General features: G+C 44.4%; 1 protein-coding gene and 1 pseudogene across 3 annotated transcripts; both read left to right on the top strand.

Moving 5' to 3' along the window:
- The first annotated feature begins 58,827 nt into the window (after nt 1–58,827).
- PCYT1B (phosphate cytidylyltransferase 1B, choline) lies at nt 58,828–233,002 on the top strand. 3 transcript variants are annotated; one of them, XM_073616435.1, is made up of 8 exons: nt 58,828–59,195; nt 128,784–128,883; nt 165,257–165,373; nt 166,107–166,258; nt 184,061–184,139; nt 186,579–186,721; nt 208,552–208,740; nt 230,331–233,002. In XM_073616435.1, the coding sequence occupies exons 1-8, from the start codon at nt 59,079–59,081 to the stop codon at nt 230,544–230,546; spliced, it is 1,113 nt and encodes a 370-aa protein (XP_073472536.1). In that variant the 5' UTR covers nt 58,828–59,078; the 3' UTR covers nt 230,547–233,002. The 3 variants fall into 3 exon arrangements, with proteins under 3 accessions (XP_073472536.1, XP_073472535.1, XP_073472533.1); XM_073616434.1 differs by having other exon boundaries at nt 230,328–233,001; XM_073616432.1 differs by having other exon boundaries at nt 58,829–59,195; nt 230,325–233,000.
- Nucleotides 233,003–248,845: 15,843 nt separating this feature from the next.
- Nucleotides 248,846–248,910, top strand: LOC141130204 (U4 spliceosomal RNA; annotated as a pseudogene).
- Nucleotides 248,911–264,608: the final 15,698 nt, after the last annotated feature.

The following is a 264,608-nucleotide window of genomic DNA, read 5'->3' on the forward strand; positions in this document are numbered from 1 at the left end:
AACTTTGAATGTTTAAAAAAAATTTGACGAATCCTGTCAGAATTTCAATTGGGCAATCGTATGCCCGATGAGGTGGTAAAGTGTCACCCTTCTTCTTGTCAAACACATTCAAGAAGCAGATCAGTTTCAGGCCCAGTCTTAAAGTGGTAGTAAAGTTACTTTTTTTTAAATTTTTGACAGGTAGGTTATTTATGACAGAAAATATCCTATCAGTCTCTTCTGTCATAAAAGCTTCCTCCTACCTATCAGCCATAATGTACACTGAGCCACACATGTGCAGCTCAGTGTACATTTATGACCCCAGTTCTATGCCGCAGCAATGTGACTCCTGTGCACATGCATGATGTCATTGCAGCCCTGCCATTCATGCGGCTGAACACACAAAACCTGGAAGGAGGCCTGGGCAAAGACGGAAACTGTTTGGCAGGTAAGTCTCCAATAACATGCTAATATGCTGTGCATAATAGCACATGATGGCATAACCCAGCAGGGAGCGCCTAAAAAAAAAAATAGCGACTTTTACTGCCACTTTAAGTCCAGTTCCATCAGCTAAATGTAATGTTACTCTTTGTCTCTTTGTTTTCAGAGGATTGTTGTGCATTCTAGCAAAATTAATGTTCATAAAATTGCTACAGGCCCCAGAATCAATGATGACTTGGACCTGGGATAGTCTATTTGTATATCTGTAGGGAGACAGGTAAAGTTACATGAGCAGGACTGTTCATGGAAGTACACCGAACCACCGGAGAAGAAGAGTAAGATTTATTTGACCTCATGGGATAAGTTCATATGTAGTGACCTGTACCTCCACAGTAGAAGCATAGGTGTGACTCAGAACAGTAAAATTTCTCCTCAGTGGGCAATGAATAGCGAAGACACCCAATCTGCATGGGAGCAACTTCAGATGTGGCAGGTGAAGGGTTAGGTGGGAGAGATCTTGTGGGCAACATGGCCATGGAGTCAAAGAATGTGGTCAGAGTGTTCAAACCTGGACTATGTTGTTCCAGTAACTGGTGAGCCCAGGACTGTGGTTCCCCAAGTAACAGAGAGATCACAAACCACACTTTTGTTGATTCAAGCGAAAATGCTCTTGGTTGTAATGCAAAATACAGGCTGCAGGCATTAGGAACAAGTAGGAATTAGGATGGACATACCAGCAGACAAGATAACTCCTTTGAAAGGACTTCTGTCACACTGGCTAAAACACATTCCCTTTCATGCTTGCAAGAATTGGGTGTTGGCTAATAAATATGCATGAACTCGTGCCTGCACATAAGCCGTTGCGCATTCTCACAGGTGCGCTTGCGTGCACCTATGACAGATGCTGGCGCCAGACAGGCTAGTTAAACTCAGCCAGTGCTCAGGATCAGTGCTGCTTTGCCTTTAGCCTCTTGTGTACCTGTGATCCTGTGAATCTGTATTCTGATTCCAGTTGCTGACCCGGCTTGTCTTGACCATTCTCTGAACTCCACCTGCATTGACCTAGGCTTGTCTCCTGACCTCTGCTTCTGTCTGCTCCCCTGGCTCCTGTTTCACTGATCAGCTCCAGACCCGGCTAGTTCCTGACCACACTCCTGTCTGTGCCCTGTTCCATCTGTGTATGACCTGGCCTGCCTGACATTGCTACTCTGCCTGCTGTTGCCAGTACAGCTGCCTGCCTGCTTGCCTACTTGCTGAATCCATCTGATGACTTCTCCTGCCCAGAAGGGACACCGACACTGCTGCTAGCAAGACTTACAGGCACTTGTGGCACTCTTTACTCCTGCGCCTACTCTCTACACTATCAGGGGCCCCGAGTCAGAGGTGTAAGAGAGGCCTTCCTTATCATATCAGGCTCTGCTACCAGGTAGGGCTCAACAAGCCAGTCTGGATACAGATGTGGACAGGATCAGGTCACAAGCAGAAGGAACTGACAACCACTCAGCAATGATCCTGAGTACTGTATGGCTTTAAATAGGCCACTGGGTGCAAAATTAGAGACAGCAGTCACAAATATTATATACTTATTGAAGAGTACGTAAGCAGCTTGATTAGGCTGCAATTAAGAGGAACACGGGGGAGTATTTTATTAAATAAAAAATATTTTTTTTTTATAAAATAAACAATTGGAGTGTATTATTTTAATGACAATAGCCAGAAATATTGTACAGTTGCTGCATGCTATGTTAGCAACTTGATTTGGCTGCAACGTAAGCAGAAAAGGCAAGGCAGTTTTTTTTTTTAATCATGAAACAAAATGAAAGTGTATTATTTAAGAGATAATTGACACAAACGTACAGTTGATGGAGATTATGTAAGCAGTTTGATTTGGCCACAATGTAAGAGGGAGAGATGAGGCACTTTTTATTAGATGAAATTTAGAGTTTTATCATGAAATAAAATTAGAGTGTATTATTTTACAGATGATAGCCAGAAATATTGTACAGTAGGTACACAGTATGTAACCAGCTTGATTAGGCCGCAATGTAAGCTTGAAAGGAGAGACAGTTTTATTTACCATGAAATAAAAATTACTTATAAGTGTATTTATTCAGAGACAATAGACATAATTGTAGTACATTCACTGGAGAGTTAAGCCTGGTTAAGTCGCAATGTAAGAGAAAAGGACAAGGTAGTTTTTTATCATGTGTGAGGCAGGATTTGGAAGAGTGTGGATGTGTCACCTAGGTTTCTCACCTACACATGCTCCAGGGTTGATGACTGATATAGAGGAAACAATCTTGTTGTTTTTTTCTTATTAAGTTCTGTTCTGTCTCTTAGAGCCCATGTTGTAAAACTGAGGTTTAGTGCTTCTCTCTTTCAAGGGGCAGTCATGCAGCAAGGGGGCAACAAGTGTGTAATGACACAAGAAGAGTATCTTTTCTGGCCTGCACTGACCAGGCCATCGCCAGTGAGAAAGTTTGGGTCTGTGTGTAGACAGACTAGATTGGAACAGACCAAAAAGCCAGGAGGCTGAAAGAATTTATTTTGTTCTTTGTGATGGCGAGAACCCTTGCGAAAGGCAGCCTTTTTGTAAAAGAACTTTTTGTTAAATAGAAATGGGTGGAAAGCCCTTAAATGCAAGTAAGCAAGTGGAATAACTCCTTGAAGCTCTACATTTGAGTCTAAAATCCCACACATGAAATAAAATTATGCTGCAGCAGTGTAATATGCTACAAGCTAGGCGACATGAAAAATGATTTACCCTGCAGCAAACATTAGAATATTTTTAGCTGAGGTCTAGCTTAAAGCATATGTTACCCCCCCCCCAAAAAAAATGATCCCGTTCCTTTAAAGCATGTTATATAGCACAGTGCTTGTGCTGTGTCATTTGACCCCCTGTATCACCTGTAATAAATGTTTGATCCTGCCTGGTTCTGCCCTTTCCCCTGTAAACTGACCACGGTTTATCATGGCTGCTGAGCCCTGACACCATGGTCAGTTTATGTGCCTCCGTTATCCGCAGTTCTCCTATCCTCCTCTCCCCCCTCCCTCCCTGCCTGTCAGCTAGTGACTGTGCCAGCCGCTTCCCTCCTGCTGCTGAAATTACAATTACATTTTCATACAATTCTCTATGTTTAATAATGTTAGTTGCCCCAGTGTGTGTGCTTTATAAAAAAATGCTGTTCTATACCTTATTTCAGAGCGCCACTCATGTGACCGGTCGCCTCTCCCTCCCCCTCTCCTTCTGACTGACATCAGCGGGGGATTCTTGGCCCCTCTCACTGTAGCTGTCAGATTTAGAAAGGGGAGAGGTGACCAGTCACGTGAGCGCCGAGGGGTGCTCTAAAATAAGGTATAGAGCAGCATTTTTTGTATGAAACACAGACACTGTGGCACCTAACATTATAAAATGCAGAGAATGGAAGGAGGCAACTAAGTGACTTAACAACCAGTTTAAGAAGCATTATAGATTGTACTTTTCCTGTGTCATGGCACCAGAATAGAATAATAGGGGCTGCATGAGCTGGTATTGATAGCAAGCCAACAGAGGTTGCAGGAGTGGTTAATAGTGGCAGGCCAGCAGAGGTGCAATGGGCTGGTAATGGTAGCAGTCCAAGAGGGGTGGAAGGAGCTGGTAATGTAGCAGCAGCAGGCCAGGAGAGGTGGCAGGAACTGGTAATGATTGTAGGCCAGGAAAGGTGGCATTATTTATTTAAAAATTTTAAAAAAGTGTAAATCCACTGTCAATCACATCGCCCGACGGACCCGAAAAATAGGAAAAATGGAAAACGCTCCGCCTCCTTAGGAGGCTACCCACCATATGCACACTCATCGCTTTGACAGCTCTTATATATGCAAGGGCAGGGCCACCCATTGATGTAACCAGTTGACCCCGCCCCCTTCTGACATCATGTGACGTCACTGTGTTATATACACTACACTGACTGTACTATATACTCTGGACTGTGTTATATACACTACACTGACTGCACTATATACTCTGCATTGGGTTATATACACTACACTGACTGGACTATATACTCTGCACTGAGTTATATACACTACACTGGCTGCACGCTCAATTCACAAACTACCCTGCCTAATCTCTCTCCATTAATACACAACACTATACAGGGCCGCCGTGTAAGCAGCCTTATATGGTGTGGGGCGTGGCCTTTAGCCAATCATGGCTCTCACTGTACACTGCGCTGTGATTGGCCAAAGCATCTCGCAGTGCATTATGGGACGCTCCCCGGTGGGGGAACGTCCTGCAGTGCCTCATATGTTCGTTTGTTCTACGAACATACAAACGAACAAACACCTGATGATTGAGTTGAACTTGAGTTCGACTCAAACATCGGGGCCATCACTAGTGGCAATCCAGCAGATGTTTCAGAAGCTGGTAATGGTGACAGGTAAGCGAGGTGGCAGGAGCTGCTAATGATGGCAGCCCAGAAGCTGTAGCAGGAAATGATAATATTGGCAGGCCAGCAGAGGTGCAAGGGGCTGGTAATTGTGGAAGTCCAGGAGAGGTGGTGAGAGGTGGTAGGAGCTGGTAGTGGTAGCAGCAGCAGGCCAGGGGAACTGGCAGGAGCTGGTATTGGTTGCAGTCCAGGAAAGGTGGCATTAGGTAGTAGGGGTGACAGCAGAGAGTCAAAAGTGATGGCAGGAGCTGGTAAAGATGACAGTGTCAGGCCAGAAGAGAAGGCAGGAGCTGGTTATGGTGACAGGCCATTAGAGGAGGCGGGGGCTGGTAAAAGCGGCAGTGTCAGGCCAAGAGGTGACAGGAGCTGGTAATGGTGGCAGGCCAGGGAAGGTGGCAGAAGCTTGTAATGGTAGCAGTGGCAGGCTAGAGATAGTCCAGCTTAGAAACCACTATTGGTGGCACCTTTCCTGCATCAGGGCACAGAATAGGGCAGGAGCTGGTATTTGTGGCAAGCCAGCAGAGGTTGCAAGAGCTGGAAACAGTGGCAAGCCAGCAGGGGTGGTAGGAGCTGCTAATGATGGCAGTTCAGAAAATGTGACAGGAGCTGGTAATGGTGGCAGGCCAGCAGAGGTGCAATGGACTGGTAACGGTTACAGTCCAAGAGAGTTGGTAGGGGCTGGTAATGGTGACAGTGGCAGAAAAGGTGGCATTAGCTGGCAAGGGTGGCAGCAGCGAGACAAAGGAGATGGCATGAGCTGGTAGCAGTTGGAGTCCAGGAGAGGTGGTATGAGCTGGTAAAGTAGCAGGCCAGAAGAGGTGGCAGGAGTTTGTATGGGAATGTTGGGAATGGTGGCAGGCCAGCAGAGTTTCAGGAGCTGGTAATGGTGGCGGGCCAGCAGAGGGGGCAGGAGCTGGCAGTGGTGGCAGCAGCAGGGGGAGGTGACAGGCACAGGTAATAGTGGCAGAACAAGAGGAGGTTACAGGAGCTGGTAATTGAAGCAAGACTGAAGAGTTTGCAGGAGTTGATAATAGTGGCAGGCCAGCATTTAGTGGCAGCAGCTGGTAATGATGGCAGTCCAGCAGAGCTGGCGGGAGCAGGCATTGGTAACAAGAACTGGTAATGGTAGCTGTCTAGCAGAGGTGGCAGGGGCTGGTAATGGTGATAGACCAGAAGAGCTTGCAGGAGTTTTCATTAAACTACTTGCTGCACTTAAAGCCCTATGAGACAGCACACTGGCCACAGGGCAAGCCAGAAACTCCAACAGATGGCACCGATGCTCCACAAGGACAAGCTCGGCTCTACAACAGCAGCACAAGATGTTCCTTGGCTGGGTGAGTCACTCTCTCAAGCTGCATATGATTTACCAGTGTCCCCGATTTATCACAGTTCTCCAACAGAGAATTGAGCCATGAAGTACTTATTTCTCCTGATAACAGTACTGAGCCTACATTATCCCAAATTATGGAGGCTATTCAGCATTGTCAGGCCTCCTTAATCATTCATATTGAATCAGTCAGAATGGATCTCTCTATTTCTAAAGAAGATGTACATTTAATATAAAAAGATAAAAAAAAAAGATGTACATAACATTTGCTACCATGTCAGTTATTCTGAGTAGCATATAGGAGAGATTTAGGATACAGTACAACCTCTAGGGAACACTATGAAAGATCTACAGAAACAACGCATGTTGCTAATTTGGATAAGCTAAATGACCTAGAGCAGTGGTTCTCAACCCTGTCCTCAAGATAAAATAGCTGGCCAAAATACCAAGCCATTGACTCTGATTTAAAGCACCTGTGCAAGATAAAGGAAAACCTGCAAACATGGCCTGTTGGGGGTACTTGAGGACAGGGTTAAGAACCACTGACCTAGAGGATCATCTTTGCTGTAATAATGTATGACTTTTGGGATTTCCTATGGGATCAAAAGTCAGGAATGCTGAATTCTTTATGGAACAATGGCTTATTACAACTTTTGGCACTCAAACCTTTTCCCCATTATTTGCTATTCAAAGGGCTTATAGAATGCCGTACGCCCGTTGTCACCTCCTCCTAGGCCTATCCTGATTAGAGTACTGCACTTTCGTGATAAAGAAGTTATATTTAAAGATGATAAAGATTAATGTGTTTTAGAGTATAACAGTAATTCTGTTACCATATTTTTTCAGATTTCTCTACAGCCACTCAAAAGCAATGTGCAACCTTCCTGTCTATTAAGAGGCAGCTCAGGGACCAGCAGATTTCATATAGTATGATCTACCCTGCTAAAAAATCGGCCATCTATTAAGGGAAAACTCAACCCAAAGAGGCGGTATACTAGGTGGATACCTTTGGCTTTGCCATAAACCATCAGCCCTTGGGGCATAAATCTTCCCAAACCTACCATATTTCAGCACTATCTTCACCTGTACTTTGAATTTGTTTGGCCTTGTTCACTATTTTGGTTCCTCAGGGTCTGCAGTGAGATCAAGTGACAAGTCTTCTTTTATACCAAGGAACAAAAATGTAGCCAGTTGTAATATGTACATACAGTTTACTGTTTCATGTTTATTTTCTTTCTGAGGAGGTCTGGATGGACACTCCAAATAACCTTACTATGCAACCTTTAAGATACCATTTAGAGGTACTGATGTCCTGCAAGGTGCATCGATAATTCCTCTAGAAATGTAACTCTGTTATTTGACTCTGTTAGATTTTGAGATTGACTCTGATTTAGGTCTAGACAATAGTTTTACATGACAAAGGGCATACTCATTAGGCATGTTACTCTTTATTTCTACCTCTTTTGCGGTGGTTCACGTCCACCCAGCAAAATGCTATTGTTATTGAGATAAAGCTCTCAAAGGTTGGGGCTTGGATTTTGGGTGGGTAAGGTTGGGGTTTTCTTTGGTATATGTTCATCATAGGTTCCTTTTCTGTCCACCTAAATTTTGTTCTAATTTCTTTCTGTATCCACCAGCTGATGTGCACGTTGATGACATATAGGATTAGCTGGTGCTTTGATGTATGGAACTACTTTGCTGAGCGGATATGTGTTGTTTGTTGTATTTTCTTTGTTTGTACAAGTTGTACAACCTTTTTGCTCATGTGAAATCAATAAAAAAATCCTTTACAGTAAAAGTGTTTGTAAACCCTTATATATACCCAGTGAAATAACTCCTACATAAGATGCACCTGTTTATCTGCAGCACTCTCTCCTCTACAGTCTTCCAAAACATATATTTTACACAACATCTGTCAGGACCCAAACCTGAACCTGCAACCTCTGCTGTGTCTGTCAGTATCTTTTCTTAATGAGCTACCTGAGTTGCTGGGCAGCTTTCTGCCTGATTCGATAGACAACCTTCCCTTGTGTCTTGTTTCTTGAACCCTTTGCTTCTCCCATGAACTTCCTATTTAAGCCATGCCTTTGCACTTCCTGTTTGCCAGGTTATTGTGCTCTTGCTTTTGTCACTCCTGCTGCCATCCATATCTTTTCTACTGCTAGTTACCGACCTTTGGCTTGTTCCTCAACTACACTTCTGCTTGATCCCAACCTGCATCCACTTGTTATCAACCTTCGGCTTGTTTAATGACTATGCTTCTGCTTGTTCCCTACCTGCTACATCTGCTACTGGACTTCAAGGTTTAAGCACTATTTATCCACCAGGCTGACCTGCTTGTAAACCTATCCTACTGGTCTCTAAGCCTGACCCCTGACTGTGACAGAATAATTTGGCCCAAACATGGAGGTCACTATAACAAATGCTGTGGCTCTTTTCAGGCAGCAAAGTGTAGAGCCTCAAGAAAAAAAATGTAACTAGAAATTGAGGTAAAGGGGAATGTGAGGAAATCCATGCTCTGCAGAGACAATTGCTGGACTTACTTCCCGATGATGCTTATGCACGTATACCCCCACCACTCAAATTTAATGGAGACCACCACCATTAACTTAACCAATGTTGCATATATTTTCAAATGCAACCTGCTGCATTTACTTTGGAGAAAAGAAGGTATTGTTTGTTATCAAACCTCCTGACTGAGGATACCCTAGCTTGGGCCTCTTGACCCTGAATAATTTTGAGACTTTGGTGATCGCGATGAATCAAATTTTTGACGATCCCAACTGCTGCGCTGCTGCCAAAGCAAAGTTGCCTAGTTTGCGGCAGGAAAGACATTCCATCACAGTAAACAGTACACAGTTTCATTGACACTGGATTGTAGATACCACTTGGAACCCAGCAGCGCAAAAAAGTCAGTTCCACCAAGGGCTCTCTGAACAGGTAAAAGATGAGCTTCCCAGAGTAGAGACTCCTAATTTATTATTTTATTTATTTTATTTTAGGTACTTATATAGCGCTGTCAATTTTACGCAGCGCTTTACATATACATTGTACATTCACATCAGTCCCTACCCTCAAGGAGCTTACAATCTAAGGTCCCTAACTCACATTCATACATACTAAGGACAATTTTAGACAGGATCCAATTAACCTACCGGCATGTCTTTGGAGTGTGGGAGGAAACCGGAGTACCGGAGGAAACCCACGCAGGCACAGGGAGAACATGCAAACTCCAGGCAGGTAGTGTCGTGGTTGGGATTCGAACCAATGACCCTTCTTATTGCTAGGCGAAAGTGCTGTCCACTACACCACTGTGCCGCCCATGATGATCCTAATGATCTTGAGATCTTAATCAGAGATGTACAGAAGAAGGAGAAAGGAAAGACTGGGAATGTTTGGAAGTAATGGTGGCATGTGTTTCCCTGTTAGTCAGTTCATTCAGAAGAGTCCAAAGGTTTCTCCAGATTCTAACACTTTTGCACCCATGCAGGTTGATGCTTTTAAGAGATCCATCTCTACTCAGGAGAAAGAGAGAAGATGGTTGGAGAACCCATGTTTATATATCCAGGGACTCTAGGCATTATGCAGTTAATTTTACCAACAAAGATAACAGACAAGTGTTATCGTGCCTAAACAAATAAACTCCATTGCCCAGTCTATCGCCCCATTGATTCATGAAGAAAAAAAGGTAATTCACTACTGTCTCATTTTGTCATTCCTATTAAACTTATTACCGAGAGTTGTGAAATCCCTTGCTCTGTTATGATGCACTCTGGGGCTGGGGGAAGCTTTATGGACACAGCAATAAATTTCAAACAAGAAATAAATCTGCCCCTATTGATATGGACATGGTTGATGGTTAACTTTTATGGTCAGAACTTATTACCCATGAAATTGTTCCTCTGATACTCCATTTTGAGGCTGACCATCTTGAGACAATGATCTTTCAGCTGATTACATCACCCAAATTTCCTGTCATCCTGGGCATGCCTTTATTTTCTACCCATAATCCCTTATGACAGTGCAAAAATCTGTTATGGTGTATGCTGCCCAAGATTCTCAACTAGGCAGGTTGAGGGGCTCCAGGGTGCTTGTCTAATCTGGAAGAAACTGTTTCCACTGTGCTTGGTAAAACTCTGTTTGGAATCTGGAGCCCGGAAATTTCGTAGTGATCTGGGTGGGAGGAAATCTCCAATCCTGAGACCAGATTTTAGGAATTGCCAGGACACTGGTGGTTCTGAGCTTTTTCAGGACCAGGGTTCTGGGCTTTACCCTTCCACGGAGTCCATGTAGGTGCAATGGAGTAGCCACAAGTGTACATGTCTGCATGGTGCAGTCTGACAGAGCAGACAGAGGGTCCAAGCCTGAGGGCCAGAACAGAAGGAACGAGTACCAGCAGAGGTACAGAGCATGTACAGAAGTACAGGGACACTGTTACATGGTCAAGAGGACTGAGGCCCCAAGACTGAGCAAGGGTGCTGACCGGAGAGCCAGGTGGCTTGGTATGTTTTTGTTAACATTGTTGCTGTGTAAAGTCGAAACCTCTTCATGGGAATCCTAGATGGACTGTTTATTTTTTGCCTAATAAAAGTGGGCCAACAAGCCTTTAAATGGCAGAACTGGCGTGGACTCTACTCACTGGTGAGCTCTACACTTAAGCTAAATGACCCCCAAACAATACACTCTAACTGGCAAGCACTGAATATAAATTTTACATCCCCCCATTGCGAGGAACATTGTAAAGAACTTTGTAAAACAAGTTCTCCACCAATCAAGGAATCACAAGTTGATGTGGTAGCTACCCAGTCATAGGACAACCTGCCTCCTCGATACCATGATGTTCCAGGATGTTTGTGATACAATGGGCATAGAAAATAATCACCCTCCTTTAAAATAGTCACATTTTGTTGCTTTGTAGTCTGAAATGAAGACAGACACAGTTTGTGTTTTATCCAGCTGTATTTACTAGTGCAACTTAGAACATCCAAGTGAAAGATATAACACCAACATGTCAGAAAAAAACATCAAAAAACAGAATCACTAAGTTGGAAAAAGGATCACCACCTTCTGTCAGTATTTTGTTGAACCACCTTTTGCTTTAATTGCATATGTCTCTACTAACTTTGCACATCTAGACTTTGCAATGTTTGCCCACTTTTCTGTGCAAAACTGCTCAAATTCAGTTAAATTTAATGGTGACCGTTTGTGGACTGCAGTCTTCAAGTCATTCCATTTCCAATTTCAATGTGGTTTAAGTCTGGGCTCTGACTAGGCCATGCAAGGACATTCACACTTTTCTCCTACAACCACTGTGTGGCCATTTTTGCTGAGTGCTTTGGAAGGTAAACTTTCTTCCAATTGACAACTTTTGTTTTTTGAAAATTCTCTTTATTCAAAAGTTTTGCTGTAGAGGTATAAAACAGAGCCATTGGAGCATACCCCAGCCAACTTGCACATAACCATGTGCATAACAAAGTACAACTCGCAGTTTATCTTAAAACTACACATACCTAGCTAAACACAACACAACACAACCATCGCTCAGGTTACTCATGGTAGGATTATGGTGGGACATAACGTTTCTTGCAGGACCTAATCTCACTCTTAGCTGTCAGTATTGGACACTATAAGAATATTTAAGATTGGGTGTGGTTATTTTAACCTCTGGGCTTACACCCCCTGTCACCAATCTGGGACATGGACCTCATCTCTTAACAGAGCCAGGTAAATATAGAGGAAATCTATCCGTGTTAATCCCCTGAGGGCTGATCATCTGTTGTGGACTCAGTCTGAGTCTGTCCACAGGTGCCAAACTTTTTCATATTTCTTTGGGCATCCTTGAGGCAGATACGTTGCTTTATAGAGGGGTATCATTGTGTTAATGGATTGCTTCCATGATGACAGGGTAGGGGATTGGCTGACTTCCACTTTTAGTACTATGGCTTTTCTTGCATAATAAAGAAGGATATTTATTAGGGTGCGTGTTGCTTTAGCAAATGCCAGTTGTTTCTCTAGGCCAAGGAGAAAGGCACTAATTGTCAGAGGAATAGGAATGGTAGTTAACCCATGAATAAATTGAGTTACCTCCCGCCAATAGTCCTGAATCTGTGGGAAGTCCCAGAATATATGTGCGAAGACTGCAGGAGTACCAGAGCATCTCCAGCAGTTAGCTGATGAGGCTGGGTATATGCGGTGGAGGCACTGGGGCATATAGTAGATCCTGTGTAGGATTTTGAATTTGATCAGTTTGTCCCTAGTTGCAAGCAATGGCTGAAATGGGTATTCCCACATATCTTCCCAGTCTTCGCTGTCCAGTTCATGCACCTCCGTTTGCCACAAACCACACAAACCATCCAATCCAACCTTGAATGGATGGTAGTAGTGCTCGGTAAATTTGGGATAATGGTTTTGAAAGATCAGCATCATCTAGCAGAGTCTCAAGGTCATCATGTTCCAGCCGAAGTTGGACTGATTTAAATTGTGAATCAAAGGCGTGGCGGAGCTCCAGGAACCTGAAAAATAAAGATTTGGTAGTTGGAATTTATTTTTCAGCCTATCAAATGTAAATATTCCAGAATCATCACAAATATCCCTCAAATATTTAATGCCCTTACTGGCCCACAGTCCTGGGTCTTGCAGGGAGTGGAATTCCCGTAACCTTGGATTGCACCAGAGCAGTGTATTAGAAGTCCATCTGACTTTTACTAAATTAGGTTTGATCACTACCGTGTTCCATGCCTTAATAACTGCTTTCATATTCAGTGTTTAAAGTACCGGAGAACCCCCCAACTCCCTATAAAGGGCGTTATGAAGGGCCTCAAAGAATCCCAGATGAGCTGCCTCCAGTATGACTGACGCATTTGTTTTATCTGAGACCAGCCAATTATGTGCATGAGTGAGCGTTGCCGCTAAATAGTATGCGTGGAAGTCTGGGCAAGCAAGTCCCCCCTGTGTCCAGGGCCTACGTAAGATTTTCCTACTGAATCTAGCCAGATGTGATTGCCACAAGAAGGAGGCCATTATGAGAGATAATGGGAGGTTTCACCAGGCTTTCAACTTCAGTGTACACATTGCAGCACTGGGGTTAGATTAAGTTTGCTAAAGTCCTGGGTATTGGGAAAAATATTGATCCCCAAGTATCTAATGGCACTTGCTCATTGTAAAGGTGAAGCGGGGTCACTCAGCCTCTTTGTCCCTGGATCTATGGGTATTTGTGATAGTGATTTGCTCCAGTTGGTTTGGAGGCCAGAGAGAGTCGCAAAGCGGCCCAGAAGCCGGAGCGCTGCAGAGAGTGAGGCACCAGGGTCCCGCAAGAAGAGGATCAGGTCATCAGCATACAATGCTAGTTTCTCGACTACTGAGCCGACACCTCACTTGATTTCCACAAGGCCTCAGCCAAAGACTCCATCACCAAGGCAAACAGTGCAGGGGAAAGAGGGCACTCCTGCCTTGTCCCCCTCCTAATTGGGAAGGAGGGCGAGAGCTTGCTGTTAAGTTTAATATGGGCCATGGAGTCTTGTAGAGTAGATCGATCCATTTCCGTAAAAAAGGTTCCAGCACCTGCCTCATATAGGACCATCTAACTGTATCGAAAGCCTTCTCGATGTCGAGGGCTACCAAGACTCGAGAGGCATTCTCCTCAGGTGGGAGCTGGAGATGGGTAAAAACTCGTCTAAGGTTAATATCTGTAGACTTGCCGGATATGATGCCGGTCTCATCTATATTGACAAGGGATAGTAGAATAATTCTATTGGCTTGCACTTTGGTAAGTATCTTAAGGTCATAGTTCAGCAATGAAATGGGCCTGTAGGATGAGCAGCAAGTGAGGATTTCCCTGGTTTGGACAGCAGTACTATGTGTGCCTGATACATACTGTCTGGCAACCTCTCGGATTCCAATCCGAGGCTATCTGCAAATACAGTAACTGAGTTAGTTTGGGGACCAGTAAAGCAGCGTGGGTTTTATACCATTCTCCAGGCAAACCATCGGGGCCCAGGGATTTGTTGTTAGGTAAGGAATAGATTGCACCTTCTATCTCTTGGCATGTTAAGGTCTTATCTAGTGCATCCTTGTCCTCCTCAGAAAGAAGAGGCAAGATTATTCCCCCTAATTCCTCTAGCATGGCTTCAACTGGGTTAGAGAACGGATCATCATACAATTTGCTATAAAAGAGATAAAATTCCTTTAATATACCCTCGGGGGCTGTAACCTGACCACCCATGGAAGTCTGAATTCTGGGAATTACTGTTTGGAGCGTGGGTTCTGCCACCAGGCTGGCTAGTATTCTGCCATTCTTGTCCTCTGATTCAAAAAGCTTGGCAAAAAACTTATGATCATCAGATTGCACCAACGAGGTGTAGTAGAACTTCAGATCTCTTCTCGCTTGGGCTAGAGTAGAATAATTTTTTGGGTGTTGGATGCACTGTGAAAAGTTCCAATGCTGTCCTTTTACCCTGTTCCAATTGAGTGGTCTGTGACGCAAAGCCGGATCTCACTGCCTTGATAAAGGAGACATATTTCCCTCAGGCATGAGCCTTGCCTGCCTCCCAAACCCCATCAAGGGAAGCTGACCCCTCATTAAGCGTCCAGTATTCTGAGAGTTTGGGTCCCACTAACTCCTGGATTGAGTATTGTCTATCCAATGTGACGCCAGCCTCCAGGATCCCGACTCACGGGAGGTACCAAGAGTCAAGCCCATCTCCAGCGGTGAATGGTCTGAGAGACCTGCTGGGATGTAGGAGACCACCCCAACATGGGACAGAGCAGAGGCAGACCCAAAAATCAAGTCTATGCGGGACACTGATCTATGAAATATGCGAGTAAGCCCTATCCTCTGGATGCTTCCACCTCCAAATCTCTTGGAGACCAAGAGTGTCTACCCATAGGGCTATATCAGGAAGTGCAGATCTAAGGGGGTTAGAAGTGTCCTTTGTATGATCTAGGATGGCGTTAAAATCCCCTCCAACTATAATTTTGTGAACTTGGAGGGGGGCTAGTTTTGTAAGGATGGTATGAAGGATGGAGTCAAACGGAGGAGGGATATACACATTGACTATTGCCCAGCGTTAGGCATACATTTCAAGAATTAAAATGAGGTATCTTCCCCCAGGGCCAATGAATACCTGTTCTACCGAGCATAGAAGTGACTTGTTTAGCAGAACAGTCATGCCTCTCGCATAGGAGGAGTATGTGGCATGAAAACCCTGCTTAACACATGCCCATTTGAGCGCTAGAACTTTGCTGCCTATTAGGTGAGTTTCTTGCAGAAACAAAATGTGAGGTTTATGAGACTGCAGAAACTTAAACAACAAAGATCTTTTCACCCTGTCATTTAATCCTCTAATATTCCAAGATATCAACTTCAAATTTACACCCATTTAGAATAGAGAACCTTAATGACAGTAGGAACATAGTAGGCCCATACCCAGTAATGTCCTGCCCAAAGGCCAGTTGTAGAGGTAGCCCAGATGATGTAGCCGTCCGAGTATTCTGGGGAGGAGAGAGATGAAAAAAACAAAAACATAGTAGTCCAGCAAGAGAAACGGTGTAGAACCTGAGCAAGAATGATAACGAAATGAAAGTATATGTAACTCCCTACTGCCTGGTGTAACCCCAACTGTCGCCAAGGCAGTTTTAATCCCTAAACTTGGTAGTAGAGGTTGCCTACGTGAGGCTCAAAGTTCCTGGGAGAACCCCAGATCGTGTACCACCTATAACAGTAGGCGAGAGTGAGGGGACATGTATCCCATCACGTTGAGGGGCCTGCCCGGTACGGTGTTAGTTCGTAGAGATGTGGTGTTTCGCCCAACCATAGTTCTAGCTAGCTCTAGTTGTAGAGATCACCTACCAGTGCAGAGGACCTCCCAGAAATAAGGAAGAATGCGCCGGAGCAGGATGGATAACCTCGCCTAAATCCAGCAAATGGAAGGCCAACCTACGTGTCTCAGGGGGCATGTATAGAGGACGTCCGAGCAGTCCTGCCAGGTGGTTACAAGGATGAAGAAGGATGTCAGACATCTGTTAGAAGGAGCCCCTCTGCATGCCACCATTACAGGGGAACAATACTACTCCACACTTTGTAACAGACTGAATTGTTCAAGCAGCCTTAAAACATGAAACAAAAGAACCTTGGAACAAGAACAACAGCCAGGAGCGCTAACTGAAAATTAGGCACAAGGATTACCACAGAGTTAGTAGCCAGGCCGCCTCATCAGGGGATTCGAAAAACTTCACCAAACCGTTTGTTGATCTGCGGAGAAGTCAGGATAAAGATGCACCGTTGTATGCTTAAAGGAAACGGTGGGGTGATTGCGGGCCTCACTGAGGATGTGATTTTGATCTCTGTAATTGAGAAACCTCACCAGGAAGGACTTCGGTGGAGCCCCAGGGGTGCCCCGACCAGTTGTAACTCTATGGGGACTTTCAACCATGTATGTAGGGGGGACCTCAGTCAGGTTAAGAAGGGTCTTAAAGAAGGTCTTTGCAAACTCAGATGGACAGCCACCCTCCGCCCCCTCAGCAAGGCCTAGGACTCTGATATTGTTCCTCTGAAGGTGGTTTTCCGCATCATCAGATTTAGCCACCAGGCTCTGGATGGTGCGCTGCAATGTGTGAAGGGCATTATCATGTTGGGCAGTGAGCACCTCTGTGGTGGAGATCCATGACTCAGAGAGTCTGCCTGTAATTTTATCCAAATCTGCCCTGATGAGATAACACTCCTCAGCCAGGTGATCGATGCGGACCAGTAAGGAACGTCTACTCTGTTTGAGAATGTTTAGGTGTTTTTAAACTAGCCTTGCTGGAGGTGAATGTTTTTTTGCATGTGTGCGCTGTAATATTTTTCTTCTATTGTATGGTCTTATGGCTGCACCAGCTTTAATGTGAAGGTGTGCCCCCCAAATATCTTGTTTGTGTATTGTATGGATTCTGACCAAATCCTTTTGGGATAGGAGCACCCTATTCCCTCATTAAGTACCTCTCATTAGTGTCCACTTGTGTCATAGGTGGAGACCTTAAAATTCTCCCCTTTAGAAGAGTGTAGCTCTCATGGTTCAGAGAAGCAGGATCTCACAAATCTATAGATAGTGTAGGACCCACTAATCATGGGGTACTTTGTCGCAGTAAGTGGGCTTAGCACCATATAGCAATATGGTGTGACCAAATCCCCATATTTTTGAAAATGTCTTTTTGAGAATGTTTAGGTGTTTTTAAACTAGCCTTGCTGGAGGTGAATGTTTTTTTGCATGTGTGCGCTGTAATATTTTTCTTCTATTGTATGGTCTTATGGCTGCACCAGCTTTAATGTGAAGGGGTGCCCCCCAAATATCTTGTTTGTGTATTGTATGGATTCTGACCAAATCCTTTTGGGATAGGAGCATCCTATTCCCTCATTAAGTACCACTCAATAGTGTCCACTTGTGTCATAGGTGGAGACCTTAAAATTCACCCATTTAGAAGAGTGTAGCTCTCATGGTTCAGAGAAGCAGGATCTCACAAATCTATGGATAGTGTAGGACCCACTAATCATGGGGTACTTTGTGGCAGTAAGTGGGCTTAGCACCATATAGCAATATGGTGTGACCAAATCCCCATATTTTTGAAAATGTCTTTTTGAGAATGTTTAGGTGTTTTTAAACTAGCCTTGCTGGAGGTGAATGTTTTTTTGCATGTTTGCGCTGTAATATTTTTATTCTATTGTATGGTCTTATGGCTGCACCAGCTTTAATGTGAAGGTGTGCCCCCCAAATATCTTGTTTGTGTATTGTATGGATTCTTTTTTTTTTTTGTCACTTCAGTCGACCATTTTGAGAGGCTTAAATCAACTTTGCAGTTCATTTATCTTCTATCTCCTCTCCTTTGTCTCATCATTGTGACACTTTGTCATATCAAAAATGATTAAAACCGGGTATTAACAAATCTGACAGCATGACTTATCCCCGCCAGGGGTCTAACGTGGCCAATTAACAATATTACGTTCTTCTCTGTATACCCCAAACCGCCCCCCTCTCCCCTCCCATCCCACCATCCCTCCCTATTCCTATCTCTCCAAGGTCTAATTCTCCCGACTCTCCTTCTCTAATCTAGGCTTTCAGTTCTTTATTGTAGCACCACATTTTTTAAAATTTTATCCAGCGTTCCCACTCCGCTGAGCTCACGGTTCCTGTTTCCTCTACTGAGTTTGCCCTGATCTCCATATTATATGTTTCCTCTACTGCATCTATCCATTCTCATATCTTAGGGCTCTCCTTCCTCTGCCAATTCTTTGGGATTATTCGCTTCGCGGCATTCAGGAGGTGGGGTACCAATGATTTTGTTTCATGATCTCCCCCATGAAACAAAACCTCCCAAGGATCTCCTGACACTTCTTTTCCCATTATTTTCTTAACTAGGACAAGTATCTTCCTCCAGAAATTTTTTTATTTAGGGCATGTCCACCATAGGTGCGCCATTGTTCCTATCTCTTTGCAACCTCGCCAGCAGTATGCCGACCCCTTTTGATATTTGCTTGTTATCTCTGGGGTAAGGTAGCTTCCACTTATACTTTTATAGTTCATTTCTGCCATCCGTACGTCTAGAGCTGAATTGCAAATCATTTTCAAAATTTTCCTAATTGTGTTTTCATCTTTTTTTGTGCCTAGTTCCCTCTCCCATTTACTTATAAATGGGGGTATCTCCAGCTGATCCATCTTCATCAGGACTTTGTAGATTTTTGAGACTGTATTTCTCGGATCTTCTGTATCACATAGCCTCTCAAAGTCCGTCAGTTTATCCCCTGCCCTAATCGGATTTGGTAGTTTACTCACAAAGTGACACAGCTGAAGGTACCGCCACTCATCTAGCCCTCGTGTCTCCTTCCCAAATCTAATTTCCTGCAGTGTCATAATTTTGCCCTCCCTAATAATATGTCTTAATTGTGTCTTTCCCCATAGTGCATCCTTTCCTCCTATAGATTCTAATCCTGGTAAAAAAAAATTATTGTCCGTTAGTGCCATTAAAGGTGAGTTGTAGTTTCCATTTACTTTCTTGTATACCCCATCCCAAATTTTGAGTACATTACGTGTTATTACATGTGTATTTTTATCTAAAATTCTAGCGTGTGGAGGGTTCCAAATCAAACTTCCCAGTGGTGCTTTGCTTAAGTATTCCTCTATTCTTACCCAACGTTTTTCATTTCCTCGCTTTGCCCATTCAACCATTCTAGACAGTACTACGGCCTTATAATAATTCTGGATATCTGGCACTGCTAGACCGCCGTGTATTTTCTTTTGTTTTAAGATCCTGAAGGAAACTCTCGGTTTTTTGTTTTTCCATATGAAACTCATTATAATTTTTTTTAACTTTCTCAAATAGTATAGGGGAAGTGGAAGCGGTATCATCTGGAACAAATATGTGATCTTGGGGAGTAGGAACATCTTAATGACATTAATACGGCCTATCCATGAAAGGGCTTTACGGGCATAATTTTTACAGTCAGCTCTGACTGTATCTAGCAGGGGTATGTAATTTATTGTAAATATTTTCTTGGTTGAGTTAGCCAGCTTTATTCCTAGATACTTTAGTTCTTTAGTCCATCTGAAACTATATTCTTTTTTCAGTGTGTCTATTTCTATTTTATTTAAATTTATATTTAATATTTCTGATTTTACCAAATTTGTTTGAAAGTTAGACACCTCCCTGTATTCCCTTAAGGCCTTAACTAGCTTGGGCATAGTGGTCTCAGGGTCCAAAATATAAAATAACACGTCGTCGGCGTAAGCTGCGACTTTATGTTCGTCTTCACCGATCTTAATACCTCTCATTTCTGGGTCTGCACGTATTGTTGCCAAGAGAGGTTCCATAGTGAGAACAAAGAGCAGCGGGGACAGAGGACACCCCTGTCTTGTTCCATTTTCCATCTCAAATGGACATTACTCCGTTCACTCCCACCATTGCCGTAGGGTGTTGGTACAGGGTTTTGATCCACTGGATCATTTTGGGTCCAAGCCCCATGGTCTCCAAGGTCTGGAACATGAACCCCCAGTCTACTCTGTCGAAAGCCTTTTCGGCGTCAATCGACAGTAGTAGCCCTGGGGGTCCGCTCTCACTCGTTTTTTGCACCAAGAGTAGTGTCCTGACCCCATTATCCTTCCCCTCTGTTTTAGGAACAAAACCCACCTGGTCTGGGCTAACCAGAACATTCATTGAACCCTTTAACCTCTCAGCAAGTATCTTTGCATAGAGTTTTGTGTCAGTATTAAGGAGGGAGATGGGACGGTAACTTTAACATAACATTTTTTCTTTTCCATCTTTGAGTATAACTGTAATGGAAGCCTTTAAGGCCTCCTTACTCATCTCGTATCCTTCTCCCAACCCATTGAAATACTGACACAACCTAGGAATCAATACTTCTTTAAATATTCTATAGTAAGTTAGTGTAATGTATGGGCCTGGACTTTTCCCAAGAGCCATTCCTGCTATTGCTTTTCTAACTTCTTCTTCAGAAATTGGTGTTTCCATACATTCTCTTTCCACTTCTGTAATCTTAGGCAGCATTGCCTTCTTTAAATACTTATTGTTTCTCTCTCTTTTATTATTAAGCTGAGTACCCTGTTTAGAGATTGAATATAACTCCTGGTAATAGTTTTTGAAGACCTCCGGTACTTTTCTAGAGGAGTACTCTATATGGCCCTCTTTGGTCTTGATTTTTTCTATAAAGTTTCTAGCTTTCCGTTTTTGCACTATTTTCGCTAGGTGTTTACTTGGTTTATTAGCCCAATGATACCTATCCCCTGTAATCTTCCTATGTGTCGCTCTAACTTCTTGTTCCATTCAATTTTTCAGCTCTGCCCTTTTGATTACTATGTGTTTATATGTCACTTGAAACAGTTGACCTAATTGTATCTTGTGTTTCTGTTCTAAACTGGCTAGCTCCTCTGTTAATTTTTGGATTTTCTCACATCTCTCTTTTTTCTTCCTTGACCCTAACTCAATAAGTACTCCTCTTATGTAAGCTTTATGGGCCTGCCATAAGGTGGACCCAGATACTTCTTCCGTGTCATTTACCGCAAAATAATCCTTCAGTTCCTTATTAATTCTATTGAACCCTTCCTCCCCCCTTATCAGTTCTTCGTTTAGGCGCCATTGCCCTGAATGTCTAATCTCTTCACCTATTTTTATTTCCATGGTCATTGGTGCATGGTCTGAGTAAGTTATATTTCCTATCCAGGAATCTACCACCTTCTCAATTTCCCTATGGTCGATCAGCCCATAATCAATCCGAGAGTATGACTCGTGCACAGGAGAATAAAACGTGTAGTCCCTTTTTCGTGGATGTTGCACCCTCCATATATCCACCAGCTGAAGGCTGGCGAGCTTTTGCCTGATCTTTCTTAATTGTACACTATTCTTCCCCTGTGCTCGGGCCGTACTGTCTAAGCCCGGGTCCATACAAAAATTAAGGTTCCCCATTAATATCAAATGCCCTTTCCTAAACTTTGTTAATTTCTCCAAAGTTTTTGCCACATCGGGTTTTTATTTGGTGCGTAGATATTAGCTAGTGTATAATCTCTTTCATTTAATCTACCTCTTAGGAATAAGTATCTACCTTCTGTATCTACTAATCTCTCTTCCAGCACGAACCTAGTTCTTTTTGCGAATCCAATGGCGACCCCCTGTGTTTTATTTGAAATAGTGTCTCCTTGGTACCAGGTCGGGTATTCCCCTGAAAATAGTCTTAATCTTGATTGATGTGATATATGTGTTTCTTGAAGGAATACCACCTCTGGTCCAAGCAGTCTAAGCTCATTAAAGATACTTTGTCTTTTGTTGGCCATATTTAGGCCTTTGACGTTGTATGTTATGCATTTTATTGTGGTTAGTGTCATTTTTCTACCTCCCCGCCATCACACTCTGTCTTAGACCTTGGAGAGATATCCCATATTCTGATTATTAAAGTTAAAGTGTAACCCCTTCCCTTATTCCCCTCCCCTTCCCCTCCTTCCCTCCCCTTCACCCAACCCCTACCTATCCCCCCTTTGGTCTTCACTAGACCCTTAGGCCAATGTGGATCACATAAATCGTAACCTTCCATTGGTCTCCACCTCTAAAGGTGGGGCTGTCGGTGTGTCAGGTCACCGGTCGTCACTGTCCCGGCGACCAAGTATACTAATCAATTCCTTGCGGCTCTCAGACGTCTTTACAAATTTTTCACGTCCCCCCCCGACCCCCCCTCCATCCCCTTTTCTTTTTACACCGATCCTATTCCCAGTTCCATCCATCTTTCGTTGGACCAGTCCATTGTCGTGGGCACCTGTAGGCCCAGTTTCCTGCAGAATTCCTCTAGCTCTTCCGGGAATCTTAGCCTGGCAGTTCTGCCATCTTTGCTGCCCAGTAGGCAGGCGGGAAATCCCCATGTATATTTTATATTTTGGTTTGTCATTTAGTCCAGAAGGGGCTTCAAAAGACGTCTTCTTGATAATGTGTCTTTGGATAAATCTGCGAATACTTGTATCTTTGCCTCCTCATATTGGAGTGGAGTTTGCCCTCTCAATTTTATCCATATTTTTTCTTTATCTGTGTAAAATCTAAACCTCACAATTATATCACGGCTTCTTTCTGTACGGCCAGTATCTAGCTTTTCTATCTGATGTACCTGCTCGATTTTTGGAAACTCTTCTCCTCCCAACTCCAAAAGGGGGGAGAAGAGGCCGCTACTGTCTTCCTTAGGTCCTCACCTCTCTTTTCCGGGACACCTCGGATTCTCAAATTCTGTCTGCGACTTCTGTTCTCCTGGTCCTCTAACCTATAACATATTTTTATCTGGTTTTGTTGCATTATTTTAATTTGTTCTTTTAAGTCAGAGATTTCTCGTTCCTGTTGATCCATTATGTCTTCTGCTCTCTCGACTCTAGCCAGAAGGTTACCTAGTTCTGACCTCAACATATTTATTTCTGATTTAATTGAGGTTTCAAGTGCTTTAAACATCTCCGTAATTTCGTTTTTTGAGGGGAGTTCTAGGTCTTGTCTGTGTTCCATCATTCTGGGTGGTTCATGTACACTTTCAATTAATGAAGACTCTCTTGATTGATTGATCTCCCTTCTCGTTTTGGCCCTTTTTCCTCTTGTCCACCATAATTGATGTTTGGGCTTCTTGGTGGGCACTCCCCGGGCTCCCCCCCTTTGCTAAGTATTGCTTAATTGAGCTCCCTGTAGTACTTCCAGAGAGATTGTCCTTTGGTGTCTTCGGTGGACCCCCTTTCCCTGCTTTAGTTGTATTTCTGCTCATTATTTATCCCAATGAGCTCTATGGATAGAGTTTTGATTGCTTTACTTTTATAAAGCAGATGAGTCTTCGTTGTTCTAGCACTAAGGCAGTTTTATATACTTGCGATTGTCTTCTCTGTGCGTTTTATCTCCTGCTGCCTCCTATGTCCTTTTATATCCACTCTGCGATTATGTTTCTGGGTTCTTGTTCTCTCTGTTAGGGTTCATATTTTCCCCTCCAAACACCCGGCCAACTAACCCTCCGGATTCTATTTAATTAGGAACAAGGTAGGTAATCTATCAAAAATGCTATAGGGGGATTGGTGATTATCGCTTCCGTCTTCGTCCCCTTTTCAGTGTATATTAATGAGGTATGCTTACAGTAGCAGTATCAATATTTCTAGTGTCCAATGTATAGTTGCAGAGATGTAGTGCTTAATATGCTGTTTAGGGATAAAAAAGCTGAGTACCTTAGTGTCTAATGTAGCATGTGCGGCTTTTCCTGTAGTAGATATAGTGGTATTGCTCGGGTTGTTAGTAGTTTACCTTAGAAAGTTTAGCCATGTGCTCCTATGCTTGTATCTCCTGGTCCATCTATCGCCGATAGGACTGTAGAATACTGATGTGAATATTAATGGTCTTTAGCAGGAGTTTCAGATATCAGGATACTACGATACTATCAATATTTGCTATAGTATCTTTTGATATATTTAAATCTAGTATTTCAAAAACAAGTGTCCCCTTTCTTAGTTATTAGTTACTATGTCCTTAGGGTGGGAATTAGGTGTCCCAAGCTATGGCAGTAGTACTGCGACAGTACTGAGCAGTCCTCTACAATGGTGTATCTGGTCACGTTTTGGGCCCTCCTATTTTGTACCACAATAACGCCAATGTAGTAGAATCCCCGCTAGCAAACCTGCTATTCCTGGGGCGTATTTATCCTTATGCCTTACTACCTCCTTAGTACCACGTATATCCCACCACAAAAGTATTGAGTATACCTGGAGACTGGCTGTGCAATTAAGAGTACTTTGCTATGATATGTCCAATCCCCTCTATATAGCCCAGCGTCCCCACTTCCGTATTTTATCGATTTATTAGAGTGTGGTGACACAGGTCAGATATAGCGAAGGTGTGCTATAATATGTTAGCCAAAGTAGTAGTCCATTACTCATCTCCCTTATATGTACCCTGTGTGCGGTACCAACGGGTACTGAAAGAAACTTTGATTGCGCTGGGGTGTAACTCCAAAGATGTTCACGGTATTTATAGTGTTTTATATAGAGTCATATTATTTCATTTCCCACAGTTCGTATCAGCCGTGCTTTAGATAACAGTAATAAGCCAAGGGCAGTATTCATACACTATTCAAAGTAACCTTATGCATCTGTATCTGGCTATATGCAGTCTCTCCAACTATCACATTCAACAGCTGCCGTACCTTGATGTTTCACTCCACTGGTATTCCTTCCTTTCGGAGACCGGTTTCTAATACACTCTTACCTTTGGAGCTTGAGGATGAGAGTGCATCTCTTACCATCCCACATCCATCTGGGCTTCTATGCCTTGGAGATGGCGATCTGATGCCGGCTGCATGTGTTCTCCATTGTGGGGTCCGCCTGTGGAGCGCTGCAGGTTAAGAGGGTACCGGTCTGAGAGTCGTTCTCTGTCGGGTCTTCTCCTTCCCGCTGCCGTCCTACTGCCAGGTTTAGAAAGGGGAGGGGGGAGAGAGGAGTGCGGAGGGGACCCACGTGGAAAGCGCGGCCGTCACTTCGTCTTTTGGGACCGTGTCACTGCAGCCCGGCTCATGCCGGGATCTGAATTCCAAGTGCTTGGTTGCGATGTTTGGGCACCGCGCTCTGTTTCCTCGCCTCTCCTCGTGTTCTGCCTCTTCCACTTGTCTTACTGTCGGAGCGAGGCGGCTCACTGACACACAGCCAGCTCCTCCCTTCCTCTCTGACGTCTCACGTCATCCCTGGAACCGCCTCTATTGTATGGATTCTGACCAAATCCTTTTGGGATAGGAGCACCCTATTCCCTCATTAAGTACCTCTCATTAGTGTCCACTTGTGTCATAGGTGGAGACCTTAAAATTCTCCCATTTAGAAGAGTGTAGCTCTCATGGTTCAGAGAAGCAGGATCTCACAAATCTATGGATAGTGTAGGACCCACTAATCATGGGGTACTTTGTCGCAGTAAGTGGGCTTAGCACCATATAGCAATATGGTGTGACCAAATCCCCATATTTTTGAAAATGTCTTTTTGAGAATGTTTAGGTGTTTTTAAACTAGCCTTGCTGGAGGTGAATGTTTTTTTGCATGTGTGCGCTGTAATATTTTTCTTCTATTGTATGGTCTTATGGCTGCACCAGCTTTAATGTGAAGGTGTGCCCCCCAAATATCTTGTTTGTACTCTGTTATATAACAGTAGTATCACTTGCCTGTGGGGTCGCCTGCGGAAATGGAGAGGTTGGCAGATTCACTGGCAGTTCCATGTCTGCTAACAGTGCTCTAAGCTGATTTAAAATGGTGCTGGGACACTGGGCAGGCTGAGCGGGCGTCTTTTTGGGTGCTGATTTTTTTTTGGAGGGCATGAGCAGGTGTTTTGGGGAGTTTCAGGCTGAGCTGAAGTATATTGGAGCTGTCCCTTTAAGAGCTTCTGGTGTGCAGTGAGGAAGAGAGAGGCTTACATGCAGGGACAGCATTGGCACTGAGATGGATGCCTTGCCAAGCTCTCCCAGTGAGACCTAAATGGCGACGGCCATGTGGGTCCAGCCTACAGCCCCCAGGTGCAGCACTCTCGCCCAGTCCCTCCCAGGGATGATGCAGCAGGGATGGAGGTGTGGAGAGACTGCTCTCCTAGCGGATCGTGGCTCCAGAGCGGGTAGAATGCTAGTAACTCTGTAGGCCTCAAGCTGGCGGCAGGCCACGGATGTGTGGACCTGGCCGCTGCCTGATTTTTGACACAGGCGACTGGCCAGGCACAAAAATGGAGGCAGGGGCTGAGGCAGGGGATGTCTGGGAACAAGCAGGGCAGCTAGTTAGGCTCAGCAGGGTGTGCAGAAGGAAGGATGGCGAAGGATTGCCTCAGGATGAACGGAGCTCCTCGCTAGCATGTCCACCTCAGCTCACATCCAGACACGCCCCCCCCAATTGACAACTTCATGGCAGAGGGCAGGAGATTTTCCTCTAGAACCTGATGGAATTTTTCCACATCCATTTTTCTTCTGTCCTATCAAGTGCTCCAGTCCCTGCTACAGAGAAAAACACCTATAACAGGATATTACCACCTCCATGCTTTACTGTAGGAATGGTGTTATTTGGATGGATTTCCGCCAGACATATAGTTTGGTGTTGAGGCCAAATAATAAAATTTTAGTCTCATCTGACCACCTTATAAACAGAATAGAGGCTCCCATCATCTCATATAGAGCATGGTGGTCCCATCCCTTTTAATAGTAATAGAAATAGTTGCCCCCTAATTGGGACTTTACATGGACCACCAACTCAAAAATTGTGTAAAAATATTCTTTAATATAATAGATTAAAATACAAAAGACAACATATATAATATGATAAGGATGCACAACATGTGCTACATGAGACAAATCAACCTTAATATATGAAATAGCATATAAAGTGAATGCCCAAATGCCCGACACGTTTCCGGTATAAGGTGTTCCAATACCTTCCTCAGGGGCCAAGGGTTCAGAAAGTTTAACATTCAAAATAAATTCCAGTATGGTGATTCAATATCAGAAATGAACATTGGGGACCAGTGAGTCCATATTGGCACTGCACGCCTTGCCACTAGTCGGTGTTATAAATATTGAGTGCGTTCTCTGAGTGCATAGCACTTGTACAGTCTATCGGGACGTGCTCTTATTATTAGCTTCCATTGGGTGGAACAACACAGCTAGTAGAGAACATTGCTGTTGGGCTAAGTGGCCCAGGGAACAGTGTCCCAGCGTTTCACCTCTGGTGAGACCAGTATGTCTGTCCGGCGTGCTGTGTCAAGTCCCTGGATGAATGCCTAAGGCATTTTAATCTATTATATTAAAAAATATTTTTACACAACTTATTGAGTTGGTGGTCCATATAAAGTCCCAATTAGGGGGCAACTATTTCTATTTCCATCTGACCACCTTAAACGCATTTCCCAACTTCTACAGAAAAGTCATAATAATCTTCTCCAAGACGGTAACCAGTTACGCAATTGACAAAGAAAATGATGTGTGGTTAACTTAGGCACAGACTGCCTTTAGTAAGCTAAAGATTCCTTTCACTTCTGCACCAATATTGGTATATCCCAATCTTGGAGTTCCTTTTATTGTGGAAGTGGATATTTCAGACTCTGCCATGAGAGCCCATGAGAGCTATTCTTTCTCAGTGAAAAAGGAGAAAAGATGCAGCTTCATCCTTGTGCTTATTTCTCTCATTTAAAGTGAGTGTAAAGTCATGTTTTTTTTCTCTAAAAATAACAAACATGGTATACTTACCTGCTCTATGCAGTTGGTTTTGCACAAAGCAGCCTGGGGAAATTCTCCTTTACACTTTCTGGAGTCCTGCCTAGCATACTTACCAACTGTCACGAATTTCCCCGGGACATTCCCGGGATTTAGACCCTTTTTCCGGATTTAGCCATTCCCGGGAAATGTCCCGGGAAATTCTTATTTTACAGTATTTTTTTTTTTCGCCGCCACCGCCGCTAGCGGTCTGTGGACGACGGAGACTATGTCTCCACCGGCCGCCATTTTCCCGAAGACCAAAATAAACAATTACTGTTTAGCAATGGCCGGGTGGCTGCCAATAGAATTTGAGCTGTGGCACCGCCCACCTCCCGCCCTGCTGCCGTCTGTCTGTGACCTGATGTGGGAAGGGGCAGGGGTGGCGGGGGGGCCGCAGCTCAAATGCTATTGGCAGCCACCTGGCTATTTTGTCCCATTCTATTTAGTAATGGCGGCAGAGAGAGTCTCCACTGCTGGGAATGCCTGATGTAAGGAAAGGGGGGGCTCCATTGGGGGATGCCTGGTGTAAAAACAGGACTCTGCTGGCAATGCCTGATGTAAGGGGGGACTCCGCTGCAATGCCTGATGTAAGGGGGGACTCCGCTGGCAATGTCTGATGTAAGGGGGACTCCGCTGGCAATGTCTGATGTAAGGGGGGCTCTGCTGGCAATGTCTGATGTAAGGGGGGCTCTGCTGGCAATGTCTGATGTAAGGGGGGACTCTGCTGGCAATGTCTGATGTAAGGGGGGACTCTGCTGGCAATGTCTGATGTAAGGGGGGGACTCTGCTGGCAATGCCTGATGTAAGGGGGGGACTCTGCTGGCAATGCCTGATGTAAGGGGGGGACTCTGCTGGCAATGTCTGATGTAAGGGGGGACTCTGCTGGCAATGCCTGATGTAAGGGGGGGACTCTGCTGGCAATGCCTGATGTAAGGGGGGACTCTGCTGGCAATGCCTGATGTAAGGGAGGACTCTGCTGGCAATGCCTGATGTAAGGGAGGACTCTGCTGGCAATGCCTGATGTAAGGGAGGACTCTGCTGGCAATGCATGATGTAAGGGGGGACTCCGCTGGCAATGCCTGATGTAAGGGAGGAGTCAGCTGGAAATGCCTGATGTAAGGGGGGACTCCGCTGGGGACACCTGATGGCATCTGGTGGCAGGTGACACGCTCAGGGATTCCACTGATTCTGCATTATGGTGAGTTAAATAATTTCATTCTATATTACAATGTAATAATAGAAATAATGCACTTCAATCATCCTGACACCATAACAACCATGGTGCCGGGATGATTGAAGCGCCAATACCAGGTGTTTGGAGTATCTTTATCTGCTGATTTGTTAAACTTTTTGGAATACACATATTTCTACTGTTGTGTAGGATCTGGGCTTGCTGTCACTCCATCCCTCTTTCTTTCTCTCATTCTTTTTCTTTCTCTCCCTCTTTCTTTCTTTCTCCCTCCATCCCTCATTCATCTCATACCACACCCCTTCCCAGCTACGCCCATTTAAGACATGCCCACTATTCCACTAAAACCACGCCCATTTTCCGCTGCGGCGTGCTACGTGCACAGCATTTTTCTGTTACAGTATGCCCCGCCTACAAAAGAATGTCACGCATGCAAAAAAGTGTCCCGAATTTTTTTTTTGTAATGTTGGCAACTATGGCCTAGGCAAGAGTGACATTTCTCTTGCACACAGCCCCCTGTACTTTAGCTGCAACTGCTGATGATGTGCCATGGTGCATGCATGTGTCCAAAAGAGGCTGGCTGCTGCAGAAGGAGATTGTGGCAAGGGAAAGGGGTCAAAAAGCTGAAGTCACATTTAGCAGAGCTCAGCGAAGAGAGCTTTGATTGCTGAATGGAGGGAAGGGACACACTCCCTTCAGACAGCACACAGGAACAGAGCTGAGGCTGTCAATCAGCTTGATCTCCCTCCCCTCTCACTTTTTTTCAGGAAAACTTGTCAGAAGTGATGTCTGCTGATAGCAGAGGAACAGAGCAGACATAAATGACAGTTAATGCTCTTAACTGAGACAAGTGCACGCTATACAGAAATATGTTTTGTTCATATTTCATGTCTGAGGTTTACAACCACTTTATATTTGCACAGAAACACAACATAATTTTCAAAATTTCTCTTAAATATAAAAGTTTCTCTTAAACATATTTAAAAAATGTCAAACCTCAATATTGCATGGGGCTGAAAAAAAAAAAAAAAGAAACTAAGGGCCAAAATACACTTTTGTGCTCTGTTGCAGTAATAGACATATAACCACAACAGACATTAACTTATGTTACTTGCTTTAGCACATTGCAGTGACTAAGCAACACAGCTGTGACATGTGTTGCAGAACACCATAATACCCCCATTCATTGTGGTGCTTTGTGTTAGAAAAATTGTGTGCTTTTTTTTTACGTTCAAACTGAACAGTCGGCCCCTAACACCATGCTTGTTAACATGTTAAAGTAAAACTAAAGTTCCCCTGGGATTTACTGGGAGAAGGCAGGTTTTTTTTTTTATTGCAGAAGAGAAATGCAATGTGTTTTTTGCAATAAAATTCACCTACCTGCCTGTAGGCAGGTGCAGTCTACTTTCTCTTCTGCAGTGGCATTGCAGTTGGAGAGGAAGTCACAAAAACATGGTTCCGCTATGTTTCCTGGGTCACTGGGTGAGCTATCCAATCGGATGCTGCCACCCCATGTGAATCTAGCAGCCTTCTTGGCTTAGGCAGAGCCTATTTAAGGCCCTGGCTCCCAGGCTTGACATGCATTTTGTGAGTGGGTAGAGTAAGGACAGGTACACCGCCTGGTAGGGACAGAAATACCAACAGGGAAAAGTTCCTGACGAGAAGGTAAAGCTTAGGGTTTGCACCTTCCCTGGACACCCTCTTGCTTGGGCACGAAATGGCCAGGCCGCATTCAGCCCTTCTTAACAGGTGCTGTCAGTTCACTGTTGGACTTGTGAGTGTTCCTGGTTGAGCTTTCTTCCCACTGGGTTTATTGTGAACTGTCTTTGTATTATTTCAATACAAGTCCTTCAATCACATTTGAATTGTGTGTGATTTTGCCATCGCACCATGCTGCACCCCACTTGTAGACTTGGCAGCAAACGGCAGGATATGTCCTTTGCAGCGAGTGCAGAGGGAGGATTGGGTTCCAACTTGGCTCCTCTAGAATCGGCCCTAGCCCTTATACCGAAGTTCAGTGGCTTCAACATCCCCTTGGCAGAGTGAGAGGAGAAACTGGAGAGTGCTGCACACCTGTACCAGGTCCCGTCCTGGCTGGTGGTGGATCTGGCTTTTAACACCCTAGAGGATGACACCCGCCACACAATGATGGCACTGTCAGAGGATGAACGAGCTACCCTAGTACAGATTGTGTCACACTTGTAGGGCTTGTTTGGGAAGAAGATACCGCTTCTGGAGCTGTGACGAAGGTTCCTCTTAAGGAAACAGCAGGAGGATGAGAACTTCACCCATTATGTGGTAGCCATGTAGGACCTTTGGAGGCTCCTGGAAAAGAGGGATGTGTGCGGCTGCGCTGAAACTACTGACTCAGATCATGTACTAAGGGGCCAGTTCATAGCTGACCTGAAGGCTGGCCCAGTCTGGAGAGTCTTGCAAGAGAAAGTTAATGTGCAACCCGCCACCTCCTTCCATAATGTGGATGCCGTTGCTGGGAACAGGAAAAGACGGATGCAATGGTGGCAGTGACCAACAAATTTGAACCTCCATACTTCAAAAGAGGAAGCCCTAGCACCTTCACCCCTGTCAGTCATGCAAACTGCACTGACAAAGCTGGTTCAGGATGCGGCTCCCTTGAAACAGGAGGTAGCTTCCTTTAAGAAGGACTCTCCTCAACCCCATAGGGGTGAGAACGCACTGCACCGGGACCCCAAAGAGGACCAAAAGTGCTGGTGGTGCGACCGCTATGGACATATATCCAAGAACTGAGGGCAGTCTGGATTCAGAAACCCCTGTCCTGATTCCCAGTGGAGTACCCAGGGGAGTGTGGACTCTAATCAGGAGGATATAGAAAGTCGCTCCTGTGCTGCCCATGCCAGCCGCCTTCTGCACCATCGAGGAACAAGACAGACTTACAGACCAAGGTTGTCAAACTTTATAGTCGAGAGGAGTGGGTGCTGATCCAGCAGAAAGACCCAGACCTAATACAGGTACAGCCCTACCTCTCTCGGAAATACAAGCCCACTTCCCGAGAGTGCCAGAAGCTGTCCCCTGTTGTTCAGACTGTCCTGGGACATTGGGATCAGCTAGCATCGCAGAACAAGCTGCTCTAACATCAGGCATGTATCCCCTCTGAGCAGCAGGATATTTTGCAAGTCGTGGTCCCCTGATTGCATATCCTACAGATCTGCTAAGTAGTCCACGGAACAGCCATTTTGGGGAGGATCAGACTGAAATCGCTGGTTCAGAGGTAATTCTTATTTGTCTCTATTTGTCAGACAGGTTGCACAAGGCTTGTCAGGAGTGCAAAAGTTGTGCTATACACAAGGGTCCCTCTGAAAAGACCCATAACAATTACCACCTCCGAGTGTTTTTGAATAGGTGACCAATGCTATGAACTTCCTGACGATCTTCGTCTGGCTATCAATATGCGCTGGTCTTCCTCGACCACTTTATCGAATTTGCAGGGGTTGTCTCTACCAATGACCAGACAGCTGTCACAATTGCCAAATCTTTCTGGGAGCCCATTGTCCAACCATATACATTTTAAGTAAGGTAGTTGCGTGCTACTATACTAAAAAGACTAACATAGGGTTGCTGCTGCTGTCACCTCTGTGCTCCCACAAAAAACAACATATAAAGTATATAAATGAGACAGCACTGCATAAATAATAAAACAGAATAATATAAAATTAAAATCAGAAAATTGTTTACAATGAAGTGCTCTAAAAAAAGTCCAATAATAATTATTTATAAGTGATATTTCTTCCACTGGCATGCAGGAAGATGTGACATTTTTTTCTTGCTTCAAACAACCTCCATATCCATAGGGCTCCCGCCACCACATGCAATGCTCGCTCACCTCCTAGAAAGACCCTGCAAGGGGTCAAATCATGCCTTGCACACAGTGCATCACTACCTTCAGGAATAATCCTCACTGGTCCTTAGCAATCTCTGTTGGACTCTCAAAGAATAGGTAGTAATCTATATCAGATGTAGATTCCTTCCACTATACTGCTTCAAACTTGAATCCACATTGGCTGATGCTCTTTGACCACCTAGCTGAGGCACGGGTACCGCTTGGAGATCCAGCGATAGAACTTGTGGGCGGAGTATAGGTGGGTGCTGTCTACTTTCTCTACCTCAGCACCACTGGACTTGGGGAGGAAGTCAAGGGGAACATGGTTCCTCTATGGTTTCCGGGGGAAGCTATCCAATAGGATGTTTCCAAACCATGTGAATCTAGCAGCCATCTTGGGTCCGGTAGAGCCTATTTAAGGTCCCGGCTTCTAGGCTTGGCACGCATTTTGAGAGTGGGTGGAGTAGGGACAGGTACCTCGCATGGTAGGGACAGAACTAGTGCCAGGAAATGGTTGCTGAGGAGGAGGGAAAGTGTAGAGCTTGCCACTTACCTGGACGTCTTCCTGCTTGGGCGTTATCAAGAGCTGTCAGTTCAACTCGAACATCAGGTGTTTGTTTGTTCTAAAACGAACCGAACATATGGGGCGTTCGCGAGAAATTCGAGCATCGCGAAATGCCCCATAATGCACTGCAAGATCGCATTGCTGTATGATGATTGGCCAAAGCATGCACCTAATCTACATGCTTTGGCCAATCACAGCGCGCTCTGCTGAGAGCTATAATTGGCCAAAGGTAGGGTGCCTTTGGCCAATCATTGCTCAGGGGGACTAAGTCCATGCCCCACACTATATAAGGCTGCTTGCATAGAGGCCGTGTATAGTGTGTGGACGGAGATTCATTGAGCTAGATTAGGCAGGCAGGTTAGTTAGTGGCAGTGTATTTGATATATATATATATATATATATGTATATATATACATACATGCATACATACACAGTCTGGTATATACAGTGGGCACAGAAAGCATTCAGACCCCCTTACATTTTTCACTCTTTGTTATATTGCAGCCATTTGCTAATATCAAAGTTCATTTTTTTTCCTCATTAATGTACACACAGCACCCCATATTGACAGAAACACAGAATTGTTGACATTTTTGCAGATTTATTAAAAAAGAAAAACTGAAATATCACATTGTCCTAAGTATTCTGACTCTTTGCTGTGACACTCATATGTTTAACTCAGGAGCTGTCCATTTCTTCTGATCATCCTTGAGATGGTTCTACACCTTTATTTGAGTCCAGCTGTGTTTGATTATACTGATTGGACTTGATTAGGAAAGCCATACACCTGTCTATAGAAGATATTACAGCTCACAGCGCATGTCAGAGCAAATGAGAATCATGAGGTCAAAGGAACTGCCTGAAGAGCTCAGAGACAGAATTGTGGCAAGGCACAAAGTTACAAAAACATTTCTGCTGCACTTAAGGTTCCTAAGAGCACAGTGGCCTCCATAATCCTTAAATGGAAGACGTTTGGGACGACCAGAACCCTTCCTAGAGCTGGGTGTCTGGCCAAACTGAGCTATCGGGGAAGAAGAGCCTTGGTGATAGAGGTAAAGAAGAACCCACAGATCAGTGTGGCTGAGCTCCAGAGATGCAGTCTGGAGATGGGAGAAAGTTGTAGAAAGCCAACCATCACTGCAGCCCTCCACCAGTCGAGGCTTTATGGCAGAGTGGCCCGACGGAAGCCTCTCCTCAGTGCAAGACACATGAAAGCCCGCATGGAGTTTGCTAAAAAAAAACCTGAAGGACTCCAAGATGGTGAGAAATAAGATTCTTTGGTCTGATGAGACCAAGATAGAACTTTTTGGCCTTAATTCTAAGCGGTATGTGTGGAGAAAACCAGGCACTGCTCATCACCTGTCCAATACAGTCCAACAGTGAAGCATGGTGGTGGCAGCATCATGCTGTGGGGATGTTTTTGAGCTGCAGGGACAGGACGACTGGTTGCAATCGAGGGAAAGATGAATGCGGCCAAGTACAGGGATATCCTGGGCAAAAACCTTCTCTCCAAAGTGCTCAAGACCTCAGACTGGGCCGAAGGTTTACCTTCCAACAAGACAATGACCCTAAGCACACAGCTAAAATAAGGAAGGAGTGGCTTCACAACAACTCCGTGACTGTTCTTGAATGGCCCAGCCAGAGCCCTGATTGAAACCCAATTGAGCATCTCTGAAGAGACCTAAAAATGGCTGTCCACCAACATTTACCATCCAACCTGACAGAACTGGAAAGAATCTGCAAGGAGGAATGGCAGAGGATCCCCAAATCCAGGTGTGAAAAACTTGTTGCATCTTTCCCAAAAAGACTCATGGCTGTATAAGATAAAAAGGGTGCTTCTACTAAATACTGAGCAAAGGGTCTGAATACTTAGGACCATGTGATATTTCAGTTTTTCTTTTTTAATAAATCTACAAAAATGTCAACAATTCTGTGTTTTTCTGTCAATATGGGGTGCTGTGTGTACATTAATGAGGAAAAAAAAATGATATAGAGATATATATATATATATATATATACACTCTGAATTTAGCGTAGCCTATATATTCAGTGTATACTCTATATTCAGTAAATGCAGGCAGTTTAGTTTATATAACACAGTGTATTGAAGTGGTTAAGGGGAACCCTGCGCCAAAATTTTTTTTAAAATGGCGTGGGGGTCCCCTCCAAAATCCATACCAGGCCCTTTAGGACTGATATGGATTTTAAGGGGAACCCCGTGCCAAAATAAATAACAAAATGGCGTGGGGGTCCCCCGAAAATCCATACCAGACCCTTATCTGAGCATGCAACCTGGCAGGCCGCAGGAAAAGGGGGGGGGGACAAGAGAGTGCCCCTCCTCCTGAACTGTACCAGGCCACATGCCCTCAACATGGGGAGGGTGCTATGGGATCCCCCCCAAAGCACCATGTCCCCATGTTGATGGTGGTCGTGGGGGGTCTATGGGCAGGGGGCTTATCAGAATCTGGAAGCCCCCTTGAATAAGGAGGCCCTCAGATCCCGGCCCCCCTAAGACCCTTGTCCTCATCAACATGGGGACAAGCACCCTCCCCATGTTGAGGGCATGTGGCCTGGTACGGTTCAGGTGGGGAGGGGCCGCTCTCTTGCCCCCCGTTTTCCTGCGGCCTGCCAGGTTGCATGCTCAGACAGGGGTCTGGTATGGATTTTGGGGGGGGACCCCACGCAATTTTTTTTAAAAAATTTGGCACGGGGTTCCCCTTAAAATACATACTAGACCTGAAGGGCCTGGTATGAATTTTGGGGGGACCCCCCACGCCATTTTTAAAAAAAAAAATGTTGGTGTGGAGTTCCCCTTAATATCCATACCAAACACAAAGGGCCTGGTAATGGACTGGGGGGGGACCCAGGCCATTTTTTTCAATGATTTTTATGTATATTGCCGGGATCCGGTAATACATTACAGCCACATGCAATTTTAAATGAAATTTTTTCCTTTAGAAATGTCATTTTGCTGCGGTACTGTTATAAACATGGGAAAGATGGGCTACTTTACAGGCATAAAAATAGCAAAATGCTGCGCTAAACCCAAAAATATAAAACACCAGAAGCAGCTGACACACAGACAAACCAAGTCCACTGGAAATTTAAATATATAAAGTGCAGCGCTAGAAGCATCCAACATGTATTAAATATACATGTGGGAAATGTGTAATATAATAAATATATAAATGGTGTGCTAAAAAGAGCACATAAAAAATATAAATAAACATCATACAAATGTGAAAAAACAGCAATGAAAACCAACAATAAAAATCAAAGTGTCAATAGTGAAATATGGAACAGCAAAAAGTGGAAGTCCATATATTGTAAGGTGAAAGGGTATCTATTCCAACAGGGGAGCACTGGTAGGCACTGGAAGGTGTATGGATACTCGAATGGAGAGGAGACAGCAGATGTCAAGGCAAACAAATGTTGAATAGAAGTAAGTGGATACTCTTACCAGATGCGTAGGACGCAAATACCGTATAGCAATGCGTCAAATAGGCATAGGGATACACTCCCGTGATGACAAACCGGACGGGGTCCTGTGGGCCACGAACACCGATGGAAGGCGGTGGTTGCAGATTGAAGTTGGACAACTAGCGCACACGTCCTCCATTGTAGAGCGGGGTGATCCAGAGGGGCGATTCAATATGGAACTCTCCTCCATGTGTTCACCTTTAGAAAGGTGAACACATGGAGGAGAGTTCCATATTGAATCGCCCCTCACGGGAGTGTATCCCTATGCCTATTTGACGCATTGCTATATGGTATTTGCGTCCTACACATCTGGTAAGAGTATCCACTTACCTCTATTAAACATTTGTTTGCCTTGACATCTGCTGTCTCCTCTCCATTCGAGTATCCATACACCTTCCAGTGCCTACCGGTGCTCCGCTGTTGGAGAAAATACCCTTTAACCTTACAATATATGGACTTCCACTTTTTGCTGTTCCATATTTCACTATTGACACTTTGATTTTTATTGCTGGTTTTCATTGCTGTTTTTCACATTTGTATGTTGTTTGTTTATATTTTTTATGTGTTCTTTTTAGCACACCATTAATATATTTATTATATTACACATTTCCCACATGTATATTTAATACATGTTGGATGCTTCTAGCGCTGCACTTTATATATTTAAATTTACTTTACAGGCAGACTAAGGGGACCCCCAGGCACGATATATAAAGCAGTATTTCATTTTTATTGTTTCACTTTAAGCATTATTAAAATCACTGCTCCTGAAAAAACTACCGTTTAAAAACCTTTTTTTGCATTGATACATGGGGCAGTACTCGGATCCCCATACACTTTTTATGTCAATAACTTGCATATAAGCCTTTAAAATGAACACTTTTGATTTTTAACGTTCGTGTCCCATAGACTTTAATGGTGTTTGCATGTTTGCACAAATTTTTTGTCTGTTCGCATGTTCTGGTGCGAACCAAACCGGGGAGTGTTCGGCTCTTCCCTACTCTCTACACGCTGTTGGACCTGTGAGTGTTCCTAGTTGGGCTGTCTTCCCACTGGGTTTATTGTGAACTGTCTTTGCATTATTTCAATACAAGTTTTTCCATTGCACTTGTATTGTGTGTGTTATTGCAGCCGTACCGTGCTGCATCTCATCTACATGTTTGCTGTCAGCGATTTCCTGCATGTAAACTAAGCTGTGTAAGCGCAACTCAGCCTATAGTGCTTTGCCCGATCCCTGGGTGCTGGAATGAAGGCCTCCTGCGCATGCGCAGAAGTGATGTTATTCTGCGCCAGTCAGTGAAGATACTTGAAAACTGGAACACAGAAGAAGATGCTGACACCGGTGAGGCATGGGACCGTTGGAGGAAGGTGAGTTTTTGCTGCCTTCAGTTCCACTTTAAATACTTGTCTACCGTTCATAATCCTTTTACTGTGGGTGATTGCCACAGTCAGGCAGGACAATGTAATGATATGTCCCCGCCTTTTTCCGGGTTTGTGGGCGCTCATGCTTATGTGCTTGCTGTCTAAAGCTGTCATTGGCTACAGTACAAAGCTTTTCAGCAGGTCCTGGCCAAAGATTTATGGCTGGGACCTGCTGATCGGCTGTAGCCAATCACAGAACAATCCTGTATCTTGTTTGTAAACATAGACACAGGATGTTCTGGTTCTTGTCTTCCTAAACGCTGAAAGATCAAATGGCATCAGTGTTTACCAGCTCATGCTTGTACAGCACATTTTACCAAACATTCCGGTATTGTTTAGTAAAATGGGCCATAAAATTAAAATATTACTAAATGCAAAACTTTATTTTAGTTTTGAATAGAGTGGAGACAGATTCAAACAGAGATTCACCCTCTCTACTTGTGCTGTTTACTGTTATCATGAAAAGTAAAAGAAAATCTCAAATTTAGGGGGATTTTCTTGGAACAGTATTAATGGGGAAATCTTCCAATGTGGACTCCAGTTCTGGGGAACCCCAAGGGATTCCCTTAGGTTCCAGGGATTTCCTCTTACTACCTGTTTTGACCATGCAATAGGAAGTGAAGGTAAATCTCCCCAATGGGACACAACTGGCAAAAAAAAACAAACTGACAGGGGTTATAAGTAAGCATGATCTCTGCAGCCGCACATCAGGAAAATGTCTCACTGCCTGTGATTAGTGCAGCGCCGTGCCGACTTCCTGGTGGGCTCTGCACGTGGAGTGTGCGAACATGCCAGAGCTCATCCTTAGTTATAAGCCCCCCTTACTCTATCCAAAATGGCATTTTGCTTTTAGTTACACTTTAACCCTTACAAAAGTACAAGAAGCCATTCACTTATACTGCCAGCTATACACCCCCCTGCAGCTCCTGAGGGACAGCGTATTTTGTACACCGAGCATATTTCTAGTCTCTGCTGAGTACACCCTTGACAGAGTCATTTGGGTAGAACATGTTGGAGCGGAGGATAGTAACAAGCACAGGAGTCGGCTACAATGGTTAATGCAGGAAAGGGAGTTCAGCAGGGAGTGGATCTGATAAGCTCCAATGTGCTTGTTATTATGGTGCTATTGTGCACTAAAAGAATGTATGATTTTTTTTTTTAATATTAAAGTCTGCCAAAGCATTATTACAATATCTGCAATTCCTCTTTATGTGAACTGGAAGATTATGTATAAAGGTCTGTTAATGAATGCTGAGGATTATTCAATCAAGTTAGCAGCCTCCTAGATTGGAGAAAGCATGTTTGCGTATTTTGAAAAAGAGAGGCAAAGGAAAGGGTGAGTGTGGTTTCAATTTTAGGTGGAGGTGCACTGGTGTGTAGGTGGGTGTAAATCTTTTACATCTGGAGAAGTCTTAAGTCTCGTACTCACGGTATGATTGTTGGACAACCGAGCGTCTGATTTTTGTCAAAAGGGCGTGTGCCAGGAACTTGTCTTGCATACTAATGGTACACAATTGTCGTGCCACAAACACGAACGTAGTGACGTATTACGAGGAATTTCAGCTCTTGAGCGCCACCCTTTGGGCCCCCTCTGCTAATTTCGTGTTTGGTGAGCATTAATTCTGAGCATGCGTGTTTGTACTTTCGACTTTTGTGTTACGGATTTGTGTACTGACCATACGAAAATCTGACGTCAAACCGCTGTCCGTCGAAAATTTACTAGCTTGTCATCCAACATTTGTTGGCCGAAAGTTGGACAACAATTGTCAAAAGGAGCGTACTAACGGTAAGATTTTAGGACAACAGTCTGTCAACAGACAATCCCCTGCCAACAATTGTACCGTGTACGAGGCTTAAGGATTTTATGCACACACATCAATGGATACAATTTGTCACTTGTTTAGTAACATGCTGTTACTCCACCTCTTTATAAGTTGGAGGATCCCATATTGACACAGCGGTGGATATAGTTTTTTTTTTTTTGCATGCACAATGTAATGGAAATTGTTTAATGCACAGTACTATATACCTAAGTGGTGTGATTTTTTTTTTTTTATAAGGTGAACTCACATTAGTACCGATCCCGGGTTCAGTTTGTATGTGTAGTGTTCGTGCTTTGAGCCACGCCCTGGATCGGTTAAGCGTACTGTGACCGAGACCACTTGGAAAAGGTGGTCATGACGCGGTTCCAGTACTGTTTGTGCGCCAGACTGCAAACCTAGCTGGAGCACAGTTCCCTCCATAGAGGACTGTGTACTGAACAGGGATCACTGGTCTGGTTAGCGGCGGACTGTGTCCGGGAACACTACCATTAAGGCCCGTACACACGATACGAAAATCGGAAGTAAAATTTCGTCTGACGATTTTCGGATCATTCGTATGGTGCTTTCGACAGCCGATTCTGTTTATTTCGTCAGACAAAAGCTGGATGTGCAGACTATAAAATTTTTGTCATATATGAACTCAACGTCTGATTTTCGTTTAATTAGTACAGTTTTTGTATGAAAAAAATAAGCGGAAGACTACGCATGCTCAGAAACGAAAGAACACATACAAAATTAGTCAACACATTACGTCATTTCTGAAATTGTATTTTGTCGTACGAGAATTTTTGCATGGTGAGTAAGGATGAGCTCAGGTGTGTTCGCAACCCGCACGTGCAGAGCCTGCCAGGAAGTCGGCACTGCACAGCGTTAATCGCAGGCAGTGAGACATTTTCCAGATCCGTGTCTGCAGAGATCGAGAAATGTCTCAATGCCTGCGATCAGTGCTGTGCAGTGCCGACTTCCCAGCGGGCTCTGCACGTGCGGGTTGCGAACACGCCTGAGCTTATAATTAATGGTGAGTAACCTCTTCACAGGTCCTGTTCATATCAGTGCAGTGGAGTTTTTCTGCGTCACATTTTTATGTGTGTTTTAGGAGCACTGCCTTTAAACTGTCTTAGAAGGCACATTTTCATAAATGTCCTGCATGCTGTATCTTTAATGTGCTTTCATGAAATGTGTGTTCTAATAGAGTTTAATAGCAGTGCACCTAAAAACGTGTGTAAAACATGCATAAGGACGTGTTGCATAGTAGTTCATGACCAGTGTAAAAAGGATGCACATCTTTCCTTTTAATGACTGCCGCCATTTATTATGCTCCAACCTTAACTCCCATTTAACCTTACCTATAATGACGAAACCATACTTTGTTGGAGTAAAACTGGCCATAGCAGCCTTTCTTATTAACAAATATAAAATATGTATTAAAAAAAAAAAAAATATATATATATATATATATATATATATATATATATATATATATATATATATATATATATAAAAAATAAAAACATCTTAACCGTTACAAAACTCAAATGTCAGTTTCTCCCCCCGGTGGTCTTTGACGGCACTTGGCACCAACCCAAAGACAACTCGTTACCCGCAGTGTCACCATTACCATCTTCAGGTAATCCGTGTTAACTGTACACACCAAGAGGGGCCCATAACCACTGAGTCCCCCCACACTTCCATCTCATGGGTTAGTTACCACCATCAAAGACCACCACCGCCACAGCTAACAAGGGTGACCCCCTTACCCTTGGGAGCCCCTCCACACTCTCAGTGCCCTCTGAATCCCCTCCTCCAACACCAGGGACCAGAGATCAATTCCTACCTCGGACAGGTGAACCCCGTCCCCTCGCAGGTAAAGCCCAACATCCCTCTCCAAATATCGGACCAAATGATCAACATCTCAGGGAAGGAAGTTCTCAAGCGTAAGAAATCAATCTTAACATCCTTGATGAGCTCCCCCAAGGTCGTTACCGCCAACGTGAAGCACCAACACATCAGGCAGTCTGTCAAGGCGCGCAAAATGCTGCACCTCAGGCAATACCCTAGCCCACTGCATTCCTGGCCTACCTATCTAACGTATACATGCCTCATCCCTGGAAATCCCCAATTGCCTCCCATTAGGTCTCATGTCTGCCCGCCTCACCCCCCAAAACACATAAGAGTGGCCCAATATCCAGACGAGCCCCCTCTGGATTCCATCTGAAAGAGAGGAAGAAAAAAAACACAGATAACCAATGTAACATAACAACTAACCACCAAACCCATAAACTTTGAGCAATCCCCTTAAGCACCCACCCTCCTCTTCAAGTTCAATCAGTGGGCCGCTCTCTACTCGACCACCAAGTGCAGCCGAACGTAGGTACGAAATCTCCATGACTCCCAACGTCCAATCCGCTTAACAGCATCTTCATCCAACCCACATCGAGCAGCCTCTGTGGCCGCTCCAATGCGGAAGGAGTGCGAAGCATACTGTGTGCAATCTAGACCCGCAGCTTTCAAGCATTTTCTGAAAACTGCCACGAACTGAAATTTCGACAAAGGTGACCCATCATTGTGGATCAACAACACCCCATCCCCCACCGGGCGAATTCTCAGGAAGTCCCTTACCGCGCTCACAGGGCACACTGGAGTGTCTGATATAGCCGCACCTTTACCCCTTTTCCACCCTGGTCTGTCTTGGACCGTCTCAGCAATACCTCAATGCTAACCCCCGTAAACGCAACCGCGTCCTGTGCTCCCAAACCCCCTCCTAGAAGGGCTAACCAGTTCGCTTATCCGGAAAGCACCAAAAAAGGCCAGCGAAAACGCTGCCCGAAATAAGGACACCTCGTATGCCGACGTGCATACCGCTAACTGATCGGATAACACTCGCAGGTTGCCAAAAGTCACTGGCCTCCTAATATCCCTACCTTTCCGTGACAGACGATAGCCTTTCATTGCTTGTCGCACACAGAAATTCTTTGTATAATCCGCCCCACCCTGTAACTTGAACAAAAATGATAGACCTGCGAGCTTGCGTTCCATCGCTGAAACCGACCCCCCTTGCTCCAGATTCCTGGAAACAAAATAGATGACTAGCAACCTTACCTCCGCAGCTCCTGGGTCCACTCCGACCTGCCTGACCAGCGCCCACCACTCGTTCCAGACTTTTTCGTAAGCCCCCCCACGTGGACACACTCACCGATCCCCTTATCCATCTTGCGAGGGCTCCAAAACGATCGACCACAGCCATCGAGGACACCGAACCCCCTGTCGTTCCGCTGCCGGAGCCACATTCCGAAATTTGTCCCACTGGAAACGAGACAAGGCGTCAGCCAACGTGTTATACACCCCCCGGAGATGCACCGCATACAAAAGGATAAAAAAAACACTAAAACAAATAAACTGGCGCTCAGAGGCTATAAGGCAAATGACTATAAAAGTTAATGAAATTATAAAGTCTAAAAGCTGGATCAATCACGGTGTAATCAGGACGGTGTTGGAAGTCTTGGACAGGAGCCAGGAAACAGTCTATAAAGCAGGAGAGGATCCCTGGAGGATAAGTCATAGGTAAAACAAAACACCGGAATAAAACTTTTCTTTTCTTGTAGGAATTTGTGTGGCCAGATTCATCCAGGTAAAAAAGAGAGAGAGGAGCGCCACTAAGTAAAATCATTTATTCACCAATATAAAAACAAAGTATCAACTTACATTTAGGAGCGGTATATAGAACAGACAGATGTGATTCCTGATAGAAGAGGGGGAAGGGAACAGTCAGTGATTCCCCGGGGATGCCTCCAACCACAACGCAATCTGGCGGGGAGGCCAGGACGGTACACAGCCTGTCCCTGCAGGAGGACGGAGCGGCAGCCCAGGAAGCCGCTGGCAATGTTGTCAAAGAGGAAAAAAAACACAACGCGTTTCTGAGCATGCGCAGGGTCTGTACTGCACATGCGCACTCCTTTATCAAGTGATAACACTTGATAAAGGAGCGCGCATGTGCCGTACAGACCCTGCGCATGCTCAGAAACGCATTGTGTTTTTTCTCCTCATTGACAACATTGTCAGCGGCTTCCTGGGCTGCCGCAGAGACAGGCTGTGTACCGTCCTGGCCTCCCCGCCAGACTGCGTTGTGTTTGGAGGCATCCCCGGGGAATCACTGACTGTTCCCTTCCCCCTCTTCTATCAGGAATCACATCTGTCCTATATACCGCTCCTAAATGTAAGTTGATACTTTGTTTTTATATTGGTGAATAAATGATTTTACTTAGTGGCTCTCCTCTCTCTCTTTTTTGCATACAAAAGGATATTCAGCTGTAGGCAACGCAGCACCAAGTGCCGCAGCAGCCGAACGACAGGTTGTGACGATGCTGAGATGCGGTTAATGACTTGCACCACTCCCAGATTGTCACAATTCAATCTGACCTTCGAATTCCTGAACGACTCACCCCATACCTCAGCTGCCAGCACCACTAGAAACAGCTCCAGCAGCACTAGGTTTTTACAGAAGCCAGCCTCCTGCCACTCCCTGGGCCAAGGCTCCACGCTTCATTGCCCTTGATAGAACATCCCGTACCCTGAAGACCCGGCTGCATCCGTGAACAGCTCCAAATCGTAGTTGCTCACTGGGCCAGCCATCCACAATGATTTACCATTGTAATTAGACAAAAAGGTATCCCACACCTTCAAGTCCGCCCGATGTTCTCGCGTAATCCGAATGAAATGAATAAGAGACCTGACCCCCGCTGTGGCTGCCGACAGCCGTCAGCAGAACACCTTGCCCATGGGAATGATGCGACATGCAAAATTCAGCTTTCCCAATAATGACTGCAGCTTCCTAAGCTAAATCTTGCGCAACTCCAAGATCACCCGAATCTCCCCCTTAAGAGACACCAACTTATCCTCCGGCAATCGACATTCCATAGCTTCTGAATCGATGACTATACCCAAGAAGCTAAGAGCGGTAGTCGTGCCCTCCATCTTATTACCAGCTAACGGGATAGCAAACGTACCCGCCATATGCTGCAAGGTGGACAACAGTATCGAACACGCCTTCGACGATGGGGGTCCTATGCATAGGAAGTCGTCCAGGTAATGAATTACAGAATTCAATCCCGAAACATCCCGGACCACCCACTCCACAAAGGAGCTGAAAGTTTCAAACAATGCGCATGAGATTGAGCAGCCCATAGGCAGGCAACGATCGATGTAAAACCTACCCTGCCAGCAACACCCCAACAACCAAAAACTGTCAGGATGGACAGGGAGCAGGCGGAAAGCCCATTCGATGTCCGCTTTCGCCATCAGTGCGCCCTTCCCACAGCGGCATCAAATGACATGTACGACACTGTGCAAGCATCTGGACCGATCCCCCTTTGGGAATGATAAATGGTGTATCAGCTGAAACTTATTCAGGTCCTTTTTGGGAACCACTCCCAAAGGGGAAACCACCAAATTCGGCATAGGCCGCTCCTGAAACGGTCCGGCCATGTGACCCAACGCCACTTCCTCCCCCAATTTCTCCCCAATTGCTCGCGCCAAGGTCCCGCCCACTGAGCTCTGACAATGACGACAAGGATTCCGTCCAGGTCCCACTGCGGCGGAAACTGGGTGCCGTTTCGCCGGTGGGCCTGACGGGTCCCGCTCGGAAGGGCTCCTGACGTGGCGTGATGCTCTGGGGGAGGCTCCCGGTGAAAAACGCTCCGGAGGCCGCGACCTCCGGGTGCGTGGGAGGTCCTGTCCCCTTACCTCCGCTCCCGCCTGGTCTCCGAGGAGCACAGCCACCTGGCTGTGAAGTAGGGTTGCCACCTCATCCCTTTAAACCCGAACACATATAAATTACCCAGGTTCTGAGGCTAATTTAATGCAGATAAGGCACCAAATGAGTTTAATTACCACCTTAATCAGCCACAGAACCTGTGCAATCAATATGTGTTTGGGTTTAAAGGGATGAGGTGGCAACTCTACTGTGAAGCCATTGAAGGCCGTGGGTAGTAGCAGCCGCCCGTAGCTGGGCTAACAGTTGCTCGACGTCGGCCATTACACGCTGCTCTGGAGGCTGTAAACTTCTCTTCCTAACAACTCTCCCTGCAATGTTGCCCGGGACACCCCTCCTGCCCCCTAAATAAACTAAACCACTCCCTTCTCTACACTTTCCATCCAATCCCAGCTCACCATCTTTTCTAACAACTTCCACTTTTAACCCTTGCTGTACCCTTATCACCACTGTCATGCAGGCCCTCTGCTAGCTCCATTTCACTCCTCTCGCTCCAGGCCTCTCTGTGTGAGTGTAGACCAGCCAGATGGGGAATCAAATTCAGGCACCGTTCAGTTTAACCCTTTCACCATCAGAGCCCTTTTTTAGTTTTTGCAGACACGTTTAAAAAATCTTTTTAGGCCTGAAAATTGAAAAAAAAACAAAAACTTACCTTTCTGAAAGCTGACACCCTAGACCTAGAGAATGAAATATTGGTAGTTGTATTTTTTTTATTTTACACAATATTACCGCAAAGGTCTTGGGAACCCAAAATGTCAGTAAAAAAATACACTAAAGATAATTTTAGGGCACACAACAATAGGTTACTCAATTTTTTGGTAAAATATAAAAGATGAGGTTACACCATGTAGATAGAGGCCCAACATGTCAAACCTTAAATTTGCATACGCCTGTGAAACGGTGACAAGCTTCAGTACCCTATATTTTCCATAGGGGTTACTTCAAAAGCCCCTACAGGTACAGGTGTTATGAAGGAGATCTGGTGCTAGAATTACTGCTCAGCAATATGTAATGTGTATCTCACAATCAACAATTTTTTTTTTGAGTAGGCACCCCCGATGTGTGCATTTACATTTGTACGTAAGCGTATGGGGGGGGGGCAAGGGGCATCAATAATTTTGATGAGTGATTTTATGTGCTTCCGTGTAAATTTTTTTTCATTTTTTTTTATTTATTTATTTTTTAATCAGGTCATTTTTATTAACCATTTTTTGTGCTTACAAAAAACACATAAGTATCAGCAAAAGAGTATCAAAAGGAAGAACATTTGATACGAAACAAAACAAAGAAAATAATAAACAAATAGCACAAAGCATTTCACAGACTCTATACATTTTTTGTTAATATCACGTACAAATTAGTGTGTATACCGCGGACACATAGTGGTTAATTCAAGTGTGATACAATACCCTTGAACGACCCGGTATGGTATACTTTTCTCTTTTTGTTAGATGACGCCACCTCAGCGACCACATTCCTCCACCTACATTATTTGTCTCCCCTCTATCACCACCTAAAGGCACGTACACATGCTTTGATTTTTGGACGTCAACTGTGTTACGACGACCGATCGTCTGCAAATCTTACCGTTAGTATGGTGCTTTCAGCAGACAAAAGCTGGATGTGCTGAATTTTGTCAGATGTGAACTCAACGTCTGATTTTTCGTTTCATCAGTATGGTTATCTCCAAGTTATGTCAACGCATGGTCACGCCAAAAAGTTATATAAGAACTGTCAGACACCAGAGCTGACAGAATGGCGGGAGCCAGCGTCGGAGGAGCGTTTTGTTTTTTTTTTCTGCGGGGTGGCAGCGGCGAGTAAGACATTGTGATTGACGTTGGAGCTACCACAGGGTATATAACTATCAGATATGGGAGTTACCAAAACGGCCATAGCAATAGTTGGGGGAGGACCGTTTTTTCGTTATTGACTGTACTGCCTCATGTTTTTGTTACACTAAACTGTTTTTTTTTTCTTTTTTGGGTGAATGGGTAGGGGTTCACATGAGGGGGCTGGGATCTGGGGGCCCTCTCTATTAAAGTGGGCTTTCAGATTCCGATAAGCCCCCTGCCCGCAGATCCTAACAACCACAGGGGAAGAGACCCCTCTCCCCATCAACATGGGGATAAGGTGTTTTTGGGTGGGGGGACAGAGCCCCCCCCGCCCCAAAGCACCCCCCATGTTGAGAGCATGAGGCATGTGGCCTGATATGGTTAAGGAGGGGGTAGCGCTCGCTTGTCCCCCCCCCCTCCCTTTCCTGACCTGCTGGACTGCATGCTCGGATCAAGGTCTGGTATGGATTTTGGAGGGACCCCAAGCCCTTTTTAAAAAAATATTTGGCGTGGGGTTCCTCTTAAACTCTATACCAAACTCAAAGGGCCTGGTATGGATTGGAGGAGGCCCATGCCGTTCTTTTTCTCAATACACTTTGCATTGATAACATGCATGTCACAAGTCAGATCAGTTAAGATGCTGATCAAACTTGGAAGCGACTTCCATTCAATTCTATAGGTTGAAATTGGACAGAAGTCTGACCAAAGTAGTACAGGAACCTTTTCCAAAGTCAGACCGACACAAGTTGGACCAGTTAAGACAGCTCACATAGGGAAACAATGATTTTTACATGCCATGTGATCTCAAAGTCAGAGCGATTGACGCACCAGTGTGAACCGGGCCTTTAAGGAAAGTTTGGGGTTCTGAAAAAAAATCTAACTTTCATACTTGCCTCGATGTTGTAGCTGTCCCCTGCTGGCTCTAAGCCCAACAACTGAGTGATCACATGCCTGCTGATTGCTCAGTTCTCAGTCTGCTCTGAGCAGAGAGCAGTGACCGTTAGTCACAGCTCTCTGGTCTGCCCCTCCAGCACTCAATGGAGTGCCAGGCTGGTGAGGGGGTGGATGCAGCTGGCTGAAAGCTGTAAGCAGCTGTCAATCATGCACCTGGGAGGGTCCTGACAATATGGTCGGGATCCTTCCAGAGCCTGCAGTGGCTTTGTGATGTCAGCCAACGGCATGCTTTAGCTTTGGCCATACATTTTTGTTAATGCTTATACATGTCCGTTTGCATGAGGCCTATATGAATTAAAAAAAAAAAAGAAAGTAACCTTCCTACTTCTAGTGAATACAATCACAGTTAAATGTATGCAGTGTTTCTACAAAATGTCATAGCAGTGTTTACTACATACAATGCAATGTAAATATGCATGCACACTAGCGTTTTTTTAAGATCCTAGAATAGGGTTGCCACCTGTCCGGGATTCACCCGGACAGTACGGGTTTTGAAACATGTGTCCGGGTCTCTGGCCGACTGGGACCCAGGCACATTATTCAGACCCGTCTGTGGCTCCCTGTGCGGCGCGCCTTGCCTACATAGGTGGCCCTCTAATTAACTTCCCCGGCGAATCATAGTAATGGAATTCCCGCAGCTTGTGCGGGGTATCTTTGTTCCAGCACGGCACACCGCCCGTGAGCTCCACTTTTTATGACAGCGCAGACCCGACATCTCTCCCCGCTGTCCCCAGCTGCAGGACACATACACAGTGCAGAGAGAGTGCTGTGGAGTGAACCCGCCCCTCCTCCTCCTGCTGTGTTGTTTTCCTGTGTACACAGAGGAGGAGGAGGGGAGGGGAAAGCTCTCCATGCTGCCGACAACGCTGCTGGACAGAGATCATCTATCAACTAATCCACAGTGAGTCTTCCAGAGGATGGGGGGCATGAACAAGAGGGTGAGGGGGGAACTAGCCTACAGTTCACTATGAGTAATTTGGGGGGGGGGGGGATATCTTCTAGGGGGCACTTTAGTACCTGTGCTACAAGGGGGCTTGAATATGAAATCCAGGCCCCTTAGCACATATCCTCTCCCCCAATATTAAAGAGATGATGTCTGCCACAGAGGTGGTGGCCCTTGGCACCCCACAAGAGATGTGGAAAATTGCTCCAGGTGCCCATACTAGAGCCCCCCACCCAAGCAAGTTAGTGGAGCAAAATGTGGGTTCCAGGTCACAGGGCAGGTTCACACTATGAAAACACAGGAACGCGCTGTGCATTCTGTGCGATTCATATGTGACCTGGGTGCAATTTCAGCCCAATTATGTCTGCATTCTCTGACCATCTCCTGTACTATGTCTGCAGTCTCTGACCATCTCCTGTATCATGTCTGCAGTCTCTGACCATCTCCTGTACTATATCTGCAGTCTCTGACCATCTCCTGTACTATGTCTGCAGTCTCTGACCATCTCCTGTACTATGTCTGCAGTCTCTGACCATCTCCTGTACTATGTCTGCAGTCTCTGACCATCTCCTGTACTATGTCCGCACACTCTATGACCATCTCATGTATCATGTCTTCAGTCTCTGACCATCTCCTGTACTATGTCTGCCATCTCTGACCATCTCCTGTACTATGTCTGCCATCTCTGACCATCTCCTGTACTATGTCTGCAGTCTCTGACCATCTCCTGTACTATGTCTGCAGTCTCTGACCATCTCCTGTACTATGTCTGCAGTCTCTGACCATCTCCTGTACCATGTCTGCAGTCTCTGACCATCTCCTGTACTATGTCTGCAGTCTCTGACCATCTCCTGTACTATGTCTGCAGTCTCTGACCATCTCCTGTACCATGTCTGCAGTCTCTGACCATCTCCTGTACTATGTCTGCAGTCTCTGACCATCTCCTGTACTATGTCTGCAGTCTCTGATCATCTCCTGTACTATGTCTGCAGTCTCTGATCGTCTCCTGTATTATGTCTGCAGTCTCTGATCATCTCCTGTACTATGTCCGCACACTCTATGACCATCTCATGTATCATGTCTTCAGTCTCTGACCATCTCCTGTACTTTGCCAACTCTGACCATCTCCTGTACCATGTCTGCAGTCTCTGACCATCTCCTGTACTATGTCTGCAGTCTCTGACCATCTCCTGTACTATGTCCGCACACTCTATGACCATCTCATGTATCATGTCTTCAGTCTCTGACCATCTCCTGTACTTTGTCTGCCATCTCTGACCATCTCCTGTACTATGTCTGCAGTCTCTGACCATCTCCTGTACTTTGTCTGCCATCTCTGACCATCTCCTGTACTATGTCTGCAGTCTCTGACCATCTCCTGTACTATGTCTGCAGTCTCTGACCGTCTCCTGTACTATGTGTGCAGTCTCTGACCATCTCCTGTACTATGTGTGCAGTCTCTGACCATCTCCTGTACCATGTGTGCAGTCTCTGACCGTCTCCTGTACTATGTGTGCAGTCTCTGACCATCTCCTGTACTATGTGTGCAGTCTCTGACCGTCTCCTGTACTATGTGTGCAGTCTCTGACCGTCTCCTGTACTATGTCTGCAGTCTCTGACCATCTCCTGTATCATGTCTGCAGTCTCTGACCATCTCCTGTACTATGTCCGCACACTCTATGACCATCTCATGTATCATGTCTTCAGTCTCTGACCATCTCCTGTACTTTGTCTGCCATCTCTGACCATCTCCTGTACCATGTCTGCAGTCTCTGACCATCTCCTGTACTATGTCTGCAGTCTCTGACCATCTCCTGTACCATGTCTGCAGTCTCTGACCGTCTCCTGTACTATGTCTGCAGTCTCTGATCGTCTCCTGTACTATGTCTGCAGTCTCTGACCATCTCCTGTACTATGTGTGCAGTCTCTGACCGTCTCCTGTACTATGTCTGCAGTCTCTGACCATCTCCTGTACTATGTGTGCAGTCTCTGACCATCTCCTGTACTATGTCTGCAGTCTCTGACCATCTCATGTATCATGTCTTCAGTCTCTGACCATCTCCTGTACTTTGTCTGCCATCTCTGACCATCTCCTGTATCATGTCCACACACTCTCTGACCATCTCCTGTACTATGTCTGCAGTCTCTGACCATCTCCTGTACTATGTCTGCAGTCTCTGACCATCTCCTGTACTATGTCTGCAGTCTCTGACCATCTCCTGTACTATGTCTGCAGTCTCTGACCATCTCCTGTACTATGTCTGCAGTCTCTGACCATCTCCTGTACTATGTCTGCAGTCTCTGACCATCTCCTGTACTATGTCTGCAGTCTCTGACCATCTCCTGTACTATGTCTGCAGTCTCTGACCATCTCCTGTACTATGTCTGCAGTCTCTGACCATCTCCTGTACTATGTCTGCAGTCTCCGACCATCTCCTGTACTATGTCTGCAGTGCAGTCTTTGACCATCTCCTGTACTATGTCTGCAGTCTCTGACCATCTCCTGTACTATGTCTGCAGTCTCCGACCATCTCCTGTACTATGTCTGCAGTCTCCGACCATCTCCTGTACTATGTCTGCAGTCTCTGACCATCTCCTGTACTATGTCTGCAGTCTCTGACCATCTCCTGTACTATGTCTGCAGTCTCTGACCATCTCCTGTACTATGTCTGCAGTCTCTGACCATCTCCTGTATCACGTACGCAGTTTCTGACCATCTCCTGTACCATGTCTGCAGTCTCTGACCATCTCCTGTACTATGTCTGCAGTCTCTGATCATCTCCTGTATCATGTACGCAGTTTCTGACCATCTCCTGTATCATGTCTGCAGTCTCTGACTATCTACTGTACCATGTCCACACACTCTCTGATTATCTCCTGTACTATGTCTGCAGTCTCTGATTATCTCCTGTACTATGTCTGCAGTCTTTGACCATCTCCTGTACTATGTCTGCAGTCTCTGGCCATCTTTTGTACGATGTCCGCACACTCTCTGACCATCTCCTGTATCATGTATGCAGTTTCTTAACATCTCCTTTTGTCTGCAGTCTCTGACCATCTCCTGTAGTATGTTTGCAGTCTCTGACCATCCTTTGTATCATGTCTGTAGCCTCTAATCATCTCTTGTATTATGGCCGCACAGTCTCGTAGTGTAATATAGGCTGAAACGAGAGCCACCAAGCTGGAGCCCAGAGAGGACCATCTGACTGAGCCCTGCACAGTGCACCTGAGTGGTGGTCAGTGACAGCGTAGCAAGGCCAGTCTGAGGGGGGATCACTAATGTAGGGGGCAGTGAATGCAGTAAGGTAAAGGGGCACTGATATAAAGGTTACCCCTTATATCAGTAACCCCCCCACCTTACCTTAGTGCATTCACTCTGTGGAAGGTGCTCTATGGTGACCAGAGTCCCCCCCCCCCCCCCCCACATTAGAGTTTCATTTTAAATGCAAGTTGGAACTCTGTGGACAATTACATAAACGGGAACTCTGATATAAGGTGATCTCGTCACCAGAGCCCCCCCTTACATCAAAGTTCCCCCATACATACAGTCCTTACCACTCCCCCTCCCCACCATATCTATCTATCTATCTATCTATCTATCTATCTATCTATCTATCTATCTATCTATCTATCTATCTATCTATCTATCTATCTAACACACACACACACCAGGAGACCACCCCCCCAATATTACACTGGGAGGCTTCCCACCAAACATTACACACTACATATACATTATATTGTACATTACGCACGCCTGCACTATATGCAATTGTCTACACCCACTGTTCACTGCTGTGCGTGCCGCATTACTACCCCCCTAGGCCACACAGAGGTGTCCTGGGTATTTTACAAACTCATAATGTATGCTACAAAAAAATGCCAAGCCCTGCTGAAGTGTTCGGGTGTGGCTCGAAGAAAAGGTGGCAACCCTATCCTAGAAGCTGTTATTAGCATTTTTTCTACTCCTAGAAGCTAAATAGTGTTACCGTACCCTATGTGTCCATGCTCACTACTTTAGGCTATTAACATTTGTTGAGTTTCAGTGTCTAGGAACAGAAAACAAAAAAGGTTTTTGTAGAGTTTCTTAGAGTGTTTTTCCCAGCAGAAATGCTCCTAAACGCTGCTAATAGAGTTTTTAGAGCTTTTTTTTCCTTTTAGGCTCCATGCACACTAGCATTTTTAAATATAATAAAAATTATTTATCTGCGCTAAGTGATTGTTTAATTCATCTATGTGAAAAGTGTGTCAATTAATGACCTGCAGCTAAGCACTATAACCCTGATATAGGGCACAAAATAAAAATGCAAAAGATAAAGTGCAGCGCTAGGTTTAAGCACAAGATGACCCTGTGGATGAAAACTTGGGGTGCACCGAATGGGTTTTTTGGTGCCGAAACTGATACCAAAAATGAAAAATACACTGGGCCGAAAACCGATACCGAAAATGACCTATACCGAAAATGACTGTATACATTTTTATAGAACACATTGCTAATAGTATAAGCAAGATTTCCATGCGGTGCACCTCTAGCAGATATGATGCAGGAGATGGTTAGAGACTGCAGACATGGTACAGGAGACGGTCAGAGACTGCAGACATGGTACAGGAGACGGTCAGAGACTGCAGACATGGTACAGGAGATGGTCAGAGACTGCAGACATGGTACAGGAGATGGTCAGAGACTGCAGACATAATACAGGAGATGATCAGAGACTGCAGACATAGTACAGGAGATGGTCAGAGACTGCAGACATGGTACAGGAGATGGTCAGAGACTGCAGACATGGTACAGGAGATGGTCAGAGACTGCAGACATGGTACAGGAGATGGTCAGAGACTGCAGACATAGTACAGGAGATGGTCAGAGACTGCAGACATAATACAGGAGATGATCAGAGACTGCAGACATAGTACAGGAGATGGTCAGAGACTGCAGACATGGTACAGGACATGATCAGAGACTGCAGACATAGTACAGGAGATGGTCAGAGACTGCAGACATGGTACATGAGACGGTCAGAGACTGCAGACATGGTACAGGAGATGGTCAGAGACTGCAGACATGGTACAGGAGATGGTCAGAGACTGCAAACATGGTACAGGAGACGGTCAGAGACTGCAGACATGGTACAGGAGACGGTCAGAGACTGCAGACATGGTACAGGAGACGGTCAGAGACTGCAGACATGGTACAGGAGACGGTCAGAGACTGCAAACATGGTACAGGAGACGGTCAGAGACTGCAGACATGTACGGGAGACTGTCAGAGACTGCAGACATGGTACAGGAGATGGTCAGAGACTGGGGAGATGGCCAGAGACTGGGGACATGGTACAGGAGATGGTCAGAGTCAGAAGGATCCCAATCAGCTTTGATTATACCACTGCAGCGATTTCATGTGCGTTTAAAAAAAATGCAGAGTGCTGCATTTTTATGTGCTGCAAATGCACATGAAAATGCACAAACATGACTTTGGCCGGAACCACATGAGTGTGGTGCGTTCTTTTCCCTGTCACATTTTCTATGCACGTTTTTAGACGTGCTACCATTAGATCAGTATGCATGTTTTATGAAGGCGCATCAAAGAGGTGGTATGCAGGAGTTTGATGCACTTTCATGAAAACATTTACTTTTACTCTGCCACGGCATGCTGGGAGTTGTAGTGCTACCTTAAACTTGTTGCTCCTCTTCCAGTCAGAGCATGCTGAGACCTGTAGCCCCCTCCACCATCACCTCTCCAGGCAGCCCTCGAGTGACCAGATCTGGAGTTTGTAGAACTCCTTGTTCTCCTCGGTGACGGGCTCCCCTCTGGTCCTCTCCTCTGCCGCCTTCTCCTTCTTCTCGCCCACACTCTTTTTTCCCTCCTCCTTGGACGCTGTCATGCCATAGTACCTTCACCGTCTACAGCGTCCCGCTGCTAGGCAACCACGGGGGAGGAGCTGCAGCCGAACACAGACGCTGGGATGGTAGATTGGGCGTGCTGAGGATAGGGTTTTTCTGAGCAGGGATGGAAGCAGGTGACAGTCAGCCCGCCCCTGGGTGGGTGTGCCCACACTAGTGCCCCTGCTAACACAAGGAGAACAGGAGGGAGGGACACTCCCGCAATGGGTGGCACCCGGGGCAGACCACGTCCCCTTTTCGGTATCGGCTGTTTTTGTCATTCGGCCAAATGCAGAATGAAAACAAAGTCACATAAAAACGCACAAAAGTGCAAACAATATACAAATAGTAAAGTGCAACACTAAGTTTGAGCACAAAATGACTCTGTGCATGAGAACATATGAAGTAGATATAACACAGTATTAAATGTGCAATGTGACCATAACTATAAGTAGCATAAATTCAAATAAAGTGCAACTATACAGTGTAAATGTGATGGATTGTGTTATATGCAACAAAAATATTTGTTTTTAGTGCAGTTCTATGCGACAGTGCAGAATGCAACCAAAGTCGCATAAAAAACGCACAAAAGTGCAAAGCGAGAATTGTTTATATATTGCTTGAATCCAATATGTGACCTAACAGTGCAGCATATAATGTAGATTGAGTGCTCATCGCCATGTTTTCCGTCACCTCATTAAGATAAAAGGCTTACTAGAGCCTGCGACCTCCCTTATTCAGGGGGGTCAAACAGCGCTTTTAGTGAAATCAAAGATTCACAGATGGAAGACTTTGGCGTTCCTCTCCAGAAGGATCCATAGACATCCAATCGAATCCCAATTATGTGAACAGCAGGATAATATATATATATATATATATATATATATATATATATATATATATATATATATATATATATATATATATATATATATATATATATATACATATACATATATATATATATATACATATATATATATATATATATATATATATATATATATATATATATATATATATATATATATATATATATATATATATATATAAAAAAAAAGAAAGAAAAAAAGGCTCAAATAGTGCCTTTGGAGTTTTTTGGAGTGTTTTTCCAGCAGAAATAAAAAAAGCTAAATGCTCCTAACTGCTTCTAAATGCTTCTAATTTTTTTGAGCTTTTTTTTTCTTCGGGCAAATGCACACAGGACGTTTTTACAGCTGCTGTTAGGGGCGTTTGCCGTTTTTTTAACTGCCTCTAAAAGCCCCTCAATGTTAGCCTATGTGTCCATGCACACATAAACTGTCAGAGGCGTTTGGAGTCATAAGCATTTAGGGGCAGTAGAAAAAATGACAGCCTGTGCTTCCAGGAGCAGTAAAAACGAGCTGTAAAAACGCGACTAAACACGGCTAAGTGCGCCAAGCTGCGTTTGACATTTGTAGGCGTTTTTACATTATAGGGAGTGTTTTTAATGAAAATTTGCCAGAAAGCGCTGATGCCAAAAAACGTGCAAAACGTGCAATAACGCTAATGTAAAAACGCAGATACATGCAAAAAAAAATTGCGTTTTTAGCGCTGCTGTAGCGCTGGTGTTTTAAAAAAGTGCTGTGTGCATGAGCCCTTCATGTACTGCAAAAACGCTAATAAAATGCTAATGCTCCTAAGAGCTTCTAAAAGCTACTAAAATGCTACTATGAGCTTGCACAAAAATGCTATTATCAGCATTTTTCATCCAGCTACTGCTAGTGTGCATGGAGCCTTACTGTAAAAACGCTAATAAAACGCTATTACTGTACCAGCATTTTTTATCCAGCATTTTTTTAGCTTAAAAAAACGCTAGTGTGCATGGAGCCATAAAATCTATGTTTTTTTTTTTTCTCTTAACCACTTATGGACCGCCCGCCATTGTTATACATCAGCTGTTTAAAGAGGGATATCGTTGTTAGGGCAGCAGGTAGCTGCCATAACCCCAGTATCCTCTTCTTCACCGGGCAGTCCGCTTTCAGATAAAGGTGGTCTCTGCGCCGGATTCGCTGCAAGATCACTTTTATCAGCCGCGGTAGAGGGCTCCCGCCGCACTCCGGTGCCCTCCGCCGCTTACCGAAGCTGCCAGCAGCAGCGGGGGCGATCGCGTCTGTTTCCGTCTGTGGTATGGAGCTGAGTGAGGGGAAGATGGCTTCCACACGTCTCCATACCATTGCAGGGCAGAAGCGCCGTCAAAAAAGGTCTTAAAGACATTTTTTTTTTTTTCAAAGAACATTTTTTTTTTTTATTGCATTTTAGTGTAAATATGAGATCTGAGGTCTTTTTGACCCCAGATCTCATATTTAAGAGGTCCTGTCATGCTTTTTTTCTATTACAAGGGATGTTTACATGTTTACTTTGTAATAGGAATAAAAGTGACACTTTTAAAAAAAAAAAAAAAAGAACAGTGTAAAAATAAAAAATAAAAGGTAAAATAAATAAGAAAAATTTTTTTTTTTTTAACGCGCCCTGTCCCGCCGAGCTCATGTGCAGAAGCGAACGCACACGTGAGCAATGGCCGCATATGAAAACGGTGTTCAAACCACATGTGTGGTATCGTCGTGATCGGTAGAGCGAGAGCAATAATTCTAGCCCTAGACCTCCTCTGTAACTCAAAACAGGCAACCTGTAGAATTTTTTTAAACGTCGCCTATAGAGATTTTTAAGGGTAAAAGTTTGTTGCCATTCCACGAGCGGGCGCAACTTTGAAGTGTGACATGTTGGGTATCGGTTTACTCGGCGTAACATCATTTTTCGCAATATTAAAAAAAAAAAAAAAATTGGGCTAACTTTACTGCTGTCTTATTTTTTAATTAAAAAAAAAGTGTAATTTTTCCTAAAAAAAAAAAAAAGTGAGCTTTTGCAAATACGGTGTGACAAAAAGTATTGCAACGACCGCCATTTTATTCTCTAGGGGGTTCAAAAAATATATATAATGTTTGGGGGGTTCTAAGTAATTTTCTAGCAAAAAAAAAAAAAAAATGATTTTAACTTGTAAACAACAAGTCTGAAAAATAGGCCCGGTCTTAAAGTGGTTAATTGTCACTTTAATAATAAATGATAAACAAAGCATGTCTGCATTCCCGGAATAAAAGCTCAAGGCCAGCAAACTGGCAGGATTTGTGCTATTGGCAGGATGCATCATCATTCACTTTAAAGCTGGACTAGGATGACACGATCCAACCACAAGGCACCATGCAAATGAGGCCAGTGCATTCTGTGCCGTGTGCTTTACTGCTGCCTGGTTGTTATAGTGATAAACCGAGGCCTTGTGCATCACGGCTTCTACTTATAAGATTTAAACAAGCACCTTCTGTCTCTTAGGAGAAAGGGCCATGAAGCTGGGAAAAATCTCCACTGCCTAGAATCCCCAAGAGGAGTTCTCCATCGCTCCGAGAGCTACGGCGAGCCTCATCTGGCCATGCCAGTTCTCAGCCTTGATGCTGAGTCAGAAACAGGTATCCCATATTCCCATTGTGGTGATCTGCCCTTAGAAAGCATGGAAGAACTGGAGCACACTTGTCCTCAGCCTCGCCTGGTAAGTACACCCGTATGTTCCATGTGGCTCGGGAGTGAAGGGTAGGGATTTCAGGAGCTATGGCTTGGTGTAAACAACTTGGCTGCAGACTAATCCATCTGGGCTGGGTGTCTGCTACAGGATCTGCAGTGAGGAAAGTTGCATTACAAAGCACTATGTCTGTGTGCGGTGCTGAGACAGGATTCCTGAGATTGCTTCTCATCCATCCTCTTAGACACACTGGCTGCTGTTCGTCAGAGGACCAGCAAACTAGTTCTTGATGAGACGCTGCGCCGTCCAAATTCATCGATCAAAGGTCATAGCAAAGGGAGTCTATTAATGTAACCTGTGACGCTTGTTCTTGTTTACGCCAGGGGTCATCCTACACAATACAATCTCTGTACAATCAAGGGCCTACCTAATCTATCCAATCATTCTGCAGCCAATCAGGCAGGCTCTTGCGTTACATAGTTGTTGGTAGGAGATCGTATAATCAAATTGTAACGTGTGTGGTGAGCTTAAGGCCTTTTTCACTTGGGGCGGAATTTATCCAAGTGGATCCGCCTGCTCAGTGAGGGATCTCTCTGCTGATCCCCCCCTCTAAGCAGGTGGATGACGGGTCAGTTTATGCAGAGCGGACACAGACACAGACAGAGCGCGCTGTTTTCTATGGGGTGATTTGACGGAAGCAGACCGCCTGTCCGTTTCCATCTGATTGTCATTCGATGGCAAACGTATCCCCATCCGTCTGGTTTTAGCGGATTGGATGCCGGCAGGTTACATATAAATATTCATAGTTACATAGTTAGTAAGGTTGAATAAAGACACCGGTCCATCCTGAGTGAGTGTGGGTGAGTGTCTACAATTGTCCCTATCCCTGTTCATTGTGTCTCATTAAGATGCTCATCTATTACATTATTATTTATTTCAGGTACCCATATGACGCCGTCAATTTACGCAGCGCTCCACACATACATCGCACACTCACATCGGTACCTACCTTCAAGTAGCCCACAATCCAAAGTCCCCAACTCACATTCATATATTAGGGCCAATTTTGGACAGAAGCCAAATAACCTACCAGCATGTCTTTGGAGTATGGGAGGAAACCGGGGTACCCGGAGGAAACCCACGCAGGCACAGGGAGAACATGCAAACTGCAGGCAGGTAGTGTCATGGTTGGGATGGTGACAGAGGGCACATAGAGAACAATAGGTGGACCCAATCGGTCTGTTGGTGTGAAAGGGCCCTAAAGGGTTAGTTCACCTTTTACCAAAAACTGCCTATGCAGAAAAGGGGGTCTGTAGCCAAAAACAAACTGTACAGCTTTGTTCAAAGTTGAATTGCTGTGTAAACTCTTAGGACGTTGCTAAGGACGTTGCTAAGGGACTCCAGTTGTTACTGTTCCCCTTTATCACGGGAGTGAGCTCTGAAACACTTAGCTCTGAGCTACTGCATCAGGGGAGAGAAAGCACATGAGGAGGTATGAATCAGGCTCGCTTCTGTAATGGTGGAGGAGAACAGTAAAGCCGGCCATAGATGGTTAGAATCTCGGGTGGTTCGTCAGGAACTGGCCAAGATTCCAACCATGTATGGGCAGGCTGAATGTACCCAGGTTGATCGATTGATCAACTTTGATACAACCAGCCTGTCAGATGTTACATGCGATTATTGCTAGCGATAATCACTGGGTTCACCCGGCAGGGAGCCTTTCCCCCGTCTCCTCTCACTGGGAGAACACAATGGATCTACAGGAGGGATTCCCCCATCAACAATGACTGTGTTGATGGGGGAATCAAGCAGCTTTGTTTCCTGCAACACATTGTTGCAGTATAGAAAATCGCTCCGTCTATGGCTGGCTTAACAGCTAGGTGTCTCTTAGCAACGTCCTGGAAGTTTTCCGGTCAGGCTTCATGGGGTAGCCAGAGCATTATTCAAGTTTGGTCAAAGCTGCAGTTTGTTTTTATCTACAGACGTCTCTTAGGCCGGCCATGGGTGGAGCAAAATTAGGCTGATTCAGCAGGAACCGGATGAATTTTGATCCGTCTATGAGCAGGTTGGTTGTACTGATGTCGTTCCATCGACTTCAGTACAACCAGCCTGTCAGGTTCTTTTCCTGCGATCACTGCTGGCGGCTATAGCGGCCAACAGTGATCATTGTATTGTGATGGCTGGGACAACTCCTGCTGCATTACTGTATTCTGACTGTGTTTATGATGAATGTCAGATCAAGCTATTTTTCTTCCTTTCTTTTTCCTTCAACCCCAAATTGTATAATTTGTGGCTTGCTTTACCTATATAGGCATTTTTTTTTAGTAAAGGTGAACTATGTGAATACCAGGTAGGACAGATTAACATATTTGGGCCAAGTACAGTACATATGTGCCATACCTGTGGGATCCCCATGAAAGCTGGAAATCATTGTAGTAGGCACCTCTACTACAGTGATCTCCACTAGTTTATGGGTCACATGATAAGCAGCTGCCCTGCTGCATTGTGAACACAGGAGGTCGTTCACTCAGCACAGTCGCCATTCAGGGAACACTTTTCTATTTTCTCAATGAATGCAAATCATTCTCTGATTGGACAAGGTTGGGAGGTGAGGCAATGATGTCACAATCTCCACCTTGTGCATTTATTGAGAAAATAGAAGGTGTTCCCTGAATGGTGCCCGTACCAAGCGTGCGACCTCCTGTGTTCACACTGCAGCAGGGCAGAGGCTTGGCATAGGACCCAAAAGCTAGTGGAGATCACTGTTGCCTATCTTCCATGGGAATCCCACAGGTATGGCACATACAGTCTTACATTGGTCCAATGTAACTACAGTGGAACCTTGGTAAACAAGCGTTTTAAAATACAAGCAACTTTTTAAAAAAAATCCTGACGTGGTTTGCGAGTGTTGTCCCGCAAAACAAGCAGAATTCAAGCTAATGTGGTGTGCAGTACCGCATTTGGCTAGAGGTGCGGGGGCGCCGGTGACACTCGGAAGGGTACGGAGCCGTTCGTAAATAAATACTCGGAATCACTCGGAAATACTCAGAAATACTCCGTTCCCAAGTGTTTCCAAGCCTTTCCGAGGGTTTCTGAGTTCAGCCGAACTGTCCCCGAGTATTTCCGAGGCTCTCCAACGCCCCCCCCCCACCTCTGGCCACATGCGGTATTGAATGCAATAGAAGTCAATGCGGAACAAATTATCTTTGTTTCCATTGACTTCTATGGGGAAACTCGCTTTGATATGCGAGTGCTTTGGATTACAAGCATTCTCCTGGAACGGATTATGCTCGTAATCCAAGGTTCCACTGTATGTAAAAGTTGCTATACCAGGAATTCAGATTCTTAGTAATAGTAAAATAGTGGTAGACAACTCTGGAGTGGTGGAGATCTTCCTGAACAACATGGAGGAGTCAAAGATCAACAGGGTTTAGCGTGCTTCTTTTTTCAGGCCTAACTCAAACTCATTTTGTAGATTTGCACAGTAAAATAAAAGCACACTAATTAAGTGTGCCCCATGTCTGGCTGCTGGAGCCTTTGGTACATCTACTTTTATTCAGCCCCGTGCTCTCTTGCCAGAGCTGAATGTCTGGTGCTGAGATTTCTAGATCCAGCTGTAGCACACTGATCACAGTTGGTCGCTTACTATACCCCATCCTCCGCCCCAGAAAAAAACCCTTGCATTCTTTTCACAGAATGCAAGACATTGTGTGATTTGAGGTGGGGAGATAGTGATGGCCATCTGCACCTCCTCCAATCACACAATGTCTTGCATTCTTTTTACAGAATGCAAGACATTGTGTGATTGGAGCTTTAATGAACACTGCAGCAGCCAGACAGAGATGGGGCGCACTTCATTAGTTGTAATTTATTTTTAATGTGCAATATACAAAACGAGTTTTTGGCCAGAGTTGTGCTTTAACCACTTCAGCCCCGGAAGACTTGGCTGCTCAATGACCAGGCCATTTTTTGTGATTCGGCATTGCGTCGCTTTAACTGACAATTGCGGTTTTGTGCGACGCTGGACCCAAACAAAATTAACGTCCTTTTTTTTCCACAAATAGAGCTTTCTTTTGATGGTATTTGACCGCCTCTGCGGTTTTTATTTTTTTGCGCTATAAACAAAAAAAGAGCAACAATTTTGAAAAAAACACAATATTTTGTACTTTTTGCTATAATAAATATCCCATTTATTAAAAAAAAAAGCGAATTTTTCCTCAGTTTAGGCCGATATGTATTCTTCTACATATTTTTAGTAAAAAAATCGCAAAGAACATATATTGATTGGTTTGAACAAAAGTTATAGCGTCTACAAAATAGGGGATAGATTTATAGCATTTTTATTATTATTTTTTTTTACTAGTAATGGCGGCGATCTGTGATTTTTATCGGGACTGCGACGTTATGGCGGACACATCGGACACTTTTTACACTATTTTGGGACCATTGGCATTTATACAGCGATCAGTGCTATACAAATGCACTGATCACTGTAAAAATGTCACTGGCAGGGAAGGAGTTAACACTAGGGGGCGATCAAGGGGTTAACCGTGTTCCCTGCTGCGTGTTTCTAACTGAAGGGGGAGGGTACTGACTAGAGGAAGTGACGGATCATAGCGATTAGGAACTCACGATCTGTCATTCCTCACAGAACAGAACAGGGATTTGTGTGTTTACACACACACTTCCGTGTTCTGCCTCTCATGCCCACAATCGCTCGTGGCCGGTGGTCATCCTGACCGGCGGCCATGAGCATCGGCACCCCCGCGGTGCAGCGGGCGCTCGCCTGCTATCCCGTTCCCACGAGCCGACGTATAGCTACGACGGCTCGCGGGATCGCGTTGACCTGCTGCAGTTAAATGATGACGGCTGGTCGGCAAGCGGTAAAGTAGTTGTAAACCCTTACATATACCCAGTGAAGTGAAGCAGCAGACAAAAATGACACTTAGCTCTGGATTGAAACAAGTATACACTAGAGATATGCTTTGCTCATAGTTCATGTCTGGGGTTTAACCACTTCAATGACCAGGCCATTTTTTTCAAAATTGAACTAGTCGCTTTAACTGACAATTGCGCGGTCGTGCGACACTGTACCCAAACAAGATTGATGTCATTTTTTTCCCACAAATAAAGCTTTATTTTGGTGGTATTTGATCACCTCTGCGGTTTTTATTTTTTGCGCTATAAACCAAAGAAAAGCGACAATTTTGAAAAAAAAACCACTATCTTTTACTTTTTGCTATAATAAATATCCCAAATTAAAAAAAAAAAAAATAAACATTTTTCCTTAGTTTAGGCTAATATATATATATTCTTCTACATATTTTTGGTAAAAAATTTGCAATAAGCGTATATTGATTGGTTTGCGCAAAAGTTATAGCGTCTAAAAAATAGGGGATAGATATATGGCATTTTTATTTATTTATTTTTTTACTAGTAATGGCGGTGATCTGTGATTTTTATTGGGACTGCGATATTGCGGCAGACAAATTGGACACTTTTGACACATTTTTGGGACCAGTGACATTTATACGGCAATCAGTGCTATAAAAATGCACTGATTACTCTATAAATGACACTGGCAGGGAAGGCGATCAAGGGGTTAACTGTGTTCCCTATATGTGTTATAACTGTAGGGGGGAATGGGACTGACTAGGGGAGGAGAGAGATCGGTGTTCATACTTATGCTGGCCATACACTATACGAAAGATCGTAAATCGATAAATAGACAGTTTGTTCGTTTTTCGGACAGTTAATGGACTGACCGCTTTATCGGTCATTACATGATGACACTATCGTTTGCGCTCACGGCCGAATGTTCGTTAATCGAAAATGGGTTTGGCTGATTTCTCGTATAGTGTATGGCCAGCATTAGTATGAACATACAATCTGTCTCTTTTCCCCTGAAAGAACCGGGATTTGTGTGTTTACACACACACATCCCCATTCTCGTTCTTTTACCATCTGTGTCCCATTGCGAACATTTCCCTTCACTTCCTGTCCCATAGCCAAACAGGAAGTGAGAGGAAATCCCTGAAAATGAAGGGAATTCCTTGGGGACCCCCAAGTCACCAGAACTAGTGTCCCCATTGGAAGATTTCCCTTTTATTATTTTTCTGGGACAACCCAAAATTTGAGATTTTCTTTTACTTTCACTTTTAATGATAATGGTAAACAGGACAAATAGAGAGGATGAATCTCCCTAACAGGGACACAGACAGCAATAAAAACTTACAGGAGTTCTAATTCTGCTCTACTCTATCCAAAACTAAAAAAAAAATGTTGCTATTAGTTATACTTTAAAGTGTTTGTAAATCTCAGACATGAAATATGAACAAAGCATGTCCCTCTATTGTGTGTACAGGGGGTCCCCTAGTTACAAACATCCGACTTACAAACAACTCCTACTTACAAACGGAGGGAGACAACAGGAAGTGAGAGGAAATCTACCCCTAGGAAGGGAAATTTACTCCTGTAAGAGTTAATATGGGGAAAAGGTACCTCCAGTGATGCTTTATCACCAAGGCTTGTTTCCACAACAACCCAAAATTTTCAAAATCCAATTGTCATTGGGACAGAAAGTGAGGTGAAATCATCTGAACAGGGGCACAGACAGCTAGATTAAGGCTTACCTGTAGGTCCAAGAAATATCTCCTAAACCTACACGGTTTAGGAGATATTTGCAAAAAGACAGGCCCTGCTGTCTACGGCGCATGCGTCGTAGACAGCGGTGCGTAGGCGCACTGATCATGCCGCTGCAAACGGCGATATGCCATTAGTGGTGGCTCCCGTGCGCATGCATGGGAGTGACGTCATCGCGACTCCGGCCAATCACAGCCGGAGCCATGATACCTGGAAAGAAGATGGATGCTCCGTAGAGGGGACAGCAGTGACATCGCAGGCTCCTGTGTCAGGTAAGTGACACATAATGGGCTACTATGCGATGCATAGTAGCCCATTATGCTTTACCTTTGCAGGAAAACAAAGAGGAAGTAAACCCATCAGGGTTTACTTCCTCTTTAAGAGCAGTAAGAGTCATTCCAGTCTGCTGCTTCATTCCTCTATCTGCATAAATCACTTCTGACAGTTTTTTCTGACACCAAGAGTTAAAAAGATGACAAGCTGGGAGCTCCAGCTGATTAGCAGCCTCAGCTCTGTTCCTGTAAGGTGTGTGTGTGTGTGTGTGTGTGTGTGGTCTCTTTTCTCCAATCAGCTCTCAGAGCTCTCCTCACTGAGCTCTGCAGAGTCTAACTTCACCTCTCCACCCCTTTTTTCTAAACTCTCAGTCAAGCTTTATAAATTCAGCCAACTGAACGGATGTAGAGAAAAGAAGACTGCAGATAAACAGGTACAACTTATGAAGGAGGATTTCTTTCATCCCTGTGTATCACCTGAGGCCAGTCATTTCACTGGGTATATGTAAGGATTTACAGTCACTTTAATAGAAGCTGCACAAACCACAGACTACAAATTGGCATTGGCTGACTACAGCCATGCAGAACTAAATTTCTAGAAACTCCTTCTTAGACCCCTTTCCCACTGAGGCACTTTTACTGGCGTTTTAGCACTAAAATAGCGCCTGAAAAGCGATCTCATGCCTCCCCAGTGTGAAAGCCGAGTGCTTTCACAGTGGGGGGCGTTCAGGACGGGAAAAAAAGTCCCACAAGCAGCATCTTTGGGGCTGTGTGGGAATGGTGTATACAGCGCTCCCACACCACCCCAGCCCATTGGAATGAATGGGCAGTGCTGCCGAAGCGCCTGCAAAGCAATTCAGCAGCACCGCAACACGGGCGCTTTTAACCCTTTCTTCGGCCGCTAGTGGGGTGCTTTTAACCCCCACAGCTAAAACGACAGTAAAGTGCCGCTAAAACTAGCGCCGATTTACCGCTAACACTGGGTGCTTTCAGTGTGAAAGTAACCTTAAGGGACACTACTTAAAGTATGTACAATAGGTACATGTCCTACTTTGGTGTTGTTGCAGCGTGATTTTGGCCCCATAGACTTCAATAGAAAAACACCAAAAATACATGTAAAATGCACATATATGCGTTTTTGGCAGAGTTTTGTGTATAAAAATCCAGTCTCCAAAAAAAATGCATGAAGCATGAAAAACGCATCAAAATTGCACTACAAAATTGCACTGAGAATCAGATAAAGTCCCATCTGCACTTCAACTCCTACAACTGCAGCATATAGATGTTGGGCTGCTTGCACAAAGATGTGTTTTTGTGGCAATTTTACTGTGCTAAGAACGCAACAAAAACACAATCCCTTCAAATCCTATGGGACTCTTCACACCACTGCACTGTGGGTGTGGTGCCTTTTTAAAAGTCCTGCATGCTGCATCTTTGGTGCAGTTTTCAAAAATATAGGTCTACATCGAAAGGAATAGAAACACGTCAAAAACATGCATATAGAAACACTTCAAAAACGTGCAAAAACTCACTTGTGTTGCGTTTTTTGGTGCGCTTTTGAGTCACATGTCCATGTTTTACAAGTGCATACTGGGAGTCAGGCTCCCAGAAAACGCACTGGAAACGCATACAAAAATGCAGTTTGATGCATTTTTTTTCAACAGAGCAATGTGATATTCAGCTTACCAGTCATTCGATGTGATGGCTGTATGCATTTTTTTTGTTTGTTTTTCCCATCTGTTTTCACCAGGTGATCTGGCCAGTAACACATCTGAAATAGCGAGATGCAACTCTGGAGGAATGAGCATAGAAGGTACAACAGACAGCAGTATTATCAGTCAGGAGACAAGGCGGGGGGCTGTCTTAGTGCATAATGTATGAGCAGATTTAGATATACTAACAAATTAAAGGCACATTCCAGCTCACATTTTATAATCCGTTAAAACTGTTTTTTTTTTCTTTTTGGGATTAATGAATAAATAAAAGCTGATCATTTTAATCACCCCTGCCAGTGTTGAGTGGCTTATCTCATCCATGTAAACTGATTAGCATTCTGCTGGAGAGCATGTGCTTTTGAAAAACAACAGACTTGCTGGCTGGATCACCAGATGTAAATAAAACAAAGCCTAAAAAAGGAAACTAATACAGCCATCACATCTAAGAATTTGGTAAGCTGCATAAGATTAAATGTTTACTTTTGAGTTTTATACTGCTTTAACCACTTTCCTCCAGCACTAAAGACTAAAGTGTCCAATCAGAGCTAAAACAGTATTTGTCAGTATCTGTCGGCTGACAGCATGTGAGGAGAGCCGATAACTGGCAAATCCACACAGGGAACATCTATACTGATAATCAGGGCACTGATCATCAGTGTCCTGATGATCAGTGCAGTCTCAACAGTGTCCATCAGTACAGCCTGTCAGTGGCCACCAGTGATGCCCATCAGTACCACTTATCGGTGCCCATCAGTGCCGTCTTATCAGCACACACCAGTGAAGAAGAAAAATTACTTATTTAGAAAAATTTACAACAGAAACTAAGAAAAATGCTTCCGTCTTTTTTCATTTGTTTAGCAAAAAAAAAATATATATATCTTTTTTTTATTATTTAATACCACCAAAGGAAAGCTCTGTCTCCAAAAAATGATAAAAAATGTAATTTGGGTACAGTGTTGCATGGGTGCGCAATTGAAATTCAAAATGTGAGAGCGCTGAAATCTGAAAATTGGCCTGGGCAGGAAGGGGGTGAAAGTGCCCAGTAGGCAAGTGGTTAAAGTGATATTATAGTTTTCAGTATTTTTTGTCTTTTTAAATAAAAATAATAAACATGTCATATTTACCTGCTCGGTGTAATGGATTTGCAAAGAGTGACCCTGATCCTCCTCTCCTCAAGTTCCCCACCGGCGCTCCTGGCTCCTCCCCCTTGACCAGTGCCCCCCAATAGCAAGCTGCTTTCTATGGGGGCATTGGTGCATGCTCCCGAGCCCCACTTTATGCGCCCGTAAAACACCTGGAGAGCTGACTCAGCCCTGCCCCTTGCTCTCTCACTGGCTGCGATTCTCAGCCAATAAGGAGAGAGAGACCCAGGACGCTTGCGTGCTAATCGCTGGATCAAGAGGGGGCTCAGGTGAGTATTAGGGGGCTGTGGAGGGAGAAACACTCAAAAAGTTTTTTACCTTCATGCATAGAAAACCTTCAAACTTTTACAACCAATTTAAGGATTGTGTTGCATTATAGTTTTGTTTTTGGGTTTAAAACTGCTTTTATGGCAGAATACAAAACTGACATATTTTTGTGGCTTACCGGGGCCCAGTTCCACAGCACACCCAGATATTCCATTGATTGTTAATGGCAACATAATAAAGTACAAAAAGCAAGTTATTTTAGTTGTGGATGCGCAATACTTGCAAACCAGTCTTGTCCATTTCTAAATTTTCAAGATTCAAACTTTCACCGGAGATGTATACGTTTCTTTATTTGAATCCAGTTAGAAAAATGTGTGAAATAAATAGACCCCTAGTGTAGCTTATACCATCTACAAAGCAGCGGTAGATGTAACTGTTAATGTTGGACTTGGCAGACATGAGGACACTTGGCGCAGGTGGTAAGCTGATAAAAAATAATAATTCCTCACATTTTTATGTATTTTGCTTTTTTGGCTGGCGGATCATTTTTAAAAAAAAATTCCACACACCCAAACATGCTACAATTCAGATTTTTGGCTTAAAGAACATTTAAAGCCCCCCTTTCCCAATTTTTTTGAGAGCAGAAAACCTGCAGAATAAAAAGATGGTAGTTGCAATTTTTTTTATGTTACGTGATATTTGTGCAACTCTTTATCAAACCCATATTTTCAGGAAAAAAATGCCTTCAAATGAATTTTAGTGCACACAAATGCAATATGTTCTCCAAATATTTTGTATAATATAAAGGATAGGCCCGTGTGTCCATGTCTTGGTGGCTTGACTTCCATTTTAAAGTGGTTGTAAAGGCTCAAGGTTTCTATTCTATGCAGGAAGGTAAAAAAAACCTTCTTTGTGCAGCAGCGCCCCAGCCCCCCGAAACTTACCTGATCACCATCTCAATCCAGCGAGGTGCCTTGGTTATCCCAGGTCTCCTACTCCTCATTGGCTGAGGCACCAGCGGTAGCCATTAGCTTCCGTTACTGTCAATCACAGCCGTTGAGCCAATGAGGAGAGAGCGGGGGGTGGGGCCGAGCCATGCTTAGTGTGTGAATGGACACATAGCGCAGTGGCTCAGGAGCAAGTCTGCTTGGGTGCCCCCATAGGAAGCTGCTTGCTATGGGGGCACTTATCAGGGGGGAGGGGCTGCTCTGTGCAAAACCATTGAACAGATCAGGTAAGTATGACATGTTTGTTATTAAAAAAAAATAACCTTTAATATCACTGTAAGACTTAGGTTCCATTCAAATAGCATTTATTTGTCAGCTGTGACAGAATCCAGCATATTCTTGTAGCTGGATTCACAGGTAGATGCAGGTAGCCACTTATCCTATACAAAGCAATGGCAGGCTGATAGTGGCCACAGCTCTCTGTAGGTGTTTGGATCACGTCTACCACCACTGACCACTAGTAGATGCTGCTGCTGTATTCACTGCTTAGACTGCATAACTCCCAATTGTCCCTGATTTGGAGGGACTGTCCCTGATTTGGAGCAATGTCCCTCATTCCTCCTCATTTGTCCCTCATTTTGGTCTGATCTATATAGTTGTATATAAAATGCACTTTTTATCTTTCAAAAAGTGTTTCCCAGTGCTAAACCTTTCCTCCAAATTCTAAATGGCTGCATTTGTAAATTTTAAAAGCCAATATAAAGGAATAATAGTGGTAAAAAAAGCCCTTGTGGATTTAATTAACCTTTTCTTTTGGTTAATTCTCCTTTAAGGGGGTGTAGCGGGGGCATGTCCTATGCCTACATACGTTTGCTAGTAGGTGTCCCTCATTCCCATCTCAAAATGTTGGGAAGTATGAGACTGTGCTCCCTGGCCCATCTTGGCCATCCATAGCACTAATCACTGCTTAGAGGAGGAATTGGTGCGGGCCTGAGGAGGTGAGCAGGAGGCCTCCTGAACCAGTCTGACTTTGATTTCAGCCCCCTGCCTATGTGGACACAAAAGGCATTAGCACTGTCTATACACCCCGCCAGCACACAGAGTGACAGGGCCGCTGTTAGAAATCATGGGCCCCATACAGTTTACCTGACAAAGCCCCCTCCGCCTGACAGAGCCAGGGCCTAAGCCAGACAGGGGTACAGTGTTCTATGAGGTAGGGGCAGGGTATATAGTGAGGGGTATAGTGTTCTATGAGGTGTGCCCGCTGCTCCATGTCAATCATGAGAGCCGGGCACAGCACCAAGATCCAGCTTCCCTGACCCACACTGAACTGAGCAGGGCAACGGAGTCTGGGGCCAAAAGGGACTATTTATACATGTTAGGGAGCAGGTGGAGTAATCCGCTACAGCCTTTTCTTGCAATTAGATTAAAGCCCTGGTAGATTGTTATAGAAGAAGCCGGGACTTTAATTTAATTGTCGGGAACCGCAGTGCTGTAGATCACTCCACCTGCACCCAAAAGTGGTTAAATAGTCCCCTTTCGGCCCCGACAGGCAGATAAACAATGTAATCTGGCAATGTTCTTTCTTTTTAAATAGCTGCAGAGCAGAGGTGCACAGGGTGTGTGAGTTGGGCTCCTCTCTGTGCTGCCGGGAACCCATACGGAACTGCCAGGGCCAGGCAGAGCGATGCACATGGGGGTGATTAGGGTGTGCCCAGGCATACCCGGGACACCGCGTGCGCTAGCCTGTAGGTGGGGCAGTCCAACCTTGTTGAGGGCACAGACAGCAATGACAATCTGACAGATGGTTTGACCCTTACCCAATACACAACACCTAGAAATGTTATTTGAACCTAAGCGGTTCCATGAAAAATGAACCTTTTGACCTGGTATATGAGTATGTCTAGGCACTCCTGTGACTACATCATCATAGTTAGGAATCTGCAGTGTGAGATATCAGGTGGTGCTGCCTCTGCCCTCTAGTTTTCAGAGATTTGGGGTAAGATTTTGTGATGCCACTGCTGTGCTGCTCATTGTTTTCTTCCAAAATGGCTCTTTATAGAGATACAATATCTTGTTCTGCACTGTGTAAGTCAGTGATGGGGAAAAGATCAGCTGCAGGGTGACCTCGGGTAACGCTGGTGTCTAGTTCTTTACCCTCTTCCTACCTTTTTTTGGGCAGAGCTTCCACAGTTTCTGTGCTCTTTAACTGGTTCCCGACCGGCTCACGCAGATATACTGCGGCAGAATGCCTCTCCTAGGCGAAATTCCGTGTATATATACGGCTTTGCCCAGGAGAGCCACCAGAAGGCACGCAAGCGCCACCAGAGGCACGCTCGCCCGCACGCTCGCCCACTACAAAGCGGGGGACCTGATGCACGTGGCCAGCTGGGTGTGATCACCGCCGGCCACGGGCGATCGCATGCACGAGAGCCAGCATGGGGATTTGTGTGTGTACACACACAAATCCCTGTGCTGTCAGAGGATAGGAGACAGATCGAGAGTTCCTACGGAGTAGGAACAACGATCTGTCATCTCTCCTAGTTAGTCCCATCCCCACACAGTGAGGGAACAAACAGTTAACCCCTTAATCGCCCCCTAGTGGTAACCCCTTAACACCTGTTAGCACCAAACAGCCCGACCGGGAACAGTCACAAATTCCAACAGCATGTAGAGAAGCAGGTCTCAGCTGAACTGACAGCACCTGTTAGGAGGGACAGAACGTGGCCTGGCCATCTTGTACCCAAGTGGGAAGAAGTCCAGAGAGGTTGCGAACCCTACACTTTCCCTTCTTATCTGGAACCTTTCCCTGTCACTAGTATTGTCCCTGACAGACAGGGTACCTGTCCCTACACTACCCAAATGCAATTGCGCACGAAAACCTAGGGTGCAAGGACTTGACCCAAGATTGCCGCCAAGGGTCACCTGTGTCCAGTGCAGCAAACCGGAATGCTGTCTCCCAGAACCAGGAAAACCACAGAGAAACCAAGTTTCCCCTGGCTTCCTCTCCAGGCTGTGATGCTGCTTTGGTCAAGTACCACCTACAGTGGAGGAAGCAGACTGCACCTGCCTACATGTTGTGATTTTTTTTTTTTTTTTTTGATTATTGTTTTAATTGCATGTGACTGTATATTCTTTACAAAGTGAAAACTTACCACATTCACTAGGCTCTGGGACAAGTTCCCAAGTAAACAGCTTATTTGCTTTTAGTAATTCAACCCCATCATGTTTTGTATAAATTTCCTTTATTTTTTTCCTTAAATTTAGGAAATTTATGAAAAATATTTTGTATTTAGACTGGTAAATTTGAAAAATTGCCTATGCATGGTATTTATTTACTTGTTGCATCCAGCAGAAGGTGCAGTTCAGGTAGAATATAGTTTTGTATCTCCTGCTGTTCAGCTCTATTCACCGCACACAGCTGAATGAATCAGTGGAGGGACAATCCCCTTACTTGTCTTTAGCTCTTGGCCTTGGTTCACACCAGTGCGACTTGTAATGAGGATTGACAGTTCAAAGTCACATGGCAAGACGCAATGCATTCGTGGCAATGGAATCGTTCACATCGCCACGACTCATGTTACAGCAACTTTGAGAAAGGTTCCTACACTATTTCTGTGCGATTTCATGTGCGACTTGCATTGACATCTGTGTAAATGAAGTTGCGCAGATGTCAGCAAGCTGCACATGAAATCACACTGATCAGCAGCTTTGAAATCGCACTGAAATAGTGCAATTTCAAAGTCGCTGCTTCTGAGCACCACAAACCAAAAATTCTATTTATAAAAGAATTATGGGGTTTGGGGTTTTTGCATATTTATACTTACCTAGGTGGATGTAGCATCGGTCCCCCACTAGCTCTAACATGGAGAACTGGGCGATCTAACACCGCAGATTGATTGGTTCTTACAGCTCCCTGAGCAGAGAGCTGGTGACTGTCAGGCATGTGGGCAGATCTCTCGCTGAGAGGCTGAGCTGGGTGCCAGTCCAGGCATGTGGGCAGATCCCGACTCCAGTGTCGTAATCTTGCTCAAGGACTGGCTCTGTGATATCAGCAGACAGTGGACTTCAGCCCTCTGTCTGCTGAAAACAAGTCGCAGGAGTGCAGAACGAACTGTACTCCTGTGATTCACAGGAAAAGTACAGCCAAATGAGCTTTAGCTATACTTCTCCTTTCATAAATGTTTAATATTCAAAGCAAACTCATCTGTTCATCCATCCATGTATCCATGCTTTATTTGCTAAGAAATAACTTTGAAAAACACCCCCCTCTAGCATTTGTGGCCGTGGCCATATTGTTTAAGGGCAGATGATTTATGTGGCATTTAGTGCTCGGATTGCTCTTCAGAGAGCATTTGACAGGCGGTGAGGAGGCGTTGTATTGTCTCCTGAATGCCGGCTTTAACTCATTGATTGCTTGACTAGCACGCCACAGTCACTTGAACGGGTCACACTCACCTGGCACTACACCCAGTGACAGCGACAGAGGGTATAATTCTTGCTATGAATCAAAGCATCATGGTTGCAGCATATGTATAACCTCGGCCACTGCCTCTGCAGCTAAAGGGGGTAATGGTTAAGGGGTAGTAAAAGAGCGGTTTAACCAACTGCTCCCCAACCGCTAGTGTGAACGGGCTCTTTCATTAACCGGTTCCGACTGGCGCACGCAGATATACTGTGGCAGGATGGCTCTCCTAGGTGAAATCCTGTATGGGCACATCCTTCCCCTTTTTGGCCACCAGAGGGCACGTGCATGCCTGCTGCACGGCGGGGGACCCGATACGCATGGCCAGTGGTCGCAATCACCATCGGCCACATGCAATCGCATGCACGAGAGCCAACACAGGGATTTGATTTGTGTGTGTAAACACACAACTCCCTGTGCTGTCAGAGGAGAGGAGACAGATCGTGAGCTCCTACAAAGTAGGAACAACGATCTGTCATCTCTTAGTCCAATCCCCACACAGTTAGTGAGGGAACACACAGTTAACCCCTTGATCGCCCCCTAGTGTTAACCCCTTACCTGCCAATGACATTTATACAGTAATCAGTGCATATTTATAGCACTGATCGCTCTATAAATGTCAGTGGTCCCAAAAATGTGTCAAAAGTGTCTGATCTGTCTGCCGCAATACCGCTAAAATGGCAGATCACCGCCATCACTAGTAAAAAAAAAAAAATTATGAAAACGCCATAAACATGCCATAAATCTTTCTCATAGTTTGTTGATGCTATAACTTTTGCGCAAACCAATCAATATACACTTATATACATATCAGCCTAAACTGATGAAGAAATTAGTTTTTTGAAAAAAAAATTTTGGGATACTTATTATAGCAAAAAGTAAAAAATATTGTTTTTTTTTTCAAAATTGTCGCTCTTTTTTTGTTTATAACGCAAAAAATAAAAACCACAGAGGTGATCGAATACCACCAAAAGAAAGCTCTATTTGTTGGAAAAAAAGGACGCAGATTTTGTTTGGGTACAGCATTGCATGACTGTCAGTTAAAGCGATGCAGTGCCCAATTGTAAAAAGTGCTCTGGTCAGGAAGGGGGTAAAATCTTCCGGGGCTGAAGTGGTTAAAGTTCTCAAATCTAATTTTCTTTACAATACATTGTGGTCCGCTGTTAAAGCTGTAGTAAACTGCAGTTGGTGAAAAAAAAAAACAATTGCGCATTACATACTAGCATGAAAATCTTGCCTTAAAACAAAGCCCTCCAGTGCTGCGCTGTCTCCCCTGACAGGGCTTCCATCTATACCCGGTCAATCTTCTGGGTTCGCAGCCTCCGGCTGCATGAGTGGCCTGGGGTGCGATGATGTCACTCTCACGCATGCGGGCAGGAGCGCAGTTTATGGCACGGGCTCTAAGGGTCAGGCACTGTATGCTGGACCTTCAGAGCGCATTGCACTGTTGATGTCACCGGTGGCATGCACTCTGAATATCTCCTAAACTGTACAAGTTTAGGAGATATTCACAGCACCTACAGATAAGCCTTATTATAGGCTTACCTGTAGGTATAAGTGGTGTAACAATTTACTACCACTTAAAAAAAACAAAACCCTTCATTAATTTTAACCTCTCTCAGTTTTTATTATGAAAGAATGGATTGAATTTATAATTTGAGATTTATTATTTCTGAACAGACTGTCAATGAGTGAGTGCTATTTTCTTCACCAGTGTATAAAGATATTTCTGCCAAGTTTAAACCTCATTTTAGATTCCATTCCAACAATCTGTGCTAAATATTGGAGACTGTTGATTGTAAAGCAAGTATAAAAAGGAAAAAAAAATGTTTATTGAGAGGTACTAGAATAAGTCTTGCAAGATTAGATTAGAAAAGCTGGTCTATCTATCCAGAGAATGTAACTCAAAGGTATATATAGGTGTTGATTTACTAAAGGCAAGTAGATTGTTAACTTTGCAAAGGATGTTGCACTTTTCAAGGGAATTTGCCCCAGAGCTTAGTGAATGAGGTGAAATTTTACTGACTTCCATCATCCAATCATGTGCAAACAAAACTGCCTGTAGGTGGGTGCAGCATGCACAGTTCAGGTGCAATTTAACCTCCTAGCACTGGAGCCTCCCAGCCCTTTAAGAGGTTTATGACACCAGGAGGCGGTCACGTGGTCTGAAAGCTTTCGGTTAGGCGATGGTAACTGTGCCAGGAGCTCACAGCGCACGCGTTCTCGGCACAGGTGTGTTGGCAGCAATTCACGCAAATATGCGGCCCCGCTAAGGACAAGGCGCCAAGAGGCCGCATATTTGCGTATGGCAGGCACCAAGGGATTAAAAAAACTTGCATTGAAGTAAAGCAAAGACAGTTCACATTAAACCTAGTGGGAAAACAGCGCGACCGGGACAGTCACAAATTCCAACAGCATGTAGAGAAACAGGTCTCAGCTGAACTGACAGCACCTGTTAAGAGGGACAGAATGTGGCCTGGCCATCTTGTGCCCAAGTGGGAAGAAGTCCAGAGAAGTTGCGAACCCCACACTTTCCCTTCTTATCTGGAACCTTTCCCTGTCACTAGTATTGTCCCTGACTACCCAATCGCAATTGTGCATGAAAACCTGGGGAGCAAGGACTTAAAAAGACCCTGCTGACCCAAGATGGCCACCAAGGGTCACCTGGATCCAGTGCAGTCAACCGGAACGCTGTCTCACAGAACCAGGAAAACCACAGAGAAACCAAGTTTCCCCTGGCTTCCTCTCCAGGCTGTGATGCCGCTCTGGTCAGGTGCCATCTACAGTGGAGGAAGCAGACTGCACCTGCCTACATGTTGTGATTTTTTTTTTTTTTTTTTATTGTTTTTATTGCATGTGACTGTATATTCTTTACAAAGTGAAAACTTACCACATTCACTAGGCTCTGGGACAAGTTCCCTTGCAAAGTGAACAGCTTATTTGCTTTTAGTAATTCAACCCCATCATGTTTTGTATAAATTTCCTTTACCGTATTTTTTTCCTTAGACTGGTAAATTTGAAAAATTGCCTATGCATGCTTTTTATTTACTTTTTACATCCAGCAGAAGGTGCAGTTCAGGTAGAATATAGTTTTGTATCTCCTGCTGTTCAACTCTATTCACTGCACACAGCTGAATGAATCAGTGGAGGGACAATCCCCTTACTTGTCTTTAGCTCTTGGCCTTGGTTCACACCAGTGCGACTTGTCATGCGGCTTGACAGTTCAAAGTCACATGACAAGACGCAATGCATTTGTGGCAATGGAACCGTTCAAATCGGCACGACTCAAGTTACAGCAACTTTGAAAAAGGTTCCTACACTATTTCTGTGCGATTTCATGTGCGACTTGCATTGACATCTGTGTAAATGAAGTTGCGCAGATGTCAGAAAGCTGCACATGAAATCACACTGATCGGCAGCTTTGAAATCGGAAGTAGTGCAATTTCAAAGTCGCACTGGTGTGAACCAGGGCTTAAAGTGGAACTATACTGCTTCTGAGCACCACAAACCAAAAATATAATTTATAAAAGAATTATGGGGTTTGGGTTTTTTGCATATTCTAGGTGGATGTAGCATCGGTTCCCCCGCTGGCTCCAACATGGAGAACTGGGCAATCTAACACCGCAGATCGATTGGTTCTCGCAGCTCCCCAGGAAGAGAGCTGGTGACTGTCAGTCATCGCTCTCTGCTCTGCCCCCTCCTCTCGCTGAGAGGCTGAGCTGGGTGCCGGTCCAGGAATGTGGGCAGATCCCGACTCCAGTGTCGTAATCTTGCCCAAGGACTGGCTCTGTGATATCAGCAGACAGTGGACTTCAGCCCACTTTCTGCTGAAAACAAGTCGCAGGAGTGCAGAACAAACTGTACTCCTGTGATCCACAGTTGAAGTACAGCCAAATGAGCTTTAGCTATACTTCTCCTTTAATTATTTTTTAATATTCAAAGAAAACTCATCTGTTTATCCATCCATGTATCCATGCTTTATTTTGCTAAGAAATAGCTTTGACAAACACCCCCCTCTAGCATTTGTGGCCGTGGCCATCTTGATTAAGGGCAGGTGATTTATGTGGCATTTAGTGCTCGGATTGCTCTTCAGAGAGCATTTGACAGGTGATGAGGAGGCGTTGTATTGTCTCCTGAATGCCGGCTTTAACTCATTAATCGCTGGACTAGCACGCCACAGTGACTTGAATGGGTCACACTCGCCTGGCACTACACCCAGTGACAGCGACAGAGGGTATAATTCCTGCTATGAAGCAAAGCATCATGGTTGCAGCATATGTATAACCTCGGCCACTGCCTCTGCAGCTAAAGGGAGTAGTGGTTAAGGGGTAGTAAAAGAGCGGTTTAACCTACTGCTCCCCAACCACTAGTGTGAACGAGCTCTTTCATTAACCAGTTCGCAACCGGCTCACGCAGATATACTGCGGCAGAATGGCTCTCCTAGGCGAAATCCTGTATGGGTACGCCCTTCCCCTTTTCAGCCACCAGAGGGCACCCGCGCGCTGCACAGCGGGGGATGATTGCATGCATGAGCGCTAGCATGGGGATTTGTGTGTGCAAACACACAAATACCTGTGTTGTCAGGTGAGAGGAGAGAAGACATGTCATTTGTTCCTAGTAAGTAGGAACAGCGATATGTTTCCTCTCCTACTCAGTCCTATCCCCATAAAGTTGGAACACACTGAGGGAACACAAATTTAATCCCTTGATCGGCCCCTAGTGTTAACCCCTTCCCTATCAGTGACATTTGCACAGTAATCAGTGCATTTTTATAGCACTTATCTCTTTATAATCCCATAGTTTGTAGAGGCTATAACTTTTGCTCAAACCAGTCAATATACGCTTATTGTGAATTTTGTTTTTTTTTTTGTTTTTTTACCAAAGTTATGTAGAAGAATATATATCTGCCTAAACTGATGTTTTTTTTTTATTAAAAAATTGGGGATATTTATTATAGCAAAAAAGTAAAAAATATTGTTTTTTTTCAAAACTGTCGTGATTTTTTTGTTTATAGCGCAAGAAATAAAAAGTGCAGAGGTGATAAAATACCACCAAAAGAAATCTCTATTTGTGGGAAAAAAAGGATGCAAATTTTGTTTGGGTACAGCATTGCATGACCGCGCAATTATCAGTTAAAGCAATGCAGTGCTAAATTGTAAAAAGTGCTCTGGTCAGGAAGGGGGGTAAAATCTTCCGGGGCTGACTGGTTAAGAATAGATTACAGGGCCATTAAGTAGTGGATATGTGTGGATTATTTTTGGAGAATAACTAAATTGTTTAATGTCACTTTAATTACCGTAGGTATATTTTTACATATTTACTGTGTAATTCATGTTTTTTTAGGTCACGAGAAACATTTTAAAGAGTAACTCCACTTTTGTTGAGAAAAAACATTCCACTCTGGGTGATCTATATAAGTTGAAGGAATTTTAACAAACTTTGTTACAGATACCCACCTTTTGCTATTCTGAAGAAATAGCTGTTTGTTTCTATGTGTCCATGTGGTGATTTGAATCTGTATGGGTGTGGTTTTATAATTATCAATCAGCTGCTGCACCTGCAGGGCTCTAATGAGGGATGTGGCAGGGCCTGCATCCCTTTTGGATGTGATTTCCCTTTGGGAGTATCTCACCAAAAATTACATTTTTGTTGCAGGGGATGCTCAAAATCTGATTTGGTATCTTAGTGCAGATGTCTAGGAAACTCAGTGAGCCAATCACACAAGCAGGAAATTTAATTTTCAGGGGGAGTTCTGTACACCATCTGTGTACAGAAAACCTCCAGGTAGCCATATTGCATTGCATTTTTTCAGAAAATTACAGCGATTCAGATTGAAAAGGAAAGATCATTTATAATAACATTAAATTACAATATGACTTGAGTTGCAATTGTATACACTATATTATTTATTTTTTGGCTAATATTTTTCCCACGAAAGTGGATTTACTTTAAGTTTGAATAGCTTTTATCTATTTTTTTCTGTCTACTTAGACAATAGTTTGCTAGCTTTTATGAAAAGCAAGACGGTGTTTTGTGTTTACGTGCTTCCCCTTGAATTGCTTCAGTGCTATATAAATGGTTCATGTCCTCCGGCACAAATGGCAGCTGATAAAATCCCAGTTCCTATAAATGGATCAGCAGTTAGTCCAATATATACTAGGGAAGTCTCCTCGAGGTAAATGTTCAGTCCCACCTAGCAAATGATACTGGGATGTCTGGCTTCCTGAATTATTTCTACTTAGCCCTACAGATAAATCTTTTTTAGAATAGAAAAATAGCCCCAAATAATGCCGTGGTGATTTGCTCGGTTTGAAAACAAAGGTTAGATCCAAGGCCTATTTTCTTTCAATAATCCCCCAGGGTGCATCCTCTGCCTGGCTACAAACTGATTACTAGCTGCAGACCCCAAAACTATACTTATTATTAGTTTAAGTTTCCAGCCTTCCCCTTTATCCCAGCATGTACAGGTCTACCAGATATCTCATACAACCTGACCTTGCTTGGAGATAAAGACACGCTTTGAGGACTATTCATAAAGAGAGCGAAGAAAAATATAGTCATTATGTAATAAAACAATTGTAACTGCAAACTCCGGGTTCAGGTAAGAAGTATAGATATTAGACCACTGGCAGTGTGTATTTCAAATCACGAATTCATTGTGGTGCATAAATATGAAAAAAAATTTTATGTGCTTTTTACGTATCTAAAAAAAAAAAAAACACGATTAGCCTTCTTTTTTAATAGGAACTTTACATTTTTAGCAAACCGATATTCTATAGAAATGCCCAGCTGTGCCTGCCTGTATAATTCAGCAGTTACTGACTCTGCTTAATCTAAAACAATAGGGGTTCTGTGTTACTAAAATGATTGTCAACACTCCATATAATAAAGGCTTGAGATTACAAATTCACAGTATTTTACAAACTATGAGATGTGTCACTCATATTTTTAGATTTAAACAATTCAAAGGCATATGTTTATTGGTGTGCACAGTATATTATCGAAATATAGAATTTGATTTGAAATAGTAATTTTTCTACTTGCCTGTTGTTTTCGAAATAGCAATTTTGCTATTTAACTCTTGCTTCCAAAACAGCCCAGTTTTGAGGGGACAAAATGTGCTTTCAATTTTGTCAGCCTAATAAAGAGAGCTAAACTCTATAACCGAAAAGTTAGATGCAATGATACAACATTATAGTGATTTCATGAAATGTAATAGACACCTTAATTTAATTATAATTTTAGGTATGGATATTTTTTACATAGTTACATTGGGCCAGCTTGGACCAATGTAACTACACATGTAGGCAGGTTGTATTGTGCTTGCCTTAGTGTGCTTGGCCCAGGTTGAGGGAAAGGGTTAAAGTGGTCTGGTCTCCAGTGGCAAAAGCTCTGAAGAGGATACAGCCGACAATGGCTATGAAATGAATGGGAAGTAATGTCACCCATAGACTTACTATGGGGCTTCCGTTGTCTGCACCCGCCTCCACAGAGAAGCCACCGCTGACAGATAAGTGTGGGACCGGAGCGGCTTCAGAAAAGGTATATATACTGATTTCTTCTTTGCAGGGCTAGATAGGTTAGTTTTAGATCGTGGATGTCTATAGACGTAGCAATTTTAGTGTTAGGTTGGACTTCTACTTTAAGTTGTTCCAGCCAGCCCACCTGTTGTATAGAAAGCAGGAAGGCTGAGGTCCAGGGATTTTGGCTCGGCTCCCGTTCTTGGCCCGTTTTGTGAAAAGGTACTACTATGCCTTGTAGTCCATTGGAGGCACTGGGGTTCAGCCCCATCATATGTGCCACAAACAATGCCAATCAGTGACCCATCAGAAATGCCTGTCAGTGCCCATCAAAGTGCCAATCAGTGCCCAAAACAGTGCCAATCAGTGCCTATCACAGTGCCAATCATTGTCCATCAAAACCTGTCAGTACCTCATCATCAGTGCTGCCCATCAGTGCCACCTATTAGTGTCCAGCAGTACCACCTGTCAGTGCCCATCAGTGCTGCCTGTTAGTGTCCATCAGTGCTGCCTATCGGTGCCACCTATCAGTGCCCATCAGTTCTGCATATCAGTACCGTCTATCAGTGCCCATCAGTGCTGTATATCAGTGCCCATCAATTCTACACATCAGTGCCGCCTCATCAGTGCCCATCAGTGCCACCTCATCAGTGCCCGTCAGTGAAAGAGAAAACAAAACTTTTTTTTCCTCTCAAAAATTCTGTCTTTTTTAGTTTGTTTAGCAAAAAATAAAAACCCCAGTGGTGATCAAATACCACCAAAAGAAAGCTCTATTTGTGGGAAGAAAATCATAAAAATTTAGTTTGGGTACAGTGTTACATGACTGCGCAATTGTCATTCAAAATGCGACAACGCTGAAAGCTTAAAATTGTCCTGGGCAGGAAGGGGGGAAAGTGCCCGGTATTGAATTGGTTAATCACTACTGGGTTTATTTTTTGCTAAATAAACAAAAAAAGATTAATACATGTTAAACAACAAGTGTGTTTTTGTTTCCATATTATTTGGATGCCAATCATTGTAAATTGATCACACTTGATGTACTGATGGCCTATCTAATTTCTTAAGGCCCTAAATGCCAGGACAGTACAAATACCCCTCAAATTACCCCTTTTTGGAAACTAGACAGTTCAAGTTATTTAGTAAGAGGCATGGTGAGTTTTTTTAAGTTGTATTTTTTCCCACAATTCTTTGGAAAATAAGGAAATTTAAATAAAATTATTTTTCTTTTTCACAAAAATGTGATATTAATCCTATTTCTCACACACAGCATAGGCATACTTGTAACTACACCCCAAAACACATTCTGCTGCTACTCCTGAGTATGGCGATACAACATGTGGGAGACTTTTTCACAGCCTAGCCACATATAAAATATATAAAAAAGGTGATGCACTGAGTAAATAGATACCAAACTTTGTACACTTGTAAAATGGCGCCAAACTTCAGTATTTAAAAATCTCCATAGGCAATGCTTTATAAGCCTTTACAGGTTATCATTTGTGGTGCTAGAATTATTGCTCTCATTCTGCCGTTCGCAGTAATACCTCACATGTGTGGTGCAATTGCCTTCTAAGTGTGCATATGGGAACAAGGTGTGCATTCGCCTTTGCGCGGGGGGAGGGGGGGGGGGCAGTTTAAATTTTTTTATTTTTTACTGGTGATGGATGTTTTTGTGGACTTGTACCATGTGACAGATGTTGACCGTCTATGGTGACAGATGTTGACATCTAGGTTAATGTTTTGTGCACTGTTTTGTGCACTGTGTACAGATGTTGATGGGACACTTGGAAAGGGACACATGACTAAAGGATTCGTCAACCTTGGTCCTTACCATTAAATTAAAGACACAGACCACGTGACATGGGTTTTATATGGCCACAGCAGCCCAATTTATTAACCAAATAATCAAATAACATGACGTAAAAAACATGTAACATATACCCGTAAGTGCCAATTTCTACAAAATAATGTCCAACAGCAAGAGGTCTTTGGGTGTCTTAAAAAAGGCACAATTTATTACTGTAATGGTCTATGTCCTCAGCTGTGCCCCAACTGGCTCGAGGACGCTCTGACATTACACATACTTCCATATTCCCCTCCCCCAGGACACCTATCTCCTGGGAGAACCACCGCTAACCAAATGTAAGCGCCATACCTTAGATGGGCCCCACTAATCCTGTAACCATGTAATTCCTCACTGACCCCCCAAAGACCCCTTTGAACCGCCACATGAGCTTGATTGAAAACCTCATTCAAGCGAATCCCTCCACAACTGCAAAAGCCCTCACCACCCCCTCCTGAAGGCCCAGAGACCAGATGTCTATGCCCACAGCATTCAGGTAAACACCATCGTCTCGCCAATAGCAACAGACTGATCTTCCAGCTCCCAGTGCCGAACCACTATGCCCCCGAGCCGAGCCACAAACCTCCCTGTTCAACTTAATCCTTGCTTTGTTCAAGCGGCCCACGGAGCAAGCAAAACGCCACACCGTTCTAGCCACAATATCCGACCACACAATGATGCAACCAGGAAAATCACGCAGTAAGCGCAAAATGTCAAACTTGACATCCCTCACCAGATCCCTGGCAGCCCGGACCCCCTAATCATTGCCCCCTGCCTGCAGCACTAGAACGTCTGGGGGCCTGTCAACTCTCGAGTAATAATGAAATTCAGGGAGAACCTGGCCCCACATCATTCCTCAGATCCCCAACCATTTCAGGAGAGCTTCACTCCGTGAAATGCCCAGTTGCCTCCCTTCGGGACGGACGTCAGCCCTGACAGCCCCCCAGAAAACGTATGAATCCCCCAAGACTCAGACCAGACCAGGAGGAAGATCTGAAAGAAAACAAAAAGGAACATGGAACCACACAAAACACTCAATGCGACTTCAAAGCAGATGAGGGCGAACATAAATCTTGAAACGATCTGACTCCCATCTCCCTATACATATCACTACCTGGGAACCCAAACCCCACCTGGCCGCCTCCGTAGTCGCCCCCACACGAAAGGAATGAGTATTGAACTGGTAAACCTCCCTGCCCGCCCTGGCCAAACAACGGCGAAAAACGGACAAAAACTGAAAACGCGACAAGGACGAGCCATCCTCGTGCAACAAAAAGGAACCCGACCCCAACCCTCTCACCTTGAGATATCGTTGCACAGAAGAAACCAGACAAATCGATTCCGGCAGCACCCGAAACAACGACACAGAAACCCCTTTTCCCAACTGATCAGTTTTTGACTTACCAATATGAATCTGAACACAATCCCCTGACACTGTCAAGTCTGTTAGTTTTAGCCCCCCCACTCCACACCTGTTCCTGCTTACCACCTCCCCAATGCGTAACACCCCAAAAAATGCCAACGCAAAAGCCATGGTGAACAGCCGCACCTCATAATCAGAGGTGCAAACCCCGGGCAACAGCTCCACCAGATCCCGAAGCAACTCAAACGAGACCGGGTGCCTAGTATCTGGCTGTACTCGCCCTCGCCGGAACCCCTTCATCGCCTGGCGCACCCTAAAGTCCTTTGTCACATCATTGAAGCCTTGCATCTGAAAGAGAAAATCTAGAGCAGCTAAACTCTTGTTCATTTTTGCTACCGACGTGCCCCGCGTAAATTCTGTCCCAATGAAATACAGCAGCAAGGCCAAACGATCCTGTGGTGAAACACATCCCCCGACCAAACTTACCAGTGCAGACCACTCACCCCACACCGACTAGTATGCCGCCCATGTACCCCCAGTCACTGATCAATGTAACAGCTCCTCTGCTACACCAATGCCATTCTCCACAGCCGTTCGGGACAAGGAACCCCCAGTTGCTCCAACTCCGGTGCCAACCTCTGGAACCTCTCCCACTGGAAACGAGACAAAGAATCGGCAATGGAATTCAGAACTCCCGAGGCATGAACAGCTTGTACAATACAATTCAAACTTAAACACCGTAAGACCAAATGATGCAGTAAGCGCACCACCGGCGGCGAAGAAGCGGACAAGCTGGATATTACCTCCACCATATTACCTCCACCACCCCCAAATTGTCGCAATGAAAACATACACGACGATCCCGAAATTTGAATTTCGACGGCCACGACCCCGCCGCACGCCATTCTTCGGGCCACACCGTAGCACACCAGGCCCCTTGGCAAAAAGCCCCAAAACCAGAACTGCCCGCAGCATCAGTGAAAAGGTCAATGTCGGAAGCTGCCACGACTGGAGCCATCCATAAGGACCTGCCATTATAGGTGGCCAAAAACTCACCCCAAACCCTCAGGTCGGCCTTCAGCTCACGCGAAAGCCTGATGAAGAGATGCGGCATTAGTACCCCTGAAGTGGCGGCGCAAAGACGAGGACTAAAGATGCGTCCCATAGGCATGATGCGGCAGGCGAAATTAAGCTTACCCAACAACGACTGCAATTGCCTAAGCCTAACCTTCGCCGACTCAGCCTCAGCCACCGCCTGACGCAAGTCTTCCAGTTTATCGCTCGGCAGGCGACATTACATTAGACGCATGTCAATAACAATACCCAAAAAGATCGTGGCAGGACCTTCCGTTTTTTCCTGGCGCCAAGGGAATCCTGAAACGGGTCGCAATAGATTCCAAAGTGTGCAACAGCACGGAACAGACTGAGGAATCAGGGGGGCCAATGCAAAGAAGATCGTGCAGCACAGACCTCAACTGGGTCTCCTCCCGTACCACCCATTCCACGAAGGTGCTAAAGACCTCAAAATATGCGCAGGAAATGGAACAGCCCATCGGGAGACAACGGTCAAGAAAAAACGGCCCATCCCAACAACAGCCCAGCAAATGTTGACTGTCCGGGTGTACCGGCAGCAGGCGAAAAGCGGATTCAATATCCGTCTTTGCCATCAACGAACTCTGGCCATACCGTTGAACCCAACCGACTGCGGCATCAAAGGAGGTATAAGACACCAAAGCCAGATCAGGAAGAAATGGCATCATTCACCGAAGTCCCTTTCGGATACGATAAATGATGGATTAACCAGAATTTGGTTCCTTTTTGGGGACAACCCCAAGGGGGGACACGTGTAAAGACAAAACGGGAGGGTGATCGATTGGTCCGGCCATTCTCCCGAGTTCCACCTCTTTCGCCAACTTGTCAGAAACAACCTGGGGAAATTGTCGTGTTGATTTCAAGTTTCGGGGCCGTGGGGACGGGGCCATTGGCCCCAAACACGGGATACGAAGACCATGTGCAAAACCATGGGCTAAAAAACTCGCCGCCTCCCTCCGTGGATATCTATCTAGATACGGTACCATCGCGGGAAGGCTTACCGGCGTCCTCCCTTTTTGAAGCTGACTCAACGGGTTGGGACTTTCCTTTCTTAAAACATTTAGCGTAACTGTGGGAGCCCCTGCAACCAGAGCACTCGTGATGGAAACGACAGGTCATGCCAAAACGGCATGACCCCTCGTTAAACTGCCAACAAATTCCTTTCTGTTGGGTGGCCGACTGTCCGGCGGCACCTGAACCGCCGCTCCCCCCCCCGAGAAAGGGCTGTCCAGGAGCCCTCGGTTGGGACATGAGCTTCATCCAAAGCCCAATGTCCTTATGATCCCAGTGCAAGCCCAGACGCAAGGCCTTGCGCTGGCGGAACTGCTTGTCATAGCACAGCCAAGCAATACCCCCATAAACTCTATATGCCTCCCCAATGGCATCCAGATAACAAAAAAGCGGAGAACAACTCTCCGGTGCTTTTTCGCCAATTACGCTGGCCAAGATGGCAAACGCCTGAAGCCAGTTCGCAAAAGTGCGGGGAATAAGCCTCCAGCGGCGCTTCTCCTCCTTCTCCTTCTTGCTTTCATCCGCCTTGCCCTTTTCGATATTAAACTTTTCTAAAGGCAAAAGAGAGAATATTTCAACATATTCCCCTTTAAAAATGTTTTCCCATACGTCCTGCTATAGATGGACCCCCAGCTGGCCCTCAAAGCACACATAAATCTCGCACTTCGCCGCATTCGCCAACCGCACCTTATCCTCAGAGGACTCCTTCGCTTTATTTAATTTCCACCCCCCAGTCACCTCCGTCTGCGACGCGGACGTCACGCTGTCACCGGAGGACCCACCTGAACCCGACCCAGGGACTGCCACTGCAAGTGGCCCTGCTGAGGGAGGAATAGTAGGAACCACAGAGCCCATGCTAGAGGCAGCAGGAGCCCATGCCCAAACGGGCCCCTGAGATGGGGAAGAAGACCCCGCCGGGTCAAAACGGGCCAATAACTCCCGGAAACATGCAAAAAATGCGGACAAAACCGGCTCGGCAACCGCGTCCCCAACCGTAGCTCCTGACCCCTCTGAACTAACCCCCGAAGAAAACCCCCAAACTAACCTCCCCCACCTGACTATTAGGCATAGGTAAAATTGGCGACTTACCAGGCTGCAGCCGCACCGCCACACGACTAGCTGTTCGTCCGGATCCCAGCTGGCTCCGCAAAGCAGGACACCTCCCGACAGACCGATCGTCTTCATCTGCGCTGGTGACTTCACCGGACTCGGCCGAAGATTCTTGCTGCGTCGTTGTCCACTGCTTCCTGTGTTCTGGCGACTCCTCCTCGGGGCTCCTGGAAGCTTCCTCTTCTGCCTCAGGCCACGGTTCTCCCAGCTGATGAGCTGCTGGGCACAGTAGTACCCCCAGCTGCAGCAGGGACGTGCTGTCTCTTTAAGGGGGCGTGTCCCCCAGCCTGAGTCACTGAACGGCTTCTAGTGTGAGGGACAGACTGCGATGGCGCTGAAGAACCAGCAGAGGGCACCCTAACCCCTCCGCTGCTCATGGCTTGTACTTTCTCCTGCCAAGCTCCTCTCTGTGAGACATCTGCAGAGAGAGCTGAACGCTCCGGATCCCTGCGGCGGTGACTGGCGGGGGATGATTGCGGCACCCCCCCAGTGTGTTCCCTCACATTCCAGGCATCCACTCCGCTCGAGACAGCTGAGGGGCCCTGACGCCCCCCCACTGCGCATCCCGCCGCGTCTCCCGTGCTGAGCCGCCCTCCCGATCGGCACATCCACGAGGGGGGGAGGGCTACCGCACGCTCTGGACTGTGCTGAGAGGAGAAGGAGGACGCCGGGGGGGAGGATTCCTTCCAGGGCCCCCCCCCCCCCCGGGACTGATAGCAGGCAGCTTAGTAGCAAGCCCTGGAGGGTCCCTGCGACAGGGGCTCCTTCTTGGACGCTGAGCCCGAGGGACAGGGGATGGACTCCAGCGATCCAGAGGGCGCACCTTCCTGGCCCGTTTTTGCCCTGGGGAAGAAGGGGCAGTTGAGGGGGAAGCTCCCGACCCCCCCCAAGCACATCAGACAGCTGCTACTGCAGCCACTGAGGGCCCCGTTCGACCGCTGCGGCCCTGACCTGTGCCATCAAGGCCTCCAAGTCACTCATCTCCCTATTCTATCTACCTGCAGGTGGTGAGCAAGGATGTCTCAAGATGTCTCTTCTCCTAACTTTTTGGAATGATGAATACCCCCTACACAGGACCCTCACCTCTGGACCCTGCCCCTTCTGCCTTCTACCTCCAATCAGGTAAGAACTACACCCATGCCCCCACCACTGACCTGACTGACCGTTCCCTGACCCCTGTTCCTCCCCTAGTCATGCAGCCCCTCCGTCCATTTTCTCCTACGGGCCTCACTGGATTGCACCGCTGCGCATGCCTATGTTCTGATGGGACATAAGGGTACGTCCAGTCAGAACGGCAAAGCTCCCACCCGGCCCTTTATGTGCAGTGGCCGGGTGGAAAGCGGTTAAAGGGTTGCATGTTGGTTCTGGTGTATCTAAAGAACCAGGGTATGTAACTCACAAAGGGATATCAAGTACCAACACTACAAAGGGTTAACTTTGTAGTTAACCCTTTGTAGTTAATTTACGAAAGGCAAATCCACTTTGCACTTCAAGGGCAAACTACAAGGGCAAAGTGCACTCGCTGTAGATCCGAGGGGGACATGCAAGGAAAATAAAATAAAATTACGATGATGTTGCGCTACTTATACAATTGAAAGTGACATCTAAAGCAGCCAGCATCCACAATGTAGTAACAAAGCAAAAAATGAATGAGTAATAAAAATGCAGCGCTCAATGTAAATAAACAGTGCACATATATGTGACTACCAAACAAACATAAAGTGGTGAAAATTATTATATAAAACAACTGATTAGTCCATAATCATGTGAGTGCCCAACTCAGTGGGTATCATATAAGAATCCAACACCGTGGGATGGTGGATGTATGGGTGGGCGAGAGGTTAATGTGATGTAAACCACAGGGATGGTGTCTTAGACTCCATAGGTGCCATGTGAATCCCAGGGATGGTGTTCCGATAATCAATATCCACAGGAGCGTACAGAAGAAATGAATACTCTTACCGGAATAGATGGACACGTTTGCCGTACGGCTAGGTGTCATACAGGCTTATGGATCAGCGATCCCAATGGCGGCTTGATATATATGGCAGGTTCTTCTGGTTCCTCTGTGGCAATCAGAAGGGAGATGAATGGTCCGGGACTCAATGTGGGGATCTCACCCGCAGCGATAAGGAGGAAAAAAGCAGCTTTCAGTCAGCCAGCAGGGGACATGTAAGAGGGAGTAAAAGAACCCACATGGTGCTTGAATCCATATAAATAGGTTTATTCCAAACCAAACATAAATGACAATCCGGATAAAAAGTGATCACATATGAAGAATGTACAAAATGGAGAATAAAAAATAGCGTGGTACCAGAAAAAATAGCTAGTAACAACCCGACATGTTTCGGACGGAGAGTCCTTCTACTGGGGCCATGTGAATTTTCCTCCTTATCGCTGCGGGTGAGATCCCCATATTGAGTTCCGGAGCTTCTGGAAGAATGGTCAAACATTCCCATAGACACACTCCTAAACCTCGTGGACAGCTTTCCCAGAAGAGTTGGAGCTGTTATAGCTGCAAAGGGTGGGCCAACTCAATAACCCTACGGACTAAGACTGGGATGCCATTAAAGTTCATGTGCGTGTAAAGGCAAGCGACCCAATACTTTTGATAATATGGTATCTCTGTGTATATACAGTGCCTTGAAAAAGTATTCATACCCCCTTGAAATTTTCCACATTTTTTCATGTTACAATCAAAAAAAAAAATGTATTTTATTGGGATTTTATGTGATAGACCAACACAAAGTGGCACATAATTATGAAGTGGAAGGACAATGATAAATGGTTTCCAAATTTTTTACAAATAAATATCTGAAAAGTGTGGCGTGCATTTGTATTTAGCCCCCTTTACTCCTATACCCCTAACTAAAATCCAGTGGAACCAATTGCCTTCAGAAGTCACCTGATTAGTAAATAGAGTCCACCTGTGTGTAATTTAATCTTAGTATAAATACAGCTGTTCTGTGAAGCCATCAGGAAGGCCAAGAAACACACCAGACAGGTCAGGAATAAAGTTGTGGAGAAGTTTAAAGTAGGGTTGGGTTAAAAAAAATTCCCAAGCTTTTAACATCTCACGGAACACTGTTCAATCCATCATCCAAAAAAGGAGAGTATGACATAAATGCAAACCTACCAAGACATGGCCATCCACCTAAATTGACAGGCCGGACAAGAAGAGCATTAATCAGAGAAGTAGCCAAGAGGCCTATTGTAACTCTGGAGGAGCTGCAGAGATCCACAGCTCAGGTGGGAGAATCTGTTCGCAGGACAACTATTAGTCCTGTATTCCACAAATCTGGCCTTTATGGAAGAGTGGCAAGAAGAAAGCCAATTTCGAAAGAAAACCATAAGAAGTCCCGTTTTCAGTTTGCGAGAAGCCATGTGGGGGACTCAGCAAACATGTGGAAGAAGGTGCTCTGGTCAGATGAGACCAAAATTGAACTTTTTGGCCTAAAAGCAAAACGCTATATGTGGTGGAAAACTAACACTGCACATCACCCTGAACACATCATCCCCACCGTGAAACATGGTGGTGGCAGCATCATGTCGTTGGGATGCTTTTCTTCAGCAGGGACAGGGAAGCTGGTTAGAGTTGATGGAAAGATGGATGGAGCCAAATACAGGGCAATCTTAGAAGAAAACTTGTTAGAGTCTGCAAAAAACTTGAGACTGGGGAGGTTCACCTCCAGCAGGACAACGACCCTAAACATACAGCCACAGCTACAATGGAATCATTTAGATTAAAGCATACTCATGTGTTAGAATGGCCCAGTCAAAGTCCAGACCTAAATCCAATTGAGAATCTATGGCAAGACTTGAAAATTGCTGTTCACAGATGCTCTTCATCCAATCTGACAGAGCTTGAGCTATTTTGCAAAGAAGAATGGGCACAAATGTCACTCTTTAGATGTGGAAAGCTGGTAGAAACTGAAGAATATTATTAATATCTAATATTCTTGTATCTCAGAGGCGCTTCCGGATGAATAGCATTGATAGCCAAACTGACTTAAAACAAAGTGTGAGTTTATTGTCACACAATTGGCATCATAAATACAATGTAAAAAATATAATAGTTCAGTTCAGTGTGGGTAAAAATATATGAAATAGAATAAAAAGTTATAAAGCTGTAATAAGCTTATGAAAGCATGTGTGCTTCATGGCTGCTGTCTGTCTCCATGCTGTCTTGTGTGTCGACCAAAAAGAAGCAGGAAATGACGTTCTTAGTCTTCTGGCAGCATTCAGCTGTGCCAACTTGTCAAAGTGTCTTGTGATCATGTCAGTGTCATCTATCCTAGTGTCTGTGTGTGTGTCTGTCTGTGTGTCTGTGTGACCTTCAATATGGAAGCATTGGCTTTATATGTTACATGTGAACGTGTGAATGTCATAACTATACACCAACTTAGAACCTTGTATGGCACATATTCATATCTGCTAACTTCAGCAATATGCCATACAAGAGAAGATTCTAACTCAGAGTCATATATGGCATACGATTGACAAGCCCACATGTAACACTCCATACTTGAAGTGATATGCTGATCATGTAATGTCATATAACCAAACATCAATATAATATGAACACATTTTACCAACTTTACATTAAGTAACTATATACTAGTACTTATTAATATGACTGGAACTACAAACTAACTTAACTTAACAGGATATAATCCACAATGTATTTTCCTTTAGCTACGTGGACATGTGTCTATTTTTGTCTTCTCATGACATTCTACACCAAGATACCTTATATGTCATACTCAAATTGGCTACACCAGAAAAATCCAGCAATGCTCAGCTTTAGATGAAGAATCATGTCAAATCTATTGATCAAGGTCATTCACACATACTCTATTTATTATGATTAATCATAAAACCAAATATGTTTTGCAAGCTTGCCATGAATATAATATAACACCTATAAGTGCCGAATTATGAATTTGGAATAATATTCTAACAGAAACATACCCAAAAAGACTTGCAGCTGTAATTGTGGTTCTACAAAACATTAACTCGGGGGCTGAACACAAATTCACGCCACACTTTTCACATATTTATTTGTAGAGAATTTGGAAATCCATTTATCATTTTCCTTCCACTTCACAATTATGTGCCACTTTGTGTTGGTCTATAACATAAAAAATCCCAATAAAATACATTTATGTTTTTCGTTGTAAAATGACAAAATGTGGAAAATTTCAAGGGGTATGAATACGTTTTCAAGGTACTGTGTATATGTACAGTTGTGCTCATAAATTTACATACCCTGGCAGAATTTATGATTTCTTGGCCATTTTTCAGAGAATATGAATGATAACACCAAAAACATTTCTTTCACTCATTGTTAGTGTTTGGCTGAAGCCATTTATTATCAATAAACTGTGTTTACTCTTTTTAAATCATAATGGCAACAGAAACTACCCAAATGACCCTGAACAAAAGTTTACATACCCTGGTGATTTTGGCCTGATAACATGCACACAAGTTGACACAGAGGGGTTTGAATGGCTATTAAAGATGGGCTGCATGGTCAAGTCGCCAGAAGAAAGCTATTACTACGCAAATGCCACAAAGCATCCCGCTTACAATACGCCAAACAGCACAAAGACAAGCCTCAAACCTTCTGGCACAAAGTCATTTGGAGTGATGAGACCAAATTGAGCTCTTTGGCCACAACCATAAACACTACATTTGGAGAGGAGTCAACAAGGCATATAATGAAAGGTACACCATTCCTACTGTGAAACACGGAGGTGGATCACTGATGTTTTGGGGATGTGTGATCTACAAAGGCACAGGAAATTTGGTCAAAACTGATGGCAAGATGAATGCAGTATATTATCAAAAAATACTGCAGGAACATTTGCATTCATCAGCCAGGAAGCTGCGCATGGGACGTACTTGGACATTCCAACATGACAATGATCCAAAACACAAGGCCAAGTTGACCTGTCATTGGCTACAGCAGAATAAAGTGAAGGTTCTGGAGTGGCCATCTCAGTCTCCTGACCTTAATGTCATTGAGCCACTCTGGGGAGATCTCAAACATGCAGTTGATGCAAGACAGCCCAAGAATTTACAGGAACTGGAGGCTTTTTGCCAAAAGGAAAGGGCAGCTTTACCATCTGAGAAGATAAAGAGCCTCATCCACAAATGCCACAAAAGACTTCAAGCTGTCATTGATGTTAAAGGGGGCAATACACGGTATTAGAAACTGGGGTATGTAAACTTTTGTTCAGGGTCATTTGGGTAGTTTCTGTTGCCATTATTATTTAAAAAGAGTAAACACAGTTGATTGATAGTAAAGCCAAACACTAACCATGAGTGAAAGAAAAGTTTTTCTCATTGTTTTTTATCAACTAAAAAATAGTTTGAAGCCACATGCGTCCCACGATGCGGGTTGCTGCAAAAGCAGCACGTTTTATCGCGCAACAATCGCGGCAGACCCACACTGCGATTCAAGGTGTCATTCAAATGAATGGCATCTCAAATGCTAGTTCTGCATTTTGTCATTCACACATCAGCGCTGTCAAATCACGGGCAGATCCGTGGCAGATCTGCCCACAATTCAAAACGCTGTAGTGTGAATACAGCCTTAGGGAGACAAGAAAATGCTGTGCTAATATATCTATAAATATGATATCATGGGAAGAAAACAGATTATTCTAGTGAGTCTTCCCTAATTTAGAATGGATAAAAGCAAACAGTCAAGGGATGTACTCAGCAAATAGCTAATGTAGGTTGTTCTGTAAGGGAATGAACACAAAAGATTGTGAACAATATTAGCATTTCTGTTATAGAAGATAACTTGAATGTGTATCAGGCTATTATTGACACTTTATAATTTATTCACAATATTTTGTTCCACCATTTCAAATTTCAGCTTACATACAGTGGATATAAAAAGTCGACACACCCCTGTTAAAATGTCAGCTTTCTGTGATGTAAAAAAAAATGAGACAAAGGTAAATAATTTCAGAACTTTTTCCACCTTTTAATGTGACCTATAAACTGTACAACTCAGTTAAACAACAAACTGAAATCTTTTAGGTAGAGGGAAGTAAAAATAAAAAATAAAAATAATATGATTGCATAAGTGTGCACACCCTTAACCACTTGCCTACCAGGCACTTACACCCCCTTCCTGCCCAGGCCATTTTTCAGCTTTCAGCGCTGTCGCACTTTGAATGACAATTGCGTGGTCGTGCTACACTGTACCCAAACAAATTTTTTATCATTTTATTCCCACAAATAGAGCTTTCTTTTGGTGGTATTTAATCACTGCTGGTTTTTTATTTTTTACAAAAAAAAAGACCAAAAATCTTGAAAAAAAATGTTTTTTACTTTTTTCTGTCAGTAAATTTTGTAACTAAATAATTTTTCGCCTTCACTGATGTGCGCTGATGAGGTGGCACTGATAGGCTGAACTGGTGGGCATTGATGAGGCGGCACTTATGGGCAGTGATTAGGTGGCACTGATGAGGAGACACTAATATGCCACACTGATAGGTGGCACTGATATGTGGCACTAATGAGCACTGATAGGTGGCACTGATGGGCACTGTTAGGTGGCACTGATGGGCACTAATAGGCGGCACAGGTGGGCAATGATAGGCGGCACTGGTGGGCACTGATAGGTGGTACGGATAGCCGGTACTGATGGGCATTGATGGGTCGCACTGATGGGCAACACTGATGGGCATTGATTAACAGCAGTGATGGGCAGCACTAATAAGCAGCACTGATTGCCAGCATTGACTGGCATCGCTAATGGGCACTGATTGGTGGCACTTGTGGGCAGTGGTAGGCACTGATTGCTGCCACTGGTGGGCACTGATAGCTGGCATTGGTGGGCAATGGTGGGCACTGATTTGTGACACTATATTGCAATATTATAATCAGGGCACTGATGATCAGTGCCCTGATTACATTCCTAGATGTCCACCTGCATGGAGATGCCGCTGATCGGCTCTCCTCGCCACACACTCTATCAGTGTGAGACGTGGAGAGACGATTACTGGCACTTCCTTGTTTACATGTGACTGGCTGTGATTGGACCCAGCCAATCACATGGTTAAAGAGCCGTGGACATGGCTCTTTACAGAGATCGGGGTCCCCCACGGGCGCGCGAAAGGGGGGCCATTCTGGGACGGCGTCATATGACGTGATCCCAGAACGAGAGCCGCACTGCCCTGCCGTCATTTGATGGTGGACAGGCGGCAAGCAGTTAAATGAATACTTTGTTGAAGCATCTTTTGATTTTGTTACAATACTCAATCTTTTTGGGAATGAGTCTATTAGCATGGTACATCTTGACTTGGCAATATTTGCCCACTCTTCTTTGCATAAAACACTCCAAATCTGTCAGATAGTGAGGGCATCTCCTGTGCACAGCCCTCTTCAGATCACCCCACAGATTTTCAATCAGATTTAGGTCTGGGCTCTGGCTGGGCCATTCCAAAACTTTAATATTCTTCTAGTGAAGCCATTCCTTTGTTGATTTGGTTGTATGCTTTGGGTCATTGTCATGCTGAAAGATGAAGTTCCTCTTCATGTTCAGCTTTCTAGCAAAAGCCGGAAGGTTTTGTGCCAATATTGACTAGTATTTGGAACTGTTCATAATTCCCTCTACCTTGACTAAGACCCCTGTTCCAGCTGAAAAAAAACAGCCCCAAAGCATTATGCTTCACGGTGGGTATGGTGTTCTTTTAGTGATATATACCTCCATATACCTTTAAACTGAACATTGACTGACTGCTCAAATGCATATTTGGTAAACCTGCGTTTATACCTCCATATAACTTTAAACTGAACATTGACTGACTGCTCAAATGCATATTTGGTAAACCTGCATTTATACCTCCATATACCTTTAAACTGAACATTGACTCACTGCTCAAATGCATAGTTGGTAAATCTGTTTGTCATCACTGTTTCAACTCCATCTGTAGCCATGCTCACATTATTTCAATGTTTATTTAGCCATTAAGTCTTACCTAAATTATGGGTTCCCTTATCTTTACAATTTTGGCCTTTTAGTCCCCTTGCAGTTTGATTGTGGTGTGAAAGTTATGCTCTGCTAGCGGTGTTCCTAATATCCCCTTTTAATTGATTAATTGCCAGATTCTATCCACACCCAACACACGGTATAAAAACAAGGCCTTCTTTAAGGGGGAACACATACAGGGGGCTGCACATACAGTGGGTTCTTCCAAAGAAGTGGGGTTCTTTAAATAAGTGGCACTTCTGCTCTTGCACTTCAGCGATTTGCACAAAGCAAACCACAACAGACTGCAGATGACCTCAATTATCTCACCTTCCTCTCCAGAAACATGCTCTCTTTACCTCTCCTCCTTTTCACAATTGCTGCCTCTCTCCTCAAACTCTCTTTTCTTCACCCCTCTGCTCCACCCCACAATCTGTACATATCACCCTCACTTCTCCCCTCCCCCTATTACTGCACTCATCACCTCTTTCTAACTCTAAGCCCACTTGCTAACAACCCCCCCCCAGGATACTGAAGCCCCTCATACAAATCATATTCTCATATTACCTCCCTTACTCATCTGCTTCTCCTAAACACTGGAGATATTTCCCCAAACCCTGGGCCTCCCTTATTTAACTGTGCCCAACACACCAATCACCATCACCCTACACCCTCTGGCAGTAGTCGCAATCTACGCAATTTAGTCTCCATTCCTCTTCTTCCCAACGCCAGCCTCCCTCTCTCCTGCGCCCTCTGGAACGCCCGCTCTGTCTACAACAAACTCACTGCTGTTCATGACCTCTTTGTCACTAACTCCTTCAATCCACTTGCTCTCACCGAAACCTGGCTCCACGAATATGACACCCCTTCTCCTGCTTCCCTATCCCAGGGTGGCCTTCACTGGACTCACTCCCCTAGGCCTAATGGACGCAAGGGAGGTGGAGTGGGATTCCTCCTATCCCCCCCAATGCACCTTCCAGGTTATTCACTCTCCTCCTTCTTTTTCATTCTCATCATTTGAAGCCCACTGTATACGTCTATTCTCTCCTACTTCCCTAAGAATTGCTGTGATCTACTGGCCCCCTGGACCATTATTGACTTTCCTTGATGAGTTTTCTGCCTGGCTACCCTACTTTCTCTCTTCAGAAATTCCCACAATCCTTCTTGGTGATTTCAACATCCCTGCTAATACAAACACTCCTGCTACTTCCAAACTTCTTAGTCTAACCTCTTCATTTGACCTAAAACAATGGGTACAGCCTTCTACTCTGTCATGAAAGACGTTCTGCTAGTTCAGCCATCGGCGGAAGATCGGTTAACAGAGCTACTGTCAGTAGAGCAAGAGGACGCGTTTGGAGGCGCGTTGACGCGAACGGACGCATGCGGGTGCGCGCTAATACGAGCGGGTGTACGCGGGTACACGATGAGACGAACGGGCACGTACGATTGATACTCGGGCGTGCACGCGGCGGCGAGCAGACGTGCAGTGTGACAGCCTTTGGCGCCATTAGGCCTATTTAAGGGTACCTGTCCAGTATACCTGTTTACCTGATTCCTGTTACCTGGCTTGTTCCTGACTTCTCCTGTTTGCTGCCTGTCTCCGACCTCGGCTTGTCTGACGATTCTCCTGCCTCATCCTTCAGTTATTACCTGCCTGTCCGTTGCCGACCCGGTCCGTGTCCTGACTACTCACCTGATTCCGTTTGGTACCTGCTCTGCTTGCCTGTGTTTGACCCGGCCTGTCTGACTTTGCTAGTGCTTCAGTTGTACTACAGAACACCTCCCTGCTGCCTGCTTGTTCGTGGGTTCCTGCTAGCTACAGTGCTTCTCTATCCAGTCAACAGTTCGAGTGTTCTTGCCAAGAGTTCCGGTTCTTCTACCAGTTGTTCCAGTGCTTCAGTTGTACTACAGAACACCTCCCTGTTGCCTGTTGTTCCTGAGTTCCTGCCAGTGGATCCAGTGTTCCTGTCAGTCCTCCTGCTGCTTCACCAGAGGTCCGGATCAACTCTACACCTGCCACTTACCAAGCACTTGTGGCCCCCTGCGCTCCTGAGTCCCTGTCTTCTCTATCAGGGGCTCTCGAACCAGAGGCACACGAGAGGCTACTCCTTGCATTCTGGGCTCCACCACCAGGTACGTGACAGTACCGGACAGCCATGTCTGAGCCCACGCAGGGAGCCTCTCCCATGGATGAACTCTGCCGCCATCTTGCTGGACTTACCCAGGCAGTAAAAAGCCTACAAGAAGGCTACACCCAGCTGGAAGGCCGAGTCCAGGCCCTAGCAGCTTCTACACCTCCAGTATCCAGGACTTCTGCTTCACCATCAGTGGTCATGTTGCCGCCTGAACCCAGGGTCCCCACGCCTGAAAGATTTTCGGGTAACCGGAGCAAATTCAGGCCTTTCCGCAACTCGTGTGAGCTCTTTTTTGCCCTTCAACCAAGGACTTTCTCCCTGGAAGCCACCAAGGTGGGGTTCGTGATCTCGCTGCTGACCGGCGAGCCCCAGTCCTGGGCCCATCGCTTATTAGAAAAGAAAGATACCTCACTTGATACCCTGGATACCTTCTTTCGGGCTATGTCAGCACTATATGAAGACCCACAGCTGACCGCCACGGCAGAGACAGCCTTGCACTCCCTACAGCAAGGCCGCAGACCTGTTGAAGACTATGTGTCAGAATTCAGACGCTGGAGTTCCAACACAAACTGGAACAATGCCGCCCTACGGTATCAGTTCCGTATGGGCCTTTCAGAATCCCTGAAGGATGAACTAGCCCGAGTGGGCATTCCTGAGACTTTAGAGGACCTTATAGACCTTTCCATCCAAATAGACAGACGCTTGAGAGAACGACGTACGGAGCGATCTTCTGGTTCTGCTCGCCCTGTCTGGATGCTGCCCCGGGTGCCTAGTTCTCCCCACTCCGCTCCTCCAGCTTCTACTACCATGACCTCAGATACACCGGAACCAATGCAGCTGGGACTCTTACGCCCATCCCTCACTCCTGAAGAGCGTCAACGCCGTCGGGCTGGTAACCTGTGCCTATATTGTGGGGAACCCGGACACTTTGTACGAACATGCCCGGCCAAGCTTCGTAAGTGCCTCTCTGTCTCTCCTGCTCTTACCCCAGCTGCACTGAATAATATGTCTCACCTGGCTGTTCCGCTTCTTTTACAGCTCCCAGGAGGGAATATACCAACCAGCGCTATCATTGATTCCGGGGCCTGCAGTGGCTTTATAGACTTGTCCTTCGCTTCCAGACATCACATTCCCATCCGGCCCAGGGCGAAAGGACTTTCCGTATATCTGGCCGATGGTTCTACCCTCAGATCAGGACCAGTAACCCAGGAAACAGTACCTATGCTCACTACCATTGCTGGCACTCATCAAGAGCTACTTTGCCTGGATGTCATTGAATCTCCTCTATTCCCCATCATATTGGGCATGCCATGGCTCAAGGCCCATAACCCACAAGTTGACTGGGCCTCAGGGAAAATTGAGTTTCCCTCCTCTTATTGCCATCAACACTGTCTACCAGAAGTTACTCAAGCTCCCTCTTCCCTGTTGTGCCTGGAGACTGATGCCGAGACCCGTCAAGTTGCACCCGAAGTCTACCATAGCTTTCTGGACGTTTTCAGTCAAAAAGGGGCCGAGACCCTTCCTCCTCACCGGCCATATGACTGTCCGATTGAGCTTCTCCCAGGGGTAGAGATTCCTTTTGGGAGAATATTTCCTTTGTCAGAGTTGGAACTAGGAGTATTAAAGACTTACATTGACGACAATCTAAAGAAAGGCTTCATCCAACCTTCCACGTCCCCGGCAGGAGCAGGAATCTTTTTTGTGGAAAAGAAAGACCATTCATTGCGCCCTTGTGTGGATTATCGGGCACTCAATAAAATCACGATCAAGAACCGTTACTCCTTACCATTAGTGCCAGAACTTTTTCAGAGGCTGGGGTCTGCAGTAGTGTTTTCTAAGTTAGATCTTCGTGGTGCCTACAATCTTGTCCGCATTCGCAAGGGAGACGAATGGAAGACTGCTTTCCGTACCCGGTTTGGGCACTTCGAATATTTAGTCATGCCTTTCGGACTTTGTAATGCTCCTGCTACATTTCAGCATTTCGTAAATGACATTTTTAGAGACTACCTTGACCTGTTTGTTGTTATTTATCTAGATGACATTTTAATCTTCTCTTCCTCCCTAGTTGAACACCGTGAACATGTCAGAAACGTTTTGACCCGACTTCGCCTGCACGGCCTTTACGCCAAGCCTGAGAAATGTGTCTTCGAGCAGGAGAGTATTCAGTTCCTTGGTCTTATTATCTCAGTGGAAGGCATCAAAATGGACCCTCAGAAGGTCTCCGCCATTTTGGACTGGCCCGCTCCTACTGACAAAAGAGGGATTCAACGTTTCGTGGGATTTGCAAATTTTTATAGAAAATTCATCAAGGGATTCTCCACCATTTCTCCCATTACAAGATTAACCCAACAGGGCCTCAAGTTCCACTGGTCTACGAAAGCTCAGATGGCCTTTACTACACTGAAGGATCTGTTTGTCTCGGCCTCAGTTTTAAAACATCCTGATTCCACGTTGCCCTACATCCTGGACGTGGACGCCTCGGAGATAGCGGTCGACGCAGTACTCTCCCAAAGACAGGGGCCTAGGGCTCTTCTGCACCCAGTCGCTTTTTTTTCCCGTAAACTATCGGAAGCAGAAAGGAACTATGACGTGGGTGATCGAGAATTGTTAGCGATCAAAGCTGCGCTGGAGGAATGGCGATACCTGTTAGAGGGAGCAGCCCACCCGATTCTTGTTTATACAGATCACAAGAATCTAGAATATTTAAAGACTGCCAAGAGGTTGAAACCACGACAGGCCAGATGGGCACTGTTCTTTACTAGATTTTCTTTCCATATTACCTACCGTCCCGGGTCAAAGAATATCAAGCCTGACGCTCTGTCACGGATGTACAGTGATTCAGAAGCACCTTCTCCGCCAGATACCATCTTGTCCTCAGGGAACTTTCTGTTACTCCAAGGGGATCTACTGTCACAGATCAAGCAAGCCTCCAGGAACGTTTCCACTCCACCTGATACAACCCTACAGGCCAGAGATGATCTTCTGTGGTTTAAGGATAGGATCTTCGTACCTCAGGAGGCGCGAACGGCAGCTCTTAGTTCTTGCCATGACCATATGTTAGCCGGCCATTTCGGAGTACATAAAACATCTGAACTTCTTCAGCGCACGTTCTGGTGGCCATCATTAAGAAAGGACTGCAAGGACTACGTGGAAGCATGTGTCACCTGTATCCAAAATAAAGGCAGCAAATCTAAAGCCTGGGGCCTGTTAAAACCACTATCTGTCCCGGAGAAGCCATGGAGGATGATCTCCATGGATTTTATTGTCGAGTTGCCACCTTCTGAAAGCTACACTACGATCTTCGTAATAGTGGATAGACTATCCAAGATGGCACATTTCCTACCAATGAAAGGTACCCCTACTGCTGCTGAAACTGCCAGGACATTCATTAAGGAGGTGGTGAGGCTTCATGGCATCCCTGCCAATATTACTTCTGATCGGGGGGTACAATTCACCTCTAGGTTCTGGAGAGCTCTTTGTGAATCCCTGAAAATTGATCTTGCCTTCTCTTCTGCCTATCACCCCCAAACAAATGGCCAGACAGAGAGAACGAATCAGACGCTGGAGCAGTATCTGCGCTGTTTTTCCTCGTTTTCTCAGGATGATTGGGCTCCGCTTCTTCCCCTTGCCGAATTTGCATACAACAACTCTGTTCATTCCGCTACAAAACAAACACCATTTTTTGCAAATTATGGGTTCCATCCTCTGTTCTTGTCCACTAACATTCCGGAGTGTCCAGTACCAGCTGTGCAAGAAAACCTAAACTTCTTTGAATCAAATAATAAACTTCTGCAAGAGACTATGGCAAGGACCCAGGACTATAACAAAGAGGTGTTTGACAAGAAGAGAAGGGGGGAGCTTGATCTTAAACCTGGAGATTTGGTTTGGTTATCCACTTTGAATTTAAGATTGGCTTGTCCTTCCAAAAAATTGGGTCCCAAGTTCGTGGGTCCTTTTCCAGTGACAAGAAAAATTTATAATGTGGCCTACGAACTAAAGCTACCAGAATCATTCCAGATTCATCCGGTGTTTCATGTTGCCCTACTCAAACCTGCAGTTCCTGATCCTTTTGTCAACCGGATGGTCAATCCCCCTGAGCCCGTGATCATTGACGGAGAAACCGAATATGAGGTTGAGTCCATTCTGGATTGTAGGAAGAGACATAATCAAGTCCAGTTCTTGGTAAAATGGAAGGGGTATGGGCCTGAGGAAAACTCCTGGGAGCCAGAGTCCAACATCCATGCTAGGAGGTTGATTCTTGCCTTTAAAAGATCTCATCCAAGTAAGATGGCACAGTTGGGCATCCGGAGGCTGCCCCTTGGGGGGGGGCAATGTCATGAAAGACGTTCTGCTAGTTCAGCCGTCGGCGGAAGATCGGTTAACAGAGCTACTGTCAGTAGAGCAAGAGGACGCGTTCGGAGGCGCGTTGACGCGAACGGACGCATGCGGGTGCGCGCTAATACGAGCGGGTGTACGCGGGTACACGATGAGACGAACGGGCACGTACGATCGGTACTCGGGCGTGCACGTGTGCACGCGGCGGCGAGCAGACGTGCAGTGTGACAGCCTTTGGCGCCATTAGGCCTATTTAAGGGTACCTGTCAGCATGCTTCCTTGCTGTCCGGTCTACAGCGTTGCCTGTGACCCTAAGCTTCCAGTATACCCGTTTACCTGATTCCTGTTACCCGGCTTGTTCCTGACTTCTCCTGTTTGCTGCCTGTCTCCGACCTCGGCTTGTCTGACGATTCTCCTGCCTCATCCTTCAGTTATTACCTGCCTGTCCGTTGCCGACCCGGTCCGTGTCCTGACTACTCTCCTGATTCCGTTTGGTACCTGCTCTGCTTGCCTGTGTTTGACCCGGCCTGTCTGACTTTGCTAGTGCTTCAGTTGTACTACAGAACACCTCCCTGCTGCCTGCTTGTTCGTGGGTTCCTGCTAGCTACAGTGCTTCTCTATCCAGTCAACAGTTCCAGTGTTCTTGCCAAGAGTTCCGGTTCTTCTACCAGTTGTTCCAGTGCTTCAGTTGTACTACAGAACACCTCCCTGTTGCCTGTTGTTCCTGAGTTCCTGCCAGTGGATCCAGTGTTCCTGTCAGTCCTCCTGCTGCTTCACCAGAGGTCCGGATCAACTCTACACCTGCCACTTACCAAGCACTTGTGGCCCCCTGCGCTCCTGAGTCCCTGTCTTCTCTATCAGGGGCTCTCGAACCAGAGGCACACGAGAGGCTACTCCTTGCATTCTGGGCTCCACCACCAGGTACGTGACATACTCACTCTGATGGCAACACCCTTGACCTTGTAATCTCCTACCTATGCACTCCATGCAACTTCTCAAACAAACTTTTTCCTCTCTCCAACCATCACCTTATTAGTTTCTCCCTCCCCCTGTCTTCCACCACCTTTCCCTCCAATCGCCTAACCATCACCCGTAGAAATTTTCGCAACTTCAACTCCTCTCTCCTCTATTCTGCTACTGACCACCTATATGACAAAATCTCTCCCCTGTCCTGCCCCAACCACGTCCATCTACAATAAATCCCTGTCCTCCACCCTGGACAAGCTCGCTCCCCTCACTACACGCAGAATCAGGCCTCGACCCCTACAACCCTGGCAAACAGATGACACTAAAATTCTCAAAAAAACATAGTTGTGCTCTTGAGCGTCTGTGGCACAAGACTAAGTCTCTCAAAGACTTCAACCAATACAAATCTGCCCTCCAGAAATACTATTCTTTCCTCCACACTGCCAAGCAAACTCTTCTCTACCTTCAACTCTCTACTTTGTCCTCCACTGCCTCTACCCACTGACTCACTCACTGCCCAGGAGATCACTAATCACTTCAAAAACAAGATTGATACAATCCGCAATGAAATCTCCACTCTACAGGTATCTCTCCCAGCTAAGACCCCATGTCAACAGGTACAACTGACACTCCCCCTATTCAAATATGCTACTACAGACGAAGTTGCTAAACTCCTTTCTATCGCCCACCTAACCACCTGTCCTCTGGACCCTATACCCTCTCATATGCTACGGTCGCCCTCTGACTCCATCCTACATTCTCTAACCCACATCTTCAATCTCTCCTTTACCTCTGGCATCTTCCCCAATGCTCTAAAACATGCACTGGTCACCCCCATACTTAAAAAGCCGTTCTTGGACCCTACCAATCTTAACAACCTACGCCTTATCTCCTTGCTCCCCTTTTCCTCTAAACTCCTTGAACGCCTGGTTTACAACCAACTGAGTGACCACCTCATTAAAAACAACCTTCTTGATCCCCTTCAATCTGGATTTCGCCCTCAACACTCCACAGAAACTGCTCTTTTAAAACTCACAAATGACCTACTAATTGCAAAAACCAACGGACACTATTCTGTACTCCTACTTCTGGACCTTTCAGCTGCCTTTCACACGTTTGACCACCCCCTCCTCAAAAAAAAACTTTACTCCCTCGGTCTCCGTGACTGTGCTCTTCAGTGGCTCTCATCCTACCTATCCCAACGCACCTTCAGTGTCACTTACAATTCTACTTCCTCCACTCCTCTTCCCTTCTCTGTCGGGGTCCCCCAAGCTTCTGTTCTTGGACCTCTTTTATTTTCAATCTACACTTCTTCCCTGGGTCAGCTGATTTTTCAATATCATTTCTACGCTAACGACACACAAATCTATCTCTCCACCCCTCAACTCACTCCATCAGTCTCCTCGCGCATCACTAACTTACTAACCGACATATCTGTATGGATGTCACACCACTTCCTCAAACTCAACTTGTCCAAAACCGAGCTTATAATATTTCCTCCCCCACGTGCCTCTTCCCCTGATTTGTCTGTCAAGAGCAATGGCACAACCATCCACCCGTCCCCACATGTCAGGGTACTAGGTGTTATCCTGGATTCTGAACTCTCCTTTCGGCCCCACATCCAATCACTTTCCAAAGCTTGCCGCCTCAACCTCTGCAACATCTCTAAACTACGTCCCTTTCCAACCAATGAAACCACAAAGCTCTTGATTCACTCCCTGGTTATCTCTCGCCTCGACTACTGCAACTCCCTCCTCATTGGCTTACCTTTAAATAGACTATCCCCCCTTCAGTCCATCATGAATGCTGCTGCCAGACTCATCCACCTTACAAACCGCTCAGTGTCTGCTACCCCTCTCTGCCAATCCCTCCATTGGCTGCCACTTGATCAACAAATTAGATTCAAAATACTAACAATAAGTTACAAAGCCATCCACAACTCTGCCCCCAGCTACATTACTAGCCTAGTCTCAAAATACCCACCTAATCGCCCTCTCCGTTCCTCCCAGGACCTCCTGCTCTCTAGCTCCCTCATCACCTCCTCCCATATCCGCCTCCAGGACTTCTCCGGAGCCTCACCCATCCTCTGGAATTCCCTACCCCAATCTGACAGACTGTCTCCAAATGTATCCACTTTTAGGCGATCCCTGAAAACTTTCCTCTTCAGAGAAGCCTATGCTGCCTCCATTTAACAACTGCACTATTTTCTCCATTAGCTCATCCCCCACAGCTATTACCCTTTTGTATAACTTGACCCTCCCTCCTAGATTGTAAGCTCTAACGAGCAGGACCCTCTGATTCCTCCTGTATTGAATTGTATTGTACTTGTACTGTCCTCCCCAATGTTGTAAAGCGCTGCGTAAACTGTTGGCGTTAAATAAATCCTGTATAATAATAATAATAATAGTGATGTGCAATGTTGTTTTTGCACCAAACATATTTTGGAATTATGGCCAAAAAGTTCAACCTTGATTTCATCGGACCATAACATATTTTCCTACATGCTTTTGGGAAACTTGTGTTTTTGCAAAATTTAGCCGGGCTTGGATGTTTTTCTTCGTAAGAAAATGTTTCCGTCTTGCCACTCTACTCCATAGCCCAGACATATGGAGAATATGGGAGATTGTTGTCACATGTACCACACAGCCAGTACTTGCTAAATATTCCTGCAGCTCCTTTAATGTTGCTGTAGGCCTCTTGGCAGCCTCCCTGACCATTTTTCTTTTAATCTTTTCCAATAATTTTGGAGGAACGTCCAGTTCTTGGTAATGTCACTGTTATTTTCTCCACTTGATGATGACTGTCTTCCCTCGTGTTCCATGGTATATCTAATGCCTTGGAAATTATTATGTACCCTTCTCCTGACTGATACCTTTTAACAATGAGATCCCTCTGATGCTTTTGGAAGCTCTCTGCAGACCATGGTTTTTGCTGTAGGATGCGACTAACAAAAGGTCAGGAAAGACCTGCTAGAACAGCTGAACTTTATTTGGGGTTAATCAGAGGCGCTTTAAATGATGGCAGGTGTGTACTGACTTCTATTTACTATGAGTTTGCATGGATTGCTTAATTCTGAACACAACTACATCCCCAGTTATAACAGGGTGTTCACACTTATGCAACCATATTATTTTATTTTTTTATTTTTACTCCCCCCCCCTAAAATATTTTAGTTTGTTTTTTCAACTGAGTTGTACAGTTTATAGGTCACATTTGAGGTGGAAAAAGTTCTGCAATGATTTATCTTTGTCTCATTTTTTTACATCACAGAAACCTGACATTTTAACAGGGGTGTGTAGACTTTTTATATCCACTTTAAATTGATTATATAAAGCAGTATTTATTTTATATTGGTTCTTTAAATAATGGAATAAAGTCCATTATTGCATTTATTAAATGTATACTTTTTTATGTATTAAGTACATTGTATTATGCTTTTTAGTAACTACATTGAGTCAATAAATGTTTGATCTCAGGTTCATTTGAGGTACAGTTTCCACAGTGTGGATCCTTTGACGCTGCATGTTATATATGATCCCAATAAACTGTAGTGGAGGTCCATAGACTGAAAAGAGACAATATGCCGATGCTGTTCCACATTCCAGTCACAGACAGGGTTAGTTCTAGACACACCTGTATTTCTTAAACATAGTACACACGGGCCGAATGTCCAACAGAAACCGACATTGGCTGGTCTAAGAGAAACCTCCCGACATTTGGCCCATGTGTACTGCAGCCAGTCCGACAGAAGCCAGCCATTTGGTCGGCTTATGTCAAAGGGGCATGTCCAAAAAAGGTCTGCCGATCAGCTGACCGGAATGTTCTGACGTGCACCCCCCTGTCAGAACACAATAAAAAAGCAGGGGAGATCGTTGTCAGGTTTTTTTCATTCAGCCTGCTGGGTTGAAAAAAATAAAAACTAGTAGTGTGTACGAGGCTTTCGTTGCAGTATATTCTGACAGTAAGTCCAGGGGACCTGGCTGTATGATTTGTTTTTAGATCATGAGACTGGCTGAACAGGATTTTAAGAGTGTAAAAAAAACATCCATCTCCACCATAAAGTCCAGCTTTAAATTAGTACTGCAAGTGCAAATAAGAAGTAAATGTACATTAAAGATGCCATCCATACCCATTTACCATTCTTGTTTCAGAAGATCTGTCCCCCTAACATCTCCCTGACCCATTATCATAGTCCCAGTTCTAATTTGCTTCTGGTAGCCGCATTTATCTCCTTGCTCTCTGTTTCCAAAAAATCGATGTCTTCTGGGAGGCTGAAAAAATATAGAGCTTTCTCCAGGACTTTATGCTGCAAATTAGATATTTGTGGTCAGGTCATGCTAGTAAGAGTACTGTACACTCTGGACACACCTCTCTCTTTGATCCACCACTCCCTTTTGGAGTTCTTTCAATCAACACTTTTTGCAATGAAGCCGACTGAGTTTGAGGACTATGTCCTGTTTTTGTACTTAATATGTCCAGTTCCTCAGTGATCTTTTTGAAGTGGTTGGTGAGGCACACTATTTCCCTGTTTCCCAATTGTGCTTCTGTGTTGTCACCCTGTTGTATTGACTTCTGATGTTGACTATGAGTGACCAATTAAACCCATGTTATGCAGGCATGGTCCTCTGCTGTCACCATTAGGAAATTGCTCTAAAAAAATTGCTTGCATTCATTCATTGCTGGAGTACATGCAAGTACACTGGAAGTGGCGACAAAGAGTCTGCAGTAGGAAAAATGGCAATTTTGATCTAGGGCTTTACTAAATGTCATTCAGTTAGGATTTACAAAAGAGAAACCCTGACTCTTAAAAAACATGAACAGACTGGATATCTTCTTTGTCAAACAGATAATACAGGGTATGATCTGAAGGAGCTGTTCCTCATTTGTATTTATTTGTATATTTGCATGTATTTATTTGTATATACAGTATACTATATACAGTATTGTATATACGTGAGTGTGTTTGATGTACAGTAGGAGCACATGATCAGTTAAACTGCTTAAAGCGGGGTTCCACTCAAATTTTTAACTTAATCTTACCCCCTTCAGTTAATTGCATAGATGTTCAAATGCCGCACGAAATTTTTTTTTATCGCTGTAATTGTACTTTATTGTGGCACTTCCTGTCTCTCCTCCCATTGGAGTAGGCATGTTTATTGCCTTTCCTCGGCGCCGCACTGTCTCCTGGGAGCTTAGTGTCAGGCTTCCCAAGATTCAGTGCTGAAACAATGATCATGCGTGTGAACAAGCTGTAAATGAACAGCATTCACTGCATCCAGGAAATCAATGCTTGTGGGCTTCACATACCCACAAGCAAGATGGAAACAGCCAGCATCACTTTTTTTAAGTTATTCTTCAGTATGAAAACAGACAGAGGCGGAAATATTACACCTAAACTGTGAGTATTATTTTGGGGTTAGCAAAGTGTCTCAATGACCTAAAAAAAAAAAAAAAAAAAGATTGGTCGCCGGACTCCCGCTTTAATAACAGCTATACCTGCATTTACACATTAAAAAGAAAATCCTCAAGATTGATAGAATAGAATTGGCAGACTCCTCCCATGTTAATTTTATTCAAAAGGCAAAAGCAGACTGTAGCGCTAAAACATTCTAGTCTTATGCTACTTGGGTAAATGGGCAAATACTTACTTTCCTAGGAAACAAAGGTTGTAAACACTACAGTTGGCCTTAAGGGTGCATTCACACTTGCAAATGCACAATGCCTGCAATTATATATGAGAACACCAGAAGGGGTTCCCGCAATTAGCTGTGAGAGGCAGCCCTATTGAAAGCAGAGGAAAGCTGCCACAGCTTATCGTGTCCACTTGCATGTAATCGCTCATACAGTGTTCATATGTGAGTAATTGGCCCTGAATGCAGACTGCCTGCCTCTATCTATCTATCTATCTATCTATCTATCTATCTATCTATCTATCTATCTATCTATCTATCTTTCTATCCTTTAGTGAACGGAATATGCATACTTTTCTAAGCCAATCTGTAGGCGTTGCTGGGAGAGTGTACATATTTGGAGGAAGTTAGGTGATCTGGGTCCTCCCACCCAGACCGCAGTCTGGTGTGGATGTGTGAGAAACGGCTGTGTTGGGTAGGCCTGAAGCCTAAGGCCTAGCCTTGTGCTCGTGGCTCTACGAGCCTGCTCACTACCTTGAGGCATGAAGGAAAGGATGGAGACCTGAGATGTACCAGAAGTTACTCTGCCATGGACTGGGGAACCGTGGAGAGCCTGGTTATACCTCCTGCACTAAGCCTGTGCTGTCTGTATCCACATCTCCTGTTCCATGTCCTGTAAAATCTCTTGAAGAGGAGCTTAGGAGAAGGTGTAGTAGGTTAAAAGGAGTGCAAAATCAAAAGTCCAAAGTCTTAATTGTCCAGCTGGTTACAGCAAGCTGGGCAAAGGAAAACCAATGAATTAAGGGGGGGGCACACCATCCTCCAACAGGACTTGGTGAAATGGCAGAATGGAAGGGGGAGGGGGGGTTGGGGTTCCCTTGCTACTTCTACTGTGAACATGAGCACTGACTGTTTTCTATAACATCCCCTGCCTGCAGATTCGTATTCTTAGGAGTACATTTAAGTCCATTTAACATTCTGCTATTTCTCTTGGATTTTTCAACCCAAGCGAAAGCCCTCTCTTGGGGGATCATATCAGTGAGCTGCTGAATACTAACTGGGCTCAAGTAATGGCTTTGTCCACATTTTGATAACTTGTGAAAATCCATGACCAGCGCCCCTCTACCACTACCACTATCATTTGGTCTTAGTAGAATGCGTCATGGCTGACTGCAAGTACTTCTCAACAAGTTTAGAGTAATCTGTCCCAACAGAACGCTGTAGGTCAAGATGCGCTCCCTCTCATTAACATACAATAGAAGCTCAGCTTCGAAATATTTAACCCTATGTTAAGTCAGTGTTCAAATCTAGTTGATAATGAGGTCTGCCAGCACAGTACAGACAGGGTTAATTATGGCAAACACAATTCCTTGTCCCTTCATAAACAAAGAGAACTAAGTAGGATTTTTTCCTTGCTGGAGTTTCCAGACAAGAGCATCTAAAAAAGGTATGCTGCAATTTTTAAATCTATTTTTAAATTATGCTATGGTAACGGGGATATTTAACAAATATAAAGTAGTCATCCCAATTTGGCTGCAAAAGTGGAATTACACTTTAGGCCAGCTCATACACTTGCAAAAAAATCAGTAGTTCTCTCCTAAAATGAAAATTTATGATTAGAACTGTGTTTTTTGATACTAAGGAATTCAGTTTTCTGTCTGCAGACACTAGTTGTAGAGGAAAAGAAAAACTTCTTTGGTTATATTTGTAGTAAGTCATTTTTCTCCTTTCTCTTCCTGATTACGTGGACAATACTTCAGGAGACAATAATTCCCTGCTGCGATCTTCTTCCAGGAACTCCAGTTACTCAAGTTTTTTTTTAGAGTTCTGTTTTCAAGTGATTGATTTTTCCATGCCCTGTGATTGAGCTGTAGTAAGCTTGATTCTAAGTTAAATGCCCTGAGAAAAAAACATACAGGAACAGTTCCTTAGGTCATCACAAGGAATATAACAAAACTATATATCAGTAGAACAGTAGTAAAAATGTCCAAATAGAAATTCAGCTGATGGAAGCGCGTTCATCCATAGTTGTTTTAGCAGTTTTTTTTCTTGTAGACTTGTGATCTTTGAGTGCTTTTATATAAAAAAATAAAAATAAAACCATACAGAAATGCTTATACACAATAGTATTAAAATCAAACAGTCAGATCACTGGATCATTAAAATACTAAAAACAGCGCTAAAATTGAAAATGATAGAAAATATCAAAACTTGTGGCCAAAATCACAGTTGAAAGTCTCTATGTAGTAGGTGATAGTGAGGACAGCGCATGCTCTGAAACGCGTTTCTTAACGGCAGTACAGCCTATACCATTGACTCTGCGTTCCAGCCCTCCACTCGACTGCCTGGCTGAGGTGCAAGCCTCGTTTTGGATCACGATCGCATCCCGGAAGTCTGCGCCGAACACACAAGCCGAAAGCGCAGAGGAACAAAGCTCTCTTCAACCGGAAAAGTGCAGAGATCACATATGGCTTCTACTGTAATTCCCCGAGCCGGACTAACAAGTCGTTACATGTGAGTGCTTTTAATGGAATTTTGTCATTATATAATACAATCTTACTAAGAGGCGCCTTTGCTTTTTTTCTTTTTCTTTTAAATATTGGCGTGGCTTCACCTCCCCTCATAAGGCTGTCCTGCTAACATACTGTATATCTCTCACAAAGAGCTATAAATTGCTCAGAGGACTATTTTTATAATGTGCATTGTGGTCTATTATTTACATTGAAACCTGCGCTGCTATCTGTTGTTGTATCTGTTACCATATACACCTATAGCCTAGTCACTTAACAATGTATTTTGTCATCTCTGTTGTAGTGCTTTACCCTAAACACTCCCTTAAATGTGTGCAAATATTATTTCTGTCCCAAAATTCAGGCAGAGTGCCATAGGCTTTTTTTGGAGGTCCCAAAATCATTTGGAACCCTCCCCCCCAACCGCTAAATCAACCATACCAATCCTCTATCTGCTGACTTTGCCAAACCCATACACACTATACCTACCTCTTTTGGGTCATGTTTATGGATGAATTCCCCAAAGCATGTAGTGAAAGGGCCTGCCTGAATACTTTCAAATGGTACTGTTTAAAGTTTTGTTCTCCTATTATTATCTTGATAGGTAATTGCAGAATGTAAAAAAGTGCTTCCATTTGTACAGTGTGTATTTATATTTTTGTATTATGACACTTCTTACCTGTCCAGTGGGCTGCCAATAGTGTAAGTAATGAGGGGCTGGCCAAAGTAACACACATTATTTATGCATTCAGCTCTCAATGAAGTGGAGAGGGTTACCTGTCCAAAACACCCACCCCCCCCCCTAAAATTTTTACAATGGGCCAACCTAGGGGTGGAGGAATCTGATAAGTGCGCCTTAGATTGTTGCCTTTAAATACTCCATAAAATAAATGTTATAGTGATGTTGGCCAAGAATGTTTGTGTCTAATCTGCTTGCAATGTTTATGTGCAAAATGACAATTTTTTTTCTTGTTTCACTCCACAGTTTCCTTCAACGCCACAGGAATGGCAGACTGTGGCCTCCCACTTTGCCACCCATTGGGACCTTCCCAACTGTGGAGGGGCAATCGATGGGAAGCATGTCCACATCGTCCCACCACCCCATTCGGGGTCATACTATTATAATTACAAGGGGCTCAATAGTATTGTGTTGATGGCGGTGGTGTCAGCGACATATGATTTCCTGTATGTGAACGTGGGGAGGAATGGTCGGATGGTGGAGTATTTGCCCGAACCGAGTCCTACCAGCGTCTCGAGAGTGGTGGCTTGGGATTGCCACCTCCGGAGGAGAAAGTGGAAGGACTCCCATTTGTGTTCGTCGCAGATAAGGCATTTGGTCTGGGTGATGAGGCCATTCCCCCAAAGGACACTCACCCCGGAGAAGAGGGTTTTTAATTACCGGCTGGCCAGAGCTAGAAGAGTCATGGAGAATGCCTTTGGGATCCTGGCCAGCAGGTTCCAACTATTTTAAACAGCGATAAATATGGCAGGATACAAACTGAACCATATAATTTTGAGTTGCTGCATCCTGCACAATTTTCTAAAAAAACATAATCCTAGTTATGTTGCCTCTGTTGGGCCTGAGGCCGGACTTTCAGTTCCAATGATGGCCCTGGAAGCGGGCTGTAGTGGCTTGCCCCCCCAAAGTGCCCGTGAATTGAGAGAAAATTATGTCTAATATTTTACGTGTAGGTGGGCCATTGCTTTGCCACCAAATTTTCAATACATTTTCTTTTTTCTCAGATAAAATCTTGATTTTCATTTACTGCTTGGGTTTATTTTTGATGTCTCCTAGGTTCTTCTAGTGCACTTGTAGTGCCTAGTGGTTTTTCCATTATTAAATAACACCCATTGTCACTGTATAAACACCAACTTTACACAAAAACTGGTATTGATCATTAAAAGAAGAAGCCACACATTGTTGAGTATAAAATCATTTATTCTGTGCACATTCACATGTACGTTGTAAAACATATTTTTCGTAAAAACACCAATTATTGGTTTATTTATTTATTTTAATTTTTTAGGGTACGTAAACAGGCATATTTCAAAACATAACATACACAACTCAGGAATTTACAAAGTTCAACATTGAAACACTGAAGGCAATATCAGACATTATAGTGTCCAAAATGTCTTCATATTGCCTTTATCAGATGGGGTGATGTCACCCCTGTAAAAGCCAAATTTTGAAGATGCACACAAATTGGGAGTCCAAATGGGTAATGTCAACATGTGCATTCTCTCATCATGGGGGATCAATGGATGTGTTTTGGGGGTGCAACCCCTTCCTCTCACCTACTAGAGTCATGAGGAAGGGGCTGCACCCACAAAACACGTACATTGAGATCCCCTCATGGCAGATAGCACATGTTGACACACCGTGTGCATCTTTAAAATTTGACTTTTAAAATGTACAAATACAAAAACTTTTTGGGGTAATCTAAAAAGGAAAAGAAAACATGATCGGATTTGAGGGAAAAAGGGATTATATTCTCCCCAAAACATCAATCATGTTCTTCATTTCCTGCTGCATAATGTCAAGGCAATTTCGCATCGCGTCTATCTCCCCATTCCACGCCATAATTTGTTGAATGAGGGTTTGGGCGCTGGCCATACTGAAACGTTCTGCCGCTTCCTCTTCCACAACCAGGACATTACTGACTCAGCAGTCAGAGGATAGAGTCTTTTCCCCCCTATGAGAATGAAACAAAAGGTATACTTAGCACACAGATATTTGAGTCCAGAAATAGGAATATGAAACATTGCTTTGAAGTGGTGTACAATTGTCTGTTTGGGAAGAGATCCAAGTTGAAGACATGATTAAAATTCCCTTTTAACCAAGCTGGAATACTTACCTTTTTTGGCCAAGTTTCACAGATGGAGACACCCCAAGTATCCCACTGGAGCACCTGTGTGGGTTACCCTAAAAAATGTGCTCTGGTGTCCCACACTAGTGCTCCTGAGTCCAGATGTGTAAACAGCTGCTGAGTGTCCTCTCCTTACATTCCACTGAATCAAGTTTGTAATTCATTCAAATTTCAAAGACATCTAGACAACAATGTCCGAAACTTCTTTTAATAAGACAAATTAGCATGACCAAAATGTAGTTATAACCCGGTATCAGCTAAATACATCGTATTTATTGGCAAATGATTGATGTTTCCTACAAACGATGTTTCCTACAAACGATGTTTCCTACAAACGATGACTGTGCCCACGAACATGAACGTAGCCATTTAAAACTGCACAACAGTAAAGAATAGCACATGGAGCAGCAAGTTAATAATCATAATAGGAACACACGACAAGTACTTACTTTTTTGGAGCACCTTCTTTATTTTGCTATACTGATCTGGCTCCGTCAGTTTTATGTCGGACCAGCGCTTCCTTAATTGTTCTTTGGACCGTCGTACCCCAAACTTGTGCTCCAGAGTGTTCACAACTGTAGTCGTTATTTGGTCCTTTCGCAAATTGGGATGGGTGTACGGACCATGTTTCCCATCATAATCCTCCCTGCGCAAGATCTCCACCATTTCATCAAAGGCCATGTTGGTGGCCTTAAATCTCCTCCTCCTGGATCCTGATGTTTGGGGCTCCGGGCTTTCCTCCTCACTAGATGACAAATTGCCAACCACCTGTGTCTCCGCCATGTTGCTCCTACTGCGCACCGAAGAGAGAAGGGGCAGGGAATATTCTTGAAAAAAGAACGTCAGGGGTGGGCGACGCAGGCGGAGTTTCACGCATGCGCAGTGTATATAAAGCTAACATGCGTGTGTCGTAACTACGTTCTGTGTGCGGAAGAAGGAACGGAAGTAACGAACGTAATAACGAAGGTAACATTTTATTATTATTCACGATTTATATAGCGCCAACAGTTTACGCAGCGCTTTACAATGTATAGGGGGACAACATTACAGTACAGTTCAATACAAAAGGTACAGGAGGGCCCTGCTCGTAGAGCTTACATTCTAAAGGGAGGGGGTGGTGGTACAAAAGTTAATAGCTGCAGAGAATGATTTGATGGGGGTGGCTTGGGGACAGTTCTTAGGTGGATGTGGAATAGGCTTCCCTGAATAAATGAGTTTTCAGGGATCTCCTAAAAGTGGACAGGGTAGGGGCTGATCGGACATACTGGGGCAGGGAGTTTCAGAGGATGGGAGAGGCTCTGAAGAAGTCCTGAAGGCGAGCATGGGAGGAGGTAACAAGGGAGCTAGAGAGCAGGAGGTCCTGGGAAGAGCAGAGGGGACGATTTGGGCGATATCTTCAGATGAGGTTGGCGATGTAGATGGGGGCGATGTTGTGAATGGCCTTGTATGTTATGGTTAGCATTTTGAATTTTACACGGTGGAGTAGGGGAAGCCAGTGAAGGGATTGGCAGAGAGGCGCAGCAGTCATGGATCGGTTAGTGAGGTGTATTAGTCTAGCAGCAGAATTCATAATAGACTGAAGGGGGGATAATCTGCTTAAGAGTAGGCCATTACGGAGAGAGTTGCAGTAGTCAAGGCGGGAAATAATCAAGGAGTGAATAAGTTGCTTTGTGGTGTCATTAGTCAGGAAGGGTCGAATTCTGGAGATGTTGGGACATGAGTAGCCTATACTGATTCTATACTGATTCTAGATTGAGGCCTATATTTGGATAAGATTAGGAGAGTTTAGCCCTCATATTTAGTGTTTTTGTCTTGTGTTTTGTCTTGTACAGAGATATGAGGAATTTATGGGAGGTGAAAAATCCCTTGTATAGAAACAAACCAGCAAGGAAGGCATCGCTGGAGAAACTGCTGGAATTTGTGAAAACGCAGGTCCCCAACGCAGACATGTTTGTTGAAAATAAAATTGGTAGCTTGAGAAGCACATATAGGAAGGAGCTTCAGAAGGTTCAGAAGTCCCTGAGGTCAGGAGCAGCAGCAAATGATGTATATGTACCCAGTCTGTGGTACTACAACAAGATGCATTTTCTGGATGACCAGATGGAAACCAGGGAATCACTTTCAACTCTTCCGGCCCCCCTTCCATCCACCCTTCCATCCACCCTTCCCTCAACAAAGCTGAGGGTTCCGAGGACCAACCTGGGCCTTCCATCCAGGAAGAAATTGAGGAGCCCAGATGGAACCAGGTATAGTATGTTTAAACATATTTTTTGTGGGAAAATGATTGTTGTTAACTAGATGTTATTATTGCTAACAAATGAATGATTTAACAAAAAGTGTTTTACATATCAATAGACAGTTGGGGCCAAAAATGATTAGGACAAGAATGAAAAATGCTGGGCTCTTTTCTATTTATTAACATTCAATTTGCAACAGTCATGAGCTGAAAACTGTGTGTGATTGATGAACCAAAAACTAAAACTATGTCCCTTCTTCATACACAGGAAGACCTCAGCCAGGATGAGGCTCTGGAATTTGGCACACAGGAGGAGGCGGGGGGAAGTAGCAGCCAGGAGGTGGCCAGGCCCAGTCACACCCAATCCCAGGTCCCTCCCCTCTGCCTTCCAACCAAAAGGCCCAGGAAGGGGAGGAACGTGGAGGAGGCAGCACAGGGCCTCTTTAAGGAGGCTAATGACGCCCTGAAAGCCCCCCTCGACGCTTTAGAGGCCTATGGCATGTCTATAGCCTCAAATTTGCAGCAAATGGAGGAGGGCCCACGCCGCAAATGTGAAAAATAAATTTTTGAGATTATCCATAAGGGGTTGAGTGGCCAAATGACCGATAACGTCCACTTATGTACGCTCACCCATCCTCTTCCTCCTCCTCCTGCCACAAGTCCACCTCCAGAGCCACAGCCTGCAGGAAAGGCTGCGGGGAAGGGTGCAGGCCAGCGTGGAGGGAAGGTTGCAGCGAAGAGAAGAAATTGATTGCCTGGGTTCAGTCTGGTCTGACAAAACACGCAGCCTGTTGTACCACAGCCTGGGGACATATATGTCATGTGCTGCTGTTTGTGATCTCTGGGAGTCCTGGACCAGATTGTGCTCCCTATTATATGGACTTCTTAAGCTTCGCAAATCCCAGCAGTTTCTCCAGCGTTGCCTTCCCTCTTTATTTTGTTATTAGGAGCCAGAATAAATGGATTTTTAATTTATGAAAATACTTGCCTATGTGTTTTTATTAAAATAGGACAGTTTGTTTGTGAGTAGGCAAGTACATTTCAAAAATACAATGTCAAATTAACAAGGGACACCAACACCAAACAACCCCCTTGAGATTTCAAATACAAGATAATAATGGTGTTGTGGAAACATGAGATACAAAATAAAAAAAAAATATGGAGATGACTATAAAATAATACAAAAAAAAAACAACAGGAGATCTTGATTAAAAAAAAAATAAACATTATTATGGAGATCTGGCTTTAAAAACAAAAAAGATTATTCATGAGATCACGAGAAATAATAAAGAAATAAGTTTGTGAGAACCCTGTGTGAATATCAGCAGCAAAACGACTTCATTCTTCTAGCATTATAAAGAAGAGAATGCGCTGCATTGAAAGATATAAAAATTATCTGTGTGACGAATGTGCCATCTTCATTACGAACGGTAGTTTTACCAGACCGAGCAACTGTGTCTCCTACTTGATTCTGAGCATGCGTGGGTTTTTTGCGCGTCGGAATTGCCATAGACGATCGCATTTTCGGATAGGAACTTTTCCCGAGCGAAAAATTGAAAACATGCTCTCAGTCTTTTGCTGTCTGGAATTTGGCCAGCAAAAGTCCGATGGAGCATACACAAGGTTGCATTTTCCGACAAAAAACTCTCATGGGTCTTTTGCGGGCCAAAATTGCGATCGGCATTAGAGGTGAGAAAAAAACTGTAAATAAGATATAAAAACATAATTGAAATTGAAATAAACAAAAGAAAATAATCTGCTGTCGATAAAGATACAGAATACTCTGTAACTAGATGTAGAAAACCATGTAAGTTTTTAGACTTTTTTCTAACGCCCCTCTCGAAAACATGCCATTACCCTGTTTAACACATGTACATTGCATTTTGTCTGCAATTAATCGTAAGTGGAAATTGGAATTTTAATTCCCAAACTTATCATGAAGCACATTCCTAAATGCATGTTTTCTAACTTTGAATTTTCAAATAAAAAAAAAGCAGTTGGTAATTTTATTATAGAGACGACAAACTAGAAGCTTAGGTCTAGGTGGTACCGCACTCCGACTGTTTTGCACTGCATACCAGTCACAGTGACATCTCAGACACATGCCAGAGATGTCATAGCTCCGTGGGCTACCTCCTACATATATGGTGGCAAAGCCTGGAGATTCAACCATTCTGGCTTGAAGTCCACCGCCTCATCACCAGTTTTAATGATATCACCACGCCTTTTCATCACATCCAATTCGTATTATACCACACTACCATGAACCTGAAACAATACTAACAATCCATAATACAATAACCCTTTTGCTAAATGTGGCCAAATCTGTGATCCCACAACAGTAGAAATCATCATTTCCTCCAACCGTTCAAGTTTTTCCCAGAGAAACTTAAATTACACCATGAAATAACAGATCCACAGATAGCTAGGCTAATATCAACTACAGTATCTCACAAAAGTGAGTACACCCCTCACATTTTTGTAAATATTTTATTATATCTTTTCATGTGACAACACTGAAGAAATTATGTTTTGCTACAATGTAAAGTAGTGAGTGTACTGCTTGTAAAACAGTGTGAATTTGCTGTACCCTCAAAATAACTCAACACACAGCCATTAATGTCTAAACCTCTGGCAACAAAAGTGAGTACAACCCTAAGTGAAAATGTCCAAATTGGGCCCAAAGTGTCAATATTTTGTGTGGCCACCATTTTCCAGCACTGCCTTAACCCTCTTGGGCATGGAGTTCACCAGACCTTGCGCTCCTCCACCTTCTGTTTGAGGATGGAGTGTGTGTTTGGGGTCATTATCATGTTGGAATACTGCCCTGCGGCCCAGTCTCTGAAGGGAGGGGATCATGCTCTGCTTCAGTATGTCACAGTACATGTTGGCATTCATGGTTCCCTCAATGAACTGTAGCTCCCCAGTGTCGGCAGCACTCATGCAGCCCCAGACCATGACACTCCCACCACCATGCTTGACTGTAGGCAAGACATACTTGTCTTTGTACTCCTCACCTGGTTGCCGCCACACACGCTTGACATCATCTGAACCAAATAAGTTTATCTTGGTCTCATCAGACCACAGGACATGGTTCCAGTAATCCATGTCCTTAGTCTGCTTATCTTCAGCAAACTATTTGCAGGCTTTCTTGTGCATAATCTTTAGAAGAGGCTTCCTTCTGGGAGGACAGCCATGCAGACCATTTTGATGCAGTGTGTGGCATATGGTCTGAGCACTGACAGGCTGACCCAGCACCCCTTCAACCTCTGCAGCAATGCTGGCAGCACTCATTCGTCTATTTCCCAAAGACAACCTCTGGAAATGACGCTGAGCACATGCACTCAACTTCTTTGGTCGACCATGGCGAGGCCTGTTCTGAGTGGAACCTGTCCTGTTAAACCACTGTATGGTCTTGGCCACAGTGCTGCAGCTCAGTTTCAGGGTCTTGGCAATCTTCTTATTTCTTGGGCCATCTTTATGTAGAGCAACAATTCTTTTTTTCAGGTCCTCAGATAGTTCTTTGCCTTGTGGTGCCATGTTGAACATACAGTGATCAGTATGAGAAAGTGAGAGCGATAACACCAAATTTAACACACCTGCTCCCCATTCGCACCTGAGACCTTGTAACACTAACGAGTCGCATGACACTGGGAGGGAAAATGGCTAATTGGGCTCAATTTGGACATTTCCACTTAGGGATGTACTTACTTTTGTGGCCAGGGGTTTAGACAGGAATGGCTGTGTGTTGAGTAATTTTGAGGGAACAGCAAATTTACTAACGCAGGAAATAGCATAATGCATCCCATAGAGGAAGGTGTTAATAAAGAAACAAATGCAAATGGGCATTCAAGGCTTAGGTCATCCAGCTTGTGGCCAGTAAAACTAACAAATCTACCAGAACAGTAAGGGAATAGCCTAATCATGATATCAAATGGAATCTGTCGTTTTTGCTGCTACAATAGATGCATAAGATCCCTGATAGAATCAAGTTCACTCGCACATTCCGCAAGGAAAGGTATGGAAGTAGTTTTACCAGTGATGGGGAATAACCACCCTGGTAGTCACCAGAGATTGTCTGAGGACGTCCTTCTTGGCAGACGTAATAGGTTCTGGAATGATGGAAAGAGCACTATGGTAGGAGAGAATGAAATCTGGGTCACCATGAGCCTACAGTGAAGATTGAGGATTCATGTCCAGAACACTCGAAGGGGGCATGGTGCCTTTAAATGTGTGGCACATCCAACAAATATCCGGAACTGTGTGGTCAAATTGATGAAGGATGGAGGGACATCTGTACCACCTGGTGATGAGTTTGAACATTTTTTCCTAGGGTTTGTTGCCATTACCAATTTGTGGGGCAGGATAAAACATTTTTCCCAGTCTGCCGGGGCAATAGTGGTCCAAAGTTCTTTTTCTCATGTTAGCGTGTATGAAGAGGGATATGGGTGGGTAATAGAGTACAACTTAGATGACACATGAAGGTGAATAATTCTGTAAGAGTAGCGTTTCAAATGTAGTAGGACCAACAAAGATATCAGAAAATTTATCGATGGAGTGTATTTAGGGCAAGATCTGTTGTCTCTGTAACCACTGTGCAGAAATGTGTGAGTGACCACTGGATGGGCCTACGGCTGTCAGATTGGAGTATTTGAGAGAGCTGATGGTGAGTGAGCTTATTACAGCAGCCAAAGGATGTTCGGAAGGCAGGCAGGAAAGCTGGGTTACTAAAGAAGGGGATCATAGGGCCCAAATAGTTAGACAAATGAAGTGTAGAAATGGACCGATCCCAAAGTGTCTGCTGTGTAAGTTCTGGAAGAGATGGAGAGCTCTTACGCATCAGGGGAGGTATCCAGGATAGTGCATAGAGGTCTATAAGCTTCATATGGCTTTCTGGTTGGACTCATAGTTTAGAGGGAGCATCTGATGTAAAGAAAAAGTGGAAGGATGTACATTTTAGGAACATTGGGGTTGATTTACTAAAACTGGTACACTGAGAATCTGGTGCAGCTGTGTATGGTAGCCAATCAGCTTCTAACTTCAGATTGTTCAAGTAAGCTTTGACAATAAAACCTGGAAGCTGATTGGTTTCTATGCACAGCTGCACTAGGTTTTGCACTCTTCAGGTTTAGTAAATCTCCCACACTGACTCCACAAAGCCAGATGCGTGTCATCGTGTAAGTATCCAGGTCCAATAGGGTTTTACTAAGAAGCGGGAGGAAATTCAATGAGTATGGTTGGGAAACTGTAGTGGGTAGATGAATTCCAGATAGCGTACAGATGTGGTACAAGTTATAAATGGGAAGTTGTTTTTCAGTTGTTGTATATGGCGAGAAGACAAGGAGATGTTGTGAAGTTCAGATGTGGTGTAGTAATCCTTACTAGAAGTTTTGAGGTTTTATTTTTACACCCCCACTGTCTACAATGTAGCAGACAAAGTAAAGTAAGAAACTAGAAAACTTTTGCCTGAATGTTTTCTTATATTTTATGAAGCCCCTAAGGGGGGTGGTGGACTCTCTCCCTATGGGATTTGGTTTGGGAGTGTGTTACTCACTTGCTAATATTTTGTCTCAGCAGCTGAAGTCCTCCATTCGGATCTCACAGAGAATGTTGCTGATCTTTTAAGGTTTTTTGACAAACTCATTTATGTGTTTTCTCCCCAATTCCAGATCCTAAAAGTTTGGAAGGATCTAAAACTAAAGCCAGGTGACTTTTGGATTGTTAAGAGACATTTATATATAAGGAAATGTTTGGAGACTCAATACAGCATCTATTTCATTTACAGTTTTTGCAAAACTTGAAGGAAAAGTCACCTGGATCCACACCAGACACTGCAAAAATGACTTAATTAAAGAAATCTCTGTGTTTGATTTGTTTCCCTCTTGTGATCACAGTCTAGGGTACTTTTTTATTCAATTACTTTAATTGTAAGGGATATATATATATATATATTTGAAAAGTAGTTCAGCCAAGTTGAAGTCATATTTGTCTTTTGTGCGTCTTCCATTTCATGTAGAATTGTCTGTGTTTACATGTGCTGATAAGTCAGCATGTCCACAATTCAGCTAGAAGGCCATTCTGGCCACAGGAGTGTACAGCCAGTACTCTGTAAATATGTCTTATCAATCATTTGTTTTTCACAATGAAAAGTCATTTTGGTAATGAAAAAGTTGCTTAGCTATTATTTTCTCCACAATGGAGTTTTTGCTTCTTTGGCCAGGACTACCTCCACCTAAGCGTGTGGAGGTTCCAGGTTAAAGGTGATAGCAGGTATGGTTAGTGATCAAAATATTGATCAAAAGAGGGGAGACTGTAATGGAAATTTGTAAGTTCTGTATATAATTGCATTGTATTTTGTATGTATTGCACACTGCCCTCACTGTGCAACAGCACTAATAATGTTTTCAGTAAATGTTTACATTCTTTCGAGTCCTGATTAGAATAAGCCTGCCTATGTAACGCCCCTTGTTATGATAAACCTACAATTGTAATATTAATGTGATACCTACGTAATCATGTGCATAAAAACCTTCAATTGCGTCATAATAAAGCAGAACAGTAATTTGGAAAGATGCTGAGCGTATCTTTTGTGTCTGTTCCCTACTGCAGTAGTTATTATTAATTTGGAACCACTAATCAATATGAGGATAGGAGTTGCCTATCATCAATTCAACCGAGTCATTACTAAGTGTGCTAGACCTCTGGAACTCATGGAGGATCAAGGGCAAGGAAGTATGGGATTGTGTCACGTGCATCAGAAAATCATCATAAAAAGGAGCTTGTTTCGAGCGGAGTGGGCCTACTGTAATACCAGTTACACTGGGGTTCTGTTACAAAGCCATCACTGAATGTTCCATTGTTAAAATACACAGAAGGGGGGGGGGGGCAGGGGACATATAGTAAAATATTAAATATAAATAAAATATAAAATATAGTAAACGTAAGAGAAAGGGAGCCATTGACTCTAATTCTAGCTGAAGATGAGTAGTATAGCGACGTAATTCTGGAAACCCTATGGGGGCATAAACCTATCTGTTCAAGGGACAGTTTTAAATAATTCCAATTAACGCAGTTGAACGTCTTCTCCACATTGATCGACAGGTGGCAAAAGGGGATATTTTGGAGGTGAGCATAATCCATTATGAGGATGGTTTTTAACGTGTTACCTCTAGCCTCTCTTTCACTTACAAAACCCACCTGGTCAGGATGGATGAGGCGGGAATCAACGGTTGTCTGTTGGCTATAGCTTTTACGCAGATTTTCAGATCAACTCCAATTAATGATATAGGCCAGTAGTTTGAGCAAAGAGAGTGGTTTGGGAAAAAGGGGGATGTGGGATTCAAGAAATGGAGGCAGAAAGTTGGCTCCATTTGCCAGGGAGTTGAAGAAATGGCAGGAGCAAAGAGAAGGGTTTTGTTGAACTTGGGTGTGTACCTGTCCAGACTGGGGCTCTTTCCAGAATAGATATTAGTAATGGCAATAGCAATCTCTTCCTCAGTAAAGGGTGCTTCCAGGGACTCAATCGTGGAGCAGGCATCTCATCCTCATAAGACTTAGTGACCCCTGATGGGGGTGTTGATCAGGGATGGCATATAGAGTGCAGTAGAAGTCACTAACCATTTATGTAATATAGGAAGGGGAGGAAATCATCTTGTCGTTTGGCCCTTTAAGCTGTGCAATAAAAGTGCGTGTCATTCTGGGATGAAGAGACCTAGCCATGGATCTACTGCACTGGTCTTTAAATTTTATATTGGTGTGCAATTTTCTCAGCTAAGGAGAGGGTGGAAGCCTTATACACTTTACGAAGGTGAAAACCAGCTGCAGATATCCCTAAAAGGGTCACAGCAGAAGGAGAGCCCTTGTGTTTAGTTTCTGGTTCTCTGAGTCTGTTCATAGCACTGGTGACATAATTTGCCAAGTTCAAAACGGGAAACGTTTGTCCTGTTCACAGTGGCAGGAAAGTGCAGCGAGGGTAATGGTGTCAGTCCTCAGAAGAGGTTGGTGGTCTGGATCCGATGTCTTTGGAGGTGGTTCTGGATCTAGGATGTCTGCATTGCTGAAGGAGGGGAAGCACAAATGATGGGGGGTCCAACCAGTTTGGGACTTGTACCACTTCATGGTCTAGAAACTTGAAGAAAGCATGCAACTGGTCTGGATTTGAAAGGGCGAAGGCTTGTTCTCCCTGTCTAGCCTGAATACTAAAGGGCTGACCCCATGGGTAGCTATAACCTGACGGATCACATCAAGTAGGGGTCTGACTACCCATTTCATGTGGAGTGTATGATGAGACAAGCCTGGGAACAGTTGGACTGTGGAACTGTCAAAGTCCAGCGGGCCATGGTGCCAAGCTTTAAACATGTTATCTTCTTTAAGCATGTAATAATGCACCCAGCAAAGAACATCTCGTGAATGATTGGTGAGGTCTTCCCTAGGGCCCGTGACTTGGTGAACCCTGTCCAGTTCTATTGGATCATTAGCATCCCTGCCCAGAATAAGTGATTGTAAAGCTTGAATTTATTTTATTAAATTATTAAACATGTCATACTTACTTGCTCTGTGCAATGGTGTTGCGTAGAGCAGCTCCGATCCTCCTCCACTCCTGGCTCCTCCTCTTTGGAGAGTGCCCCCATGGAAATCTGAGATCTCCTTTAGTCGAATATTATTTCTGTGGCTCCAATTTTCACTATCCTCTATGTGGAGTTGCTGCTGTATGATTTCAAGGCTGAGAGGGGCTACTTGATCTGCCTGAGTAAGTGCAAGTGCAGAGATGGTAGATTCAGATGCTGTTACCTGTTGGTGGAGGGTATTCATTTTTTTGTAGAACAAAATTTCCATGTTTCCAGACCCAAGTGTCAAACTCGGCTTGGAACGCTGAGATGAGAGCTGTAATTTCAGAACCACATGTGTCAAATCTGCTGTAGGGCTCTCCTCTGATGTACCAGGAGCCAACATGTGCTCTGTGTTGACAGATGAGCCTGAACCTGATCTTGGAGCACTGATGGATTGCTGGATATGTTTATTTTACACAGTGGGGGAGGCTGCAGGAGCGCCGCTGGCCAACTGCTGCTGGGCAGGAGTTTTACCTGGCGCCATCTTGACCCTCTTGGGCCAGAATTTCTGCAGGGCTGCCCGCAGAAGGTAATGCTGGATGGATCCCCTCTGAGGCTCAGCAATGGCATCAAGGAGAGAGCTCTGCACAGACATGTGTTGTATGGGCAGAAGCAGGCACTAAAGCAGACAATAGCTGCCAGGGGAACACAGAGCTTAACACCAAGCGTTCTCAGCCTTCCATCGTCCACCATGCCCACCTTTTACTCCCTCCTTCATTCCTGTACAGTACCCCATCTTCCCCTTGCACGACTTTTGCATATATTTTACACTGTGTAAATAACCTGGTGGGAGGGAAGCATGGGGGAAGTGGACAACCTTAGCTTACTTTTCATCCTTGGTTAGAAAAACCTCAATAAACTAATACCTCAATACAACTACAAAGTCTATTTCGACCCTACTTTGGCGTATCTGGGACCTTGGGTCTACCACCCCTACTTAGCACCTTATGTATCCATTATGTTCAATAATGTTAGGCTTTATTGCAATACACTGTTTTCATAAATTCCCTGGTCTAGTTAGTTATTTTAAGCTGACTAATGGATATAAATGTGAAAAAAAAATGTTTAAAGTTTAAAATGTTTTAAGAGGTTGTGTTGAAATGTGACAGCTGCATCATACTGGCTTCAGCTGTCATTCTGTCTTTCTCATCGTAAGGCACGGTGACAGCTGGAACTGGCAGGGTTGATGGTAGACATATTTATATGATCACCATGATTGGTAATCACATGATCGGGATCCTAATAGTATGGATCCCAACTGAGTGTGAGTAAGCACTGTCCTTGACTGTTAGTGCATGTATGTTGTGAAACAATGCTATTTCATCTGGAACAAGCTAAACTTTTAAGGATAGTCTGTTTGTCATGTAATTGGTCATGCATGTGACAGTGCTGACATCAGAAGGGCCTTTAGTCATGACATATTGAGCTGTGGATCTAACAAACTGGATTCAGGTTAGGTGACCGTTTTTTTACAGCTCATACATAGGCTTGTATGCACTTTGTTGACCTTACCATCTATCTCTAATGCCTCTTGGCTGAATGCAGGGGACCTGTCAAATTAAGTTCTTCTTTAACATGGCATATTTTCTGTAGGCAGAGCTGGAAGCTTAGTCTGCACTCAGCAGTGAATGTCACAAGCTGTTCCTAACACCAAAGGTGCAAAAATAAGTAAATACCAAAAGAACAATAATGAGACCTCATGGAGTGTAAATGTTGTATTTACCTTGTCAACAAACCAGTTCCAAAAATCAAATTAAACCAATAAATTTAACCATAATCCTAATTATTTTAATTTATTTGCTTGCTTATTTATTGTTTGGCAATTTGAAACACAGTTTAAGCAGTGGAGCCTGAAAGTGTAATAACAGGTTGTAATTCACTGATGTTTGTATAATATTAATAGCCACGTGGACAGTGAATGGTTATTTATTCTCCTCTCTCTGTTTTAGGCAATTGCTGCACCTGCTCCATTCTCTGTAGAAACGAGCTGCCAATGTAAAGCTCCCCATGAGAAGCTAACCATTGCTCAGGCCCACATAGGAACACCAGGTGAGCTTTTAGATTCTTGTCTTCCTGTAATGAGCAATTTCCAAAAGCAATACCTGTTGAGAAAGTCTTAGTAATCTCTGTATTTTCAGATTAAAGGTGAATTGACTAGATGGTAACAATTTCCTTTCCTATATATTATCAGTCTAAATCATGGCTAACCTTAAGCTTTGAGCTTCTCTATAGGCCTTTCCTCAGGCAACCAAGCGTGGCCAAAAATAACAAAGGATTTACCACACTTGTTGTATAGCTGAACACGACAGGGTGTTTCTCATTTTAGATGTCAGATTTTGCTGACTGTCAGATCTACAAATTGGGGTTGATTGAGGGTCGGTTCACACTGGGGCGACTTGGGATCCGACTTGTACGCCCTCAAGTCGCCCCAAGTCGCCCCAAGTCGCTTTGCATTTAGATTATCATGGTAGGCAATGGGAGCGTCTTAATTGACACTACTGAAGTCGCTCCGACTTCAGAAAAGGTTCCTGTACTACTTCTATCCGACTTGTAGGCGACTTGTACCCATTCAACTCAATGTAAGTCGCCTGCAAGTCGGATCTCTCAAGCGACTTTGCAGAGAAAACCCCTCCCTCCCCCCTCCCTCCCAGAGAGGTGATTGGCCACAGGCGAAGTCGCCTGTCATGGAGGCGACTTCAAGTCGCCTCGTAATTTACCTAAGTCGCGCTGAAGTCGCGCTGAAGCCGCGTTGAAGTCGCGGTACAAAGTCGCGCTAAAGTCGTGTTGCCCATGTGTGAACCGACCCTTACTAAAACTAGAGAGTGCAAAATCTGGTGCAGCCCTGCATAGAATCAGCTTGCAGGATTTTTGTCAAAGCCTAACTAAACAAGCTGATGTTAGAAGGTGATTGGCTACCATGCACAGCTGCATGAAATTTTGCATTCTCCAGTTTTAGTAAATCAACCTCATTGTGTAGTACAAGGGCTTATCAAAGCAATTAATTCAGTTTATATCTAGTCAGGTAGACCCTCACACTACACACATGTTGGTAATATTTTCTATCTTGAAGATCGAATCTGAAACATATTTTAAAGCAGGCCATACATGGGTTGAATTCTGAAAGAATTTTCTTACGAAATTCGTAACTAAGAATTTTCTTTCGAATTTCGCACCATTAGTGGGCTGCAGCAAAAGCCGATTTTCATGCGGCTGTCGAATTTGAGTGATTAGGCATGTTGGAAATTTTTGGAAAAACAAACTAGTTGCTAATCCATGATGGGAGAAACGTGCGAGAAATATAATCGAAAAAGAAATGTGCATGAGCTGTGAGCTCGAAAGAAAAGGTGGGGTAAACATGAGGTAAAATTGAAGGTTTGGTTGGTCGAATTTCAAAATCAATGGTTGCATCATCTTATCACAAAACGCACAAAATGTCAGATTTTCAAAAGAAAATTTGTTCAGAATTCGACCCATATATGGTCGGCTTTAAGCCTTTTAAGCTTTTAACTGTGTGTAACCAGTTCAAAACATTTTTTTATATAATGGGGAAGAGATATAACTGGAGAGAAATGGAAGCCATTGGCCTAAAGGGCAAACACAACAAACTAGCACTTTGATGGTAGGGACAATTTTCTGTGTACCATGCTAAGTGTTTCATAGTACCTAAAGCTGGCCATTCATTAGTGATTAGTGTGCATGGTGAGAGCTGGGTGTTTTGAAAGGACATTGTTTATTCTGACACGCCCCTTCACAACTTCCAACATCAGCTTATTTTGTTAATCTCTGTGTTCTGTGTCTGTCACATCACATGTCAGATCTGCAAAGGAAGCTAGTGCAGAAAGACCCCCCTCTGCCAGGACGTGATCACAGGCCTGAATGGGGAGCAGGTAGCTTTAATAATGTATAACAAACAAAAAAAATAATAATAATGACCTATAAACGAAATATCAAAGTCCAGCAAAAGTATGCAAAATCCTCATGCAGCTGCTGTGTACCAACCACCAAGTGATTATGGTGCCGCTTACTGAATCTCTGTTGCCCCTTGAAAAACATCCTGTCAGACGAAATGTGCATTAGGCAGAGTTTAGCGGTGACTTTATCACACCCACCCAGAGAGTCGGCGGTGCAATAGGATTGTCATACTATCTGTTTTGTAAGTACCCATTTGGTTTATTAATAAATGTTTTTTAAACGGTACTTCACTTTGGGATTTCCTTGCTCTTTCTTTTGTTTGTTTTTGCTGCTGAGACCGGTATATGAGATCCAGTGACCACTTTTGGGGCATGCCATTTATGAGAGCGTGAGTCTAAAGGCTTGCAGAGGTGTGAGAGAAAGAGAGTTGGAGCCATCCATCCATGCTGGATCTGTCATCTTTTAAATGCTGATTTAGACCTCTTGAGTTGTGGGGTTTAAGGATTTGGTAAACTGCATTATAATCACCTGGTGGTTGGCGCACAGCAGCTGCATGAAGATTTTGCATACTTTTGGTGGACTTTGATATTTTGTATATAGGACTATATTATTTAGATTTTTTGATTTTTATATTTATGTGTTAATATCAGTGAGTGCTGCAGTCAGGTTTTTTACTTTCTCACCTTCTTTTAATTTGATTAATTTGCCAAGCAAATTATATAGCTATGGATCACATAGCTATATAATGCCCAGCATGTGATACTGACTGGGGACCCAATGCTTATTGATGTCAGAATTGTGGAGTATATCCGCTCAGGGCCACCAGTCCAGCATACTGTATATTAGCACTGACCCATGGGGCAAATGCCCCTCTCTCCGCAAGCCCACCTGGGAAAGAACTTTTTGTCAGGATTTTAGTTGGACTAATGCTGCAACAAAGCACTGTTTTCTGTAAATGGAAAAGCGTTATCACCTCTGTAAGGTTACTATTACTGTCCATATACCCCTGTCTAAGTTACAACCATTTCCCTCATTTCTTGTCTCAGGGACAAGAAGTGAGAAGAAAACCTAGTGGGGTCACAGACATACACTTGATAGAAATTGTTGCCCTCACCCAAGTCTGTCCAAAAAAAAACAATTATAGTTATTTTATACAGGTAGCTTTGATTTCTCAAAATCATCATCATGCTCAAAAACTGGTAATCTGCAACCTGAATCATTTTCATTGCCAGAATCCTTTCTGTATGCAAAGACTAGTATTATTACATGAAAAGTTAATATCATTACCAGCATATGCGGAATTTGAAAATTGTATGTATGAAATATTTAATGCTTAGAGGGAGATGAGTGTGAAGTCTACACATGAGACTTGGCTCAGGGATGTACTCAGGCTGAGAACACAGATGGCAGAAAGAGCCAAGAATAGAAGCCGTTCATGATACACAAGTTCTCATTTGGGAAGGAGTTTCTTTGTTAGGTGACAAACAAATTACAGGCATATAAAAGAAGAATAGTCCTGGCTTTGTGATAATACAAATTGTATTGTACCATGGAAATGTCTCTTTACAACAGCACAGCTGATACTGCAATTTTCTTCTCAATGATTATACTTCAATGGACCACTGCATTATAGCAAATCAAAATAGTGTACACAGACTGTCATCCTTTTGTGTTCAGAGCTGAATGTAGAGGAAAATGGGGGGCCACTAAGAAATGCACCACCCAGCATACTTTGTCATAATTGTTGACTTTGTATGACTTTGTCATAACTTATTTATTAAGACTGGCAAAAATGATCAGGGAGGTAGCAGCCTATGTATTAGCCTCTGGTTCTCGAAAAGAAAATAATGCTTATACAGTATTGGTCCCATGGTACCAACATAAGAAGACAATCCTATCTATCTATCTATCTATCTATCTATCTATCTATCTATCTATCTATCTATCTATCTATCTATCTATCTATCTCTCTATCTCTCTATCTCTCTATCCTATCTATCTATCCTATCTATTCGAGGATGTATAGTAGCATTTGCAATGCGTCCATGCCAGTCGGGAAATCTGTTTTAGGGCCTGGCAGCCCACTTTTATTTAAAAACAAAATGTAAGTCCAACAAAATAAACAGTTGCCCTCACAGGGGTGTCCACCATCAGTTCAAACATGAAAATAAATAATGCTCAGCCTCTTGATTCTCTCCTGCAGCACCACTGCTCAGGTCTCAAGCTTAGACTTATGGTTGGGTCCTTCAGACCACCTCACAGCAACCCTGTGCTCATGTGTAACCTCTGCACGCTCAGCTCTCATAGGTTTTGCAGTTCCCAACTGATATGGACCTCAGGCTTAGGGCCTCCATCTGTTCTGTCACAGACTTTGCTTGCACTATGCGGACATGGCACACCCTGGCTGCTCCCTTGTAGCCTCACAGTCTCCTAGGGAAGGTGGAGCCTTGAAACATGCCCAAACCTATGATTATAAAGGCTGTGCAAATCTGCAAACACAGCCTACTGGTCTCCAGTAAGACCTGGACACAAGATTAGAGGTTTCTTCCATCCCAAAGCTCTCTGAAGACTCCAGACCCTAATCCGGGAATTGTAAAACCTGGAGAAAGCTGCAAGATCAACATGCACACCCTGGTTTCTCCCTTGTAGCTTCAGAGTCTCCTTGGGAAGACGGTGCCTTGAACCATGTCCAAGCCTATGATTATAAAGGCTGTGCAAATCTGCACACACAGCCTGCTGGTCTCCAGTAAGAAAAGACCTGGACACAAGATTAGAGGCTTCTTCCCTCCCAAAGCTCTCTGAAGCCTCTGGACTCCAGACCCTAGAGAAACCTGCAAGATAAACATGTACACACTGGCATCTTTCTTGTAGCACTACAGTCTCCTAGGGAAGGCAGAGTCTTGTACCATGCCCAAGCCTATGATTATAAAGGCTGTGCAAACCTGTACACACAGCCTGCTGGTCTCTAGTAAGACCTGAACACAAAATTAGAGGCTTCTTCCCTCTTAAAGCTCTTTGAAGTCTCTGGACTCCAGACCCTAATCCGGGAATTATAAGGAACAAGGAAAAACAATCTGGAAAAAGGTCACAGTTCACCATCGAGGGGTCAAGAATATAACTTTGAATTTGATGAATATGATAAGGCAGCAAAAATGCTGATAGAGAACAATGAGAGGAAGAGGGCTCGATAGTAGTCATGACTTTTAAACAAGGTCAGGAAAGAATTCCATTTCCTTCTTTGCTCCATCTTAGGATGGAACAAAGAAGGAAATGGACCGACCGCCGCAGTTTTACGTCACTATTTTGAAGAGGGATATCGTTGTTATGGCAGCAGCTAGCTGCCATAACCCTGGAATCCTCTTCTTCAGCTGGTGGTCCGCTTTCACATAAAAGCGATCTCTGCGGCAGATTCGCTGCAAGATCACTTTTATCGGCGGTGGGAGAGGGCCCCCCTCCCGCCGTGCTCCGGTGCCCCCCGCCGCTGCCAAAGGCTCCAGTAAGCGATCGGATTCTTCTCCTGGCTTGTTATGGAGACGAGTGAGGGGAAGATGGCCCCCACCCCTCTCCATATCATTGCAGAGCGGAAGTGACGTCAAAACGTCACTTCCGCCCATAGCTCTTAAAGGGCCATTTAAAAAAAAAAATGTATTGCATTTCAGTGTAAATATGAGATCTGAGGTCTTTTTGACCCCAGATCCCATATTTAAGAGGTCCTGTCATGCTTTTTTCTATTACAAGGGATGTTTGCATTCCCTGTAATGGGAATAAGTGACACAATTTTTTTTTTTAAAGAACATTTTTTAAATGTCGCCTATGGAGATTAAGGGTAAAAGTTTGTCGCCATTCCACAAGCGGGTGCAATTTTGAAGTGTGACATGTTGGGTATCAATTTACTCAGCGTAACATTATCTTTCACAATATAAAAATTGGGCTAACTTTACTGTTGTCTTATTTTTTAATTCAAAAAAGTGTATTTTGTTTTAAAAAAGTGCGCTTGTGAGATCACTGTGCAAATACGGTGTGACTGAAAGTATTGCAACGACCGACATTTTATTCTCTAGGGTGTTAGAAAAAATATATATAATGTTTGGGGGTTCTAAGTAATTTTCTAGCAAAAAAAAAATGTTTTTAACTAAACAAATCTCAGAAAGAGGCTTGGTCCTTAAGTGGTTAAACAACAATTCATGTAAAATCAATTGGTGATTTGCCAATGCAGGTATAGCACCTCAACTGTGCTAAATTAAGTCATTGTGGTTTACACTTACTATGAGTTTTTTTTATGATTGCTTTAGCTTATGAGTGTGCAGCTTGTCACAAATTTTGTACAGTGCAGTAATCATTGCAGCTTGTTGTTTTCTGAGTTGCTGTTAAAGGAAATTGTATTGCAGGCCTGTGAAAACTGTACAGCCAGCCCAATAATCTACTGGATATGCTGTAGCTCATCTGTGGTGTGTGTGTGTGTGTGTATGTATTTATGTGTATATACAGTGTATATATATGTGTGTGTATATGTGTATATATATATTGTAACCTGGGGACAGGTAGGCGGTACAAAGCTCCCTGGTAGGGATGAGCTTTATGTTCGGGTCGAACACGAGTTCGACTCGAACATTGGCTGTTCGATCGTTCGTCGGAATACGAACATAATTGGGCGTTCGCGCCAAATTCGAGTGGCGCGTCACGCCCCATAATGCACTGCGACATCGCAGTGCATTGCTGTCTGATGATTAGCCAAGCATGCACTATGACCTGCGTGCTTTGGCCAATCACAGCGCTGTCAGCAAAGAGAGCCATAATTGGCCAAAGGCAGGGTGCCTTTGGCCAATTATGGCTCAGGGGGTTAAGTCCACACCCCACACTATATAAGGCCGCCTGCACGTTGGCCCTGTGTAGTGTGTTGCTGGCGTTGACCGAGAGAGAGTGTCATTTCATTTAGATTGAGCAGGCAGGCGATTCAGTTAGCTGCAGTGTATTTAGTATATATATACATCCAGGCTTGTATGTGTGTGTGTGTGTGTGTGTGTATGTATATGTATATGTATATATATATATATATATATATATATATATACACACTGGATCCAGTTTAGCTAGATCTGACTGCAGGCTGTTTCTGGTGTACTGTTTCTAATATACTTCAGGCAGGCAGGTGACTCAGTTAGCTGCAGTGTATTTAATATATATATACAGTCAGTCTCGTGTGTGTGTGTGTGTATATGTGTATATATATATATATATATATATATATATATATATATATATATATATATATATATATATATACATATATATATATATATCCACTGTATCCAGTTTAGCTAGATCTGCCTGCAGTCCATTCCTGGTGTACTGTTTCTAATATACTTCTGGCAGGCAGGTGATTCAGTGAGCTGCAGTGCATAAAATATATATACAGTCTCCTACATATAAATGTATCCACTGCATTCTAGTCTAGCCAAGCCTATATTTGACTGCAGGCCATTCCTGGTGTACGTTTTCAAATATACTTTCAGGCAGGCAGGCAGGTGATTCCGTGATCTGCAGTGCATAAAATATTTATACAGTCTCCTACATATATATCCACTGCATTCTAGTCTAGCCAAGCCTATATCTGACTGCAGGCCATTCCTGGTGTACGTTTTCAAATACGCTTTCAGGCAGGCAGGCAGGTGATTCAGTGATCTGCAATGCATTAAATATATATATATATATATATATATACAGTCTCCTACATATATATATCCACTGCATTCTAGTCTAGCCATGCCTATATCTGACTGCAGGCCATTCCTGGTGTATGTTTTCAAATATGCTTTCAGGCAGGCAGGCGATTCAGTGATCTGCAGTGCATAAAATATATATACAGTCTCCTACATATATATCCACTGCATTCTAGTCTAGCCAAGCCAATATCTGACTGCAGGCCATTCCTGGTGTACGTTTTCAAATATACTTTCAGGCAGGCAGGTGATTCAGTGATCTGCAGTGCATAAAATATATATATATATACAGTCTCATATATATACATATATATATATATATATATATATATATATATATATATATATATATATATATCCACTGCATTCTAGTCTGGCCAAGCCTATATCTGACCGCAGGCCATTCCTGGTGTACTTTTTCTAGTAAACTTCAGGCAGTGTTTTGCTAAAAAATTTTTACAGCATGTCTAGAAGGCCACTAGGGATGAGCCGAACACCCCCCCCCCCCCCCGTTTCGGTTCGCACCAGAACCTGCGAACGGACCAAAAATTTGCACGAACGTTAGAACCCCATTGACGTCTATGGGACTCGAACGTTCGAAATCAAAAGTGCTCATTTTAAAGGCTAATTTGCATGGTATTGTCCTAAAAAGGGTTTGGGGACCCGGGTCCTGCCCCAGGGGACATGTATCAATGCAAAAAAAAGTTTTAAAAACGGACGTTTTTTCGGGAGCAGTGATTTTAATGATGCTTAAAGTAAAAAAAAAAAAAAGTGAAATATTCCTTTAAATATCGTACCTGGGGGGTGTCTATAGTATGGAAGGAAAAAAAACGCGCTCAGTAAAAAGATTAAATAAACCAACATTGATAAGACAAATGATGATAAAATATGATAAAATATAAACATTAAGAATACAAATCTTACAATGTAGTCCGATAAGCAGCAGCTTAATGTGTGATATGCACAAAATACGAATATAGTAATTGGAAGCTGCGCTACTTGATGGAAAAGTTCAGACAATCGCTTGCTGGTACAAATAGAGTATATGATAACAGTTCAATCTTTAGTGTGGATCAAACACCAGAGTGAGCTAAATCAAACATAACGTGCCACCACCTTGAGAAAACCTGCTTACCAGCTGGCAAGCAAGGTCGGGCAGATGGCTTAAACCCAGCCAGGGCCTTTGCTTGTATGGAAAATCATCAAGTAAGCTGGAACCTGGATAGCTGCATAGATGATCCAAACGCTCCTGACACCATACGGCTTGGATTAGAGGCCCAAAAACCCAGCCATAAATAAAGGAAAGAAACCATCCATAGCGTAATATTGCCTCAACAAAAATATTTAATAGATAAAGTATTGCAGTTACACATTAAAAGATTAAAAATCACGTAACGATAACCCGTCCTCCTAGTGCGATTGCGTGGTGACGTCAGCACGTATCCTCCTCCAGACGCGTTTCGTCATAAATGACGTAATCAATGTCTATAGTATGCCAGTAAAGTGGTGCGTGTTTCCCGTGCTTAGAACAGTCCCTGCACAAAATGACATTTTTAAAGGAATAAAAGTCATTTAAAACTGCTTGCGGCTTTAATGTAATGTCGGGTCCTGGCAATATGGATGAAAATCAGTGAGACAAACGGCATGGGTACCCCCCAGTCCATTACCAGGCCCTTTGGGTCTTGTATGGATATTAAGGGAAACCCCGCACCCAAATTACAAAATAAAAGGTGTCGGACCCCAGGCGCTATATACTCTGAGCAGCAGTATACAGGTGGTGCAAACAAGACAGGGACTGTAGGTTTGTTGTTAAGTAGAATCTGTCTGTAATTTTGAACTGGTACATTTTTAAAGTGTTTAGCTCCAGCCAAAAAATCTAAGCTTTATGGAAAACATAGGGAAGGGTTATCACCCCTGTGACATTTGTTTTGCTGTCTGTACTCCTCTTCAGAAGATTTCACCTCACTTTTTGTCCCAATGACAAATGTTTTTTGAAAATTTGGGATTTTTAGTTAAACAAGGATTGGTGATAAAGCATCAGTGTAAAGGAGAAAAGTTTTTCCCATTTTAACTCTTACAGGAGAGAATTTCCCTTCCTAGGGGTAGATTTCATCTCACTTCCTGTTGTCTCCATCCGTTTGCAAGTAGGAGTCGTTTGTAAGTTGGATGTTTGAAAGTAGGGGCCTGCCCTATATACTCAGCAGAAATGTGGGCCTTAGGTGTTGTTGTGGCCACAACACTGTAAGCCCTCACAGGGCCCTGCTGTGAAATATTAGATCAAGAATTGTAATTACATGCCCCCGTTGAACAGGGGCAGAAATATTGGGCCTTTGGTGGTGGTGGTGGTGCTCGTGCCACAACACTGTAAGTCCTCACAGTTACTCTTGGTGGGCGCAGAAACTGGCCCTGCTGTGAAATATTACATCAAGAATTCTAATTACATGTCCCTGTTGAACAGGGGCTGCAAAATTGGGCCTTAGGCACTGGTGCTGGTGCCACAACACTGCAACCCCTCACAGATACTCTAGTTGGAGCGCAGGAAATAGCCCTGCTGCAAAGAATTGCATCAAAAATTGTAATTACACGCCCCTGTTAAACAGGAGCTGAAAAATTGGGCCTTAGGCACTGGTGCTGGTGCCACAACACTGCAACCCCTCACAGATACTCTAGTTGGAGCGCAGGAACTAGCCCTGCTGCAAAGAATTGCATCAAAAATTCTAATTACATGTCCCTGTTGAACAGGGGCTGAAAAATTGGGCCTTAGGCACTGGTGCCACAACACTGCAAGCCCTCACAGATACTCTAGTTGGAGCGCAGGAACTAGCCCTGCTGCAAAGAATTGCATCAAAAATTGTAATTACACGCCCCTGTTAAACAGGGGCTAAAAAATTGGGCCTTAGGCACTGGTGGCGGCGCCCAGAACCAAAAATGTTCTTACAAGCTATCAGCATGATCATTGAGGAGGAAGAGGATAATTACTCAGCATAACAGGATAGTCACTCAGCATCAGCATAGGCAGTCTTTGAAGGGATCTGACATTTAAAAAAAAATTATTCAGTTACATCAGCATCAGGTGCTTGGTAGCTGGTGGTGATCCAAGACTGATTCATTTTTATGAAGGTCAGTTGATCGACCGAGTCGGTGGACAGACGCACCCTGTGATCGGTTACAAAGCCTCCAGCAGCACTGAATGTGCGTTCCGAAAGAACGCTGGATGCAGGACAGGCCAGTAGCTCAATTGCATACTGTGCAAGCTCTGGCCAGTGATCCATCCTCAAGACCCAGTAACCCAGAGGATTTTCGGTAGGAAAGGTGTCCAAGTCAGATCTTGCCCCTAGGTATTCCTGCACCATGTAAAGCAGACGCTAGCGATGGTTGCTGGAACCGATCATACCTTGGGGCTGCGGACTAAAAAATTGTCTGAACGCATCAGTCAGACAGCCACCTTCTCCACCACTCCTTCTTTGACTGACCGAAGCCTCAGCAACACGTTGTCCAGAAACAGGAGTTTGTAACCTCCCAGTCTCTGGGAACGTGTTGCACAGACCTTTCTGCAAGACCTCCCGAAGATCTTTCATCCTCTGCTCCCTCTGCGACGGCAAGATAAGGTCCGCAACCTTACCCTTGTAACATGGATCAAGGAGGGTTGCCAGCCAGTATTGTTCCTTCTCCTTGATACCATGAATACGAGGATCCTTCCGCAGGCTTTGCAGGATCAGGGAGGCCATGTAGCGTAGGTTTGCTGAGGCATTCGGTCCGGAGTCCTCTGGGTCACTAAGGACGGCATGATCCGCAGGCACCTCCTCCCAGCCACGTACAAGTCCATGTGTTTCTTGGGACTGTAAATGATCCCTTAAAGACTGCTGCTGATGCTGAGTGCCAGGCTCCACCTCCATATTGACACAATCCTCCTCCCCTCCTCCTCTTCCTGTGTGATCGGCGGGCACGCAGGAACACTGTCTGGATAAAGGGGGCCTTGAGAGCTAAGGAAGTCCTCCTCTTCCTGCCTCTGTTCTGCCTCAAGTGCCTTGTCCATTATTCCATGCAGCGTGTGCTCCAACAGGTGGACAAGGGGGACAGTGTCACTGATGCATGCACTGTCACTGTTCACCATCCTCGTGGCCTCCTCAAATGGTGACAGGACAGTGCATGCATCCCTGATCATGGCCCACTGGCGTGGGGAAAAAAAAACAAGCTCCCCTGACCCTGTCCTGGTGCCATAGTCGCACAGGTACTCATTGATGGCCCTCTGCTGCATGTGCAGCCGCTGCAGCATGGCCAATGTTGAGTTCCACCTGGTGGGCATGTCACAGATTAGGCGGTTCTTGGGCAGGTTAAATTCCTTTTGGAGGTCTGCCAGCCGCGCACTGGCATTATATGACCGGCGGAAATGCACACAGACTTTCCTGGCCTGCCTCAGGACATCCTGTAAGCCCGGGTACCTGCCCGAGAACCGCTGCACCACCAAGTTAAGGACATGAGCCAAACAGGGCACATGGGTCATTTGTCCCTGTCGGAGGGCGGAGAGGAGGTTGGTACCACCATTCCTGCCTTAAGTTGGCGTGGCGTCAACCACCTCTGAACCTGCCCCTGCAGAGCTGACAGAACCTCTGCCCCAGTGTGGCTCCTGTCCCCCAAGCACACCAGCTCAAGCACTGCATGGCATCTTTTGGCCTGCGTACTTGCGTAGCCCCTTGAACGCCTACGGAGCACCGCTGGTTCCGAGGACAAAGCACAGGAAGAGGCCATGGAGGAAGAAAAGGAGGGGGTGGAGGAGAGAGGTGTGTCAGAATCACTAGTAGTGGCATTTTGGAGGCGTGGTGGCGGAACAACCTCCAACACTACTGCCCCTTGTCCTGCATCCTTCCCAGGTGCCAGAAGAGTCACCCAATGCGCCGTGAAACTTAGGTAACGTCCCTGTCCATGCCTGCTGGACCACGAGTCAGCGGTAATATGCACCTTACCGCTGACCGCTCTGTCCAGCGAGGCCAAGACATTGCCTTCCACATGCCGGTAGAGAGCCAGAATCGCCTTCCATGAGAAAAAGTGGCGTTTGGGAACCTGCCACTGAGGAACCCCACATTCCACAAACTCACGGAAGGGAGCAGAGTCTACCAACTGAAAAGGTAGCAGTTGAAGTGCTAGCAATTTTGCCAAGCTAGCATTCAACCGCTGGGCATGTGGATGGCTGGGAGCGAACTTCTTTTTGCGGTGCAGCAGTTGGGGCAGGGAAATTTGGTACAATCTGACGTCGGTGTACCGATAGCAGATTGCCTGCAAGTACTTGGCTGTGACACACCTAATTCTACACCTTCATTCCTCTCAGTGCAGGTCTCAGAGAGGACTGAAGGTATAGTGGGGTTGGAGATCCCAGCTGATGAGGAGTAAGGAGAGGTCCTCTTTGTTTTTTGGTGTGGGTCTTTTAGGTACGCTTGCCAACAAACTGCATGGCAGGTCAACATATGTCTGATCATGCATGTGGTGCCCAAGCGGGAGATGTTTTGGCCACGTGAGATACGCTTGAGACATATTTTGCAAATAGCAGCGGTGCCATCTGCTGCACTCGTCTCAAAAAATGCCCACACCAAAGAACTTTTGGAATAACACGCAGAGACAGCAGCGTCCTGCACATGCGGAGCTCTGAGGTGTGATGCAGTCAATGTGCTGCCCCTGGAGGGCATCCTGCCCCGTTGGTGATGTGCCTCCTCCTCTCTCCTATCAGGCACCCACGTTGAGTCAATGACCTCATCATCCCCTCCCTCCTCATCACTGGAGAAAACCTGGCAGTATGCTGCAGCAGGGGGAACATGACTGCCAGATTGCTGTCCTTCTTGGGCACCCCCTCTGTCCGTGCTCACGTTACTGCCTTCATCTAGCTCAGTATCATCATCAGAGACTTCTAAACACTGGGCATCCTCCTAGAGCATGTACCCAACACTGTGTTCAAACAGTTCAAGGGACTCCTCAGGAGGACATGGTGGGGCTAGGGAAGGAGTCACTGATGCCATTGAGCCGAGGGAAGAGGCTGTGTTGGCAGCTGCTTTGCCAGACAAAGTACCAGGAGCATGGGTGAGAGAGGATGAGGAGGATGATGACGGCTTGGTCATCCACTCGACCAAGTCTTCCGCATGTTGCGGCTCAACACGACCAGCTGCCAAAAAAAAAGGCCAAGCGTGTCCCACGGCAACGTGCTGATGAGGATGCACCGTGTCCACGACCAGCACTGTTGCCTCTAGACACAGAGCCTGCTTGCCCTCTTTTATTGGCTTGTGACTGTTTGCCTCTCCTTGTTGGCCTTCCAGACATACTATTGGCCTGCAGTGAGATGTAGCTGCACTAAGCTGGGATATATATATATACTGATACTGCAGCTAGCAAAATCAACTGCCTGCCTGTAGTATGAGAACACCACCAACACTAAATGTGCAGAGGTCGCACTACACTAACTTGTAGCTTTAGCTGAACACTGTGCAGAGGTCGCACTACACTAACGTGTGAATAATATAGTTGCCTGCGGTAGTGATAGGATCAGGAAAACAACACCAAATTTCTACAGGTAGCTTTAGCTGAACACTGTGCAGAGGTCGCACTACACTAACTTGTAGCTTTAGCTGAACACTGTGCAGAGGTTGCACTACACTAACGTGTAAATAATGTAGCTGCCTGCGGTAGTGATAGGATCAGGAAAACACTACCAACCTTCTACAGGTAGCTTTAGCTGAACACTGGGCAGAGGTCGCACTACACTAACGTGTAAATAACGTAGCTGCCTGCGGTAGTGATAGGATCAGGAAAACAACACCAACCTTCTACAGGTAGCTTTAGCTCAGTGGTTCTCAACTCCAGTCCTCAGGACCCACCAACAGGCCAGGTTTGCAAGATAGCTGAAATACATCACAGGTGATATCATTTGCTGCTCAGTGATTGCAGTATTCTAGTCTGAAACTCCCCAAGGTAATACTTAAAATCTGGCCTGTTGGTGGGTCCCGAGGACTGGAGTTGAGAACCACTGCTTTAGCTGAACACTGTGCAGAGGTCGCACTACACTAACTTTTAGCTTTAGCTGAACACTGTGCAGAGGTCGCACTACACTAACTTGTAGCTTTAGCTGAACACTGTGCAGAGGTCGCAGTACACTAACGTGTAGCTTTAGCTGAACACTGTGCAGAGGTCGCACTACACTAACTTGGAGCTTTAGCTGAACACTGTGCAGAGGTCGCACTACACTAACTTGTAGCTTTAGCTGAACACTATGCAGAGGTCGCACTACACTAAAAAATAATGTAGCTGCCTGCGGTAGTGATAGGATCAGAAAAACACCACCAATCTTCTACAGGTAGCTTTAGGTGCACACTGTGCAGAGGACGCTCTACACTAACTGTAAATACTGTAGCTAATAGGACTAATAGGATCAGAAGAACACCAGCAATTTTCTTCAAATACCGTAACAACACCTGCCTGCCTGTCAGTAGGAAGATAATAACAGGAACGGATCTAGCTAAACTGAATACAGTGTATACTGTATATGTATATGTGTATATATATATATATATATATATATATATATATATATATATATATATATATATATATATATATATATATATATACACAACACCTCGGATGCATATATATACACAATACACTGTAAGTGCAGCTAACTGACTGACTGTCCTAATATATCTAATTTAAATCAAATGACACTGTCTCTCTGTCTCTGTCTCTCAACGCCGGAACACACTACACAGGGCCGACGTGCAGACGGCCTTATATAGTGTGGGGCGTGTACTAAATCCCCTGAGCCATAATTGGCCAAAGCCACCCTGGCTTTGGCCAATTACAGCTCTCTGTACAGACGGCGCTGTGATTGGCCAAGCATGCGGGTCATAGTGCATGCTTGGCCAATCATCAGCCAGCAATGCACTGCTATGCCGCAGTGAATTATGGGCCGTGACGCGCCACTCGAATTTGGCTCGAACGACCCATATCGTTCGCAATTCGGCGAACAATCGAACAGACGATGTTCGAGTTGAACACGAAGCTCATCCCTAAAGGCCAACAAGGAGAGGCAGAAGCTTACAGGCCACTAAAAGAGCGCAAGCAGGATCTGTGTCTACAGCCGACAGTGCTGGTCATGGACATGGTGCATCCTCAGCACATGGCTGTGGGGCACACTTGTCCTTTTTTTGGCAGCTGGCCGTGTTGATCCACAACATGCAGAAGAGACTGGATATGCCTGATAGACTGGATAACTAAGCCGTCCTCATCCTCCTCATCCTCTGTCACCCAGGCTCAGAGTAGTTTGCCTGCCAATGCAGCTGCCAAAGCGGCCTATTCCATCGGCTCAATGTCATCAGTCACTCCTTCCCTAGCCCCACCATCATGCATGGAGGAGTCCCCCAAACTGTTTGACCACAGTGTCGGGTACATGCTGCAGGAGGATGTGCAGCGTTTAGAAGGCTCTGATGATGGTACCCAGGTTGAGGAAGGCAGTAACGTGAGCCCAGAGAGAGGAGGTGCCCAAGAAGGACAAGAAACTGGCAGACTAACAAGGAGGGAGGGGATGATGAGGTCACTGACTCTACGTGGGTGCCTGATAGAAGAGAGGAGGAGGAGGCACATCTCCAACGAGGCAGGATGCCCTCCAGGGGCCAACTTATGGGCAGCCACCTGACTGCATCACACCGCAGAGCTCCGCATGTGCAGGGCGTTGCTAACTCCCCGCATATTTTGAAAAGTGTTTTGGTGTGGGCCTTTTTTGATACGCGCGCAGCAGATCGCACCGTTGCTGTTTGCTGTCTGAAGTGTATCAAGCATGGCCAAAACAGCAGCCGCTTGGGCACCACATGCTTGACCAGACATGCAGTCCGTTGGCAACAGTACTTAAAAGACCCACACCAAAGAACAAGGCGGACCTCTCCTTGCTCCTCATCAGCTGGGATCTCGAACCCCACTATACCTTCAGTCCTCTCAGAAACCTGCACTGAGAGGAATGAAGGTGTAGAATTAGGTGTGCCACGTACTTGCGGGCAATCTGCTATCGCTACACCAACATCCGATTGTAGCAGGCAGATTTCCCTACCCCAGTTGCTAAACCGTCAAAAGCCATTCCGGCTCTCTACCCGCATGTGGAAGGCAATGTCTTGGCCTCGTTGGACAGGGCAGTCAGCGGTAAGGTGCATATTACCGCTGACTCATGGTCCAGCAGGCATGGACAGGGACGTTACCTTTCTTTCACGGCGCACTGGGTAACTCTGCTGGCAGCTGGGAAGGATGCAGGACAGGGTGCAGTATTGTTGGAGCTTGTTCCGCCACCACGCCTCCAAAATGCTAGTAGTGGTGATTCTGCCAACCCCCTCCTTTTCTTCTTTCTCCATGGCCTCCTTCTCTGCAGATTTGTCCTCGGAACCAGCGGTGCTCCGTAGGCGTTCAAGGGGCTACGCAAGCACTCAGGCAAAAAGATGCCATGCGGTGCTTGAGTTGGTCTGCTTAGGGGAAAGGAGCCACACTGGGGCAGAGATTCTGTCAGCTCTGCAGGGGCAGACTCAGAGGTGGTTGATGCCACACCAGCTTCAGCCAGGAATGGTAGTTTGCGACAATGGCATCAACCTCCTCTCCGCCCTCCGACAGGGACACTTGAGTCATGTTCCCTGTTGGCTCACGTCCTTAATTTGGTGGTGCAGCGGTTCTTGTGCAGGTACCCGGGCTTACAGGAACTCCTGAGGCAGGCCAGGAAAGTCTGTGGGCATTTCCGCTGGTCATATAATGCCAGTGCTCGGCTGGCTGACCTTCAAAAGGAATGCAACCTGCCTAAGAACCGCCTCATTTGTGATATGCCCACTAGGCGGAACTCAACATTGGCAATGCTGCAGTGGCTGCATGCACAAGCAGCAGAGGGCCATCAAAGAGTACCTGTGTGAGTATGGCACCAGGACAGGGTCAGGGGAGCTTGGCTTTTTTTCACCACGCCAGTGGCTAATGATCAAGGATACATGCACTGTCCTGTCACCATTTGAGGAGGCCACGAGGATGGTGAGCAGTGACAGTGCATGCATCAGTGATACTGTCCCTCTTGCCTTCCTGTTGGAGCACACGCTTCGTGGAATAATGGACAGGGCACTTGAGGCAGAACAGAGGGAGGAAGAGGAGGACTTCCTTACCTCTCGAGGCCCACTTTATCCAGACAGTATTCCTTCAGGCCTGCCGAACACACAGGAAGAGGAGGAGGATGACGAGGATTGTGTCAGCATGGAGGTGGAGCCTAGCACTCAGCATCAGCAGCAGTCTTCAAGGGATTGTTTTCAGTCCCCAGAAACCCATGGACTTGTACGTGGCTGGGAGGAGGTGGCTGTGGATCATGTCATCCTTAGTGCCCCAGAGGACTCTGGATCGAATGCCTCAGCAAACCTTCGCTGCATGGCCTCCCTGATCCTGCAAAGCCTGTGAATGGACCTTCGGATTTGTGGTATCAAGGAGAGGGATCATTACTGGCTGGCAACCCTTCTTGATCCACGTTGGTTGAACTTATCCAGCCTTCGCAGAGGGAGCAGAGGATGAAAAATCTTCAGGAGGCCTTGCAGAAAGGTTTGTGCAATGCGTTTCCAGAGCCTGGGAGGTTACAACTTCCTGGTCCTCCTGGACAACGTGTTGCTGAGGCTTCGGTCAGTCCCAGAAGGAGCAGTGGAGAAGGTGGTGCCTGACCGATGTGTTCAGACAATTCTTTAGTCCGCAGCCCCAAGGTCTGATCGGTTCCAGCAACCATCTCCAGTGTCTGATTTACATGGTGCAGGAATACCTAGGGGCAAGATCAGACTTGGAGACCTTTCCAACCGAAAATCCACTGGGTTACTGGGTCTTGAGGATGGATCACTGGCCAGAGCTTGCACAATATGCAATTGAGCTACTGGCCTGTCCTGCATCCAGTGTTTTTTCTGAACGCACATTCAGTGCTGCTGGAGGCTTTGTAACCAATCACAGAGTGTGCCTGTCCACAGACTCAGTTGATCAGTTCACCTTCATAAAAATGAATCAGTCTTGGATCACCAGCTACCAAGCACCTGATGCTGATGTAACCGATTAATTTTTCTATGAATGTGAGATCCCTTGAAGACTGCCTATGCTGCGTGACTATCCTATTCCTCCTCAATGTTCATGTTAGCTTCTAAGAACATTTTTGTTTCAGGGCACCACCACCAGTGCCTAAGGCCCAATTTTTCTGCTCCAGGGGCATATAATTATACTTTTTGCTGTAATATTTCGCAGCAGGGCTCATTCTTGCCCTCAACTAGAGTATCTGTGAGGGGTTGCAGTGTTGTGGCACCACCATCAGTGCCTAAGGCCCAATTTTTCTGCCCCTGTTTAACAGGGGCGTGTAATTACAATATTTGCTCTAATATTTCACAGCAGGGCTCATTCCTGTGCTCAACAACAGAATCTGTGAGGGGTTACAGTGTTGTGGCGCCACCATCACTGCCTAAGACCCAATTTTTCTGCCCCTGTTTAACAGGGGCGTGTAATTACAATTTTTGATCTAATATTTCACAGCAGGGCCCGTTCCTGCACCCACCAAGAGTAACTGTGAGGGCTTACAGTGTTATGGTACCACCACCACAACACCACCAAAGGCCCAATTTTTCTGCCCCTGTTCAACAGGGGCATGTAATTACAATTCTTGATATAATATTTCACAGCAGGGCCCGTTCCAGCGCCCACCAAGAGTAACTGTGAGGGCTTACAGTGTTCTGGTACCACCAACACCTAAGGCCCAATTTTCTGCAGAGTATATAGGGCAAGCCATATAGTATATACAGGCGGTCCCCTACTTTCACACATCCGACTTACAAACGACTCCTACTTACAAACGGAGGGAGACAACAGGAAGTGAGAGGAAATCTACCCCTAGGAAGGGAAATTCTCTCCTGTAAGAGTTAACATGGGAAAAAGGTGTCTTCACTAATGCTTTATCACCAATGCTTGTTTCCCTAATAACCCCAAATTTTCAAAATCTAATTGTCATTGGGACAGAAAGTGAGGTGAAATCTTCTAAACAGGGGCACAGACAGCAAAACAAATGTTACCGGGATATTGATAACCCTTCCCTATGTTATCCAAAAAGCTTAAAAACTGATTTTTTGGCTGGAGCTACACTTAAAAAATGTACCTGTTCCAAATTACAAACCGATTCAACTTAAGAACAAACCTACAGTCCCTGTCTTGTTTGAACCGCCTGTATACTGCTGTTCAGAGTATATAGGGCCTGGGGGCCCCACGCCTTTTCTTTTTTTAATTTGGGTGCGGGGTTCCCCTTAATATCCATACAAGACCCAAAGGGCCTGGTAATGGGTTGGGGGGGTACCCATGCTGTTTTTCTCAATAATTTTCATCCATATTGCCGGGACCCGACCTTACATTACAGCCGCAAGCAGTTTTGAATTACTTTTATTCCTTTAGAAATGTCATTTTGTGCAGGGACTGTTCTAAACACGGGAAACACGCGCCACTTTACAGGCATACTATAGTCACCCCCCAGGTACGATATTTAGAGGAATATTTCACTTTTATTTTTTCACTTTAAGCATTATTAAAATCACTGCTCCCAAAAACTGCTGTTTTTAAAACTTTTTTTTGTATTGATACATGTCCCCTGGGGCAGGACCCGGGCCCCCAAACACTTTTTAGGACAATAACTTGTATATTAGCCTTTAAAATTTGCACTTTTGATTTTTCACATTCGGGTCCCATAGACTTTAACGGTGTTCGAATGTTCGTGCAAACTTTCGGTCCGTTCGCATGTTCTGCCGCAAACCGAACCGGGAGGTGTTCGGCTCATCCCTACTCCCTGGGATAAGCAGTCTTTCAGGCACAGATAATATGGTGACAGTGTAGTGCTGCTAGAAAGTGTAAAATAAATCACAGAATAAAAACTAAATAACAAATGTAATAAAACCAAAAAAAATAATATATATATTGGCTAGACTGGATATGACCCAGTGAATGCGATACGGATATTATTATTATTATTATACAGGATTTATATAGCGCCAACAGTTTGCGCAGCGCTTTACAACATGGGCAGACAGTACACTTACAATACAAATCAATACAGGAGGGATCAGAGGGCCCTGCTCGTTAGAGCTTACAATCTAGAAGGGAGGGTCAAGTGTAAACAAAAGGTAATAACTGTGGGGGATGAGCTGATGGAAAAAATGAAAATACAGTTGTTAGGTGTGGGTAGGATAGGCTTCTCTGAAGAGAAGGGTTTTCAGGGATCTTCTGAAAGCTAATAAAGTAGGAAATAAGCGGACAGATTGGGGTAGGGCATTCCATAGGATTGGAGAGGCTTTGGAGAAGGCCTGGAGGCGAGCATGGGAGGAGGTGACAAGGGAGCTAGAGAGCAGGAGGTCTTGAGAGGAACGAAGAGAGCGAGTGGGTTGGTATTTAGAGACTAAGCTAGTGATGTAGCTGGGGGCGAAATTGTGGATGGCTTTGTACGTAGTTGTTAGAATTTTGAATTTAATTCTTTGGCCGAGCGGAAGCCAGTGGAGGGAATGACAGTATGAAGTGGCAGACACAGAGCGATTGGTAAGGTGGATGAGTCTGGCAGCGGCATTCATAATGGATTGAAGAGGTGATAGACTATGTAGAGGTAAGCCAATGAGAAGGCAGTTGCAGTAGTCAAGGCGAGAGATGACCAGCGAGTGAATTAAGAGCTTTGTTGTGTCATTGGTTAGAAAGGGGCGTATTTTGGAGATGTTGCGGAGGTTGAGGCGGCAGGATTTGGACAGTGATTGGATGTGTTGCTTGAAGGAGAGTTCAGAGTCTAGGACTACACCTAGAACCTTGGCATGTGGGGATGGGCTTATAGTTGTGCCATCGATTTTGACAGAGAGATCAGGGGAAGAGGCATATGGGGGAGGAAAAATTATAAGTTCGGTTTTGGCTAGATTGAGTTTAAGGAAGTGGTGTGACATCCAGACTGATATATCTGAGAGTAAATTACTGATACGTGAGGAGACAGAGGGAGTGAGCTGAGGGGTAGAGAAATAGATTTGGGTGTCGTCAGCGTAGAGGTGGTATTGGAAGCTATGGGAGGCTATCAGTTGACCCAGGGAGGCAGTGTAGATTGAAAATAGTAGAGGTCCAAGAACAGAACCCTGAGGGACCCCAACAGAGAAAGGAAGAGGAGAGGAGGAAGTAGAGTTATAAGAAACGCTAAAGGTGCGGTTGGATATGTAGGAAGAGAACCAGCGAAGTGTACAGTCACGGAGACCAAAGGCGCGTAGTTTTTTGAGGAGGAGGGGGTGGTCAACCGTATCATAGGCAGCAGAGAGGTCCAGGAGTAGGAGTACAGAATAGTGTCGATTGGTTTTGGCCGTTAGTAGATCGTTTGTTAGTTTTAGGAGAGCAGTTTCTGTGGAGTGTTGAGGACGAAATCCAGACTGAAGGGGATCAAGAAGGCCATTATCAGTGAGGTGGATGCTCAGTCGGTTGTAGACCAGACGTTCGAGGAGTTTGGATAAGAAGGGGAGCAAGGAGATGGGGCGTAGGTTGTTAAGATTGGATGGGTCCAGTGAGGGCTTTTTAAGTAAGGGTCTGACAAGTGCATGTTTTAGAGAGTTAGGGAAGATGCCAGAAGAGAGGGAGAGATTGAAGATGTGGGGTAGAGAGTGTAGTATAGGGCCAGAGGGTGAACGTAGCATTTGTGAGGGAACAGGATCCAGAGGGCAGGTGGTAAGGTGGACATTAGCAAGTAGTTTAGCAACTTCGTCTGTAGTGGTGGGGTTGAAAGAGGGAAATAATGATTGTGCCTGTGGGCATGAAGTGGAGGGTGTTGGCACAGTAGAGATCTCAGCGCGAATAGTATCAATCTTCTGTTTGAAGTGATTGGCGATCTCCTGTGCAGTGAGTGAGTTGACGGGTGGAGTCGGTGGAGGACGAAGTAGAGAGTTGAAGGTGGAGAAGAGTTGACGGGGACAGGATGATAAGTTGCTAATGAGAGTGGTAAAATAGGTCTGCTTGGCAGTGAGGAGGCTGGAATTGTATTTTTGGAGGGCAGATTTATATTGGTTGAAATCTCTCTGGGACTTAGTCTTACGCTACAGGCGCTCAAGAGCACAACTATGTTTTTTCAGACTTCTAGTATCATCTGTTTGCCAGGGTTGAAGGGGTCTGGGCTTGATTCTGTGTGTAGTGAGGGGGGCAAGTGAGTTCAGTGAGGCTAGAAGTGAAGCGTTGTACACAGAAGTGGCTAGGTTGGTGCAGGATAGGGGTGAGATTTTGTCGTAGAGGTTGTTGATAGCAGAGTAGAGAAGAGAAGGGTTGAGATGACATAGGTTTCTGCGGGTAACTTTAAGGTGGTTGGAGGGAGAGGAGGTGAAGTAAAGGGAGAGAGTGAAACTAATAAGGTGGTGATCAGAGAGAGGCAGCGGATAGTTAGAGAGGTTGCATGGAGTGCAAAGGTGAGAGAACACGAGGTCAAGGATATTGCCTTCTGAGTGAGTTGGAGCATGTATCCACTGCTTCAGGTCAAAGGAGGATGTTAGGCTAAGAAGTTTGGAAGTGGAAGGAGTGTTAGTATTAATAGGGATGTTGAAGTCCCCAAGAATGATAGTGGGGAATTCAGAAGAAAGAAAGTAGGGTAGCCAGGCAGAGAAGTCTTCAAGAAAGGTTGATACTGGTCCAGGGGGCCTGTAGATCACAGCTATCCTTAGAGAAATGGGAGTGAAAAGACGAATATAGTGTGCTTCGAAAGAGGAGAGTGACAGAGAGGTAGGTGGCTGAAGTACCTGAAAGGTGCTATGTGGGGCTAGAAGGATTCCGACACCTCCTCCCTTACGTCCGCTGGATCTGGGGGAGTGAGTCCAGAGAAGACCACCATGGGATAGGGCAGCAGAGGATGCAGTGTCGGATTCGTGGAGCCAGGTTTCGGTAATGGCGAGTAGGTTAAATGAGTTGGCAATAAAGAGGTCATGGAGAGAGGTGAGCTTGTTGCAGACAGAGCGGGAGTTCCAAAGGGCACAAGAGAAAGGGGTCTGGTTTTGGGAAGAATAGAAATGGGAACTAAATTGTGTTGATTGCGGCTGCTGCCAGAGGGTGCAGGGTGATGGGTGCATGGGGTACAGTTAAGTGATGGAGGCCCAGGGTTTGGGGATATATCTCCAGAGGATAGGAGAAGCAAGAGGGTGAGGGAGGTAATATGGGAGTGGGATTTATATGAAGGGACATGCCCCAGGGTCTTAGAGATTTTTAGTGTATGTGGATTTAGAATTAGCAGGAGTTGGTGGGTGCAGTAATAAGGACAGGACAGGAGTGAGGGTGATATATATATATGCTGTGTGGGGGAGAAGAGGGGTGAAGGAGAGATAGTTTTAGGATGGAGGACAGAGTTGTCAAAAGCAGTGGTAGAGAAAGCACGTTACAAGGAAAAAGAAGATAAAGGAGTAAACAAGTTCACCTGATGTCTGTGTGCTTTTTTTCAAAGTGTTTATCTTGTGGCCTTTCGCTTTGTGCCTTCGCTGAAGTGCAGAGTCAGAAGTACATTTCACTTATAGAAATTGCCACTTTGAGAAAGAGCCAAGTTGCAAATGTGTACCCCCTGCAAATGCTTCCCCCAAGAGAAGCTTATATATATGCTGATAGGGGTAGGGTGTGGGTGGATTTCAATTAGCAATCAAGAGGTTATAAAGCTTGGCTGGCAAAATTCTTAAGTCACAAACAGACTAGCAAGAGGGCACTAAAGTTAAGAGGGCCATAATTTTGGGTAAGACAAGGGAGATAATAAAGCATTGTAATGTGGACAGGTCTACAGACAGTTAAGTAAAAATAACATACCAGCATTATTAGAGACACATAAGAAAAAAAGATAGCAGTGTTTCAGTTTTTGGCTGGAGTTGCAGCAGTAGGAGCATACCAGAGTTAAGAGACATAGGAGACAGTTTTCACTAATGCGATTATGGCTGGAGTTGCAGCAGTTGGAGCATACCAGAGTTAAGAGACATAGGAGACAGTTTTCACTAATGCGATTCTGGCTGGAGTTGCAGCAGTAGGAGCATACCAGAGTTAAGAGACATAGGAGACAGTTTTCACTAATGCGATTCTGGCTGGAGTTGCAGCAGTAGGAGCATACCATTAATGTTCGAGGGTTGATCAGAGTTCGATCGATGAGCTAGGTAATCGGTTCTCGACTTGGCAGATGTTTCTTCTTGGATGGTAAAAGGAGAACTGGGGTGGGATATGACCCACCCCTCCAATGACAGGTATATTTATCTATCCCTAAGAAAATGGTTTTATCAGGGTTTTTATTATGGACTAAATAGTGCCTAGACACAGGATGTTTGGGAAAACCATTGAGGATATTCGTTACATGTTCGTTGAGTCTGACCATGAGGGGGCGCTTAGTCGTGCCCACATACTGCAGCCTGCAAGGGCATTGGAGCAGGTAAACCTTCCCCTTGGTGGAGCATGTGATGAAAGGCCTAATAACAAACTCTACCTGGGTACTGGAAGATCTAAAGGTATGAGTTCTCCTTTCTGTGCATCCATTTAACGAGCATACCCTACATCTCCTGCATTGGTAGAATCCCGTGAGGTTATCAAAAAATCCCCTCTTATTAGTAGGGGGGTCTATGATGTTAGTGGCAACAATACCCCTGAGGGAGGGTGCCCCTCTGTAAACCACCTGTGGTTTTGCAGGGAGAATGAGAATGAGATCACTGGTGAGAATATGCCAATGCCTTTTAATCATCTGACCAACTGTCCTATGCTGGATGGAATAGGTCGTTATAAATGGAATGGAAGGCATCCTATTAGCATTGGGCACTCTCTACTTGAGCAAATTGCGTCTATTGATGGATAATACCTCCTCAAGGGTGTGTCTAGGCACTATTTAGAAGTCCATAATAAAAACCCTGATAAAACCATTTTCTTAGGGATAGATAAATATACCTGTCATTGGAGGGGTGGATCCTTGGTGCGAGGTATCTCGCAACTTGAAATGGCATGGATACACAGAATTAAGTGGTACACACCGTTTGGGTTGAATGTAGAGATAGACCTTAACGCATTCATCGATAATGCCTAGTATTGCCATTTTATGTGTTATTGTGAACTCAGTGTGACATCTTGGTGGCATTATTTGACATTAATATTCGGTACTTTTATTTCATCAATATGTTTTATTAGATTTTTTATATATCAGTTTCTATTTTCAAGTGACCCCATCTACATTTTTATCTTTATATCACTATATATATTTTCTATGTTTTTATAGAAAATTTTTATTCTTTTGAGTACACACACTACCTACACTACCAGGTTCGACAATATTTCTTCACTTAATTTAGTGTACATTAGTTACCATTGAGCTATTTTGCTAAGTGGTAGTTTCTTTTGTTCCCACAAGATGGCGTAATGTTGTTTAATATACACTCTATGTCCACATGGATATGTGCTAGTGCATGTTTTGACTCACTGGCCTAGTATCGATAAGGCTCGCCTTCGATACACTTAATATCCCATGTGTCTATACAATTCATTTGAGATCTAGTCATTATTATTATCTATTTTGATCACGTTTTATACATTTCAGAGTAAATTTTTTTATTGCCTGTTAGGTGTTCCTTGCTTCTATTCACTTAAGGGATTGGTTGTTCCTTCCTTCCTGTTACCAAGCGGTTACAACGAGGCGTGGTTATACTTACCTATATATTGCGATGAGTCAGAGCGTCGCCCGTTCCCCAGACAATGTCAGTTGTAACGTAACGAAACGTACGTCAGGAGGTTGACGCTCTGACGTCATCGCAATCTTGTTGAGAACGGGCGCTCGCTATGCCGGCAGCGGAACTGCTCATTTAACGTCTATTTCTGTAAGTGTTCTACTTTTTTAAATAAATTGTTTGTTTATTTTGATTTACGCTATGGCCACCTTTCTTTTGTTCTCATGTCCTTGAGTTCGGGTTGGTGTACCATCCATTGCACGTCTGCAGTTACGCTGCACACAGAGAAGCTTGCTCTTTGGTAAGCATGAATTTTATATGGTGGAGGATCACTGTGAGCGGTGTCTATTTCCATCCTTTTCACACTAGCTTCCATGGGGAAGCATTGAGGTGATCTTTCTCATTTTATAGAAGATCATCTGGATTTTCCACTCTATGAACTGGGCTATACACTACTCAATGTGTGCACCCATGATCTCATGTATTCATATATCATGATATTTTCCCACAACACTTCTTGGATTCGGTATCTTATGAACTTTGGCATGCACTAATTAATTTTTATGCACTCATATATTCTCATGTTATAGCGCAGTTTTTTCCTTGTTTCTTTAAATCCAGACAATCACATTGCCTGATTTTTGAAAGAATTTATTTGCAAATTATGGTGGAAAATAAGTATTTGGTCAATATCAAAAGTTCATCTCAATACTTTGTTATATATCCTTTGTTGGCAATGACAGAGGTCAAATGTTTTCTGTAAGTCTTCACAAGGTTATCACACACTGTTGCTAGTATGTTGGCCCATTCCTCCATGCAAATCTCATCTAGAGCAGTTATGTTTTGGGGCTGTCGCTGGGCAACACGGACTTTCAACTGCCTCCAAAGGTTTTCTATGGGGTTGAGATCTGGAGACTGGCTAGGCCACTCCAGGACCCTGAAATGCTTATGCTTCTTACGAAACCACTCCTTCGTTGCCCGGGTAGTGTGTTTGGGATCATTGTCATGCTGAAAGACCCAGCCAAGTTCCATCTTCAGTGCCCTTGCTGATGGGAGGAGGTTTGCACTCAAAATTTCACGATACATGGCCCCATTCATTCTTTCATGTACACGGATCAGTCGTCCTGTTCCCTTTGCAGAGAAACACCCCAAAGCATAATATTGCCACCCCCATGCTTCACAGTAGGTATGGTGTTCTTTGGCTGCAACTCAGCATTCTCTCTCCTTCAAACACGATGAGTTGTCTTTCTACCAAGCAGTTCTACTTTGGTTTAATCTGACCATATGTCATTCTCTCAATCATCTTCTGGATCATCCAAATGCTCTCTAGCAAACCTCAGACGGGCCCGGACATCTACTGGCTTAAGCAGGGGGACACGTCTGGCACTGCAGGATCTGAGTCCTTGGCGGCGTAGTGTGTTACTGATGGTAGCCTTTGTTACGTTGGTCCCAGCTCTCTGCAGGTCATTCACTAGGTCCCCTGTGTGGTTCTGGGATTTTTGCTCACCGTTCTTGTTATCATTTTGACCCCATGGGGTGAGATCTTGCGCAGAGCCCCAGATCGAGGGAGATTATCAGTGGTCTTGTTTGTCTTCCATTTTATAATTATTGCTCCCACAGTTGATTTCTTCACACCAAGCTGCTTTCCTATTGCAGATTCAGTCTTCCCAGCCTGGTGCAGGTCTACAAGTTTGTTTCTGGTGTCCTTTGACAGCTCTTTGGTCTTCACCATAGTGGAGTTTGGTGTGTGACTGTTTGAGGATGTGGACAGGTGTCTTTTATACTGATAACAAGTTCAAACAGGTGCCATTAATACAGGTAATAAGTGGAGGACAGAGGAGCCTCTTAAAGAAGAAGATACAGGTTTGTGAGAGCCAGAAATCTTGCTTGTTTGTAGTTGACCAAATACTTCTTTTCCACCATAATTTGCAAATAAATTCTTTTAAAAATCAGACAATGTGATTGTCTGGATTTGTTTCCACATTTTGTCTCTCATAGTTGAGGTATACCTATGATGACAATTACAGGCCTCTCTCATCTTTTTAAGTGGGAGAACTTGCACAATTGGTGGCTGACTAAATACTTTTTTGCCCCACTGTGTATGTGTATATATATATTCTATATATGTTCTATTGTGTCTGTCTGCCTTGGATTTTATGGGATGTGTATGTAGATTAGCTGTGAGATTGGTAGGGGCGAATTCCTCCAACAGCTCACACTGCTGATTGGACAGTCTACCCCGCCCGGAATGCCTGTGTACCTGTGTTTTCAATAAACAGTCCATGTTCAGCAACCAAACGAGTATTGTCTTGATAGTGGTTGGAATATCTGATATCTATATTCAGACTGAGAGGAAGCGGTATATGATGAAAGCACTCAAGCAGAGTGTGGGACATTTCGTTACAATCCTGTAGAGCCAAAAACCACCGGTTCACCCGTCTATTAGTCTCCTTCTTTTGGGCCATCCATTTCAGGGGAGCATGGTCAGTTATTAACTCAAACTGGCGCCCTAACAAATAGTACCTTAGTGCGTCGACAGCCCACTTTATGGCTAAACATTCCTTTTCAATGACTGCATACTTTTTCTCATGGTCATTGAGCTTTTTGCTTAGGTACACCATATGGTGTTCTTCCCCATTGTGTACCTGTGACAATACTGCCCCGATACCTACATCAGATGCATCCGTCTGAACCAAAAAATCTTTGGAGAAATCGGGGGAGTACAGCACTGGCTGTGCACAAAGAGCCTTCTTCAAGACTTGAAATGATTCCTCTGCTACTGGGGACCATTTCACCATTACTGAGTCTTTCGCTTTCGTAAGGTCCGTCAGTGGCGCAGCTATAATTGCAAAATTCGGGATACACTTTTTATAATACCTTGCGATCCCAAGAAAGGCCCTGACCTGCTTCTTGTTTGGACGTGGCCACTCCTGGATGGATGGCTTCTATTTTATTCACTTGAGGTTTTATGGCACCACGGCCAATAGTGTAGCCCAAATACCTGGTTTCCTCTAAACCAAAGGCACATTTTTTTGGATTTGCCGTAAAACCTTCTTTGAAGAGGGAATCAAGGACAGCCTGGACACGGGGCAAGTGAGACTCCCAGTCAGTGCTATGTACCACTATGTCATCTAGATAGGCTGCTGCATACCATCGTGGGGTCTTAGGGTCCTGTCCATGGCCCTCTGAAATGTCGCAAGGGGCATTATGCAGTATTCACTTTTTGGCGCTACCAGTCAGGAGTATTTGCCAATAACCTTTTGTTAAGTCCAAAGTGGTCAGATAGCGGGCCTTGCTAAGTCGGTCTATAAGTTCATCTACCCTGGGAATTGGGTATGTGTCAAACTTTGTCTCTGCATTAAGCTTTCTGAAGTCGTTACAGAACCTCCACGTGCCATCTGGTTTTGGGACTAACATGATGGGGCTAGATCAATCACTATTGGACTCCTCAATGACATCTAGCTCCAACATCCTTTTAACTTTATCACTGATGTCCTTTCTTCTAGTTTCAGGAATTCGGTAGGATTTGAGCTTGACATGGACCCCAGGTTCAGTAACTATATCATGCTGAACTGCTGAAGTCGTGCCAGGTAACTCTGAAAATTTCTCTCTATTCCTTATCAGGAACGCTCTAGCTTTCTGTTTTTGGGAATACAACAGGGTGTCTGGAATCGTGACCTCAGGGATCAGAGGGGACTCAGTACCCTTAGGCCTTACTGGGAGGGACCTCGCAGGTAATGCCAGTCTATCCTTCGGGGGCTTTAACAGGTTTATGTGGTAAATCTGTTCGGGCTTCCTTTTACCTGGTTGATATACTTTGTAATTGACCTCCCTAACTCTTTCAATTACTTCGAAGGGACCCTGCCACTTAGGCAGGAACTTGCTTTCAACAGTGGGAATCAACACCAGGACCCTGTCACCAGGTGAGAAAACACGGAGTTGGGCCCCCCTGTTGTATATTGTCTGTTGGGCTGTTAGGGCCTGCAGTAAGTGTTCTTTTACCAAAGGCATGATTGCTGCAATCCTGTCATGCATTTGAGCGATATGCACAATGACACATTTCTGGGGTGTCTGCCCCCCCTCCCAGGTTTCCTTGGCTATGTCTAAGAGTTTCTGAGGGTGTCTCCCACAAAGCGATTCAAATGGGGAGTATCCCGTAGAGGACTGGGGAACCTCCCTGATGGAAAACATCATGTATGAAATCAGGAAGTCCCAGTTTTTCCCATCCTTGTCAACAACCTTTTTTAACATGCTCTTTAATATTTTATTGAAACGTTCCACCAAGCCATCAGTTTGAGGGGGGCACTAATCCAACTGGATGGGTCACTGTACCTAAGTCAGGTTTAAGTCAGTTTTAAAGTGAACAGTGGCTATAGGATACTCCTGGGTATCCCCATGTACACAGATCTCAGCAACTTTTTTAGCATGAAAATTCACAGTTTCAACCATCCAGCAAGGCCATGATAGGCTTATTATTAACAGTCATTTGGCACATGTGTTTTCCTACATTTGGGGCTGCAGTGCATGAAACCGCAAAAAACATAGACTGCCTTCTAATAGATACGTCAGACTGCATATCAACAGACAGTTTGCTGCAACATGTCCCAGTTCTTGGCAACAGAAACGCCTGATGTTGCCCCAGTTTGGTTTGTTGACAGACAGTGGCTTCCCTTTGTTTGGGACGCCAAACTTCAGTTCTGGCACCAAAAATCCTCCCCCCTATCTCCTTGCCATGCTTACCACCCACTTCCCCTGCAACATTCTTACCGGTTGTCTGGGGAGACCGTGGCTTTGGGTGGAAAGTCCATGCAGCTGTAGGGGTGGTGACCAGGCTCTCTGCAGCAAAGTATCTCTCAACGAGCTCCACCAGGTTTTCTGCCGACTTGGGGTCTCCTCGACTCACCCACTTCTGCAGGGGAATTGGCAGTGACCTCAGGAATTGGTCCATGACCACACGCTCCACTATTTGTGGCGCAGACAGGGACTTCGGCTGTAGTCATTTCCGCACCAGGTGGATTAGATCAAACATCTGCAAGCTTGGGGGCCTCTCATCTTGGAAGAACCAGTTGGTGGACCCGCTGTGCTCGAACGGCCAAGGATTTCCCGCTTGACCTCCTCATAATCTCCCACTTCTGCCAACTCCAGATCATAGTAGGCCTTCTGTGATTCTCCAGAAAGTAAGGGGGCGACCAGTCCTGCCCACTGGGTTTCAGGCCAACCTTCCCTCTCAGCGGTCTGCTCAAACGTTAGCAGAAAGGCCTCTGGATCATCATCTGCAGTCATCTTAGAAAGAAAGCGACCCACATGGATGACTGAGGGCTTGTCTCCAACATCATCAATTTTAGCAGGTGACCACTGTGCTAGCATCTACACAACCTCAGTCAGGGTTTTCCTGTCCGCTTTTGCATCAGTGGCTAGCTGTTCAAACAGCCTCTGCGATTGCTCCTGTACAGCACCAATCTGTTGGCACAGCACCTTAGTTTGCTCCTGTGTGATAGCGTTGGCTTGCTGTTGTGCAGTGTTTGCTTGCTGCTATGCAGCATTGGATAACACCAATTGTTTGAGGTTTTCCTCCATTTTTAGTCACAGTAGGTACTGGCCTTTTAAGTAGTAACTTACTACAGCTGCCCGTATTATCCACCATATGTATCCTTGGGAAAAGGTAGGCGGTACAAAGCTCCCTGGGATTAGCAGTCTTTCAGACAGATACCAAATCCAGTGAGGTAGTGACAAACAGTGCAGTGTTTATTGGTGATATATATACAAGTGCTGTACAGTGTTTCAGAAAACAAACAGAACAAAAATAGTCAAACAAAAAACCTAGCCGTGTCTCGGCACTAACTGCACAATATATACAGGCCCTAACTACCAGGCTGAGCAAGCCTACAGCTTGTCAGCTTCCACAGATACAGCTTAACAGCTGTTTACCAACCTTTTGCTCTCACAGACCAGTGTTGTCTGTGTTTCCCAGGCAGAGAGCAAAGGCTGTCTGTCACAGGTGAGTTTAAATTGGCCTGGGGGAGAGGACCAAGATCCTGGATCAGAGATCCCTGAATATATATGAGAGGAGCCTGGGAGACGTATAAACCCTGAACAGGACTTTTCCTGGCTCTCTCTGGGACACCCTGCTACAATATATTCACTATAGTTGAGGAAAGCAGCACCCGGTCTGTATCCAGTGCAATGCAATCTAGTCTTCCCACCGACCAAATATATAAAAAGTCCAATGGATTGCTGCACTTAAAATATTTATAAATCAATTATCCAAGAACTTACATAATCAGATGTTTGAAGATGATTTCCATTTCGGGCTCAAAAGCTTTTGATCTGATGATGGGCATAAACTTGTAAGCCCGAAACAGAAATCATCTTCAAACATCTGATTAGGTAATTTCTTTACCAATTGATTAATAAATATTTTAAGTGCAGCAATCCGTTGGACTTTTATATATTTATATGTATATGTATATATATATATATATATATATATATATATATATATATATATATATACAGAATCTTACAAAAGTGAGTACACCCCTCACATTTTTGTAAATATTTTATTATATCTTTTCATGTGACAACACTGAAGAAATGACACTTTGCTACAATGTAAAGTAGTAAGTGTAAAGCTTGAATAACCGTGTAAATTTGCTGTCCCCTCAAAATAACACAACACACAGCAATTCATGTCTAAACCAATGGTAACAAAAGTGAGTACACCCCTAAGTGAAAATGTCCAAATTGGGCCCAATTAGCCATTTTCCCTTCCCGGTGTCATGTGACTCATTAGTGTTACAAGGTCTCAGGTGTGAATGGGGAGCAGGTGTGTTAAATTTGGTGTTATCGTTCTCATTCTCATACTGGTCACTGGAAGTTCAACATGGCACCTCATGGAAAAGAACTCTCTGAGGATCTGAAAAAAAGAATTGTTGCTCTACATAAAGATGGCCTAGGCTATAAGAAGATTGCTGAGACCCCTGAAACTGAGCTGCAGTGTGGTGGCCAAGACCATACAGCTGTTTCCACTCAGAACAGGCCTTGCCATGGTCGACCAAAGAAGTTGAGTGCACGTGCTCAGCGTCATACCCAGAGGTTGTCTTTGGGAAATATACGTACAGTGGGGCAAAAAAGTATTTAGTCAGTCACCAATTGTGCAAATTCTCCCACTTAAAAAGATGAGAGAGGCCTGTAATTGTCATCATAGGTATACCTCAACTATGAGAGACAAAATGTAGAAACAAATCCGGACAATCACATTGTCTGATTTTTTAAATAATTTATTTGCAAATTATGGTGGAAAATAAGTATTTGGTCACCCACAAACAAGCAAAATTTCTGGCTCTCACAGACCTGTATCTTCTTCTTTAAGAGGCTCCTCTGTCCTCCACTCATTACCTGTATTAATGGCACCTGTTTGAACTTGTTAGTATAAAAGACACCTGTCCACAACCTCAAACAGTCACACTCCAAACTCCACTATGGTGAAGACCAAAGAGCTGTCGAAGGACACCAGAAACAAAATTGTAGACCTGAACCAGGCTGGGAAGACTGAATCTGCAATAGGCAAGCAGCTTTGTGTGAAGAAATCAACTGTGGGAGCAATAATTAGAAAATGGAAGACATACAAGACCACTGATAATCTCCCTCGATCTGGGGCTCCATGCAAGATCTAACCCCGTGGGGTCAAAATGATCACAAGAATGGTGAGCAAAAATTCCAGAACCACAAGGGAGGCCCTAGTGAATGACCTGCAGAGAGCTGGGACCAACGTAACAAAGGCTACCATCAGTAACACACTATGACGCCAGGGACTCAGATCCTGCAGTGCCAGACGTGTCCCCCTGCTTAAGCCAGTAGATGTCCGGGCCCGTCTGAGGTTTGCTAGAGAGCATTTGGATGATCCAGAAGAGGATTGGGAGGATGTCATATGGTCAGATAAAACCAAAGTATAACTGTTTGGTAGAAACACAACTCAACTTGTCATGTTTGGAGGAGAGAGAATGCTGAGTTGAAACCAAAGAACATCATACCTGCTGTGAAGCATGAGGGTGGCAACATCATGCTCTGGGGCCGTTTCTCTGCAAAGGAAACAGGACGACTGATCCGTGACATGAAAGAATGAATGGGGCCATGTATCGTGAAATTTTGAGTGAAAACCTCCTCACATCAGCAAGGGCACTGAAGATGGAACTTGGCTGGGTCTTTCAGCATGACAATGATCCCAAACACACCGCCCGGGCAACGAAGGAGTGGCTTCGTAAGAAGCATTTCAACGTCCTGGAGTATCCTAGCCAGTCTCCAGATCTCAACCCCATAGAAAAACTTTAGAGGGAGTTGAAAGTCCATGTTGCCCAGCGACAGCCCCAAAACATCACTGCTCTAGAGGAGATCTGCATGGAGGAATGGGCCAACATACCAGCAACCATGTGTGACAACCTTGTGAAGACTTACAGAAAATGTTTGACCTCTGTCATTGCCAACAAAGGATATAAAACAAAGTACTGAGATGAACTTTTGATATTGACCAAATACTTATTTTCCACCATAATTTGCAAATAAATTCTTTCAAAATCAGACAATGTGATTGTCTGGATTTGTTTCCACATTTTGTCTCTCATAGTTGAGGTATACCTATGATGACAATTACAGGCCTCTCTCATCTTTTTAAGTGGGAGAACTTGCACAATTGGTGGCTGACTAAATACTTTTTTGCCCCACTGTATGAGTGCTGCCAGCATCGCTGCAGAGGTTGAAGGGGTGGGGGGTCAGCCTTTCAGTGCTCAGACCATATGCCGCACACTACATCAAATTAGTCTGCATGGCTGTCGTCCCAGAAGGAAGCCTCTTCTAAAGATGATGTGCAGGAAAGCTCGCAAACAGTTTGCTGAAGACAAGCAGACTAAGCACATGGATTACTAGAACCATGTCCTGTGGTCGGATGAAACCAGGATAAACTTATTTGGTCCAGATGGTGTCAAGCGTGTGTGGTGGCAACCAGGTACAAAGACAAGTGTGTCTTGCCTACAGTCAAGCATGGTGGTGGGAGAGTCATGGTCTGGGGCTGCATGAGTGCTGCCGGCACTGGGGAGCTACAGTTCATTGAGGGAACCATGAATGCCAACATGTACTGTGACATACTGAAGCAGAGCATGATCCCCTCCCTTCGGAGACTGGGCCGCAGGGCAGTATTCCGACATGATAACGACCCTAAACACACCTCCAAGATGACCATTGCCTTGCTAAAGAAGCTGAGGGTAAAGATGATGATCTGGCCAAGCATGTCTCTAGACCTAAACCCTATTGAGCATCTGTGGGGCATCCTCAAATGGAAAGTGGATGAGCGCCAGAGCTCTAACATCCACCAGCTCCATGATGTCACCATGGAAGAGTGGAAGAGGACTCCAGTGGCAACCTGTGAAGCTCTGGTGAACTCTATGCCCAAGAGGGTTAAGGCAGTGCTGGAAAATAATGGTGACCACACAAAAAATTTACACCTTGGGCCCAATTTGGACATTTTCACTTAGGGGTGTACTCACTTTTGTTGCCAGTGGTTTAGACATTAATGGCTGTGTTGAGTTATTTTGAGGGGACAGCAAATTTACACTGTTAAACAAGCTGTACACTCACTACTTTACATTGTAGCAAAGTGTCATTTCTTCATTGTTGTCACATGAAAAGCCTTACAAAAATGTGAGGGGTGCACTCACTTTTGTGAGATACTTTGTGTGAGTGTGTGTGTGTATGTGTGTGTATATGTATGTTTTTTATATATATATATATATATATATATATATATATATGTGTGTGTTCTATATGTGACTTAGATTTTTTTACTTTACTTCAGCAGTTGTTAAGCAGCGAGGCTCTCAGTGAATGCAGTTATATTCAGACTGCTACTAGTGGGTAAGTCTGCAAATTGGTTCCAGTCAGCAACTTCCAAACAATCACAATGTATGAAAATGGTTGTTTTATCTTCAGTAGGGAAGTAGATGTATTTTGAAATGTTAAAACATTGAAGAAAAAAACAAATTTCTCCCAACAGTCAAGCTAATATCTCTTCTTTCTCTTTTCCAGTTGACCGACCTGTCAGGGTATATGCAGATGGAATATTTGATCTTTTCCACTCAGGTCATGCAAGAGCCCTTATGCAGGCGAAAAACCTGTTCCCAAACAGTTACCTGCTAGTGGGAGGTAAGCTACACACTGACATATGTATTATTTATTAAAGCTGATCTCCTAGCTTTTAGTGAAGCTTAAATAGTTAATATGGACCAAGCTGGCCCAAACAAACTATTACCTTCACTACTAGATGTACCTGCTGTGTGTGCTGTATAACCTGTATGTAGCTGTGTTCCATCAGCTGGATGAGAACTTCCTGTCCTGCTCCTGGAATAAAATCGAGTTGGGCTGAGCACTGCTCGGCCATTCACAGGAAGCTTTATATTCTATGAATGAATACAAAGCTTCCTTTGATTAGCTGAGGTGGAGAGGTGGGTGGATAATGTCACAATCTCCGATTTCAGAAGCAGCTTTGAATTTATTCATAGACTACAAGGCCCCATGTGAAGCTGAGCAGCCCTCAGCCCAGCTTGATTTTGTTCTGGGAGCTCGACAGGAAGTTCCCATTCCACTGCCAGAACACAGCACTGTATACTGTATATAGCTAAGGCTATAAAGTTATACATCGCAAACAATAAGCAGATCTGGTAGTAAAGGTAATAGTTTGTTTGGGCCAGCTTGGTCTAAAAAAACGATTTAAACTTCCCTAAAAGCTGAAGATCCGCTTTGAAGAAGTCTCACTTACATTTTTACTAAAGTTTTTTGTTCCCCACGGGACAAGGTGCATGTGGAGTTTCAGACTAACTAGTCCTTAAAACATTCTGAGAAATAACTGCAGAATTTGTTTTCTAATGGTTCCTGTCAGTTTGCAGTGATGAGCTAACCCACAAGTACAAAGGTTTCACGGTAATGACTGAGAGTGAGCGCTACGAGGCTTTGCGTCACTGTCGCTATGTGGATGAAGTGATCACTGATGCCCCATGGACTCTAACACCAGAATTCCTAGAGAAGCATAAGGTAAAATTATTTATTTTAATAGAATAATACCTCAATTAGTAAAAAGTGTGAAGAAAATTTAAAACATGTAAGTGCTTAAAGGTAATAAAACAAAACTCCCAATGAAGATAAGAAGGTAAATTGAGCCCCCCGATGACGTCACGTATGATGAAATGTTTTGAGCGTAACCAAAACACACGAACCAGCCGCCGTCATCTTGGTTTCTGTCAAAGGGATTGTAAATGTGATACAAAGTGTCTGTATACTACCTATCCATTGTAAGTGCATATACTTTATCAAAATGGCATACTCTACTGGTTTACACTATGGAACGTGTTTCTTTTTCCTTTTATGACATCATTCCTATAGTGAGTTAGATTGCACATTGATCTGTGGGAAATATAGCATTGTGGCTGTTTCGCAAAGTGCTGGAGAGAGGTTGGAGGGCTCGTGGAGTGTAAAAAAGTACTGTTTGACCATTCTTGATGAGGGGTCATCTAATTTTGGTAAGCCCCCAGCTTTTTAAACACCAAGGTGATTTGCGGTCTTATTGCTGGATAGCATAGAGGCTGTTGGGATTCACATCAATTCTCTTGTCACACACACAGATTTATCAATATACCTTCTGGCTCCTCATTGGGACATTTGGTTTATTACCTTTATGCACTTATAGATTTTTACAATATTCTTCACACTTTTTAATCATTGTCACATGTGTATGCTTATTTTTATAGCGCTGCACTGCTGTTTTTTATAATTTGTGTATAGCATGTATTAGGGTATTGTGCCAGCTGCTATTAATTGATAAACATTTTGGAGTCCTAGTGTGGTTTTCTTTAGTTCACAATATCATCTCAATGCCAGGTTCTTCTAATCCTCAAAAGATGAACCAAGCACCTATTCAGTACAGTATTCAAAATCTTTAATTTCAAAACCATTGTATCTGTGTGCTTGAACATCTGTCAGAGCAAAATTTCCAATACATTTATCATTGAATTTTTGCTTTTTTTTACATTTACATGCTTTCAAGGTGCAAGGTTTAGATGAGCGCATTTACTATTTAAAAATAAAGCAAGACCTGTACACTTTTCCCAACAAGGAAATGCACCACATCTTGTTGTCTTCATAAATGTCCAGCACAGTTCATTTTTAGTGAGTTACCGTATTTATCAAGGCAGCCCATCAATGCAGCCTTATCAGTGCACATCTGCAGCCTCACCATTGCCCATTAATGAAGCCTGATCAGTGCCCATCTGCAGCTTCACCATTGCTCATCTGCAGCCTCACATTTGCCCATCTGCAGCCTCGCCATTGCCCATCATTGCAGCCTCGCCAGTGCCCATCTGCAGCCTCGCCAGTGCCCATCTGCAGCCTCACTATTGCCCATCAATGCAGCCTCACCGGTGCCCATCAATGCAGCTTCGCCATTGCCCATCATTGCAGCCTTATCAGTGCCCATCTGCAGCTTCGCCATTGCCCATCATTGCAGCCTCACCAGTGCCCATCTGCAGCCTCGCCATTGCCCATGAATATAGCCTTATTAGTGCCCATCTGCAGACTCGCCATTGCCCATCAATATAGCCTTATTAGTGCCTCACCAGTGCCCATCTGCAGACTCGTATTGCCCATCATTGCAGCCTGCTCAGTACCCATCTGCAGCCTCACCAGTGCCCATCTGCAGCCTCGTATTGGCCATCATTGCAGCCTGCTCAGCACCCATCTGCAGCCTCACCAGTGCCCCTTAATGCAGCCTGCTCAGTGACAGATTAGACAGAGCCAGATCTCCCATGTATTCGGTTCGGCTCCCAGTCATGCCCAGTCCCGCCTCTTGGCCCGCCTCCTATGATGGACATAACACCAGTCCAACACTGGAACATGTGACATCAATGCTAGGAGCCATCTAGGAGGCGGGACTGGGCGTTAATGCGAGCCGAGCCAAGTACACAGGAGATTCGGCTCTGTCTAATCTGGCGGCGCTCATCTCCTCCTTCCCCGCCTATATCGACGTATAACATGCACCCACGATTTGCCCCCTATTTTCAGGGGGGAAAAGTGCGTGTTATACGCCGATAAATATGGTAATTTGTATATTGATTTTGTAAAAAGAAGATTGGGATCTTGATTTTTGGCACCCTGAGAAACATTCTTATCACTGCATAAAGCAAAATCTTGGGGGAAATCACTAAAGTGCAACTTTTGTGGTATTTTCTTTACCATTCATTATTTGCAAATTTTTACAGTTACAAATTATATTTTGAATTCACTTATGTGTACTAATCAGTTACCTTTTACTGCTTGCATGTTATAGTGTTAATTTTTCAGTATTTTCATGCAAAAGTCAACTCCCAAAAAGGTGTATTGTTGGGAATTAGTGTCAGGAAGCTATTTGTTAGTTCATTTGGACAGAGTATAATTCCCAATCCCCAATAAATTGGTGGGTACGATGCCCAGTGGGTGTGGAGAGGCCAATCGGTGTACATCTTGCGGCATGTATGCATCATCTGATCGAGGGCGAATACTGATGTGAAAAATGTAAGCACGTAGTTTCCCTGGAGGTCCAGGTTCTGAATCTAGGGAAGCAACTGTCAACACTGAGAAGACTCTCCATACTAAAGGAGAGTTGGGATCTTACCCAGCAGGTGCCGGCAGGGGCCAGCACAGAGGCGGGTGGAGATAAAGAGGGGCAGGCACCAGAGCAGAGTAGATGGGAGACAGGAAGGAAAAGTGCCAGGGAGGCCGGTCCTGGGCTGGAACATCCCAATAAGTAGGCCCCGTTGTGTGACATTGGTGAAACCACTCAGGAAACAGCATTGCTGGAGCAGAGTGACAACCCTAGCTGCCTCCAGTGAGAGTGGGAGTAAAGCCAAGGGAAAGGAAAGACAGATTCTGGTGGTAGGGGACTCAATTCTTAGAAGAATAGAGAGGGCAACCTGTCACAAAGACCTGAATCGCCGAACTGTATGTTGTCTACCGGGCGCTCAGGTTCCACACATCACAAATCTGGTGGACAGATTACTGGGAGGGGCTGGGAAAGACCCGGCTGTCATAGTGCACATTGGCACCAATAACAAAGTCAGAGGAAGATGGAGTGTCCTAAAAAATGATTTTAGGGACTTAGGAGCTAAATTGAGTTAAAAGACCTCCAATTTAGTATTCCCAGAAATACTACCGGTACCTCGAGCCACACCAGAAAGGCAGCGCGAGATTAGGAAAGTAATGAAGTGGCTGAGGAGCTGGTGTAGAAAGGAGGGGTTTGGGTTCTTGGAGAACTGGGCTGACTTCTCAGTCGGTTACTAGCTCTTCAGCAGGGACAGACTGCACCTAAATGGGGAAGGTGCAGATCGGCTGGGAGAGAAGATAGCTGACAAGTTAGAGGGGCTTTTAAGCTAGGCTACGGGGGGAGGATCCAGAGATAGAGATAGTCAGCACGGAACAAATTCCAGAGGGTAGTATTGGGGCATTAGTGGTAGGTTGACTAAAGCACCTAAACCCGAGGTAAGTACAGTAGCAAGTCCTATTTGCAACCTCAGAACACCCAATAAGGAGACAGTATGCGTCCAGACTAAACTACGTGGCATGTTCACCAATGCCAGGAGTCTGGCAGTCAAGATGGGAGAAATAGAGCTACTGTTGTACGAGGATTTTGATTTTGTGGGAATTTCAGAGACTTGGTTCAACAGCTGTTATGCATGGCTGGCAACCATTCAAGGGTATTCCCTATATCTCAGGAATAGGGAGGGTAAAAAAGGGGGAAGGGTATGCCTGTATATCAAAAACTATGTATAAGTGAATGTGAGGGACGACATCACTAATGGAGCAAGGGAGGAGGTGGAATCCTTATGGGTAGAGCTACAAAGGGAGGAAACTAAGGAGAAAGTAATACAGGGAGTATGCTACAAACCACCTAACCTATCACAATTTGGATTAGCAGCAAGGATGGGAAGTGTCATTATAATGGGGGATTTTAATTATCCAGACATAGACTGGGCGGAAGGAACTGTGCATTCATCTAAAGTTTGCCGTTTCCTAAATGTCTTGCAGGTCAATTTCATGGGTCAGATGGTAAATGCACCAACAAGAAACAAAGGGATATTAGACCTACTGATTACCAACATACAGACCTGATCAGGAATGTGGAAATAAGGGGTAATATAGGAAACAGCGATCACAGGTCAATTAGTTTCAGTATAAATCACATAAATAGGAAACAGACACTGAATTTCAAAAGAGCCAACTTCCCTAAACTACGATTCTTGCTAGAAGATACTAAATGGGATAAAATCTTAGGAACAAAGAACACAGAGGAAAAATGGGTATGCTTTAAGAGCATATTAAATAAGGGTATTAGCCAGTGCATCCCAATGGGAAATAAATTTAAAAGAACTAATAAAAGTCCTGGGTGACTTAACTCCAACATAAAAATGCATACAAAAGCAAAGGAGAAGGCCTTAAAAAAATACAAGGCTGAGGGATCATTATCAGCATTGCAACTTTACAAAGAATGCAACAAGAAATGTAAGGGTGCAAGCAGGGTGGCTAAGATAGAACACGAAAGGCACATAGCTGCCCTTGTTGTTTTAACTTTGGATAGTAAAACATTTATTTCTGCCAGTAAATACCTTATACAGCCCACTTCCTGTTTCTTGTCTGGTAAAAAGCCTAGGCTTATGACATCATGCACAGCTCTCACTCTCACTCTCATGAGAGTTTGCCAGGAAAGGAGGGGGGATGAGTCATAAGAGGGCCAATGAGAGCTGCAGGGATGCAGAGCTGTAGGTGTGCCTCTGTATGTCTGTGTAAATCCAGGAAGTGAACAGGCAGCAGCTTCAGCTGCCCACAGTTAAAACTGTGGCAGCCAGACTCAGTAGAGGGAGATTTCGAGTATATTTGGCGAGTACAGAATCACAGTGTATATATAAAATAATATGCAAAATGGTTGGACGGAAGCTTCAGAATGGCAAAGATGTTTTTATTACAAATTATGTGAGCAGACTGCAGTTCCTCTTTAAGTATATAAATAGTAAGAAAGGGAGGTCAGATCATATTAGCCTCATAAAGAATGATGAAGGGAATCTGATTGCTAAGGTTGGGGAGATGGCAAAGGTATTGAATTTATTCTTCTCCTCAGTCTTCACGAGGGAAACAGGGAGCCTCAGTAACCAAAACTGCAATATTTATCCTCATGACACATCACAGGAAGCACCCTCATGGCTAACAGAGGATAGAATTAGAAATAGACTTGAAAAACGTAACATTAATAAGTCACCAGGGCCAGATGGCTTGCACCCGAGGGTGCTTAAGGAACTCAGTCAAGTAATTGCCAGACCATTGTTCCTGATTTCTACTAACAGTCTACTGACTGGAATGGTACCAGCAGATTGGAAAAAAGCCAATGTAGCACCAATATTTAGGGCCAAGATACATCCCTGGGAATTAGAGACCAGTTAGCCTAACATCAATAGTATGCAAGCTCTTGGAGGGGATGATAAGGGACTATATACAAGATTTTAGTAATGAAAATGGTATCATTAGCAGTAATCAACATGGATTCATGAAAAATCGTTCTTGCCAAACCAACCTATTAACCTTCTATGAGGAGGTGAGCTGCCATCTAGATAAAGGAAGGCCCGTAGATGTGGTGTATCTGGATTTTGCAAAGGCATTTGATACAGTTCTTCATAAACGTTTACTGTGCAAACTAAGGTCTGTTGGCATGGACCAAAGGGTGAGTACATGATTTGAAAACTGGCTACAGGGGCGAGTTCAGAGGATAGTCATAAATGGGGAGTACTCGTAATGGTCCAGTGTGGAAAGCGGGGTCCCCCAGGGTTCTGTCCTGGAACCAATCCTATTTAATTTATTCATAAACGACCTGGAGGATGGGATAAACAGCTCAATCTCAGTATTTGCGGACGATACTAAGCTAAGCAGGGGAATATTTTCTCCCCAGGATGGAGAAACCTTGTAAGAACATCTCAACAAATTAATGTGGTGGGCAACTACATGGCAAATGAGGTTTAATGTAAAATAATGCATTTGGGTGGCAAAAATATGAATGCGATCTACTCACTAGGGGGAGAACCTCTGGGGGAATCTAGGATGGAAAAGGACCTGGGGGTCCTAGTAAGATGACAAGCTCAGCAATGGCATGCAATGCCAAGCTGCTGCAAGCAAAGCCAACAGAATATTGGCATGCATTAAAAAGGGCATTAACTCCAGAGATAAAACAATAATTCTCCCACTCTACAAGACTCTGGTCTGGCGGCACCTGAAGTATGCCGTCCAGTTCTCCAGAGAAGGGCAACAAAGCTAATAAAGGGACTGGAGGACCTTAGTTATAAAGAAAAGTTAGGAGCACGGAACCTATTCTCTCTGGAGAAGAGACGTTTGAGAGGGGATATGATTTCAATGTACAAATACCGTACTGGTGACCCCACAATAGGGATAAAACTTTTCCTGCGAAAGGGAATTTAAAAGGACGTAGCTATTCACTAAAATTAAATCAGAAGCAGTTTAACCTTAAACTGCGTAGAGGGTTCTTTACTGTAATGCCCCGTAAACACGGTCGGATTTTCAGACGGAAAATGTGCGATCGGAGCGTGTTGTCGGACATTCCGACCGTGTGTGGGCTCCATCGGACATTTTCCATCGGAGTTTCCGACACACAAAGTTTGAGAGCAGGCTATAAAATTTTCCGACAACAAAATCCGATCGCGTCAACTCCGACCGTGTGTGGCCAGTTCCGAAGCACAAAGTGCCACGCATGTTCAGAAGAAATTCCGAGACGGAACAGCTCGGTCTGGTAAAATTAGCGTTCGCAATGGATACAGCACTTTCGTCACGCTGCAATGTAAAAAATGGTTTAATACAGCGCACTCTCTTCTTCTTTATAATGTGAGAAGAATGAAGTAGTTTTGCTGCTCATATTCACACAGACTTCTCACAAACTTCTTTCTTTATTATTTATCGTGATTCCCTCAATATATTTTGATTTGTCACATCTGACAAAATTTCTTTTTTGTTGTTTTATTTTTTTTTTTTTCAAGGCTGTTTTTTTGGGGGGGGTTGTATTTTTTTCAAGGCTGATCTTTGTTTTATTTTATTTTTAGTTTTACTCCATAATGATTTTGTGTGTGTTTTCTGTGTCAAGTTACCACAACACCATTATTATCTTGTATTATTTAATCTCAAGAAGGTTGCTTGGTGTTGGTGTCCCTTGTTAATTTCACATTGTATTTTTGAAATGTACCTAAATCCTCACAAACATACTGTCCTTTTTTAAGGAAAACACACATAGGCGAGTATAATTGAAACAAAAAATCCTTTATTAAGGGCTCAGAACCAAACAAAGAGGGAGGCAACGCTGGAGAAACATCAGAAATTGGCGAAGCCTTGGACCCCCAGGGCAGACATCAAATCTTTTCCTGCAAAATTGGTGGCCTGAGGAGTCCATATCTAAGGGAGTGCAGTCTGGTCCAGAAGTCCCAGAGATCATGAAAGCAGCAGATGACATCTGTGTCCCCAGGCTGTGGTACTACAAAAGGCTGCATCTTTTGCCAGACCAGACTGGACCCAGGGTCCTCACTCTCTGGTCTTCTTTCCACGCTTTCTTCCCGGCTGTGGCTCTGGTGTTGGAGATGTGGCAGGAGGAGGAGTAGGACCTGGAGGAGGAGTAGTAGGACCTGGAGAAGGAGGAGGAGTAGTAGGACCTGGAGGAGGAGGAGGACTATGTGTGAGGTTACAAATGTGGGTAGCACATGTTATTTGGCCCCTCAACCCCTTATTGAGAGCTTTCAAAATTAAGGACTCACACAGGAGTCGTTGGCCCTCCTCCATCTGCAGCATTTTGCAGGCAGTTAGGCCAGCAAAGTCTTCCTCCACACTGGGGGGGGGGCTTCTCAGGACCTCTGTAGCCTTCCAAAAGAGGCCTATGGCAGCCTCCTCCAGGTTACTCCTCTTCCTGCCACTTTGTCTTTGAAGGTGTAGGGGAGGGACCTGGATATCAGGCAGCCTGCTTGGCCCGGCCACCTCCTGGCTGAGACTTCCCTGTGTATGAAAAAGGGACATGGTTGTAGTTTTTGCATCATCAATCACAATCATAAATTAAAGGATCTCGATCCACAACATCACGATCACCTAAAAAGATAGAAACCAAAAAAAAACATGTATTATAAATATGCCGGCATCCATCTCTTACCTGAGCCTGTGGTCGCAGACACTCACCTGTTGTGGTGCCAATTTCCACCACGTCTTCCTCCTCCTGCTCTGTTTGTCTTGGGTGGATTTCCCCTTCTTCCAGAGGTGGGGGGTCTCTGGTCTCCTCGGATGAGGGGTGTCCTCCGAGTCTTTTATCCCCTATGTAAAAAAAAAAATGGTATACTTAGCACACAGATATTTGAGGGAAAAACTATAAATATGAAACATTGCTTGGAAGTGGGGTACATTGTCTGTTTTGGCAGCGTTCCAAGATGTAGAATTTTTAGTGTCCTTTGTCAAGCTTCAATACTTTACCTGTTTTGTACAAGCTTCACAGATGGAGACACCCCTATAGTATACACTGGAGCAACTGTGTGGGCCCCCTAATAAAAAGGGTGTTCTTGTGTCCCACACTAGTGCTCCAGCGTCCAGATGTCTAAACAGCTGCTGAGTGTCCTCTCCTTACACAGAATCTAGTTTGCATTTCATTCTAATAACAAACCCATCTACACAACCAAATTATTTTCAGACAAGTAGGCCCTAAAAAATGTGGGCAAATGCATATGGCCACAAAATAGGTGGGTATAGTATGTATGGGCTTGGCAAAGTCAGCAGATAGATGATTGAGGATAGATAGAGAATTGTTATCAGCTGACTTATCAGTTGGGGGAGGGAGGGTTCCAACTGATTTGGGAAACCCCAAAAAAGCCTCTGTCACTCTGCCTGAATTTAAAGCACATATCACATTTAAAAACATTTTAGGGGGTATTTGGGGTAAAGCACTACTATGGAGCTGACAAAATACATTGTTAAGTGACTACATGAGGTGAATATAGAGCCAGGAGAGCATGCTGGGGAGGTAAGAGAAGGCAAATATGTATGAAGGACAAAAAAATAATTACATAAAAATCCAGCATGAATGAGGACAAAGGGGACATTCACAGCATATTACAATCATGGTCATTAGGGAATGAGGAAAGAAATACAAAATATTAGCAAACATTATATACAATAAAATGTGATATTAAAGGATAAAAGTCTTACCTTAATATACTCCTTCTGCAGGACCTGGATGATGGCAGAACAGGTCTCTGGGATAATGATCCCCAGAGCCTGGGGGGAGATGCCTGTCAAGAACTTCAAGTCCTGCAGGCTTCTCCCCGTCGCCAAGTACCGCAGGATGGCGACTAGCCTCTGCTCTGGAGTGATGGCTTGCCTCATGCAGGTATCCTGCCTGCTGATATAGGGGGTCAGCAAAGCCAACAAACGGTGAAATACAGGGTGCCGTCATCCGGAGAAAGTTCCTGAAATCATCAGGATTACTCTCACGGATCTCACGGAGCAAAGGCATATGACAGAAATGGTCACACTGAAGCAACCAATTCTTGGTCCATGAACTCCTCCCCACCCTGTTCATGGACTGGGCTTGTGTCAAGGTCAGGACCCCAACACCAAGCCCCCGCACAGCACAAACTCTACGAGGAGTACGTATACGCAACATGGCTAGAAAACGGTCGGCTGCTTAGAACGAAGTAACAGAACGCACTGAAGAACAGCAAGGCCTGTGAAGAGCGACCTGAAAAACAGTAACGAACGAACAAGAACACAATGACTGAGTCACGCGTAGGTTGCTGCACGCACTGAAGAGCAGATACAAACCCACAAGCACAAACTGAACAGCAGAAAACGATCTGAAAACCACGAGTCTGAAAAAGCACGAATCGTCTCTCACCAAACTTTTACTAACACGAGATTAGCAAAAGGATCCCAAAGGGTGCCACGCTTGGTTCTGAACTGGCCTTTTCTAGTCTCATCATACGTGGTGTACGTCACCGCGTTCTTGGCGATCGGAAATTCCGACAACTTTGTGCGACTGTGTGTACGCAAAACAAGTTTGAGCCAACATCCGTCGGAAAAAATCCATGGATTTTGTTGTCGGAATGTCCAATCAATGTCCGATCGTGTGTACGGGGCATAAGAGGGGTAAGGATGTGGAATTCTCTTCCACAGTTAGTGGTTTCAGCGGGGAGCATCGATAATTTCAAAAAACTATTAGATAGGCACCTGAAAGACCACAACATACAGGGATATACAATGTAATACTGACATAGAAGCACACACACACAGGTTGGATTTGATGGACTTGTGTCTTTTTTCAACCTCACCAACTATGTAACTATTTAACTATTTCTAACTACAGATAGCATGTGTTTCTACAAGTTGAGGAAAGCAAAAAAAAGCCCATCAGATTAAATTATGATATTCAGTGGAGTAACGTGGGTTGTCAGCGCCCTGGGCAAGGCAAGTAATTTGCACTCCCTGACCCGTGGACTTTTAGCACTCTCTGAGTCCCTTCCATTACCTTATGGTACATTTACAAAAAGAGTGGAGAGACTCTCTATTCTTTATATTGAATATGTTCAGTTACATTTCGTAAAGCTTGGAGGCTTGGAGGCTTTTATGCATTATAAGCAAAATGTTTGAAAAATATTGCTAAGAAAAATTATTAGTTTCTATCTGCCATGGTGACATAATGGACCACGGCCAAGGCCTGCATGAGACACTTGGTACAGACACAAGACAGAAACACACACACACACACACAGTAGTGATAATGTTTACATATTTTAGGATGATATAGTTAATTGGTAGGTAGTAACTCTTACTTTCATTCATCCTGGACACCACTCTAACTGCCAAACTTCTGGTTATACTACACTGATCATAGTGGACCGCTCGCTGTACACCTCCTCCATTCTAAAAATGTCTTGCATTCATTTCACAGGAGGGAAGACAGTGACATTCACTCACACCTCCTCCATTTACAGAACACCTTGTGTTCTGTGGAAAGAATGCAAGATGTTTTGTGAATGGAGGTTTACAGCAAGCGACCCACTATGATCAGTGTAGTAGAGCCAGGCCTGTAAAATTCTGTGCTGGAAGGTCAGCAGTTATAGTGGTGTGTGTCCAGGGCGAATGAGTTTTTTACTAAATGCAGCAGCCTAATTTGATCATTTCCTGTCTACATGCATTCACTCCATTGTTGAAAGCACATTGTTGCACTGGATCAGCATGCTGATAGCGACAACAATGAACTATGTCTGCACAGCCACTTGTAGTTTCTACCAAGGTGCATGTGATAAAGAGACAAAACACAGCACAACTGGTAGTTGTCATCCCATAACACAAAATGTTTGAACACAACTTTGGAAACAGAATTTACCTGTTATAACTTATATGAGATTTTAGTAATCTAAAGCTGGGGTTGGCAGGCCATTGATCGTGATCGACCGGTCGACTGTGAGGAGCCATTGTGACCAAGGCTCTGCCTTCCCCCATCCTCAGCCGTTCTTATGTTAACTGCAGAGCAGAGAGCGGGAGGCAGCATAGTGCTGGATGGAGGGCAGGAGCTGCCTCAGTGATTGGTTGCTAGGTAACCAATCACCAGCTTGTTATTATGAACTCCGGCAGCTCCTGCTCCCACCTTCCACCCAGCACTCTACTGTCTCCTGACCTCTACTCTGCAATACACACACTGGCAGGTAGGAAATGCTACCTACATACAGGGGGGAGGGGATGATGTGAAGAGGACATCGGACACTACAGTGGGGGGGTGGGATTGTGATGAGAAATGGACAGAGGACACTGCTTTGGGGGGCAGAGGACACTGCTATGGGGGTTAGAGGACACTATAGTTGGGGGGATGATGTGAAGGGGAGTAGAGGACACTGTTTTTTGGGGAGGTACAGGGCACTCCTGGAGGTGGGGGTGCAGAGGACATTTCAGTGGGGGGGTGATGTTAAGGGGGGCAGAGGACACTGTTTTTTGGGGAGGTACAGGACACTACTAGGGTTGGGTGGGGCATACGACATTACAGTAGGGGGGTTGATGTGAAGGGGGCAGATGACAAAGCATTTGGGGGTACAGGACACTACTGTGGGGACAGAGAACACTGCTATGGGGGCAGAGAACACTACAGTGGGGGGGGGGGTGTTGTGAAGAGGGCAGAGGACACAGCATTTGGGGGTACAGGATACTACAGTGTGGGGAGGGTGGTGATGTGAAGGGGCAGAGGACACTACTGTGGGGGGCAGAGGACACTACAGTCAGTGGGAGGGTGATGTGATGGGGACAGAGGACATAGCTATGGGGGGAGGGCAGAGGACACTACAGTGGGGTGAGTGATGTGAAGGGGGCAGAGGACACAGCATTTTGGGGTACAGGACACTACTGTGGGGGGAGAGGACTCTACGGGGGGGGTGATGTGAAGGTGGCAGAGAACAGTGCATTGTGGGTGTACAGAACACTACTGTGGGGGGCAGAGGACCCTACAGTGAGGGGGGGTGATGTGAAAGGGGCAGGGGACACAGCATTTGGGGATACAGGACACTACTGTGTGGGTGGGGGACAGAGGACACTACAGTAGGGGGGATGATGTAACTGGGCAGAGGACACTGCATTGGAGGGGTACAGAACACAACTGTGGGGGGAGGGGGGCAGTGAACACTGCTATGGGGGGGCAGAGGACACTACAGTGGGGGGGGGGTGATATTAAGGTGGCAGAAGACACAAAATTGGGTAGCACAGGACATTACTGTGAACGGACTGTGGGAGGGGGCAGAGGATACTACAGGGGGCGGTTATGTAAAGGGGGCAGAGGACACTGCACTTGGGGGGTACAGAACACTACTATGGGGGCAGAGGATAATGCTATGGGGGCAGAGCACACTGCAGTGGGAGGGTGATACAAAGGGGACAGAGGACACAGCTATAGGGGCGGGCAGAGGGCACTACTGTTGTGATGTGAAGGGGCAGAGGACACAGCATTTGAGGTACAGGACTCTACTGTGGGGGGAGGGTGACAGAGGACACTACAGTGGGGAGGGTGATGTAAAGGGGGCAGAGGACACTGTTTTTTGGGAGGTACAGGACCCTACTGGTGGGAGGGGGCAGAGGACATTATAGTGGGGGGGTGATGTGAAGGGGGGCAGAGGACACTCTTTCGGGTATATAGGACACTACTGTGGGGGGCAAAGGACATTGCTATGGGGGGGTAGAGAGACACTACAGTGGGGGGAAGTGATGTGTGGGCAGAGGACACAGCATTTGGGGGTACAGGACACTACTGTGGGTGGAGGGGGGTGGTGAACACTGCTATGGGGGGCAGAAGACACTACAGTGGGGGGTGATGTAAAGGGGGTAAAGGACACAGTATTGGGTAGTACAGGACACTACTGTGGGGAGAGGGGGGCAGAGAACACTACAGTGGGGTAAGGCGCTGCTATGAAGAAGCAGAGGACGCTGCATTGGCGGGGTACAGAACACTACTGTGGGGGGCAGAGGACACTGCTATGGGGGGCAGAGGACACTACAGTGGGAGGGTGATGTGAACAGAGGACATGGCTATGGGGGGGCAGAGGGCACTTCTGTGGGGGGGTGATGTGAAAGGGGGCAGAGGACACTACTGTGGGAGTGATGTGAAGGGGGGGGGAAAGGACAGTCTTTTGGGTGTATAGAACACTACTGTGGGGGGAGGGGGCAAAAGACACTGCTATGGGGGGGCAGAGGACACTACAGTGGGGGAAGTGACATGAAGGGGCAGAGGATACAGCATTTAGGGGAAGATTACACTACTGTGGAGGGAGGGGGCAGAGAGCACTACAGTGAGGGGGGGTGATATGAAGGGGCAGAGAACACTGCATTGGGGGTAAAGAACACTACTGTGGGGGACAGAGAACACTGATATGGGGGGCAGAGGACACTACAGTTTGGGGGGGGGGTGGGTGATGTGAAGGGGTAGAGGACACAGCATTTGGGGCACAGGACACTACTGTGGGGGGGGGGGGGGCAGCAGAGGACACTGCAGTGAGGGGGTGATGTAAAGGGGGCAGAGGACACTGTGTTGGAGGGGTACAGAACACTACTGTGGGTGGAGGGGTGTGGTGAACACTGCTATGGGAGGAAGAAGACATTACAGTGGGGGGTGATGTAAAGGGGGCAGAGGACACAGCATTGGGTAGTACAGGACACTACTGTGGGGAGAGGGGCGCAGAGGACACTACAGTGGGGAGGGCGGTGATGTGAAGGGGCAGAGGACACTGCATTGGCAGGGTACAGAACACTACTGTGGGGGGCAGAGGACACTACAGTCAATGGGAGGGTGATGTGACGGGGACAGAGGACATGGCTATGGGGGGAGGGCAGAGGACACTACAGTGGGGGGGGAGTGATGTGAAGGGGCAGAGTACACAGCATTTTGGGGTACAGGACACTACTGTGGGGGGGGCAGAGGACACTACAGTGGGGGGGTGATGTGAAGGTGGCAGAAGACAGTGCATTGTGGGCGTACATAACACTACTGAGGGGGGCAGAGGACCCTACAGTGAGGGGTGTGATGTGAAAGGGGCAGAGGACACAGCATTTGGGGATACAGGACACTACTGTGGGGGATGGGGACAGAGGACACTACAGTAGGGGGGATGATGTAATGGGCAGAGGACACTGCATTGGAGGGGTACAGAACACAACTGTGGGGGGAAGGGGGGGAAATGGACACTGCTATGGGGGGGCAGAGGACACTACAGTGGGGGGGGGGGCGGTGATGTTAAGGTGGCAGAGGACACAAAATTGGGTAGCACAGGACATTACTGTGGACGGACTGTGGGAGGGGACAGAGGATACTACAGGGGGCGGTTATGTAAAGGGGGCAGAGGACACTGCACTTGGGGGGTACAGAACACTACTGTGGGGGCAGAGGATAATGCTATGGGAGCAGAGGACACTACAGTGGGAGGGTGATGTGAAGGGGACAGAGGACACAGCTATAGGGGCGGGCAGAGCGCACAACTGTGGAGGGGGGTGTGATGTGAAGGGGGCAGAGGACACAGCATTTGAGGTACAGGACTCTACTGTGGGGGGGGGAGGGGGGCAGTGGACACTACAGTGGGGAGGGTGATGTAAAGGGGGGCAGAGGACACTGTGTTTTGGGAGGTACAGGACCCTACTGAGGAGAGGGGGCAGAGGACATTATAGTGGGGGGGTGATGTGAAGGGGGGCAGAGGACACTCTTTCGGGTATATAGGACACTACTGTGGGGGGCAAAGGACATTGCTATGGGGGGCAGAGGATACTACAGTGGGGGGAAGTGATGTGAAGGGGCAGAGGACACAGCATTTGGGGTACAGGACACTACTGTGGGTGGAGGGGGGTGGTGAACACTGCTATGGGGGGCAGAGGATACTACAGTGGGGGGAAGTGATGTGAAGGGGCAGAGGACACAGTATTGGGTAGTACAGGACACTACTGTGGGGAGAGGGGGGCAGAGAACACTACAGTGGGGTAGGGCGCTGATATGAAGAAGCAGAGTACGCTGCATTGGAGGGGTACATAATACTACTGTAGAGGGCAGAGGACACTGCCATGGGGGGCAGAGGACACTACAGTGGGAGGTTGATGTAAACAGAGGACACGGCTATGGGGGGGCAGAGGGCACATCTGTGGGGGGTGATGTGTAAGGGGGCAGAGGACACTACTGTAGGAGTGATGTGAAGGGGGGCAGAGTACAGTCTTTTGGACGTATAGAACACTACTGTGGGGGGAGGGGGCAAAAGACACTGCTGTGGGGGGGCAGAGGACACTACAGTGGGGGGAAGAGACGTGAAGGGGCAAGGGACACAGCATTTTGGGGAAGATTACACTACTGTGGGGGGGGGTGATATGAAGGGGCAGAGGACACTGCATTGGGGGGTACAGAACACTACTGTGGGGGGCAGAGAACACTGATATGGGGGGGGCAGAGGACACTACAGCGGGGGGGTGATGTGAAAGGGCAGAGGACACAGCATTTGGGGCACAGGACACTACTGTGGGGGGGGGGGCAACAGAGGACACTGCAGTGAGGGAGTGATGTAAAGGAGGCAGAGGACACTGTGTTGGAGGGGTACAGAACACTACTGTGGGTGGAGGGGGGTGGTAAACACTATGGGGGGCAGAGGACACTACAGTGGGGGGAAGGGGCAAAAGACACTGCTATGGGGGGCAGAGGACACTACAGTGGGGGGAAGTGACGTGAAGGGGCAGAGGACACAGCATTTTGGGGAAGATTACACTACTGTGGGGGGAGGGGGGGTGCAGAGGACACTACAGTGAGGGGGGTGATATGAAGGAGTAGAGGACACTGCATTGGGGGGTACAGAACACTACTGTTGGGGGACAGCAGAGGACACTGCAGTGAGGGAGTGATGTAAAGGGGGCAGAGGACACTGTGTTGGAGGGGTACAGAACACTACTGTGGGTGGAGGGGGGTGGTGAACACTGGTATGGGGGGGCAGAGGACACTACAGTGGGGGGGGGGGGGTGATGTGAAGAGGTAGAGGACAAAGCATTTGGGACGCAGGACACTACTGTGGGGGGGCAGCAGAGGACACTGCAGTGAGGGAGTGATGTAAAGGGGGCAGAGGACACTGTGTTGGAGGGGTACAGAACACTACTGTGGGTGGAGGGGGGTGGTGAACACTATGGGGGGCAGAGGACACTACAGTGGGGGGGGGGTGATGTGAAGGGGCAGAGGACACAGCAGCTGGGGCACAGGATACTACTGTGGGGGGGGGCAGCAGAGGACACCGCAGTGAGGGGGTGATGTAAAGGGGGCAGAGGACACTGTGTTAGAGGGGTACAGAACACTACTGTGGGTGAAGGGGGGTGGTGAACACTATGGGAGGCAGAAGACACTACAGTGGGGGGGGATGATATAAAGAGGGCAGAGGACACAGCATTGGGTAGTGCAGGACACTACTGTGGGGAGAGGGGCACAGAGGACACCACAGTGGGGGAGGGCGGTGATGTGAAGGGGCAGAGGACACTGCATTGGCGGGGTACAGAACACTACTCTGGGGGGGCAGAGGACACTGCTATGGGGGCAGAGGACACTACAGTGGGAGGGTGATGTAATGGGGACAGAAGACTTGGCTATGGGGGGGGGGGGGGGGCAGAGAGCACATCTGTGGGGGGTGATGTGAAGGGGGCAGAGGACACTACTGTGAGAGTGATGTGAAGGGGGACAGAGGATCATACTGTGGGGGTGATGTGAAGGGGGTCAGAGGACATTACTGTGGGGGTGACTTTTTATTGGGAGCTTGATTTTTTTTTTTAAAGGAGTGCCACCTAGTATCCCTGACAATCTTCTCTTTCCTCATTTTGCACAGGTAGATCTCACCTCTGAAAGGTTGGCTACCCCTGATCTAGAGTTTAGATCTACAATAACCTAATAAGGATAATTATAGGTTGTAGCTATACTAAGCAGCCTTCTGTTGTACTATTATTCAGTTTTGAACATTATAATTCTTTATGTACTTGGTATATTCCTATGTTCCAGAAAACTTCCCACATTAGTATTTCTAATAATGCAGAACTCTCTTTCCTACTTTACTGATTAAGATTTTGGTGTTCAGCTGATATATTTCCATATTAGCGTAAATACGGAAAAAAAAGAAAATACTGTGAAACCCAAGCGCTACAAATCAATTGTATTTAATGAGTTCTGTGTCCTGCAGTGAGCATTAATAATGTTGTATTATGCTGTTGTCTAATATTTGTATTGAACAGTAATATATTCTGCCTTTTGCATAGATTGATTTTGTGGCTCATGATGACATCCCATATTCATCAGCTGGCTCTGATGATGTATACAAGCACATAAAGGAGGCAGGTAAATTTTGTTCTGTGATCTGTATTAGGACCAGATTGAAGCATATTCCACATGGTGACAAGTTACCTTTAAAATGATTGTTTGTTAATGAGTTTATATTGCAAGAGTTCCAAATGTTTAAAATAAAGAGCCATTACTAGTCTGCCTCCAAAAAGCTATCGTTTAGTCACATTTTTAGGAACTGAAAAATATGACAATTCAGCCAACTGCAACTAATTGCATAATGCTGTCCAGTGTGCTTAACCATCTTTCCAAAGTGCAGTTAAGGGCAATTTTTAGTTTTGGACAGAGTGGTAAAGAGTCAGACCTTCAGCTGTCAGAGACAAAAAAAGAGGGGAAAATTCAAAATTGTCACCGGACTTGTCACTAGAGCAAGGGTTGAGGGAAAATTTCCAATGTGGAGAAATGTTCTGGTGAGAACTGTGTGAAGTGGGAATTCCCCCATTTGGTTGAGATTTATTTTCATTACTTGTTGCATCACCAGGGGTGGAAGTGAAGGGAAGTCTTATCAGCAGGACACAGATACAAAACAAAATAAAATGATAGGTGTCTGAACCCCTTCCTACTTTATCCAAAACACACAAAAATGTTTTAGCTATATATACACTTTAAATCTCTGGGGGATCATAGTTGGGGAAACATTTCACCCCAAATTTTTGGCACTACCCAATGCTGTAGCCATAACATTCCTACTTGACTTTATGCCAGAGGTTGTTTCTGGATTCCACATACTCATGTAAAAAAAAAAAACTAAGCGGGACAATAACTGAATACTTGTTGGACCTCATTTTTCAATGTGTTTTTAAAATCTGTGTCTTCATGTTAGCTAATTACATTTCCTGGAAAAAATATAAAAATGGCTTGTGGCTATAATACATTGTAGACAGTTTTTATTTCAGACATTTGGTAAAAAAGGCTGTTGTTTTTTATAAATTTCACTTTTTATAGACCTCTGTAACAGTAAACATTAGTCAGTAAATTGGCATGGTATCAGATTTTATTCACTTGGCATTACCATTTTTCAGTTTGAATGGGTTTACTTTTTTGCTTTTTTTTTTTTTTTTTTTTTACTTTCTTGCACAGATCACCGTGTCAGGAACAGTGAATAATTAGGGTTTCTGTGTTTCTTGTGCCAGTAGCTAAACTTAAAGTGTATCTTCACCTTTTTTTTTTTTTTTTTTTATAAGTAAGGCTTATCATAATGGCCACCCATACATATGTAAGCTTTGGACATTTCATTTTTTTCTCTGCAAATATTTGAATTTAATTTTCATGACATTTTCGTTTGCGTCTGCTTAAAAGAATGATGTATTCATAAGATACCAAAGACTCCTGGGATATTGGCATCATTGATCCCAGGAGACTTTCGGCATCCTAAGCTTCTATCACCCTGGTATTACTGCACAGGCACGAGACCAGGAGGTGCATGTGATGGCCGCCGGCAGAACTTCTGCAGGAGAGAATAAACTACAGATATGGCAAGTAAATATTTCATGGTATATGAGAATATCCAAATTAGATGCAGTGATTATGAAGAACCCAGAGGATGTTTTTATTAAAATTTGGGCTTGGAGACTGTAGCTCCTCTTTAACGTTTAAGGCCGGCCATACACTGTTCACCAGGCACCGTCCGAGATTCAAATTGTTCATGGGCAGGCTGAATGTACCCAGTTGATCTATTGATCAACTTGGGTACAACCAGTCTGCTTGATTCTCTTTTGATTATCGCTAGCCGCTAGCGATAATCACCGTCTTCTCCCAGCAAGGATGGCTACCTCCGTTCACCCCAACCACCCCCGCCAGGAGAAGACAATTGCTGATTCCTCTTTCAGCACTGTCTGTGTTGATGGGGGAATTGTGCAATGTTCTTTCCTGCAACCCATAGTTGCAGGAAAGAAATTTGCACTGTGTATGGCCTTCCTAAGTGCACCTTAGTCCTCCACCTCCAGCCACCCTCACAATCTTATACTCATCTGTCCCCGGTCCAGAACCACTGGTCAAAATTTTCCCACCCCTCGGCTACTTTCATCATACCTATGGGAAGTTAAGTGGAGTACAGGCTCATATGCTGCATAGAAATAAATGTGAATAATTTATAAGCTTAGCCAGGAAGATTTTGAGACGTGGTTCTGTGATCTAGCCGGAGATATCTTGCTGGATAAGGGACAGGTAAGTTTAGGATTTGGCAATGGTCTGGTGGCGATTTTTGTGGATTTGTTACCGCACCAAACATGCAGTTACACTTTAAGGCTTAATAATGAATGTTGTGTTTTTCCTTCTATGCACCTTAAACATAAATAGAGCACACATTTTATAAAATCATTGTCATGACACTAAAGCTAATGTGTTCTTCAGGGCGGTAGTTTGTCTTGTTTTGTTAAGACATGCTATGTCATAGAAAAAGCTTTGATACTGGCTATCTTTTCTTCTTGGTGACAGGCATGTTTGTACCAACACAGAGGACAGAAGGTATTTCAACGTCGGACATAATCACTAGAATCGTCCGTGATTATGATGTTTATGCCAGACGCAACCTCCAGAGAGGATATACTGCAAAAGAGCTAAATGTTAGTTTCATAAATGTAAGTATAAAAACAGCTGGCAATGGGGGTTATATCAGTAGCGTTTTTCCCTATCCTTAAACACTATCTTTATGACAGATCCTCCATTTCATTGGCCAGAATTATACAATAGCGACTGCAGACTATTGAATACAATATCAGATCTAAATCCTCATTGTCATTTGAAATCATAAATTGCTACAACAGTTTGATGGATTATAGGGAGATTAGTACTATAATCCCCTCTTAAGACTGAATGAGTTCCATGTTTAATACCAATATTCATTTCTTATTCCCTGTAATAATGTTTCTGTGTTAAAAATCCTTTAGTGAGTACTGAAGAACAACATTTCTGGATAGCTTTGAAAGTTTGTGTCTTGGCTTTTGTTAAAATGTCCAGGTCACGTGAAAAAATGGGAACATGAATGGGAAGAAGCACAACACAGAGTAATATGGTCATCCTGTACGTAGCTGGAGTGTTGGTAAAATTCAGTTTTTTTTCAATTTTGCCACATCCCTTATATATAACGCACGCTCTCAATACAAAAAATTGGACTTTTAAGGCACTATAAAGAATTCAAACATAGATAAACACAAGTACACATAAGATAAACTGTTTAAAATCCAATGGCTGACCATTGTTACTCAGATATAGGGATGAGCTTCGAGTTCGAGTCGAACTCATGTTCGACTCGAACATTGGCTGTTCGCAAGTTCACCGAACAGCGAACAATTTGGGGTGTTCGCGGCAAATTCGAATGCCGCGGAACACCCTTTAAAAGTCTATGGGAGAAATCAAAAGTGCTAATTTTAAAGGCTAATATGCAAGTTATTGTCATAAAAAGTGTTTGGGGACCTGGGTCCTGCCCCAGGGGACATGGATCAATGCAAAAAAAAGTTTTAAAAACGGCCGTTTTTTCAGGAGCAGTGATTTTAATAATACTTAAAGTCAATCAATAAAAGTGTAATATCCCTTTAAATTTCGTACCTGGGGGGTGTCTATAGTGTGCCTGTAAAGGGGCGCATGTTTCCTGTGTTTAGAACAGTCTGACAGCAAAATGACATTTTGAAGGAAAAAACTCATTTAAAACTACCCGCGGCTATTGCATTGCCGACAATACACATAGAAGTTCATTGATAAAAACGGCATGGGAATTCCCCAAAGGGGAACCCCGAACCAAAATTAAAAAAAAAAAATGACGTGAGGGTCCCCCTAAATTCCATACCAGGCCCTTCAGGTCTGGTATGGATATTAAGGGGAACCCCGGCCAAAATTTAAAAAAAAAAATGACGTGGGGTTCCCCCTAAATTCCATACCAGACCCTTCAGGTCTGGTATGGATTTTAAGGGGAACCCCGCGCCAAAAAAAAAAAAAAAAACGGCGTGGGGTCCCCCCAAAAATCCATACCAGACCCTTATCCGAGCACGCAACCTGGCAGGCCGCAGGAAAAGAGGAGGGGACAAGAGTGCGGCCCCCCCTCCCTCCTGAACCGTACCAGGCCACATGCCCTCAACATTGGGAGGGTGCTTTGGGGTAGCCCCCCAAAACACCTTGTCCCCATGTTGATGAGGACAAGGGCCTCATCCCCACAACCCTGGCCGGTGGTTGTGGGGGTCTGCGGGCGGGGGGCTTATCGGAATCTGGAAGCCCCCTTTAACAAGGTGACCCCCAGATCCCGGCCCCCCCCCTGTGTGAAATGGTAAGGGGGTACATAAGTACCCCTACCATTTCACGAAAAAAGTGTCAAAAATGTTAAAAATGACAAGAGACAGTTTTTGACAATTCCTTTATTTAAATGCTTCTTCTTTCTTCTATCTTCCTTCATCTTCTGGTTCTTCTGGCTCTTCTGGTTCTTCTGGTTCTTCCTCCGGCGTTCTCGTCCAGCATCTCCTCCGCGGCGTCTTCTGTCTTCTTCTCCTCGGGCCGCTCCGCACCCATGGCATGGGGGGGAGGCTCCCGCTCTTCTCTTCTTCTCTTCTTCTTTTCTTCTTTTCTTCTCTTCTTCTCTTCTTCTTCATTTTCTTCTCCGGGCCGCTCCGCAATCCATGCTGGCATGGAGGGAGGCTCCCGCTGTGTGACGGCGCTCCTCGTCTGACAGTTCTTAAATAACGGGGGGCGGGGCCACCCGGTGACCCCGCCCCCCTCTGACGCACGGTGACTTGACGGGACTTCCCTGTGGCATTCCCCGTGACGTCACAGGGAAGTCCCGTCAAGTCACCGTGCGTCAGAGGGGGGCGGGGTCACCGGGTGGCCCCCCCCCCCCGTTATTTAAGAACTGTCAGACGAGGAGCGCCGTCACACAGCGGGAGCCTCCCTCCATGCCAGCATGGATTGCGGAGCGGCCCGGAGAAGAAAATGAAGAAGAAGAGAAGAAGAGAAGAAAAGAAGAAAAGAAGAAGAGAAGAAGAGAAGAGCGGGAGCCTCCCCCCCATGCCATGGGTGCGGAGTGGCCCGAGGAGAAGAAGACAGAAGACGCCGCGGAGGAGATGCTGGACGAGAACGCCGGAGGAAGAACCAGAAGAACCAGAAGAGCCAGAAGAACCAGAAGATGAAGGAAGATAGAAGAAAGAAGAAGCATTTAAATAAAGGAATTGTCAAAAACTGTCTCTTGTCATTTTTAACATTTTTGACACTTTTTTCGTGAAATGGTAGGGGTACTTATGTACCCCCTTACCATTTCACACAGGGGGGGGGCCGGGATCTGGGGGTCACCTTGTTAAAGGGGGCTTCCAGATTCCGATAAGCCCCCCGCCCGCAGACCCCCACAACCACCGGCCAGGGTTGTGGGGATGAGGCCCTTGTCCTCATCAACATGGGGACAAGGTGTTTTGGGGGGCTACCCCAAAGCACCCTCCCAATGTTGAGGGCATGTGGCCTGGTACGGTTCAGGAGGGAGGGGGGGCCGCACTCTCGTCCCCCCCTCTTTTCCTGCGGCCTGCCAGGTTGCGTGCTCGGATAAGGGTCTGGTATGGATTTTTGGGGGGACCCCACGCCGTTTTTTTTTTTTTTTTTTTGGCGCGGGGTTCCTCTTAAAATCCATACCAGACCTGAAGGGTCTGGTATGGAATTTAGGGGGAACCCCACGTCATTTTTTTTTTTTAAATTTTGGCCGGGGTTCCCCTTAATATCCATACCAGACCTGAAGGGCCTGGTATGGAATTTAGGGGGACCCCCACGTCATTTTTTTTTTTTAATTTTGGTTCGGGGTTCCCCTTTGGGGAATTCCCATGCCGTTTTTATCAATGAACTTCTATGTGTATTGTCGGCAATGCAATAGCCGCGGGTAGTTTTAAATGAGTTTTTTCCTTCAAAATGTCATTTTGCTGTCAGACTGTTCTAAACACAGGAAACATGCGCCCCTTTACAGGCACACTATAGACACCCCCCAGGTACGAAATTTAAAGGGATATTACACTTTTATTGTTTGACTTTAAGCATTATTAAAATCACTGCTCCTGAAAAAACGGCCGTTTTTAAAACTTTTTTTTGCATTGATCCATGTCCCCTGGGGCAGGACCCAGGTCCCCAAACACTTATGACAATAACTTGCATATAAGCCTTGAAAATTAGCACTTTTGATTATTCATGTTCGTGTCCCATAGACTTTAACGGTGTTCGCATGTTCGAACGAACTTTTTTCCTGTTCGCATGTTCTGGTGCGAACCGAACAGGGGGGTGTTCGGCTCATCCCTACTCAGATACAGTGCTCTAGCAGACATGTAGCTGTTAAAGACTATTCGGTTATCCACATAAATGTCAACCAAACATGTGAAATTTTTCACTGAAGTTTAAATGTGGAACCCAACGCATTTCAATAATAATTATCTTATTCAGAGGTAGATGGTAGTCTTTCTGTAACATATATGTAGCTGTTTAGCTTTACATACAGATAACTGTAGATATTAAACACATTGTGTACCATATAAATTATCCATAATGCTTACATTGTACAGTGTAAAAGATTCTCACAATTCCAATCAAGGAGGGTTGGAAGTGGACACTAGGATCACAGAGAGTGCCTCTCTGTACAATAGACTAAAAGGTATATACACTACCCCCCAAAACATTTAACCTGTTATGACACTGCGTAAAGTGAAGGGAAACGCTATCTTGTTTGAACCCTATTAAAATACTATATATAATGCTATGTTAACAGTTCTACTCCAGCATTTTGTCAAGATGTTCTTGGACAATCAACGTCTATACAATGTGGACATAAATACTGTGTGGATTTAAAGTAAATAATATAGATATAATACAACTTTTACAACCCCCATCCTGTTCTTGGCAGTCAACATCTACACTATCCATGATGACATGACTAATGTGTATGTGCTATCTGTGTGAATATACAATAAATACTGGGGTACCTTCCTGACACCTACTGAGACTGAAGTGGAGTGGACAAGTTACACAGTCTTTAAAATTACAAGACAAGTCCAGTTGAATGTGACTAACTGCTACTAGCTATACCATGACTTGGATTAGGAAGAACCTTCAGAGACACACATCAACTGCAGAACTCCTGCAGAATACCTGTTAGATCTGGAAATCTGTCTATGTTTTGCTATGCTTGGAGGAATATTAAGGGGTAATAAACTAATTATATTAGCTAACAGCTTTAGTTACAGTTTTTTTTTTGGAGGAGGTTTCAATGTAATGTTACCTTAAAGCAGAGCTCCAGGCTTCTTCAGAAAAAAAAAAAGTCAGCAGCTACAAATACTGTAGCTGCTGAATTTTAATATTAGGACACTTACCTGTCCACGAATCCAACGGTGTCCTTGCCCGAGCTGTTTTTTTAACCGGCTCTCGGGTGATGCCGCCGCCATCTCGGCAAAGGGCAAAGGGAAACCGGCAGTGAAGCATTGCAGCTTCACAGCCAGTTCCCTACTACGCATGCGTAAAGCGTGCTATGCTTTGTGAATGGCCCAGTGGCAGGGATGGAACAGGTGGGGTCAAAACCATCTACCCGCACCCCCACCTGCAAGGTGTCAAATGTGGGAGCGGGGGGGGGGGGGGGGGGTTGACAGACAAGCGGTGCTTCCTCTTTTGTGTGGAGCTCTGCTTTAATTTCTCTTCTTTTTTTAAACATAGGTAAGCCATAAATAAGTCAAATTTTTGTCTGTGTTGTGTGGAAACAAACTGTGCCATCTAAGTACCTAAGAATACAATTACTGACTGCTAAGACTTCTGATTATCTAGTGTGAAGGTGGGTGTACTCTTTTTTTTTTTTTTGGGAAATTCTGTTTATTGAGATTTTATATAGAAATATACAATATTCGGGTTGTGTCAATGTAACACTATCCCGATCCTCCCCACGCAGGGCCCAAATATACAACAGTTTCATTCCTGACTAACATAGTCACATCTATCATGTGCATTCCAAACATCCCTCTCTTCCCTCTCGCACCCCCCCTTTGTCACAGCTCTGCTTGGGCGAATGAGTTTGTTCTTCATTATATCCAGTGTTTGACAGGGAGCCAATGCCAAATCCTTCTACTGTTAGATGGGATAGTCTATTGCGTTAATCGCAACTCTAAGTACCAGGACAATTGTCATGTCAATATATATACTTAGTCCGTGCCCTTTCAGGGGACATTAGACTCACCCAGATATGTCTTGGTGCTGATTAAACTCCACCCATTAACCTACAGTATTCTTAGAGATGTACCACGTTTGCCATACTTTATCAAACTTCTTCCCACATCCCCTGGCCCTATATGTGGCTTTGTAGTAAGGCATCATGGAATTTACCAGGCCCTTCCAGAAGATTATGTCTGGAGCCCTCGGCTTCTTCCAGTTTAGTAGTATGGCCTTCCTCCCATAGAACAGTAGAATGGTAAGCAGAGTTCTCAGGGCTCTAGATGGTACCACCTCGTCTACCAGGCCCAATAGGCAAACCCTCACACTCAACGGTATGGGTAATACCAGGGGATCCGAGATACAAGAGGTGACTTCAGACCAAAATTGTTGGATTTTGGGACACTGTCAGAAAATATGCTCAGCGTTAGCGGGTGAAAAGGAACATCTCCAGCACTCAGCCGATATAGTGTGGAAAATCTTAGCTAGCCTAGCCGGGGTATAGTAACTCCTATGGAGAAATTTAAACTGAATCAATCTATCTCTAGCTGACACTAGGTGTTTAATAGGCTGGGTCCATAAGTCATCCCAATCCTCCCCCTGTATGTCAGGAACCTCTGCTTCCCATCCTCCCCTACACCTAGATACGGCCTGTGGTGTTTTTTTGAAAGATTCCTTGTAGGTCACTGAAAGGGGTTTGGCCAGTTCTTCCACCGACAGCAAGGTTTCAAGATCTGAGGGCAGAGACTCTACCTTCACGTCCCGAAACTGTACCTGAAAGGCATGCCGGAGTTGAAAGAAGTGAAATAGGTAAGAATTTGCTAGGTCGTGTCTCGCTTTCAGTTGGGAAAAGGTCAATAGGTCTTTAAAACAGGTTATGTCCTTCAATGTTTGTTTTTATCCCCTTGATTGCCCCAATCATGGGATCTGGCAGATTATAAAAATGTGACAATGTGGGGTTCATCCACATAGGGGCGGACGGGGAAATTCCCTGATAACTGGGACACACCAACTTCACCGCAGTTTCCCATGCTCTTATGGTGGCCTTCATTGTTAACGTCAATGGTAAATCAGGTTTGGTACCCCTAAACAGAGCTAAACGCAAACTTTCATATGACTCCTGGTGGGCCGCCTCCAACACAGTGGCAGCGTCTCCATCGTCCGCCAATAAACCATCTTCGGACAAATACCATTTGTCCAGCCAAATAGTATTTCTGCCAGTCAGGTAATGCCAATCCACCCTGATCCCCAGGTTCCCGCAACACTTTTATACCTTTTCTGGGGGGTTTGGGTGCCCAGAGGAAGGAACTGACAATACCATCTATCTTCTTAAAATATGTTTTTGGTATCCATACAGGTGCATGCCGTAAGAAGTATAGAACTACTGGGAGAATCTTCATTTTGAGCAGGCTGATCCGACCTGTCAAGGATAACGGCGGTTTGATCCAAGCCTCAACCTTTTGTTTAAGTAAAGTCAATAATGGGAGTAGATTAAGGGACATGTAGTCATGTACATTTGCTGTGATCTTTACCCCTAGATACTTGAGGGATGTAACCCATTGTAGTGGCAGATTTGGGTTGGCCTTCTTCCTGGCTCTTGTGTAAAGGGGAAGAATTGATAACTTCAATTCACTTTCAACCCTGAAAATTTAGCAAATTCATAAAAAATATCACCCAGGTCATTGAGAAATAGGAGCATATCATCAGCATATAGCGCCAGGGATTTGTTTATTGTACCCACTTTTATAGCGTGTATCCTCCCTGATGACCTAGGTGCAACATCTAAGGGCTCCATGACAAGGGCAAACAGGAAGAGGGACAAGGGACATCCCTGTCTGGTGCCCCTACTGACCTAAAAAAAAATCAGATATTGAAGATCCTAGTCTTATAACATATGACATAAACGTCCAATCGACTGAGTTGAAAGCTTTCTCTGTATCTATTGAAACTACTATTCTGGTCTTAGAGTCCATAGGAGGGAGTTGCAAATGAGTAAAGAGTCTCCTTAAATTTGTGTCTGTGGATTTGCCCGGCATGAAACCCGTCTCATCTATATTAACTATGGAGGGAATAGCTTTAGCTAGTCTGATTGCCAATATTTTGGTTAGAATCTTTAAATCCATATTTAAAAGGGCTATGGGATGGTAGGAGGCATTTTCTGTCAGGTCCTGCCCTGGTTTGAGTAAAAGGATCATGTATGCTTCCAGCATAGAATCCGTCAGAGTGGCGTTTTAAAGGCAGTGTTCCAGGAGCAAGTTAAATCTAGTAGCCAGTAGCTCCACATTTGATTTATAAAAAACAGCTGGGAAGCTATCCGGGCCAGGGGCTTTTTGAGGAGGGAAAATCGCCGTTTGCACCTCCTTGACTGTATGGTGCTGTCTTCCTCTGGCAACCTTGGGAGTGGCAGAGCCTCTAGCAAGGAATCCAAGGCTGAGTCATCATAGGTTGGGATGGGGGAATAGAGGGACGAAAAGAAATCTACAAACTCCTGCATGATAAGTAAGGTATCGATGACCATGGCTCCCCCTTTATCTCTGATAACCGGTATATTAGCAATTGGGTGATAGTCTGCAACCAACATTGCCAGAAACTTCCCATTTTTATCCCCTTCCACAAATACCGTATGCGCCCTCCGCTTTACCTCCGAGCAAATCAGCCCAGTGAAGTGCAAAGATAAGAGGTGCCGTGCTTCTAGTAGGGACTCATTGGAGGCTCCTGTTGGAGACCCCGCATGAGCCTCTGCATATTCCCTTTCCCTCTGCTGTAGAAGATGTATTTCCTCATTGTCATTCGTGCGAGCTGTCTTGATGGCAGATATGCACTCCCCCCTAGCAACAGCCTTAAAGGCATCCCAGATCACAGAGGGATCTGCCGTATCAGCATTAGAGGACCAATATGACTCGACTGATTCCTCCAACTGGGCAGATACCTTTTCATGCTGCAACCAGCTGAGTGAGAGTCGCCACCCCTCTCTCCTCGCCCCCGTTGAAAAAGTCAGGGTAAGAGAAAGAGGATTGTGGTCTGATAATCCCCCATCCCCCAAGTACTCAATGTCTGTCAAGAACGGTAAAATAAGACCATTTCCAAAGGCCAGGTCTATCCTGGCCGAGGATTTGTGGGCCATCGATATGTGAGAGAAGCATCTGTTGGATGCTTCCAACACCATGGCTCCGACAGTCCTGCCACAGAGGCCCAGCCAATCAATTCAGAGGAGCCCAATCTATTCGGATTAGAAGAGTCCAACGCCGCGTCAAGGACACCCCTGTAGCAAAGGTAGAGTAAGTAGAGTGGAGGGCTCTTTGGATCCACGGCTTACGTAGAGCAAAAACATTGCTACCATCCAGGTACGTCTCCTGCAGGAAAATGACATGTGGCTTGGTCTGTTTCAGGTATTGGAATAGTGAGGCCCTTTTAAACTTGTGGTTAAGGCTCCTAACATTCCAAGACACAATTTTTTTTTTTCAAATAACAGTTTTTTATTATTGTTATCATTCTCAGTTGCAATACAGGGTAAAGAAGCATGGAAAGTTGTAAATATTATCCATCATATCATCCACTATTAAACATATATTTGTGAAATAAGGGTGTTAAATTCATGTTAAGTTTCAAAGATTCCTCAACGTTTAACTTATAGCAATTCCTTTTATAGATAGAGGATGTTAATTCAGTTACATTGTTGTAGCATAATGTCTATGAGAACTCAGATATTTTAAAATCTGTAATATAGAAGGATGAATAGGGAGAAAGAAAGAAAGAAAAAGAGGAAGAGAGAGGGAAATATACAGTAGGCCATCTGAGTAAGGTTGATACCTGGTCATGGTGGGTCCTCCCGGAGATGCCACAGTTCCCAGACCCCGTTGTGAGCCTCCAGTCTGTCCTGCATCCTAGCCGTCATTTTCTCCATCAGTTCAATATCTTTAATTCTCGAGTAGAGATCTTCAGGAGAGGGTGGGGAACGGCGTTTCCAGTTTAGTGCTACTAGGCATCTGGCTGCTGTGAGTATGTGTCTTACTAATTTCTTATATGGCGTGCGGAGTTTGAGTGGTGATAGTCCCAGTAAGAAGAACTTTGGGGAAGCTCGGACCTGCATTTCCAAGAGATGGGACAGTAGAAGTTGGACCTTGTCCCAAAAGGGGGTAATCAGCGGGAACTCCCAATAGATATGTATGAGGGTGCCTTTTCCTCCCTGACAGCGCCAGCATCGATCTGAGCTAGTGGGGAAAATTGCATGGAGCACATCTGGGGTCATATACCAGAAGAATAAAATTTTGTATGCGTTTTCCTTATAGAGAGTGCATAATGAACTCTTTGCTGTTTGGTTCCAGATCGCCTGCCACTGTGCTATAGGGAGTTCCTCATCAAGGATTTTCTCCCATTTAAGCATGTAGGAGTGCTTTCCTTGCTCCTCTAGGGAGATGGTATTTAAAATCTTGTAAATTCCCGATATGATACCCTTCTGAGCATTCCCCTCCAATATTATAGTTTCAAAGGAGTTTGGGGGAGAGAACTGCAGGTTCGAGGTTATAGTTAGTGCGTAGTGTCGGATTTGTAAGTATCCGTAGAATGCCTGTTTCGGCAAATCATGTTTTGCTTGTAATTCAGAGAAAGGTAATAATTTACGGGTTCTGGGTTCCACTATACTCCCAAAATTGAATAGGTTCCTAGAGGACCAAGGGTAGGACATCTGATGTGTTAGACTATCTGGCACTTTGGGATTGCAGATAAAAGAGGTCATTGGTGATTTCTCTGAAGATAGTTTATGAGGTCGGGCCAGTGTGCGCCAAGTCCGTCGTAGCAGAGACATGGGGCCCAGCATCCGATCGGGGGGCACCTCCGCATTCGCACTCCATAGTAGGTTGTTCGGGTGTATTGGTGCTAGCCATAGCTTTTCGATTTCAGTCCATTTGTTCTATGATTTATGAGTAAACCATGAGGCTATTGCTTTTAATTGCGCAGCCTGGTAATATTTAATAATATCAGGGAAAGCCAGACCTCCCTCGTTACGTGACGCCAGCATTACTGTCCTCGGTATCCTATGCCTTTTATAGTTCCAAACAAATTGGAGTATGTCCGCCTGGAGCTTTTTCAAGTGTTTGAGTGGTATAGGGATAGGGAGGGTCTGGAAGAGATATAGGAGCTTCGGGAGAATGGTCATCTTAATAGAGGCTATGCGGCCCAAAAGGGAGATATGGTGTTTTTTCCACTGTGCCAGTAACGCTCTGATTGAGCGAAAGAGGGGTGGGAAGTTTTCTTGGTATAGGGTGTCGTATTTTGGAGTAATAAAGGTCCCTAGATATTTCAGAGCTGTAGTTTTCCAGCTATAATGGAAGTTGGCTTTTAATAGTGCGAGTTCAGCATCAGGGATATGTATAGGCAGGGCTTCTGATTTTGATGCATTGATTTTATAACCTGAGAGAGCTCTAAAGTTATCTAATTCCCTATGTAGGACCGGGAGGGTGGTATGGGGTTGGGTCAGTGTAAGGATGATGTCATCGGCAAATAGGGAGATCTTAAATTCCCTATCTCTAACCATTATCCCCCTTATGTCCTGGTTATTCCGGATCGTGGCGGCCAAGGGTTCCACACATAGTGCAAATAGCAGGGTTGACAATGGACACCCCTGCCTGGTGCCATTTGCCACCGAAAAGGGTGTGGAGAGTGCAAAGGGGGTTCTGACCTGTGAGGAGGGGTTGGAGTAAAGGTGCCTGATTGCTCGCATAAAAGGTCCACGAAAGCCCATGTGGGTCAGCGTGGCAAACAGGAAGGGCCACCCCAAACGGTCAAAAGCCTTTTCGGCGTCGAGGCTCAGTAGCATGGAGGTGAGTTCCCCCCTGCTTGCCACGTCCACCAGATCAATCACCCTTCTGGTGTTGTCACCTGCTTGCCGCAATGGGACAAACCCCACCTGATCCTTGTGGACCAGCGACGGAAGGATCGTGTTTAGGCGGTTGGATAAGAGCTTAGTGAAAATTTTTAGGTCGGAGTTCAGGAGGGCAATGGGTCTATAATTGGCGCATAGGGATGGATCTTTGTCTGGTTTGGGAATTAGGGTGATATAGGATCGCTGCATATCTAGGGGGATGGGGGTGTCACGGAGGAAGGTATTAAACAGCCTACACATATGGGGGAGCAACTGATGGAGGAATGCCTTATAATATTTATAGGGAAAACCATCCGGGCCCGGGGCTTTATGGGATGGTAGGTTTTTGATAGTCAGTTCTAATTCTTCCTCCGAGATCTGTGCATTAAGCAATTGCAGGTCGGATAGTTGGAGTTTTGGAATACCGCTTTGTTCTAAATATTGTCGCATCTTTTGAGATAGATCTGGGGAGGGAGGGTTACTGGGTATGTCAGGGCTGTTGTACAGGTTTTTGTAGAAATCTGCAAAGGTGTGGGCAATATCCACTGGGTGAGATAGTAGATGACCTGATTTGTTTTTAATCTGGTTCGGGGATAGCATGTGGGTGCGTTCACGGAGCTTGTTGGCCAGAAGAGAATGGGCCTTATTGCCTTTGTCATAAAACATTTGTTTCAGTCTGGTCAAGGCCCTCTCTACCTGACCTAGGGCCAGGTCCCGAAGAGTCATACGAAGGTTAGTTATTTTTTTAAGCAAAGGTACTGTGGGGTTAGTTTGGAGCTTGTGTTCCAGTGCTTTGAGTTCTCTTTCCGCTTTCACTTTTGCGGCTTGGGCATCTTTTTTTAGTGCTGCGGAGAGTGCTATACATTTACCTCGGAGGACCGCCTTATGGGCTTCCCAAAGCGTGGTGGATGAGACTTCCTGATTATTATTCTCTTTAAAATAGAGCTGAAGTGTGGAAGCTAATTCTGCCTGAGAGGGCTGGTGTTGGAGGAGGAAAGTGTTAAGCTTCCAATTATAAGGTCTACGGAAGGCGGTGTCTAGGTCTATGGTGAGTAAGATAGGGGCATGATCAGACCATGAAATCGGGAGTATTTGAGCCTTGCGGGTGAGTTGTAAGGTGTGGTTATTGACAAAAAAGTAGTCTATCCTGGAGTGGGTGCGGTGTGGGGCCGAGTAGAACGTATACTGCCGATCGCCTGGGCGGAGAGCCCTCCACGCATCAAAGAGCGCATATCGTCTGGAGATTTGTCTGAATAGTCTCGAGTCTCTAAGGACTCTGGGTGATGCTGCTTGGGGGCCCACCGCCTGGCGATCAGCATAGGATGAATGGGTAAGGTTGAAGTCGCCCCCTATTACCAGAACCTTTGGTGTGACTTTAAAGAGGCGGGCGTATACCTTGGATAGGAAGTTGTGTGGTTTGGCGTTTGGTGCATACAGAGTACATAGGGTAATTTCCTGTGATTGCCATAGTCCCTGTAGGATTATGAAGTGGCCATGAGGATCACAGTGCTGGGTCACGCAAGCGAAGGGAGCTCCCCTCTTAACAAGTATGGCCACTCCTGCCCTTTTATGGGTACCTGAGGCCATATAGATCTGGGAGTAGTATCTGGAGGCGAATGCAAAGGAGCCCCCCCCATCATAATGAGTCTCCTGGATCATAATGATATCTGCCCCTGACTGTCTGAATTCCCTCAGCGCCAGATGCCGTTTTTTATTGGAGTTTAATCCGTGTACTTTTAATGAGAGAATCTTAGCCATGGCAGTGTGTGTGGTAGATGATGAGACGCTCACCTGGTGTTAATGCACCTGCATTCAAGACTGGGGCTCGGGGCAGACCCTCTCCGGGAGGAGACCACGAAGTTGCTCGAAGATGGTTGGGTAGGTTTGGTGATGGCTGGATAGGAAGGGGAAGAGAAGGGTCAGAGAGAAAAAAGAACACTGTTAGAGTGCAAAAAACATGGAAAACGTACATTCCTAATAAACCTGTATAGGCCAACAGGCCTAGGTCTGGACGGAGTCCCCTGGGCCCCCCCCCACCCCAAGAAAGAGGAGTGGAGAGGGGCACCGGGGAGCCCGTAGCCAGCCAAAAACAACAATTCTACAGCACATAGTCTGCGACCCTGCGCTGATATCTATCAAACTATCTAGGGGGAGTGATAGGGAACGGAAGCTATACCCATCTCTCCAGAGCTCATCTGAATTAAGCCCTAGGTGATAAAGTAAAATTCAGCATGGAGGGGCAATCTCGGGGGGTCCTAAACTGAAGTTGCATTAGACAAACTAAAGTAAACTGCAGTCTAACTTGGCTTATATATTGAGCCTAAGTGCTCAGGTCCCTTAGTTATCTAGAGTCACAGTGTTTGCATCTCAGCGATTCTTTTGTTTGGTGGGCTTGCGTTGCGGGTCAGAGTCCCGGGGTCGATTGGAGGGAGACACTCTCTGCCAGATTGTTGGCGGTGGTGGTGGGGTTGCGACAATGTCCCAGTCCGGTAACTTTGGTGCTGGAATTTCAAGAATGTTGCAGAAAGTGCGCAGGTCCTCTGGATATCTCAGTACAGCGGATTTGCCCTGATGCTTTGCAGTGAGGCTAAAGGGAAAACCCCAACGATAGGTGATGTTCTCCTTCTGCAATAACTGTAGTAGAGGCTGGAGGAGTCTGCGTTTTTGCAGGGTGATCCAGGAGAGGTCTGGATACAGTTGTATCTGGACATCATCAAAAGTCACTTTACGCGCCAAACGTGCCCGCTTCATGATTTCTTCCTTGATGGGGTAGGAGCTGACTCTACATATAATATCTCTCGGTTTGGCGGTGGCGCCTTTAGGGCGAAGCGCTCTGTGGGCTCTGTCCATGTCTATGTGCTTATTGGGCGGCTCCCCAATTAAATTATTGAAAACAGATTGTAAGATTGTTTGTAGGTCCTCGGGACCCTCCGCCTCCGGGATGCCCCTCACTCGAATGTTGTTGCGGCGCCCCCGGTTGTCCAAGTCCTCCACGTGTCTTTGCATATCTCTCAGCATTTCTCTGTGGTCTGCTCCCTGCAGTTGTGTTCTATGGACTGCCAGTTTGGTTTCTTGTATCTCTTCCTCAGCTATTTCCATCCTGTCCGCCATGTATTTGAGTCCTGTCTGGAGTACTTGGATTTCTGTCCGGCAGGTAGATTTCACATCCTCAATAAGCTGTCTGAAATCTTCCTTTGTAGGTATAGCTTGTAAGTATGCTTGCCACTGAGGATGTAAGGGTGGGTCCATTGTGGAGCCATAATGCTGGTTAGGTGATGACCTGCCCAATGGTGTGGCATTGGAGTGTGTGGTTCCCCTCTCCTGGTGTAGTTGTGTACCAGTTGCTGGGGAGTCCCATGGGTCTGTCCAGGTTTCAGCTTGTCGCTGCTGAGGGGGACTTGTAGAGCTAGCCCTTGCTGGGAGTGGGATCAGAGCTCCTGCCTTCTGCGCGTATGAAGGTGTAGGGAGCAGATGGTATCTGGAGGTGCTGGAGTCTCTAGAGCGAGAGAGCCTCTGTGCCTTAGGTGGAGGGGATGTGACTGCGACGGCCCAGGCTCCATCTTGTGTTCCCTCAGGGAGCTGATGCCCTCTGGCTGGAGGGCCTGCGGGGCTAGGTAAAGGTGGATAGTCCTGGGAGAGATCTGAGGAGAGCGGGGACATCGAGGATGTGTGGTCCTGGCTCTGAATCTGAGGGTCAGAAGCCGTTCTCAGTAGTCTCGGGAATGCTGCTGAGCACTGAGTATATGGCGGGGCGGAGGTAGGCAGCATGGCCAATGGCGGCCCGCATGGCTGTTCCCTCTGAACGGCGGGTTGTGGGGGAGAACTCACCACTCTGGTATAGTGGTTGCGCTCCTGGAGGTTCACTTCTGCCAGTGGTTGAGCCTCTGAGTGCTGGGGAAGATCTGGAGCAGGTTGTGAGGCCTGAGTGGAGCTCCGGTGCTGAGGCGCGGAAGTGACCGGCGCCATGTTGGTCTCCTCGCTCCGGGATGCGTCCGGCTGTGTAAAGAAGGAGCGGAGGTCTGTGGATGCACCCGGAGGGGGTTGTGATGATCCCCTGTGCTTAGAGGAGCGGGTGGTCCGTGACTTGCCCATAAAGCTGTGGATGGTTGCCCCCAAGATTGCCTTTCTCGCTGCGGGCTTAGAGAGCAGGGAGATCAGGCTTCCATCTTGCTCGGCTTCCGGTCACGCCCCCCCCCAAGACACAATTTTAACGTTATCCACCATGACTATAATTTCTGATAAGTGTCCCAGCAGAGCATCAACAACACATCCCTATCCCCATCAAGGGTATTACCATCAGCATTAGCATTTCCTGGAAAAAAAAGCAAAACTCCCCCCCTGCTATTATACCAGAAACAGAACTAAAAAAACTAAAAAAAAAAAAAAAAAAACATTCCAGCATGTAGCTAAGTCCCAGTACCAAACAAAAAAGATGTGAGATTCGGCAGTTTCATTGGTGTTTCAGCATATCCTCCGCGGGCTCCATACTGCAGGAGTGTGGAGCAATAGAAAAGATTGGTGCACGTAGGAACAACAACAGAACACAAAATAACATAGGGGAATGGCTCCCTCAGGTGACACCCTGAGATACATTTCTTGTGGTCAAAAACAGCCAAAAAAAGGAAAAATATATAAATGGCTTATGCAGTGCAGCCCCAGGAGAGTGAAATCCTGGATGTATCTCCCATCTAATAGTGATCACCCACCCTCGTCCACCACTTGAGATGGAGTATTACAAATGGGGGAAGTTAGCTTTTCTCAAAGCCGGCATCATCCAGTGGTCAAAGAGGGTAGAGTCCCAAAATAAGCATTGTACGTGCAGGGCCTTGAGATTTCAGAAAATGGATTTAGTTATCAGGGCACAACAGGTGCAACAGCAATCCTAAGCGTCCCAGCACGGATATCAGGGTAAGGAAAGTGAGCAAGCAGCAACACTGTTAAAGCTTCACAGCCCCTCTGTATTAAACCCGAAGCTTGCTTGAGTAGAGCATACTATATTGGATCTCCTTTTCTCTCAACCGCTTGCGAATATCATTAAAGGAGCAACGTTTTTGCTGGGTTGCAGCTGAGAAGAAAGGGAACAGCATCACCCGGGCATTCTCATGGCGTAATTCCTGATGTTTCTTGGATTGGGCTAAGATCATGTCCCGGTCCCTGTAGTTCAGGAATCTGACCAGGAAGGACCTAGGGAAGGCACCCGGGGGTCTAACACCAGTGCAAACTCTTCGAGCTCTTTCCACTACATAGGTGGGGGGGCAGATCTTGCAGAGAAAGTAGCTGTTTGAATAGTAGCTCTGCAAACAGAACTGGCTTGTCCCCCTCAGCTCCCTCCGGCAGCCCCACCACCCGGACATTGTTCCTCCACTGTCAGCTGCGTCCGCCCTGTGCTGTAGAGACCTCACCAGGTCTGGAAGCTTCAATAGGTGGGCACCCTGAGTGTGAGAGGTATCCTCCACATCGGGGAACCTAGCCTCCAACGTAGTGAGCTGGCCCCAGATTTTGTCCAGGTCATGTCTGATCAGGGTACATTCTGATGAGAGGTGATCTATGCGCCCCATCAGCTCAGCCTTACTAGTATCGATAGCTTCCAGGATCGGTCTGGTAATCGCTTCTGTATCCACAGCTATGACCGTCACCTCCGCTGACTCAAATTCGGCCCGAGCTCCGCGGCCACCCCTGCCTGCGCCATCTTTGCAGCCTTTGATTTGGTGCACTGATCTGTCTGCTAAGAAGACAAGATGGCGGGGCGGAGTCTTTCGCAGCGTCCTTCGTGGAGCAAGCGGGTTAACCGCTGGACCTTCTGCGCCTTTTGGGCTTTCTTGCATGCTGAGGAGTGCATCATCAGAACCAGGACCCCTTCCCCCTTCCGTTAGCAAGTTCATAAATCGGGTAGTTTTGCTCCAATCGATAGATAGCATCCGGATGAACGGAGCTCCAGAGGAATGCGTGCTGCCTTAAACACATCCGGCCACGCCCCATGGGTGTACTCTTTAACAAAATACAATTACAGAAAGCATTTAACACGAAGTGTATGATACCACATATTTTTAGATTTTACTCTATTGAATAGGTTAATTGTATGCAAAACTAGATCCCAGGTAGCATGCTATAATTAAAGTGGAACACCAGGTAAAAATGTTTGGGTTTTTGGGTAGATTTTGGGAAATCCTCTGCCAAATATCTTACTGCTGTCTCGCAGGGCAGCCATCAGAGATTTCAGGGCCCCTTGCACAGCTTTAGGCCCGGGCCTCCCTGGGCCTGACCACCAACATTCCCCAGGGCCCGCCCACTGGTCATCCCACTGAATCCACCCATTGGCCAGGTGTGTACACAACATTTGCAGTTTGGGGATGGTAAAACCCATAGTTGAGCCCTGTTTTTACCACCCCTCAACCGCAGTGGCCAGGGGTGTACACAGCCGCAGCAGGAATTATACACCCTGTCACACTTAAAAGGTGTAGCGCCTGCCAAGCATGACACAATCAAGTGAATGGGGCCACTCTGCAAACGCCCATAGAGGGTCCCCCGGGATAAGGACAGAGAGGGAACCTTCTTACATGTCCCATGCCCATTGCCTCTCTGTGACAGACAGCATCTTTTTGATTTGGGGGAGGGAGGTAAGAGGATATGTGCTGGGGGGATGCTTTGGAAGTGAAGAGGACTTGTGTACCAGGGGGGTCGGATCCCCCCCACTAGCACAAGTCCTCTCCCCTCCCAAAGCACCCCCTAGCATATATTCTCGAACCCCCTCTCCCATCACTCCACCATGTGTGCCTCCTTGTAACCTGCCCCCCCTCTTCTCGGTTACTGTGTCACCCTCCACTGTATCCATCCACAAACAATACACGGACCTCAGATCATCAGTGCGGCTCTTACAGTGCAATGCCTCTCCTCCCTGGCTCCTCCCCCTCCTATCTGCGTACTTGAGAACATTGGAGCTGAGGAGGGGGAGGAGGCTAATCAGTGAACTCTGTGTGGTGTGCGGCTATCAGTCTAGAGAGATGCTGGTGTTAGCTGCCACAGAAGGGCGATCGCTGCGTGTGGAACCCCAGGCGGAAGGTGTTCCAGGTGCCCACGCTTGTTCTGGTACTGGGCTCTGGGATTCAGCCCGAATGCCCTAATAGTCGGTGCGGCCCTGGTTGGGGCGCAGGCTCCTCAGGACGCCCGGGCCCTCTACATCTGTATGGGCTGCCCCCCCCAATGGCAGCCCTGGCTGTCTGTGTCCCCACGTGGAAGATTTTGCAATTCTTTCTGTACTAAAGGTACAACAGAAAGTGAGAAGATTCCTCCTTAAAGTGAGGGGTAATCCCACCTGGGACCACTTTTACCACTAGGAGATTTCTCAGCTACTTTTGCTTTATCTTGTTACAGTTTCTTTCAAAACTGCCACTAAACTAGTACTAAACAAGCCCCAGGGACTGCAGAAGTCTTTTTTTTATAGTGTTTAATCTTCATTTTTTAAAATTTATTTTATAGGCTTTAGTTGCCTGTGCCTGGGATCTGTGTGAGGCAGAGGTACTCTTTGATTGCTCCAATACAAAGAGCCAATCAGAACCTTTATGTCACACCAATCCTGTCCTATTTCTGCAGATCCTGACACCCATATTGCTAGTATAAGGTAGTGAGCAGCTAGGGGAAATACTATAGCTAGAGGTTAAATTCGTATTTAGTAAAATACATACACAGCTGCTGCCAGGGAATTCAGCTACCTCACAAAATTCTTGCTGACCCCCAACCTTGCATGGCAGAGAGCACGCAACCCACAGCAAAATAAAGGACAATTTGTCTGCAAAGGTGCCTGCCAGGAAAGGGAGGTTTGCTCTAATTCAACAAAAAAGCCCTCATGTGATACCTGCTGATGCTTGTTGCTTGATGTACAATAAACCACCTGTTCTTGGCATGCACATTCGTGAACGATTTTCCTTTATTTCACTGGGCGACATTTTAGGTGCACTTTAAATCTTGGGATCCTGTAAGATTTATTCAAGAAGCACCTAGACTGAATGTATGAATACACTACCGTGTATGAATATAATACCAATACAGGGCCTAACAGTCTTATTACTTTATCGAATTACTGAACCATTGCATAACCAGGCAATGTTTTGTACATGACCAATTCTTTTAAAGTGTGTGTCAATAAGCACCACTATTGTTTCCATAACATATTGCAATGAGATCTAGGAAACAGTGGGGTTGATTTACTAAAGGCAAGTGGGGTTGATTTACTAAAGGCAAATAGACTTCGCATAGCTCCCAACTGTCCTTGATTTCGAAGGGTTGCCCCTGATTTGGAACACAGTCCCTCTGTCCCTCTTTCTTCCTCATTTGTTCCTCATTTTGGTCTGATCTATATAGTTGTATATAAAATGCACTTTTCGTCTTTCAAAAATGTTTTCCAGTGCTTAAGACTTTATCCAGTTTCTAAATTGCTGCATTTGTAATGTTCAAAAGTCAATATAAAGGAATAGTAGCGGTAAAAAAAAGCACTTGTGGGTTTGACTAATCATTTTTTTATATAACTCTCCTTTAAGGGGGCGTGGCAGGGGGTGTGTCCTATGCCCACATACTTTTGCTAATAGGTGTCCCTCGTTCCTATCTAAAAAAGTTGGGAGGTTTTCTTTACAATATTAATGCAAAGCTCTACCCAAAAAGGGAAGCTCCGCTTATCTGCTTCATCCCCCCCCCCCCCTCCGATGCCACATTTGCCACCTTTTGGGTGGGAGGGGGAACAGGTACCTGTTTTGACAGATACCCGTCCCCACTTCTGGGAGACCTAGCTGTGACGAGGTCCCCAGGAAGTTCAGCCCCCCTTCTCCTTCCCCGCCACCACCATACACAAAGCACAGTAGGGAACCGGCTGTGAAACCGCAAGGCTTCACTGACAGTTTCCCTTACAGGCAATAGTGACGACAGCACCCCAGAGCCAATGGAAACATTGGCTGGGGTGCCGACATCCCTTTATTCCAAGACAGGTAAGTGCCATTATATTAAAACTCAGCAGCTACAGTATTTGTAGCTGCGGACTTTTAATTTTTTCGTGGGAGGGCTGGACCTCCTCTTTAAGGTTCAACTCATTCACTAAGCTCAATCCCACTGTATATAACAATCTAATGATTTTATGTATCCTTACACGCTTAGTATGTGAGATCATTTTAAAGAAAGCATTAGGTATATGTATCCATGTTAAATGCAAGCCACTAAAGCTGACCATACACAGTTCAAATTTCGGCTGGTTACCAACAAACTGGCCAAAATTCACAGTGGGTAGCTCTGTTGACCCCTTCTCACCTGACATCCTTAAAGTGGAACTTTACTCTCTCAGTCAACATTGACTATTTTTAATCCTTATGCTTCTATCATTAGTAAATATATGGGATAATATAATGTATTTATTTGTTTTAAACCTTTTTTCTTTTTTTTACATTTCTTCAGTTACTTCCTGGTTTCCATGCCTAGGCGAATAATGTCATTCATCCCAGGAGAAAGGTTTTCTCAGCTAAGTACACCTTCCTGCCTGCATGCCCAAGCTAAGAGCAGATGGATTCCAGGAAGTAAATGCTGCATGAATTATCTGCCCTTACTTATGATGGCCACTGCCAGAAATGCTAGGGAGGTGGTTTTCAAAGTCACTTCTGAGCAAAATAAAGCATGGAGACATGGAAGGATGAGTGAGTTTGCTTTGAATATTAAAAATGTTTTATAATTAAATAGCGTTTTTAAATTGTGGTGCTGCAGTGTAGTTCCGCTTTAAGTTGAAAAATCTTAGCAACCAGGTAGAAATTTTTTGACTGAACAGCGGCTGAATCCAAATAGGATTGGTACAAGCTGGGTATGTCTGAATACAATGACCCAGCAGGGGACATTTTCCATTTGCAGGCTAAACAAAAATAATCTAATACATTCTACTTTGAACTGCATTGCCATTCTAGATGTAAGTAATTTCTGTATATAGGAGGGTATGTCCTCCTCATTTTGTATTCTGTACATCCCCTGACAATGCCTGTTTACTACTCTCATCAGAAGGTCAGCATGATCTTTGTTTATGCATAGTCCATGATGAACATCTTCTTCCTGCACCAAGATGCTTAGCAGGCACTCTATATAAACACTAGTGCCTGCAGAGTAGTCTTTATACACTTGGTCACTCACACAGATCAGAGGTACTGAATCAGCCTCTTCCTGTGCTAAAATGTACAGTCTGGGTGAGTAATAACTGAAGTAGAAAGACTTTAAAAATCCTATCTTATTGCCTGCAGCACACTGATGTCATCATTCTCCCAGATTGCGCCTCTCAAGCCTAAGCACAATCGCAAGCCTCAAAACAAATTACTGAATTTTATGGTGAAAGATACAATTAAAAATTGCAGAATGTATGATGAGTGCTTTTTCACATTTGCGTTATTGTAGGAAAAAAAATACAGGTTCCAAAACCAAGTGGATAAAATGAAAGAAAAGGTGAAAACTGTGGAAGAAAGATCAAAAGAATTTGTCTACAAGGTGGAAGAAAAGAGCCATGATTTAATCCAAAAGTGGGAAGAAAAATCTAGAGAGTTTATCGGGAATTTTTTGGAGTTATTTGGTCCTGATGGTGCCTGGGTACGTTTATTCCTTGTGTTTACAGTAATGCTCTGATATTTGTATTTTCATTATTGCCTTTAATACTTTCAAAATCAGGGGTCAGCATGTATGCCACAGTTGGCACGCAAAGCCATTATCAATGGCACCTTGAAGCTCGGTGGTCACATGTCTACAAAATTATTTGATATTTCTCATTAAAATATAACTAGTAAAGTTTGTTAAACATTATTTCATTAACAGTCTATAGTATAGTGACCAGAAAAATTCCTATATTTTAAAAAGGTAGCCTTTGCAATAATCTCTGCATTTGGATCCACATATACTGTATGTGCAAACAGATTTTTTTTTTACACCTGAAGACAGTGTTAAAGGGATTGTAAAGGTTTGTTTTAAAAACAAAATAAGCAAACAAAAAACAAACATGGTATACTTACCTCCTCTGTGCAAGGGTTTTGCACAGAGTGGCCCCGATTCTCCTTTTCTGGAGGCCCCCAGTGGTTCTCTTTCTGAGTGCCCCCTCTGAGAAGCGCTTTTCTTGGGAGCACTCATGCAGGTGCGCTCCCGAGTCCTGCTGCTGCGTCCATTGACACAGACAGCATGACTCGGCCCCGCCCCCTGGCTCCCGCCTCATTTGGATCTGATTGACAGCAGCAGGATCCAATGGGTCCTGCTGCTATCAATCTATTCAATGTGGACCCGAGACAGAGGCTGGAGCTGCTGTGCTCGTTCTCATCGCTGGAAAGATCGGGTTCAGGTAAGTAAAAGGGGGACTCTGGGGGACAGCTGCCCTACAGAAGGTTTTTCACCTTAATGCATAAAATGCATTAAGGTGAAAAACCTTGAGGGTTTACAACCCCTTTAAGTCCATCTTGAAACCGACCTACAACAGATTGTAGAAGTGTGTGTGTGTGTGTGTGCAGCTAAAATGAACATCCTGCAGATCAGACATAGCACAACCAAGCCGTAAAAGACAGGGGCAACATTGAATCTAAAAATCCAGTCTACTGTTCAGTACACATTAGGAAACAGAACAAGGGTGCACACACCGCTTCAGGCAAAAAATGGACACACCTGATCCAAGGTGCTGGATGTGTTCAGTATGCATTAACTGTAAATATTCAAGAGCATACATCTAGAAGTTTGCTTTGGGTATGATTCATAGATGATGGTGTCTGTGCTGTGGAATTGCCAGTTCCTCAACAGCTGGAGGGCCACAGGTTGAGCATGCTTGCCCTAGCCTATCCTTTTAGATGATAAAGATCTGAGGGAAGTTTTACCACACATTCCACTAATGACCTACTGTAGAAAACTAGCAGATATGCTGGTGCACAGCCTTTTCAAGAAAAACACAAACAAACAGCTGTGAGCATGGTTACTGAAAAAAACAAAAGGTTCCTTCCACTGTGGCCTTTGCAAAAAATGCCCATACGTGCCTATTGTGCGCTGAATTATGTAGCCAGCTGTTCATGCCCACTATGCAAACACACTGCAAAATATATTCCCATGGGCAATACATTTAAAAGGCTGAAAAATAGCACCTACTGTATGTGGCTCTTGGCCAACGTTAAAAAAAGCTATACATGATAAGAAAAGAGCTTTTTAAAAAAATCTAAAAATGAAGGAACACTATTATCATTTAAATGTTACAAAGACTATACCAGAATATGTAAAACGGAAATCAAGGCCACAAAAATTCAAAACTAACAAAAGATTGCAAAAGAAAGTAGGACAAACCCCAAAAATTCTTTAAATATATTAATAGTAAAAAAGGTTAGGTCTGAGTATGTAGGTCCTTTAGAGTCTAGAGTGACTGGGGACAAAGAGAAGGTAAATGTATTACATTTATTAAATACCTTCCTTAGCGTTGTGTATACAAAGGAGCATGGGGGAGCATGTCCATAATGGGGGTGGTATTGACATAGCCCCAAATGATCCACAATGGCTCAAAACTGATATAGTTCAGAAATATTCAGAGAGAATAAAGGTGAATGAAGCACATGGACCAGATGGCATACATCTACGTGTCCTAAAAGAATTGAGCTTTGTAATTTCAAAGCCAGTGTTTCTAATTTTTAGGGACTCTTTTATGACTGGCATAGTACCATTGGATTGGTGTAAGGCAGGGGTGTCCAAACTACGGCCCTCCAGCTGTTGCGGAACTACACTTCCCATGAGGCATTGTAAAACTCTGACATTCACAGACATGACTAGGCATGATGGGAGTTGTAGTTCCTTAACAACTGGAGGGCCATAGTTTGGACACCACTGGTGTAAGGCCAATGTGGTGCCCATATTTACAATGGGATCAAAGTCTTTACCAAGTAACTTTAGACCTGTTAGTTTAACTTCTATAAATAGTTAGATACTGGAGAGTTTACTAAAAGACCACATAGATGAATTTTTAATAGAAAAAAAATATATTTTAAGCAATAGACAACATGGATTCATGAAAGATAGAAGTCAAACAAATCTGATTTCTTTGGTGGCTGTGGACGTGGTATACTTGTATTGTGTGTCTGACACCGTTTTCCACACACGGCTAATGTGTAAGGTTAAGTCTAAAGGCTTGGAAAGATCGATTTGTAAATGGATAGAAAGCTGGCTATAAGACCGTATCCAGAGAGTAGTGGTTAATGATTCATACTCTGAATGGTGTAATGTTATTAGTAGTGTACCCCAAGGTTCGCTGTTGGGATCCTTACTTTTTAATATATTTGTAAATGATATAGGATCTGGGATTAAAAGAACCATTTCAGTCTTTGCAGACATCACCAAGCTTTGCAGTGCAACACCATCCTTACAGGATGTATCCAACTTACAAGCTGACCTCAATGCACTGTTTAATTGGGCATCTATGTGACAAATGAGGTTTAATGTTGAAAAATGTAAAGTTATGCACTTGGGGGCTAAGAATATGCATGCATCATGCATACTAGGAGGAGTACAACTGGAGGAATCAATAGTGGAAAAGGATCTGGGTGTTTTGGTAGATCATAAGCTTAATAGCATGCATTGCCAAGCTGCAGTTTCCAAAGCGAGCAAAGTCCTTGCTTGTATTAAGAGAGATATGGACAGCAGAGAGAGATATATAATTAAGCCTCTGTACAAATCATTAGTAAGACCTCATCTGGAATTTGCATTTCAGTTGTGGGCACCAATTCTCAAAAAGGATATCAGGGAACTGGAGAAAGTGCAGAGAAGGGCAAGCAATCTGATAAGAGGCATGGAGGAGCTCCGCTATGAGGAAAGATTAGCTGAACTGAAGCGGTCCATATAGTGAACTTGGTGTAGACCTATTCAATTTAACGTCATCACAGAGGACAAGGGGGCACTCTTTACATCTAAAAAAAAGATTTGACCTCCAAATACAGAAAGACTACTTCACAGTAAGAGCTGTGGAAATGGGGAATAGACACCCTCAAGAACTGGCTCTGGCCAGCTCAGTCGATTGTTTTAGGCCTGGATTCTTTCCTAAATGCACAAACCATAACTGGATAGGATACTAATATTTATAGGTAAAGTTGATCCAGGCAATATCCAGTTGCCTCTTGGGGGATCAGGAAGAAATTATTTTTCCCAGCTGAAGCAAACTGGATGCTTCATGTTTTTTTTTGCCCACCTCTGCATCAACTGTGGGTATAAATTAATGTGTATGGAGGATTTGTGTCTTTTTTGGGTTGAACTGGATGGACTTTTTTCCAACTAGATTAACTATGTAACTACTGTATGTGGGGAAGAAATTAGACAACTGAGACAACAAGCCCTGGAACATGTAACCAACATACCCCTAAAAAAAGAATAGACCTGTAGCTAGGCACATCTGAGAAAAAGATGGTGGTAAGCCCGACAGTTTAAAATTCTGGGTATTACAGGACATCAAACTTGGCCAAAGAAAGGGGGATTTAGACAAGCTTCTACTAAAAAACAAAGCTAGATGGATCTTTAGACTGGGTTCAACGGCTCCACATGGTCTAAATAAAGGCTTTACATTCTTGTCATTCATACACAAGCAATAAATATCAATTATTTTATTCAGTTGCTAGGAAATACTATCTGCAATCTGTACATAATTGCAAAAGTACACTTTATGAGAAATTGTCATAACTTTGATTGGTAATAAACTCTTCATAATGTTGGTGGGGTTGAAAATTATATAAAGCTTAGTATTCAGCGCTGTTAGAAAATAGCAGTAATCCTGCAAATGTCTATTAATAATCTTAATCTTAGGAGAGAGCTGTTGATATTGGTAGATAGTGTTTTCCCTTTAACTTGAAACAGTTTCCTTTTGGAGTATATTTGTCAGAGCACAATGAGGTTATTTTACTAAAGGCAAATAGAATGTGCAGTTTGCAAGTGCAGTTTCACTCTGCAAGGGCATTTGCTCCAGAGCTTAGTAAACGAGAGGAAGCTCTGCTGACTTCCATCATCCAAGCGTGCAGGCAAACATTTTTTATTTAAATTTTCATTGCATGTGTTTGGGTATTCTTTGCAAAGTCAAGCTTCGCCTCATTTACTAAGTGCAGTCTATTTGCCTTTAGTAGATTAACCCCAATGTGTCATTGCATGGATGATTTGCAAATAGCGCTGTGTAGCACACACAGCTTGATGACCTCATTATGCCGAGGCGATGATGCATGTGTAAGCACGGCGCATGCACGGTGACGCAGATGCATTTGTGACCTGCATGATGAGCACTGCTATAAATATAAGACAAAAAATAGCGGTCCCCATTTTATAATTTTTGTTATGAGCACATTCATATTTTCTTTTATTGTGTGATAGCTCACCATACTTTATTCATATCAGATAAAGCACCTTTCGTGGTGAGACATGTTAGGTATTGAGGATTGGGTCTTTTGTTCTATTTGGTGATTTATTTATTAGTCATTGGGGAGTCCAGTGATTTGAGATTTTAAGTAGAGAGGCGGTACAGGATCAATTTGGACCTTTATTAGGAGCTATGATTAGCTGGAGTCAAAAAGAGTCTTTTCTCAACCTTACTAGAGATGGGCCGAACATCCCCCTGTTCAGTTCGCACCAGAACTCCCCAACAGAGAAAAAGTTCTAACTTGAATGGCAAACCTTGTTAAAGTCTATGGGAACTGAACTTGAAAAATCAAAAGCCCCCATTTTGAAGGCGTATATGCAAGTTATTTGCCATAAAAAGGATATGGGGGTCCGGGTACTGCCCTGGGAGACCTGTATCAATGCAAATAGTTTTTTTTAAAAAGATCATTTTTAAAGGAGCAGTGATTTTAATGATGCTTAACCGCTTCAGCCCCAGAAGATTTTACCCTCTTCCTGACCAGAGCACTTTTTGCGATTCGGCACTGCGTCGCTTTAACTAACAATTGCACGGTCGTGTGACGTTGCACCCAAACAAAATTGATGTCCTTTTTCCCCCACAAATAGAGCTTTCTTTTGGTGGTATTTGATCACCTCTGAGTTTTTTATTTTTTGTGTTATAAACAAAAAAAGAGTGACAATTTTGAAAAAAAACGCAATATATTTTACTTTTTGCTATAATAAATAACCCCCAAATATATATAAAAAAAAAACTATTTTTTCCCTCAGTTTAGGCCAATATGTATTCTTCTACATAGTTTTGGTAAAAAAAAAAAAAAAAAAAATCACAATTAGCGTATATTGATTGGTTTGCACAAAAGTTATAGTGTCTACAAAAAAGGGGATAGTTTTACAGCATTTTTGTTATTATTTTTTTTTATTAGTAATGGCAGCAATCTGTGATTTTTATGGGGACTGCGACATTATGGCGGACACATCGGACACTTTTAACACTATTTTGGGACCATTGTCATTTATACAGCGATCAGTGCTATAAAAATGCACTGATTACTGTGTAAATGACACTGGCAGGGAAGAGGTTAACCACTAGGGGGCGATGAAGGGGTTAAGTGTGTCCTAGGGAGTGATTCTAACTGTGGGGGGGATGGGCTTCAACTCATATGACAGCGATCACTGCTCATGATGACAGGGAGCAGTGATCTCTGTCATGACACAAGGCAGAATGGGGAAATGCCTTGTTTACTTCCCCGTTCTGCAGCTCCATGACACGATCGCTGGAAGACCGGCAGACACCGAGTCCGCCGGTCCCGCGGGCATGGTTACACTGTACGTGGCGGGCGCGCGCCTGCTAGCCTCTTAAAGAGGACATACAGGTACGCCAATTTGCCCACCACTGCCATTGTGCCGATGTATATCGGCGTGCAGCGGTCGCCAAGTGGTTAAAGTGCAACAATAAAATTTTCCTTTAAATATATTACATGGGGGGTCCCCTTGGTCTGCCTGTAAAATGGCGCATCTGTACCCTGTATAGAACCTACTGGAGCAAAACTGACATTTCTGAAGAAAATTAAAACAGTCAAATCACATTTAAGTTGCCAGCAATACAATACCATTGTTGGCAATATAAGAAAAAAAAAGGGCATGGGGTCCCCCCAATCCATGCCAGGCCCTTTGGATCTGGTATGGATTTTAAGGCGAATCCCACGTAAATTTTTTTTTTAAATGGTGTGGGGTCCCCCCAAAACCCATACCAGACCCTTATCCGAGCACACAGCCTGGCAGGTCAGCCTGGGGGGGACAAGCGAGCACCCTCCCTCTTGAACCATACCAGGTCACATGTCCTCAACATGGGGGTGGTGGGTGCTTTGGGGCAGGGCGGGCTCTGCTCCCCCCCCCAAACCCAAAAACACCTTGTCCCCATGTTGATGGGGACAAGGGCTTCATCCCCACAACCCTGGCCGGTGGTTGTGGGAGTCTACAGGCAGGGGGCTTATCGGAATGTGGGAGCCCCCAGATCCCACCCCCCCAATGTGAATGAGTATGGGGTAGTACCCCTACCAATTCACAAATAAACTGTAAAAAGTAAATAAAAACAGGAAGCAGTTTTTGACATTTCCTTTAGTAAAAATAAAAAAACAATGTCTCTCAATGTCATTCCATCGTCAATCACGATGCCGACACCACTGCTAGACCTGAAAAAAAAAAAACGAAGTTGCCTTGTTTTTTTTTTTTTTTCTTTTTTAGGTTGGGCAATGGCAGTGGCGTTATGATTGACAATGGATTCATATCAGGGGACCCTGTTTTTTATTTTTAATAAAGAAATTGTCAAAAACTTCCTCCTGTCTTTATTCACTTTGTACACCCTTTTGGTGAATGGGTAGGGGTACTGTCTGTCCCTTACTCATTCACATCGGGAGGGGCCCTTATTAAAGGGGGCTTAAAGATTCCAATAAGCCCCCTGCCTGCAGACCACCACAACCACAGTCCAGGGTTGTGGGGATGAGGCCCTTGTCCCCATCAACATGGCTGGCTTGCCGGACCCGCTCCTCAACAACCAGCTATTCACTGCGCCCTGATTGGGCAAAGCTTATTAGCAGTACAGTGCATTACAGGGCGTTTGGCGGGGTGAACACACAGATTTTGCTGCACCTGATTTTGCGCTCTCCAGTTTTAGCTAATCAACCCAATCATGTCTATGCCCATTAAACTGTTCAGTCATGTGACCATGGCCCAACAAGCCACCAGTTACTCCCCATATCCATTTGGTCTGCTCTGTAAATTTTCTGGCCAGGTTCTGGGTTCATGCTGTTTGCTTCACTATCCATGATGTCACTGAATTTGGCCCCCTTACATACAAGGTTTGTCTAACAGGTTCAGTGAATGGTATCAGAAAACAAATAAAACAGAGAATACAAACAAATTACCTTTATTGGCCTTTAAAAAAATCACAATCCTTCACAACACACTTTTGGCAATGTTCATCTTCTGGAGACTGTCAGCAAAGGTCTCTTTAGGAATCGATCGCAGAACTGCTGTCACACATTCTTGGATTGCCACTATGTCTGCAAAATGGATGATGCCATCATTGTCTAAGAAAACAATCAACATTGTCTTGACCTTGGACTTTTGCAGGCAACTTTTTTTGTGTCGCGTGGAAGACGGTGAATGCCATTCCATCGATTGCCGCTTGGATTCCCGATTGAACTGGTAGCACCAAGTCTCATCCAATGTGATGGTTTGCAGAAAGGATGGATCCTGGACACACATGGGATATCACCAGGGGTTTCCATTCATTTTGCTTTCTGTTCATCTGTCAGCTTGTGTGGCACCAACTGGAAACAGATCTTCCGCTTACCCAAATCTTTGTGGTGAATGGTGCGCACTGTGTCCTTGCTAATGCCCAATTCCTCTGCCACCAGTCGTAGAGTCAGTTATCGATCTTGTGCCAGCATTTGTCGCACTCACATGATCATGTCTGGGGTTCTGCTTGTCAGCTGCTGACCCGAACGTGGCTCATCCTGAGTCGTTTCCTTCCCGTGGCAAAAGCATTTGAACCAGTTCTAAACACATTCTCTGCCCACAGCTTCTGTTCTGTACACTTGCACCAACATTTCATGCATCTCCGTTGCTGTTTTCCCCAATTTCCCCAATTCCTCCATTGCACTGTGACCCTACCTCTCACACTGACTACGTTCAACTGCCTGCAGCGGGTTTACCCTGACGGTCACATGTACTCCATGCTAGGTGGCATTACTCATTGTGTCTCTGGATAGCCAAGTGCATGCGCGCACACTTGGCCCATGTTGCTGTTGAGATATCAGACCATTCACCAAACTCTTTAGACACACTTCTTATGACATCCCTTTGGTTATTCCATTTCCCTTGAGAAGTTGCTCTTTTTCATGGATACATCCTCTTATAATGATGAATAACTTTTGTGAGTTTTAACTATTGTTTCTCTTTAGTTCATCGATGGACACAGTGCTCCATTAATCCTGACTATAGGGTTATATCGCCTTTTCCAGGAGTAGGACTAGGCAGAACAAAAAACTTGGTTATGCCCATGGGCCGTCCTTAGCTGGTATATAACCCCCTCTCTGCTATAGGCATTCAGTTTGTTTCTGTCTAGTCAGGAGTAAAGACCTAGGCTCCCTGCTGGGATCTTTTGGTCCTAGCAAGTTTTGTTTTTTTTATTCTTCCATACATCTTTTTGCTTTATTTCTTTACCTGGAAGAGCCACAATCAACTTTCGGGCTGGGCGATGGGCTGGATAATCTAGATCCAGTGGTCCCCCCATTCCGGCCAGCGAGCGCGTGTAGACCGCAGCTACGTGCTAGGTTGGCCACGACATACCCTTAATGAACGGAGGCTGGCCTGCGAGTTGAATGTCTCACAGAGTTGCATACGTCCAGGCTTTGGTCCAAGTCTGACAGCCCCCCACTTCGGTGGCGAGAGCTTCTGTCTGGAGAGATACTTGCATCCATGTAGAGGTAAGTATATTCCCCCTCTCCTCCTTTGTGTGGGGTGGGTGGACGCGGGTACCCTCCAGGGCTGGTCGGATCTGCAGGTTTCCTCCTCCCATCCTAATCCCTCAGTTTTGCTGGGCTTTTTTTTCCCCCCATCTCCCCTCTATCTCCCATCTGTGAATGTTCCCGGGGGGGGCTCATATTGTGGTGAATGCACTGCCCAAGCAAGTATGGGGTGCAGTACCTGGGATCTGATGGGGGCCCAGTGCAGAGGGCCTGTGTGGCTTCCCAGACAGACTGCCAGCATTTAGCAGCGTTCGGCGGCCATTTTCCCCTGGTTTGGTCTCTGACCAAAGCCCATGTTTGTGTGGTCCATAATGTCACGGTGGCTATTTTCCCTTAGTTTTGGTTTGGTCTTCGGCCAGCGGCCATTTTTCCTTGGTCCGGCAAGAAGCTGGAGCCTCCTGGAGCCGACCTGCGGTGCTTGGGCTCCGGGCCCTCCTCCTTCTTCTCCCGGAGAAGGGTAATTGCTGGGTACATACGGTGCTCCTCCGGCTGGTAGTGGTGAGTCCTTGGGGGTCCCTCTCTCTCTGCTAGCAAGTGCCCTGAGTATGGGTCCATAGCAGTGCCAAAACTTTTCTGTTGCTGCGGGGTCTCCCTTTATCCTATAGAGCAGCAGGGTCACATCTCTCCCACTGACCCCCGCATGGAGCTGACAGCAGTCCTACAGTCCTTAGTATCCCGGGTGGAAGTGGCATGTAAGCAAAGGCCTATCAGGAAGCGTTCTCTGTCTTCTCCTGCTCAGTCTGTCTCATCTGATTCTGAGTCTGATGTGGCCATGGATGTGGCCCATCCAGTGGGACTAGATATTTAGTTGAGGGAGAGAGGTTTGTCTGGATCAGTGATCTCTACTATGTTGAAGGCGAGAAAGTTGACTTCTAGCAAGATATACCATTGTACATGGAAAACATAAATTTCTTTGTGTGAGTCGATTGGCGCTCATCCTCGCTCTATTTCTGTGACTTGGATCTTGGCCTTTCTTCAATGAGACGTTGAGAAGAGGATGGCCTTGAGTACTATCAAGGGCCAGGTGTCTGCCTTGGCAATCTTCTCTCAGCGACTCCTAGCCACGTACACTCTTTAGTTCATTCCTTCATTCAGGGAGTTCGACACGTGGCTCCACTTGTACGGTCTCTTTTGCCGCCGTGGGATTTGAACTTAGTGCTCCCGGTTCTCCAGAAACCTCCATTTGAGAAAATTTGGGAGATTCCCTTGCCTACGTTGTCCCAGAAGGTGGCATTCCTGCTGGCTATTACATCGGCCCGTAGGGTGTTGGAGTTGGAGGCATTTTCCTGTCCTACTCCCTATTTGGTAGTCCACAGAGATAAGTTGGTTCTTCTTCCCTGGCCATCATTCCTACCTAAAGTTGTCTAGGACTTCCGTTTGAATGAGGACATTGTGTTGCCTTCCTTGTGTCCCAAGCTGGCTCATTCCATGGAATTTGCTTTGCATGCCTTGGATGTGGTTTGAGTGATTCGGGTGGCAGTATTTGCAGACTTGCTTTTTGTGGTTACACAATGACCAAGGAAGGGGCTGGCCGCTTCTTTGGCTACCATCTTCAGACAGATGGTGACTTAGGCTTTTTCTATTAATTGGTCGGGTTCCTCCTTTCCCTGTCACGGCACATTCTACTTGGGTGCTTAGTACTTCTTGGGCCTTTCGTCATCATGCGTCAATATCTCAGGTTTGCAAGGCGGCCAAAATTCTAGATATTGTGGCATCTGTGGATTTGTTTTCTCTTGAGGGGCTCTTGTGTCCTGGTTGAGCTCTTGTGACTCGATTAGGGCTCTTGTGTTAAGCTTTGGGTTATTTTTCCCACCCCTCATTTTCCTTTTGGAACTGCTTTTGGACGTCCCTATAGTCAGGATTAATAGAGCTTTGTGTCTGTCAATGAACTAAAGAGAAAATAGGATTTTTGTACTCACCGTAAAATCCATTTCTCTGAGTGCATCGACGGACACAGTACCCACCCATCTAAGTAATTTTTGATACTTCTAATACTGCTTGCTACTAAACTGAATGCCTATAACAGAGAGGGGGTTATATACAAGCTGAGGACGGCCCACGGGCGTAGCCAAGTTTTTTGTTCTGCCTAGTCCTACTCCTGCAGAAGGTGATATAACAATATAGTCAGCATTAATGGAGCGCTGTGTCGGTCGATGAACTTTTTTTTTTTACTTTAACTACAAAAATCCTATTTTTTAATGCAAAAACAACTTACATATGAATTATTCATTAAACTGTGTTTATCAACACATTATGAATACTACATAACATGTATTATATAACAGGAATTCTTAGCTATTCTTTGCAATGCTGATGGTGGTAATTGACAGAGTTCAGACTTGCTTAGATCACATAGAATAACACAGCTCTCAAGAATTCCACTCGCCTGCTTGCATTTTGCGAGTGGAATTTAGTGCAGAGCAAGTGTGGAGCAGGGGCGGACCAGGCTGACAGTTTCGTTTATGGCAGAAGTGGTGCGGCCATCAGAGCAGCCAGGAGGGGGGATTCCCTGCCCCCCGGGCCGATCTGAAGTTATGTAAAAAAGCCCACACCGCTTCGGCCAAAAAACTGTCAGCTGGAGGACACAGCGGCAGGGCCGGACTGCCCTGGGGCCGCTTTAAGCTGAGCTGAGGCTGCGGCGCTCCACTCCCCCTCTCTCTCCTCCTCCTCTTGTGTATCAAACACACAGCGGGCATCTCCCACTGTGTGTCAGAGCTGGGTTTGTGTTCGACTGTGCTGTAACAAGGTCCCGCCCCCCTGGACCAGCTCATGTTATAGTAGATGTAACACTAATTGAATCAGTGTTCCGCCTATCACACAAGCCGGTCTAGGGCTGCATTGATGGGCACAGTGAGGCTGCATTGATGGGCACAGTGAGAGTGCATTGATGGGCACAGTGAGGCTGCATTCATGGGCATCGTAAAGCTGTATTTGATGAGCACAGCGAGGCTGCAATGATGGGCACAGCGAGGCTGCAATGATGGGCACAGTGAGGCTGCAATGATGGGCACAGTGAGGCTGCATTGATGGGCACAGTGAGGTTGCTTTCACAGTGAGAGTGCATTGATGGGCACAGTGAGGCTGCATTCATGGGCACCATAAAGCTGCATTTGATGGGCACAGTGAAGCTGCACTGATGAGCACTGGTGGGTACTGATATGTTTTATGTTAACATTGTTAAAGTTGTTGATAATATTTATTTTTGGAACTTAATTCTGCATAAAACATTTAACAGTGTAATTTCATGAGATAATGTACGAGGGCGTGTTTACAGATGGGGCAGGGGAGGGGTTGGGTGGGGCAACTGGTGGTGAGTAACTCTTAAAGTGGTTGTATAGCCATTTTTTTAAACTTTTACCTACAGGTAAGCCTATAATAAGGTTTACCTGTAGGTAAAATAAATATCTCCTAAACCTGTACGGTTTAGGAGCTATCCACTTTGCATGCAGCCGCTGACGTCAGCGACGCTTGCGCTGTGAATGCCCGATTGAAGGTCCGGCAGACGCTGCTGGACCTTGCTGGGAAGAAGACTTCCACGTAAACCGCGGCTCTCGCCACTCACAGCGCCAGAGCAGCGAACCCTGCAGACACGCCGCGGCAAAATGTCAGCTTCCTCGGCTTGGACTGGCTTGCGATACAGGGACCTCGTTCTAAGGTAAGTGTTTCATAATGAAGTAGTATGCGGTGCATGCTAACTCATTATGCCTTTGCCTTACAGGTTTTTTTTGGTTTTTTTTTAACATTTTTGTTTTTTCTGAGGGTATACAACCTCTTTAAGGCCTGATTAGTGGCTCAGGATTTGAAATTTTGTGCCCTGATATAACATATTCATTTTTCACACTTTCTTTATCTGGAAGGGCTTCTGATATGCAAATAAGCGTATTTCTTAACCAAAGCAACTAGAATAACTAATGTATTTGGTGCCTGCTGTATGACTGTAGGTCATACGAAATACATACGGGTTACGATATGGGTCCAGATCCATGTAAATACAGGTGATATTTAATACTTAAATTAGAATATCGTGCAATAGTTCATTTATTTAACTAATGCAACTTAAAAAGTGAAACTAATATATGAGATAAATAATGATATTTGAAGCGCTTCACAATGTGCATGAAAATGAATATATAAGAATAAATATAAACATAAATAGTCAAATAAATCCAGCGGTGAGTAAAAATTCCTAAAAAATCCAGCAGTCAAAATAGTGTAAAATTATAAAAAATTAGTGACACCAAATGTGTAAAAAAATTCACATAAAAAATCCACATAAAAATAAATATATAGGGATGTATTCAGAAGGTTCAATTATACAGGTGTAGAATCCTGATTGGTATAGAGCTTTTGATCACTAGCAAAGCTGTTTAAAAACACTTGCTTAATCAAGGTGCTCATTGACCTTCATAGTAACAATGTGCTTTTTGCTTCTATTCACAACCAATGTGAGAATCATAAACAGGCAGATAAGAGAAAAAAAACAATCATTGTGCAATAGTTAGGATACCAAGGTACACAGACAAACTTCAATCCACTCACGTGTGCCTTATAATGATAAGGCATATGCAGGTTTTACTATAGCAGTCAGCCGCCTTAGACAGGAGCAGATTCAGTTATGTGGATTTTTTATGTGAATTTTTTTACACATTTGGTGTCACTAATTTTTTATAATTTTACACTATTTTGACTGCTGGATTTTTTAGGAATTTTTACTATTTATATTTATTCTTATATATTCATTTTCATGCACATTGTGAAGCGCTTCAAATATCATTATTTATTCTTTTTAAGTGACTCTGAAAACAATCTCTTTTGATAGCAGCCTCACTTGGTTTTATGTGTAATTATCAGCTATTTAGCATAACAGCGCTTTGTGTTTTATATATATTTTTTCCACTAATATATGAGATAGCCTCATTACATGCAAGCAAGTTCAAGCCGTGATTTGTCATAATTGTGATGATTATGGCTTACAGCTCATGAAAACCACAAATCCACAATCTCAGAAAATTAGAATATTGTGAAAAGGTGCAATATTCTAGGCTCAAAGTGTCCCACTGTAATCAACTCATTTAGCCATAACACCTGCAAAGGGTTCCTGAGCCTTTAAATGGTCTCTCAGTCTGGTTCAGTAGGAATCACAATCATGGGAAAGACTGCTGACGTGACAGTTGTGCAGAAAACCATCATTGACACCCTCCATAAGGAGGGAAAGCCTCAAAAGGTAATTGCAAAAGAAGTTGGATGTTCCCAGAGTGCTGTATCAAAGCACATTAATAGAAAGTTATGTGGAAGGGAAAAGTGTGGAAGAAAAAGGTGCACAAGCAGCAGGGATGACCGCAGCCTGGAGAGGATTGTCAGGAAAAGGCCATTTAAAAGTGCTGGGGACTTTCACAAGGAGTGGACTGAGGCTGGAGTCAGTGCATCAAGAGCCACGACACACAGACGGATCCTGGACATGGGCTTCAAATGTCGTATTCCTCTTGTCAAGCCACTCCTGAACAACAAACATCAGAAGCGTCTTACCTGGCCAAAAAGAAAAACAGACCTGGTCTGTTGCTCAGTGGTACAAAGTCCTCTTTTTTGATGAGAGCAAATTTTGCATCTCATTTGGAAACCAAGGACCCAGAGTATGAAGGAAGGAGTGCAAGATGCTTGAAGTCCAGTGTGAAGTTTCCACAGTCTGTGTTGATTTGGGGAGCCATGTCATCGGCTGGTGTTGGTCCACTGTGCTTCATTAAGTCCAGGGTCAATGCAGCCGTCTATCAGGAGATTTTGGAGCACTTCATGCCAGGGCCGGTACAAGGCAGGGGCGGAAGGGGGCGCAGCCTGCAGGCGAAGTTCTGCCACGGCCGCCGCCCGCCGCCGCCAGTGTATAAGTGAAAGTGACCTATGTTTCATAATGTCAGCGCCCAGCTTCACTGTATAATTGCGCTCTGCCTCCTGCATGATCCCTAAGTTCCGGACCTCAGCACAACTTCTCTGTGTCACAGACAGTTTACTCCCCTACGGAGGAGTCCCGTAGTCCCTGCCAGCGCCGTGACGTCACTCACGCCCGGAGGTGTGGGAGGACGCAGAGGAACGCAGGGAGCTGTGTCGGAGTCGGCGCGCTGTTACCTTGATGAGCCGAGGAGCCGAGAAACTGCTGCCTGCCTGGCTGGCTGTCTCTACTAGTGTAGCTGCTGCTGGATTCTGTTGCTGGATTCTGGAGACTGGAAGGAAGCTAAGGTAGAAGATTTAGATTGCAGTGCGTGCCAGTGTTCTGAATGAACTTGTGTAAAAGTACTAAAAAAACAGATTAATAAATGGCTGGATTGGGGGAGGGGAGGAGGCTGAGGCGAAGTTAACCACTTAACAAGCGGCCCATAGCCTACAACACTGTGCAATACTCTGCAATACCCCACAATACCCAGCCAATACTGTGCAATACTCTGCAATACCCCACAACACTGTGCAATACTGTGCAATACTCTGCAATACCCCACAATACTGTGCAATACTCTGCAATACCCCACAATACTGTGCAATACTCTGCAATACCCCACAATACTCTGCAATACCACACAATACTGTGCAATACTCTGCAATACCCTGCAATACTCTGCAATACCCCACAATACTGTGCAATACTCTGCAATACCCCGCAATACTCTACAATACCACACAATACTGTGCAATACCCTACAATACCCCGCAATACTCTGCCATACCCAGCCACACTCTGCAATACTCGGTGATACCCAGCCATACCCAGTCATACTCGGCGATACCCTGCAATACCATGCCATGCTCAGCCATACTCGGCGATACCCCGCCATACTCTGCAATACCCCGCCATACTCTGCAATACCCCGCCATACTCTGCAATACCCCGCCATACCTTGCCATACCCAGCCATACTCTGCAATACTCGGTGATACCCAGCCATACCCAGCCATGCTCGGCCATACTCGGCTATACTCTGCCATACTCGGCTGTACTCGGCCACTGTATGTGGCCATGCTGTGGAAGTCTCACACATGTGGTATCGCCGTACTCAGGAGGAGTAGGAGAATCTATTTTGGGGTGACATTTTTGGTATATACATGCTATGTGTTAGAAATATTGTATAAATGGACAACTTTGTGTTAAAAAAAATGTGTTTTAACCACTTCCCGCCCGCCGGCTGTCATACGACGTCCTTGAGTTTGTGCGGGGATATCTGAATGATGGGTGCAGCTACAGGCATCATTCAGATATCAGCTTTTTTAGCCGGTGATTCCCTACACCATAAGAATGATCATAGCGGCTGTTCCGCTGCTTGATCGTTCTTACGGGAGGCGAGAGAGGACATCCCCCCCTCCCGCCGCCCTCAGGTGCTTCTACCGACTCACTGCTACGATCAAAGCCAGGATCGTTTTTTTGTTTTTTTTTATTTCAGGCTTCCCAGCCTAGTGGTGAGATGCGGGGTCTTACTGACCCCATATCTTACTGTAAAGAGGACCTGTCATGCCATATTCCTATTACAAGGGATGTTTACATTCCTTGTAATAGGAATAAAAGTGGTCAAAAAATTTTTTTTGGGAAAAAGGCGTCAAACTAAAATAAATAAACTAAAATGAACAATAAAAAAAAAAAAAAAAAAATTGAAAGCGCCTCTGTCCCTGTGTGCTCGCATGCGGAAGCGAATGCATGCGTAAGTCCCGCCCACATATGAAAACGATGTTCAAACCACACATGTGAGGTATCACTGTGATCGGTAGAGCGAGAGCAATAATTTTGGCCCCAGACCTCCTCTGTAACTTTTAATAAATCTGCAAAAATGTCAACAATTCTGTGTTTTTCTGTCAATATGGGGTGCTGTGTGTACATTAATGAGGAAAAAAAAATGAACTGAAATGATTTTAGCAAATGGCTGCAATATAACAAATGAGTTAAAAATTTAAGGGGGTCTGAATACTTTCCATCCCCACTGTACTTGACATTTTTGCAACTGTCTTCAGCAAGTTTACAGAAATTTTCATTTATTGCCTTGATTTCTATTTTGCACTCTTTTAAATGAATATTTTGTACTAAGGGGTTCTTTTTGGCTGAAGGCCCTGTATGTTGTTTAAAATATGTCTGTTTGTTGTTTTTTGCGTGCACTTTTCATATTTATATGAATATTTTGTATTCGGGCACTGACTACCTTTAGGAAAGATTACAGTTGAATGTTATATGTTTCAGTGAGAAATAGTGTAATCCCTTGATTTTGCACTTTTATATATTAGTATTTTGTATTAAGGGTTCTTTTTTGCTGAAGGCCATGTATGTTGGTTGAGAAGTTTGTGAAATGTTTTGATTTTTGCACTTTTACTATTTATGTGAATATTTGGTATTGGGGCACTACCTCACACAAAATAATGCAAAACTGAAAACTTTAGTATGTTCACATGGGCCTTGACAGAAAAAACAGTTAACCAGGCCTTTCTACAAGCACATTTGTTGCATTATTATTTCAAAGTGCCTCCAATAAAAATATATATTAAAATGTGTGAGTGAACTCAGTTTCTATCGCATTAAATATAATTGAACTTGTATTAAGTATATTCCTGTTTTGAAACGACAAGGATTCTTTATTAAAAACGGGGGGGGGGGGGCGCAGTTTGCCATCTTCGCCCTGGGCACCAAATGGCCTTGTCCCAGCACTGCTTCATGCTTCCTTACACAGACGAGCTCTATGGGGATCAGTGGCGGAATTACTGGGGTCGCAACAGTCGCACTTGCGACGGGGCCCGGCATTCCGCCACTGTGGGGGGCGCCCCAGCGGGGTTGCTTTACACATCGCTCTGAGGCTGAGCGTGTCTCTCATCTAACAGCAGCAGAGACACCGGCATCGTTTGTTTTATTTCCCTGCTCTCCGTGTGTCCTCTCTCGCACGGCATGACAGAGGACACACAGCTGATCTCCCCCCTCCCCTCTCCTGTGTGCTCCGCGGAGCACAGAGAGGGGAGGGGGGGAGATCAGCTGTGTGTCCTCTGTCATGCCGTGCAACAGAGGACACACGAGAGCAGGGGTCTGCATTGATGAGGTGGTGGACTGCACTGAGGGTGTCTGCATTGATGAGGTGGGGGTCTTCTCTGAGGGGGGGTCTGCATTGATGAGGTGGGGGTCTGCACTGAGGGGGGTCTGCATTGATGAGGTGGGGGTCTGCACTGAGGGGGGTCTGCATTGATGAGGTGGGGGTCTGCACTGGGGGGTGTGTGCTGATGGAAGGGGGTGGTCTGCAATGAGGGGGGGTGGTCTGCATTGTGGGGGGCCTGCACTGATGGAGGGGGGGTCTGTACTGAGGGGGGGTGTGAACTGATGGAGGGGGGTCTGCAATGAGGGAGGGGAGGTCTGCACTGATGGAGGGGGGTCTGTACTGAGGGGGGTGTGAACTGATGGGGGGGTCTGCAATGAGGGAGGGGAGGTCTGCACTGAGGGGGGGATGTGAACTGATGGAGGGGGGTCTGCAATGAGGGAGGGGAGGTCTGCACTGATGGAGGGGGGTCTGCAATGATGGAGGGGAGGTCTGCACTGATGGAGGGGGGGTCTACACTGGGGTCTATAGTGATAGAGGTGGGTCTATACTGATAGATGAGGGTCTGCACTGAGGGGGGTCTATACTGATAGATGGGGGTCTGCACTAAGGGGGTCTACACTGATAGATGGGAGTCTATGCTGATAGAGGGGGGCTATACTGATAGATGGGGGGTCTGCAATGAGGGGGGCTATACTGATGGATGGGGTCTGTACTTAGTGAGGAGGATCTATACTGCGAGAGGGGGGTCTGTACTTAGTGGGGGTCTATACTGAGAGGGGGTCTGCAGTTAGTGGAGGGTGGTCTGTACTGAGGGGGGGGCTATAGTTGGTGGAGGGGGGGTGACACCAATTTTTTCCTCACCGGTTGACACCAACCCTAGTGATGCCACTGGAGAGACACGCTCTCCGCTCAGAGCTGTGCTGTCCTGAGAAGACAGAGGACTCTGATAGAGGAATCTGATGGGCACTGATAGGGGGCACTGATAAGATTTACTGATGAGCACTGAAGGGGAGGCACTGATAGGGGACACCGATGGGAGGCACTGATAGGGGACACCGATGGGAGGCACTGATAGGGGACACCGATGGGAGGCACTGATAGGGGACACCGATGGGAGGCGCTGATAGGATTTACTGAGGGGCACTGAAGGGAGGCACTGATAGGGGGCACTGATAGGGGGCACTGATGGGAGGCATTGGTGGGCAATGATAGGAGGCACTGATGGGGGGCACTGAGAAGGCACTAGGGGGCACTGATAGGGGACACCGATGGGAGGCACTAATAGGATTTACTGATGAGCATTGATAGGGGGCACCGATGGGAGGCACCAATGGGATTTACTGATGAGCACTGAAGGGAGGCACTGATAGGGGCACTGATAGGAGGCACTGATGAGCACTGAAAGGGGGCACTGATAGGCTGCACTGATAGGAGGCATTGATGGGCATTGATGAGCACTGATAGGCAGAACTCATAGGCTGCACGGATGGGCACTGAGGAACACTGGTAGGCAGAACTAAGGCAGTATTGATGGGTACTGATGGGCAGTATTGAAGAGTACCGATAGGTGGCATGGATGGACGCTGCAATAATGAGCACTGATAGGTGGTGCTGATAGGCAGATTTGATGGGCACTAATAGGCAGCATTAATAAGCACTGATAGGTAACACTTGTAGGCGGCATTGATGGGCACTGATAGGCGGCATTGATGGGCACTGATACATGGCACTGATGATTGGGGCACTGATTATCAGTGTAAACAATTTACTGACATTCTTGACAGTTAATGGCAGTCCTTTCCGGCAAGTCTGTTTACATGTGATCAGCTGACATCACATGGTAAAGGGCCGATGTGATTGCGCTGGATGCATGTCCCAGGGGGCATGTGGGAAGCACGGTTTTGGGAGGATGTCCATGGATACCCTCCCAAAATTGGAAGCCTGGAGCTCCGATGGAAGGAGGGGGCCCATCATTGTTTCTTGCACCGGGGCCCTGAAGGTTCTAGTTACGCCTCTGATGGGGATGCTGACTTCATTTTCCAGCAGGACTTGGCACCTACCCACACTGCCAAAAGCACCAAAACCTGGTTCAATGACCGTGAGATTACTGTGCTTGATTGGCCAGCAAACTCGCCTGACCTGAACCCCATAGAGAATCTATAGGGCATTGCCAAGAGAAAGATGAGAGACATGAGACCGAACAATGCAGAAGAGCTGAAGGCCGCTATTGAAATATCCTGGTCTTCCATAACACCTCAGCAGTGCCACAGGCTGATAGCTTCCATGCCACGCCGCATTGAGGCAGTAATTGCTGCAAAAGGGGCTCAAACCAAGTACTGAGTATATAAGCATACTTATACTTTTTAGGGGTCTGATATTGTTCTATGTACAAACCTTGTTTTATTGATTGCATGTAATATTCTAATTTTCTGAGATTGTGGATTTGGGGTTTTCATGAGCTGTAAGCCATAATCATCACAATTATGACAAATCATGGCTTGAACTATCTTACTTTGCATGTAATGAGTCTATCTCCTATATTAGTTTCACCTTTTAAGTTGCATTAGTGAAATAAATGAACTTTTGCACGATATTCTAATTTTTCGAGTATCACCTGTAGGTCTTAGCAGGGGTCATGGACTAGATTCAAAGCCATTAGACCTCAAAATAGGAAGGAGGGTAAGATGTTTAATTACAAATAAAGTTTGATATTGTTCTGATAAAAAAAATGCTATACAATCATAGGATTTGTTATTTATAGGACTTGCCCATTCTATTAAGTCAGCCTTCCTAGGTTAATTACTATGTATGCCAGGGCATTTGGGTTATCAAACATAAGGGAACTTCTTCTTTTAAGACTTTCCACAGCCTGAATACAAGTTCAATTTCAAAATTTATTATAAACCATAAATTACATTAAACATTACTTTTTTTAAAGGAGGTGTTGTGAATACCTTTGTATACTTCAATAAGATTGGTAACCTGGTATGAAAAAAGCATCTGGCATGTTTGTGTGTAAAGGTAATGTAGACAATATTCATAATCCAAACTGTGAAATTCTCAGCGGAAGCTTTTGGACAACAAACACGAACTGTTTATTGACCAATCAACTGTTCAGAAAAGATTAAGACCACTATAAGAGGACACAGTCTATTTGAGCTGTTTTTCAATAAAAATATGCCCCAGAATGCATTTTCTTAACAGTGTTTATTTTCTTCCAGAAGCAGATGTTTCAGGAGCGCAGTGGAAGGATGCTGCAAGCACATTCTCCGAGTCAAAGTCCTTCCAGTAGCCCCACTCGAGAACGTTCACCCTCTCGTTCCCCATCACCACCTTTACCATGGATGCTGAATAAACCCTCTCCTCCTTTATCCCCCAAAGGTGCTGCATCCGCCTCTATCTCTATCAGCAGCATGAGTGAGGGAGATGAAGATGAGAAGTAACTTATACCAGAAGTTTTAATTCTGAAAAAATAAATAACTTTTTGACAAAGAGAACAGCTCTGATTTGTATAGCTGGCCTCTCACAAAGAAAATATTAAGATATGAAGAGTTGGACTTTGGAAGCATTTGGGATATGAAACATCAAACAATTCTCAGGCACCTAGGTAAAGAAAGATTGAAGGAAAGGTTAGGAAAGGTCTCATACCTGGGTATGTATGATGAGAAATCACTTTTACAAGCATGAGACAAAGCATATTAGCAAGTGATAAAAATTACAAAGCCAAAGTTGTTTCCAAATGAACCTGCTGAAGAACAAACTGCAAACTCTGAAAGTGAAATATGTAGAAGGCATATATTATAAAGTGTATTATGGGCATGCAGTTCCTGGTATACTTGAACTTTGTGTATTGGCGGAAACCATGCACAGCAAACATAGAATAGAATTAGAAAAAAATTGCATTTATGTATACAAGCACTAATGGGTACTGCTCTTATTATAATGCAAAAATAGCTTCTTCCTTTTGTGTTTAGGACCCAGATGTTCATAGATTGTTATTAATTTTAATAACTTATAAAATTGCACTGATTGTATAAATCCCTTTTACATGGGTGCTAGGGGCTTAACACAAATCTAACTTTGTGTCTGTTGATGTAGATGTCACGCCACTTACTTTTTGCAATACATGACTTACCCCAAATGACCTTAGATTTTTCTTATTACCTAGCTGTCATGATTTGATGGTGTAATTGTGTCTACGTCTATGAACCTATGTTCATTAGGAGAGTATTGAATCAAATTCATGGACCATGTGACAAATGGCAAATAAAGTGGTTATCCAGGAATATTGTATATATTTATCATGTCTACATCACATTGTTCTATCATAGAATTCTAAAAGGACAGTGCCTTGTGGCAAAAAGAGAATGTTGTTCATCTAGTTTGTGTTATTTATTTGTGGACATGGCTTATTCTCACAGATGTGACTAAATATTGTCAGGTAAAGTTGTAAGGTGTGTAAAGTCAGGCCTTGGTTCACATATGTGTGGCTGCGGTTCTCAGCATCAGGTTCGGTGTGTTCCTGTTCACCGGTTCATGTATGAATTGGGTCCGAATTTGCACCTGAATCGGACCCAAGCACCCACAGGACCCTTTTGGAATGTGGACAGCAGCCGCCCCGGACCTGCATGAACTGCCTTTATTGAGAGCCGGTCACACTGGCATGTCATGCAATTTTAATGAAAAAATTAATAATCAGCGCAATAATCAATATAAAAATGTGAAATCAATATATAATGTAATTAGCCTACAAATAGGCTTCACGTGATTGCTGCCCATACCACTTAGAGTGTATTCACATGTGGCTCTCAAAATAGCAAACAAAACAAATTAAAGTGTAGCGCAACAATAAACAGATACAAATAAAACAAGTCCAAATATAACAAAATTCCACCGTTGTGCAATTTTTAGTGACAGTTCATAAATTTCCAGTGACTTCAGTGACCACCCCCTCTAGCTGGTATGCCTACTCACCTCCAAAAGTTGACCCCAATACAGAGTCACACAAACCTGTGATTATATCTCTCAGGATGCCTCGGGAAAACAACTCCTCCTCCTGGTGTTCCTGAACAAGACAGACCTCCTTCCGGGTTGTCACTATGTAGACCTCATTGCAGAGTCACACACGCTTAGTGTAATATCTCTCAGGATTTTTCAGGAACACAAATCCTCGTCACAGTGCACCTAGACAAGCTCAGCCCTCCTCCTGGGATCTCATTCAGTCACATTTGACCATATAAAACAAAGGCAAACCATAGTGCTCTCTGCTAATAACATTTATTAAAACTTTAAGTTAGGGATAAAATACTCACATACAAATGTAAAAAACATGCATATCATCAATCATGATGTGAACGGAGAAAACATCCTGAATGGCGACACCTCACACCTGTACTCGTTACGCTCTCTGATGAGCTTCTTCAGCAGACATTACCATCCTCACCGTGAAACATGGTGGTGGCAGCATCATGTTGTGGGGATGCTTTTCTTCAGCAGGGACAGGGAAGCTGGTCAGAGTTGATGAGAAGATGGATGGAACCAAATACAGGGCAATCTTAGAAGAAAACCTGTTAGAGTCTGCAAAAGACTTGAAAATGGGGCAGAGGTTCACCTTCCAGCAGGACAATGACCCTAAACATACAGTCAGGGCTACAATGGAATGGTTTAGATCAAAGCATATTCATGTGTTAGAATGGCCAAAGTACAGACCTAAGTCCAATTGAGAATCTGTGGCAAGACTTGAAAATTTCTGCTCACAGATGCTTTCCATCCCATTTGACAAAGCTTGAGCTATTTTGCAAAGAAGAATGGGCAAAATTGTCACTCTCTAGATGTGCAAAGCTGGTAGAGACATCGCCAAAAAGACATGCAACTGTAATTGTAGCAAAATGTGTTTCTACAATGTGTTGACCTGAGGGGGGGGGGGGTTATTTAGAAAACATTTAGAAAACCATTTATCATTTTCCTTCTACTTCACAATTATGTGCCACTTTGTGTTGGTCTATCACATAAAATCCCAATAAAATACATTTACGTTTTGGTTGTAACATGACAAAATGTGGATATTTTCAAGGGATATGAATACTTTTTTAAGGCACTGTATATATAAAAATGTATATATTGTGACATGTGGGTTAGCTAGCTTAGTACATGCCAGTCCGAACTGTGTTTTAAGGGCCTGATAGCCCACTTTAATTAGAAAAGATAAATGTAAAGTCCACAAACTGCCCATGCAGGGGTTTCTGTTGCACACAGCATAAACAGGTAACAAAAATACCTAGCCATCTGGCTCTATTGGCTCACTCAACCTTGGCTACAGCACCTTGCTGAATGGGCCTACTCCTGGCCTCTAGGTAGGGGTTCTCCTGACACACCAGACTCTCTCCCTCTTCTGAGACTCAGATTCCTTCTGTCCCCTGGACTTTTTCCTAGTTGCCTTAGCTCTCCTAATCTCCCAGACTCTCAAAATTTGCCAGACTCTTTTGGCTGTGCCAACTCTCTCAGTCCCACGGGCATGGAATCTTTCCCACAGTCTCTCGAGTTCATTTGTTCCCTCCCAAAGCACTTTGATAATTCCAGACTATGGAGCTCAATCCAGGAATACCAAAATCTGGAGAAAGCTGTAAAAACAGTTTCCTCCGCTCGATGCTCCGGAGTCCCACACTGTGTCTTTTTTCCAACCGTTTTCCCAGAGACAGGGCCTCGCACTATATACTGTGTGTGTGTGTGTGTGTATATATATATAAAACACTTTCTCCACAGTACTTTACAAAGAATATGGAATTATTCAGATCCATTGCTGCCTTTGAAGGGTTTACAACCTAATCTGCCTACAACAGTTAAACATCCACAGAATTAAAAACAATATCTTAACTGGTTCCTGACCATGTCACGCAGGTATACTGTGGCACAATGGCTCTCCCGGGCGAAATCTTGTATGGGTACATCCTACGCTTTTTCGGCCACCAGAGGGCACACGCGCACCTGCTGCACGGCTGGGGACCTTATCCACGTGGCCGGTAGGCATGATCTCCCCTGTCCACACGCAATCGTGTGCACGAGCGCCAGCACAGGGATTTGTGTGTAAACACACAAATCCCTGTGCTGTCAGAGGAGAGGAGCCATATCGTTTGTTCCTACTAAGTAGGAAAAGCGATATGTCTCCTCTCCTAGTCGATCCTATCCCCATACAGTTAGAACACACTGAGGGAACACACAATTAACCCCTTGATCGCCCCCTAGTGTTAACCCCTTCCCTGACAGTGACATTTACACAGTAATCAGTGCATTTTTATAGCATTGATCGCTGTATAAATGTCAATGGTCCCAAAAAAGTGTCAAAAGTCTTTAATCTGTCCGTCGCAATGTCGCAGTACCGCTAAAAATCGCAGATCACTGCCATTACTAGTAAAAAAATAAAATATATATGTAAAGGAGGGGAGAAATGAACTCATCCCACTGAGTACTTACATGTCAACTAAGTCTAAACCATGTGAACATGAAAACTGGCTGCTGCTTAAAATGTTCATCCCGGAAGCTGAGGAAGGGGCAGTTTAATGATGTCTCTGTATGAAGAAAAACTGATCACTTGGACGAGCGGCAATCAAGATGAGAAGAACAGGGTCAAACCAGGCTACAGGTGGATCCCCTTATTATTATTCCGGATTCCAAAAGACACCCACAACCACCAGGCAAGTTTGTGGGGAAGAGGCCTTTGTCCTCATCAACATGGGGACAAGGTGCTTTGCCAGGGGCCATGTTGAGGACACGTGGCCCGGTATGGTTCCATAGGTGGGGAGAGGGAGCACACGCTCCTCCCAACCCCTTCCTGGCCAGTGTGGCTACATGCTTGGATTAAGAGTCTGGTATGGATTTCCTGGGGGGCCTCACACATTTTTTTTGTCTGAGATACCCCCTTAAAATGTTTACCAGACTGAAAGGGTCTGGTATGCATTTTGGGAGGGAGGGGACTCTACATACTTTTTTTATTCATTCTGTAGGATGTGCTACAACAAAAGTGACATTTACAAAGAAATAAATTGATACAGTTTAAATTGCTTAAAAAAAAGTTCTCCCAACTTACATAGCAGATCGTCGGAGAAGTCTGAGTGCTGTGTTTCTTTAAATAAAAACATGTTGAAACTGAAAAACAAAAACTAAAAATAATTTGAAATCTAATTTTCCTGCAATTTTAAACACTTTTTTTTCTTTGTAAATGTCAGTGCTGCTGCAGCACTTTCTATACATTAGAGAGAAAACTCCTTCACATGCAGGATTAAGGCACCCCAAAGGCATGTTTTTTAAAGCAATTGGGCATTTTTAATATTTCACTTCAGCATTTAAAAAAAATCACTTCTTCTGGCTGAAATGAATTTTCTAAAATATGTTTTTCATTATTACATGTTTCCCAGGGCAGTGCTCCCACACTATTTTTGACACCCCATTGCCTATTAGCCCAGAAAATGGGCATTTTTAGTTTGACAGATTCAACTCCCATTTATTTTAAAGGGGTTTGGGTTCAGTATCAATGAACAATGCTCGAACCAAAGCCAAGACAGTTTGACTCATTCCTAGTCATGCATGCTATATCTTAATAATCAGTAAATTTTGTTAGTAAAAATGTGAAAATGCTGCTTGAATACAGGAAAAAGCTAATATATATGGCATCTTTGGAAACTGTAAGGTATTTAGAAATTCAATAGTGAGTTTATGCTGCATGTGTTCATGGGTTTACGCAAGTGGAATCTATTGGGTTGTTCGTATTGAAAAAGCAAAAGTTATATAAAGTGCCTTTGTCATAAGGAGTTTAAGTTGAATGTTTTAGTTTGGTTAAAGTAAGGCCAAATTCACTCTATGTTGTACAATGTTAGATGTCGTGGTGTCATGCTACATGTATAGGGGAGCCCCTTCATTTCAACAGGCTGCCCTATGTGCAACAAAGTAGCTCATGCACCTTTTTTGAGCTTTGCAAATTTGCAAAACTGAGCATTTTGCCGCAAATGTGACACGCTACTTGATAACTGTATACAAAATTGTGCGATTTTGAGCATGTTCACACACTACTAGAGTGTGATTGTAGCCTTAGTGCAGCCAGAAATCATGTGAGGAAGACCAGAAACTTTGCAGATTTGATGCGCCCTTGCCCCAATCATCAGTAAGGATACAGGAATGTGAGTTAACTAGATGGTACCATTGATGTAGTTTGCATTCATTTGCACATTTAAATTTGGAGACTTAAAATATTTTATCAGGCAAAGCAAATAATTAAAAATGTTACATTGCTAAAACCTTCAAAATACTTTTTTATTGACTAGCAAATTATAAACTACCACATTTATCGGCGTATAACACGCACAGGCGTATAGCATGCACCTTCATTTTAAGAGGGAAGTTTCAAGAAAAAAAATTTACATTTTAACCACTTCAATACAGGGCACTTATACACCTTCCTGCCCAGACCAATTTTCAGCTTTCAGTGCTGTCGCAATTTGAATGACAATTGCGCGGTCATCCATCACTGTACTCAAACTAAATTTTTATCATTTTTTCCCCACAAATAGAGCTTTCTTTTGGTGGTATTTGATCACCTCTGCGGTTTCTATTTGTTGCTAAAGTTTTGAAAAAAAATAAAAGTTTTGCTTTTGTTTCTGTTATAGAATTTTATAAATAAGTACGTTTTCTCTTTCACTGATGGGCACTGATAAGGTGGCACTGACAGGCACTGATAAGGCGGCACCGATGAGCGGGCACTGACGATGGGCACTGATATGCGGCACTGATGGGCACTGGTAGGCGGCACTGATGGGTGGCACTGATATTCAGCACTGATGGGCATTGATAGGCCGCACTGATGGGCACTCATGGGTGGCACTGGTGGGCACTGATAGGTGACACTGATGGGCACTGAAAGGCTGCAAAGATGGGTTCTTATGGGTGGCACTGATAGGCGGCACTGCTTGGCACTGATAGGCAGCACTGCTGGGCACTGATAGACGGCACTGATACGCGGCACTGATATGAGGCACTGATAGGCATCCCTGGTGGCACTGGCAGTGGAAGGCATTGGAGTGGGCACTAATTGGCAGCTGCCTGTATTTCCCTGGGGGTCTAAGGGGGACATACCTGGTGGTCCAGTGTGGATGGCCATCCTGGTGGTCCTGGTGGTCAGAGACTCTTTACCGAGATTGGAGTTGTGGTGTGTCAGACTGACACACCGCAACAACGATCGTCGTGATGCGTGCCCCCGGGGGTGCACAGTGGCTTAATATCCTCAGGACATCATATGACGCCCAGTCAGGTTATTGAAACCACTTTGCTGCCGTCATTCTGCTATATGGCGGGCGGCAAGTGGTTAAATAAAGAACTTTGAAGCAAAATAAGGGTCACAGCCCATCAATGCAGCCTCACCAGTGCCCACCTGCAGCCTCTAAATTGCCCAGCAATACACCCTGCTCAGTGCCCATCAATGCACCCTGCTCGGTGCCCATTTGCAGCCTCTAAATTGCACATCAATGCATCCTGCTCAGTGCCCATCTGCAGCCTAGAAATTGCACATCAATGCACCCTGCTCAGTGCCCATCTGCAGCCTCTAAATTGCACATCAATGCACCCTGCTCAGTGCCCATCTGCAGCCACTAAATTGCCCAACAATGCAGCCTGTTCAGTGCCCATCTGCAGCCTCACCTTTCCCATCATTGCAGCCTTGCCAGTGTTGGCTTACACAGAGCCGTGATCTCCTGTGTACTCGGCGCTCAGTCACTCACAGCCACGCCTCCTGGCCCTGCTTTGTATGACAGAACAGTGGCCCAGTGCGGGGCCAGAAAGCGTGGCTGTGGGTGACTGAGCAGCGGGATACACAGGAGATCGCGGCACTGTGTAATCCAGCGGCACTCACTACTCTTCTTCCCTCAGAGACATCAGGGATCAGCGTATAAACGCACACATGATTTTCAGGGGAAAAAAGTGCATGTTATATGCCGATAAATACGGTATATTGTGGAAATGTAACATTTCATTAAATACTAACTCGTAATGCTAACTAAAGAATTCCTTGCATTCATTCCCAACTCAGAAGCATAAAAAACTAGTTGGTTAAGTAACACAGATACAATACCTTTATTAACGGATTTAACATATCTGCTCAAATTAAGTGAAATCAACAAAACTTCTTTGAATGATATAGTGTAAATAAAGGGTCTGTCAAAATCTGTTAAATTATTTATTTAAATTATTTATTGTTCAATCCATTTCAAATTGTTCAACCATAATAAACTAATATTAATCTTTTGTTGAAAGAAATGGTATACCCTAACAAAGAAAACCCACCTGGTATTATTACCTGATATGAGCATATTACGTTTTTTTAACAGAAAAACATATTTACAAATAAACAATAAATTACATATAAACAGTAAAGGGTTTTGTGTAATGTGTTTTAATTTATGATTTTTTAAAATGTGTCTAAGCACTGTTTTTTTTCTAGCAAAAACATTGGTATGTTCCACTAAAGTAATTTGTTTAGGCTAATTCTTTTTAGATGGTACTCAATTGTATCAATATCCTTGTCTGATTCTTTTTAATCCTGAAGAAATAAAGAAGATTACAGCCTCCATGGACAATTTTCTCTATTTTTTTTTTTTCATGAGGAAGCTAAGAGGTGAAGGATTGGTCCATCAAGGATGTTGACTTCATTGTTATTGCAGATAGGTCCTACTTCTATATAGAGGAGGGACACTCAGTTTATGAATACTCTATTTTCACCAAAGATGAAAACAGTGAAAATGACATAGAAATCAGTCAGCAAAGGTAGCAGAGCTAATGGCTCTGATGCACGCCTGCATATTAGATGCAAGAAAGAAAACCGTTTCATGGTATGCCTTTGGGATAAATCATGGTTTTGGCCAATGGAAGACGAGAGACTTTATAACAACAAGTGGAAAGCTTATGAAGCATGCTGAACTCATTTAGAAAGGCTTTGCTTCCAAATAAGGTAGCAATTGTAAAATGTGATGCCCATATTAAGGGCACAGATACATTTTTAAATTGGGAATGAGAAAACTGACATTCCAGCAAAATAGCAGCCTTATACAGTTTCAAACCTAAAGAGATCTTTGTGGAGGAAGTAGATGGAATCTTGAGGAAGTGGATCAAGTAGACCTAACAGTCCTAAATAATTTGCAATTGAAAACTGAATAAAAGATAAAGCAGAAAAAGTATAGAGTAAAGCCTAAATAAACATTGACTTCAGGCCCAAGAGGATGGTAGATTCTTTGCACCTCCTACGCTGTATACATACCTAGCTGAGGCTCCTCAGATGATCGTCGCAATTACTATACAATGTAATGCCCCTGGGTTCTCAACTGATGCAGAACAGCTTTTCAAGAGTGTGAAACCCGTCAAGTACAATACCCCAGAAGACCGTTGAAGTACCCTTTTCAAAGGTTGCAAATTAATTACATTAATTTACCAAAATGTCAACAATCCAGTTATGTTTTTATGTGTGTAGATATGTTCTCTGGATGGGTAGAAACTTGACTTGCTGCCAATGTCACTATTTTAATCACTGCTAAGTATTTATGTGCAGATATGGCTTCATCGAATCAGACTGTGATAGTCATGAGAGTCAAGAGAGAAAAGATGAAGCAGAAAAAGTGTAGAGTAAAGCCTAAATAAACATTGACTTCAGGCCCAAGAGGATGGTAGATTCTTTGCACCTCGTACGCCCTGCTCGTTAGAGCTTACAATCTAAGAGGGAGGGTCAAGTGATACAAAAGGTAATATCTGGGGGGATGAGCTGATGGAGAAAGTAAAGTGTATTAGTTAAAAGCAAGATAGGCTTCTTTAAAGAGAAGGGTTTTCAGGGATCGTCTAAAGATGGAGAGATTAGGGGACAGTCGAAAAGATTGGGGTAAGGAGTTCCAAAGGATGGGAGAAGCTCTAGAGAAATCCTGGAGGCGAGCATGGGAGGTGGTGACGAGAGCAAAGAGCAGGAGGTCTTGGGAAGACCGAAGAGAGTGGCTTGGTTTGTTTTTTAAGACTTGGTTAGTGATGTAGCTGGGGGCAGAGTTGTGGATGGCTTTGTAAATTATTGTTAGTACTTTGAATTTTATTTGTTGGGTGAGTGGAAGCCAGTGGAGGGATTGCCAGAGAGGAGTGGAGTACACTGAACAGTTGGTAAGGTGGAGGAGTCTTGCGGCAGCATTCATTATGGACTGAAGGGAATATGAGTATAGTGTATGTAAAGGTAATCCAATGAGGAGGGAGTTGCAGTCGAGGTGAGAGATAACCAGGGAGTGAATTAGAAGCTTGGTGGTGTCATTGGTTAAAAAGGGGCGTATATGCTAGAGATGTTGCGGAGGCTAAGGCGGCATGATGAACCCGGGTAGCAGATCCCTGCCCTCCTCACTAATCCGTGACAAAGGATTGGCCAATTTCACACTGCACTGTCACTTACGTGACAATGCCACTCTCAGCTGCACCCTGCACAAAGATTTTCTAGCTTGTGGGACCACAATCTAGGTGCCAGCAGCCTGAGAGCGATTTGTCACTGGGCTAATCAAGAACTTAACCCTTTAACTGCCACCACTGACTTTTGTTTACTGAACTTCCACCAATCTAGCATTACAATTATGATTTTAGAATAATTGTCTGCAACACACACTGTCACCACAGACCAGTATGTTCAGAGGATTTATCCTATACAGTAGCATGCTTCAAGAGACAGGTTCTTTTCTAGATTGCATTAAGAGCTTAGGGTCAAGGTTAACGTGATTCCATATAAGATTTTAATAATGAAAAGGTCAAAATTGGTGCAAATAGAATATTTACAAAAAAAATGTTACATAGAAATAAAGACAACTGAAAGTAAACCCGTTCCTGCTGAACTGGCCGACTTTTGGTACATTTATACTCAGCTTATGATGTGTAAATTGACACATCTCATGCAGCACCTTCCTCTTTTGCTAAAGTCTATCAGACACATGCCCAGGGGTCCAGAGAAATGTTTCCCTGATCTAAGAGTATTACCCCACTGTTCTATGCAAATTATACACTATGAAGTCCACCTAAAATCTATGGTATATGGGAAATAAAACCAAAAGTTTGAAGTCCCTTGTAGATCCATAGAATAGAATGTAGGTCAGGAAAATTTTTCTCTTGGTATCTTTGGTTCTTCCATGGGTCTGCTCAAATTCATGCTTAATTAGGTTTACATTTTGATAGTAAATTTCTTGAACAAGTTATAAATGCTGAGCCTTTTATAGAACTGCACATAGAACATTCTCCATTGGAGGATTTTTGCAATATGATGTATAATGGTTTCAGTCCAGTTCATAAAAAATATTTAAAATAAATATTGAAAGGTAAACCTCTTAATATGACAAATCCATTTGGGTAAGTTGTGAAAATGGTAAACTGTGTCCTGAGTATCCCATTGGAGAGAACTATGAAATCTGGTATATTATTCCTACTACTAGAAATGTGTTGAAAACAGGACATCACAGAATGTACTATTATGTTTGAGTTGGAAATAAGATATAGTAGTATTGAGTGATCCAATATTGGATCCAATGGCAATGGCATGGCAGGCCATCCAAAATGTTTTTTTGCCTTTTATCTTCTTTTACAGCTGATTTGTAAGTATGGATTGTCCACTTGATGTGGATGAATCCGGGGTTGTACCATCAGTTTTGTCAATTTGTCAATTTTTGTTTTTAGACACCCTGTCAGTACTAGTACTGTAGCATCCATTCCTGATGAAGTGAATTAATGTTCACAAAACCTGTTTTGTGATGCATTCCATCTATCGGTGCTTTGTTGCAAGCTTATGAAATATAACTTTGTGATATTGTGATAAATTATAAAAAAAGAGTAATTCTTTGATTGTTAACTAGCTACAGTATATCCTTTTTTGCATTTTTAACAAGGTCATGTGCTTTTGCACAAGAATAAGTTTTTATTTATAAAAAAATAAAAGGTTTTGTGTAAAGTTTTTTTAGTACAGATGTACCTCATTAAAATAGAACTACAGTGTGGAAAATAATTATTTCATCCCCTGCAGATTTTGTAAGTTTGTCCACTTACAAAGAAATGAAGGGTCTAAAAAATTTTTATCATAGGTGTATTTTAAATGATAGAGACAGAATATCAACCAAAAAGCCAGAAAAAACACATGATACAAATGTTACAAATTAAGTTGCAGTTCAGTGAGTAAAATAAGTATTTGATCCCCAAGCGAAACACGATTTAGTACTTGGCGGAGAAACCCTTGTTGGCAAGCATTTTTCTTCCTCCAAACATGGCAAGTCCCCCTCTTCAGGAAGGCACATGTACAGTCATAAAAGATGACTAGGCGCCTGCTGAAGAGTAACAGATAATGTTGAAGAACAACAGTGAATGTCAGCCCTGTGGAATTTAAAAAAAAAATGTTTTGCTGCATGTTTACATGTACAGTCATGCCAATGAACATCTAAATGATTCAGAGAAGGATTTGGAGAAAGTGCTGTGGTCAGATGAGACCAAAATTCAGCTCTTTGGCATTAACTCCACTTGTAGTGTTTGGAGGAAGAAAAATGCTGACTCTGACTCTAAGAACACCATCCCTACAATCAAGCATGGAAGTGGAAACATGATGCTTTGGGGTTATTTCTCTGCTAAAGATACAAGCCAACTTTGCCACATTGAGGGGCCAATGGACAGGGCCATGTATTGTAAAATCTTGGATGAGAACCTTCTTCCCTCAGCCAGAACACTGAAGATGGGTCGTGGATGGGTCTTCCAGCATGACAATAACCCAAAACCTACCACCAAGGCAACAAAGGAGTGGCTCAAGAAGAATCACATCAAGGTCATGGAGTGGCCTAGTCAGTCTCCAGACCTTAATCCTATAGAAAATTTATGGAGGGAGCTGAAACTTTGAGTTGCCAAGAAACAGCCAAGAAACCTTAATCATTTAGAGAAGATTTGTAAAGAAGAGTGGACCGAAATCCCTCCTGAGACGTGTGCAAACCTGATCACCAACTACAAAAAAAGTCTTACCTCTGTGGTTGCCAACAAGGGTTTCTCCACCATGTTTTGCTCGGGGTTCCGATACTTATTTTACTCACTGAACTGCAACTTAATTTATAGGATTTATTTTATGTGTTTTTTTTCTGGATTTTTGATTAGTATTCTGTCTCTATCATTTAAAATACACCTATGATAAACATTCTAGACCCTTCAGTTCTTTGTAAGTGGGCAAACTTACAACTTTTTTTCATATTGGATAGAGCAAGGGGGGTAATAACCACTGTAAGATTTTTTTTCATCATCTGTGTCCCATTGCAGAGATTTCCCTTCACTTCCTATCCCATGGCCAAACAGGAAGTGAGAGGAAATCCCTGCAAATTAAGGGAATTCCTTGGGGACCCCCCCGGGTCACCAGAACTACTGTTCCTAATGGAATATTTCCCCTAATTTTTCTGGGGACAACTCAAAATTTGGGATTTTCTTTTACTTTCACTTTCAATGATAATAGTAAAAGGACAAATAGAGAGGGTGAATCTCCCTAATAGGAAGCACAGATAGCAATAAAAACTGGCAAGCTTTCTAATCCCTCTGCACTCTATCCAAAATTGAAAAAAAAAGTTGTGCCTAGAAAGGTCCCATTAAAGTCAGAAGCAGGAAGTCTAGTTTCACAACACTGCTTCTCCATAGATACAGTTCAGTAAATGAGCATTGTCACCCTAGGAAAGGAAGTGTGTTACTGGCATGATAACCAGGCTAAAGACGTGACAAAGGATAACGATCCTAAAAGAAAACCGATGCAGTTACTGCATCTAAGTACTTATGACTCGTTTCCACCGAGTGGATCGGTTCGGTTCGGTACGGTGCGCTATTTTGGGTGTTTCCATTATGAAAGCGGCCCATACAACCGAACCGAACCGCTCCATTCAGGGTCCTGCTTCAGATGTGGGGCCATAGAAAATGGAACAGTTCAGTTAGGGCGGAGCTACGATACATTCCACTGATTGGTGGACGTGTGACGCCATGCTGGGCATTTTTTCTAAACCCACGTATGGCCCCTGTCTGTCCGACTTGCAGTGGAAACGCTCGTCTGAATAGGCCGGACCATTCTAGGCCTTCCAAACCGATCCGACCCGAACCGATCCGCTCGGTGGAAACGAGGCATTACAGTACATTTTTCACTGTGACAGAGAAAATTGAGTACTGTCCGTGATACTTTTTTTATTTGCACTAACATACAATTTTTCGGGACAACCTTTGGGGGTATGTCCCCTTCTTCAGCTTTCTGTGAAAGCTGTCCTCAAAAAAAGCAGGCAGAGGAAAATGAATAGTTACCAGTGTTGCCTGTGGTCTCCCTGATTTACACTTTATGACCTGTTTTGTACTGTGTCTGTGTGGTGGCAGCCATTTGGCAGAGGAATGGCTTTGCTTGCCCAAGTCCGAGCCTCCAGTAAGAACAGTGAGCAGTACAGTAGTGAAATCACACAATTTCACTTCAAATCTCCTGAGATTAGCAGTCGGAGGCAGTGGTGCATTAAATGTCATACAACAGCAGATATACAGCTATTTGGGCATTTGAAGGAGATCTAGTTCCTACAAATAGCTACTTCAGGTTGGTTTATTTACACAAAACTTTAGTATTTTTAACAGTTTATAGATATAAATGTGAATGTGAACACATAATTGTAATATGTAAGCTACCCTTGCTGATCTTTCTGTCTGAAAAAGCAAAGGCTCTGTTAACACCTTGGGGCGTTTTTGGGCGTTTTTCTGCTGTAAACCTCAGCTCTAAAAACGCTCAACAAGACAAATTCCATTAATTTTAATAGCCCCTGTTCACATCTGAGCGTTTTGTCATCTGAAGCAAAAGACCTGAAGCTGAAAAAAGCACAGGAGCTTCTTTTTTGGCAGATTACAGGAGTTTTCTGCTTTTTACATTGTGACCTTTTGACCTGTACAAAATCGTAGCAAAAATCGATTTTCTTACTAAAAACAAAACGCCTAGGTGTGAACAGAGCCTTACTGTCATGCTAAAGCATTGACTTCCATACATTCTGAGTAATTGATTATGAAGAGATAAAAATAAGGAACTGACTTTTGTCTGACTTTCATATTCTTATGCCGCGTACACACAATCGGACTTTATGGCATACTTGGTCCGGCGTACCGGATTTCGTCGGACAATTCGATCGTGTGTGGGCTCCAGCGGACTTTGTTTTATCAAAAGTTTGACGGACTTAGATTTGAAACATGTTTCAAATCTATCCGGCGGACTCGAGTCCGGTCGAAAAGTCCGCTCGTCTGTATGCTAGTCCGACGGACAAAAACCGAGGCTAGGGCAGCTATTCGCTACTGGCTATGAACTTCCTTGTTTTAGTCCGGTCGTACGTCATCACGTACGAATCCGCCGGACTTTGGTTGATCGTGTGTAGGCAAGTCCGTTCATTGGGAAAGTCTGTCGTAAAGTCCGTCGAAAAGTCCGCCGGGCAAAGTATGCCGTAAAGTCCGGTCGTGTGTACGCGCCATAAGTAAGTGCTTGTCCTGGGTCTGTGACTCACAAGGAAATTTGTTTTGCTAGTTCATCTAAAAGTCCAGGCTACAAAGTCAGGATATAGCTCAGACACGGTTATTAGTGGAAAACACTACTGTTAAAGTTAGCATTTCATAAAAAAAGCAACATTTATTCAGAGGTGTCTGTACATATGTTTGAGAATAAAGAAACTTCTCATTATAAATGTGGCTGTCAAAGAAAGAAAGCTAAAGAGAAGCAGGGGTGTAAAAGCTTACCTAAAAGTTACAGCCTTTCTCATATTGTTCTCCTTCAAACCAAAGATGCTGTGCCATTCTTATTGGCAAAGCTCTGCCACTTCTAGTAGTGTGAGAACTTGCAACTCCACCTTTCCCTCACACATCCCTATTAGCCTACTATACTTACTATAATAAGTTGTCTCAATGACCAACGGGAATGTGCAGGGGCGTAATACAACTGCAAGTTTTGGTACTGACATTATAAATGGTGCTGATATAAAAGAGGTTAAGACCATAAGCTTGAATGATGATCTGCTTAATCATAGAGAAAAGGTGAAATGAGAAGCTGGTTCCCCTTTGCTGGGACCATCATGAATGATAGAGTGTCAGTCTTTCTAACAGAAGCAGTGACTGCAAGGGAGACAAGTACAGCTCAAACTACATCCAGACAATTAAGGGAACATTCCTTCTTATGTACTGGGGCTGGAGAAAAGTTAAAAAACCACAATGTCCTGGTTGAGGTGAAAGGTTGAAACCACGATGTACCTGTACAAGACCAGAAATGGTTCTGTACAGGACAAATCTGCCAGTTCAGAGACACAACTCATCAAACTGATGGATACAAGGAATGAAACCATGAAACCTATGCAGATGCCCTGAGATCCTAACATGGCTAGCAGAGAAGGCCAAGAACTTGGAAAACACCTATGGGGTGAAGCACAGGCCAATATGTAGGGCCACAAACTACGGTATACATGTTTGGGACCTATAACAAAACGGGGGACTTGCTAATGTGATGGAAAAATAGGGGCTAGCAAGTATGCATCCTTGATGTTCAGAGGCCAGAAAGTCTCCCCGATGGTGGGAGGCTATGACAAGCCTGATTGATTCCATGCAGAATTTCTGGTCCCGATTGAAGACATTTAGCGTCTTGAGATTCAGGATGGGGCAGGAGACATGTAATAAGAGAAGAAATATCCACTAACCCATCCATGTCGGAGTTTAGCGCTACTGGCATGCAAAAACTCCATGACTAAGGGACTAGTCTATTATCCTATTGTTGAACATACTGGAATCATGGCAGATTTGCAAGAGAAAACATAGTTTTGTGAAGAATCTCTATGTGGATCCTTAAACACCAGTGTATCCTTTACAGGAATCACCAGGGCTTTATTAAGGCATGAGACTGCTGATCCATGTCAGGAGTGACCCATTTGTTTAGGGCTGCAAAATAATTGCAGTTGATCAGGTGACTACCAGCCTCCATATAGAATGTCTGGAATTAGATGCATCGGAAAGATCTTCGTAGTCTTAAGACCTCCAAGGAATTCTAGACAGGTAGCAGCACTAGTCAAAGTTGCTGGGTTGTTCTTCTACTTTTCAGTTAGTTTGCACTGTCCCAATAGGTGCTAAAATGGTCTCCCTAAGCCTGAAAGCAATAAGAGTTGACTGCAACTCCTCAGGGGTAACATCATCAATCAAGGATTTGTAAAATTCTTCATCAGAAAGAAATCCCACAGCAGAAGGCTCAGAGGCCGCTAAGGGTGCAGGCAGAGAAGGTTATAGCTTTTGTGAAGGAAGATGTGGGGTACACTTTTAGCTTCTAAGTCACAATCATCAGTCAAGCCCACTGGAGTGAAATCCTCCTGGGATAGAACTGAGAGGGAGGCCACAACTGATTCCAAGGAATTCTGATATAAAATGATTTAATGCTATATATATAGTTAATTTGGCCTGGTTGGGGGTCCTCAGCATTAGGGTCCGTAAAATAAATATATTATTTAAGAGTTACCTAATTATGATTTTGTTTGTTTTTTGCAGTACACACACCATATGCTGTAAGCACATACTACATAAGAGAAACCAAATTGGAACTTTGAAACAACTTGCTTTAAACTACTAGGACAGCTACGCCACCTGCTGGACAAATCACTGACCACAGATGATGGATTCTCTTAGCAGCCAACTCAAATGTAACTTGCAACAAAAAATTCTCATACCTTTTACATGTAAAAACTAATACTAAATGTAAACACTAAAGCAGTTGTATTGTATAATTCCTGTAAATTATACTATAATTAAGTTTGCCAAGAAATCAACATGCTGGATTAAAGAGAAGCAAGGAATCACTGTAGCAATGACATTTAGCATCTCTGAAGTACAGTGCAGCAAGAACCAGCCCTCTGGTTCTTGAACCAAAAAGTGGCCACCCTACAGCAAGATATGTGTTATAACAATTGACTGAGGCAGATACATATTATTTTAATTAAGATTTCTGCTAGAAGTGCTGTTAAATAGGACCATATTTGTTGTTTTCTAAATATAAAATGCAGCTAGGAAAAACTCCAAATGTTGGTCTGATAAAGTACAAAGTAGTGCCCTTTATACTCATTAGTGCTACAAGGTCATCTAGAGCCCAGGGCAAACATGCCAAACTGCGCCCCCCCCCCAAGATGTATAAGCATTATGTGTCAGCATAAATCCCTACACAAAAACACTGAATACTAATCTGCATGCTTACCCCCTAAGCAGTACAAAACCATCCCCTGCTGAAATCCCACCTCTCAGCACAAATCTTTGTCCCTCCACCCCCCAAATCCCCCCGGCTCAAATGCCCCCTCCAAAAAAAATTCACCCCCCAGCACAAATCCTCTACCCCTGAACTTTCCCCTCCTAGTTCCACCCCCCCCCCCTCCCGTTCAAGTCCCCTCTCCCAGCACAAATTCCCCCAAAATCCCCCCTCATAGCACAAATCTTCTTCCCCCTCCCAACACAAATCCCCATAAATCACCACACTTAGAACCCCCTCCCCAGTTTTCCCTTCTAGAATAATACTTACCTACTGTCTCCCCCAAATTCCCCCTGCAACACAAATCCCCTCCCCCCAAGTCACATGATACCACAGTGCCCAGGGCAGAAATCGACTTGTCTGACCAAATCAATCACATGCCAAAACAAGGGTTTAACAGCACATGTGCTAGCTGAACACCTTAGCTTTGCGCAGTGGCAGTATCATAGCCAATGAGGTTCAACTGAGGCGTGATTATTGCTAATTGCTTCTCGGCCTTTTGGCTAAGATCAAGTGTAGTATCTGTTCTTATCAGTTTCCAGGAGGTGGCGCTTGCTTCCGTCCCTGATCTATGGCGAAATAGAGACGGGATTGCGGTTGCTATGCAAAGTCTGCTGGAGTGAAGGTGACCTGGAGCAGTTTGTAGCCGAAAGGGAAGCCTTCTGATGGGGATGGAGAACCACGGGGTCTGAACCAGAGGGTCGGGACCCTGGCCTTCTGGCCTGGATTGGGGCAGATCTAGCTCCGGACAGTTATTTGGGAGAGAACGCTTACTTCCCTCTTACGGGGGGGAGTGGTTAGTACTTCCCGAATGTAATTAGGAGGGAGTGATGGGAGCGACGGCAGAGCCTGATAAAGGACTCTTTCCGGCTTCCTGATCTCCATATCCTTTCTGCCTGTGGTGGGGTCTGCTGTGGTCTGGGCTGGGGGGTCGGGGCTTTTTCGAAAAGCCAGTGGTGAATGTGCCCCTGAAGTGGCAGTTCAGGGGTGCCGTATAGTCACGGTGTGAAAGCACTTGATTTTATGGCACCATGGTCACTTCACCACAACACACGTTTTTCGCACCTGCCTCTTGGGCCGGGCCTTTTGGCCAGGACCAGGGGAAATTTTTATGCCTGGCCGGAGGGCCGGCCATTGGATAGCACAATGGCCACTTTCACTCTCCCATCTCACTATCTTCCCCACTCTTTCTTTTACCCCTGTTTGTCACCTTTTTGTCTTTTTTTTGGTTGTCTTTGTATACACGTTTTGTCACTGTGTGGCGAGTAGGGTGTGGGTCCTCGGGCCTACTCTGAAAGTCTTGGGAGGGGGTGGACATAGGCCTTTTGGCTTGGTTCGCCCTCTCCTTTGAGGGGTCTCTCTTCGGGAGAGCCCCACTGTACTTGGGTTGGTCTGCTTCGGCAGTCCTTCCAGTTGTGGGGGTCTGCCTGGTTTCGGCCGGATGGACCCTTTGTCTGAGTACCTCAGTCCCTGTCTGGAGCCTAACGCCCCGGGGGATCAGGGTAAGGTCCTTCCCTAGTGGAGGACTCTGTACACCCGTTGCACGTTTTTGTGTTTCACTCTCTATGTGTGGGCACTTTTTTTTTGGCACCGGGTGGAAGTTTTTGAGGTGTGTTTTGCACGCCACTGGCTTTTCGATAGAAGCTGAACACCTTAGGAAAGTTCCCTTCAGACCTCTGCGCTTAAAAGATTTATTTTTACTTTCTCTCCTTTTACACATTTTCATGTGGATAGGAAGTAAAGAAAATTTCCCCAGGAGGGCCGAAACAGTAGCGAACACCAAACATAAGTCAAGCCTCTCCCTACTGTATGAAATGTTTGTATTGCCACCGGCTACATGGATACAGTTAGTCAGGTTAAAAAAAAACACACAAGTCCATATAGTTCAACCACTAGAAAAGAAAAGAAACAGAATAAATCAATAGAAAACCTCCATATACAGAACCCTGTACTCACAGTTAATCCACAGAAAGGCAAAAAAAAAAAATCCACTTTGCTCAAGCAGTAAAAAAAATATCCTTCCTGATCCCCCAGAAGGCAAGTGGATATTCCCTAGATCACCAATCCCTTGTGTTATAATCTATATACTGTATGTTAATATCAAGTTATATTTTGTGTATTCAGGAATGCTTCCAGGCCTTTTTTAAAACAATCTACTGAGCTGGCCTGAACCAGCTCTTGAGGGAGTATATTCCACATTTTCACAGCTCTTACTGTGAAGAAGCCTTTCCATATGCGGGGGTTACATCTCTTTTCCTCTAGATGTAAATAGTGCCCTCTTGTCCCTTGTGATAACTGAACACAAATTCACTATATGGGTCACAAGTCCAAGTGTACTATATACAAATACACAGCTAAGGTTTTGCTTAATTCCTCATATAAAGAAATCAGATTTGTTTGGCATCTTTTGTCTTTTGTGAAATCATGCTGTCTATTGCTTAAAATATTGTTTTCAAGCAAAAATCCCTCTATGCGGTCTACTATTAACCAGCCTCCGCAGTTATATTGAAGCAAGGTGGCTTGGCTGCGTGAAACGTCGTCCTGGTACGTCGGTTCGTGCACTGGCTTTTGGATGCACGCACCCACCCGCCCACGGGCCTGGCTGACTCGATGTCCACGGGCCACCCGCAATCGTGGGAAAGAGAGGCAGAACGGGGATCTGCCTTTGTAAACAAGGCTGATCCCCGATCTGACGGGAGGAGAGAGAGATCAGTTGTTCCTAGTGATCAAGAACAGCGATCTCTCTCTACTCCCAGTGAGCTCATCCCCCTGACAGTTAGAAAGCACCTCCCTAGGGAACACTTAACCCTTTGATCACCACTAGTGTTAACCCCTTCCCTGCCAGTGCCATTTATACAGTGATCAGTGCATTTTTATAGCACTGATCACTGTATTGGTGTCACTGGTCACCAAAAAGTGTCACTTAGGATCAGGTTTGTATGCCGCAATGTCGCAGTCCCGCTAAAAATTGCAGATCACCGCCATTACTAGTAAAAACAATAAAATAAAAAAAGTTCCTAAATTCTTCCCCTATTTTGTAGATGCTATAACTTTTGCGCAAACCAATCAATATACGCATACTGCAAATTTTTTTTACCAAAAATAATATTGGCCTAAACTGATGAATACATTTTTTGGATATATATTATAGCAGAAAGTAAAATTTTTTTTTTTTTTCAAAATGGTCAGTCTTTTTTTGTTTATAGCGCAAAAAAAAAAAGCGCACTTTTTTGTGGGGAAAAAAAGACAGCAATTTTGTTTGGGTACAACGTTGAACAACTGTGCAATTGTTAGTTAAAGTAACGCAGGGCCGTATCGCAAAAAATGGCCTGGTCAGGAAGTGGGTAAACCCTCCCGGGGCTGAAGTGGTTAAACTCTCCAGTATCTTCCCGACTAAAATGTACTTTTTACATATAATTTTGATTCCTTTTAAATTTTAAATGATTATATTGTTCTTTCTTTCTTCTTTTTTTAAATGCTCTTTTTCTATTATTTATAGCTTTTTTTTTACTTTGGATGTAAGCCACATTTTGTTTTTAGCCTTTTCATCTTATTGTCCTTGAGAATATATTTTGCACTGTGTCTGCATAGTTGATCTGAAACATTCCCATTTCTGTTTTGAGTTCTTTGAAGATAATAATCCTTCCCAGTATGTCTTAAGGAGCAGGCCTCAGCCTTGGAAAATTTGCTCTCTTAAAATGAAGTGTTTTTATCTTTCCAGTATATGTTTGTTTTTAGGCTCGGTTCACATTTATGCAAATTGGATGTATTTTTAAACGCATCCAATTTGCATACCATGTGAATCAGACTGGCTTTCAATGGAGCCAGTTCATACATGTGCAGGAGGGCCATGGTGCGATTTTCAAAAGGGTCCTGTGCGTTTTTTGGGTCCAGTTCAGGTGGTATTTCAGGTAAAAATTTGCACCTGAACCAGTGAACAGGAACTCACCGGACAGCTGCACTAAAACCGTAGCATGAATCATATGTGTGAACCCAGCCTTACATTAAATGAAATCATGTTAGGGTCACTGCTACCCAGATGTACCCAGATGCATTAGTAATAAGCTCTGCAAGGTTTGAGATTACCAGGTCAAATAGAGCATAATTTCTAGCTGGGAACTCTTTAAAATGTACCATAAAATTGTCTTGTAATAGATTTAAAAATGTTCACCCTTTTACTGTTTCTGCAGTGCCATTACTCCAGTCAATCTCTGGGTTGTTAAAATTCCCCATTATTATCCCCATCCAGCCCTTGCAGTCTTTTTTATGTGTGCAAGGAGCTGAGTCTCCACCTCCTCATTAACACTAGGGGCCTGTAACAGACTTTGATAATTAACTTTGTAGTATGCACACCCATATACATCTCCACCCATAATGTCTCAGCACTAAGGATGAGCTCCGGCGTGTTCGCATGGCGCACGTGCCGAGCCCGCCAGGAAGTCGGCACGGCGCAGCGCTAATCACAGGCAGGGAGACATTTCCCGATCTCTGCAGCCGCACATCGGGAAATGTCTCACTGCTTGTGATTAGCGCTGCGCCGTGCCGACTTCCTGGCGGGCTTGGCACGTGCGCCATGCGAACACGCCGGAGCTCATCCCTACTCAGCACCATCAAACTCCCCATCAACTAGGTCCTCTTTCATACTCGCTTTGAGATCCCATAAATTTCCCATAAACCTGGTCCCCAACACAGCAGAATCCTCTTCCATTTAAGTGCATAAAAGTTGTACCACAATTAAAACCAGCCTAGCTGTAGACAATCCTTCCATCATACACCAGGTCTTTAGCCATGCATTCAGTTCTCTAAGCTCCCCCTGCCTTTTCTGTGTTGAGCATGACCCAGGAAATAATCCTGAGAATATAACATTGGAGGTCCTTTCCTTCAGCTTGCAGCCTAATTTGTTACATTGATTTTTAAAGATCCTCCAAATTCCATGTATTTTATCATTAGTTCCAACATAAACCTTGTTTGCGTGGATTGAGAAATCTTTTGGCTGAACAAAAAAAAATTTAATAGTGTGTAGTCAACCTAAATAAGTTCTTCACCCTGTTTAAAAAAAAAAGTAAAAGTCAGCAGCTACAATTACTGTAGCTACAGACTTAATAAAAGGACACTTACCTGTCCAGCTACTGACTTAATAAAAGGACACTTACTCAACTGCGCCGGTTTTTCGCTGATCCTGCCCATGCTGGCATGTGAACTGTGTGAAGCCGACTTTGACGCCTTGCAGCTTCATTTCTGCCCCTTAGCAGCCCTTACCAGCTCCTGTAGACCCCTTATTATACGGGGTCGGTGTATGCCTGTGGCTTAAATCCCAGCCGGGGCCTTTCTTCACATCTCAGGGCTTCTCCACACTTCCGATGTCACTCAGTAAGTTGGATAAGAGTTGGGCACCAAAAAGAGACCAAAGATGTCATTTGGAGTAGTGGCAGTCAGTTCACTTTGATTAATGTATAAACAATATTTATGTCCAAATATCTGTAATTGTTGACTGGTTAGCTCTTGGGCTTGCTCCTTAATCTGACCATGCATCTGTATAATCCAGGCTATGGGCTAGGTAACATTGTGCCTTTGATTCCCAATTAACACAGGCATGCCAAGAGGGGTCTGGCTGCACTTTACCTTGCCTTGTTCTGCATTCTGTGTATGCGTGGCAGAGAGGCATCTTTAGAGTGGGGAAGGGCTTTGATTGCTTATGTCAAAGCTGTCCCTGCGAAGAATGGTAATGTGATAGGTGGTGGGGTAATAATCAATAGACAGCAAGAGAGGTAACAAAAAAGCAAAAATCACTAGAATGAATAATAGGGAAATCACTACATTGCAGTTTCAGATTCCTCTCCAACAGGCTCTCAGAAGAACAATGAGCAGTACAGTAGTAATACACCGCTCAGGTAAATCCAAACCAAAATGCATGCGTCCTAAACCTCCAGGAAGAGAAGAGCCCCAGGTGCTGGCTAATGCTTGTATAGGTAGAAGTGAACGAAAAAGTCTGTACAGCCCCACACCGGAAGAAATTTCATATGCCTTTTATTCGTAGAACAGGATCATGAAGTACACAGCACCACGGCAAGGTGGTACAGAGTAGCAGCTGACGCGTTTCACACTTAAACGAAGTGCTTACTCCTAACTCATGAGTAAGCACTTAGTTTAAGTGTGAAACGCGTCAGCTGCTACTCTGTACCACCTTGCTGTGGTGCCCTGTGTACTTCATGATCCTGTTCTACGAACAAAAGGCATATTAAATTTCTTCCGGTGTGCGGCTGTCCAGACTTTTTCGTTCACTTCTACCAGTACAGTAGTAATATCATCAAATACCTCAAGACCAGCATGCCCTAAGCTGGCCATAGATGGTGCGATATTCACTTGATCCCCCCACCAACACATTCAGAGTTTTTTCTTTTCATGATATATACCTACCTTATATGAAGAGAATTGGTTGGATGCTGTTCTGAGACATTTTTGCTTTTTCTGAAATATGACAGACAACTTGAGCTGGTGAGTTTTCACTGGATTGGGGCAAGGAGAGATAATCACTGGCTGTTGCAGTCTGGTGGAAAAGGACACACTATTGGACTTTAATACAGTGAAACCTTGGTTTACGAGTAACGCGGTTAACGAGCGCTTTGAAAGACGAGCAACTTTTTTTTTTAAATTCTGACTCGGTTTGCGAGTGTTGTCTTGCAAAATGAGCAGAATTCAAGCTAATGGGCGGTGCAGTACCGCATTTGACCAGAGGTGGGAGGGCGCCGGGGACACTCTGAACGGTTTGGTTCCCGAGCCTTTTTGAGTTCAGCCGAGCTGTCCCCGAGTATTTCCGAGGCTCTCTGCCGCCCCCCCACCTCTCGCCACATGCGGTTTTGCATGTAATAGAAGTCAATGCGGAACTAATTATCTTTGTTTCCATTGACTTCTATGGGGAAACTCGCTTTGATATGCGAGTGCTTTGGATTACAAGCATTCTCCTGGAACTGATTATGCTCATAATCCAAGGTTCTACTGTAATTTGAATAATTTCATAATTTCAATGCACCTGTGTGGAGACACGGAGGACTCGTTTGCAAATTCACTTTATTATATGTATGAGTTTATTACTAGACAAGCACTTTAATTGTTTCATGAACACTTTTATTCACAGCGCTACTAGTAATTGAGCACTTTGTTGTTTAGTTACATAATTTTTTTGATATAGGTGGGGTAGCAGCAGTGATTTGTTTTTCATTTATTTATATGGGTTTTTTTAACACATTTCTATGTAACTTTCACATACATTTTTGTTTTGGAAGAGATGTTTTTTCATTGAGGTGAGGTGGCTTGAAATATTTTCGTACATTGGGATTTTATACTGAAATGTATCCCCCACAATCACAGCTTTATAACAAATGTCTTTAGTTCATATAAGTTCCCAAAAACTTTTATTAAGGTCCATTCACACATTGCATGTGTTAATTTATGCATTGTGCTTGAGGAAAACACAAAGCTGCACGATTTTTTACAATGGGTTTAAAGTGTTTAAATGTGCACATTGTGGTGCGCTGTGGCACAAGAGTGTTAATTTTTTTACTGTATATGGGGTTGGGGTACCATTGACAAAAAATGGCAATGCACAAATACAAGCATGTTACCGCACCGGGTGGCCTTAACGCAACACACATTTATGCACATATGAATCCAATCTTGAAACGCGTTGGGTTGATTCGGTGCAATTTATTTTAATTAAAATGTATTCCTGCTTCCTGTGTGATTAGTAGGAATGTTTTATAGACTAGGACGTGAATTGTATAGATCAGCTCATTTTTAATTCAATGTTTAATAAAGATTTTCTATTTTTTATACATATACTTTAATTGTGTGATGTCTATTGCTGCAACAAAGTCCCATGGGAGATATCTTTCCACCAGTCTTAAAACACTTTCCAAATGCTTTGAATAACCTTGCAAACGTAAAAGCATGTACAGTATTCATGAAACAGTTGCTTGCGTGTTTGACACAACTGCTTGCATTGTTTTGTGTCTCTGTGCTTGGAATGGAAGATGCCATAAACAGTTGCCGGATATGGGAGCTGATAGGCACTTCCTAATGCCTCTAACAGAAGTCAAAGAGAATACTTCTCAAATGCTTCTGAACAACTATATAGCATTGGGAGGCTTTGTGAAGCTTCTGTTATTTTTCTATGATTCTGGAAGGCAATGTGTAAAGGCTCATTCACACTAGCAGTTGGAGGGCAGAAAAACCCCATGGCTAAGCTGCATTTTTATTGCTCCTCAACCCTCTTTAGCTGCAGAGGCAGTGGCCGGTTAGTGGTAGACACATGCTGCGACTGCAAAGCTTTGCTTCATGTCCGCAGCAAAAATTATACTGCCCTGCCACCACGTGCGATGCAAGGTTCAAGGGGTTAAAAGCAGGCAGTACAACACCTTCTCAACGCTTGTCAAATGCTCTTTGAAGAGAGATCCGAACGTGACCTGCTCTTTAGAGAGCAACGTTTGTGTGAATAAACCCTAATAGGGCTCTCTACTGATAGGTATCAAAATAAAAAAATCTGTCAAACACATCACAAAGGCGAATTAAAGTGGACCTTCAGTAATTTTTTCAACTTTCCATCCATTAAATATTCTGCCCTTGTTGTTTTAACTTTGGATAGAACTTTTTTTTCTGCCAGTAAATAGTAGCCCACTTCCTGTTTTCTTGTCTGGTCATTAGCCTAGGCTTGTGACATCATGTATAGCTCTCTCTCACTCTTGTGAGAGTTTGCCAGGAAGGCAGGGGTGATGAGTCATAAGAGGACCAATGACAGCTGCAGAGCTGGAGGTGTGCCTCTGTGTAAATCCAGGAAGGGAACTGGCAGCAGCTTCAGCTGCCCACAGTTAAAAAGGTTGCAGCCAGACTTAGTGGAGGGAGATTTCTGCAGCATATTTGACAAGTACAGAATCACAGTATATATAAAATAATATACAAAGTGGTTGGAGGGAAGCTTCAGAATGGCAAAGTTCTGCGGTTCTTCTTTAACACGCATGTGAACTTACCCTTAGATTGCATATACTATATAACAAAATTTTTTCGTTATATTAAGAAAACAACACAGTTAAGTGAAAGCAGAAAAAAATAAACATTCTTAAAAAATAGGTTTATTGTTTTTTCAGAATTTTTTTTTTTTCACGGTGGTCTGCACATTTATCTGCGAGGGAAGATAAAATAAGTAAAGAAAGCCACTTCGCTGAAATACTCAACATTATAAAAATAAAACATTGCCCTAGGGAACTAAGACATTTACAAAAATATGACAAAACAAGACTTGAATATAAAGCAAAGAAAAAAAAATAGGTGAAAAGGTTACATAAGAAAACCTATTCAAATAATATACCGTAGTCTATTCTGCTCAACAAACAAATTATTGTAATCGGCTATCCCTAAGAGCGATTACTATACAGAACATAAAGATAAAAACAGAACGCTTAAATGATTTCAACTAAGCAGAAGTCATGTATTTACTGTATTTCTGAGTCTTGAAAATGCGACAGTCATTTTACAGTGTAGTATAGCATATTGGCTAACATAAGGTGAACAGAGGTGATTGTAAGGACTGAAGTAATAAACATATTTAGTATCCCACCCCAATGAACTTTCCCTGATAACGGGTGGAGAGTATGGTGACTGTGTCAGATGCGAAAGTTTGGGTACCCCATAGTCAATTGACATGTTTTGCTGATTTTTAGCATTAAGATGTTCATTTCTGCAGGCAACACCCTCAAGTGTGTTCTATAATTTAAGGCACACATATACTGTTTATATTCTGGGTTTAAAACACTCATTGGAAAATATAAAGACAGAAATCACAGTGTCCTAAAGGTTTAGCGAATGAAGATCTTGGTTTAGAAGACCTTTCCCACTCTTCCCTGTTGTTTAGTTTAGGAAAATTCATGGGTCATGCAGGTACTGCAATTTTAACATCAATGTAAAAGAAACTTTCACTTACAAAATCAACAAAATACATAACATGACCAGGGAATCCCAAACTGTAGATTAGAGCACATTTCTATTTTATTAGCTGGTGCACCAATTTGTGATAATATTGTATGTAGAGCAAGTTGAACATATAACTTTTGAATACAAATAACTGTGGCAGAATCATGTGACAACCTCACTGCCATCGTCATCCCAATAAACGGAATGCAGGAGAATGCATTTGCATAGCAAGAAATAGGGTTGAGTTTTCACTTCCCTGAAGTTTTGATGAAAATCATGACATTTTGTTGGTTTTGTATTTTTGACAATATGCATTAGGGTGCATTCACATGATTAGCTATGAAAGCTGGCAGTCTATTATTGCTTTCAATGCCGCTGCTTACTTGCAGCTGATCAGAGGGATCCCCGCTGGGGCTGTTGCAGCTAATTATCAAGCATGTGCGTTTGCAAATGTGAATGCATCCTTAAGCTGGCTACAGTGGCAGCCGGTGGTAATTTTTTTGGGGGGAGCGGCAAACAGTATGCCACCGACCCCCCACCGGTCGGTAGCACTTACCCCAATCGCTTCACCAGTGGCTTGCCCTGCTTAGCGGCTGCCTCCCCCTTTCCCCTGCTCTCCACGGGTCATCACGGGGGCTTCCGTTTTCTCCATCCTCCTTGGCTGCCAATCAGGAGTCTTCTCTTTTTGGCCAATTGGAAAACGGGTCTTACACCCACTTGTGATTGTCCGGATTGAGAATCAGTGTTTCAACAGCGAATTCATTCACCTCGGTGGGCTTCGAGCGCAATTCTCTACGTCCGGAGCCCACCCTATTTTGAAGCCTATAAGAGCCTCTGGCTCTAATCAGATGCTTAAAAAAAAAAAAAAAAACCACCGCCATAATTCATGGGCCTGGCGTCCTGAACAGGGGGTGGCGGCCATGGATAGAGGGGGGCAGGTGGCGGCAGTGGACAGAGGGAGCAGCGCCGGGCGCCCCTAATGGACTGGCTGCCACTGGCCAGCTATACATAGATTGAAATTTGTTCGGTGCGGCAGGGGCTAGACGATGTATCCATGTATGGATAGGCTGGTTGTATGGAAGTCGATCTACTGATTTACTTCGGTACAGCTAGCTTGACGGGATTTTCCCGATCAATCAGTTCCGCTGGATATAGCTAAAAGCCCCGATCACAGTATTCTGACAGCGGGGAAGTCTCCCCACTGTCAGAATACATTAACTCTGCGGGAATGATTAACTTATCCACATTGAGTGTGTGGATTGGGTAATTGAGCCATCTTATTTTTTTTGTTCAACTTGCTGGTTGAACAAAAAAAAAAAAAAAAAAAAAAAAGACTAATATGGCCAGCCTTAGAGCCAATTGGAAAGGTGAAATTAAAGTGGCTTTTGGTGTTTGGGTGTACTCCTGAGGACTATGGAAATTATTTTCCACCATTCTGGACCCGTTCTTGTGCTAAAAACAGCTATTTAATACCCAATCATTTCCTTTTTTTGACAGAAAGAAAAAACAGACAGCAGAAACAAAATAAAATAAAACAGTTAAAGCAACAGTGCACAAGTAACAATAAAACTGATTTAAAAAACCCACAAAATTAAATAAACTGCTCTAATCACACCCTCTAAATAAATAAAAAATGTAGATAATATTTGTCAAGCAAAGTAGTTCAATGAGTAAAGTTTAGCCAACATCTGCTAAATAAGATCTAAAGCCTCGTGCGCACGATCAGATTTTCGTCCGAGAATTGTGTGATGACAGACTGCCTAAAATCCGACCGTTAAGTACGCTCCATCAGACAATTGTTGGCCAACTTTCCGCCATCAAATGTTGGATGGCAGGCTGGTAAATTTTCGTCGGACAGCGGTCTGTTGTCAGATTTTCATATCATGTGTACACAAGTCTGTCACACAAAAGTCCAAAGGTACAAACACGCATGCTCGGAATCAATGCTCACCAAACACAACATTAGCAGAAGGTGCCCAAAGGGTGGCGCTCAAAAGCTGAAATTCCACGTAGTACGTCACTACATTCGTGTTTGTTGGCCGACAATTGTGTACTGTTTGTATGCAAGACAAGTTTACGGCACATGCCCTTCGGACAAAAGTCTTGCGCTTTGTCTGCCAACAATTCGATTGTGTGTACGAGGCTTAAGTCAGATCCACCTCAATAAAGAGCTGGAAAGCAATGGGTTGATGAATACAAAACGAATCCAGAGAATAAAGAGCTGTCCCAACCTGTTTAAGAGAAATGCAAAACCAACATGGACTGGTTACTGCTCCAGTTTTTTTTTTTAGTGCATACAGTATTTATTTATTCCACCCACAATACATAGGTAAAGCTTCTTTGGTTTGGTGGATTCCACACAGTTTTACGAGTAGAACAGATTCCAAAGAAAAATTCTCAAGAAATTTCATAGTGGTCTGTTTTTTTTTCTTGGGATCACCATACATGTTAAAATCTGACATTCTTTGTAAAATCAACTTTAGATTTACCAAAATAAGAAGACCTACTTAATCTATCCAATCCATTTGTATCCAATCAATTTGTATACAGTAGATAGTTGTTGGTAGATATACAGGAGATTCTACAATCAGATTGCAACGCGTGTGGTGAGCTTTGGACTACTTGATAAAGGAAGCTTTTTTATGTATATACTAAAATGTAATTTATAAACAACATAAATAAAGTATATATTATTCTACCCATTGTAGAGAGCAGAAGCCTCGCCAGTTAAGATTCTGGACAGATACAATAAAAAATAAAATAGAGCGCACAAAATAAAACATCAATTTACAAATATAGTGCTTTGAATTAAAACAGCAATAAATATGTGCCTACAACACCCTATCAAAGTTCATGCATAAAATGAGCTAGGACATATAAATATATATATATATATATATATATATTCATTCAGCCATTATATAGATTTTCGAAATTTACATTTTTAGTCATATTGTACATACAAAGAATGAAACATTGAATTATAGGGTGTCAAACTACATATATCTACACTTAGAGGTATTCTACAAAAGAGTAGAAATGGAGAGACATGTTGCCCAAAGCATTCAAATTCTAATTGCCATTTTTCTGAAGCAGGTTTGAAAATAAAAGAACGTGACTGGTTATTACAAACGACACCTCCACTTTTCCTTTTCCCCTTCTGTTTGTTAAAGAGACTCTATCCACTAAAAACAATAATCAAAGGAAAAAAACTGTCTGCTACTACCTATTCTGTGTCCTAATCCTCCCCAGAAATTGGTATGTTAATACCAACTTTAAAAGGACACATTGCCCTGGCTATCAGTCATTCAAACTCTCTATGCAAGAGCCCCACATTGACTGATAATTACCAGGTTTGTTAAAGGGGCTCTTGCCATGGGGCAACAATGGACTGTTTTCAGCAAAGTCATGTCAAAGCAGATCCATCGTTTTAAGCAGTTTCAAATTCCATAAGAACCTACAACAAGTACTTAGAGGTCTCTACACAACTGTTATTCTTCACGTGCACTGTGGAAACCCCTAAACCTTGGGTTCTCGAAATGCATTGGTCACTTCAATATCCAAAGGCAAAGCTTTGCCACAATAATCCCACATCTCTCCATCTACAGTGGGGACGGAAAGTATTCAGACCCCCTTACATTTTTCACTCTTTGTTATATTACAGCCATTTGCTAAAATCATTTATGTTCATTTTTTTCCTCATTAATGTACACACAGCACCCCATATTGACAGAAAAACACAGAATTGTTGACATTTTTGCAGATTTATTAAAAAAGAAAAACTGAAATATCACATGGTCCTAAGTATTCAGACCCTTTGCTGTGACACTCATATATTTAACTCAGGTGCTGTCCATTTCTTCTGATCATTCTTGAGATGGTTCTACACCTTCATTTGAGTACAGCTGTGTTTGATTATACTGATTGGACTTGATTAGGAAAGCCACACACCTGTATATATAAGACCTTACAGCTCACAGTGCATGTCAGAACAAATGAGAATCATGAGGTCAAAGGAACTGTCTGAAGAGCTCAGAGACAGAATTGTGGCAAGGCACAGATCTGGCCAAGGTTACAAAAAAAATTATGCTGCACTTAAGGTTCTTAAGAGCACAGTGGACTCCATAATACTTAAATGGAAGACGTTTGGGACGACCAGAACCCTTCCTAGAGCCGGCCGTCCGGCCAAACTGAGCTATCGGGGGAGAAGAGCCTTGGCGAGAGAGGTAAAGAAGAACCCAAAGATCACGGTGGCTGAGCTCCAGAGATGGATTCGGGAGATGGGAGAAAGTTGTAGAAAGTCAACCATCACTGCAGCCCTCCACCAGTCGGGACTCTATGGCAGAGTGGCCCGACGGAAGCCTCTCCTCAGTGCAAGACACATGAAAGCCCGCATGGAGTTTGCTAAAAAAACACCTGAAGGACTCCAAGATGGTGAGAAATAAGATTCTCTGGTCTGATGAGACCAAGATAGAACTTTTTGGCCTTAATTCTAAGTGGTATGTGTGGAGAAAACCAGGCACTGCTCATCACCTGTCCAATACAGTCCCAACAGTGAAGCATGGTGGTAGCAGCATCATGCTGTGGGATGTTTTTCAGCTGCAGGGACAGGACAACTGGTTGCAATTGAGGGAAAGATGAATGCGGCCAAGTACAGGGATATCCTGGACGAAAACCTTCTCCAGAGTGCTCAGGACCTCAGACTGGGCCAAAGGTTTACCTTCCAACAGGACAATGACCTTAAGCACACAGCTAAAATAAAGAAGGAGTGGCTTCACAACAACCCCATGACTGTTCTTGAATGGCCCAGCCAGAGCCCTGACTTAAACCCAATTGAGCATCTCTGGAGAGACCTAAAAATGGCAGTCCACCAACGTTTACCATCCAACCTGACAGAACTGGAGAGGATCTGCAAGGAGGAATGGCAGAGGATCCTCAAATCCAGGTATGAAAAACTTGTTGCATCTTTCCCAAAAAGACTCATGGCTGTATTAGATCAAAAGGGTGCTTCTACTAAATACTGAGCAAAGGGTCTGAATACTTAGGACCGTGTGATATTTCAGTTTTTCTTTTTTAATAAATCTGCAAAAATGTCAACAATTCTGTGTTTTTCTGTCAATATGAGGTGCTGTGTGTACATTAATGAGAAAAAAAAATCAACCTAAATGATCTTAGCAAATGGCTGCAATATAACAAAGAGTGAAAAATTTAAGGGGGTCTGAATACTTTCCGCCCCCACTGTATATCTCCTCAAATTTCTAACCCAGCCTTTTTTATCCAGGGTGCTTTGGCACGCTGAAGTGCTGACTGAATTCATTAGGGGTACCAGGGGATCACGGGTGACTTATTTCTTGGACTCTATGGAATGGTGTTGCATTCAGCAAAGCTTTACTACACCCCTCCATGTATGTTACTTAACTCTCTAACCCAAGGGTCTTCAAACTATGGCCCTCCAGTTGTTCAAGAACTACAATTCCCATCATGCCTAGCCATGTCTGTGAATGTCAGAGTTTTACAATGCCTCATGGGATGTGTAGTTCCGCAACAGCTGGAGGGCCGTAGTTTGAGGATGCCTGCTCTAACCAAACCTTTCTCAACCAGGGTGCCTCAGCAACCTGAGGTGCTGCCTGAGATCATCAGGGGTATTGACTCTATGGACTGGTTTTGCATTTACCATCTCTGCTAATGCAGAATTTGGTGTAGGGGAGAGGTGTATACAAGGTCATATAGTACATCAAGTCTTGCTAGGAGGCATGGGCAGGAGTGATGATTGAGTGCCAAGGTGTATTTAAAGGCAGTGCAATGGCCAGAGAAAGTGGGTATGAAGGGTTTTTCAGTGATCAAGAAGAGCAGCTGGAGGAAAGTGAGAAGGAGAAATACCACAATTCTCTGAAAGTGTGTAAAATGTGCTGTATTCCAGGGTTTGGATAGGTAGTCTGCAAGGATGGACCTCCATGGTATATACAATAGGAAAAGAAAATGCCGTTCCATGTGAGTGATGGAACCAGGTAGACTGGGAAATGGACTCCTCCCAGGGGTGCTAGCCTCAGCTCGCTGGCCGTGCAATTTGGATAAAAGCAATAGATGGCTGCACACCGGATAGGCATTTCCCACATAGTCGGAGATAGTGCAGGTTCTTTGCTCCTGACATACAATATCTACCTTACTATTATAATATCCTCACACATAAATGGCTATACACCATGGTGGATAAAAGGAATGG

Source organism: Aquarana catesbeiana, linkage group LG02, assembly GCF_042186555.1.
Source record: "Aquarana catesbeiana isolate 2022-GZ linkage group LG02, ASM4218655v1, whole genome shotgun sequence".
Lineage (NCBI taxonomy): Eukaryota > Metazoa > Chordata > Amphibia > Anura > Ranidae > Aquarana > Aquarana catesbeiana.

Coding starts and splice junctions, on each gene's coding strand:
- PCYT1B (XM_073616432.1), top strand. CDS start 59,079: ATGCCAGTTCTCAGCCTTGATGCTGAGTCAGAAACAGGTATCCCATAT. Junction 128,884..165,256: donor GGCCCACATAGGAACACCAG/GTGAGCTTTTAG, acceptor TCTCTTTTCCAG/TTGACCGACCTGTCAGGGTA. Junction 184,140..186,578: donor CAAGCACATAAAGGAGGCAG/GTAAATTTTGTT, acceptor TCTTGGTGACAG/GCATGTTTGTACCAACACAG.